The sequence below is a fragment of the Camelus dromedarius genome, chromosome 10, assembly GCF_036321535.1.
Source record: "Camelus dromedarius isolate mCamDro1 chromosome 10, mCamDro1.pat, whole genome shotgun sequence".
NCBI lineage: Eukaryota > Metazoa > Chordata > Mammalia > Artiodactyla > Camelidae > Camelus > Camelus dromedarius.
In genome coordinates, this window is record NC_087445.1 from 19,044,415 (window position 1) to 19,288,207 (window position 243,793).

At 36.9% G+C, this 243,793-nt stretch overlaps 1 protein-coding gene, 1 long non-coding RNA gene and 1 other non-coding gene across 10 annotated transcripts; 1 reads left to right on the forward strand and 2 right to left on the reverse strand.

The window, feature by feature from the left end:
• Positions 1-2,899: 2,899 nt before the first annotated feature.
• LOC135322262 (uncharacterized) lies at positions 2,900-8,717 on the forward strand. The gene is made up of 3 exons (XR_010382634.1): positions 2,900-3,035; positions 4,646-4,695; positions 7,348-8,717. It is a non-coding gene; the product is annotated as an uncharacterized LOC135322262 (long non-coding RNA).
• Positions 8,718-8,852: 135 nt separating this feature from the next.
• FOCAD (focadhesin) lies at positions 8,853-243,588 on the reverse strand. 8 transcript variants are annotated; one of them, XM_031449630.2, is made up of 46 exons: positions 223,258-223,571; positions 221,015-221,071; positions 218,666-218,760; positions 218,456-218,544; positions 215,623-215,697; positions 213,257-213,411; positions 197,709-197,813; positions 181,694-181,795; positions 176,369-176,573; positions 172,970-173,176; positions 171,099-171,186; positions 168,000-168,202; positions 159,805-160,062; positions 131,867-131,971; positions 131,362-131,463; positions 130,708-130,838; positions 128,765-128,891; positions 104,704-104,838; positions 102,890-102,940; positions 102,019-102,102; positions 96,080-96,218; positions 91,572-91,757; positions 86,366-86,487; positions 74,527-74,619; positions 68,746-68,834; positions 65,545-65,589; positions 60,964-61,072; positions 58,084-58,200; positions 55,205-55,443; positions 51,920-52,009; positions 45,757-45,904; positions 43,697-43,816; positions 42,153-42,275; positions 41,613-41,690; positions 40,893-40,964; positions 39,523-39,625; positions 37,570-37,650; positions 26,182-26,310; positions 23,990-24,105; positions 21,234-21,494; positions 20,481-20,570; positions 16,870-17,047; positions 15,193-15,290; positions 13,471-13,722; positions 11,343-11,418; positions 8,853-9,251 (listed from the first exon to the last, which is right to left on the reverse strand). In XM_031449630.2, the coding sequence occupies exons 4-46, from the start codon at positions 218,510-218,512 to the stop codon at positions 9,178-9,180; spliced, it is 5,418 nt and encodes a 1,805-aa protein (XP_031305490.2). In that variant the 5' UTR covers positions 218,513-218,544; positions 218,666-218,760; positions 221,015-221,071; positions 223,258-223,571; the 3' UTR covers positions 8,853-9,177. The 8 variants fall into 8 exon arrangements, with proteins under 8 accessions (XP_031305490.2, XP_064346238.1, XP_031305491.2 ...); XM_064490168.1 differs by lacking the exons at positions 221,015-221,071; positions 223,258-223,571 and adding an exon at positions 243,513-243,528; XM_031449631.2 differs by lacking the exons at positions 221,015-221,071; positions 223,258-223,571 and adding an exon at positions 226,454-226,470.
• LOC116152837 (small nucleolar RNA SNORA30/SNORA37 family) lies at positions 162,421-162,548 on the reverse strand. The gene has a single exon (XR_004136541.1). It is a non-coding gene; the product is annotated as a small nucleolar RNA SNORA30/SNORA37 family (small nucleolar RNA).
• Positions 243,589-243,793: the final 205 nt, after the last annotated feature.

Genomic DNA, 243,793 nt, shown 5'->3' on the forward strand with positions numbered 1-243,793 from the left:
TATGGTAGTTCTATTTTTAGCTTTTTAAGGAACCACCATATGGTTTTCCTTAGTGGCTTCATCAATTTACATTTCCACCAACAATGTAGGAAAGTTCCCTTTTCTCCACACCCTCTCCAACATTTATTTGTAAACATTTTGATGATAGCCATTCTGACAGGTATGAGGTGATACCTCATTTGGTTTTGATTTGCATTTCCCTAATAATTAGCGATGTTGAGCATCTTTTTCATGTGCCTGCTAGGCATCTGTATGTCTTTGGAAAAATGTCAAGTCTTCTGCTCATTTTTTGATTAGATTGTTTTTTTGGTATTGAGTTGTATGTGCTCTTTGTATATTTTGGGTCTTTATAGTTTCTAGTTCCTTGTTAAAGTGATCCATGCTTAGATGAATTCTTTCCTCATTAGCATTTTTATTTAAAACGTTTTGAACACATTGTCTGGTAAACGGATTATCTGTGTCATTATTTTTTCAGAGGTTTTTTCTCTTACTTTTTCAATAGAGTGTAGTCCCTCTGCCTTTCATTTTACTTTGCTTTCTCTGTCTCTATGAATTTAGGTGAAACAGTTATTTCTTATGGTCTTGAAGGGGTGTTTTTATGGGGGAGCATCCCCACATAGACTGTGCGTGTGCCCGAAGTCTTTGGCGTGAAGGCTGGATTTGATCTGAATGCCAGTCCTTTCTTTCCTCAGTGTGAGCTGGCCACTGTCACCCTGGTAGCGGGTGTGGTGGTGTTGGAGGAGCTAGAGCCTGTGTAGGATATGAAGTGGGATTTTCTCTCTCAGTAGCATCATTGTCCTGTCAGGATGGGGTTTGCTCCCAGTTGCTACAGTGGAAGCCCCAAGGGTTGGGCTTGAGCTGGTTCTGTTCTCTTTAAGTGTGTTTTTCCTTCTTCCTGCATGGGGGCCTTTGCCACCAAAAGAGGGGAGTACTGAAATAAGTGGGGCACGTGTGCTTACAGAAGTCTGATTCACTCCCTGTGTAGGCACCTGCGGCTCCACTCAGATGCAGCCCAAGGTCACATCTTTTCCCCTGCTGTAGCCATCCTTGTTCTAGTGCTCTGTTGTGGCAGAGAGTGGGCGGGGCTGGAGTGTCTGCTCGGCTGGGACCGGGTATCATGGCATGTTGGTTGTGGGAATTCAAGAAGCTGCACTGCCATCAGAAGTCTAAGCTGCTTCTGGGATGCTGTTTGAGTACGTGCCAACAATGGCTGCTGCCCCACCTGGACCACACCCAGGCCCCTGTGTTGCCTACGCATCCCGAGATTAAGTCTTTTCCCAGGACTCAGTTGCCCTAGATGCTGTGCCAAACTGCGGTGTGGAGTAATTGGGGTCAGGATGTTTACTCAGCCGGGTTGGGGAGTGTGGTGAGGTAGCAGCCCCTGAGGCAGACCTCTTTCCTCTCTGTCTGTTGGCAAGCCAGTACCTGAGCACTCCTCATGTGTGGAATCTAGGCATCTCCAGCTTTTCTGTCTGTCCCAGCATTTCTCCAGGCAACCAAGGAAGCTAGTCTTCTCCACGTGGGATCCCAGGACTGGGGCGCCGGGTCTGTGGCTTAACCCGCTGACGTTCCAGGGCAAGTGTCTGCCTGTGTGATCTCCTTTTTCCTCTTAGTCCCCTCCGGGGGCACAGGTCCTTACACGATGTTTTCCTTCTCATCCTATCCAATTACATGGGTATCCTTCTTGCAGCCTTGGTTGTATAGGAGTTCTTTTGCCAGTTTCCAGTTACTTTTTCGTGAGAATTGTTCCACATACAGATGTATTTTTGATATTTGTGGGGGGGAGATGAGCTCCACATCCTCTTACTATGCCATCTTGATCCCTCTTCTCTATTTTGCTTTTAATGTTGCTTATTTTACTTCTAAATTTTTTAAAAAAATGAAAGCTTAAGTGTGCAGACAGAACAGTCTCTTTGCAAACTTCAGATGACTTAGTCTAGCTTCCTCCCAATAAAGATGGCTACCTGCATTGCTGAAATATTTGATTATATATGAAATATATCTCACTAAAATGAAGAGTAAGAATTAGAGAAACTAAACTTTATGGGGTCATTATAAGAAAATATAAATTTCATTACTAAGCAGTAACTTTAATTTTTAAACCAGATTACTTTAAGAACCTTCCTACTTCTTAATATAGAAAACCAAAAAGAAACAGTAAATGTAATAATTGTGGTAACTTTGGAGTAGAGATGACAACTGACAGTAATTTTAGATATGTGCAACAATTGTAACATTAAAAAATCTGATTTCTTTTGGTGCCAGAGTCCCAATTGTTAAAACATTACTGTGGCTGGTTGCCTGAATTCATTATTGAAAGATCTGCATTTTGATAGAGGTTGGTGAACATAAGGGTGCGGTTTCTTTTCCCACTCAAGTTCTTGTTCCCCAGATTAAGAACACTAGACAATAAACATCTAGTAAATCAGATATTACTCAGATTGCAAAGTTGGTTTCTCTGGCTATCTATTTTAATTATGTCCACCATATTCTCCATTTCATTTTGTTCAGTGTCATCAAAAGCTTACCTCAAATCCAATTAATATAGATGAAATAGGAACTATTAAGATATTTTGAAAATGTGAGATATAACTTTTTAAATGATCTATCTTTCGAGTTTCAAACACCAAGTTCCATTACCTGAAGTTCTAAGTAACCCAAGCTAAGGAATACGAATTACACCAGCAGTGCCTCTGGTGCTGAGAAAAAAAGAAAAGAGTAAAACAGAACTGAATCAAAACTGATTTGGAGAATTTATTTCATTACTCAGCAAAAGTCTACCTAAAAAATACAAGTAAATCAGCACAAGTAGTACCATCAGAGTCCTTGAGCTTTTTCTTTAACCATATAGTTGAATGAAAACTAATAGCTAACACTTCAAAATTCGTTCAGCTTTTATATTGTTTTTTCAGTCTTTATTTCTGCTCTGATCTTTATGATTTCTTTCTACTAACTTTGGGTTTTGTTTCTTCTTTTTCTAGTTCTTTTAGGTGGAAGGTTAAGTTGTTTATATGAGATTTTTCTTGTTTCTTAAGGTAAGCTTTTACTGCTGTAAACTTCCCTCTTAGAACTTTTTCTGCATCCCATAGATTTTGGATTGTTGTATTTTCATTTTTGTTTGTCTCCAGGTGTTTTTCGATTTCCTCTTTGACTTCTTTAGTGATCCATTAGTTGTTTAGTGTCGTATTGTTTAGCCCCCATGTGTTTGTGTTTTTTGCAGTTTTTTTCTTGGAGTTGATTTCTGGTCACATAGTGTTGTAATCAGAAAAAAATGCTTGATATGATTTCAGTTCAGTTTTACTGAGGCTTGTTTCATGGCCTAGCATGTAATCTACCCTGAAGAACCTTCCATGTGCATTTAAAAAGAATATGTATTCTGCTTTTTTTTAAAGCAACATTTATCTGTTTTTATCTGTGAATACTATATATATTTTATTTTTAAAATTTATTTAAACTTAAAAACAATTTTTATAATTTTTTAAATGTTACTTTCCATATAGTTATTACAAAATAATGGCTATGTTCCCCATGTACAGTACATCCTTGGGCCTCTTATACCCAGTAGCTTGTACCTCCCACTCTCTGACATCTATATGTATTCTGCTTTTTGCTGGATTGTTCTATATATTAAGTCCATCTGGCCTAATGTGACATTTAAAGCCTGTGTTTCCATATTAATTTTCTGTCCAGATGATCTGTGCATCAGCGTAAGTGGGGTGTTAAAGTCCCCTCCTATAATTGTGTCACTGTTGATCTCTCCTTTTATGTCTGTTAATATTTGCTCTATATAGTTAGGTGTTCCTATGTTAGGTATATATATATTTACAGTTACACCTTCTTGGATTGATCCCTTTGTCATTATGTAATGTCCTTCTTTGTCTCTAATAACATTGTTTATTTTGAAGTCTATTTTGTCTGACATAAATATTGCTTCCCTGGCTTTCTTTTCATTCTATTTGCATGGAACACCTTTTTCTATCCCTTCACTTCTACTCTGTGTCCTTAACTCTGAAGTGAGTCTCTTGTAGGCAGCATATATTTTGTTTTTTTAATCTATTCATCCACCTTATATATTTTGGAGCATTCATTCCATTTACATTTAAAGTAATTATTGAGATGTATGTTCTTATTGCCATTTTATTAATTGTTTTGGGGTTGTTTCATAGATATTTTTTGTTCCTTTCTTCTTTTGTTCTCTTGTAATTTGATAACTACCTTTGTTTCCAGGGCGGAGCCTGGGCCCTGGGGATTCTGGGACTGGTGCTGACCCACTGGTGGGTGGAAGTGGTTCCTGGGGTCACTGGCTGGAGAGCCCTGGGGGTCTTGGGTCTAGTACCTGCTCACTGGTGTATGGATCCAGGTCCTGGCCCTCTGATGAGCAGCGGTATGTCCAGAGAGGGCTGTGAGCTCAGGCAGGTCTTAAGGCAGTCTGTCTGCTGGTGGGTGGGGCTACATCCATACCAAGTTAGTTGTTTGGTCTGAGGTGTCCCAGCACTGATGGCTGCAGACTATTGGGTAAGAGTAGAGCTGGGTCCTGGGGCTAATCAGCTGGAGGGAGGATTCCACAATGGCACCTGTCAGCACCAGTGTCCACGTCATAGAAGGAGTTCCCCCAAATGACTGCCACCAGTGCTTATGTTCCCAGAGTGAGCTGCAGTTGCCTCCTGGCTCTCCCGGAGACTCCAAGATCAACAGGTAGGTGTGACCCAAGCTCCTCTCAAATTACTGCTTCTTCCCTGGGTCCTAGAATGTGTCAGATTTTGTGTGTGACCTTGAGTGAAGTCTTTATTTCCCCCAACCCTCTGGGACTCCTGAAAGTAAGCCCTGCTGGCCTTCAAAGCCAAACGCTCTGGGGGCTCTTCTTTCTGCTGCAGGACCCCCAGGTTGGGGAGCCCAATGTGGGGCTTAGACCTCTCATTCCTTTGGGGGAATCTGTGTAATTGTGATTATTTTCCTGTTTATGGATCACCACCCTGGGGAATGGAATTTGACTGCACTGCGACTCTGCCCCTCCTGCTCTGTTCAGCGTGGTTCTTTCCTTATACCTTTCGTTGTAGAAGGTCTTTCCTGGTAGGCTCTGGTCCTTCTCATTGATGGTTGCTCTGCAAATAGTTGTGGTTTTGGTGTGCCTGTGAGAGGAAGTAAGCTCAGGGTCATTCTATTCCGCCATTCTGTGCAGAATTCTCAAGAGCACTGGTTTTGATTTGAATTCTAGCCCCAATAATTACTAATTGGATGACTCCTGAGTCCCAGTTTCCTTAACTGCCCAAGGTGGTTGTGAAGAGCAAATAAACTATGGTAAAGTAAACCTTTGTAAATTATAAAGGGCCATATAGAAGTAGAAAATTTATGTTTCCTGGATGCTTTTCCTTATTATGCGATGGCTTACCAATTTATATTTTCTGAATATAAGCTCCATTAGGGCAGGAGTGTCATGTCTCATTCACTTTGTACCCCAGAACCTTATATGGTGGTGCAGAGTAGACACTCATAATTGTGCAATTCTGACTTTATGGATTCCTACCACTACATCCAGAAAAAACTATATTTTAAGAAATCTATGGGATTAATTAGGTAATGTTTCAGTAATATTTGATTAATCTCAAAGAGTACCTCATGTTCAGAAGACACATATAGAAGTTTTTTTAAACTTATATAAATATCTTAATGTGCTGCTTGCTCCTAGGGTGTTTTAATTGTTAAGGAGAACAATTATTTACTTACGAAATTTCCGTTATCTTCTCAAGTCCTGACATACACGTTGTCAGGTCTGTTTCCAGCATTACAGCTACTATTTAGTCAGTGAAATGTACAAAAGTGATAGCATTTCTATTACATTTTAGAATTTATAAAGCATATTTTTATGTTCTTTAAACTCTCACAACTACTTTGTTAGGTAGGTTATTTCTTTCATCTGAAAAATAAAACCAAAGTCAGGGAGTCATCACTGTCATTTTTATTCAGTGTCATATCTAATAATTTGTCTGAAGTTGTTTCAGAAGTTCCCTGTGTCTGACAAGATCAGATCTTTCTTAATGGCAATTTCAAAGAATTTTGGTTTATGAAGATTAACAGATTACATGCATACTCACAACTTCATAAATACTTTATGTATCATACATTTGAAAAGATGAGATTTTAGTTTCCAGGACTAGAATAAAGCATTTCCTTCCAGAAAATATAAAAGCATATTACCTAATCCAGCACCAGAGCAATGACGATACACATTTATACATGAAGATGATACTGTGAGGCATTTTTCCATGAAGTGGTGAAGGATGTAAAGTGATCCAGACAAATTCTGTCCCCTGGTTCCACGTGAAATGCCAGCAGCTATGAATAGGCTGGTTGGGGTCAGAGACCTAGAGACGTAGCCTCCAATCTTGGTTTTAATGGAGCCCTATCCACTTAACCAAATGATCAGATTTCTAAAACAGCAATTTGCTAAAATGTTTACCACAAATTTAAAACTACTGCTCACTTTCAAAGTGACTAAGATATTTCAAGATAGTAGTTGAGTTCTTAACAAAGTCTTACTTCTTATATATAATTGTAATATCATTATCTTTGGTTACAATTGTTTTGGAGAAGTTAGCCTGTAGCAATTAACTTCAAAAACAAAGTTTATTAACATCGTATTAGTTACCATGGAACCATTACATTACAAATAAAACACAAAGATTTGAGGCACTTGCATGGATCCCAACATCTGTTCCAAATGTACACTTTTCAAATCAAGAGTCAGAGTGTTTGGATACTTCTGAGACGTATAACATGGCCTTAATCCCAGAAATTGATTTGTTAGTACACCCCAGCATGCTATTTGTCTTGGCAACTTGTGATTTCAAAAACTAACAGAAGATGACTTGTAAGGAAACATTTCCTTTTGTATATAGTTTGGAACGTCTGGTCCCCAAAAGCAGAAACTTCTGGTTTCTGAAAAATAAACTGAAATATCCTAAGGGAATACCTTAATTTTTTTTTTTAATGGAGGTACTGGGGATTGAACCCAGGACCTTGTGCATGCTAAGCATGCGCTCTGCTATTGAGCTGTACCCTGCACCCCCTTCCCCAGGAATACCTTAATTCTTACCTGACATCAGACAGATAACCAGGATGAAGGGTCTTATTATTCCAGTGACCTATATCTTAAAATAATTAGAGTTTAGAACCTTCAGAATTTCAAAATTAGAATCTGACATTTTAGACACTGTAGAGCTTCCCATGAATAGGAAAACCCTATGAATCTTAAACACAAGACTGCTTAAAACAAAAAGAGGGAGCTAGGGCAGAGAGGATACAGATAGATCTTATTTCCTGCCTTTTGTGCCCTTGTTTTCTTGTCAGGGCAGGAGCAAGGACAAAGTTTGAATGACAAGAAATTGGGCCGAATTGAAAAAGTCAGTCTAGGTTTGGAAGACTGATGCAGTAGAAAGCGCACTGAATCTGGGATTCTAGGACCTTGGTTCCAGGTATAGTAGCTTTGCCACTTATTAGATGTGTTTTCTCCATTTTAAAATAGAAAATAATTCATCTCCACAGTATTGTTGCAAGGGTTAAATAAGATAATACAAGTGAAACTCATCACTTACGGTCTAGCACCTAACAATGAATGTTAGAAGGATTTCAACCTCTGATTGGTAGGAAGTATGAGAAAGCCTAGGTGGGTGGGAAGGAGAGGGAATCTGGCTTTTCACATAAATTTTCTACCTTTCTGCTTCCTTCAAACTCATTTCCTTCCAGCCTAGCCTCTAAGGAAGTAAGAGAGATGAAATACTGGTGATGCAGTTAAGTACTACCTGAGAGCTGGCCTTCCCTTCCCCCTTTTCTGTAAGCATCTCGGCACCCTATGGAGTTCAGCAAAAGAAAGAGCTGCGACCTGGAAACAGAGTGTGAATTACACAGTGAACCACAAATATTTGAAACCTGGAATCATAAATTCATATATTTGGAAAATAAAATTAGTAGAGCTATTTTAACCTAAGTAGTAAGTACACTTGGTGACAAAATGAAGGTACATGTCACTAGGGAATACTGAAAGTTCCATGGTGCTTGTAAGGTACCAGGCATGACAGATACAAAGGTATATTATTCCAGTGGCACCCATTTTCTCCCTAGTAATCCCATATATGTATATGCATCAGTATGTTTGTGTGATTGGCTAAAGACAGCCCTGATTACTGGCTGCATGAGGGAGCAATTATTAGCAATCAAAGCAAATTAAATTCCTAGCTGATTCCAAGCCCCTGAGTAAAATGCAACCCTTGAGGATACTGCCTCATTCCTTCATTTACTTGGCATTAGGTCAGTAGTCTCCTTGATTAAGACAGAGATTTGTACTTATAAAAAAAAGATTGATATTTTCAGGAGATATCTGCCATTTTTTGCTTGTCTAGCATCGCACCATCTTTCTTCTAGGGGGAACCCAGTTCAGGTGGATGGACATACGACCCAGGCCTGGATCGTTAGTCACCACCTTCCAGGGACTCACGTGACCAATGCTGAACCAGACTCCACCCCATGTTGCTTCTGCCATACCTGTGAGCAAAGATATCTTTCGAATTGGTTAACTTTCACTTGCATTCAAGAGATCCAAGCAAAAGAAAATTATGGCCACCACTAATGAGTCTGATTTAGTCAATGTTTAACACCATGCTTATTATTTCAATGTGTATAGCAGTTCCACGAGAGATATGTTTTCTTATTATTGCTAAAACACTAACTCACTGAGTCAATCAATATCCTTTAGAGACTTCGTGGGAAACAGAGCAGTTTCTACTGTCATCACTATAGTTTGGTTTTGCTAGCAAAACCTTACCCATGCCTTAAAACAAATAAAAGTCACATGCACAAAATGCACAAGATTATTTTACTAGAATTTAGAGGGGAGGAGATGATATAGTCAAATTTTCACAAAGAAAATCTTCAGATTGAACTCTAGCCAAATAAAAGAAAATTCAAGTTCTTATCTCAATCTCCAACTGGCCTGGGTACCAAAGCAACAGCCCCACTCCTGGCATGCCTGGTTCAAGGTGTCTGTTATGTGGCCACCCTTTTAGTACCGTCAGCTGTCTGCATCATGTCTCAGTAATCCCAGACATGAATTCTGAAATATTCCTTCTGTCTGTATGGTTTTCCTCATCCAGCTGAGAATGCTGCCAGCTACCGCCAAACTGTTCACCAACCATACGCTCTGGTCCATATGGCTTTCTTCTTAAACTCTGGGAGAATTCTCAGCGACAGCAGGGTGGCTAAGGGGACAGAGAATAAAGTGCACTGTTGCATTTGGTGGCGCTGCATTTGAAAAGGTCATTTAAATCAAAAAGGTGTCAGAACAGAACTTGACATGTTCTCACTTGGCTAATCTTGAAGACTAAGAGTTCCCATCAAGCCTTAGACAGAATTTTAATGGAAGGAAATAATACAAGTTGAGGAAAAGGTGGGTTTTTTTTTAAAGTTACTTTGCAACCAACCAGTTAATGGAAAATTCTGCAGAATTAAAACAAAAACTGACTTCTGGGATGCTGGTGATATTCTTTTTCTTAATCTGGGTGCTGACTACGTGTTCCCTTTACAAAAATCCTGCTTATGACTTGTGCACTTTTCTACATGAATATGATTTTTCCACTAAATGTTTAGTTACATGGTAAGCAAAAACATAAAACCTGATTCTGTAATGAAGTTACATTCGTGGCCTCAATGGAGCAAGCATGACTGCACTAAACTGTATTTGAACATACACCTTTTCTTATCTGTCATAGGTCCCTCAGGAATCAACTTCAAGTAGGGTAGTCATGTGTAATTCCTCTAGGTAGCTTATATATCTTTTTTAGAATACTAAGATAAATATATTGAGATGTTATTTAAAATATAATAGGGTGAAGGGATAAAGGTAAGCTAGAGTCACACAATTATTGTGTGTGACTCTTAGGAGCACTTGAATCAAGTGCACATGTACTTCTTTGACCCAAATAACCACTTTCCTCATCAGTATCAATTGTTCTCTTCATGACCCAAGACAGTATATGCTTGGAACAACCAATGGTATAATGGACTCATGACTATGAAAAATGAGTCCACCCGGCTGTAACAAAATAGAAAGATTGTGAACAAATCATATTAACAGCATTTTAGTGTACCAAGTGACCTGCCTTTCATCTAATACAATCTTCAAGTATATTAGATGTTGTCTCTAGTCTCATTCTCTCCAGACCAACTGAAATGCAAATGATACCAAAAAAATGAGTCCAAACTTCGCAAGGAAAACAAATGGAGGAGATTCTAGCAGCAAATCTCTAGGGAAGGGCCAAATGAAAGTGTGTTGGACCACTGCCCTGATTCTCGGTGAAGTTCTGTGGTTGATCCGAATCACCTTCCTATGCATGCCTTCCCAGCCACTTAGGTAGGGAGAAGGATCAGAACCAATACATTAGGGAATTCTTGCTTGTTAGGCACTCAATAAATGATACCATACTTAAAAGTAAAATATGGTCAATTTTCAGCAGAGTCGGCCAGCAGACAACTTTCCCAAGGTGAGACTTTTCAGTGTGGTAACTTACAACAACTGTCAGGGCATCAACAGCAGCCACGGGTAGGAACCAGACCCCAAGTCCCAAGATGTGGATGATAGTACAAGCCATCTTCGGGCGCAGAGCCAAGGCCCGGAAGACTTTTCAGCTTTGAGTTTAAAAACTACATAATTTTCAGAGAAAGACTCTATATTTGTGGATATTACAGTTATTGTTCAACAAAGTCAGTGGAGATGTATAAAAAACATGAAAACCACCTAAATGCCTGGAAGCATAGTAAATATCCAATTCCCTTAGCAATATACTATGCAGCTGTTAAAAATGCTGCTTACAAAGCCAGTGTAAGAACAGGTTAAAATGCTTAAAAAAATAATTTTAAATTAAAAAAGTGTATGTACATTTTTTCAGTTGTATATGATTATAAATATGTTAAAACAACACTCATACACGGGGGGGGGGGGTGGCAAAAACTTAGGCAAAACAAAATTGTCATTGGGCAATGGGATTCTGGATTCCTCTTTGTTTATTCTTTTTACTTTTATGAATTTTCTAAATTTTAATTAAAGTCATATTTTATGATTATAATAAAACATTTAAAAACCATTTAAATAAAAGTTAAATTTAAAGGCAATGGAATTCTTTTTTAAATCCACTTTCTAATTAAAAATGCCACACTGGTGACAGCTTCAGATTATTTCTTTCAATTGAACCAAGATGAGCCCTTTCAGGAGCCAGCACACACTAGAGAGCTGTTCTGCAGCACAGACATTAGGTGGTTTTCACTACAATGGGCATAAAGCATGGCGGTAATACCTTTTAAAAGATCCCTGGATTTTGTTGAGAGGCCTTCTTTAGGGCTTTCCATGATACTGAATAGCCAGTCAATGAACTAGGGTGAAAATGAAGAACAGTATCAGTGAAAACGATCTTGTTAACAGTAAGAGATCATGCACATCTTTGGGCTTGCATGTATGAGTAGCAGGGTGGTAGTCCCTGGACAATACCTGCCTGGGCTGGGAGGGTGGAGAGGAGACCGGGAGCAGGCACAAGAGATGGTAAAGTTGGAAACAAAATGACTCAGCAAAGTCAAACCTCTTTCCTCTGCTGAATACCCTGGAACTTGCTATAGGTTTTAAAAGTAGGGTAGAGATGGACCCAGAGGGCTTCCTCTATGCCATGTACATTATCTCATCACTCTGAGAGGCCCAGAGAGGTTAAGAACCTTGCCCAAGGCTCTTCCCAGTGAATGGCAGAGTCAAGATTTGACCCCAAGTACACCTGGCTTCAAAGCCTCACACTCTTCACATCATGCTGCCTGCCGCCCGTTTCCGTGTGCATCGGGCCTGGGCTCCTTGGCTGGGCAATAAATAGGGAAACACATCAGATGTAAGCCCCTGTTTCTAAAATAAAATATGTTTCTGTAGATGAGAACAGTTTGTGCCCAAATGGATATGAAACAAAGTTGAAATGCAAGAGTAAAGACATAAGGCAATTTACTAGGTAGACCCAAGCATGTTAACTGCAAATAAATCCTGCAGAGTGGGTAGAAACTCCTAGTACTCATGAGTTTGATCTCCCAGGGTGCAGCCAAATTGTGTTTGAATTAGATACAGGGTAATTTCTTTGACTGAATGTTGCCAATCTTGACTCATTTAAAAACACATAAACTAGTCATAGGTACCAGCCCTTTTAACTTTGGACTTAGAAGCTGGGTTGAAGAAAGAGTAAAAGAGAGGAAAAGAAATATTCTTAATTTCTTGCTTTAATTAAACTTTTTTCTTTATCTCTTTTTCTTAATTTTGTTTTATCATATCCTAATGGTAAGTAAATAAATCAAGGACTACAAATTTATAATAGATGGAGAATGTCTATATTACAGTCCAAACTGAACAGAGGATCCCAGGCCAGAAATAATATGAGGGGATGGGATACCACATTTAAATTTATTTTCATTAAAAATGAAAAAGAAAACACAAAATTGGGGCAATAATACAAATGCTTATCAGATTTAAGGAAACAAAGGCATTTAAATTGAGACTCAGTGGAGTTGTTCATGGCTAAACTGTGGGTCCATAGTTCAGAAATATTTTTAAAGATTAATGTTCAGATTTTAAGGGTAAGCCACAAAAAGTTGGCTTTAAGCTTTCAACCTCATAACATCCAGTTTTGATTAAATGGGATTCAAAAAAGAATCTTTCAATTGACTGAATTCAAGACGGGTCAGAGCCATGTAATGAGAAATACAGGATGCACCATATTTTCATATGCTCTGCACGACAGCTAGTAGTCTGGGGAAACTCAGTATTAAAAACCAAAAGGTGCTACCTATAGTTTAGATTTTCCTGAGGGCAAAGGTGATGACATTAGACCTTTACAAATCCCCCCACTGTATCTAGCATAGGCCAGAGGCACGCTGGGCACCTGGAACATGGCTACAGCATGGAATGAATGGTGGGCAACCTTAAATATGGTAAAAGATGGGCATTCCAGATTCACATCTCTTCCCTTGGACTCACCCCCAGGCACTGTTGACCACCCCTCTCCCTTGCTCATCACCACTGTATCCTTATCAGACCATCTCTCCATTTTGAACATGCCTTCCCATATGTCCTCACTCTGAAATTCTGAACTCAGAGAGTTTCTCATCCTTTTATCCCCAGGATCAAGGACACATGTGCCTTCAATAAATGAAGGCAAGTTTAAGTTTTTCTTTACACCTCATCCCTAACTGTAAGCAAGCTATTGTTTTCAGCCAGCAGTTACCCTGAGACCGGGCTAGCCTCAATCTCTGAAGCTCTGCATCTGGCTGAGATTTGGGGCTGAGTAGGAAAGCCTGTAGTGGGACTGCAGTTTCACTTAACTCCCACCTCAATTCTACTGCAGAAACTGCTGAAGAGAAAATGGCCGCCTGCCCCAATAAGCAGGTGGCTGCCAATCCTACCTTCTGGGTCTGTTCCTTCCACGGCTCTTTCTGCAGAAGAAGCAGCATGCTACTGGGAAGGAGAGTGAGAGCCTCCTGCAGAGTGACCTTGTGCAGTGGGCTCCTGCCAAGGAAGCCTGATGCTGGCCCTGCCGGGCCATGTGCTCCATGCCATGGCAACCAGCTGGCACTGAGGCCAAGAAGGAGAGGGGCAGCGTGGTCTGCCCAGGCAACCACTGCAGTTGTGAATACCAGCAACAAGAAATCCAAAGCCTACGGTGGAAGTGGAAACAAAGGTAGGGCACATGTTTAACAATTCAGAGTAACGCATGTTCACATATAGCCCCCATCACAGTGCAGTGTTATTTTCCCCTCCACCCCACCCTTTCTCCTGCCCCACCCCTACCCCAGGAGAGGAACTGGACTGAATAGCAAACTCCATTTCCATGCTTAATGGAGAGAACTTTTGGGGTTTGGAAGGTTTGAAGGATTCTCTTTTGTGAGGACAGAAGGCCCGATGGTTTCATTCTTATTGCTCTAATATTTCAGGAGAAACATAATTGATTTAATGCCTAATCATACTGAGATCCAAACGTTCCTCTGTTTTGGTGTTTTCAAAGAGATTTAAAAATTTATTAAGAGACACACGAATAGGGATATTTAGGTTTATTGTTATGTGGCCAAAACTGATTTTTTAAAATAAAATGTGTACAGTCTGAGTCCATTTTTGAACAAAAACAGTAACAAATGACTACCTTCATTAAAAAATCTGTTTAGAATCCATCTACTTAGATTTTAGACTAGACACTTGTAGAAATGGTGGTAACAAGGGCTACCTCTGAGGAGTTCTATTACTATGATTTAAATTATGCTGCTTTCTGCTCATCCATATTTTCTAAGTTTTAAAAGATTTTTGTAAGGAAGTAGAGAAGGTTAATACAAACTTGGGAGAGCATAAGAAAAAGAGGACAGATTATGCTAGCTCCCCCCAAAAAGTTTAAAAAGTTCTCCTCAAACTCTTAAAATTCCTAATCTCACAAATTAAAATTTCAAAAAGACACATAACTCTGCAGAAATGCTGGGCAGAGTATCAGACATCTCAAGTCATGCATATTTTACTCACATAGTAAACCAGAGACCCATGAAACACGGCTAGAGAAAAATGCTAAAAAATTGCACAGTGGGCAGCTGAGCCAAGAAAATGAGGAGGGCAAGAAAGTGCTGTCCTTCATTTTATTTATTAATCTTTTTTTTTTACTCACCCAATACTAGCTGTTGCTAACCTTTTTTGGATCACAAGTCATTCTGCAGGAGGGATGAAAATTCCCCTGCAATGTGTGCATGTAAGTACTGGCACAAGCACAGATGACTGGCATACACGTCAGGAACCCCTTCAAAGCAGATGTCTGAAGTCATGCTCTGGGCCAGTGTGGAGACCAGAACCCTGTACCCCACAATCTACGTGGGATCCAGCCCAAGTACACAGGACCCTAGGTTCCCTCTCAAGCTAGTGTCCTTGGTGTGCCTGCCTGTCAAGGAACATGTTCTGTTGAAAATATTTTTCAAAGGGCAGCTGTGGGTGTCTCCAAGGACCTGGTGAGAAAACCCATTTCCTTGTGACCTCAGAGAGTTGTCATACTTGTTTCCCAAAAATGAAGGAAGGAAGGAAGGAAAGCTGCAAGCAGCAACATATTCCTCTTTTGAAATTTGAAGGAAGCCATGAATGAGTCCTCTAGATTGTACCTCATCAAGAGCCACGTTCTGAACAGATGCTGATCGGTAAGCAACACTCCTGATATAACCCATCAGCTCCAAGAGCCACTCCATTCTCTTCAACACACCTGGAACAAAAGGATATGACATTTTCTTACCAGACCATGATTCTCCTCTGCAACGTCAGACAGATCAGTGATAACCATCAAAACTACAGCACAACACCTGGCGAGGATTCCATGCGACAGTTTCAAGTCCTCTTCTGATACCTGAGACTTGTGCTCACCCATGAGAGCATTCTTTGATACTATTCATGTCAGATGACCATATTTTGGTCTTTTTCTTTTTTAAGATAATTTATCCTTCAAACCTGTGATAAAATGGTCAAATGCATTTACTGCAGTTTCTCAATATTAAACACACTAGGAGACTTCTGGCATGCCAACTAGCTAGTAATGTTCAATCTTCAATAATTAGTTGTTTTTTATAGTCCTCCCTTGCTTAAATGTTCCCAGTTTATGCCAAAATCACAGAGAAAACCTATCCTAAAGACATAAAAAGAAAAATAAAACCTAGCTATTACAGGGTAACTGGAGAATAAACAAACATCAGCAAAAATATTAATTTTTCCCTTTTTTTAAAATGAGGATTCCCAGCAGCAAAGACTACTTGTGAAGTTCTTCAAAATGAGAGGAAAATGGGAACTAAATTTGAAGGCTAGCTAGTGAGAACCAAAGGCAATATCAAATTTATTTCCGTATCCTTCATGTAGCTTCATGCTTAATTGGGAACGCCTGCTAATTTTTGTCCTGATACATACACTTTTGAGTTAGAGTGAAAAATCAAGTTTCTCATCACAGGTTCACTTTTCATTGGGCAGGCATTCATGCAGATATGAGACAACCAGCTCAGGTGCCAAAAAGCAGGAGGAATCAAAATTTCCTATATAATCCTGCAAAGAGTATTACAATTATATTTGGCAGTTTTTCTCTCAAAGCCTTAAAGATACAAAAGACTGGAGAGATAGGTCACAAGGGCTGTCTAGGCACCTTGGATCCGCTTAAGACAGGTGCCATTCGGGACCTGAATGTAGACTGAGAAATGACAGGCATATGACCACAGGTATGGGAAGGGAACTGAGGGTGCACCCTTTTTAGATGATTATTCAGGTGTAAATGTCTCAAATGGTCTAAAAGTTGCACCATTCATTAGAAGAGCTTCACACCTGGAGCTTCTGGCTGGAAGATTTATCCGTGTCCAGAGTTTATTCTTCTTACCCCTGAGAAGTTCTTCTACAGAATAACTATTTAATTTGTTGTTGCTGCTTTCTTTTCCTCTTTGCTAAATGACCAGCCGGAAACCATTTTCATGAAAACATCAGGCAGAAATCAATCAACATCCCTCTGTTTGAGAAACGGAAACAGGCAGAATCAACCTGATAAACTTCTTTATACCTCTGAGGGCCTGGAGGGCCAAATACAAGAAAAAAATCACCAACAGAATTCATTCCCATCTCCAAAGAGTTGATGTTGTGAGCTGTAACTGCTTGTTTCTATCCAAGGTGCTCCTCAAATATTTGGGGTAAGAAGGCCCCCACTTGTGTCAAGAAGCACTGAAGTGGTTTTTAAGTTGAGGAAAGAATTATAACCCAAAAGAGACAGCAGGTGCATGTCTGTGCTCCCGTTGTTCACCCCACACTGGCCTGACCTGTGTTGGTGTGGCTCACAATCCGTGCCTGGTATAAACAGTGCAGCATCATCCAGGCCAGTGTGTCTTTTTCACGGTGCTGAACAGCAACGCTGAGCACATCGGTCAAGCCCGTCAAGGGGAATCGTCCTTGAGAGACCAAGTACAGTCTGACAAAGGCACCCTTTTCTACGCTACTCTGCAAAAAAGCAAATTGTTCAGTTACTATTAAATTAACTGAAGTCATTATAGAACCTTGGGGCAAGGGCAAAACAGAAAGGGTGAGTTTGAAGTTGATTACCATTCCAAATGCTAAAACTGTTCATTTCCTGCAGCCTGTGACCTGCATGCTATATTAAAATGTACATACAGATAGATGGTTGTAATGTCATCTCCTGTTTTCTCATGAAAATCATAAGTGATTTCAGGGGTTAATTGGTGAGGATATTTAGTAAAGATACACAAACAATACTAATAACAATGGTAACTAATAAATACAGTACTTATGTGCCAGGCACCATTCTAAGCACTTAACATGTGTTAATTTGGCACTTTAAAAGTGTGGTACACAGCTCTCTGGAGGACCCCAAGACCCTTTTAGAGGGTCTGTGAGGTCAAACTATATTCATAATAGGCCCTGAACTGCAGTAATATTCATTGTATTTTTCACTGACAATTGCAATTTTTAAAAAAGCTAGTTGCATTTAAAATATCCTTGTAAATAATAAAAATTATTAGTTTCGTTAAACCTCTGCCCTTGAGTACACATCTTTTTAATATTCTGTATGACAAAATGGGAAGTATGAACAAAGGACTTCTGCTGCACCCCCAAGTGTGACGGTCATCTCAAGGAAAAACACTTGGAAGACTGAGTTGTGAGCTGCAACAGCCACTCTTCTCATGGAACACCATTTACTTGAAAGAATGATTGATGGACAAACTATGGTTATGCAAACTGAGTATGGGATTGCTTTTTAAAAGTGAAGGAAGTGAGAATGTCACTTCAAGGAAATTACTTGACAGGATTTATTGCCAATAATAAAATCTAAGCCTTTAAGTGAAAATTATATTTTTGGAAAATTTGTATCTGCTACTATGACTTTGGCAGCTTCCCAATACATAAAAGACTTTTCTGATGAGATTGCTAGTCAGATTGACAAATACGATGTTATGATTTGTATGATGAAATGTACCAACATTTGGAAGATTTTCAAAACACAGTGACTCAATATTTTCCAAATGACCAATCTATCTTACAAATCTTACAGTATTATACAAACTCATACATTGGTAAAGACCCAGAGTACAAGGGACCAATGGATCTTAATGTAACAGAGTCTGCGAAATTCACTGATACGGTTTCAGATTCCACAGGGCAACTAACCTCTAAGAAACTAGCACTTGTTGAGTTTTGGCACAATATCAAAGAAAGATATCCACAGTTGCTTGAAAAGACTTAACAGACGTCCCCATTCCACCTACGTATCTGTGTGAAGCTGGGTTTTGTTCATACACTTCACCAAGACAACATCACAACACACTGAATGAAGCAGCAGCTATGAGAATCCAGCTGGCTTCCATTAAGCCAGACATTAGATTTGCAACAATGTAAAACAATGCCACTTTTCTCACTAATTTGCTTTTTGGAAAATTTTTTTTTCTTATTTATGTTAAGATGCAATGGGTTTACTAATATTACTTTCTAAGTAAATATTTTAAAAAACTTCCTAGTTTTACATTTCTAATATGGTAAATACGGACAGATAAAACCCGTATAAGTAAAAGCTCTTCGGAGTCCTCAACAATTTTTAAGACACTAAAGTGGATCTGAGACCAACAAGTCTGAGGGCCACTGTGTTGACCATTTAACCCTCACACTGAGCTTGTGTAACAGATCGCTATTATCATCTCTCCTGTACAGACGAGGAGACAAGCACAGAGGTTAGGTAACTTGCTTAATGCCACACAGAGTAAGAACTGAAACCCAGGAACTCTGAGCTCTTTACCACTGCCTTCTTCTTACCTCTCTTCTTTCCAGAAATGAGTAGAATACACCGGCCTCCGCAGAACACAGTAACTCTTTTGGGGACATCAGAACACCATTTAGAATGTTCTAGGGGCAATGCTCTGAATGCCACTTTAGAAACCCAAATGAGTAACCCAACAACCTTTAGCTCTAGGTACCATGAAGTAAATTATATTAATTACTTCCAACTATATAACCTGAATATAATAGTAGGATATAATAAATTATATGAGTGTAGTAATTAGGATAATAAGTTATAAATGAGCACTTGCCTTAGGTGTGGCACTCTTCCAAGAACTTAACATGAATTGAGTCATTTAACTTAAGTCATTCAACACTCAAAACAACCCCATTAGGGAGGTGCTATTATCTCCCTTTTATAGATGAGGAGACTGAGGCAGAGAGAGGTCACATTGCTAGAAAATCAGACTGGATTTCACATCTCGCCTGTGAGGCTCCAGAGTCCATTCTCTCAAGCATTTCCTTATACTTCTTATCCTTGCTTAAAACCAACTAATCTCCAATACACTGATATCCCAAACATTCTAACAGTGGTTCTCAAAGCTTAGGATGCACTGCAATCACCTGGAGGGACTGTCAAAACACAGACTACTGGGCCTCCCTTTAGAGTCTCCAATTGAGTAGGTCTGAAGTGAGACTCCAGAATTTTCATTTCTATTTTTTAAAGTTTTTTTTTATGGAGGGTAGGTAATTAGATGGATTTATTTGTTTATTTATTTAGGAGGCACTGGGGCTTGAACACAGGACCTTGTGCATGCTAAGCACGCACTCTACCACTGAGCTATATCCTCCCTTAAGAATTTTCATTTCTAATCAGTTGCCAGGCTGATGCTGCAGGTCCAGGGGCCATATTTTGAGAATCACATGACATGATGACCAACAGCAATGTGATGGCTCACAGTTCTCTAGACCTTTGGTATTACCTGATATGCAGGGATGCCATTTGAATAAGTAGGTCCATTGGGATTCACTTATTCTAAAAAATTATTCATGTTTTCTCTGCAATTCAAATTTAACAAGATATCTTGTATTATATTCTAAATCTGGCAACTTCCCTCTTACGCTACTTTTTGCTTATTTGCCCTTTGACTGGATGTGGGTGTAAGAGGTGCTTATTAATTATCTTGTGTCACTGATAATAGTGTTTTTCACTCAGCCACCTTTCTTCATTCCAAAAGGATCAGTATCGGGTGAAGGAAAATAAATGTGAGAACAGAACTATTTATTTAAACCTTCTATGCACCAGAAAGTGCTTTGCTCAGAATATTACCATTCTTGTGGATTTTGTGTTGAGGATGTTGTCCTGTACTTATTTTTGCCCACAGGTAACGCTAAAAGTGTTCTTGACAAAGTGGAATTAATAAGGTTAAAAATTTATTTACTCATCCATCCGTCTACACTGCCACATACCCAACCATATGACTAGGCGGGATACAAGATCCCACGGTGAAACAGAGAGAGTTTTCCTGAAATTAGTCAGTAACAAATATGAAGCAAAGACAGCTTTGGCAAGAAGGATACTCTAATCATCTCTTCAATGGTAATTCCCATATCAATAATAAAAAGAACATAGATACGTTATTACCTTCGTAATCTGGGCAACCCGACTGGCTTCATCGTCCGTCATTTCCGAGAGGCACTTTGCTACAGTGATATACAGCTCTAGATCGTTTCTCTGGTAAAGAAAAATCCCAAGCATGTCAAAATTCAGCGTAAGATAACAACTATATTCTCGATATTCTGGCAAATCATTAAATATGCTTATCTCCATGAGCAGCAGCCGATGAGATTTTAATTTTATCCAAACCAAAACACATGACCAATTTTTATCATTTAAAAAAAAAATCTTTCCTGTTATTTTATATACTTTGTTCGGCTGTACTTTTTTCTCCTTATCAGAACCCATCATTCCCAATGCAGTTTTAACTTCTTTGTAAAACTACATTTCAGAGGTCTGTTGGGGGGAGGGGCAAGGCTAGTATTAAGTCACTAGATACAAACAGCGTATGGGACAACATGCCAAGGATTCTCCAAGAGTACAGTGTAAGGGGTTCTGAGCCTGCTCATCTTCTACAGACATTCGGTATAAAAGGTCTAAGAGCAAATCTCCTGGGGCTGCACTGGTTAACCTGCTTCTGAGCTTGCTCAAAACTTTGGTTCTAAATATTCAACCTCAATTTAGATCTTGGAAGCAAACACATTCTTAGTGAAGAATGTGGTTATTTCTTGCTAGCCTTCCCACCACATTCTTAAAACATACACTTCCCCGCTTTGCCAAAAAGGCTTTAAAAAATCCCAAACATAAATTGTCAGGAATGTAAATATTTTTGTTTCTCACCCGAATCTTATTTGGCAGAAGGTCAAAAATTTTCCCAGTAGCTTCGCTGAGTAGACTCCAGAGGTGGTGGGTAGGGCTGGGCAGTTTCATGGCCTGGCTCAGACCCTGTAAGGTACTGGGGCGTAACTCAGGACTGGAAAGTGGGGAGGCTGCTTTAAAAACTGCCACCATTAAGCTTTCAACAAAACCCATGATTTGTTCATCAGAGACATGTTTTATCCACAGAGGCACAGATGCCAGGAGATATTTCTTGATATTCAGCTGAAAGCAAAATAGAAGAGGTCAGATGTAAACAGAAGAGGTCTGGGTTTGTACTGCTTAAAACCTATAGGTCATCACTGTGTTTGAGGGTAGACTGGAAGATAAAGGGTTCAGGTTGCTTCCTGGCCCCTCATTTCCCCACAGCGTCATGGTCCAGTGGGCCACCGATGCATGTAATTTTAGCTGCAGCAGTGACTTTTGATCCAGGGTGACTCATGTAGATATACGCTATCTGCCAAGCCATCTGTGAACTACTCATCTTAAACCTTGGATTTTTTTCAGCAAGGGGAATAAAATGCTACTTCTAAAAGTACATGACAGTTGCTATTCAGTCTTAAAAGGTCATGTTCTCTGGCAAGTAAAGCTCCTGAAGATGAAGGCTCAACTGCTGGAAATCAACTAAACAGAGTATCTGATATCATTCCTTTCTTCTTCGGAGGAAGCAGAAAAGAAATAATGAGGGGAACTGGCATTCTCGGGCCATTTCTGACCAAAGAAGAAACAGCAGAGCATGTGGAGCTGACCATGCATCTTAGGATGCAGGAGAGCTAAGAAGAGGCGTGGTTAATGATAGCTGTGTGCCGTAGACTTGAAGAAAGCAGGCTTCAACAATTCTTAGAAACTGAAGTATGATACTAAAGGAGCAGCAAGTCAAAAAGAAGTGCCTTAAAAAATAAAATCTGACAAAAATCAGCCAACTTCAAAAAAGATCAATGTAGGAGCACGGATTATCAGAAGCTTTCGCTTTAAAGAACATGCTACTTCACATTGTTTTTTAAATAAGAAGGTACACAATTGAAAAAACAAATCTACAACTTAGTTTATTAATTAACAAAGATAATAAGAAAGGTTCATAATCAAGGACAAATGCAAAAAAAAAAAAAGGACAGATAAAAAAGAAGTGGAGGGATAACTAAAATGTAGAAAAATTTCTGAGGTAAAAAAACAGGCTGTTAGAATTGTACTTGATTCAAATGGAAGAACAGTGTTTAAGACACAGGCTTTTGAGTCAGCCAGACTCCTTCTACCATTTATTAACTATGTAGACTTTGCTTAGCCTCCATTTGCCTCCATTTATCAACCTGTAAAATGGAAATAATAAAATCTACTTCTCAGAAATGAAATAAGCCAGACACAAAAGACTTCATATTGTGTGATTCTATTCTAAATATGTGAAATTTAAATCTGTATGAAAATTTTCCTAAAAACGCAAAATTAGAGGGACAAGAAGATCAGTGATACCCTGGGCCTGAGACTGGGAGTGGGGATTAACTATAAACAGGCACAATGGAATTTTGGGGGGTGATAGAAATATTGGTGATGGATGAAAATGTATAAATGTACTAAGATTCATCAAACTGTACACTTAAAATAGTCATATTCTATGGAATATAACTCAATAATCTTGTAGAAAAAAATGGCCTTCAGGGTTGAAGAGAGATGAAATCTGACTTCTGAAAGTACTGAGTGCTTACCAGTAGCAGGTACATAGCAAGTGCTCATTAAGTGGCAGCTGGATGGGAGCTGCCTGGAGGAGACAGGTAACGATAACAACTGACAGAAAGGATGCGGACCTCAATTACACTGACCTTCAATTAAAACGAATTATGAGATACAGGAAAGCTTAAAAATAAGAAGTGCAGGCTAGGGACTGAAGCCAACAGACTAAGGAAATAAAAGATGGCTTTGCACTATTCTCAAAGAATTAAAGCCTCTAGAATAGAGGAATAACAAAGATGAGACTATTTAATTTATCATCAATTGGAAAATCTCTAAGGAATCATGGAGTATGTTTTTTTTTTTTTTGTCCTAGCTTGGAATTTACTCAAAATTATATCTCTTTACCAATTTCACATCTTTAGACAATTTTGTCCCATTCTTCCCACCTATCTTAGCCTATACTCTGGAAGGTGCCAGCCCCCTCCCTCCATCACAAATGCCAGGTTAGGATCACTTCTTGCTCAAGCTGAACACCATGGCAGAGACGTTCTAATCTTTTCACCTACACCCTCCCACATACATCCCCTGGTTTCTCTAACTTGATGCCTAACAAAATCCTATCAAGCCGTCAAGGCTCACCTTAATTGCTGCCTTTTCTGTGAACAGGAGGGATCATATATCCAGTGTCTGTGGATTTGCCTTTCTCTCAATACCTACTAAAATGATCATGTGTATCATGTAAACAAATAAACCAGGTTCCAATAACTAGAACTTTCTAGTTGTATGATCTTGAGAAAGGAACTTTAATATCTCTGATTGCCGTTTTCTCTCTCTTTTTTGGTAATAAACGTTAGCTGAAAGCATGAATGGTGATGCCAATGGCAGAGTCCTGAATCACATGATTTTCCCATCTGCTGGCCAGCTCTTATCAAGTCCTTAAATTTTGTAAAACCCCATTTGTCCACTCAACTTTGAGAACACACATCGAAATGAATGTAGATCTCCCCCCAAAGAACCACATCCTCCTGTTGCTCAACACCTTAATTACTACCTACACTCAGACCGTCCATCAGCGGTGGTATCACCCACATTCCCAACAGTGCAGCTGCGTTCTGGGATGACTGTGCCTGGGTCACCATAATTTCAAGACACAGCTGCTGTATCTCCTCACCTGAAGGAGAAGAAAGGAAAAAAATATCTGTAATGTAGCTGCCTCTCTGACTCATTTTCAGGCTTCAGGGTCTCAGATCAAATATCTGCCTGTGGGACTTCTAAAGGTAACAGGGCTTCAGCCATCCAAAAGGTATTTCAAGAGATCTTTTAGTTATGAAGCAAAAGAGTGCACACACTGGATCAGAGTCCCGATTCGTGGAACTGGTAAGGGTCTTGAAGTAGCTCAGGAAATTTCTCTTAAGATATCCAGAGAAACCTAACCACTCAAATACTATCAAACATTTGAGAAAATTCTAGCTAAAAATCTCTGTTTTTCCCTCTTCTCTACCTTGTAGTCAGCACAGAGACATTTAGGTCTAGAAGGACTTGAAGATGTAGCCACATTCTCTAGTGATCCAGTCTTTTTAATTGTCTGATTCCAACAGCAGACAAATTTTTCCCAACCAAACCCTTTCTTTTTTCTAAGGGTTTTTACTAAAACAAACATTTCCAGCACACAAAATCAGGAGAGGGGCAGGAGAACATATTTTTCAAATGAAATCTCTGGAAATACAGTACGGTCACATCATATCTGATATAGGACTGGATTCAAATGAAGGCATTCAAATGAAAAACTGTGTTTAGTTGAACTCATCTTTATCTCTTAAACTGTACGTTAATTATAGTATACAAATCTTTCTGTATATCATATGTAAGTAAGCACCAATTGTAAATAATAGAGCACTCATGGCAAACACAGATATACACACATTTTTATAGCACTGTTAAATTTGTTCTCCCTCCTTTTTTTTTTTTTTTGGAGGTGGGGCAAGTACACAAAGTTAAATTTGCATATGCCAATATGCCTACTCCATAAAAGAGAATGCTGTGGACAAACTGAGGTGTGCATTCCCTTTGCCTCTCACCACAAAGTCTGTGGTAAACAGAATAATGGCCCCCAAAGATGTCTACATTCTGATCTCTGGAACTTGTGAATATATTCCTTTGCCATGCAGATGTGGTTAAGGTTAAGAACCTTGAGATGGGGGGGATTATCCTGGATTATTCATATGGACCCATTAACCATATAAAACCTTAAACAGGGAAAACCTTTCCTGGCTTCAGAGAATCAGAGGAATGACAGTGTGAGAAGGCCTCAGCCCTCTGCTGTCTGCTTTGAAGATGGAGAAACAGGGCCACAAGCCAAGGGATGTGGGCAGACTCCAGGAGCTGGAAAAGGGAGGGAAATGGATTCTATCTGTCTTAGTCTGTTTGTACTGCTTTAACAAAATACCACAAACTGAGTGGTTTATAAACAATAGGAATTTCATTCTCATAGTTCTGGTGACTGGAAGTCCAAGATAAGGGTGCCAGCATGGTCAGGTTGTGGTGGGAGCCCTTTTCCAGGTTGCAGGCTGCTGACTTTTCACTGTGTCCTCACCCTGTGGAAGTGGAGCCACTTTTATAAAGGCACTAATCCCATTCATGAGGGCTCCACCCCCATTACTGAATCACCCTCAAAGGCCCCATCTCCTAATGATGACACTGGGGGTTAAGACTTCAACATACAAATTTGGAGGAAATGCACTCAGACCACAGCACTCTCCTAGGCATCTAGGAAGGAATACTATTCTGCTAATATCTCAATCTTAACTCAGTGAGAAGCATGTTGGACTTCTGACCCACAGAACTTTAAGATAATACATTTGAGTTGTTTCAAGCTACTAAGTCTGTGGTAATTTGTTATAGCAGCAATAGAAAGCAAACAGCATCCCAAAGGGTACTTCCTTGAAACTTAGGATTCTGGTCATGCAGTTTAATAACCATCAAACCATACACCTAGCAACATGCGCATCTCAATCAAGTATTGTTTTGATGAGTGCATCTGGTCTGGGTCTTCAGACCTCCTCCTCCTCACCCTCAGCTATTTAGAAAGTGACTCAGTGAAAGTAACCAGCTGTCCTATCCAAGAAGACAAACTTCAAGATCCCAGAGGTCCCTCCAGTCACTAGCAACTGTGATACACAATCTAAGGTTCTATTTACGCCATATCCTGAAAGCAGAGTCTGAAGACCTAAAAACACTTAATATTTACCAAAGTTTAGCCTCATAAGTGGAGAGAGGAGTGAGGCCCAGTTCACAGGAGGATACTGGTAGCTTTCTCCAACAGTTGCTATGGGTTTCATCACGACTTTGAGAAGGGAAGGAGGCAGAGATTCAGGACCTGCAACAGAAAGGAAAAAAATAATAAAACGCATCAACAGCATCATGAAAGTGGAAAATGCCAACTTTCCCTCCTTTCTTCTAGTTTCAAAGGATTTGGTAACACACCTTCAATTGTGTCCAGTCTTTCAATTTTGTGCTTTTAAAGTCAACTGCATTTGCTACAAAACTTGGCTCCCTCTGTTCTTCTCTCTCTTGTTTGTTTCCGGTCTTCCCCTCTTACCTGGACAGGAATATTCTACATTGCTATGTAACAATCTTCCATGCTCCCTTGTGGCTTTTCATCTAACTTCCTAAAAAGAGTAACCTACTCTACGTTACTGCCTTGTCGCTCACTCATTCCTCAATCCAGAAGAAGAGACAATTAGTGCCACTCAGGTACATTTCCTTCAGAAAACTCTGGGTCATTGTCAGTCCCTGTGCCTCTAAATGGCCATGTTCTGTCCCATGTGATTCCCTGCTGCTCCTTCTCCTCAGCTTGTGCCATGGCTGACTGCTCCGCAGGAGAGCACCTGAGGTAACAGCTAACCCACAGGTTAACCAGGTATCTATGCCACAGTACATGACTTTCGTAATATATACTTTTAACTTTTTTCCAGGTGGGAGGTAATTTAAACTTGAAAAAATGAGACATGATAGCAGTTCTGAGTGGAGCCATAAAGCAAAGCCAAGGTTAGAGTAGTCACTGAGGGTCATGTAGAAGGGAAGTTACAAGGAGGTCAGAAATGATGTATATAAAAGTAGACGACCAAGAAGGAGAATTAAAAGTGGCAGGAGGAGCCACATAAGTAGCAGAAGGGAAATCAGCATTAGCAGAAACCAGCATTAGCAGAAAGAGAAGCAGAGTGAGCAAAGGGAAAAGCATCAGCAGGAAAAGGAAATGCAGGGGTGGAATCAGCAGATAAATCAGTAGAATCAGCAGACACTGAAACTGGGGAAAGCAGAGATGGGGGCAGAGTCAACCAAAGGAAAAACAGCTGCAGAAAGGAGAAGCCTGGAAAAGGAGAAGCACAGAAAGACAGAAGCACAAAGAGCAACAGAATCTGTGGACACTGAGACAGGGGAAAGCAGAGACGGAGGCAGAATCACCAAAAGGAAAAACTGCCACAGAAAGGAGAAGCACTGAAAAAGGAGAAGTGCAGGAGAATGGAGAAGCCCAGGAAAAAAGGAGAAGTGAGGCACAAAAAGCAGCAGAATCAGCAGATACTGAAAAGTGGTGAAGCAGAAGTGAGAGCAGAGTCAGCAATAGGAAAAACAGCTGCAGAAAGGAGAAGTACCAAAAAAGGAGCAGCACAGGATAAAGGAGCAGAACAGAAAAAAGAGAAGCAGAGGGAAAAAGGAGAAGCAGAGGGAAAAAGAAGAAGCAGAGTCACAAAAAGCAGCAGAATCTGCAGACACTGAGACGGGAAAGCAGAGATGGGGGCAGAGTCAGGAAAAGGAAGAACAGCTGCAGAAAGGAGAAGCACAGAAAAAGGAGCAGTGCAGGAAAAAGGAGAAGCACAGGAGAAAAGGAGAAGCAGAGGTGGGAAAAGCAGCAGAATAAGCAGATACTGACAAGCGGGGAAGCAGAATTGAGGGCAGAGTCAGCAATACGAAAAACAGCTGCGGAAAGGAGAAGCACAGAAAAAGGAACAGCGCAGGAAAAAGGAGAAGCACAGGCAGAAAAAGCAGTAGAATCAGCAAATCCCGAAAAGTGGGGAAGCAGAAGCCGGGGGTAGAGTCAGCAATAGGAAAAACAGCTGTGGAAAGGAGAAGCACAGGAAAAAAGGAGAAGCAGAGGTGGGAAAAGTAGCAGCATAAGCAGATACTGACAAGTGGGGAAGCAGAAGCCGGGGACAGAGTCAACAACAGGAAGAACAGCTGTGGAAAGGAGAAGCACAGGAAAAAAGGAGAAGCGGAGGTGGGGAAAGTAGCAGAATAAGCAGATACTGAAAAGTGGGGAAGCAGAAGCTGGGGGTAGAGTCAGCAACAGGAAAAACAGCTGTGGAAAGGAGAAGCACAGGAAAAAAGGAGAAGCAGAGGTGGGAAAAACAGCAGAATAAGCAGATACTGAAAAGTGGGGAAGCAGAAGCTGGGGGTAGAGTCAGCAACAGGAAAAACAGCTGTGGAAAGGACAAGCACAGGAAAAAAGGAGAAGCAGAGGCGGGAAAAACAGCAGAATAAGCAGATACTGAAAAGTGGGGAAGCAGAAGCTGGGGGTAGAGTCAGCAATAGGAAAAACAGCTGTGGAAAGGAGAAGCACAGGAAAAAAGGAGAAGCAGAGGTGGGGAAAGTAGCAGAATAAGCAGATACTGACAAGTGGCGAAGCAGAAGCCGGGGGCAGAGTCAGCAACAGGAAGAACAGCTACAAAATGGAGTACAGGAAAAAGTAACAGCACATGCAGAGAAAGCAAGATAAGTAGAAAATTTAGTACAAGTTGAAAAACAGGGGGAAGCAGAACCAGAAGCAGAGTCAACAAAAGGTAAAACAGCTAAAGAAAGGAGAAGCATAAGGAAAAGAAGAAACATATAAACATGGGCAAATAGTTTGAACAGACATTTTTCCAAAGATGATACACAAATGGCCAACAAAGATATGGAAAGATACTCAACATTACTAATCATGAGAGAAATCAAAATCAAAATCACAATAAGATATCACCTCACATTTTTTAGGATAGCTACTATTAAAGAAAAAAAGAAAGAAAAGAAAAAGAAGAAAATAAACAAGAAGTGTTGATGACAATGTGGAGAAATTGGAATCCTCGTGGGATTATAAAGTGGTAGAACCACTATGGAAAACAGTATGATGGCTTCTCAAAAAATTAAAAACAGACCTACCTTATGACCCAGCCATCCCACTTCCAAAAGAATTGAAAGCAGGGTTTTGAAGAGGTATTGTATGCCCCTGTTCATAGCAGCACTATTCAAAATAGCCAAGAAGTGGAAGCAACCCAAATGTCCATCAAAAGATAAATGGATAAACAGAATGTAATATATACATACAATGAAATAGTATTCAACTTTTAGAAAGAGAAGAAATCCTGTCATATGCTACAACATGTCCTTAATCTTCAGGACACTACGATAAGTGAAATAAGCCAGTCACAATAAGACCAATATTGTATGATTCTCTTTATCTCTGGCATCTAAAGTAGTCAGTAGAAATGGAAAGCAGAATGGTGGTTACCAGGGGTCAGGGAAGGGAGAATGGGTAGGTATTGTTTAATGGGTACAGAGTTTCAGTTTTGTGAGATAAAAAAGTTCCAGAGATTGGTTTCACAACGGTGTGAATGTAGTTAACACTACTGACCTGTATACTTTAAAATGGTTAAGATGGTAAATTTTATGTTATATGTTTTTTATAATTAAAAAAGTTGAAAAAAAAGAGAATTTTGGTTTCCAGTTTTGCACGTAAGGAGCTTGGAAGTGGCCACTCTGCCCTAACATGTAAAAAGCTGAACAGACTGAGAAGAACACAGGCCAAACTGCTGCCCCCAAGTCTGGAGAGACAGAGAGATGAATACAGGGAGTTGTGGCTTACCAGAGCAGAGGCTCATGAGTAGAAAATGCTGCAGGAACAGTGATGGGGTAGGAAAACCTCAGCTGTACTTGATAAAATGCTGGAGCCTCTGTGTGGACAACTCCAGTGCCCACAACTCTGATAACCAAGAGGAAATGGACCAATTCTTTGAAAGACACAATCTGCCAAAACTCACACAAGAAGAAATAGAATAGACCTACATCTATTTTAAAACTGAATCAATAATTAATAACCTTCCAAAACAGAAAGCAACAGGCCAAGATGGGTTCGCTTGTGAATTCTACCCAACATTTAAGGAAGAAATTATACCAATTCTCTTCAATATCTTTAAGAAGATAAAAGCAGAAGGAATACTTCCTAACTCATTCCATGAGGACAGCATTACCCTAATACCAAAACCAGTCAGAGATGTAAGAAAACTACAGACCAATATCTCTTATGAACATAGATGTAAAAGTCTTCAACAAAATATTAGCAAATTAAATCAAACAATGTATAAAAAGAATTATACACCGCAACCAAGAATTTATCCCAGTTTTCAAACAAGTGCCCTAGATAAAAAGAAATACAGGAATGCTTTATAGACAATGGATTTGGAACTGAGAAGGCCTAACCATACTTGTTAAAAGGATCCAGATGTTTTAAAAATCCAGATACAAAGTTGCTTTAAATCCCTCATCCAGTTGACAGCCTCAAAGAACCCTGATATAAATGGCATGCATATCCCAACATAATGCATTACAACAGGACCCATTATCACACATACTTTGGCTACACGGAGGATCAACGCCACAATGCACATGTGTAACCCCTATAGGTAAAGTCTGGTAACAAGACGGCTAGCAGCCGCTGGCGTGTCTATTCCCCATCACCAGCATGTCGCTTGTGCAGTGTGGATATATCTTTACCTTCTTCATCTTTCACGTCGTTTAGAAGCAATATCATAGATGTATGTTATATATATATGATTAAAGCAGTAGATCAACAAATATTTGAAAACTGTATGTGCCAAGTACTCTGTACTAAGCATTTAGGATAAAATACAGCTGTTCTTCCTGCCCGTGAGGAAATTACAGTCCAAGTGGAAGATAGACTTTAAACAAAGAATCAGAAATAATTAAGCATATAATTACACATATGTAAAGTACTATGAAAAACATAAAGGAAAATATCACATAAGAATCTGGGCGGTAGGGGTATAGCTCAGTGGTACAGCGTATGCTTGCTGTGTACAAGGTCCTGGGTTTAATCCACAGTGCTCCTGTTAGGGGGAAAAATAAATAAATAAAAAATAAAATAAAATAGAATAAATAAAAAATAAAATATAGCCTTAAAATATATAAAAGCAACAATTGCTGCCACTGTAAGTAGATATGGACAAGCGCATTACCATAACAGATTTTAAATAATTTCTCTCAAAAAAAATTTGTACTAATCAAGAAACATCAGGGAATCCTCCCTCATCCCCCACTGAGGAAAGGATGTTTAAAACAATATGGAAAGACCAAAAAAACAAAAACAAAACAAAAGAAGATGGAAAGGATGAGTAGGATTTTTCTAGACAAAGTCCTTAGAAAACACAGGTACAGATAATGACAGCATGGCATATTTGTGGGGACTAAGAGATGCTTCGCACCTTGCCAGAAACCACTCTACAATCAAGATAGCTGTCGAAAATAGTTGCTGATTCTGATACATCAGTCAGATACTAAGAGTTGGTAGAATGTTCTGTCTTAAGACCAAGTACTTCAATAACATTCAGCATTATCAGAAACAAAAACATCCCTGAGCCCCTTAGCACCAGGAAGGCTGCCAAGCCCAACAGAAATCAGGGCCTGAGAGAGAGAAAGGTAGCTTTAGCAGGGCTGTGGCAAATATATTGAGAATACTGGGAGCCAGGTTTTTTAGTCAGAGAAGAAAGTTACAAATATGAAGAGGGAAATGCAGAGTGAACCCTGTGATGCTGAACTGGAGATACTGGTGTGAACTCATGGTTTTCAATGTATATAGGTAGATACAGTGATAAATATAGACATATGAGAGAGAGAGAGAGAGAGAGAGAGGATTTCCTAAAGTCCACTGAAAGGGCCTGGGAGCAGTGATTGCCCCAGTAGCAATGAAATGATTTGTACCCAGATCTTGGCTTTTAATATCATTCTCCACCAAAAGAAACTTGAGTTACCTGGCTATTATAGGGCTGAGGATAATACAAGATGAACCTAGAACAACTCTGTGTCCCACAAAGAAAAGGAAGTACTCAAAGAATGATGAGGTCATGTCACAAAAGGACTCAAGAGTCAACTTAAAGAGGCTCTTACTGATCTAACCTGGAACAATTTGAGAATCAAAATAATGAATAATAAATAATTAAATACAATAGGAGTTTAGTAATCCATATTAAAAGAAAGAATGAAAGAAAGAAAGAACAGGAAAGGAAGGAGAAAGGAAAGAAGGGAAGGAAGGAAGGAAGCAAGAAAGAGAGGGAGGAGGCAGCTTTTCCTTATAGGAAAATGACTACTGAAAAACGTAAATGGAATAATGGAACTTTAAGAATCACCTTTTGGCAATCATCGTAGTAATAATTAATTCAGGCAAGAAAACGTTAATGGATACCAAAACTAATGAGTGAAAATAGGATGAAAATGGGATATTTGTAAAGTTTCAAAACATCTCCACACAAAATATTTCTTGATGATAAAGGGAAAGAAGAAACTTTACAGAGGAGAAACCTGGAAGATACCACCTTATCCAATGATCAAAAGTAACATCACCGGTGGAGGAAGGTAGACACCAGGGACCTCCTGACGGGACATAGCGAGAAGAGCAGGGCTCCACACCTGTCATATTCTTGCCTAAGAACTACTGAGGCAACGTTCCAGACTGAAGGGGATTGAAGAGATGACAAGTAAGTGCACTGTGACATTCTGGATTAAATTCTTGTTCTGCTAAAGACACCATCTGGACTGTCAAATGAAACCTGAATAGGGTCTCTAGGTGAAAGAAATATAAAAGGTCTCTGGCTGTTTTCACTTTTTTGTAAGTTTTAAATTATTTTATTTTTAAAATTTTATTAAAAAAATTTAAACCTTTAATTTTTTTGCTTTTGATTTGGGAGGGGTAATTAGGTTTGTTTGTTTGTTTGTTTATTTTAATGGAGGTAGGGGAGATTGAACCCAGAACCTCGCACATGACAAGCATGCATTCTACCACTGAGCTATATACCCCCCAACCAGTTTTAAATTATTTTAAAATAAAAAGTTTAAAAGATTTTTAAAGAAACCACATCTCAAATTGTAAATGCATACAACAATCTTCATTGCTTCTGGCAATGAATGCAAATTAAAGCAGACTTAAGGTATCATTTTATAGTAGTCATTTTTTGCCTGGTTTTTATTGTAGTCATTTGTTTATCTATATGACGGTTTGCTTTGTAATATGATACCTAGAAAGGGTTTATTCTTTGTTTTCTAAGCACTGTTACATAAAGTGACTCATAAACTCATAATCCTTACAAAAACTCTAGAAAGAAGATTCAATTATTTTCTCCACTTTACAGAATCAATTGAGGCTTAGAGACTTAAGCAGCTTGCCTGAAGTGACACAGCCAGCAAGTGGAGTAGGTGGGATATGAACTCCGGCGGTCTGGCTCCCAGGCTTTTAACCTCTCTGATACACTGCTTCGCATTTTCATACAGGACTGAGGTAGCTAAATCTGGTACAATTCTTCTGAAGATCAACAAGGCCATGCCATCCCTATAGTCATCAAATCCTCAGACTCTTGCCCACTAATGAACTGCTGAGAATTTAGCCTAAGGAAAGCTATGTGAAGAAGACAGAAAGCTACGTGCATAAAGATGTTCTCTATAATGGAAAGTTTTTAAATGACCAATAGGGAAATGGTTAATTATGATTCATCAACCCGATAGAATATTCTACAGTTGATCACTTAAAAATAATAATTATGGAGATACATGAAATATAGGGAAATGTTTATAATATTAAGTTAAAAAATGCAAAGTATAGGTATACTGGGATATGTGAAAATTGTGTGTGCATAAAGTCAACAAATTAAAGAGTAAAATTCAAAAATGATAATAGTTGTTAGAAAGTCACGGGATAATTGGTGACTTTTCCCTTTCAGATATTTTCATGGTTTTTACAACAAAAAATAGAAATCAAGTCCTTCCCAAACATATCCTATTAACAACTGTTCAGAAAGTGATGCAAGAATTCTTTTCATACTTCCGCAACCCTCCTTCTGCGGGAGATGAGTGGTGATTATGTCCACTTACATGGAAACTTGTTAAATTTAAAAAATACAGACAATAAAATGATACACATTTTATGACTCAATAACACACACATCTAGGTCATATACTACAATATGTATTGAGGCTCTCTCTATCCAGGTGGTGAGATTATCAGGGGTTCTTTTTCTTCTTCTTTATACCATTTTTGAACTTAGTGTTATACAAATGTACTTGCTTCCAGTAATATTTTTTTAAAGAATTGTAGAGGTAAACTATGACTAAATTAAAATACTGAAACACTCTTTTGGCAACCAACTCCAAAATTTCATCAGAAAAATAGGACAGCTTTCTCATATCATTTATTGTACACTCGGAGTTCACTAATTCTGCTTTTTTTTGTTGTTGTTGTTGTTTTTTAACAGAGCTGCTAGGGATTGAACCCAGGACCTAGAGCATGCTAAGCATGCACTCTACCACTGAGATATACATGCCCTGCCCAATTCTGCTCTTTTGGCCAGACTCATCAACAATTATATCTCATGCTAAGAGTCCAGACGTGATCACTTGAGAATATACCGATGTATGGTTTATGCATAAACCCAATACTTATACACTCAAATCACTGACCAATGAATTCATATCAAGAAAGAAATGCCATTCATAATGACTTTATTATAAGGATTTAAATATACTTTCCTCAAGTAATACTTCTTATTGTAAACTTTAAAGCCTAATAGAAAAATGAAAGCTTAGAAAGTCACATTCCCCAGCAACACAATAAGAAAAATAATCCTGAATTATTAGGTAGAAATATCTAATGTTATCATCAAAAATAAATGATTATTTGAATAGAAAAGAATACTAAAAGTCAAAATTTAGAGGCCCTTAAGAGGAAAAAATAATTCCACGATAAGAGAAATCAGACTATAAGCAAATTTTAAGCTTAGCACAGCCAAAAAATATCCATAGGAACAGATTATGATGATGACAAAGGTTAAGGAATAAGAGATCTGCTAAAGGAAGGCCAGGGTTATTAGGGAAGAAAAGAAAATCTTATAGGGTATGGCAAAAAAAAAGTTATATTCAAAGCTATTAACTGAAGTCTTACAAAACTAGATGGAATTTCATCTATTTGGTGTGGTTTTTAAATGTAGGCTTGTATGAAGGCATGGATACTATGAACATCTGGTATGCTCTATGAGTATTAAAGTGAGTATCTAAACAAGAAAAGCCCTAAATATTAGAAAGCAGATTATTATATTCACTATGTCAAATCTGATTGGCTAGAACAGAGATCATGATGTCCAATCTCATCCTGACATAAGTGTGGATCAGGGATAACTCATCACATTTTTCTTCCTCTCACGAGTTATTAAATTGCACAGAGAGGCAAGGAAGCCATGCCATCCCTCAAGTTTTTCTCTTCTGCATGATCTTTATTCTCTCAAGCCATTTCTTCCTCAAAAGAGCTCACCAAAGTTGTCATCCTTCCTATCAGCAGCCCCTCTGGGCTCTAGTGAGTGACATCCAGACATTTAAACTCAAAAGCTGCTTCAGAAGGGAGTTATTAAAATTCAAATGAGCTGGGCATATTGAAGAAGAAAACACTCGTTTGCATGCACACCTCCGCATTTGGCCATCCCATTTAAACCCATAGAGCAGGGTCTGGTTTTGTTTTTGTAAATGGGCTTCCGAGGCGGAGGTCAGCCTCCCACGGCCCCCACTCCTCTGGGGTCATCATTAGTAATGTGTAAGGCTGAATAGATTTTTCTCTGAATCTAGTCTGCAAACCTGACAAGAAGGCAGCCCTCTCCCACAACCTGAAAATGCCAAAAATCTGATTGGTTCTATGGCATTCTTAAATACTTCATTTATTTGTTTTAAAACAGATTTCAGTAGGAGTGTACACATGTTTCTGATGTCAATTCCACCTGATTTTTCAGTTTTAGAGCAGAATATTTCCTGTTGTGCCATGACTGCGTAATCATAAAAATGTTACATTTAACCAAGAATTTCTTGCAAGATTCAGAGAAAATTAATTTCTGCCAAGAAATATGGATCTAAGGAGCCAAAAGGACATTTTATTCACTAGAAAAGAAGAAGTCTATCTTTAATTTGGTCTTAAGAATTTTAATTTTATTTCTCATGGAAATATCTCACAGTATCATTTAAAATCTTTTTAACGTATCAGTGAGCAAGTTAACAAAAAAAAAGAGCAAAAATATTTATTCCTAGAATTATTCTAGCCATGGAAATTTTAGATGTTCCTCTAGTAAAACTTCAATTTCTTACTAATGAAGACATTTCCATTATGGAATCTACTTCAAGCAGACTTAATTTATGGCAATATAGACAATTAACTCCATATTATGTGTAACATATGACATGTTCATATATAAACATATCTTGTACCACAATGACATAACCTTGTACCAATTTTTACTGAGGATGTGCAAAAGCAAATTATACTAACTCATGACCCTAGGATAATAGCACAATTTCTAGAACTCCAGAAACTAAGGGAATTCATCTCTAAACTATGAAAGTAGTTTATAATCTGGAAGCTCCAAGGATTAATGTACCTAGTGGGAAATCAGACAACAGACATGACCTTTAATGTCCCTTCCAATGGTAAGATTTTGTTCTTCTATGACCTTCATTAATCAAACTTGCTTCCTCTAATGTCTTGATTTGTTTAAAAATATTTTTTCCCCTAAAATTGGGATGGTCTTGTAATACAGGCACTGGTTTTGCCCAGACTGACATAACCAGCCCAAGGAAGAATGAAACTAGCAGACAACAATAAAAAAATATTACATTAAACTGGGTTCCTAAGCCAGGACATGTTCAGTTTGGATCAGTTTTTCCCTCAGAGCATGAAATGGTAGGTGTGTATCATTAAAGAGCATCTATTTAATAACTTATGTGGCATTACTTTGGCTCCAGTTACAAACAGAAGGCACTCAATCTCGGTCTTCAGGTTGCTTGTGCTCTAATGCGGTGGCCGCAACAAAGAATCACAAAAGGACAAATGTTGCAGAGAAAAAGAACACAAGCTGAAATTAAGAACTAGAGCCAGTGACCACAACAACACAGTGATCACACAAGGTTCAGGGAGAAGACCTACTTTCAAGTCTGGTCCTGGAACACCAACTGCATCCAGGTGTGTGTTCTCTTTCCAGGTCACACTCACACACTCACTTGAAACTGATGAGGAAAGTAATGTGTGCTCACACTCTCGAAAGGGCCAAGGAAGACCAAGGTGTCACATGCTCCCCATGTGATTCCGAGAGACTACACAGTGTGTATGTTTATGTACCACTTATTGTAGTTGGTCTCCATGTCATCTCTGGTGCAAAGATGCTCTAGCAGGAGAAACTATTCACTCCTTCAGATTTCTGCTGCTTTATTCTACAGAAGCAAGCTTAGGGCACATAAACTTAACAGGTAGAAAGAATGATAGAATTCAAGAAATGTGCTCACTTGCCTTTTTTCCCTCCTGTAATGAAGAAGCCAATGGCTGCTCTAATAAAGCTGCTTTCAGGCAAATAGCTGTAGTCAGTCGGAACTGTGGAGACAGAAAATGATCAAATTAACCAGTGAACTTGGCGGGACTAATGAAGGAAAGATAATGATCTCATGCTGCCACATCAACCTAGAGACAAAGCGGAGATGTTTATGCCATTAATCTCAGAACAATACTCTGTGGTTGCAACTAATTCTATTAGATTAATTGACTGGCCTTGAAATAATCACTTAGGCTATGCAAGCAAACCCAAAATGGTGGTAAATCTAGAGGAGGCTGAAAAACCACAGAGGATGAAAATTTTACTGAAGTGGTTAAAATTTTTTTTTCCACTTTGGCAATTCAATAAGCCTCTATTCAATGACCTCCTCAGAGTCAGCAAGGAGTCTGCTGGGCTTCTAGGCGGAGACCACCATTCTATGGGCTCTCAGGGCATCCTGAATCAGATATATGAACCATGGAAATATGTCAAACAGTGTTAACAGCAGCCTGTCTCTTACTTCAGAAGGCAGGGACCTCTATGTGACCAGCACGTGAACATAACCAGCTATGTCTGCTGAGCTGGAACAGTGGAGCAGTGACATTTATGCTAGTTGAGTCCTGGGCGTTCCCTAGATTCTTTTCCTCCCAGTACCCCATAATTGTTTCATGAGATGGTTTTTACTACGATAAATGGCTTAGTTGGAAAATTCCATCAGAAACAAGTAGCTGTACTTTTCCAGACACACAGTCATTTGGCTCCAAAGAACCTGGGTGTAGGATGATTCACTACAATCTGACTTGAGTCCATGTGGGCCAGACCAGCTTCCCCATAACAATTAAAAGCCTTTGTCAAAAAAGCAAAAGCCTGACATAAACATGTCATTTTTCCAGGACATTGTGAGAGTGCTGCCCTTCAAAAATAGCATTACTGAGGGTTTCTAATATGACTAAGTGTTTTTTCCTTTTTCCAATTTTAATATGACAGCTTCCAGTTGTCTAGAGTTCACGACGTTGGGAACGCTGTGGAACAATGTCCTGTTTCCGTAGCTAAAGGGTGACTGAAAGTGAGGGAGACAGTGATTACACTAGCCCATGTTCACAGTAACGTGGTCTGTCAGGGGACATGTGAAACTAGGTTTTAATGATGCATCTTTGGTACCTAAACCTCTCTGGCCTGAGTCCAAGAGAGCCAGTAGTCAAAATTCAGTAAAGAGCAAGGAGCAGACATAGGTCCCAGTGCATTACAGTGATGCCTTCCCCAGAAAATCTCCAAGTACAAATATAAATTAAGCACGTGAGAATTGCAAACATTTTTATTGCTTTTGTTAAAAAGCTGGAAATAGAAAAAGCCTTGTTGTGTTAAGACCTATGATTTTAATTCCAAGGCCGAAGAGCTGTACATCTTTAAAAGTTCTTACCCCATTACTTTCTTAAAAGCAAGGGCCAGAAGAACTCCAGCCTCGTATGAAGAGTCTTTTAATGAAATATGAATATTATACAAACTATGATTACATCTCATAAAATAAAAAGAACTCTGTTCCAAGCTTCCAGGATTGGATACCTAGTTTCTGGATTTCTCACTAAACTTGTATGTCAAGTAATCCTTTTGAACCTTGGGTTCTTCATTTGGAAAATATGGGGTGAGACTCAGTGTCTAAACTGATCTCTAAGGAAGGCAAAGGAAGAGTGAAGAGAGCGTGGGTTTTGGCAGCTGACGGATCTGAGTTCCAGCCTCACATCTGCCACTTACTTCCATGTGACCCTGGGCAAGTCAGGAGACCTCTCCACAGCCCATGTTCCTCTGATGTAAAACGAGGACAGCAATACCCACTGCTGAGGGTGGCTGTGAAAATGAATGCTCTTAACAAAGCACATGGCCCCACAACAGCAATCCCTCCTTCCAGCTCCAGTGTTCTATGACTCCAGCCTTACCCGAGGTTCTACTTTGATTTGAGGACAGTGTAGACAGGTGAAGATGTCCTAGAAGCCAGACTGCATTTGACTGAAGACCAATCACCCCAGACACACTGATGACCTGTGGAGGAAATGTAACAGTTCAATGATGGGGCAAGATCCAAATTCCATTCAAGAAAAGGCCACTCAGAGAAGGTCACTAATCTTTTATGAGGTGATAGTTGGCTGGTAATGAGAAGTTCTACGACAAGATGGACTAGCACCTGTTTAGTATACTAAACGTGGGACACAGAAGTGATCAACAGTTGCTGAATGAATAAATGAATGAATGAATCAAATCTATCAGTCATGATAGGTACTAGTGGTTTCACTGAGTCAGACTGGTCTAAATGAATTTTCAAAAAATGGGAAAAGAAAACTCAAAAAGTAAAAAGAGGTGACAGTCGCTTAAGACTAAAGTAACTTTAAAAGTGGAAGGAGATACTATTTTGTTCTCTTCTTTAAATAATGCTCTATTACTGTTTTATCGTTTACAGATTTTCCCCCAAGTTACAACAGCTTAAGTTTCAGTGGAATTCTTTGAGAATATTTATATTCATATATGCAAAAGAGAGTTTCTTCTGGTCAGAGATTTACATTGGCTTTTAAAGGCATGAATTACTACAACTTCTTTAAGTGGTGGGTATTATAACCAGCTATATTTTGTAAGAATGGAAACAAGTATGCCAAGTGAAAAGCTTAGGATACAAAGTTCTATATACGGTAAGAATACAACTATGCAAAGAAAATAAGAATACTTTAAAAAGAAATATGACCAAATATCAGCAGCTGCTGCTTCAGGCTGGGAGGACCATTAGTGATATTTTTTCAGCTTCTTTCATTCTGTACTTTCAAAGTTTATGAAATGAACATCCTAATTTTTTTAAATAAAAATCTTAAAATATAAAATTCTCAGCAGATGAACATATTTGTTTCTTAGCAAGGATAGCGCTGACAAGGATGTACCCAAATACTTTATCCAGTGACATCTGAACTACTGCCTCTTGACCATTCTACTTAGGTATCTACCCTGCCCTTTGATTGTCTTCCATTCTGCCTTGTCCTGAGGGCCTGATGTTCTTAGCAGGATCAGGTTCTAATTTTTAAGGGAAACCACTGCCAACTTAAATTAACTCAAAAATGCCAATTTTCTTTTTTCTCCAGAAGAGTGCATGTTGGTCAGCGAATGCAAGGCCATAAACCTTTCTCAAATGCCCCTTGAACTGACCATGAATAACCAGAGATCTTCCCATTTTCTAACTCTAACAGTTTGTACCATAAAAGAGGAAAAAGACAACAAAGGGGAGTATCTGTTTTCTTACTGAAGGATTTTAAATTCGTCTTCTCACCTGAGTTAAAGTTCGGATGACTTCGTTAAGTCTGCCTTGAAAATGAGAGGACTGGATGGCTTCTGATTTCAGCTGAAGGGAAAAGGAGAAATACCCGCCCCACATCCCCACAAAAAGTAAATAATGATGTCCCAGTGTATGAGCTATCATCATCTAAGCATTGGAATACTTTATCACTATGTCCTTACATTTCAAAAACAAAAGCTTTGAGCTCCCTGAGGGCAGGACCCATGTTTTATTTAATCACTGACTTCCTAGCACCAGTTCAGTGCGGCAAGTAGCAGTCACTTAACAAACCTTCACTGTATGAACAAAGGAACTCCTTAGAATTATTTGTAAGTTTACACAAATATATGTCCACTGTGGAAAACATTTTAAAGTGGAAGCCTAATTACATGATATAAACTTAAACATTACAGATGCAAAATGGAGTTTCTTATGAATGATGTCTGAAATTTATGACCTAATCACTTCTCTCAGGCAGAGAACTTTGTGAAAAGTATGTAAGTTGACTAGGTTTAATTTCCTACAAACCAAATAAAATAAGGAACAAATCTCTATAGAAAGAATGCTTGGCCAGAGCAATTTTCCATACATAAAGGCGGGAGAAAGTCCAGTGTAATCATTTCCTTAGCGTACTGAAATCCTGGGTATCTCTTCTGGTTGTGACTATGTACACATTTAGGTTTCTTCCTCCACCCCAACCCCCCTTTTTTTTACCTGCATTATCTCCCCTTCAGAGCCTACCAATGCCACCATGCCATGAAGAGCTGCCAAACAAAGCATTGTGGGAGAGCCCTGAAAACAAAGAATCAGAGTATGTCAAGAGGGAAACAGTCCTTGGGTTTGGATTCTATAAAAACTGTATCACAGAGAAACAAATGGTCAAAATGGTACTAAATTTGTAGGGTCAATGCAACCTGTGTCACTGAACCAAAGGCAGAGGACTTTGAATAAAGTAACAGGTTCCAGTTGTGAGATCATAGGTGGCTTCTCGTTGTTTTTTACTTTTCAAAACCATGGTGTTGTTTTACAATTAAAACACTGACAAAATATCTAGTTTAAAAAAAGAAAACTCTAATGGTTAACAGTATGTATCATTGATAAGGCGTTAAAAGTACATGTGTCTCTTTCATTTGAAATTGCCTACTCTTTTATAGTTAAGCTATATATATCTTAGCAGCACCTATAAATGGTCCAATAAAATAGTGCTTTCTCCTTTATAAAAGCATAAAATAACATGCAGGAGGTGTCTTCTACCTGGGCTAGGACAATTCTGATCCAAGCAGGGAGCAGTCTGTTGCCCAAGTCTTCAGCTTTTCCATGTCCACACACAGACAAACCATGAACGATGTTTCCTAACGCCAGGGCAAAACCTGAAGTCTATTAGAAATATATAAAAACAAGAGGTAAGAAACAAGAAGACTGGCCCCGGTCAGGAATATTCATACACAGCAACATCAGCACTCTAGGGACTCCCTTTCCAACAGCCGCCTGCAAGTCAGAGATTTGCAGATTTTTAAAATTTAGACTTTAGTTTGCAACAGAAACTTCAGTCTAATTGCAAGGAATTCAGCTTCAGTGAGTGGTTTATTTTAGGTAAAGAATACTGCACTATTGAGTGACTTGGGAAAAAAATCCAAATTCCAACAAGGGGTTAGGGTGAAAATACCAAGTTAAATCACACAAGCCCAGTCAACTCCCAAACAAATGCCCTGTGATGAGCACATGCAAACTTGTACATTCTGGTGTTTGCAAAATCTACTCTGAATGTAAGTGAGCAGACATATAACCATAAAATAGTAACAATACAATACAACATAAGCTTAAAACCTGAACTGAATCCTGCAATAACTCACTATGGCCAGTATTAAGACTTTGGAGAAATTGAAGGGAAAAAAATGACCAAGCAAACAAAATATAAATGGTGAAATTCAGAGCATGTGTAATCAGAGGGAACATTTTTTTTTCAGTTTTTAAAAATTGTGGTAAAATACACATATCATAAAATTTACCATCTTAACCATTTTTAAATGCACAGTTTAGTGGTAAGAAGTACATTTATATTGTGCAACCATCACTACCATCTGCATCTTTTCATCTTGCAAAACTGAAACTCTGTACCCACTGAACAATAACTCCACATTCCCGCTTCCCCACCTCCTGGCAACCACCATTCTACTTTCTTTCTCTATGCTTTTGACTATTCTAAACACCTCATATAAGAAGAATCATACCGAATTTGCCTTTTTGTGATGGGCCTAATTCACTTAGCATAATGTCCTCGAGGTTATCTGTGTCATAGCATATGTCAGAATTTCCTTCCTTTTTAAGGCTGACTAATATTTCAGAGGGAACATTGTAAGGGTATTTCATTTAATCAGCAGGTATCTAAATTCTCCTATATATTCAGTCATGAGCCAAGAGTCTCTGCCTTGAATTTGCTGAGGTTTTACTTTATCAGATTACTCTACGTATTCTTATCTTTACAAATTTTTGTCTCTAGCTCTACATGACTCTTACATTCCCTGGCCATGTGTTTTAAGATTTTATAAATACGGAGCAATAGTTGGAGAGAGAGAAAAGACTTTTTGTATTCAGACCAAAGAAAAAAAAATCTATAGGGGATAAAGAGAGAAAAAGATGTCTGTGGCCACTGACCATCCCTGTGAGAGAAGAGTTAGATGTTCCTCAGTTCTGGGCACAAAAAATCTCTCGCTATAGTCTCATTCAGAGTAAACCAAAATCAGGACTTTGCAGCAAGCTGAGACCCACAGAGAGAGAACTAGGGCACACATTCTGACCTGCTGGTTGTTCTCCACTAATAGTCGAAGCTTGTTCATAATATCTTCAGCCTCCGCAGCCTCGATGATCCCGGCACTGAATGCTGATGTACACACACAGCTCAGGGTATAGGCAAGAACCTGGGAAAAAAAACCGCAGAAGAATGTCTCTTCATGTGGGAAAATAAAAGAACATGATTTAGTTGACATAAATATTTTGACAAACTTATCCCTAGGATAAGGACTGGATTCAAATATACCTGTCACAGACCGGCCATTGCTCTGCAGCCTAACTTACATTACATTTCAGAACAATATTATGAGATGGGTGTCATTCTGCCAAGTTTATGGGTAGAAACTTTGAGTCTGAATGACACATAGCTAGCAAGTGACAGAGGCGAGATTCAAGCCCGGGTCTTTAGACTCCAAATCAATGAGTTCTCTCATCACCTCATGTCAGAAAACAGCATCCATACACTGCAGAAGCAGATTTTCCTCACTAGTAGATGCTACTAATGGTCATGTGCTCCGATCCAAGGCCAAACAGGAGAGGAAATTCTAAGCACTGAAACACTGCTACTTTAAGATTCCCTAGTAGAAGTGGAGCATAATGGATGAGGAATGTCAGTTTTAGAGTCACATAAATTGTGTACAATAGAAATACTACTACTTACTTCACAGCACTGGTGTGATTTTAATAAGCAAATGAAAAATAAATGAATAAATGAACAAATTATGAATTAAAAAAAATATTGGGAGTAGAAACAGAACACTCAGGTGTTGACCCCAAGTTGACTACTGGCTGGCTGAGAAACTTTGGGCAAGTCTCTCAATCTATTTGCTCCCAGCTTCTTTTTTTTTTTTTTTTTTTTTTTAAGAAATCAAGGTTAATCATCTCTCCCTGGTACCCTGCATTTTCACGATGAATCCCTCTCTTACGAAGATGCTGTTAAGACAAAGTAGAAATTTTCACCTCCTAACTCTGGTTGATATGGCATGAAAAAAAGAAACGGTTTCAAGGTAGAAGTTGGAGAACAAAAATCCAAGGGGAGAAAAACAAAGCAAAACTGCTTGCTCAAGGCCTTTTAAATCAAAACATCAAGGCAGACAGATGCATCAATTATAAAAACCTTACATTCATTTATTAATCAAACTGTTCTCCACTGCAACATTTTCTCCTTTGGCTTCAAAAAAAAAATATGTACTTTCAAACTGCACTCTGCACTGCTTTCAAAATGGAAATGTGGTGCATGTCTTAGAACAAAACTTCAACCCTCTGTGCCCCAAAGAAATTTACTGATTCAACAAGTCCTATTGCAGACAGCAGAGGAGCCGAGCAGGGAAACACAGCAGCCATTATGTGCTCATCAATAGCTCGTGGGCAGGCCAGGGGGGGAAACAGGATCTGCTCTAATGAGAGGCGGAATCTGGCCAGGCCAAGAGGCCGGCCCAGGCTTCTCCCAAAAAGCACAGGCGACGGGGTTTCACCTGGGGGCAGCAGAGACACATGCCTCAGATGACCCGCTCAGCACCGTCAATACACAGGCTGGGCCACGAGAACTGCAATTCTGCATCTTTTTTCGGCGCCATCACAGAAAAATCTTTTCATTAAGTGTGGTAAAGGGAATTTTCTCAATAATTTTTCATGCTAGCTGACATTAAAAAAAAAATCAAATGCCTTTTTGATCCGCAGTTTCTTAAGCTTATTCCTGGCTGTTTCTTAAAGTTATATTTGGCTTGAGCATAATTCTAAAAAAAAAAATCTCCATTTAACCTTCCTCTAGAAATGGCAGCTCTTCCTAGAAACTGCCTTCTAGTGACGCTGAGTTTGGTTTTTGTAGTCACTGAAGGCTCTTATCTTACATGCCACATTTAAGTCTAAGTTGATTTAAACAGCTGTACCATTTGAAAACCTTAGGATCTAATATAGGTTGTCTGCCACTCAGATTTCCTCCTTAGCCCTGTTGAAATTGAGGCAGAATTTAATTTCAGAGTTACCAAGATATGAGAAGTAGAAAATAAGCAGCAACGGGAAAACAAAAGACAGCAGAGGGAAGACGACCGCAACCTTCGTCTCCTACCTCCTGAAACGTCCTGCTTTGGCTCCCACTGTCATCTAGGTACGCAGAGAGCTTCCGAAGTGAGGCTGCGACGTGAACCCGCGACTCCATTTGGCTGCTGTGGCTCATAAGGGACAGGACAAGTCCAACTCCCAATATACAGCCCGTGCTTGGAGGCCAAAAAAGAAGAGGAGTGAAAACCACGAGAAACCCATGCCATCCTTCTTCACTTAACATGGGAGTTAACAGGGCTCTACAACCGGAAGTGAGATGGCTGGATTCTAATTCTGCTGTCTGGTGTATAGGACTACCCCACCAACCCCCTACGAGTATACCCACCTTCCCTACGAAAGGAAAACTTAGTAACAAGACAGGTGTCCGTGGCCCTTGCTAATGCTGTGTACCCAATGGAGAAAACAAATACATGAAATAGTGAAAACATAAGGAGGCATACAGAGCAATCAAACCAGCTCTAGCTCTGCACTTAGAGAAATGCCTGGTCCTCTCTCCACTGGCCCCCTACCCCTAACCATGTTGAGTGCACTATGATTCACTGCCTAAGGAGAGAAAAGGCTAAATTTCAGGATATGAGCTGAGGACATCTGACTAATAACAGGGGGGATGAATGCAAGGCATGGTTACGAGGTACTGCTAAGTGCCTCATGTTTCCTAGTCAACTTCAACAAGTGGAATTTCTTTCTCAAAGCAACTGTGTATTTGTTGGTGCACAATGACATTAATCCTCTTCTCCCCGCTGATCCCTCCAAGTACCACTGGGTCAGAAGAGAAAATGGACAAATGACAGGCTTGTCAAAAGTTACCCCACGTGACAATTCAATTGGAATCTTGGGCTTTGTGCTCCCATTCTCCTGAAAGAATACATATCCATTTAAAGAAAAGAATTGTTCTCCCAGAAAACTTCTAGTTAGTATAATAAGATAATGCAGCTTGGGGGTAATTTTTCACTTTTTTGAAAAATGCTGATTTTTTTCAGAAAACATCCTCACTCTTGTTTGGCTTGCCTCTCCTCATGATATATGCTGCTTAAGAAGGCATTCCAGGGGCATTTCTCCAGTAACATATTTCAACGCCTGTATGTTATGGCATTTTGCTCTTATACAGTATCTACCTCCTTGGCTGGTGTCAAGACTTTCACATCATTTCTTGAACATGTTAGTTACTTCCCTCAACACCTCTGTGCAAATGGAACTTCCATATCTGATACGAGATACCCGAAAGGATGGAGAGGCTACAGGACTTGCTTAAGGTCAAGCAGAGAGTTTCCAGCAGAGCACAGGGACGGGGGTTTTTTGGTTTCCAGCTTTCTGTTCCAACTACCAAACCTCAGACCCCTCCGGGTGCCCTGCGTGATGCCATGATGGAATGCCTATGAGAAGGCAATGTGCCTCAAGCATGGTTTTTTAGGTTCTCTTGCAGAATAACTTGGCATTAGAAAATCCTATGTGAAGAAGCTATTGCAGTAATAATCCATCATTAGTCAGGCAGAACTGTTGTGCTAGCTTACAGGAATTTAACAGCAAGCTCAACTAGCACAATGCCTATTTCAACTGGTTAAATCAGCATCTAACATCTGAACACGGCATGCTTTTGAGACACATCACATTTCTGAAAGAGGAAAGGCTGCTCTTGATTAGAATGGATTTAAGTCTTCATTTTCATTTAGACTCTACAGGAAAGGTTTTTTGGCCATTTTTCTATATTGATGCACATAAAAACTTGAAATTAGTCCAAAGACTAAACAAATGTGATTAATACTTTGAAAAATTTAACTTTTGCTCCCTCTTTGACTATTTAACTGCTACCTATGCTTAGGATTTCAAATGTTACTTACTTCCTCAGGGACACCTTCCCTGGCCCAGCAGGGAACCCCTTTAGTATTTTTCCCATAGCACCAGGTACTAATTTACTTCAATTTTGTTTTCCTTTAGGTAATGTTAATGATGAACTCTGATGAGGATTTCTTGGGAGACTGTTTGACTACTGTCCACATCCTTCACTAGCCTGCAAGCTCCATGAGGATGGGTAGATAGGTACCTTTTCTGTTTTTCCTCACTGTAGTATTTGTGGCACCTGGTATACTGCTGGACATGGATGGACATTGTCAGTATTTACTGAATGCTGAAGAACTGACCAAATGCAGTTTCAAGAAAGTCTAAAGTGGAGATAAGATCTATAGCGGAGGGAAAAAAACAAACAAACAAAAAAAGAATTCTCACGTTCAGTTGGAAGAAAAATTTATGACTAGTAAAACTCTCTGAATATATTACCCAAGATTCAATCAAGAAAACTGAATTTCTATTTTTTCGCCAAACTAAGAGAGGGGGGCATCAGGTTTGTAAGGAAAAAAGATTCTTCTCAAAGCTAACTTGACTACTGGGGCTCATCTTTTTCAATAAATAGGCAGGTGTCTAAGTCATACATTTCTGGCTATTCTAGGCACAAAAAAAATCTCTACCCCTGGACTGAAGCTCCTCTTTTACCATCCGAAGACACATGGGTACAAAGGTCTAGAAAAAGACATCCCAGTTACTAGTTCACATTTACCTAGAAATGATCACAGCAGACTTATTCTTGGGCAAGGTGATCATTCACTAACGATTCTATTCATTGCTACAATGGTTGTTAGCTGACTGCTATATGAATGTATAATCTAACTAGATACAAACGGGTGTCAATATAACTATGTTAGACTGTATGCATCTATTGACCTTCTGATCTGTTTCCTTCTACTTTGTCTAATTTGTTCCAGCCTGTACCAAGTGTAATCCTAACACTTTATCCCTGATGTCTCCTTCTGATTTCCAAATCGTCTACATTTTAATGTGTTTATTTTTCTGTCCTTAGTCTTAAAGATTCTCCCAGGTGCTTAGTTTAGCATTTCTACACATTTACCTCATTCTAGCTTCACTGTTCTGCCTGTCCTAAACCAAGAATAACCTGGACTGAGATAGCTTTCACACCTTTCTGTCCACTGAAAACAAAAAGGAGTTACGTGTTGGTGTCTTGAACAGATGAAATGAATTATATTAGGTAAACAATTTGAGGTTTGGGAATTGCTAATATAAACCTTCTATAAGAATACTGACAAATGATAAAGAGAATTTGAGTTTTAAAAGGTTATGTCCCATTATGTCATTATTTATTTGAATCTCTTATCCAAGTGTATTAAAATATCGCCAGCAAAAAAATTCTGAGACTTAAAAGCTATGCAATTCTGATATGTGTGTTGCTATATCAACTGAGACATGATATATTTTTCTAAAATTAACCAGAGATGAATCTTCAATTCCCTAGCTTATTGTAGGCTATTCTGCAGATTAAGTACTAGGTCATATAATAATTAGTCCTAATAATAGTTAACATCCGTATAGTGCTTTGCCCTTTACAAAGCGCTATACAAATGTTATCGTATTTGTAAAAGCTCAATAGTAATTAACCAACGCTCAGGCCATTGACGATAAGGGAATAGTAGGACTGCAATGGCACAATAAGCACCACGAGATGGCAGCAAAAGGTAAGTGATAGGACCACAAACACCGACCAGCCCAGGTGCTTGGTTCTCTCAGCAGGCACATGTCCATTAAATCAAGGAAGTGTGATGAATTTGCTCTGGGTGAATTCTATCACCTGAGGTAGCATGCTGCCAGATCTATTAACTACCTCTGGGTAACGCTTCCACTATTTCTCATGAAGGAGGACTGCCCCAGACCCCTGCAATCTCATTAGACTGGGGAATACTTTATGCCATGAACCAGGCATTCAGGTCTGGGCCTAGTTAGAATCTCTTTTTTGTTGTTGTTTTTAATGGTGAGCAACATCCACATGTCAGAAGAAAATAATAAACACCACAATGTCAAGTGTCAAATTGCTTTCTTTCTATTGAAATGTGTTCTCTGTGCTGTGCTATGCATGAGAAAGCAAGCTGGCTTTGAAGTCAGACAGACTAGCTTTCCCTTCTAGCTCCGCCACTTTGTGACCTTGAATCAATTTCCCATTTGAGACTGACTTTCTTTATCTAGAAACTGAAGTGATGCTGATTCCTGCTTTAGTATCAATATTTAGGTTGTAATCAGGGCTTAATTACATGAGAAACAGAAGTGAAGAGGCCCAACACAATATGGGGCTGCTCAGTAAGTATCAGTGGGACCTGAAACCAAAGACAGAACCACATAAGCACTGTAAGCACTGATGTCCACAAAGCATTAGGAAGGACAAAACACCAAGCTTCATCAACTGCAGGAAAATAGGAGTTTGGAGAGAATAGAGGGAGAGTTTCTTGAAGGACCTGAGCTTTTAATTGGCTCTGAAAGGCAAGCAAGATTTTACTAAATGGACAGGAAATTTCTGAGGACCCTATTCTACTTGGATCTGCAGGATTAATCCCCTGCGTAGGCCCACCTTTCCCTCTCCCAAACACAGTTGTTTATTAAGGAGTTAAGCCTCAAGAATGAAGGTAAGAATGAAGAAATAAGAATCTTATTAATATAAAAAGTTTATTTTAAAGTTAAATATGCTTAGACTTGTGAAGTTTTTAAATGCATTAATATCCATACTGTGGATAATTCAGCTATCCCCACAGTCCTCCTTACATTCAAACAACTTTCCTGCAAACTAATGGAGATAACACACGAGAGTCATTCCTGATTGTCCCAACTGGCTGGAAGTTTGTAGCATGTTAATCCAAATTTTTCTCCAACTTTATAATACCCTGGGCTACAGATATGCTAAACTCCTCTGGGGGAAGGTGGGAGAAAGAAGGGAGGGTTGAGGGGAAAGGGGAGAGGGGAAGGGAGAGAAACTTATCTTACTCCTTAGTTGTAAAAGGCAACACCACCAATACATGAATTAAGCTAAAAAATCGCAAGTCTTTATCGGACCCCAAAAACAGTTACATGACTATCCCTTCCATTAATCATTTTCTAAATTCAAGAGACTTCAGTCATGCCCCCAAACTCTTCCTCTACCCATATTCAAAGCCAAACCTGTAACATGTCATTTCATCTCAAAGTGTTCCGTGATAAACTGGGTGGGTGTCAGGGGTTCTTATCCAGTCTTAGGCTGCATGTGAAAGGTCTTGTAACTACCACCTACTAAGCAAAGATTTGACTTTATTTGATGAAATACTTGATATCTGCAGTAATTTTGCCATTTGCTCTTTTGTTAGCCTAAACTTAACAGGCTAGATGATATGAATGTAAATTTAGATCCCAAGTTCCCAAAGGCCAGAAATTTAAACACTGATTTTTTTTTCTTTTTTCTTTTTTTGGGGGGTGCAGTGGAGAACACTGATTTAACTCATATTTGACCAGTGGCCATAAGAGTACAAAGTAAATGAGTTAATAAATTGGAGGTCGGTGCTTATAATCTGTTGAGTTTCCTAGTGACTTCAACCCCAGAGGATTCAAACTGAGGTTCCAAAACATGGAATTCCAAAAAGGTACAATGCAGGTTCTCAGTGGAGTCAGCATCTCACGAAACCTAATAAAGCAGTATATTTTCTCACATAAGCCACATAGATAAATTGAAATATTCAGTGTCTCACTAAACTAGTATGTTTAACAGTTTTTTGAGGTATTCTTTTCTGATCTTTTTGTTTTTGTTTTTGTTTTTTTCATAACCAGAATGAGAAGATAAATTTTAAGATATTTAGTTTAACAGACAAAATGTTTGAAAAGCAGGATGTTTGTGGGGGGAGAGGGATCTACTGAACTTGTGGAGGCTGGGAAGCCTGGTATAACCTCTGTTTCCATTTGGATTCCTCAGACTGGATTTCAGAGGGAAATCTAAATCATGGGTCAAAGGTCCCTTTTGTCAAATCAAATTCAAAGAATAGTTTCAACAGATCTTTAAAAAGGTTGTCATACATACAAGTCCCCAGAAGGACACTTCATATGATAAGTACAAGACAGAATCTAAGGTATTGGCAACTCAGTGGCAGCCGCAAAGTGCAATTTGTTGCTTTATATGGGAACAAACTGTCCATTTCTGAAACTTGGTTTTCAGAACAAGTAAGCTTTAATTACAGATTTTTTTATTATTACTGAAAACTCTTTGCAAAGGAATTCAAGATCCGATCCTACAAATATTTCACCATGGAATGCAAACTTTGTGGCCAAGAAAGAACCAATCTGTGAGCATCAGAGAGGAAATGGAATAAACATACTTGTATTCAAGACTAGTGTCAAAGCAGCAATTTTCTAGGGCATCCAAAGACTTCATCACCAGAAGGTTCATCTGTTGACCAGATACATCACTGGGTAAAGACCAAGAGGGAAAAACGAATTATTTTAAATCATTCAACTGTCTAAAAGTATTTACTATGTAATATTTTGCTCTCAATATTTTATTGAAAATGCATTTCTTTAAAAAAAATGTAAGGAACAATTAACAGTATTGATGATTCACACATATTTTGTAGACAGAGAAAACCAGTCAGAGAATTTATTCAATAATTGGGTTTCTGAACATTATAATCACTTGCAAACCAATAAACCCTAAAACTGCTACTTTTGCATTTTCTCAGTTCATTAAAATTTTAAATCACAGAAAAATTAAAACCAAGCTCAGAATTCTAAAAAAAAATATTTCTAAGAAGGCTACAGTGATTTTCTTCAGAATATTTACTAGCCCATTAAGTTGATATTATCAATAATCATTCCAAATCTTTCTTGCAAAGACTATTGCTTCTGATTTCATGTCTCAAATGTTGAGGTTTTAAGTTCTATTCTATTTTTTAATTTTTATTTTAAGGAGGAAAAAAAACCCAGCCCTGTATTTTTTTCTGCCTTTATACAGTAATTGATGTGGTTTTTGTGATAGTCTTGGTGAGAACTTTGACTTCTAGGGGAAAATAAAACTTAAAAGGTAGCTCTGTGTCTGTTTTTTCAGGCAGAGTTGTGGGTTTCATCACTGACACTTTATTATCAAGGGGTCCCTATATGTCACCTCTCCTGCCACTGCCTCAGACCATGCTGAGTGGAATGCAGCCCCAGGAATGCCAGCCAGCCAGAGAGCACTTTAAATAATATCTTCTCCAACCAAGACCATAGTGGTTTTGCCTGAGGTGAAGGATTACATTTTGCAATGAGAAAACACGCACACACAGGCACACACAGCTTTAATAGCTTTAACTAAATATGTCCTATTATAGTTGTTCTCTGGAGTAAAATATACCTAAATATCCTAAACAAATGCCGAAGACATCCTACGAGTATCCTCTGGGAGTTATGACAGAAGCAAGCTTTGGAATAAGATGCTTTTCTGAATAAACTCTAGACGGGAATTTAAATTCAGGAGACTTTTTCATAAGCCTTAGCCAAAAAAAAAAAGGACGGATTGTCATAATTCTCTTCTATAAGGTGATTTTTCATTCTGCAGACCAACATATTGTCTTAATCCTGTTCTCCTAAGGAGCCATTTGGGGCCACTTATTTGATGTTATTGACTATTCAGAGGCAATAGCCCTCAAAACATTTACTTTAATTTTAGAAAAACAGAAACTTTACCCCAAAATGTCATTATCTGGTGACACTGTCATTATCTAGTGAAATATTTATTAGTACCAAGAGGCAAATATTTCAGATTCCTCTGCTCCAAGAAATCAGGAAGGTGGGAACCCTGGATAATCACACTAATGGCTGCAGGACGAATACAGCAGGCATAAGGAGGAGAGCGCTATCAGATACCGGATCACTAGGGCAAAGGTAAAGCTTGCAGTTACTCTGAGGGCACTCTGCCCTGGGAAGAGCTTCCTGGCAGCCTCCCCCAAGGTTTCCTGCAGGTGCACAGCCAAGCAGAATAGATGGGGTAGAAGACAATCTAGGAACTGGGGACAAATGCTTTAGGTGAATCACCGTAGGTTTCTCCAGGTAGCACAATTAAATGAACCACAAATACAAGCTTGTCAAGCCCTAAAACCAGCAGCATCTCATCCTAAACTAATGAAGAAGGGAGCCAGAGCCAGCATAGGATGAAATGAGTTGCCTGGAGTTAAATTGCCATGGCTCATTTCTAGTTATAAAACATGTAGCTTGAAAAGAAACTGAAGAAAGAGCATGAACACAGATGGTGAAGAGACTGCCATTTGTAACAAAGCAGCAAAAGGAGAAAAATCACTTTCAAGTTAAAAGTCATTAAAAATACTTGTGTTCTGTCACACACAAGATACGTTACAGTCAATTCACATGTAGAGGGCAGCTTTTTGTTTGTGTCCAGAACCAGGTCTCTGTATACTAATGCTGGTGAACAGAACGAAATAAATATTCTGGAAACATTTCATTTATGATCTCAAAGACTAAGCCAGTCTTCCCAGTCATCTGACCAATGTTTCCAAGAACTGAAAATGATCATCTGAAATATAATATTTCCCTAGATCAACAGCAGTTCTCATAAAGGTTTCACATATTGGTGTCTACACAAAACTATGGAAATTACATATGCAAACTTAACCACTGGTTTCAAACAGAAATCTAAATATGGCATAATGTCATTCAGTTTATTCACATCAGCACCACTTCTTGCCTTTGGACAGTTTCTGCTGAACAGGGAAGTTTAAGGACATCTAACATCATAATAGGATGCCTTCCCCCATCCCTATTTCTAGTGCAGAGAAATGGGGCTAAAACTCCAAGTCAGTGACAGCTAAATATTCATGATACTCAAATATGCATGTTGAACCACACCACAATCAACCTGGATATATAAAATTCTAAGATCTGTTATAAAATAAAGAATAAACATAATGAGCAACAAAACTAAAGTAGATTTATGCACAAGAAAACTTTCCCATTTAGTGGAATTTTCCACCTGGGTCTTTGATATTCTATTAGCTCCATTCAAGAGTAAAGCTAGCAGTCCAAAAACGAGCAATCAAACTAAATAAAGCACGCAGTATAATATGCACAGATTAAGACTCTTTAAGGATTACAAAAATGTAGCCAGGGCACAGGATAAAAGCAGTATTTAAATCTGGGTACATGCAGTTCTCGGGTGATTCGGTGATTCCCAGCACCCTCAGGCGTAAGGGACACCACCCTATCCACCAATCTTTTCCTCTCATTTTACAGTAATAGCAATAAAGAATAAGCAATTATTTTCACCCTTATAAACCAGGAAGCTTTTTAAAATTTATAGCACCGTATGATTAGACTTTTCTTGTATCTATTACACAAATGTATCTAGGGCTTTTCTAAGCATGAAATGATTTTCAGGTAATCAATCACATTACTATCTCTGTGATGGTATTTTAGAAAGATGAATTCATTCATAATGGAGAATAAAGGATCAACTTGCCCATCTCAAAAAGTTTAGCACCACAGATTGCTCAGATATAATGTATGTGTGTGGGGGGGGGGGGGGCGGTGCGTGCACATGTGAGAGAGAGAGAGAGAGAGAAATTCTTCACCTAAGTCACAAAGAGGAAAATCAGGAATATGTTAATAAACCGTACCTGAGTTTCTCCTCACACAAGCGAGAGAGAAACATCCCCAAAGCAAGGCCCATGTGGATCTGCACGGCTTGAGACTCATCAGCACTTGGTTTCCCAGGTAACCTGGCAGTCAGCATGTTCAGGATTTCCTCAACCTTCTCTTTGCAAGAGATAATGAAAACTGGCACAAGGAGAGACAAAGCCGTGGCGGCTGTGGAACGGGCAATGGCACTAGCTGTGCTTTCACCGGAATAGGATTTCTAGGACATGCCAAAGAAAAAAAAAAAAACAGGGGGTTGGCCTTTTGTTTAAAACATGAAGGAAGCACACCTCTCACAAAAGCACCATGCAACGGTACAAGCTTCTTTTAGATCCACCCCTGTCAACCAAAAAAAAAGTTAAAAAAGAAATCTATTTCCGTATTTGTCTATAGGTTACCATTTCACTCTTGGTAAAATAATTTGCTACCAAGCAATCGGTTAACTAACAATATCCTTTGAAATTTGAAAAAACAAATTCTAAGTGTCTCCTTTTAAAGGGTGTGAATTCCCTCACAATAAAGCCTGAAACAATTTCAGTGTTTTGAAAGTCCACATGTGTATATAATGAAAAACCCCAAGTGAAGCTATCCAAGCTTGGAGAAACCACCAAGCCACATTAGAAATGTCCAGAAAGGCAGGAGTTTTCCGGGAGAGAAAGGAAAGGGGTTGGGGTGGGGGCAGTTTACGTTTAGTTACAGAGGGATAAGTGTAAGTTTAGCACAGGGATCTATTGGCAGATCTCCCAAAATTCTTGGTGGGAACACTTCCCAGTAGATGGATTATTTCCTACAGGGGGTTAATTCCTTTTAATTAAAAAGGAAGTTGAAATCCTAAAAGCCTCTGGTTACAAAGCAATAACCAGCTATTCAAAATGAAACGGAGAGCTCTATATGCTCCCTCCTATATTAATTATGGGAAAAGGAATGAATAACAGCCCTAATAAAATGACAGGGCAGCTGAATATGAACAGCTTCTATAAGAATCCCGTGTTAGAGAGCTCCACCAGACATTATATACATTTATAAATAGGGCTCAAGTGCGGAAGAAAGCCCATTTATCATTCCTCACTATTATCCACTTCAAATTTTCAGACATACCATAAAGGCTGTGTTGTCCCTTGCAGTCAAAACACATTAAAAAGTGTTTTTAATTCTATGCTCGTTTGCTAACTCTAGTACTTTAAGGATAAAAAGGAAACGTGTGCTGAGGTATTCTTTAAGTTAATATAACACTATTATAATGACAATACTAATCAAAATGACCCAGCTGCTAGGACAAGGGAAATAAAGGAAGTGGCTTTTGAAACAGGGCTTTGAAAAAGCATAATAATGCAAGAATCACAAAGGTAAGAGGCGACCTTGAGCTGGTTAGTAAAGACGTTATTTTTACTGGTTTGCAGGAACTAAGCAGCATGATTAGGAATCTAATACAATATCCTGTCCTGCCGACTACCTGAACCAGATTGCTACCACAAAGACCTCCATATAAGCTAACAAGTTTTTCATCCAGCATCAGAAATAAGAACACTTGTGACAGACAACAAATCATAAAGGAAGTTACTTCTATGAGCAAAATCTGTCTTCCAGTTTAATTCTGTGCTATCTGGTAAGTCATTGTTTTGTCCTCAAGTACAGTCAAAAATCAAGTTCCGGACCCTCAGCCCCAAATGAATACATACCAGGTCCTCCTAAGGGCAGGAGGACAGAGGCACACAAAATGTTGTACAAAGAAGACCTAAGGAAATGAAGTTTCAGGCTAAATTCGTGATCTTAGCAACAGTCAGGACCTGTGTTATATTTTTATTCAAATCAACTATAATCCTCTGCCACTCAGCTGATTGTCCCATGATCACTATAATTCCCTAAGCAATGGATAGTGATAAAATAGAATCAAAATAAATTCATGCAGATGCAGAAATAAAGCATGCACTACAGCCAAAAAAGGGGAAATGAAACCTAAACCAAAAACGTGTCTTCTTCAAATTTGCTTCAAATCTTAGGATATAAGCATGAAGAAAGAGAATGACTAAGGAACAGGTGCTTTTTTATGAGCAACTATATTACTTTGTATTTATAGAGCATTTTACATTTTCACAACATTTTCTCATAGATTATATAATTTGAGCCTCACAATCTTCTATAAAGTTGGCAAAGCATTAATTTCTACCTTCATTTTACAGGTAGGGAAAATAAGGTGGTAGGTTAAGTGTCAGGTCCACAGTCACAAAACTAGTAAGAGGCGAAGCTGGGGCTACATTCACTATAGATTATATTGTTCAATCACCTCATTTTACAAAATAATGACACAAAGGCCCAGAGAGATTATGTGAATTGCCCATGATCACATACTCTGAAATGAAAAAACTAAGACCTAGCTCGGTGGTAGAGTGTGTTTCTAACATGCACGAGGTCCTGGGTTCAATCCCCTGTACCTCCGTTAAAATAAATAAACCTGATTACCTCCCATCAAAAATCAATTAAAAAAACAAAAAACAAAAAAAAAAAACTATGACCAGAAACTCAGGATCCTCCATCTTCAGCCAATGTTTATTTTATTACAGCTGTAACTTTTGACGCTGACTTTATATTAGAATAACTTAGAAAAGTTCCAAAATGCGGATGCCCAGGGCCCAACCCTGAGCAATTAAATCAGAGGTGAGGCCTACACATCAGTGTTTCTTTTTTCAATATATGTGTATTTAAAGTTCCCCAGGTGACTCTAACGTACAGCCAAGGCTGAGACTTATATCTAATGCGTAGCTCAGGCTAAGACTTACACTATATCATGGATTTCACGTGAACAACTGATATATGAACCAATTCTTGAGTTTTCTAATCATTTTTTATTTCCCCAACTTACATAATAGAACCAGGAGAAAAGTCGTCCTCTGGGTTGGTAATGGCTATCTACAATGACCAGAAGAGTATCAAACACCATGGAAATCCACTCTTCCATTGAAAGGAAATTAGGTTGAACCTGTAAATGAAGAAAAACATGAAATGATACTGGGAAAAAGAAAAAAAAAAGTTAAACATTATTTCTAGATCCAGGGTACAACCCCTTTCTGTATTAAAGAATGAAGTACTATTATGAAAAACTAAACTTCATCTGCCAGGACTGCATGAAATACACAGGTATGGGACAAATCTACATCCTCACCTGCACCCCAACATGAATAAGACTTAGCTTTCATCCAAGACTTAGCAGAGGTGAGAGGATGGGGGCTGCAAAACAGAACACATCTGAGAGCTCCTCAGAGCTCTCCTATGTTCAGTGAGGATAACATGGAGGTTACAAGGAGAGATATGCAGAGAAAGCAACTCAAAGTTTCTCATTTCTGACTGTCATTTCAATAAAGCAGCCTACAAAATTTTGATCACCATCTCTAACATTTCTGCTTACTATCACTATATTTATCATTGAACAATCATCACAACATTTGCTTGGCCAAATAAGTATGAAAACATAAATGATCTTTGGTTTGGAAAAGAAGAGGAAAGAGAATGCAAAAAATAAAACAATAACAAAACCCAACTCAGTCACAAGAGAACTTGGTTTTAAAAAATCGCTTATGACCATGGATATCAAAAAACATTCACTGGGGGAAGAGGCTATAGCTCAGTGGTAGAGCATGTGCTTAGCATGCATGAGGTCCTGAGTTCCATCTCCAGTACCTCTGTTTAAAAAAAAAAAAAAACAATAAATAAATAAACCTAATTACCTCCCCCTAAATAAAATAAAAATTCATTAACTCACATGGTAACACACAGTGGTGCAAACTATAAAGGTCAATGCAGTGTTGAGAATCCTTGAAATTAATTCCTTGACTCAAACAAGGCTTTCTTCTTAAGATCTTTAGTTGTGAGTTAAACGCAGATTTGAATGAAATCTGAAAACTTTAATCAGACAACGAGGTCTTGAGTTTATACTGAGTAATAGCCAAAGGCAAGGTCATCAGGAATGAAAGCAAAGCTCCATCTCTGGGGCTGTGTGGCTTCTCAGTGTTTTGTGCATGATGTGTTACAGCACAGGACAGAGGGTGGGGGAATAAAGAACAGAAGCACCTGGAGCTCAAGCCCTGAGCTAGACCTCAAGCTGTGACTGGGGCGAATTACCTACACAAGTGACACCAAAGGGAAGGGGTTCTAGGAAGGCGTGTTTACTTTTTAGGTTGTCCATCTACTTAGCGTGCTGCCTCTGTTCAAGTATTCCATGGCTCTTTCAAGGATATGAAACATTTCCTCTCTAAAAAATTTTTATCTTTCTCATTTTTAAAATAAGATTCTGGGCTTAATCAAAGTTAAATTTTCTTATGATAACTAACTACATTTTTATTCTCCATGCAATAATCCCTTGGCCTCCTTCCCTTCCCCATATGTAATACATCTGTAGCATTATTCTCCTGTTTTCTGGTAAGAGCACCTTTTGGGGACTTCCCTCTTCCACCATTTGAAACTTGGTTAAATGCTCAATCAAGCTACCCGTCCTACCCTGCCCAAGGTGCAGGCACGGAACCCATGGGATTCTGAATCTTAAGTGAAAGATGCAGGGACAGTAATCGACTGGAGCTGACCCACCGCAGTAGGGGTGGTCTGCTGACTTGGGTCATCAGTGCCTATGCCCGGACTCCCCAACTTACCTGGGTTCCTATTTTTCCCCTAACCTGGTTTTTAAGCTTTGCCTTCAATTCCATGAGCTTCCAGATTCCTTATTCTTCTAGTTCCTTTTTTTTTTTTATTAAAATGGAAGTCCATTTCCTTCCAGAAAAGAACCCACCAAAAAAGAACCAAAAAGCCCCACCATGAAAAAAACAAAAAAAGAGTGCAAATGGTCCATAAGACACTCTGTGGGGACAGAGACAGGCTGAATAGCATTGAATAAAGTCCAATTTTTGCAGCAAGAAGTGATGAAGAGCATGTGCTGATGATAATGGTTACTTTACTGAGTGCTTAGTATTTACTGGCCACTGTGCCTTACATATACTAATTCATTTAATCCATTATACAATAAGCCTACCTGGTAAGTCTTGTTATCCCCATTTTACCGACGGGGAAATAGGCTCCAAAAGGGTAAGTACCAACAGTAATCCATGGAGCTAGTAAGTGCAAGTATTAGGATTTAAATATAGGACTCTCCTACTCCAAAGCCTGTGTTTTTCAACCACTTGACTATAATAATAGCTACCAGATAATGGGGCTTAAAAGAAAAATAAATCCATGCCTTTTTATTTTGACAGATATGAATTGTCTGAAAAAGTACATTGGAAATGAACATTGGCCAGCTCGCCACATGTTTAATTAAGAAATAAATGCCTTGCAAAAATGAATAGGCACTTTGTCATTGACATCTACAATTAAAATGCAAAGTACATTTTTTTTTCAGTCAGTAAACACTGCTTATTTATCATTTTTTGACAGCATTGTTCACTTTCAGTAAGCCTAGTTAACCTCCTAAGATTGGTTACCATGATGTAATCACAAAAGACAACCCCTGTTGCATAAAATTGGTACCTTCAAATGGAAATGACCACTTAACTGTGATGGAGAAAGCAAAACAGAAAAGCAGCAAAGTGTTTTAGAGGACACTAGGCTTACAGCGTAAAGGCACATCGGTTAGCACAGTTTGGTGCTGCAAGCACAGGCTGCCACCTCCTAAATTCAGGGCCAGGCTTAAGGAGCCATCTCACTTTTCACATGTTACACAACCAAAGCCCAACTGGTTTAGACACCCTTAACTCACCTCCAGGACCCCCTCAGAGTCCGAGGAGAGGCTGGCTTCATGTTTGGATACAACAACAGCAAGGCCGCTTAAGGCTAACAGCGCATTGCCTTTGACCACTGGGCTGTCTCTGTTTAAAAAGAAAAAAATTCCAAGAGAGGATTTAGGGGCATTAACCAGGAGAAGAGAAGGCGCTATTATAGGGAGGGCAGATGAGGTCAATAAGCACTTCCATCCCTTCACAGAGCCTCGTAAATGCAGGTCTGTTTGTTCCCTGATGCCAGCAGCTTCTTTCCTTCTTCTGACACTAGGGCTGATTTTGAACTTTTCTAATAAATGTCTGGTCATTACGCTTTTGGTAACATAAAAATCCAAGCTCATATATCTAAGCTCTTTCTTTCTAAAATTTTTGTTTTATCATTTGACCCGACATATCCCAAGCTTCTTCAGTGTCATCTTTGGCCAATACAAATGTACTGAGCTGTTGGAAAACACAACCAGGGACAGTTCTGTGAATAAGCCCAGCAGAACGCAGCTGGCTTTCTGGCTCTTCGAAAGCACCGGTGTGTGGAACTAGTTTCTAGTGAACCGCTTCAGATGGCATCCTTTACTAGCAACTCGACACACTGGGAGCTTTCCTCTGTCATGAATATTTCCCCCTTCTTTTTTTTTTTTTAACATGCCAAAGCCAGCAATCTTAAAATCAGACTGTAACATAATTTAGAGACCCTAGATAAGAAGCAAACAAGGCCTGTTTTTAAATTACTGGGTTTGAAAGTGGCCCCTTTATATCATCCAAACAGTGGTTTTCTAATATTGGCAATAAAATCTTAAGTTTGACTTCCAAATTTGGTATCAAGAAAACTGAAACTTTTAAATATACTTACTGCTTGAAAAATGTACAGGTAGTATTATTCCATAATTCCAAAGTGATCCTATAGAATAAAATCCCCAATGGGACATTGAGGAGATCCTCTTGGCTTGCCAACTCTGTCATAACAGGACTCGAGCAACACAGCACTCTTACCATCAGATAGCTCAGTTCTCAGTCCTACAACTGAGGGTTCCCATAAACAGAGAGAATGTTTCCCCAAACCTGGACTTGAGATCTGAATTCCAATCAGTGCACATGTCCAAGGATTACTCCCTGTTTACCCCTGTGCAGGAACAGAACCAATGTCTCGGATGAGGAAGACTTACAACCCTGTTCACCATACAAGCCTAGTGCCTCCAGCCCTAAGCCACGGTCATGACTGAACATGTGAGTTAGTGGGTATCAAAGCATTAGTATACACCTGTGTTCTTGTATTTTTGTTTCCACTTGGTAAGAACTGAACTTAGGATCTGCCATTATCAAGTTCCTCCATCTATGGATTCATCCATTTCCTCCTCCCTTCTCTCTCTCCCACCTTGGGATGGTTAAACTCAGTGAAGGTTTGCTCTGCACACTTGGTTATTTTCTTCACCCCTTCGGGAATCCATTCCTCTATGAGGGCTGCCATATGTTGATAAGACCAACATTTATATTGAGGAATGGGACAGGGGACATAACAGGAAGAAAAACTTGAGTTTGAAGCAGCTTTGCAATAACGATTACTGGGAACTCCAATAGCTAATAATAAAACACCAGGAAGCAAGGCAAGATGTGGTCACTCCTAGGTGTCCTAGCCAGAAAATCATGTAACAAAACCAAATTTAAATCCTTTATTCCTAATATTCTCTCTTTCCATTAGCTGAGAATATCTATTCTGTTACGAAGTGGTCATGAATCCCTGAAGTTAGATTAAAAAAAAAAAAAAGGTTTTAAATTCTCAATGATCTGAGAATTTCCTCGGTTTTTATCACCCTGTAGAAATTCTTAGCCACCAGAAATTGGGTATCAAACCCTTTAAAACAAGAATATTAGTTAAGATGACATAAAAAATATTTTTAACCCTAAAATTCTGAAAGAGAATTTAGCCTCAGTTTTAAAACAGTGCCCCAAATGACTTTATTTCAGAAGTGCCACTGGTCTTGGCATTCTTGAGCATGTATTCTTCTTGTAAAATGGAAAACATATTTAAAGCTACCAGTAATTAGACCTTTGGGTGCAGACTAAACGCACTCTTGGACATTAATCTTTGGACAGAAAAAAATTAAACCACGGTCACACAATGGATGCTTAGACCAAGTTACACTACAACGTTTCATAAAGGTACAGTGACTGGCTACTGATAATCTTTACATTCCCCACATGCCTCGCACAGTGACTTATGGAGAGAAGACACTGTACATAGTGAGACAACTCCAAGGAGGAGCCGGCCAGGTGAAATCCTACAATTGGTTCAGCAAAAACTCTTCACCTCGTTGATCAATTAGCCATCCCTTACCAGTCAAGCAGTAGTGACTAATTTGCATAATAACATGTCAGCATCAGTACAGTATTTATCTAGGCAACACCACTGACATTTTAATTAAATTGTCCTTTGAAACAAACAGATTCCATTAGCTTAATTAAAAAGCTCAAGGAAGGCCAAGCTACAATGATGCTTTCTTAGGGACAAAGTATTACATTACATATTAGCGAAGTGACCCAATCCTTTGGGGATTATTACCTTCACGTTCAAATCTATTTAATTATTAACAATGAAAATAAACTTACATCAATCACCAGGGTTTATCTGTGTTCTGATTCTCCCTTAGCCCTATCCCTGATGCTTTAAAAATGCTCTCAAGTGAGCAAATCAGTCTAATCCTCTGACTTGTATTTTACTTCCTACATTTAATTTATGGCTCAGAACAAAATAAACCCTACATTGGCCCAACCAGCCTCTGGCAGCCATGGTCCAAGGAACAGAAGGCTAAGCTGGCAGGAGATGGTGGTGGGGTCCTCACATGATTGGAGGAAGCCAGTGGGGAAAAGTAAAGAGAAGGCAGCAAAGTGATTTTTCCCCTGCTCCATCATTAATCTCTCAGCCTCTGGACCAACTATCTCTTGCTCACTTGCTGTCATGCCTAGCATTGTCAGAATTGCTGTAATAAGATGAGGTCTATAAAATACTTTGAAATTTTTGATGAAAAGGTAATACCATGAGAACATAAATTATTTTTACTCCATACCACTGAGAATGTGAACACACTCTTCTTAGGTATTAGTCATGAAATGATGCTATGCAAATCTGAAGATTAAAGTCTTACTGAAATAAAATTTTAGAATGGAATCTGCAAAAGCTTCCAGAAGGGCAAAATTATACTTTGTTTTAATAGAAAGCTGCTAGTTTCTTCAGCATTCAAACTTTTTTGTTGCAAATGTCAGAGCACTGTTTTTAACAGGATGTAAGTAGACTATATAATAGAACAAACTGTAAAAGGTAAAGGTCAAAGGCAATCCCCCACCCCAGCACCTCCTCCCCTCCAATAAGCAGCTGAACACTCTCCCATCGTGTCTGCAATCCACCAAACTAGATAAGCAGACACCAATGAGTCTCTATAGAAGCCTCTCTGTATTTTTCCTTTCATTTTGTAAACAGATATGTCAACAGATATTTCCCAGTGCCTCTCACAGAATTGAGGCGTTCAGGAGAGGATTACCACTTCTATGTCCCTTTATTCAGAAGACCCGCGGCTGAGTAGTGATCAGGTACTGAGGTCAGATTTTCCAGTGAAGTATCTGTTTAAGACATTGCTGGTGGAAAGTGAACTCTAAGGTAGATCATGTTTTTGTTTTTGTTTTGTTTTTTTAAGGCAAAATCTATTTAGCTACAGAAGGTCTGGGACACGACAGGGATAAACTATACTGTAAGTATTTCCAGGTAATACGGACTTTCAGTACATATGAAATCCTCTAGGTCAAAGGTATATTTATGTTATTTGCTGGACATGAAGAAAGGAAGTCAAACAGAAATGGTGGCACCTAAAGTTAATGGTGAAAAGGAGAGGTACATGTCACTTATCACCAGGAACAATTAGTCAGCTTGCTAACAAAGGGACCTGAAGAGGTTGCTCAAGCAAGCTTACTAGGGTATCATTTTCTTAGTGAGAGCTGGGTTAAAAATAAAAAGCCTCAAGGTAGTAATACTCAGGTTATTTTTGTTAAAAAAAAAAAAAAACCATAAGGATATGACAAAATTGCCTTTTTACTGGGTCTTCGTATGCATTTTTAGTATTAAAAAATTCAATATTTAGATATCCTGGACCCAATAACATCAAGAGAATGAAAGGAGGCACTGTGATTTATTTACTAGCTCACAGTTGAGATTTAACCATCTATTTACAAAATCCCTGTAATTCATTCACATTATCAAAGATTTCTTTTTTTTCCCCTCTTGTACTAAATCACAGTCTTTCAAATCTAAGCCAAAGTACGGGGCATTTTGTTAGGTGTACAATGTCGGTGCAACCTGGATGTAAAAGTTATGTGTCTGAACTGGTTCCTCTGTATTTTCACAGAAAAACATGTAGTAAGAATATGAGAAAGAGTAACAACTGATTTTTAAAAATATAACTCAAAAGTCCTTTAAGATCGTTAAAGGTATGAGATGCCTGAAAAGGAGAAAATGTATTGGTGAAGGGAAAAAAAAACGTTTTTAGAAAATTTCTGGTAAGAGAATAAATGGATCTTACTTTGCAGCTGCTTTGGTGACCTCATCAGTCAACATGTCTCGAACCCTGTGATACAGATGGAAAAGAAGTATGAGAGTTTATGGTAGAGCAAGAAACCAATCTTTTTGCTTATTCATCAACTAATAAGAACCTCTGGCAGTGACTCCAGATCTTAAAACATCCATGTAGAATTTTAGGGTAAAGTGAAAGAACTGTAGTAATGGCTTTCCTTCCATCTCCTCAGGTTACTTAGCAGAGGCAGGGAAGGATCTGAATGGAACTGAGGAGCGCTGTACGGGGAGCGTGGTCATGGTGTCATTTCTCATACTGAGTGGTGGGGATACAAGAGCCCTTTATATTATTCTCTGCTATGGACTGAATGTCTGTATCTCCTCCCATATTCATATGCTGAAATCTCAACTCCAAATGTGGGGCCTTTGTGAGGTCACAAGGTGGAGCCCTCGTGAATGGAATTAGTGTCCTTATAAGAAGAGAGACTAGAGAGCTTGCTTCCTCTCTGCTCTCTGCCATGGGAAGATACAAGGAGAAGGCAGCCACCCACAAACTTAGGATCAGGCCCCCACCAGCACCAGATCCGCTGTCACCTTGATCTAGGGTTTCCCAGCCTTTGTAACAGTGAAAAATAAATTTCTGTTGTTTAAGCCACCTGGTCTATGGTATTTTTGTTATAGCAGCTGGAACTAAGACATTTCTTTCTTCTCTGCTCACCAAAACAGCAATTTACTACTTTCAAATTGTAGATAAAAAAATTTTCACTACATACATCTATAAAATAAAATTTTAAATGTTGGTTATAGTACATATGAAACTAATATAATGTTATATATCAACTACACCTCAATTAAAATAAATAAACGTAGGCTATAAAATTGAACTAAAAGAAAATAATTATATTTGCGGATCTGAAGGAAGGTATGCTCAATTCAAATATTCACAGAATTTTTTTTCACGTAAGAATCTTGAGATAAAGTAGAAAATAATAATTGACTGCTATATTTACATTTTGAAGAGGATATAGATATTTTCACTATACACATTTCATACATTCAAAGTTTTTATAAATATCATAGAAGCTTTGCAAATATAAGCTACATTTGCATTCATAAATATTTGCGTTTGAAATATAATACAATCTTAGCTATTCAGCACTCTGAGAATGACTCATTCTTTAAGAATAAGAGCCAAGTTTTTCAGATAGTTGTAAACTGTTCCTTAAACTGGTATTTCATAAAGCCATTTGACAGTAAATTTTCCTAAAACATATTGGCCAATCTTGTTCTTCCTAAATGGAATATAGTGCATTCAATGTATTCTTTAATTGGTCAACGTGAAATAATTACAAATCATGACTTGCTACACTTCTAGGTAGGGCCACACCTTCCACTGGTTCCTTCTTACCTAATCGTCCTTCTCTCTGCTGCATCACAGATTTTTCCTTCTGTACTTGTATTAGTCCTCTTACCTTGTGAACATACTACAGCATCTACCATCTTAAAAGAAGAAACTCTCCAGCTATTGCCCCATTCCACTGCTTCCTATACATCAGAATTCATTTAAAAGAGTAGCTTATACTTGATGACTTCAGTTCATCTCCTTCTACTCTCTCTAGATTCTTCTATAACCTGGCATTTGTCCCTACAAAACAGTTCCTTCATGGTCACCAATGACTTTCAAGAGGCCCAGTCTAATGCTTAATTCTCAGTCTCCAACTTTTGCAATCTCACAGCAGCATTTCACACAATTGGTTGCTTCTTTCTTGAAACATTTTCTTCCCTCAATTTTTAAGATAGCTTTTAAAATTCTGTTTTCTCTTGGTTTGCTCCCTATATCACTGATCACTAATCGTCCACCTGCTTTATTGGTTCCCTCTTCATCTCCCCCAATTTCTAAGTGTTGAAGTGCTCCAGGGCTCAGTCCTCTGACCTTTTCTCTGTCTTTACTCATTTCCTAGATGATCTCATCCAGCATTATGATTTTAAGTGTAGTTGATATGCTGATGATTCCTGAATTTATATTTCCAGCCCTGCCCTCACCCCTGAACTCAAGACTCACATAGTCAATAACCTGTGTGATTTCTCCAACTTGGAGGTCTAATTAGGTATCTCAGGCTTAGCAAGTCTCAAACTTGATTTCTACCCCAGACAGACCTGCTATTCTACAGTCTTCCTCATCTACATAAATGATAACTCCATGCTTTTAGTGATTCACAGTCAAAATCTTGGAGTTATGCTTGATTTTTACCTTTCTCTCAATCTTTTGTACTGTATGTCTCTATGTATTTTTTGATGACTATAGCTAACATACAACTCCCCAAATTATCATTTTCAGAAGATGAAATTAAAACTACATGTAAAGGAAAATAGCAAATAGGAAGCAAAATCCAAATTCTTAATCTCTAAGCTTAAATCCAATGTCATAATGTTTTAAACTGCATTGTCATTTTTAAAATAAATCTAGGAAATGTAACTTAAATTAGTTAAATGTGTGCATGCATGCACACATACACAAAAATACACACAGAGCTTCTGCTTTTCTACATATGCCAGTTGTTAGTAAGTAAAAAACTGAAACCAAGTATCCTTGTTTGATGAACAGATTTTTATATTAAAGAAACCTGTAGCTACAGGCAAAGCTATTTAGATTCTGGGCACTTTACTTAGATTTAAGCTGCTGCAACATTAATCTGACAAGGTATTCATCCCAACCCATGTAACAATTTAAATTGCTTTTAATGTGCCAGCACTTATACATTTCTAGATAATATAGTGGGAATTCACTAGGGGATGTCTGTCAAAGAAATTAAAGCCCTGACATGGAAAAGATGCTCCTAATAATGAAGATGTCTCGGGGAGGGGGGATCAGGGGAGCAGAAGGGAATTCCTTGACTAAATGAGTGGGAAAAACACTCAATTTTCATTTAAAAGCATATAAAATAAGGGGAAAAAGGGAAAAACAAACGATTACCACATTGCTTTAGAAAACAATAAAATATATATACAAAATTCATGAATACAAAGCTCTCTTTCTTATCTTACTTCTGGGAAAGAGATGGAAAATACACCTATCAGATCTTCAGCCTTTTCCCCTTTAGGCTCACAGAGAGGTTACATTTCCAATATTAAAGTCTTTAAAGTGGCCACCTTCTCCCTCACAGTTCGTTTCCCATATCGAATAATGAGCAGCGGAATGCCATCCCCTTACCAGAGCCAGGCTGTGCTTTTTTTGTACTGCACCTCCTCAGGTCCTTCTTTTCCGTGTTTTAATTGCAGCTCCAGCTCTGCTATTCGTCCCTGCAAAAAGCACAGCATAAATCAGCATGCAAACTCTGTGACCAAAATTATCTTAAAATGTCTTTGGAAAACACGTAGGTAACAGATGTATCCTTTCCCAACTGGCCTTAGGTGTTCCTGATAGGATATCAGATATGACAAAGGATGTGTAAGGAGAGAGAATTACATCATGGTTCAGGGATTTCTACATTCACCAAATCCTTAAGTGTATAGTGCAAAGAGCACTTCGGCAAATTTAGTGCAAAGCACTTTGTTTCAAGAGATCTATTAAAAGCAAATTTGAATTCTATGGGTCCCATTCCAAAAAATCCCCTATATGATAATAAATAGCTTCTGTCAGCAGCTGATAATTTTAACGACATTATACCAAGACTGGGGTCTGGGTACCAGCATTATAACAGGATGGTAGAAAATGAGTACGGTAGGTACATAACACTTAAGATTTAGGTAATGAATTACAAATTTTTTTCTCAAATAGCTGCATATTACATTTCTATTTCCTGAGTGAATTTATAGATATAATCTCAACCTATATCATGTAATAAAAACATAGCTAATATCATTAATATCTTTAAGAACAAGGCCTTCAAATATTTATCTGTTCAATTTTTTTACACTCAGGCCTATTTTGATCACATGCTTTCCCCTCTACTCCATCACCAATTACATTATTTAAATGTAATTAAAATACTGGTTTATTGATATACCCTGAACTGGACAAGAACTTAGATTGCATATTGTATTACTGAGTAATACCAAACCATTTTCAGAAGTAGTTGTGCAGCTTACCTCCTCATAAGCAGTAAATAAGAGTTCTGGTTACTTCATATCCTAACTAGCATTTGGAACTGTCAGGTTTTTAAATTTTTACCATTTTTGCAGGTGTGAAATGGTGCTCATTATGGTTTTAATTTTCATCTTACCATTTACTAAGATTGAGCATCTTTCCAAATGTTTATTGTCAATTTGGGTTTCCTATTCTGTCCATTTTTCTACTGGCTGCCTTTTCTTACTTACTGATTTTAAAGTTCTAAGGCATGTTCTACAGAAGAAAAGTATATCTCTATATCCCAAAGAGTGAAGCAATATAGCTTTAGGTTAAGGATCTGGGCTCTGGGATTGAATGTCCCAATCTAATGCCATTTCCACTTACTTCAAATTTTACTGTGTAAATTTGGGCAAGTTACTTCATTTCTCAAAGCTTTAGTTGCCTCATTTGTAACATATAGCTGACACCTAACTCATGGTATTACAGCATGATATTAAATAATGCGGAAAAGTGTCTCTTTAGAGCAGTGACCGATGACAAATAAGAGCAACCATTACCAGGTTTGTTGTTAAAAACAAACTCCCCTTATTATCTTCATATAAGCTGTTCTCTCATGACAGTATCTAAATCCTTCTTGAAATAATTCATAGTTTTAATCTGTATACTTTTATAGAGTAAAAGGTTCCCCAAGATGTAATATTCAGATATACAGTTGCATGTCTTTGTATTTCTCTCATATACTCTGTTACTACCTGTAAATTCACTGAAGAAGACAAGGATGGTTTCCTCCATCTAAGGAGGCACACAGTGCGCTGGGGCTCACCAGTTCAGGCACTCTGAGATTTCATGGGCATTCTGTTCACATTCTTCAAAGATTCTGTTTACTTCAATCATATCACCCCCAACTCCATGTTTTCAATGACAGAACCCCAGCCCTTTCCCTCTCCTTTCAGTTTCTTGGAGCAAGGTATCAGAAGTGATTCAACTGGCAAAATATTAATATCTAATATTGATATTGGTCTCCCAAGAGGGTAGGCAAAATAGAAAATAATTTTTATTGCCTATCTGTTTGTTATGCGTCTTAAATATGCCTCTTTCCTCCTAAAACATTTATTTTCCATAGTGCTTCTCCAAAAAAAGGTAAGAAATAGGAAATTAAAAGGCTAAAAATCTGTTTAGAAATAAATAAAACACAAAAAAGCCAGTGTATGTGCAGCATCTTGAGAAGGCCCACTCTTTTAATCTCTCCTGTAGCCATAAACCAGTACAACCATTTCACTGTGACTAGCAAATTTCTCATTTTTTCTTTCTCAGTCTCTGTTTTTCTCAATCTCCTCTTCTGAACTGCCTCTCTAACCCCTTCCACCCAGCCTGTGTTAGGCTATTTATTCAAATCCACTTTGCCATCCAATTCTTCACCTGCTGGTAACAGAGATCTGGTGGCATTGAACTCAGCTACCTCTGCTTCTGGTTAACAGCTGTGGTTAAGGGGGGGGAGCAGGTGGGCAGGGGACAGTCATTGGGTGAGAAAAAGCTGAGATGATCACTTGAATTGAGATTTTTGGATTGCCTGAAAATTCCAATTATTAATTTACCTATTCTTCTTAATTAAAAAAAAATTTTCAGCCTTTGTTACCAAAAGCTTGCTGATTACAGTGAGCAATTTCCCTAGCTCTAAACCTGCACATTAAAAACAAACAAACAAAAAACCCTTACAAGTGGTCAAAGAGTATTTTGCTAGGAGTCACAATTCCTGACTGGTTTTGATTTCAGACTCTTGTGCAGCAGGCTGACCAACTCAGGAACAAGCATCTGCAGTCGACCTGTTTTAATTCCTCTGTCCTGTCTGAGGTCATATTCACAGTCCCTAAGAGCCCTTCTAACCTGCTCTGCATCCCACAAGGGCAGCAAGGTAAAGACAACGGTAGAGGGCACCTTCCCAAAATGGACTTGGAACTGTCCATCAACTCGTATCTGCATTTTTCATCTTAATGGGAAGAAATCCAAATACACCCCCATGTCAACCACTTTGATATGCTTGTAATTCAAAGCCCCACATTCTTGTGGAAAAATTAGATAAGGCTGGAAGCTGACGCCTAAGCAAAAGGCACTAGAACTGTTCACATCTCAAACTTATTCACATTATAATCAACCTCCGGGAAATAATGTAGAATGCACCTTTTAGCATATCTCCTTGGCTTACTGAATAAAACATGGCTCCTCTAAACGATCCTCTAGTTTAATGCTACAAAATATGTCTAGCACCAGATGGAACTAACTATAATTCCTGCACAGAAGAGTTATCCTCCGGGAGAGAAATTCTTCATATAGACGAGAAGTCTGGCAGTTGCTCTAATTCTTCTAAGATGCCATAAATTCTATTTAAGTGTGTGGGCTCATTTAAAAAAAGACTTGATGAACACTAAAAATGCACCAGCATATTTTCAAATAATAGTGATAGCCTAAAAAGCATTGCTGGACTTTCAAATAATATTGAAAATCTTCTTATTATAGTCTATCTATACTTTGAGTTTCACTTCTTAATCACTAATTCCCAATGGAACTAGACTTATTAGAAATCAAAGGAAAGAGATTTTATGTGATAAAGATAGACACTATCACCCACAATAGTAGAAAGGCAGAATAACTGACCTGTATCACCAAAAATTCTCAGCAGACTTTTTATGAATAGATCTGTCTTCTTAAATATTAAACCAGTTGGCATTATTTGTTGTTACAACTAATGACAGTATTAGGGAAAGTGCATGAACAGTGGAAAAGGCTGAGGCTCTGGAGTCAGACAAAAGCAGGTTAAGTTCTAGTTCTCTCATTGATTTTGTGCTGTTTGCTTTGCTTTCCTAGCTAACCCTACTTCCCCATCTACAATCCTATTACACATGAGGTTAACAACACCCATTTCAAAGGGCTTCTGTAAAGATTAATTGAAATAATATACGTTAAGTGTTGGACACACATTAGTTATTCAACAAATGGTAGCTCTTATTATAAAAAAAAAAAAACCCAACAACCATGGAGGTTTTTTTTAAATCAACTGTTTGTCATTTATGTGCAATACTATAATCCTGTTCAATTTAGCCTTCCTTATGCTAAGAGCTAAATAAAATTCTCAGGTCTTTCTGGAGAAGGAGTTCTTCTTGCCAGCTCCAGGTGCCTGTAGGGCTTTGTACATCCTCTATTAAAGCATCCAAGATCTGTACTGGAGCTGCTAGTGCCCACATTAGGTTTCCTGCACTGGACTGGTTGCTCACTGAGAGGAAGAAACACTTTAATTCCTCCTTCTATTCCACACATACATGGCATAGGGCCTGGCCAGTAAAGGGTGCTCCATAAATGTTTGGGGAAGGTAAACACTGCAAAATTACACAGGGAAAAACAATGTGCAAAAAAGTGCATACTCTGACATGCAATCTCACTCTTCTTGAGCACAAACTATAATTGGTTCAGTGTGTGTATGAGCAATTCATTCAATTCACCTATGCATCTATTCAAAACTGTGTGCCTGGATGCTGCTGAGGATAAAAAAGTGGTGTAAGCGAAGCAAAAGGAAACAATGGTTCCAAGAGGATGTCTTGAAAATGCAGATTCCAGTGTAGTTTGGGAAACCATCTAAAACACTTTTGCTCAGAGTAGGGTTGATAGACTGAATTAAAATCACCTGGCAGCTTGGTAAACATGGAGATTCCTAATCCCCTACTCAGTTCTAGTCAATCAGAATCTCTGAAGATGCATTAGTACTTTATAAATTCTAGACTCAATAACATGTGGTAGCAAGGTTTAAATTTAAGATGAGAACATCAATGCCAAGCTGTTTAGTCACTCCTCTGCCCCTGCCACCCGCTCCCGCCCCATCACCCCGATCTTTTAGGACAGCCATTATCTTTAACCATAACACCTCACTTGCTAAGACTTCATGAAAATCTTACTTCAGGCCATAAATTATGCAAGTACCATCAGATTTTTTTCTATCATCCTTAACAATGAATTCGAAGCTAGGGAAAAGGACTGAGCTCGTTTTTTCTTATATTGGTAACTGTTGCAATACTCCCAAACTGATTAAAAATTAATCCTAATTAAAAAAACTCACAAACTATAACTTAAAGTATTATTAGAATAAAAAAAGTCAAACTGGGTATAATTCATTTATTTAGTGAGCACCTGTTATGTTTTAGACACGATGTCAGGTTTGAGACAACAGAGAGGAACAAACGGCTCCTGGCTTTAAGGAGCAGAGACAACCAGGAGGCCTCGGACACATAACTGAGATGATAAAGGCTTCCAAAGGGCAAATGTGGTTCTATGGAAGCACACAGGAGAGGTACACAATCCAGTGGGGGAGAGGGAAGGCACACAGGTAAAATCTTCAAGACAACAAGTAGAGGTGAGGCAGGCAGAGGGAGGGGCAGTGCCTGCAACAGAAGGAATGGTGTAGGTAAAAGCCAGGACGTTCAGGAAGACATGCTGAGTTTGGGAAAAGAAGGAAATTGAGCAGGGCCAAAAATTCAGGGGAAGGTAAGAGGTAAAGCTGGAGATGCGAGCAGGTCCAGTGTGATGGCGCACAGGCATGGGGTAGGAGGATGAGCTCAAGTTGAGGTGCTGTGGGGCTGCCACGGGGGGGGCCTCTGGGACATCGGGGAGATGTTCCAAAAGCAGCAGGACGTAGAAGGATAGCACTCAAGGGGAGGTCTGGGTGGAACACAGACTTGGGGCGGGCGTCACATTTAAAATTAAAGTGCAGTTATATATATATATATGTATCTCACTTTCTTTATGAGCAAAAATACCATCGCATTTTTGATACTGCTATTTTCCTAAGTGTTTTTATAGTAAAATACATACTTGTAGTAAAACTTAAGGTTAAGAAGGAGACACTCCCTAAAGCAACCCACTCTACAGTTTCATTACCTGTAAAACGGCGTGATAGGCACGGTTCATATAGGCAAGCCAGGCCTGTGGGAGAAAAATTGCACGGTGCCACTCGGAAAGCTGGATGTGAACCTGTGGGGGAAATATACCAAAACATAAGTCAGACTGCACAGTATTAAAACAGACTAAAATTAAAACTGTATCATCAATTCTTTCCTTCCCCTCATTTAAATGGTTTAGATACTAAAACAAACCAAATCAGTCTAGGATCAGAACCACAAATAAGATCTTCTGGATATTTTCAAAGGAGAGGAGTTTATAGAGTCTTGTAAAGACAAAATAAAATAAGCCTGGAATTTTCTAAATTAAAGCAAATAAAACCCTACAATAATAACAAGCTAAGATGTATGTGTAATACAAATATGTCCTTGAAAATAGGGGGAAAGTCTGCAGAGCCTCTCGCCAATGTCAGGAAACTAGGTATTGTCTAACAAATCCCCCTAGTAATTTTAAATAAAAATAAATATTGCTCACATCCTGGATTACCAATATGACAATTTCTGAAGTAATAAACTTAAATTGCCAACAGAAATATCATGTTGTGTAGAAACCATGATGGCATGCAAATGAGTACTGCACACAGCAATTGTGCACACCACTGGATAAATGCCCTTTAATCAGTGTGGGTAAACAAGAGAAAAATGATACATGCCAACACTGAAATCCTGTTTCTGAAGACAGGCCCAGACAAAACATCTGGTTTTCATAGCCATTTCTGTTTCTACCTATTAGTATATGGCTATCTTGCAACAAATCTTCCCAAGGTCTGCTTCTGTTAAAGAAAGATCCCTCAAGACAAAAAGTCACAGTGCATCACATTTCATGTTTCCTGTAACTCCTCTCATTGAAACTCCAGCAACTGAAACTTCAGTCTATGTCTCAGAGAAAAGCAACAACAAATATAGAAAAAGGATAAATTTCTATGTAATTACCCCAGAATCATCATAACTACAGTGTTTAAGGAGATTTTTCTGTATTACAGGAATTAATTTTCTCAAGTGCTTTGTGATAGGGGAGAGAACAACCTCTCTGAATATAGCTGGCTCCCAGGGCCTCTGGCATTTTCTCTACTCCCAGCCTTAGTGTGGGCCTACTACACGCAAGGGTCTATGTATGGGAGGATATGAGGACTATCCACTGAACAGTGTCTGCAGAGCGCGCAGAAATGGGCAGGAGAGCCAGAAACGGACACACATAGATTACAAGGCACAATTATGAAGCATCTATGGGAACAAAGAGATTCTGTCTACCATCTATTACCCCTCATTCCATTGCTTCTTTTTAAAAAATTAGATAAACAGTATGAAAAAGATACTCAGGTCATGAGATGAACTTAAAAAAATTATAAAGACAGGTGACTTGTTTTTCTGATGAAGAACCCACTCTAGCCAGTACAGTAGGGGAAACCTTCTTCACATGTTAACAGAGCTCCTTAAAGGAATGGGCCCACCAATTCCTGTTCTCTTGTTATCCAGGAAGCTGATGATAACCTAGTTCACACTGCCAGCTGTGGAGGCATTAATCAGTCCACGGCCTTGCTCTCTGTTTCCAAAATGTGGGGACTTTTACCTTTGTTCCTATCAATTCTGTTCCCTTTTCATAATATACAGTAACTATCTTTAAGTCTTATTCTGAGACCTGGACTTAACAGAAAGGACGCTTAAGCACCACAACCAAAGCTTATTTCTTATTTCAGAACTTCAAAATATTTAACAATTTTGCTGCCAAATAACCCATGGACATCACTCCACAACTGAGAATCTCCACAGTTTCAGCAAATTGGCAAAAAGAGCAGTGGACATTTTTTTGGAAAGACAATGGTCTCAACTGCTTCTTCAACCTGAGTTTTAAAAAAAAAAAGTATTACGGAAAAAATGTAAAGGAAAATGAGCAAATCAAACGTTGAGCTTCTAGGAACAAAGACTTTCATGCCGGGAAACCTACAAAAGGAGGTTATAAACTGAAGGTTAAAGCTAATCCTGCTCCTGCTGCTCAGACCACATCTGAAGGTCGGCGCAGGGACGCAGTCGTGCTTGAGCCCAGACACCAGTCTGAACTCCCCATGTTTCATGAGATTATACCTAGTCTTAGTGTTCTGGGGAGTTAGCTGTGAATAAATCTCTTTAAAAATGCACTTTCTTGCTCTTTCCCTTACTGAAGAGGTGCTTAGGAAAACAGCTTGAATACAGTCACATCCTTACTCTCCACTTGTGTTACAGGCAAAAGAGATCTCCTAGGCCATTTTTTAACAAAAACAGATTTTAGGACGCTATTCCAATTCAATGTACAGCCACCCATATAGGTTAATGTTCATTCCATTTATATGAAATTTCCAGAATTTCCAGACAGAAATATTCATACAGAATAAATCCATATAGACAGAAAGCAACTTAGTGGTTGTCAGGGGCAGGGAGGAGGCGGGGGGAGAGGAAGAAGTGGGAGGCAATGGGGAGTGATTATTTAATGCATACATGGTCTCATTGGAGGGTGATGAAAGTGTTTTACAACTAGATAGAGGTGATTGCTTCACATGTGAACATACTAAATACCACTGGATTGTACACTTGAAGCTTTAAAATGGTTAGTTTTATGTTATGTGAATTTTACCTCAATTAAAAAACAAACACTCAAGATAAGGCAAAGTTCCCTAAAGTGAGCACATGGTTGACCTGTCTGAGGAACTGAAAGAAGGACCGCGTGACAGCAGACAGAGTAAGCAAAGAGGGAGAGCAGCCAATTCACAGGAGAAAGCAGGGCCTTCCAGGTCACTTTTCAGGACGTCAGGTCACTATAAGAATGACAAGATCTAATCTACATTGTAAAAGGATCATGCTGACCACTAGGTGGAGAAGAGACTGTCGGGGATAAAGGTTAAAGCAGAGAAACCTCGGAGCCTCCTGCAAAAACCCAGGTAAGAGACAACAGTGGCTCAGAGTGGTATTGGAAACACTGTCGAAAAACAGTTCTCGAATATTTAGCTACGTCATTTTTCCACCCTGCCCCAAATGTTAAGTAAATGTTGAGTAAAATGCCAACATATAAAACAGAGAACAGAGAAGTAAAATTTGCCTAGACGAAGTAAGGATGAAGGCTGAGGCCTTGGTGCTCAGCCCCCTTGATCATCCAGGTCTACTTTGTGGTGGTCCTCAGGACTCTAGAGGGACATAAAAGAGATTCACATTTGTCAGGAGATGGACAAGGGTGATGGGCTGACCACAAAGGAGTACAGGGAGATCTTCAGGGTCAGAGAACTGTTCTTATTTTGACCGCGGTACTGATTGGACAAACGTATTCACTTCTCAAAATTCATAGAACTGTACACTAAAAGGGGAGAAGCCTGCTTTATGTAGATTACAACTCAATACAAATAAAATGTAAAACACACAGTTTGAAATCACTACTTTCAGAACATGCACCTCTCAAATATTCACCTCCAAACACCTATTACCCTCTGTACACTTGTTTGTCATTATCATTCAAAATCCACTCATCCCTTTATCTTTCCTGTTTCTATCAATATTACCCCATCAATACCGCAGTCACCCAGGTTTGAAATGTCTGATTTATCCTGGACTTCTCCCTTGCCCTCCACTCAACGGCCAACTCTACCTCTGAAATGTTTACTGTATTTGTCCCTACTTTCTTCCTCACTGGTTTGGTCCTGCCTTGATTATTGAGGCCACCTAAGTGATCTTCTAACAGTGTAAAATCTTTCCTCCTTCTGATACATCCTCAATGGTGCTGCTACTATTACATTAACTCAGAACTTCTTTCCAAAAACCTCTGATGGCTTGTTAAAGAATAAAGCCCAAATTCCTTTGGGCTCTGTTCAAAGTATTTTAGAATCAAAAGTACACCATTTATTTTAAGAAATAACTTGTCGTGTAAGAACTCTGCTGGCTAAGATCCTCAGCCAATTTCCCCATTTGAATTTCTGCTCCTCTCTTTCATTTAACCTGTATTCTGGCTGACCTGGGTTATAAACCAATTCCCAAGCCTGCTCTATACTCTACAGGACCTTTGCATTCACTGACTGCTTCCACTGCTTTGAATGCCCTGTCTTCCTACCTCTACTTACTGAAATAATTTCTCCCATCCCTATACTTCTAGTGCGCTATATGCCTCTCCTGTAATACTCAACAGATTCCATCTTGATTATTTGTGTATGGACCTTAATCTCATACAATCCTAAAGGCAGAGATCATTTCCTGTTCATCCCAGAATCCCTCCCATGGAACTCACAGTAAGTTTTCACTTATGTAACTGCTGAATTTAACGAAATTAAATGTACAGTATTTGCTTTAAGACAAAATCTTGTCATGTGAAAACCATGCTACTATAAACAAGTAATGACAGAAAGTTATGATGTGGGAAAACACAACATTAGAAAACTTTTTTTAGTAGGCACAGTTAAACTCAAACGCAAGTTGTTGAGGATATATGAAATTTTATGAAATATGTCCAAAATGTTTTGGCTAGGAAATGTTTAATTCCAGACAGAAACACCGTGAGTGACAAGGCAAAATTTTAAAGAGGGTATTGTAAACTTTATATTTTGAAATTTCCTAAAATTTTAAATTTGTATCATACAAGTTCTAATTATGTACACTTAGAATACTAGCTCAATAGATAATATCCTGCTTAGAAACACAATTCACAAATATAAGGGGAATGGTGAAAGAGAATGAAAAAGAAGAGCTTGTTCCTTCATGGACACATGTTTTTCTTGAAGGGACTGCTTGGCCACCTAGTTAGATAATTTACTGTTCAGAATACATTGCTCAGAAATTTGGTAATGTTTTCTGCCTCCTGGGTGATGGTAATAAATGTAATTATTCATGTATAAGAAAATTCCCATTTTAACAGCCCTTCATTAAATAATTTGCATCCAGTAAGACAAGCTTTGGTGAGGTTGTTCAACTGTAAAATTGGAATGAGGTAAGGTAGATCAGCATGTAAAAATCAACAGGTAAAGAGTTTGCTACTCATTTTAAAACCATAGCGTCACAAAGTAAAGCATTTTCATGCTTTCCAGATGTACATATTATTATCAAGAGAAAAAAAAATATTTAACTTCAGTTGCTACACAGACACACCGGTTCTGAGCCACTACATTTGGTCTATGATATACACACACTCCTCCCACATTTCCAGAAGAAAAACCATTTGTACTTAGTGTTAGAGACCCCCAAAGCCACTCAATGTCCCATTATTTATAAATAAGAAATAATTGGCTTCAATTTTCTGTCAGTAGTAATCTTGTTTGCACAGAATAATTTTTTGTTATTCCTGCCCCCTGACAAATAGTGATTGGAAGATGAGAAGGGAAGGCTTGTGGAGGACACATTTTTAAAGCAAAATGACACATTGCTTTGTAGGTGCTTTCTGGACATTTAAAACTCTCTCTCTGCTCCCTCCCTGCCTCCCTCTTTCTCCTGCTCAGTCTCCTCCCCCCCACCACCTCCTCTTTCCCATCAGGATAACATTAGCTTGAAAGCTGACAATTCAATCACATCTCAAGCAACCATTTACTCTGTTATTTAATAGGAAGGGGGAAAACCCTGTTACCATAACAACTCACATCACATGGTAATTACGGAGTCTCTAAAATACAGCAAACCATACTTTTTTCACAGTGTTTTCTAAGGGGAATGTGTAATAAGCAGATACCACTTCCCCCAATTATTATTCAGAATTTTCATCTAACTGTTTTATAGTGCATGAATGCTAACCTACTCCATGCTTTTTTTTTTTATAGGAAATAGGTTTTTAAATAAAGAAGGAACTGAAAGAAAAGGGCAAATACTCTCCTTACATTTCAAATGATGGGTTATATGCCATGTACTTTGGGGCATCTGGGGGGAAAAAATTTAAAGAAGGAAGAAGAAAAAAATTAATTTATAAGGCAAAACAATTCCAATGGTCAATTTCAAAAGAATGAAAGAAGAAAAAAGATTTCATTCAGAGCAGTGCTGTCAGTAAGCCCGATGAGGTCTCTCTGAAATAAAAATGAAAAAAGAGCTCATTACCTAATGCTGAGGCAGAAATACGGTTGGATAGCAGCAGCTGGATCAGGAAAATCTGCATGTGCCCAAAGGTGGAGGAGATAATGAAGCAAGTCTGCCATTCTCATCCAAGGGCAAGTCAGTGTCATCCAATTTAGGAGTGAGTGTCATGTCAGAGATAAAAATGCCAAAGGATGACAAGACAGGCAGCAAGTTTCAGGGAAGGAAACTGTCATCCACCTTCAGCTTCCTCAACAACAGGAGCCAAGTTAGTCTCAGGGTGAGAGGAAGGAGGTATAAATCAGGGCGGAAGAGGACAGTCACGTGAGCTTGGAGAAGCCCTAGTGGATCTGAAATGACCCCTGGTTGTCCCCGATTCAAAGCAGCAAACAGAGAGGGGGCACTTCAGTTTTAGAGAAGTCTAAACAGGACAGCGATTATGTCAGGTCAAACCCAAATCAGACTTAGTTCTCTGAAGTCTTCCAGAAGTATAACATGGCAGAGTTTCACTTTAAGAAAAGTCAATGAAAAAAGAAGCTTTTAGAAAGAAGGAGATGATAGAACACTTTCCAAAAGAATTCATCACAGATTAAATAGCTAGTTCTCCATGACATTGAAAATACTTGATTTAACTAATACGGTTAGTGAGAAATACTGACAATTACATAGAGCAAAATACACTTCAAAATACGAAAAGCAGAGCACTTGGACATTCAAAACTAAGTTCTTTTACCCATTCATTCACTCACTCACCTATCTATAGTTGTAGACATTAAGAAGGCCACAGAATATCCTATATGTACACATAATCTTTGGCGGGGGAGCGGGGAGGCTAAACCATATAAATGAATAACAACACAAACAGTACATAAGAGCTTGTTCAAATGACAATAATGTCATTTCTTGGGAAGACTTCAACAATATTCTATTTGCCACCAATTTAATAACAACATTTCTGGAAAAAGGGGACGATCCTGCTAAATGCACATATAAAGTATAAGACACATCCAAGTTTCAAAAGGATTAAAGTCGTTAATTTAACACACATTTATAAAGCGTCTACTAGGTGCCAGGAATACTGAGCACTGGAGCTACACATGACCAAAACAAACTCCATGATTTTATGAAGTTTACACTTTAAAAAAGGAGCTAGACACTAACTGTCATATATGCTGTGCCACCCAAATCCCCACTTCAGGATTAGTAGGGATGGATGGATGGATGAGTAAGTAGTCTCATAGACTAAATAAATCGAATTTATAGTCATAAACATTCCTAAAGAAAACTCCAAGTCCAGAGGTTTCACTGGAAAATTCTACCAACCACTTAAGGGAAAACTATTTATAAGGATAGCATATCAGACAAAGATTTTATAAGGAAACTACAGAACAGTATCCCTCATAGATGCACAGATGCAAAAATCCTTAACAAAATGTTATTAGCAAATCAAATTCAGCAATATATAAACAGGATACTACATTATAGTCAAGTGGAGTTTACCCTAGAAATGCAGATTTGGTTCACATTAGAAAATCAAACAAAATAATTTATCATATCAACAAACTGAAAAAGTATATAATCATTTCAATAAATGTAGGAAAAAAAACCCATGTGACAAAATTCAATATCTATTTGTGATAAAAACCATTAGCAATTTAGGAATAAAAGGAAGCTTCATCAACCTAATAAAGGATATCTACAAAATCTCTATACTAAAATAAACTAAATATATCATATTCAATGTTAAAACACAGAATGCTTTCCCCCAAGACTGTGAACAAGAATGTTTGTTCTCACCACTCCTATTCAAAACCATACCAAAGGGCCCTAGACAGCACAAGCAGGCAAGAAAAAGAAATAAAAGGCATACATATCAGAAAAAAAAATTAAGACAATCTCTATTCATAGACAACATTACAATGAAAAACAAAAAGACCCTACAAAAAAGCTGTAAGAGCATATAAGAGGGTTTAGTAAAGCTATAAAAAAAAAAGTATCAGTTACATGTTACATTCTAGCAACGAGCAGTTGGAAATTAAGACAAACCAAAAAAATTGTCTAATTCCACTAGCATCAAAATACTTAGAGATATGCAATACTTATTAAATTTAACAAAATATGTGCAAAATTTATAAAAATAAAATGATAAAACATTGACCTAAAATAATGGAAAGATACATTTTGTATATGGGTTGAAAACCTCAATATTATGAAGACGTCAGTTCTCTCCCAAATTGATCTACAGATTCAATGCATTTCTAACCAAAATTACAGCAGGCTTTTTTGTAGTTTCTCAAAGTTGATTTAAAATTTATATGGAAAAGCAAAGGGCTTAAGACAGCTAAATTTAAAACAAAACTGGGGGACTCATATTACTTGATTTCAAGACTTACTATAAAGCAACAATAATTAAACTTTGTGGTTTTGATTAATGTCTACACACTGAGATCAATGGAACAAAATTAGGTACAGAAATAGACCTATACATACATGGACAAATAATTTTTTGACAAAGTTGCCTGGGTGAAGAAAGGATGGTATATTCAACAAATATAATTCACACCTTATAAAAAATTAACTCAAACAAAAATGGGCTAAAATGTAAACCTTAAACTATAAAACTCCTACAAGAAAACTTAGGCATTCCACCAAGTGATTAATTAATAAACTATACATGATATATATTCATATAATGGAATATTATTCAGCTGTAAAAAGGAATGAACTACTGACACATACTATACTGTATATAAATCTTGAAAACATTATACTACATAAAAAAGCCAGACAAAAATACCCCACATATTGCATGATTCCATTTATATGAAGTGTACAAAATAGGCAAATCTGTTGAGACAGAAAGTGGATTCATGGTTGCTGAAGGCTGGAGAGTGAGGAGAATAGAGAGCGACTGCTAATGGGTACAGAGTTTCTTTGAGGTGTGATGAAAATACTCTAAAATTGATTGTGGTGATGGTTACACAACTCTGTGAATATACTAAAACCACTGAACTGAACACATTAAATGAGTGGATTTTATCGTATATAAATTATGCCTTATTTTTTTAATTAAAAAAGGGAGAATATGGGAGAAAAAAAGAAAACAGAAGATCCTTGGGTAAGACAAAAAGCAAGAACCATAAAAAGGAAAACTTGAAAATTGGAATTCTTCAAAACTAAGATCTGCTCTTCAAAAGACATCACTAAGCAAATGAAGAGACAGGTTATGGATTAAGTGAAAATATTTGCAAAACATATTTCTAATAAAAAATTTATATCCAGAACATATGAAGAACTCTTTTGAAAACAAAAACCAGGGTTAAAAATGGGCAAAAGAGCAGGACACTTCACGGAAGAAAATATATGAATGGCAAATAAATACATGAAAAGATGCTCAATATCAGTAGTCTTAAAAAGAACACACACAAATTAAAAACCACAAAAGGGAAACCACTAACCATTATGGCTAAATTTAAAAAACTGACCGTATCAAGCAGTAGTGAGGAGGCAGAACAATTAGAACTCCCTTACATGGCTGGTAGGCATCCAAAATGGGGCACTCACTAGAAAAAGAGTTCAGTACTTTCCTATATTCACTTAGCATATGACCTAATGATCTCACTCCTAAGTATTTATTTACTCAGTAGAAATGGGAAACAGATGTCCATACATACACCTGCATGATAATGTTTACAGCAAGCTTAGTTATAATCTGGAAAAAACTGGAAACAATACAAAGGTCCATCAATGGGTAAATTAACAAACAAATTGAAACTCTCATGACAGGCTTTTTAAAATAAAAAGACTCAGAATAAGGCAGTAATGGGAATCAAAGCAGAGTCTGAAGAAAGTTCAGCTGGAAAAATACCAAATGGACTGCAATAAAAGAAAGACTAGAAGCATGGAGAAGAGTTAGGCAATACTAGACTCATCTTGGAAAAATCCAAAGGTATTCTTTTTAATGTCTCTGCTTAAGCTGGGATGGTACAAGGTAGTTCAGGGACAGTGGAGTTTCACACTGCCTGGGTTCAGTTTCCAGGCTCCTCTACTTATGTGTGTCAAGCGCACTAACAGTACCAACCTCACAGTGTTGATATGGAGATTAAATGACTTAATACACGCACAGAAACTTTTAAAGTGCCCAAGTTGGTTATTAGCTATTATTATTGTAACCCTTATTAACTAGCTCTTAAAATTCTTATTATTTGTCAGTCTGAGAAACTGCACAACTCATTCTCTATTTTTGCCTCTTTTAAAATGAACTACAGTAAGAAGATGAATCCAAACTAAAATCCTATCATAGATCGGCAGAATTCTGTACAATGTGTTTTCCAATTGACTCCTAAAATAATGATCTCTTCTCAACTTTGAAATTTCCTAGGCATACTACAATACAAGCAGCAAGTATCTTAACCCACATATTTTTTCTGTTCATATCTAAGGCACACCTCCTAAGTTCTGATACCATTTGCTGAATTTCCTTGGTGTCTCCTGCAATCCCCATTAGCACTTTTTCTTACTTCTAGTCTGATGGTGACTTTTGAAATCAGACTTCCATTAATACTTAACACTTTGGTTAGCCATCTAAGTGCACAGCTTAAAAACACACAAAAAGGTACCAAATCTCTCTCTTCTTGAAACCATCTAATAAGATGCTAGGGAAAACGAAATTACCTATATTTGCCTCGCTTTTCCGAAATTAAACCTCTCTTCTTCCTAGAGAAACACGGCTCTTCCCAGATCTTTCTCCCCCTCCTTAGTTAAATAAAAACACTGTACTAGACAAAAAAGGTGCTGAACAAAATATTTACATAATTTCAATTCTAATTAAATATATGAAAGGACTGTGGGTCTCATATGATAAAAATTGGTCTTTAAAAACTGGCTATGCTAACTGGTAGCAAATGGTATGATACAGAATATAATCCAACCAAATTAGCGATACCAACATTTACAAATTATGCATCAAAATAAGATTTAAAGCAAACATACTGTAAAAGCACTAATTACTTTTAACTCAAATCCTTTACAATTTTTATAATTTGTACATTTTCATTTATAACTGGTAGATAACTTATTATATCTAAATTATACAAAATAAACCTCTTTGCTGTGTTTTGTTTTGTTATTCATTCAAATATTTTAATTTTTATACACTATTTAAATTGTATACATTTTATGAATAACTGTCATAAAATTTTTAAAAACAACAACAAAAACACAAATTTCCCAAATACTTTCCAGTTCCCCTCATCCTCTGGTATTGCTATGATCTGCAATGATCAGATTTCATGCAAATCATCTAATGGTATCACATAATTTTACTTTAAAAGGGTGCCCTAAAAGGAAAGTAAAATAAACTCTAAAACCAAAGGTTTTTTTTCCCCTAAACACTCTTATTTACTGTTGATTCCCAACATTCACAAAATATACACATTGGTGCCCTACATACTTTCAAAGGAGTAGAATTAAGAAATAGGAAAGAATATTTCTTTAAATAATAAATTGCTATTTATTCTGAACAATGGAAGTTAAACACTGATGAAATAAACCAAAATCCTAGATACTACTCCCTAAAAGGCTAGGCAGTAGGGGAAGCATGCCAGTTTTTTTGAGAAACACATCAAAATATTTTAGTATCCAGTTGGGTCAACTATTTTGCTTGTCTTTTAAGGCAACTTACATTAATTATGATTAAGAGAAAAATAATTTCCAAACATACACTAAATTTCATGGGCCCAAAGTGCAGGAGGGAATCCCCAAAACATATACAAGCAAGAAGAACCTGTTACAAAGTATGGGAAGGCACCCACCTCATGCACTAGAGCCAGCGAGGTCTGCTTGAAACTTCGCCCTCTACTGGCCATCAGTCGATTCAATGGTTTGCCATCTTTACTCTGATATGTTGAAATATCATAGCAAAATAACATACCACCTTTAAAAAAAGAAGAAACTTATAAAACCATTCCTTACGGGAAAACTTCATTAAGTTCTCAGTAATCCAAATTCAATCAATCTGGATAGAGATATTTAGAAATTAAAAGAACTTGCTATGCAAATTATGATTTTTAACTGTTGGTGTCAGGAAAGAAAAAAATAGAAAAGATACAAGAAGTTACCAGATTGAAACTACCACTTATTTACAAGCCTTACTCATTTGTAAATAAATAAGATGTGAATTGTAAATTTTATCATTTTAAATTTTGTGAACTGTTACTTCTAGAGACTCTAAACTCTTTTTTAAAACTAAATCTCAATTACAGAGAAATGCTTGCACAAGTCAGTCTTCGTGAACTCCTGATAACAGGGGTTCCTTTAGTTTATACCCACAAGTGGACGAGTTTTCCCTCATACCTGAACTCACATACATTCAATCTCCCTTTTTTCCTCCCTCTTCCTTCTCTAATTCTTCTCCCAAAACTAAGTTGAATTTACAGCATCAGCTGGCCCCCAGTGGCATTTGAAAAGCAAAAGCAGGCAGCCAAATGCTAGACTATGAGTTAGGGTAGTCTTGGAAACTGAGTAATTTTGAGCCAATGAGAAGACATATTCAAGGACTAAGATAACTTAAAACAGAGATGATTACGTTTTAAAATATCTCTTCCTGAAGTATGATATAAGGAAAAGTACACATATCATAAGCATCCAGCTCAATGAATTTTCATAAACTGAATGAACATATGTAATCAGCACACAGATCAAAACAAAACATTATTAATATCCCAAAGTCCTCTCATGTCTAATTCCAGTCACATCCACCCCCACCCCAAAGGTAACAATCTTCCAGCAACCCTTTTGCCTTCTTTGGTAATTTAGGTAACTAGAATTAGGCTGTATATACGCTTCTATATCTGGCTTCTTTCACTCAACATAATCGTTAAGAATCATTCATATTGTTACTGGCAGTTGTAGTATATGCATTGTCATTACTGAATAGTACTCCATCATGTGACTATACCATTATTTATTTATCCAGTTTACTGTCAACAGGTATTTAGATACCTTCCAAGTTTAGGGCTACTCAATGCTGTTTATGCTGCTTGGGTAATAGCTAGGTAACTGGGTATAAATTTGTTCAGTACCAGTTTTCCAAACTGGTTGTACTAACTTACATTCCCAGCAGCAGCTTTCGTTGCTCCACATATTTATCAGTATTTCATATTACCCATCTTTTTTCATTTTAGCCATTCTGTTAAGTATGTCATGGTATTTTACTGTGGTTTTAATTTGCATTTCTTAGATGTCTAATGAAGTTGACCATCTATTCATATGTTCATTGGACATTTGAATACTCTCTTTTTGAAGGGTAAGTTCTTTTTCCTGTTTTTCAATGAGTGCCTTTTCCTTATTGATTTGTAAAAATTCTTTATATATTCTAGATACGAGTCCTTTATCAGATATACGTATTATAAATACCTTCTCTCATTCTGTGGCTTGCCTTTTCACTCTCAATGGTGTATTTTGATTAACACATGTTCCTAATTTTAATAGAATTTGTTACTTTTAAAAACTAGAACTTTTAATTATAGGATCATTTGTTGAAAAGTTCATCCCTTTTCTCCACAACACTGCAGTGTCACTTTTATAACAAATCTGGTGACCTTGTATGTGTGGGTCTGTTTCTGGAAACCCCACATTCTTCCATTGGTCAGTTTGTCTATCCTTGCACCAATACCATACTGTCAATTATGGTGACTTAATAACAGGTCTTGAATTTGGTAACGTGTATCCTCCTACTTTGTTTTTATTCTTCAAGATGACCTTAGCTATTCTTGGTCTTCTGCATTTCCTCATAAATTTTACAATCAGCTTGTCAATTTCCAAGGGATATTGACTGGGATTGGGTTGAATCTATATGCTAACTTGAAAAGAACTTATTTTTACAACATGGAGTCTTCTAGTCCATAAATATTGTAAATCAATCCATTTAGTACCATTTCTTTAATTTTTCTCCATAATATTTTATAGCTTACAGTATAAGGGTTTTACATACTGCTTGCTAAATTTATTCTTGGTACTTGATGTTTTTTGATGCTACTATAAATGGTATAATTTTTAAATTTCATTTTTTGTTATGGTATGTAAAAATAAATAATTGATTTTTATATATTGACCTCTGTATGTATGCAGTAACCTTGCTGAATTCATTTTTTAATCCTAATTAGTCTGTAGTTTTGAGTTTTCTACATACACAATCACAACAACAGCAAATAATGACTATTTTATTTCTTCCTTTTTAATCCTTATGACTGTTAATTCTTTTTCTTGGCTAGTTATGGCCTAGTTATGGCCTCCATCATGATACTGAATAATACTGGTGATAACAAGCATCCACATCTTTTTCCCAATCTCAAGGAGCAGAAGTTTCATTATTTCAGTATCAAGTACAGAGATTGCATTGTAGATGTTCTTTATCAGAATAAAAGAAGTTCCCTTCTATTCATAGCTTAATGAGAGAGTCTTTTTTGTATCATGAATAGGAGCTAAGGTTTTCAAAGGCTATTTCTGTATCTATTGCATCTATTGAGGTCATCTAAAGATTGTACTGCCTTATTCTATTAATCTAATAAATTATATTGATTTTCAAATATTAAATTAACCCCTTGTATGTACTGCTGAATTCAATTTTCTAACATTTTGGGGGGATTTTCGCAACTATGTTCATGGAAGACACTGGTTTGTTATATTCCCTTCTTGTCCTTGGTACAAGATTATGCTGATCTTATCAAGAGTGTTCCTTTTTTTTTTTTATAATTTTCTGTTAGTGTTTATAGAGACCATTATTATTTCTCCCTCAATTTTTTTGAAGAATTCACCAAGGAAGCAATCTACACCTAGGGTATTCTGTGTGGGAAGGCTATTACAGATTCAATTTCTTTAATGCAGATCAAAGTGTTCATATAGTCTATTCCTCCTGTCAGTTTGCAGAGTTTTATATTTTGACATCTCATCTAATCTGTGAAAATTGGCTAAAAGTTCTTTATAATATTCTTTAATTTTTTGAATGCTGTAGGGTCTGAAGTGGTGTCTCCTTTGCTGTTCCTAATATAGGTAATCTGTATTTCTCTATTTTTTTTGTTCAGACTTACCATGGCTTTATCAATTTTGTTAAACTTTCCAAAAAAATTAACTTTTGGCTTTGCTGATTTTCTTTATTTTATGTTTTTTATTGTACTGATTTTTATTTTTCTTGTTATTATTCCATCCTTTATCATTTATTTAAGCTAATTTATTTTTTTTTCTAAGTTTCTTGAAATGGAAGTTTAAATTATTATTGTTTTCCTTATTTCTTTTTTCAATATATGTATTAAGGGTATAAATTTCCCACTAACACTGTTTTAGATACATCCCACAAGTTGTATTTTGACATATTTTCTTTATCATTTAGTTCAAAATATTTTCTAATTTCCATTTTGACTTTTTTCTAGCACTTTTTCACTGTATACTTGACAGTGCTTGAAAGAACCACAGAAATTCTAAATGATGGTTTTCTTTTATCAGAGAGGAGTTTCTCCTCTGTTAGAGAGAGTGAAGGACTGATGATCTCAATTTATTCAGGGATTTAACTGAGTTAGGCTGAATTATAGCTTTGATAAATCTCAGTCCACCTCTGGTTCAACCCTGTTCCTAGGACAGCCTCATCAAGATTTTCAACTGACAGTCTAGTCAGTCCTTGACTCCACAATACAGAAAGATTACAGAAAATTCAGATCTGTCCTTGGAGGTTTTCAGCTTAGCTTTTAACTTCCCATCCCATAAAGCTTCAAAATTTGACAAATATTTTAAGGGAGAAACAGGCTGTGTGTTTGAAGGCCCTCAAGTCCCCAGTTTTGTCACTCAGGTTACCACATAAATGTCAAGATCTCTTTTGGTTTCTTTGCCTCCTGTACCTCTTGTTACAGTCAAGCCTGAATTTCAGTCTCTAGCTGAGGCCAGAATTAGTAAGTGTATCCAGGTAAAAGAGCTGTAGATTGTCAGTATTCATTCACTATTTGTGCACTTTGTTTTCAGGCCCATTCTCCTAACCAGTCTTTATTTCCTAAGCACCACAAGACTGGAGATTTCATGGCCTCTCAGAAGCATCAGCCTAGTTCTTTTAACTTTCAATGCAAACTCAAAATTCATTAAGTATATTATGAGGAAAACCTCCAGCTTGTCACCTGTATTAGTCAAACTCTTCAGAGAAACAGAACCAACAGGATATAGATATACAGATAAGCAAGAGGAGACTTATTAGGGAAATTGGCTCTTAAGATTATTGAGGCTGAGAAATCTCACAATCTGTTCTCTGCAAACTGAAGAATCAGCAAAGCCAGTGGTGTGATTCAGTCTGAGTCAGAAAGCCTGAGAACCAGGGGCACCAAAGGCCAAAGGCATCAGAAGGTGGATCTCACAGCTCAAGCAAAGAGAGCCAATTCACCCTTCCTCTACCTTTTTGTTCCATTCAGGCCTTCAATTGATCGAATGTTGCCCACCCACATTGCTCAGGGTGGATCTGTTTTACTCAGTCCACTGATTCAAATGCTAACCTCTTCTGGAAGCACACTCACAGACTCAGAAATAATGTTTCCCGGTTATCTGAGCATCGCTTAGCCCAGTCAAGATGACACATAAAATTAATCATCACATTACTCTAGTCCCATGAAACCACTAAAAGCTTCACCGGTTTCTCTATCCTCCAAGAGGCCCCTTCCTGGGTCAATCACCAATCTTAGCCCACAGCCAGAATCAGTGAATATTCCCCATAGGAAGGTGGGGGGATCCATGGAGGACAATCTAAAATGGTCTCCCCATTCTGTAGTTTTAGTCTGTTCTTTGTTTTATCTTACCTATGTCTTTGCTTCTACATTTCTCCAATGGCTATAAAATGAGATTTATTTTTTCATCTATCCAGCTGTGTGTTTAGATGTTAGCAGCAGCAGCAGCAATGCCTTGCCATGCCCTATCACATCCTACTTGAAGAAGAAGTTAAATTATTACATTAAAAACCTGTACCTTGATACCAAGTAGTGTGCTTACCTGCAAGGCCAGGTTTCAAACCTGGTTGCTTGTTTGTTTCATACATTTTTAACATAAAATTGGGGATTCCTGCTACAGTCTTTCCTTGGTCTAAGCGGGCACCTCCTTTTAATGCAGAGTGATACACGCCACGGGGCATATTCACCATTTCCTGCTTCACGAGAGACGTAAAAAATTCTTCCAAAGCTGAAAGAGATAAAAGGAGATCAAAAGTAGAGTAAATACAGTATGCTAGAATAGAAACATTCGTTCCTAACTCATATATACACATACACACAACAACATAGCTATATTTCAGGCCAAATTTCACAAAGTGAGAAAAGAACTCTTGATTCCCATCCCTTTCTTACTCTTCCCCAAGTCAGATCACAGCACCCAGTTACTCAAGCTTAAGGACTTAGTCATTCTCAATTCTTCTCTTTCTCACACTTCTTACATGTAATCCATTAGCAAGTCCTTTTAGATCTACTTTCAAAAATATATCTCAAATACACCCATTTCTCTCCATTTTCACTGCTACTTGCTCAGTCATCATCTTCTCTCTTCCTCAACTGGATGAATTTAAAAACTCGTTTCTTGGTTTCATCTCCTCATGACTGCTCCGTACAAATCATCCTCTTCCCAGAAGCCAGAATTTTATGTTACTCCCTTCCCTAACGTCTTCCAGTGTTTTTCCATTGTACATAGAATAACATCAGAACTTCCGACAATGATCAAGGCTTTCTGTGATCTAGCCCCTGCCTCTCCCTCTGGCCTCATCTCTACCACCCGCCTTCCTTTCTAGCTATATGAAAGGCACGCTTCCATATGGCCTTCTCCCCACTCGAACTCCAAGTTCACATCTAAGTCAAGGCCGCTGCACTTGCTGTTCCTTCCCCCTGGAACACACTCGTCCCTGATTTCCACATGCCTGGCTCCTTCTTGTCATTTAGGTATTTTCAGAGAGGCCTTTCATGACCATCCACCATCCTGTAGTAATATCAGTACACTTTTAAAAAAAAAATTAATCCATTATTTCTTTGCTTGTGCTCCTTCTAATTAAGCCCAAGATCTTTGATTTGATATCTTTACTTACTATAAGGTAATACAGTAATGTAGGATCAGAAATCAATAGGATATCCAAACAAAACACTTGATTTAATACTATAGGTTTATATTCAAGTGTTATTTTCCTAAGATCCACTAGAGGTTGCACAATGCAGAAACAAAAACAACAAAAAATTAAAGCTAAACAAATCATATGGAAAACCAAAAAGGAAACCACTACATGTGCCTCTTATTATAGGAACAAAAAGCAAGAGTCCACCTACCTAAACTGGAATTTCATTCAGAAAAGATCTGAAAGTCTTCTTTAAATTACCATGATTAAATTAAAGGCAGCAAGTGCTTGCTGGAACATCTATTATGGGCCTAGTTCAGTCATTCCCATACAGAACCTTCCTGGGTGTAACCAAGCTTATCCATTCAAAGCCCAGAGAACATCCGCGTAGGATGTTTTCCACTTGTCCCTCCAGATTCATCCTCTCAACCCTACTCTGTGCCCTGGAAGAATAACGTTTCACAACTGCATCACCAGTTTCCTTTATCCTCTGGCTTTTGGTTGGTTTCATCCAACGGAAGACACTCGTAGGAGATCAAAGGGTAAAAACAAAGGTCAAGGCATATACTCCCCAGAAACCCTCCTGCAAAACTGTTCCAGGTTGCCTGCACCCCTCTTTTGAAGGTCCTGGCTCCCCTTAGGCAGCCCTATTTATGACATAGATACTCTCTCTCATTCTCCTAACTGCTACCTCCCCTTACCTCTTTAGGCTTAGGGACATTAACCATTCTGAGATGATTCAACATTGCTTATGAATTTCCTTTAACCTTGAAACACGTCTTTAAGCTGTCCCTTTATTAAACTCTCAATTACTCCCTCTGAAATTCCTGTGAAGACCCTGATCAATACATCATCTAAATGAAAAATGTGAATAATATCCAACTGCAGGTCATATAACCCAATTCCAGTCTGCACATGCACATGTATGACTGCTTTGGGCAGAGTGGGAGTACAAACTTTTCAGAATGTACCTAAGAACCAACTGTCTGTGAGGACAGAATTTCATGCTTCCTCAGAAGGGATTCTGTTCTGGTAAAACCTGATACATGTCAAGAAGTAAGTACACATCTGCACATAGACTAACCCAGGAATGAAAATTTGTCTACTTGTCAAGCTCTTTAGAGAATTAAGGATTCTCAAATAATTCCAGCCCTGAGAGAAGTTTATATGAAGGTAAAATAGAATGAATGCAACTGATATGTATGGTGCCATCTTCCCCCAGCCACTAAGCTAGCCACTAGGAATTTTTTCCATTGTCTTTGAGCCTTGCCCTAGTCTCTTCCTTTCAGATGACCAGGTGAGGACTAGAAAAGAGTTGAAAATGTGTAGGACACATAGTATCAGATACAAATTTTTAAAACAAACCAAATGTCCTTCAACAGATGAGTGAATAAAAAAAACATTGTGATATATTTTATAATGTAATACTACGCAGCAATAAAAAAGAACATAGAATTGATACAGGCAACTATTTGGATGAATCTCAGACACTATACTAAGTGAAAAAAAAAGAGCTAATCCTCAAAGCTTACATACTGTACAGAAAAATAAACTGGTGAAATCTCATTAGGTCTATAGTTTAGTTAGTAGTATTGTACCAATATGAATTTCCTTGTTTTAATAATGAACTAAGGTTATATGAGATGTTATTAATGGGAGCAGCTGGGTGAAAGTACATGGGAACTCTCTGAACCATTTTTGCAACTTCTTGTAAGTCTAAAATTTATTTTAAAATTCAAAAAAAATTTAAATCAATACCAGTAACATTCCTATTTAAAATAATGCAAATTACTGGATTTACTTTGCAGCTTCTTCTATGTTTACTTGAGAGGAACCAAGAGGAGAAAAGGGCTAGGATTTTCTTACACTCGGTGCAATCCAGTTTTCTACCTGTTGAACCTAGAGATCTAATATATGTCATCCGCCCTGTACCTTTTAGGATATACATTCCTAAGGCTGGTGCTTTTTTCCCTGGTTCTTTTTCTGAGTTCTCCAGTAATAGAGGGAAAGTGAGGAACAGAAAAATGAAGAACTTTGCTCACGGTGACACGGTTTGCCAGAGACAGCCAGCCTCTAGATCACTCATCTGACTTTAATTATTGAATTTTTCTCAAATAGACACAATTGTTGATCTCAAACCCTCCCCTTCTTTCTCAAGGAAAGACACCAGCAACCATCAAGTACAAACAACGCGGAAGAGCCAGTTAACGGTCACCTCAGCACTGCTAATACCGGGTGAACAGAAACAACAGCACATCTCGGCAACAAACATCTTCCCCTTTCTTCTGATACCACAAGACTGGGGTGAGGAATCCATGTAAGAGGGAACAAAGTCATTAAAAAAGCCCAAGAAGACTGCTAACTCTAAGGTTATTTGGGGTACAGGAGGACTTCGGATAACCAAAGGCTTTCTCCTTTCTTGGACTCACTATTAACTGCAAGGTAGGTCCTAGACTGTGAAGAGCCTTAAGGTAGGATGTGGGGATGAACAGAAGAAAGGAACAGGGAACAAACCTTGTTCTGCACATGAGGAGAAAAGAAAAGATCAACTCTACATTAAACTGTTCAGTTTTCTCTAGTGAAAGCAGACAAGGATTTGGGACAAGAGCTTTGCCTAGCAATAAACACTAGCGTATAATTTGGCTGAATTCCTCAGGAATCTCCATGTGCGATGAAGCCAAGAATAAAAACTTCCAACATTACAGACTAGTGAGATTATGACTGAGAAGATAAAGATATTTCTTGCATTGACTGAACTTAACTTTCAGAGATTAAATTTTTACATCCATGAACATTCAAGGCAGAATTGGGACAGAACAAGATAATAGATACATGATTGAGAAAATGTTGGCTAATACTAAATTAGAATGATTAGATAGAATGAGAATAATTTTGTTTTAATGTCAAGGTCCTGTAACTTTATATCAAAAACTGAATGATCATACAATTTAATCCAGTTTTTAAAATGTTAATGTATAGCTCTCAATTATTGGTACCAGCTTTGGAGTAATTATAAAAAAAAAATTATAATGATAAAACTACCCAGTAAATTTGAAGATTCTAATGATCTTTTCACTTAGCTTATACAATAAGCTAAAGAACCATTTGAATCAGTGACTTAAAGCTCCAAAGCAAATTTGTCTTATAGAATAAATTTAGCTTTTGCAATGAATTTAAATGTTTCAGTGAAAATAGCTGTTTAAACTAGTTTTCCAGTTCAATTTTATTCGAGTCTAACATTTTTCAGTGTTTTGAACACCATCCCACCTCCAGCACTCCCTATAGAACACAGATAGTACATAAGCATTTAAGATTAAAGTAAGCTGTAATATGTACACATCACAAAAGAGCACAATGAAGCAAAAATCACTGAAAAATTCTAGCTTCCCTGACACCAAATAGGAGTCACCTGGTAAAACCAGAGGAGCAGTGAGTGACAACAGGTTGAGATAGCACGAGCCAGGCACTGAAAGATCCACATCCTTTTCATCCCCCTCCTCATCTTCATCTTCATCTAGCTCATCAGGAACCTGGATTTCTGGTCTTACCTGAAATGACAGAGAAGGCCATACTAGAACATTATGTAAAATCTTTTCTTTGTCCTTTTTATGCTGAGATTCAAAAACTGGGTTAGACTCATTGCTCTAGAATGTCAAAAGACCATTAAAATTAATTTTAAAAAATCTATTCATTTTTAGATTAACTACATGGTAAACTCTAATCTTCTTCTTAGATACAATCCCAGATCCATGTAAAGAACTAATGGTAATAGAGCAAGGAAATCACCATATACCAGCCTAAACAATGATTATTATAGATAGCTAATAAAATTTTACACCATCCAACAATAAAAAGCAAACACTCACACATTCAATATATTGAACTACTATGGTCTATAATTAAACATTTGCCTTGTCTGCATACATTTTTAAAAAATTTGTAATTTCAGCCACATCTCAGTGACAAAGCTTAAAATCTTCTAAAAGAATATATAGTAGGGAATCAGGAAATTCAGAATGCTTTAGTTGACATTTTTTTAGACTTGGTAGTTTGTTGCTATAGAATATAAAACACTAAAATCTGTAATTGGTAGCTATACTTTATTGTGCATAATTTTCAGTTTGAAGATTTTTGTGGTTGTTCTGTGATTAGTTAGTTTTGTTTGAACCAAAAATCAAAAACGTAAGATTACCACTATTGTAGTTTCCACAAGATATAACTGTCAAGTAATTAATTAAATTTTTAATGCTTTCAATGACACACCGTCATATTGCCCACATAGAGATAATCAAGCATTAGGGGAGGAAATCAAAATATATAAAAGTGGTTGCTATAACCATAAAGTGCCAGAACCCAGTCATTACCATTAGCCTGTCTCCCGGAGTTATTTTTAGAAATAATTAACAATTCCTGCAGACTGCCTTCTTCATAGGTCCCCAAAGCACTGTTCCATTTAGGAGCTACACTGAGTCAGGATTCTTACAGGGGGATAAAAGAAAACAGAGAGAAAATGCTTCTCTCAAGTATAATAACCTCAACTCCAATGAAGCCTTCAACCATAACTGGTGTTCTTATCACTAGTGAAGGAGTGAAAGCAACCTGACCACCAAGCACTTTCCAAGACAAGATTTAATTCTAATTCAGTCCTGAGGATCTAATTCTCTGAGGACCCAGCGAGCCATAATTACAGACATAACAATGATGTATGCTCCGAAGAGGGCATGCCCGCATTTGTTGATATCACTGCACACCAGAGAAATCCTGGCACATTTGCAAATCTTTCGGTTCTGACAAGTAGGCTTTTCCAAGTGTCTCTGGTCTGCATATATACTTGGAATTTGCCATGATTAGTATCATCAAGAGGTATCTTAGAGATTCTAACCAGTCCTAGTTGCCTAAAAAGTTCTAAAAAAAAGGAGTTGATTCTGGGTCCATTTACTTTGTTTCCTGACTTTTTTACACATCATAGTACAAATTAAAAATAATATTTGAACAGCATACAGGGGAAAGAGACAATAAGGCTGACAGATGGAGACTACATTAATAACACCAGTTACTACACCAGTGCATCAGAACACTGGGAAGCTCTGATATACCTCATATTCACAAATGATAGGAGACTGAGGGAGGTGGAAGGCAGTGGTAAACACTTAAGCTAATATGAAAACTCAGGGATGGTGAGGATGTGGAGAAATCAGAACCCTCATACATAGCTGGTGGGAATGTAAAATGGTGCAGCCCCTTTGGAAAACAGCCTGGCAGTTTCTTAAAAAGCTAAATGCAGAATTACCATATGGCCCAACAATTCCACTCCTAGGTATATGATCAAGAGAAATGAAAATATATGGTGGATTCATCCATCTTAAGTTGTCTAATTCTGCATTCACATAATTGGACAGACACCTATATCAATTTATCTGCTATGTGGTCAACAACGTATGCCTGCACCTTACATATGCATGTATTTTAACAAACTACGGGTGTACTGCAATTTAAGTATAGATGATGTACTCTGCCTACTTATAATGGTAGGATTATTCCTTCAATTTTGCTTCTTTAAAGGTGAATTGATTCTCCTGAACCAATCAGTACTTGTTGTTAGACCTTGGTTTCATTCCATTTCCCTCTTCCTCTGTTCACCTCTTAAAGTACTTGTTCCAGCCTCCCTGTGCGAGCCCCAGGGTTCTCCCTTGGCTTGTGTGCAACAACTGATCAAGATCAACATGAGTGCAACTAAGGAAAATCAAGGGAAGTCATGTGAAAGAATGCATGTTAAAACTATAAAATGTTGGTAATTATATTAGCTACTAAAACATCCAGGAAAACTGTATGTTTAGAATACACACACACACACACACGCACATGCACACACCAACTACACCCTTCCAGTTATAGCTAAGCTTTGTGGAATAAACTTAAATGGAGACCCAAATATAAAATGATCAATGACTTTTAAAATCTGCTTTATGTTGAATATTGGAAAGCTTATCCTACAAAATTCCTCACTACAGGTTCTGAGCCAGGTAACCTTTCAACTACCTTTCTGTGTATGTAACCTATGAAAATCCAGGAGTTTGTGCATAAACAGAGGATTTTATTTGGAACACGTCAAATATCTGCATAAATTCATTTAAAAAGAGAAACAGCTTCTGATGAATGCAATGACATTCACTTAAATCAAAGTTGAACAGGTTACACCATATTAATAACAACCCAGGGTGCATAATGAGTTCTTTTATATTACTTCTAAAATTAACTCCAGAGATCAACAACATAATCATCTTAAGATCTCTGAAATAAAAAGTTCAATTTTTAAACAGTCAAATATTTTTAATGAACCCAAGTCAGAGAGAAGAGTCAACCTATATGTTTATCCATTACTGATTATTTTACCAAAAAGACAATTCTCTACAGTTTTCTGTTTATTTCATTTTGGAGGGTTGTGGGGGCACTAAAGAAGGCAGAGGAGAAAGATAAACAGCTAAAAAGACAAAGAAATACAAACTAAAAGGGAAAAATCATTCATGTCTATTTTTTAACACTGAAATCAATAGGTCCTCAAAGAAAACTTCTGACCAACTTTAGATTCACATGTTTCAAGTGGTTAAAAATAATATTTTTAAAAACCAACAAACATATGGATTCATTCACTATTCCCAGCTCATAAGATGGTCTAGCACTTAGCATACATCCAATACACAAATAAACCAATGCAATATTAAGATTCTATTATCAATAATCCCACAGAACTTCCTAATGACAAACCAGTGACAAAAAAGATGAGTTAATGAATTTGGTTTTCAAATCCCTAACTCACAGGGTATCTCATTCAGCTGTACTCTCCATTGACATTTTCCATCTTACCTTAGATGTACTGTTTTAGTTAACCCTAAATCTTCCGTCTGCCACTCCTCTAATGCCTTTTGTTTTACCAGCCTGTTAGCGTTCAACAAGTTTCATAGTTTAAGTTGATACATCAATAAACAAGAAATCTTTCTACAGTAAATTTAAAGAAAGGCAGTACTTACAAAAGTGGCTGAATTATAATCCACAAATGTAACCATGTTGATAAGCATGCATTGTATCTTTTTAAAAAAGTTTTCTGCTTGAGATTCACAGTAGGCTCAGTTAAGAGATTATTTCACAGTTTCCACAAACAGAAAAAGAGAACGTGGATGTACTTTCACTGGGAAGGTACACAGGTAGCCTTCAGTTTTGCGAGTGAGCCAAACTGCCCTTGGCGCAGAGTGAGAAATCTCTGACAACAAGGAAGGATCCTAGACTTTACATTATAGGGAGTCCCTACCTGGCAGGGACTTCTGAAACAACTGCAAATCTGTTTTCCTAGAAAATGAGCCGCAGTTTCACATCACTGCCATCATCTACAAAACAGAAGTGGGAGCTGACTGGGTTGTATCCTTAGCTTCTGGGGACTTGTTTGGAGTATGAACATACTGACCACTTTCCGGACTTTTAGGCCTCAGGTATTCAGACAATCAAACTGACAATCAGTAATGAATAAAAAGAGGAAGAAGAATGCATGGTGTGATCTTGGAAGCAATGATTCTCCAGGAGGAGGCGGGTCCTCGGTGTCAGAAGCTGGGGCCGGAGTGGGGTAGACCATTATGTCCTCTTATCTTAATCCCAGTTTACAACATCCACTAAAGTGAACCACTGTTACTTATGGGAGTGGGTCATAATCCCAGAAGGGGGTTAGGGCAGAAAAAAGTTGAAAAGCATGGCTTAAAAAGGTTAGAGATTTCCTTTATAGCTCTTCACGCTTTGCTGGTAAAAATCCAAGCATATATAGAAACTCCAACTCTAAATGCATCACTACCCTTTATGTTGGAAGGTATAATGAGCCATTTATGGCTATTCAAGGATCAGAGGATACAGAAGAGTTAGATTTAAAAAAAATCTAATATTTGACTGAGTATAGCACTTAACTGAGTATTAACTCTAACAAACATAGTAAGAAACTGAATATAAACCCGAAAAGGAAAAAATACAAACATATCAATATTTAAAGAGGCAGAGACTAAACAGTCAAGAGTATATATGGGAGTTACTTAATAAAAGCTATTACTCCAGCTGGAATACTTCAGTAATAACACCTAAAAATAAAGGCAATCATTATGCTGTGATATAAATTAGTGAGTGCTTATTTAAAATAATAATAATAATAAAAAGTATCTTGCCAGATACTGTAGTTAATCTATTGGTACGAGTTTCCACACTAAATTTAACGTAGCTTTTTTCTCCTTTTCTTTCTCTCTCTCTCTCTTTTTAAAAGAAGTTATGGGTATTGTTAGTCACCACAGTGCAGTCTGAAATCCCATCTTTTTTTATTTTAAAAGTCACAGAACAGCTTTTCTTAAGGCTTCCTGTTTGAGATAACTGCACGACAAGCTAGCCAATCTGTCTTTGAGTTCTCAGTAACATGGGAAATCCTGCCTTGCTCAGGATTTGGTTTTACAAGAGCCAATCTTCAGTCCCTCCAATTCAATTCAAAAAACAGAAGTTCGCTTGGTTCCTACTGGCATCTAATCTATCAATCCAGAAGAAAAATTCAACCCATTTTAATGCCTGAGGGTCCCAAGAAATTCACAACAAAACTTCTTTCCATTTGACCTCAAGAACTGATTCTGGGTGATGTTACATATAAGTTCTCCTAACACAATGTCTTTCTCACACTCTAAAGGCATTCAATAAGCATTTGTATACCTTTGAACTACTTAACACAACCTGATAATTTAAAGCCAGTTATATTACATAGATATTAGAAAAGGTTGTATATTTTTAGTTTAGTTTAAAAACTAAGATAATGTCACACAATGTGTTAATCTTTAAAAGACAGTGATATTTTCTTCATTTACTTCTCTGGGACTAACCTATATATCGTTTCAAATTAAAATAATAAATACTTTTTTTTCACATGGCATCTCAATTCTGTATCACAAAGATCTTTGGCTGCACAGGTGGTATGCAGACCATGCTTGGATGTGAAATCTAAGATGGTGTACACTAACTAGATAAAGTGGTTCCTATAGTGACACAGATCTTGCCATGGGCACAGGCGTGCAGTCATTCACCCAGTCACCTCATGGAGACTTCGTTTGCTCCACAAGTGTCTTTCATCTGCTGCAAAGAAAATTAAGTTCATTATCTGTGAAGTCTAAGACCTCTACCATCTTTCACAGATTAAGCAAATAATGAATATGAATTTTTATCTTTTATGGACGACATATCTAGAGTTACAGGTAAGAATCTCAGGGTGAGAGAGGGACACAAATGAAACTATAAAATCCAGCAGTAAAGAGGTACCAGTGAGAAAGCAGAAAGGCCTACCTGTTCAGGCAGATGAAGGATGGTGTGCTCTCCGGCACTAAAGTGTGACAGAGATTTATAAGCAGCATTTGCTACAACTGGGTCCTAGACAGAGTAAAAGTAAAATAAACAAAAGAAACAACATGTATTAAACAGCAACTCTGGAGGAACAAAGAAAATCTTCCCTCACCAACCTCAAAGTTCTATGGTCTGGGCTTTGGAGATGGTATTCAAGCCTTGCTTAATATGTCCCAATTAAAAATAAAGAAAACAGCATTGCAGAGAGACATCAGAAGGACCAGGTTTTTATCCTAGTTGGGAACCTTAAACGTAAAATAACTCATAATCACTCCGGTCCCCATGAGGTAGATGGTTTGTCAGAAGGACTATGGGGTTTAGAGTCCAAGGGGTCTGGAACTGGACTCTGATTCTCTAGCTACCAACAGGGAAAGCTGGCCTTTTGGAATGTAAGATTTTTCACTAGTGAGGCAGGTAGAACATCACCAACACCCTCTCCTCTATACAGCTTGTTTGGAAATGACAGCCGAAAAATGGAGTGGACTTGCTGTTTGTTTGATGTGCTTACTGGCGGAGGGAAGGGCAAAGCAGGAAAGAGGAAGGACCATTAAAACTACGAGACAGTGGCAACAGTCCCTCTTCAAGCTGCCAGCTTCAGAAAGTAATAAGCGCATTTTATGGTTTAAAAAAAAAAGGTATTAACTGGCATAAATTATGAATAATTTTTAAAATCTAAAATAAATTTTTAATAGTCACAATTCTTATAAAACCAAGAAGGCAGCATCTCAAGGGAGTCATATTTTCATCTTAAGAGTCTTATTTCCCAGTTCTTTTCCCAGCTTGGTTCTGGTTCACTGACACCCTGTGCTGGTACCTTGTTTTGAGTGTGGTTCCAGAGGAAGCTGAGGACTTGAACTTTAAAATTCTGAAAAATCAACAAACAACAGAATAAATTTTTAAGACAAAGAAAAAATTGAGAATAAACAATGTAAAGTAGTAAATGTGGAAATTAAATCACTTTAAACTTATTCACTAGTGAATGACTTAATCTATATTTACCCGTCATTCATAAAATGAAAATACTCAGAAACTGACTCATCATTTAAACATATGGATATGTTCAACATGATGAGTTTTTAAAATGATTAAATTCAGGAACCTAACCAGTTCTTTCTGACCTCTCAAGTCTTAGTACAAATGTCATTCCCCTGTTTAATGCCACTGTCCCTAATCCCCTACCCAAACCAAAATAAGATGCCAGTGAAAAATAATGCAAAATTCGAAGGAAAACATAGCCCAAAAGACAACTTACAGCTTACCAGTGTAAGCAAACATAAGAAACCAACACAAAAACCACTTCATAAATTAACCTGTAATAAAATCTGCATAATTTAAAGTATAAGCCATACAAAGGTATATGGGTTCAGCCCCTGAAGACAGAAAATAAAAATACATATTACATACAAAGACCTTATTTTGGATTTTAGTCTTAGCTCCTTATCAGTAGTAGCTGGACAGACTTTCTGACAAATAAGGGTATACACCCATGAACAGCAGCCGTAAGAAAGACTGTTGGTGAACTACACACTCCAGGAGTCTTGAATTGATTCTTTTTTTCAATACCCTAAGACAAAAGCCCAAATGTGAGAATGAACTCACAATATCCTGTATTGGTTCACTCATTCATTTAACAACTACTTTCTGAATATATACATTATGTGCCATTATGCTAGGTATTGTATCCTTGGTGAGGACAAATTTGATTTTATTCATTGTGCAGCTTTTAGAATGATTAGGAGTATTATCCCACAATCCTGTCTTATCATGCAATCTGAAACAAGTAAGGGGGTTATTATTGGAACCGCATGGAGGGCTGGTTTATCAAAGTCTCTGAAGCACTAAATAAAAGTTCACCAAGGCTTCAAGTGAAAATCAACTGAGGCTCTTCGAAGGACAAGGAAAAAAAGAAAGGTGAGCTTGAAAGGGAATATGGCTACAGAAATGGAGATATAAATAAATTCACCATCCTCTCATTTCATTCAAAGAAGAGATAATGAAGAAAATGTTAAGCAGAAATATGTGAATCTTATAGTAAAGTATCTTTCACCAAGTGTTTCAATTCATTACAAAGACAAACACTGACTAGTTCATTAAATTATTATCCTTTTTACAATTGCCTTCAGTGAAAAGTACAGATGAAGAGCATACATGTACATAGAAAATATAAACTAACATGCAAAAATCAAATCTCTATGTCCAAGCTAGAATCAAAACACAAATGACACAATGTCTGTACTACTAGGCGAGTCTGCTGTGCCACATTAAAGCCTTAATAACATATTTTTAGAACTTAAAACATCAACAAAATGAATTTAAAATGTTGGCCTCGTGAATTCTATTATTTTAGAAACACTATTTTTAACATACTGACTTTTTAAAAATCTTGACTATATTCTCATAATAAAAACTTGGCATCCTTCATGTAAATAATTCTTAATTACGCAGAACTGATAAGGTGGAAATCCTGCTACTTCTGAGTCCATAAAGATATCAACATGCTGACAGAACAGTGAGTGTTAAAGGATTTTGGGCAATCAAAAGATTATGAATATTTTTCCCAGAAGTTATTATAAAGCATATGTCTTTCCAATGTAGAAATGGACAATTTACTGAGCTCTAAACGCATACCTCATATTCAACTGTATTGACTGTTAAGGAAGGAACCAGAGAAAACAGTTCACTGAGGGTCTTCAAAATGAGGGGTCTCGTGTCACAACTCAGCTTTGGGGAGAGAGCATTCCAAGTGGAGCGAATACAAACCACCTGTGAAGCAAATAAAAAAAGTCAATGTCTAACAAAATCCCAGCTCGTATGAAGCTGTTAGTAAAAGTACTCTTTTACTGTAAGAAAACTTAGGAACAAGAATACTCCTAGAAGTTAAGATTTGATAAGGTATCACCCCTCAAAAGAAGCCTGCCTGACACAATTGCTTTTTTTTACAACTATATTTTCATTAACCAAGAAGTAAAACTCTGTCTCTCTCACACACAAACACACACATACACACAAAATTAACTCCAGATTAGCAACATATATTGTTGAATAGCCATTCTCTGAAACAAAGGGTAAGATAATGTTAGAACATTTCTAAATCCAGGTATTCACAGTTCTTTTAGTTTCTCATCCTTGCTGAAACTGTATCACTACTCAGAAAGCTGGGATATTAAGATAAATAAATCAAATACTCTCAAATCATCTTAAAACTTCTAAAGGGGGTAGGTGAATAATTTTATTATTTAATAGTAATTTAAGACCTTGTCTTAAAAGTCATTTCAGATTGTTAAGAGGCTGTTAAATGATAAAACTAAAGCCCAACAAAAATATTATTTTTAGCTTGACCCAATTTCCTTAAAGCAAGTGTTCTTAGGTCATTTCAGTATCTGGTTTTATGGATATTCAAATATCTTCTTAAGTTCAATTCCAACTACAACAAATGATTTCTTCGCTTACAGATATTTTATTAAAATTTTAAAACTCAGGCAGGAAGAGTGTCCACACAGATAGAATTTAACAAGGATTAATCTATCTAAAACACTCCAATCTCTCAAGCTTCAATTAACACACAATTTATCTTCACCTACAAATATAGATTATTTAGGAAACACTACAAGAGGTAGCAAATGAAAACATGTCAAAGATAAATGAGTAATACATACTTAAGAACACAGATTAAGGAGAGACTCAAAGAAGACAGCAGAAAGAGTATCTCAGAAAACTTGGATTCAGCGCTTTTGCTCTTATTTTCCACTTTCCATGAAACAGCAGAAAAATATTCTTTAACTTGGGATCTACTAAAAAATGACTGTGAGCTGGGGGCACCTTGACCACTCTCGAAAAACACTCCAATAATACATAACCCAAATGATTTGCACAGAAAAATAAAATAAAATAAGGCCCTCTAAAAATGAGTTCATGATAAAAAAAAAACTTTAAAAAACACAGAATGACACAGTCCAACATGAGAATCAGCAAAAACAACAAGCAGCAGGATTATATATTCAAGACCTTCAGAACAAGCAGAAAGTAATACAAAATACTTAAAAGAACTGAAGGTGTAAAACAAGGCATTTGATTCCCAGTAAAAAATAAAAAAGAATATGGCATAATGGAAAAAAAGAGGCAAATCTGGAAAAGAACCAAATAAGATCTCTAAAAATGAAAAATACAGTCACTGAAATAATTAATCCAACAGATAGGAAATTATCCTTAACATAAACCAGATAGATTAGAATTACAAAATATAGAAAAGACATTCAAAGTTGAGTGGCAGTGAATGAGGTGGTCTTTCTTAGGTTTGCCAAGAATTCCTAAAGGAGTTTAATTTTAGAATGACCTTTAGAGAAGTGGCTGATTCCAGGACTGGGATAGGAAAAATATAACATGTCTGGGGCATCGTATGGTAACAGAAAGCAAGAAAGTATTCCAAAAGGGATGTGGACTTGTTGAAAAAGCATAGGAGCCAATCTGAAAAAGTTCCCAATGACCAAATAAATATTCATGAGCCTATACTGGTATAAATACTTGGTTGAATGAATGAGTGAATGAATGAAAAAGACAGACAGAAAGACAGGAAGGAAGGAAAGAAGGAAGGAAGGAAGGAAAAAAGATAGAGAAAAAAATAGCTCTTTCTTATAGAAGAATTCCGATTAGTAAATGTAGAAGCAATGAAAGAAATAAAAAATTACCATTACACAAATACCATAGGAATAATTGTCAAAGGCAAGATCTGCTGATGGATGTTAAAATTAGTGGGCAAAGATTTGAGAACAAATACAACTGGATAGTCTCAAAGTATCTCCTCCAAGAAATTTATTAACTGCAAAAGAAAAAAATCTAACTTTGCTGTGGACAAACCCAGTATACATCACCTTAACCAAGCAATTAAGATTAATATCACCAAGTGATCAAGGATAACATTAACAGTGATAAAACACCCTGTGTCCCTGATATGACACACTGAGAAAGGCGTATTATGTCTGTAGTGTTCTTGCCCAAAACGCATAATCTCGTTTATCTATTCTACAATTTTAAAACAAGATTATACTGTAAAGCACAGGGAAATATACACAAGATCTTATGGTAGCTCACAGAGAAAAAAATGTGACAATGAACATACATATGTTCATGTATAACTGAAAAATTGTGCTCTACACCGGAATTTGACGAAACATTGTAAAATGATTATAAATCAATAAAAAAAGGTAAAAAAAACACATAATCTCAATCTAATCATGAGGAACCATACACACCCAAATCAAAGGACACTTTACAAAATAACTAACCAGGACTCTTTGAAAGTGTCAAGATCATAAAAGCAAAGGAAACTGAGGAACTGGCACAGATTGGAAGAGAGTCAGGAAACATGACAACTAAATGCAATGTGGGATCCCAGACTGGATCCTGAAGCAGAAAAACAACATTAGCAGGAGAACTAGTAAAATCTGAATAAAACCTATAGTCTAGTTAACAGCATTGCATCAATTTAATGTCTTAGTTTTGATAATTATGCTACAGTAATAAAAGGAAGATGTTCACATTAGGGAAAGCAGGTGAAAAATACATAAGAAATCTCTGCAGTATTTTTTTTTAAATAAAAGCTTTTTTGAGATACAATTTGCAGACCGCACAATTCACCTAAAGTGTACAGTCCAACAGTTTTCAGTATATTCACAAAGTTGTGCAACCACTGCCACAATCAAATTTAGAAAATTTTCATCAACCCCAAAAAGAAGCCCTGTAATCATTCATCAGTTCCCCTTTCCCCCTGGCCTTTCCAGTTCTAGGCAACCATAAATCCACTTTCTTTCTCTATAAATTTGCTTTCCCTAGACCTTTTCTATAAGTGAAATCATATAATATATTGGCTTCTTTCAATTAGCATTTAAAGGATCAACTGTTTTTAAGGTTCCTCCATGTCCTAACATGGATCGGTACTTATTCCTTTTTATTGCCAAATAATATACCATTCCATGTATATACTTTCCTTTACTATTTTTTGAAACTTTTCTTTAAAGTTATTTCAAAATACAAGGTTGAACAAAGGAATAGAAAAAAAGCACTACTTAAGAAAATAATGGCTGAGAATTTCCAGAATCAATGAAACACATTAATTTGCTAACTTACGTCCTAAGCAAGATAAATAAAAGTTTGTATCTATATACACTATAAAATGACTGTTTAACAGCAAAGGCAAAGAGACAATCTTCAGAGCTAAATGAGAGAAAATACAGGACTTATCTACAAAGGAAAATTTCAGAGTAACAACAGACTTTTCAAAATTAACAAGGCTAAAAGGCCATGCAATAAGATCTTAGAAGTGGTGAGGAAACTATTAGCCTACAGTACTAAATCCACAATTCAACAGTAAGGGCAAAACAAGCAAGAACAAACAAATAAACTAGAAGGGATAATGCAGCGGTATTATGCATACATACCATATGAATATTTACTTACAAATGACTCAGAATATCTAGCTTAATTGTCTATGAGATTTTGGAGAATTCATCCCATTCTGACTACTTACATTTCATATATTATGTTGCCGCTTTTGTTTCTTGGGGAGAATACTTGCCGCATGTTATTCTTCCACAAGAACCTTAGCAACACAGCACAGATTAAGAGGACCCGATGCAGTGCGGTATACTGGAAAGAGCACATGACTGGAGTCAGAAGCCCCAGGTTTTCCCATTTGGTAGTTGTGGGATTACAGCAAAGTCCTTACTCTCCTCCAGTCTGTTTCCTCAGCTGCAAAACTGAAATACTACTACCAACACCTGCTCTGTGCATAGCACAAGGTTAACAGTGAAGGCAATACTGAGGCAACGGTATGCAAATGTGCCTTATACACTGTAAAAGAAGGTTACTGCTGTTACAACCAATAGAAAAAATAATGAATCCCCAAAGAATCAGAGTCTCTGCTTCAATTTTTGTGCTGTAAGAATGACTCTGTTCCTTCGCGGAGGAACAGATAGCTATCTTCTAATTTTACTTCCAAAAGCTATTTCTAGAAATTCCTAAGAACAGCCTACTTCTTTTGTCCCAATGCTTTACTCCGACAGAGGGAAAGCTTTACAAAAACCTTTAGGCTACGAAAACCACCTTATTTGCCCTTTTCATAATGAAGGTAAAAGAAACTGCCTTCACAATTAGAGGACTCAAGTCATCATCATGCAGTGAAGCCCTCTTAAGCTAATTCAGCACACACAATTCATAAAACAGGATGCTTCTGTTACCAAAATACAATAACAGGGGATAAGAGGGAGTTTAAGGAGCCACAATCAATGGAGCAGAAACAATGGGGAAAATAACATTCTTTCTTATCCTAATAATATGGGGTTAAAGGTTATAAGTATAAAAAAAATGACTAGCACAGGTTTATTTAAGCAATTTCACAGTCTTTTAATGTCTGAGACTAGTGCATTATCAAGGCAGTGTTGTAGCAAATAATAGAAATAAATATTGAGTTGCCTTTTCAAAAGTCCATTATAATCTAAAGGACCGTAGTTCTAATGATTTTCTATTAGAGTTGCTCAGCTTCTGTCCTGTTCATGGCAAATAATGTAAAGGCACATATCTAAATCTCAAATTGTGGCTTAATGAATCAAAAATATGGGTACTTGATGTGCTAAAGCTACTCTCACACTAACAATTCCTAACATCACTATGCCATTTCCAATGAAGGCACAAATGAGATCTTTCAAATTATTCTGTTTTTCTGAAAAATTGGCAATTTATAGTACAGACTTACAATTCTAATATCTGAATAGAAGAGGCTTAGACCTATATAAGTGCTACAAGTGAAAACAGAAAGGTATTTAGTAAACAGACTGATCTAGATTATTAAGCCACCCAAGGGACTCACTACTCAGTAGCTAGGGATTTTAGGTTTCCCTTCTTTTATTCCCCCATGTGAGAAGCTGCAGCCTCCCTGAGACACCTCCCTACAGGGAACAATATCTTCCAATGCAAACTCCATTGATTTCTCTGTAGGAACACAAAGAATGACACAAAGAGCTCCCCGCAGGGACGTTCACTTTTCAGTTTTGCTAGGTTCTGTCTGGATTAATTATCTATTTCATGTTGGACATTCTTCTGGCATGAACTAGCAAACTCACAGTAAGAATGTGTCAGAAATATCCTTCGACAAGAAAATGATTAGTGCTTTATTCCCACCAAATAACCAAAGGGAATTTTTTTTTAAGGTCAACACCTTCCCCTGTTCAGATAAATGGAATTTAGACTCCAAGGTAAAAAAGAAAAATAATAGAAATTCAACCAAAATAACTTAAAACCCATAAAACCAAACTGCTGAAAAGTTTTTCAGCAAATATAAAATTAAAAACAAAGCTTTTGCACAACAAAGAAAACCACTGACATAACAAAAAGACAACCTATGAAATGGGAGAAAATATTTACAAATGATGCAACTGATAAGGGGTTAATATCCAAAATATAAAGAGCTCACATAACTCAATATAAAAAAAAATTTAGAAAATGGGCAGAAGACTTACACAGACACTCAGCTGTAAAAAAAAAGAATGAAATACTGCTATTTGCAGCAACGTGGATGGACCTACAGAATATTATGCTTAGTGAAATAAGACAAAAAAAGACGAATATTACATGTTACCATATATATATGGAATCTAAAAAATAATACAAATAATTGTATATGCAAAATAGAAACAGACTTGCAGATATAGAAAACAAACCTTTGGTTACCAAAGGAGAGGAAAGGAGGGGAGGGACAAATTGGAGGTATGGAATTAACAAATATAAATTACTATATGTAAAATAGATAAGCAAGGATATACTGTATAGCACAGGGAATTATACACATTATCTTGTATATATGGAATATAATCTTCAAAAATACCAAGTCACCATGCTCTACACCTGAAACTAACAAAATACAATAAACAAAGGAACCAACCCTAACAACATCTTGATCTCAAACTTCCACCCCCAGAATTGAGAGAAAATAAATTTGTTACTTAAAAAAATAATAATAAGATAAAAGCAAAACAAATTGAATATCCACTAGCAACAAGAATAAAACACTATCATCTAAATTTTAAAAATTGTTAAAGGGACTATTACAAGTACACTGTAGAAAAAGATCAAGAAATATAGTTTAGAGCCATTTCACATTGAAAAATTAACATGCTATGTATCAAAAATAATTGATGAATTAAGAAATCACTTCAGGACCCTAAAAATACTTCAGAGAGCAATTTTAAACTCAAAGATGAAGCTTTTAGGAATATTGAGTTTAGCACACTTTACAAACATGGAGTTCCATGAATATGTTTCCAAGTAACCAATGTTGACATTACTGAAACTTAAGCTGATTATATGTCCAGTGAAAATGATGCTTCTATCACCCTCCACCGACTCTATGTATCCACAGATTATGGGATAACAGAACTGATAAATTCTTTGTGGATAACATTAGTAAAGATCAGTCTTTTAGATCTGAACGGTTTATACAGATCTATCTACAACACTGAATAACAAGGAAGAAACACATCTATTACTCTGCCTTAAAAAAGAATGAAATCTTGCCATTTGTGGCAACATGGATGGATCTAGAGGGTAGTATGCTAAGGGAAATAAGTCATACAGAGAAAGGTAACTACTGTATAATCTCACTTATATGTGGAATCTAAAAAACAAGTAACAAACAAAAATGAAAATAGACTCACAGATACAGAGAACAAATGAGTGGTTGCCAGAGGGGAGAGGGGTTGGGAGATGGGTGAAATTAAGAGAGACAAACTTCCAGTTAGATATTTAAATAAACAAGTCATGAGGATGTATTATACATCATAAGGAATGTCGTCAATACTGTAATGACTTTGTGTAGGGACAGATGGTTACTAGATTTATGGTCATGATCATTTCACAATGTATTTAAATGTTGAATCACTATGTGGTACACCTGTCACTAACATAATTTTGTATGTCAACTATATTTCAATTAAAAAAATCATTTATCACAGTGTGGTGCATATCATGAAAAAAATCAAGACAGAAAACACTTTAAGTATCTCACAACAGGAAATTCATTAACTATATTACAGCCATGTGCTCATTCAATTAGAGGTCAAAAGTCAATTATCAACATGACTTGGTGTCCAGGATAAATTGTTAGCAAAAAAAAAAAACCACAAAAACCAGGTTACAAAGGAATATCTATAGTATTATCCCTTTGTTATATACATACTCTGTGATTTACAGGTGATTTTTAATCTTTTCCTCAGTCAAAACTTCTGATTTTCCTACTATATACATATAATATCTGAGTCATATTTTAAAGAAAATACATATGTATTTTATGAACTTAAGTCTTAATGGTCTTTCTATAATTAAAAGTAACTTTAATTGATTCTCCCACTTTCTTACAGATCACATAAAGATTTATTTTCATAAGGCACCGAAATTTACAGTATTTTAAAACTGACATTTGGCAAGGTGATCAACCTTTGATAACAGCTGACATTTATGTTTCTTCTATCCATCCACCTAAATTAATACTCTTTCATACAAAAACTTGGAAGTTTACCATAGCAGTTCTTATTTTACAAAGTGGAGCCCAACATCTTCAACCATACATGGGAAACCTAATATAATTCCACAGATTTTTTAATACACCCTATTGCTTGCCACGATTAGTGTTCCTCCTCCCACAGAGCATAAGCCAGGAATGAACAACTATTCCTGCCTTGTCAACTACACGTATGGCTGGTGATAACTACACAATCCATAAACACATATCAGGTAGATAATGCTGCACAAAGCTGAAAAAATTCTGAACAGACGTACTTAAGAGTTTCTTGTAGGGTCTCAATAAAAGTAATAGCTAGTAACAACATCAGAGTTTAGGTTTAACAAGCTGCAACATGGATGAACCTTAAAAACACTAGGCTATGCGAAAGAAGCCAGTCACAAAATACCACGTATTATATGACTCCATTTATATGAAATGAAAAACAGGAAAATCTAGAGAGACAGAAAGTAAATTATTGGTTGTATAGGGTTGGGGGCAGGGAAGGGATAGCTAAGGGGAATTTGATAGTGATAGCTGATGTACAATTTTATGAATGTACTAAAAAATCACTGAATTGTATACTTCAAAAGAGTGAACTTCATAAATAAAGCTGTTACTTTCTTAAAAAAAAAAAAAGACACCATAGTCAGAAATATATAGCTACTACATGGCTCAAAAAATAAAAGGCAAATAACTTGTGTGCAATTGTGCTCAGGCATAAGATAAAAGAATGAAGAAATTTCATAAAGTCAAGGGTAACAGTGCTTCAGATAAACCTTTCAGCAATCCAAATCTGGAATCGGCATGTCTAATGAAATGACACAACTACATATACATATATATACACATATATGTATACATGCATATATACACATGCATGTAAATATATGTAAAAGACACAACTACATGTATACATGTATGTATATATATCTCATAAATTCATTTAATTCATACGTACAAACTGCAATGGATTGCTCTATTCTAACAAAGGAGAAACGAAGCTACAACCAGTCTTCACTGTAGAATTCCCACTCTTACTTTAGGATACCTGGCTATTCTAGGTGACACATGACCATCTGATGGAAATACAAATAAAGAAACCATCAATCCAAATATTAAATATTACTAGAGCTTAATTTCACTCTCTTTTTGAGATAAAAGATAAGAAATGTTCTAATGTCCTGCTCCCATATCTCATGGCTGGGCTTACACACAAAACACTTTAGAGACGTCTGCTCTTGAAAACGGTCCCAGACTTCACTGGACATCAAAGTCACTGGGGAGCTCATTAAAAAATAGAAAGCCTAGGCTTCATCTCTAGAGATTCTGATTTAGTGGCTCAAGCTATCCACGAGCTTTTGAAGACCCTACCCCTACACATTAGAAATCATCGCCCTTCATGTTTTGATGAAGCCCACAACTTGGACAGAGTAGCTAAGCTAAATGAGAAAAGGAGAGGAAATATACTCTGACTGAAGCTGTAAGTGTAACAGGATGAAACAAAGCCAATAACATTCTTTTGTTTGACCTGTCCTCAACAATTTGAGATTAAAGTCATATGATCCTGTCAACTGTTTAAGCAAGTTAATTGCTCAAACAACCACTTACGTAAGTAGAGGCACTACGAAGCAAAAAGAATGGTATCTCTGACAGTATCTTATTCATCACTACTGAATTAGAACCTAGGGCAGTATGTTCCAACATGCTACTGTGAGAAGAACTAAGCCCAGCTTTTACTAAAGCTCAAAAACCAGACAACAGGGTCTATACAGTATGAAGTCATCTAAATCATGAAAGGTAAATAATATATACTGAAAATAGGAAAAAGGCATAAGAATGACATCCAACTAATAGTATAGCCCACAGACTCAAAAAAAAATCCTTTTCTGTCAATTCTGAAAAGTCTCTCAAACTTAAAACTAAAGAACCTTAAAACAAAATGCATATATTATCGCCTGTAAATACTGCCTCTGGATTTATATGCATGCTGAAGAGGCTTTCTGAGTAATTCTTTATCTATACAAAGTTTTACCAAATTCTTGCTGTCTTAATTCCCAGTATTTTCTAAGCAAGTTAACTGTCTTCCACTAACACATGATTTTAATCATTTAATCAACATGAAGTCTAATCTGGAAACATTAGTGTTTCCGGAAATGAGTCTCAGTGATATTTTATCTTAGGCAATGAGAGGGTAAGACAGTTTTGTTCTTATCAACACACTTACACAGCATGGAGATGAGTTTAAGTACCACAGATAATACTCCCATTTTTGATAAATGTTTAATTCTAGGTCACTTAAGGGTATAGGATGAATAAGTTTTTTTAACTTTAGGTCACTTAAGGGTATATGCTAATTTCTTGGAAGAAATAATGCTTTCAATCACATCTCAAAATCCATAAAGCCTTTCAAATATGTAAAGCCATTTAGTCTACTACCCTTCTTCCGTGATTCCCTCTCTACACCCCATGTTCCCATGTACCCCCCAAAGAAAAATTCACCCCTTGTATAAGCTTAAACCAATATATTTCATTCAATGGAATAGCAGAGTGGCACACAATTAGCATCATTTTAGTCATGTCATTATTTCCAGCTCAGTGGCATTTATTCAGATGAGCACAATTTGCAATCACTGAGCCCAGCTCTTCTGATGTTAACTGGCATCATTAAAACCCTCCTAGTGTCCAACTCGTTTGATCTTCTAAAGAATGCCCTGGGTTTGTGACTGAGAGCCGGAAACTCACGGCTGGATACTCTGAACAGCGTTCATGTTTGGTCACAGACAACTCACATCAGTTAATAATCCTCAGAGACCATGATTCCAATCCAAGAGGGAAAACTTTTCATATAAAAATTCTTTAAACACAAAATTAACAGATAATTGGATTAAAATGATGAACAGGGGGCAAGAGGAGCCCCTAAATGTCATAACTTCAAAAGTTGAGATTGTAAGTTGTTCAAAGTGTCTACAAGATCATAGCAAGTCTGGGTATGGTGAAGGGCAGACAGGAAAGGAGAGAGGACTGAATCATAAAAGCAAAAACAGGAAATGATAAAATTTCAATAACTCAAATTTAATATTTTCAAGTGTTGATTTACTGGTCAACTTTGCATGATCTACAAATACTTTCTTTAAAAAAAAATTAAAACAACCAATTAAATATAGTGGGCAGCCTAAGTCTTTTCTATTTAAAGAGAAAAAAAATATTTTTATTTTCCCACACATTTCACATGTGTGCTGAATAGCATTCCATTATACAAACCTACCACAGTCAGTTAACATTTTGAAAATGAAAAACCATTTTTAAAAATCTACTTACGGGGTGACAAAGTAAATGTTATAATATCCACAAATGTTTAATAAAAGGCAAGTTCCTGCTGTCCTTTTAAAGTTAAAAATAAGGCCAAACTACAACTTTCAACTGCAAAGAGTCATTGTGTAGTATATAAAAAGCTCAGCATGGAAACAGATTCAACAAATGTACAAAAAGCGTTTTCATGCCCAGGAAGAACTGAAGGCATCAAAAAACATGCCCCAACTACAAATAACGTCAAGCTCAGTTCAAAAAGACCAGCAAATTCCTTCTCTAATGCATAGCAAATTAAACTTAATCAACTCCTCTGCAAGGTCGAACAGGCAATCTACCTTTAAATGTCCCCACAAACAAAACATAAGAACAACAAAAGAGGTTCCAGAGAGTAATAAATACTGAATCCACAGTAGGCGACAGAACCCTTACTGTACACAGCTGAGAAAACCTGCCGCGGAACAATGGATCACATTTCCATATTAAATTATATTTATCACGCTGAAAAATGCTTAAACAAAATACAGGATTTCTATTGGCCATTTTTATACCACACTAACTCCCTAAAACCTTCCAAGCCCAGTCCCATTGAAAACCTGAGTCCCATTGAAAATTGTTCCCACCCCATGGTGCACTGAAGGAGCCGCTAGACAAAGAGCTGGGATGATGGGAGAGGGCAGGGACAACTACCTTCCCCCGTGATTTCAGAACGTAAATCAATAAAAGAGGATAGAATAGCCAAAACATAACCTTGGCAGAGGGTATTTCCGGGAAAATCACTGCTGTGACAAATGGCCTGAAGTGAACTCTTGCAGCGGTCAAGAATCCCCAGGAAAGGCCCCTCCTCTCCTTATCTATTGCTCAATTGTACAATACTCCGCTTTGAAAATATAACACCCTCTTGGAGCTGGGCAAGATGAAAGAGCTTTTCTTCATGATCCTGCAACGCCTATTAATTTTTGCTACAACAGACTCACAGCTGATTAAGAAAACAGAGGGCTAGCACAGCCTCGCATTCCCATCTGAAGACTTAAGAGAGAAAATCTTAAAAGTGAATGAGCCCTCTTTGTCAGCACAATGTATTGATTTTCACTTCTGCACACACCAAAAGCTGTGTCTCCTCCAACTGCGGACAATCTATTTCGACTGCAAGTCATTTTCCTCCTTGAAACATCAGAAGCAATGTTACTAGATTCCTACACAGTGAAAGAATTATCTTTCAGAAATACTATGACTCATTTACCATCACGCAGAGCACAGGTTTAGAAATCAATGGCTGACGGAACAAAACTTAAACTGTCCCCAAAGTACACTCACACTTTTATCACAATTGGAAAAGCAACATCATAGAGTGAAAAAGTACAAGAATATAGTTAAACCAAAGAGCCTTTAAATCTCCATGTTATCACATGTTTACTTCAATTTGGATATTATTTTGATTTCCTAGACTCATCAGCAAAAGCACCTACATTACAAGGTTATTGTGAAGTGTAATACAGAATATAACAGATACCAAATGCCAATCATAGTAATAACTAAAGTGAAAAAATGTAGCTTTTATGGTTTTGCTTTATCAAGGTACAACAACATACTGCAAAAAGCACAGATCTTAACTGAACGGTTCAATGAATCCTAACAAATGTATACACTACTATAATCACCACCCCCACCAAGATACAGACCACAGAAATATGTGGGCCACATAGGCAACTGAAAATTTTCTAATAATCATATGAAAAAAAAGTAAAAGGAGACAGATGAAATTAACTTGAATATACTTTATTTAACCCAGTCTAGCCAAAATATTATCACTTTACTATGTAATTGATTTAAAAATATTACCAATGAGATATTTTCTATATTTTTTCATATCAAGGCTTCAATCTGCTGTATATTTTACACTTACAGCACATCACAATTTGAATTAGCCGCAGTTCAATACAGCCATAGTTCTACTATAACTACTAGATTAGACAGTGCAGATACAGACCACAGTCCAGAAAATTTCCTCATGTCCCTTACCTGTCTACCCTTCTCCCAACCCCAAGTCAATTACCATGCTGACTTCTATCCCCACAGATAAATTTTGCCTAATATTGAATTTCATAATAATGAAACATTTAGACTTTTTGTGATTGGCTTCTTTCACTGAGCATGCTTTTGAAATTCATCTATGTCGCGTTGCAAGCAGCAGTTGTCCGTTCCTTTTTATCGCTGAATAGCATTTCATTGTACAAATACACTACCCATTTGTGTTGTTTCCGAATATGCTATCATCAGTAAAACTGAAATGAACACTCATGTACAAGTCTTTTTGCGGACATGTTTTCATTTACTTGCGTGACTATCTAGAAGTGGAAATGCTGGATCATAAGGTGGGTTTATGATCATCTTTATAAAAAACTGCCAAATACTTTTTTCCACAGTGGTAGTATCATTTTATAATCTTGACAATAATGTATGAGATAAAAAATTACTTCATACATTCTACAATATTTGCTATTGTCAGTCTTTTTTAATATTAGTGATTTCAGTGGTGTGTATGTTTCCCAATGACCGACAATGTTGACAGTTTTCACGTTTACTAGCCAATCATATGACATCTTTTTTGAAGGGTGGTTTGGAAAGATGAAGGGAGACTTGTTACAAAGACAAACTGAGATCATATATATGAAATTATCTGTAATATTAAAATAATAAAGGATACAATTGCAAGGACTACCTGGGTTAGGCAGATAATGTAAATCTAAAAGTCAAGGGAAGTGTTGCAAATTAGAGTACACATTCCTCTAAAGGAAGCTATTAACTGCTACTTTGCACCAAGTTGTCAGCCACGTGGGAAAGCAGACCAGGTACTGCAAGATCTTCCTCTCTTATCAAGAGAGGGTTGATATCTGTATTTTTATTTTTAATTATTAATATTAGAATTAACTAAAAATATTAATCCTATGATAATCAAAGAAAAGAGGCCATAAGTTTTCAAACTTTGATTTATATAAATGTTCATGGTTTTAATATAAGCAAACATTCTTATATGGTAAACATTAAACCATTCAGGATTGTTACTGATCAACAATGATACCTGTCAAGACAAGGGCTATCAATCTACTAAAGACAGATGACAAATTCATTTTCATTGGCAAGGCAACAATGCCCCAGAGAATTGAGAAAGAAAAGGCTGGTTAGGAGCTCCTGTTTCCTCTTTCCTAGCTAGCTTCCTATATGATAAAATATATCCTATAGTATTCTTAGTCTTCAGTGACTATCCACATCACGTACATTTTAGTAAGAATGAAGGTAGCAGCTAATAATACTTCAGCGACAATACCCACCTAGGAGTATATGCACTATTTGGGAAGAGCAGAAGAAAGATCTACATTCATGGGATATTAAAACAGTACTACTGCTTTGGAAAACAGTCTGGCAGCTATTAAAATGGTTAAACATAGAGTTATATGATCCAGCAATTCCACTCTTAGATCTATACCCAAGAAAAATGAAACATATGTCCACCCAAGAACTTGAACATGAATGTTCATAGTAGCAGTATTCATAACAGCCAAAAAAGTGGAAACAACCCAAATGTCCCTTCACTGATGAATAGATAAATAAAACACGATATCGCCATACAATGCAATATTACTTAGCTATAAAAAGGAATGAAGTATTGGTACATGTTACAACATAGATGAGTCCTGAAAACATTATGCTCAATAAAAAGCCAGTCACAAAAGGCCACATAGTGTATGGCTTCATTTACATGAAATGTCCAAAACAGACACATCTATACAGACAGAAAATAGATTAGCAGCTCCCTATGCCTTGGGGGTATGGAGGATGTTCTTTATGGGCTAATAAAAACGTTCTAAAGTTGATTGTGAAGATGGATGCACAACTCAAAAAGCAACTGAATTGTATGCTATAAATGAGTTGGATAGTATGTGAATTATACCTCAATACAACAGTTTTACATAAAAAGAAAGAAAAACTAAAGGTATTATTGATTCATAAAGCCTCTTTCTTCTAGTCCCAAATATTCTTTCCCTCTGCCATCTGAAATTGCTCCTTGAGGTTTAGAGAAGTATTCCTTTGATGTCATATCTCTCCTCTGTACTATTTCTGAATTTCAAATACATTCAGTGTACTTAACACGATGTTCTCCCCTGCTAGACTGTGAGCTCTTAGAAGGCTGAAAATGTCTCATAAATCTTTATATTCGAGAGCCTTGCACAGTCTGGCTTAAGATTTCAATATTTTTATTTTAAGGTTGACACTTTTGATGTCCTGCCCAGGGAACACTTGCCCAACATTCGCTGTTGCAGTGGACACAGGGCTGGGGGCAAAGCTGCACTATCTCCTTTTCCCTTGCTCTCCTCATCACTTCTATTCATCAGACAATGAATAAACGACAACTTGGCAGGACACTGCAGAAGGGCTGCCAACCCTTCTATTCGAACATCTTCTGGAACAGGCAATAAACTTTATGAGATTATGAGATAAACAGGATCCCTTTTACACTTACAACCCAGAAATCCTCAAGGCAAAACAAAGACAACATTCTTTAAAAAGTGTAAAAAAATAAAGCAAAAAAAAAAAGAATTTAAATAGGATCTCTAGCCAACAAGATGAATTTCAAAACCACCTTTTATAAGCACTCATAATAACAATACACAAATGATTTAAAAATAAAGTTAATAAAAATACATACTTAACTTTTTACAGCTTCTACTTAAAAGTCTGGAATGGATTAAACCACTACTACCCTTTTAAAATTACTAATTCTCCAAAGCCCAAAAGCTAAGCCTATATGGGTCAAATTCATTGTGAGGAAAGAATATTCATTTTAGACCTTTCCTTTCCTCAATGACAGTTTGTAATTATAAAGGACTCTGGACTCTTGATAATAAGCAGAATGATCATAAAGGAAGAAATACTACCCTAGATTCAATGAAGTGGTAAAATAATTGAACTGTTCTCTCTATTAACAATTCTGCCAGAACCTTGGGTACAAATTGCTACATTACACTTCTCTCATGCTCAAGTAAACATGAAAAGTTGCTAAAAAAGTAAGCTAACTATTTAATATGATTGTAAAAATATCCTTAAAACCTTAAAATACTTAGTTCAAGTAAATAATCCAAAAGAGGAGGGGGGCAATTATACATATATATATTACTTCTTAGTCTAATTATAAAGAGAAAAATGGGAAGCAACTTAAAAATCCAATCAAAAATGAATTATTTGATTACTTATGATATTTTTACTCAAAAGGAATCATTAAAACATAGCAACATCAAAATATTTCTAGCAAAACGTGAAGAAAATGGAGAAGACAGAAATTGTAAAATATATGTTTGTAAAGAAAATACAATGGGGAGGAAATGGAAAACTTAAAATGGTTTTGTGAGACACTAATGAGGGATACTATTTTTTTTCCTTATCCAAAGTAAACGAGATGCTATAAAAACCGAATATATTTAAAAGTGAACAGAAATGCTTCAACACTTTAAAATATAAAATTTAATAAATAATCCATAAAAACACTAAAAATTAATCATTTTGGCTCAGATATCTTTTTCATTAGGATCTAATCTTTACACAAAGCCTAAATAATTTAAAATCTTATGCATTAACCTATCATAAAGGAAATAGAGGAATATTGGGAAAGTGTCCAAATTTAATGATCACAAAAAAGATTTCTCCAATAATATCACAAAATGGTAAGGTCAAATGAATCCAAATGTGATCTGCAAGAACACATAATGATAGTATATGAATTATATCTCAATAAAGCTGTGTTTAAATAAAACAAAACAACATAGTGATTAACACACAGACTTTGAATTCAGGCAGATCAGGCAAAAACCCAAATATCCATCAACTGATGAGTGGATAAATAAAATGCAGGATGGTCATACAAAATACTATGCGGCCATAAAAGAAATGAAGAATTGATACATGCTGTGACATTGAGGAACTCTGTAAACATGTTAAGTGAAAGAAGACAATATACTGTCTTCATTTAAAAGGAATCTACCCTTTCAATCTCTCATTGGAGACCATGATAAATGATTAAGCAGCAGTAATTGTAGGCTTAATCTGACCCTACCAAGGACAAATGCATTTCATGATATGACTTTCAAAACTGAAGAGTCTGTTGTCAACCTTAGGAAAAAGAGCTCAACTTATCAAACAAAGACAAGGATGAGAAAGCCAGCAAAATCTAATTTTGGACGGTTTTCCAACTAAGATATTTTGTTAAAGATAGGGTTATTCAATTTAATTTCTTATCCTTACTGGTTTTTAAAATTTCATTGTTTTAGGCTGTCTTTCTATAGTCTTAATTATATTTGATGGGCATAGATCTAAAGAGAAATGGATAGAGAAAGCACTATCAAATGCTGCTGGGAAATAGATTTATAACTACGCTGAATATTTTCATTCTTGAAACTCTTGGCAGCCATCAGTGTTTCACACATGATATCAATTAGAAAACAGAATAAATAGCCTCATAGAATGCATGCTGGCTTCTGTGGGTAGCAAGCTGGCAAAAAGACAAAAGATTAGCCCAAAATTAGTAAATGTGGCCTGGCAAAGGCCACCAAGTTGAGTATATTTTACAACTTTAACACACATCACAGGACATCACAGCAGCTGCTCCACAAATAATGAACATACACAAACAGCTTGGAAAGGCGTACAACAGGAAGGTACGTCACTACTATCAAGACTCATCAAGGAGGAACAGATTATTCCTACTTTTTTAAATGAACATAAAGTTCATTATCAAACATAAAAAACAATATCTTTGCTACCAAAATTAACGGTGATTGCCAGTTTCAACAAATTCCACAACTTTAGACATTTGTAACATCTATAAGGAAAACATGATAAATAACACTTATTCACCTCTAGTAGCAGCAATAAAATAGTGGGTTCACCCTCAAGACAAGAGAGATGAAAAATAAGGAATAAAGACGTAAGTATTCTTTATAATAAAACTAAGTTAAATGATTGCTGGTATTGCTTTTTGATTTATTAATGCCCCCCTGATTACAAAAAAGAATTTAAAGGAGCTAGCATCTATTTGTTAAAAGGACAACATATTAAATTCTTATCTCATTTGCAACATCTCATTTGAAGTTTCTTAAAAATGAATTTTGATTAAAAATAGTATATAAGATTTGGATTATATTATATTGCATTAAAAGAGGGCGTAGGGAGAGAGAAACAATGAGAAAGAGAAATGCCCTTAACCAAGCGTAAGAAAAGGAGTAACCGAGGCATCAAACAAGACACAAGGCTTCATTAAATACAACTTTAGACATGGTGCCTCAATTCCTCTAGAGGACAATGGAATATAAGAAAGTACTCACTATAGGATAAATGTTTCCCCCTACCCCAAATTCATACATTGAAATCCTAATCCCCGAGGTGGTGGTATTAGGAGACGGGGTCTTTGGGAGGTGATGAGGACAGCCTTTATGACTGGGATTGGTGTCCCATAAAGAGGCTACAGAGGGCTACCTTACCCCATCGGCTACATGAGATTACAGTAAGAAGGCAGCTGTCTGTGAGGAAGACAGCTGGCTATGAAGCAGGAAGCAGGCCCTCACTAGACACTGAATGTGCTAGTGCCTTGACTGTGGACTTTCCAGCCTCCAGAACTGTGAGAAATAAATGTTTGATGTTAGTAAGCCACTCAGATTATTTTATTTTTGTTACAGTAGCCTACATGGACTCAGACAGTAAGACAGTATGACAACGCGCTCAAAATTATCCATGTGGATAGTGGTTTGGATTGGGGGAACAGACTTGGGGCTATATATTCAATAAGCCCAAATGATCTCTTTTAAGTATACAAAGAAGTACCAAAAACTTCAGTAGTGAAGGGATAGCATACCATTTAGAGGAAGAAATTAAGTCATTGTCATATATTATGTGGTTTTTAGGGGAAAGATAAATAAAACTAGTCAGAACCTCCTTGATGGCATTCACGATAACCAATTTTTCAGGAGCAAATTCAACATTTAAAGAGTACCTATGTGGATAGACATTATGCTAGGTCTTTTTTGTGTGTAATTTCATTCTATCCTCATCTGAAGAAATGAGGCTCAAAGAGGTTAAGTAAATTAGTCAAAGGAAATACAGCTAATAACGTATATATCAGGTACAGTCCCACAGCTGTCTAAAAACAAAGATGCTTTCTCCCACATCAGGCAACATTTTTCTTATCTCCCGGGCTAACTGCAGTTAATGATATCTCAGAGAAGCAGAATCAGAAAAATCACTTCTTATGAGTTAATAAGTCTCTATAGACAACAGAGCCTTACAGTAACAAGAAGAGGAGCAGAGGATGGGTGGAGACACAATGGAATCACAGACACAATGAGACAAATTTTTTAGGATGAAAAATTTAATCTCAAAAATGAGTCAATTTCTGTTTGGAAAAAATAATGAAATATTCCCAAATGATAAGAGTGATCACTTTCTGGAGGTGAAAGTATAGAATTCTTGATTCTCTCAAAGCTTCTGCTAAAAATTTCATGTCAAAATAAGTAGATGTTTTATGAAAGTAATATGATTATTAAAGTGATACTTTCCGATTTCAGGTGATTGATTGAAGTCCTTGGTCATGTGCAGTATTCGCCTACTGCAATAGTACTCTGCTATGAAACCCTAACAACTTTTGAATTACTGGGCACACCATCTGAAAGAACTGTCCTTAGTTCATATCACTTCCTGAACAGTGATGATGTTTACTGCCTACTAAAATAAGTGTTTATCCGAAAGAAAATTATTCTCATACCAAGATCCTGAGCAAATATCTAACCTCCTTCTGAGGTCTATTTTCCTCAACTATAACATGATGTTATAATCTGTATATTGAAGAGTTGTCAAAGAACATAAATGAAAAGTGCTTACTTACCACTGGGACATGAACATATACACACTAAATAGAATCACTGCTTGTATGATTAGCATTATACTCATTATCATCATATCAACCATAATTACCATAAGCTAAGAGAATTCTACTTAGTCTCATTCACTAAAGAACTAGAATTGTATAGGTATGTTCACTGTGTCAAAAAAAAAATTACTAAGGAAAGAATCAATCAAGATGGCAGAATAGGAGGACATAGAACTTACCTCCCCTCACCCCGCCCCCACAAACAAAGCAAAAATAATCAACATGTGGAATAATTCCCTGTAAAAACTAACCGGAAACTGGTGGGAAGGCTCTTGTACAAACAAGGGTATAAGAAAGATACACATGGAATCAGGTAGGAAGGGAAGAGAAGCAATCAGGATGGGACCTTGTGCCCCTGGGATGGGCCTCAGAGGAAAAGGGAGATGACACTCGAGGAGACCCACCCTGGGGAGTGAGCAGTTCAAGCCAGACTGGACCACTGATACAGAGAAGACAAGCTCTCGTGAATGTCTGGAGGGCTGGTGGGACCTGTGAGGAACATGTGAGCACTGGCTTGCTCCCAAGGCAGGGCAGAGAGGGTGAACTGAGGACTGCTGCTGTGGCTGCCCGGTTTCCCACAACTGCCCCAGTGTGCACCCCAGCCTGAGCTGTGGGAATGCTCTAGCCTACTTACTCCACCTTGCAGCTCCACATTAGAGCAAAGGCTACCCCAACCAGGGAGAGAGACTGGAACTTGGTTGTGAGACACAGAGGTAACTTGGAATGAGGGTGGCATACGAGCACAGTGTGGGCAACTATTGCTGGCATTTACACAGGCAACACATCAGGGGCAGTCCCGATCTCTGGCAGTAGCCAGACTGCTGTACTCACGCGCTGACACATGCTGAGTGTTAACACGGGCTCTGTCTGCTCTGTGGCACAGCTCTAAAACACGCTAGGGGCAGCAGAGGCTGGGGGTGGTGACTGGCTATTAGGGACAAAGGAGACTCAGACGCAGAGGGGGCTGCCATTACTGGCGCTTGCATAGGCAGAGCATTGGAGGCAACCTGGACCTCTGTCTGAGGTCAGCCCACCATAGCCAACACGCTGTCAGGAGCCAAGAGTTCCATGGCTCCTCTTGCTCCAGCACTCCTCATCCTTGGAGTAAGGGTGCCAGTGCTGGGAGAGGGGAGAAGTTGACAATAAAACAATAATAGTGGGAGACTACATTCTATTTACATCAATTCACAGATCATCCGTACAGAAAATCAGCAAAGCAATGTGGTCATAAATGACACAATCAACCAGTTAGACTTACTAAATACCTATAGGACATTTCATCCCAAAGCAGCAGAATACACATTCTTTTCAAGTGTACATGGAACATCTTCCAGAAGAGGTCAAATGCCAGGCCACAAAAAAAGGCTCAACAAATTTAAGAGGATAAAAATTATATCAAGCATTTTTCTGACTATAATGGTATGCAACTAGAAATCAATTACAGAAAGAAACATGGGAAAATCACAAACATGTGGAGAGTAAACTACATGCTACTAAAAAAAAAAAACCAATAAGTCAATAAAGAAATCAAGAGGAAATCAGAAAATACCAGACAATTGAAAATGTAAAATTTCCAAAACTTATGGGATGCAGCAAAAGCAGTTTTAAGAGGGAAGTTTACAGTGATACAGGCCTTCTTCAAGAAACAAGAAAAATCTCAAATGAACAACCTAACCTATTATTTAAGGGAATTAGAAAAAGAAGAACAAATAAAGCCCAAATTCAGCAAGAGGAAGGGAAAAAAAATCAGAAAGGAAATTAAAATATATATATATATATAAATATATATAAAATATATATTAAAAAACAATAGAAAAGATCAATGAAACCAACAGGTGGTTTTTTGAAAAGATAAGTGGAATTGATAATACTGTAGTCAGGCTCATTAAGAGGAAAAGAGAGAGGACCCAAATGAAAAAAGAAAGAATTGAAGGGAAGAATAACAACTGATGTCACAGAGATACCAAAAAAAAACAAAAAAAACCCAAAAAACCCCATAAGAGAACACTATGAAGAGTAATACGCCAAGTTGAACAACGTAGAAGAAATGGACAAATTTCTAGAAACAGGCAACCTGTGAAGACTGAATCAGAAAGAAACAGGCAATCTGAACAGACTGAAACTAGTAGCAAAATTGAATTTGTAACTTAAAAATTCCCAACAAACAAAAGTCCCAGAATGAATGGCTTCACAGGTGAATTCTACTAAACATATAAAGAAAAGCTTACTTATACTTCTCAAACTATTTCAAAAAATCGAAGAGGATGGAACACTCACAAACCCATTCTATGAGGCCACCATTACCCTAACACCAAAACCAGACAAATATACTGCAAAAAAAGAAAGTTTCAAGCCAGTATTTTTGATGAATATAAACATAAAAGTCCTCAAAAAAATATTAGCAAACTGAATCCAACAATACATAAAAAGGATCATATATCATGATCAAGTGGGATTTATCCAGGATGCAAGGATGATTCAATATTCAGAAATCAATCAATATGGTAAACATTGTTTATCCTTCCATTAACAAAAGGAAGGATAAAAAAAAAATCACATGATCATCTTTACAGACACAGAAAACACATTTGACAAAATTCCAGTATTCATTCGTGATTAAAAACTCTCCTCTAAGTTGGTATAGAAGAAACTTATCTCAACACAATAAAGGCCATGTATGATAAACTCATAGCTAGCATTATACTAAATGGTGCAGGGCTGAAAGCCTCCCCTCTAAATCAACAGATGAATGGATACACACACACACACACACACACACACACACAATGGAATATTACTCAGCCATAAAAAGAATGAAATTCTGAAATTCTGGACCTAGAGAATATTATGCTTAGTGAAGTAAGTCAGACAAAGGACAAATACTGTAAGTTATCACCTATGTGTGGAATCTAAAAGACAAAACAAATGAATGTATATAAAAAACAGATTTATAGAGAACAAACTAGCAGTTACCAGTGGGGAAAAAGAAGCAGAGAAGGGTTAGATACAGGTACAAGATTAAGAGACACAAACTACTATGTATAAAATAAATAAACAACAAGGATATATTGTACAGCATAGGGAAATACAGCCATTATTTTGTAGTAACTTCAAATGGAGTATTACCTATAAAAATACTGAATCATTATGTTGTACATCCGAAAATATAACATTATAAATCAACTATACTTCGATTTAAAAAATTATAATAAAGCAGCTTACAAGACTGCATAAAATTTTTTTAAAATATAAAAACTTTGGTTAGGTCAATGAATGATCTTGATGTAATTACCACATCTCTCCAAAACATGAAAGATTCTCTCTGTTGTGCTGTACTTTTGGGAGTGGGCTAAAGTTCAGAAAATGATTTACAGACTCAGTTCTAACATCAATCAAGCCTACCCAATGTGATCATTAGGGAAGAAAGGATCCTTTACCAATCTTTAAGCCAACAATAATTTTTACTGGCTATAAAACTGCCACTGGCCCATGCCAATTTCCTCACCTCATCTGCTTCTAAGGCTCTCCAATCACGAAACGAAGAAGCAAATACAGTCAAGATTTCTCCTATAAGCATCCCTTTTAATATTAACAAAAATGATTAAGAACAAGGCAAAACCTAAGAATTAAAGGTGTTCTTTAGCCTCTAGAGAATGTCTACATGACCAGATATTTTAGGACTCCCCTCTACAAAGAACTTGTCAAGCAGAAGGCTTTGCTTCACTCTTTCAAACCAAAAATCTCTGTAAATAAATATTCAAACCTTCAGTTAGTGGAATCTAATCGTATATCCTTGTAACTACTATGCCTTGTAAATTTTTTCCTTCCAAATTATACAAAACAATTCAAAGAAAGCCCACCTCAGCTTGGCAGAGGGCATGAAGACCTTGTAACACCAAGGCAGCTGGAGTAGCTTGATCAGGCTTGGTGCATTCATTTAGCACCTGGGAAATAGCTGCCAACATATCTGCACCATGCTGATAGGGCCTACGAGACAAGATTAAAGCGAAAGAGCTGTATTACTACTCCAAGGTCCTTTGCCTGAACAAAAAGCATTAACACTTTCCTTTAACCCAGTGCATATTAAACACTGACTCTCAAATAACACCACATATTTTTCTTCAAAGATTTGTATCGTCATCATCTCTGCAATAGAAGGCTCATTTCTGATATAGAAATATTATCCAAAAAAGAAAACACTCAGTAACAAATTTTATTCTCCCTAAATTGTAAATCCTATTGTCTGAATTGACAAAAACTCAAGTCAATAATAGTGATGAAAAGCACTGACTTACCTTACTGAGATTATCAGTAAAGCCAGGGATTTGAGATGAGAAGATAACTGATTACAGTAATGATACAAACTAAGGTGGTTACACCTACCACAGTAATCATGACAAGGATGATCACAGAAATAATAATGATGTCAATTATCCCTGACTGAGCACTTACCTCATGCCAGGCACCATGCTGGATTCACTTACTCACCCTCCTCTCCTTCCTCTCCTCTCTACCCCACATACATTGTGCTGTCCCCAGAATGCTTTTAACTTCATAAAGAAATGCCCAGGTCCATGCTCTGCGTTCCTTGTAAACACTCAGTGATATAATACTTTTCTCTACTTAACAAAATATCAATTGAAAAAATTGTCTGACTGAACTCTACTGCTTCACTGTCCACCAAATGGAAATCATTTAACAGGACTGGAAAAACTTAACAGATCTTGAGGTGGTAACTGAAAGGTGCGCTGAATAAGTTTTCAACAGACTCTGATCTGGTCTGATATTTAACCTCTCCTGACCCTCGGGTTTAAGTACGTAAAATTATAATGTCAGCTTTCATCTCTAATTTTTTTCCATGACAACACCTCAAGAAAATCTAAACTCTCAGGTCTTCGGTTACATGTGAGGTCTTTTTTTGTGTTGCCAGAAGGCTGAAGCTCAGAAAAGAGGCAGAACTGCTGAGGCTTAGATACATTCTGATCCAAGATTTTACTTGGACTAGGAACCACCCACGTTATCAGCACCTGGGCCAGCCATTCACTGCACAGCTTCAGGGACTACCATTCACAGTGTCATCACTGACAAAACTGAGACTGATGCTCCAAGAATTCTACAGTGCAGTGGCTTGATCAATTTCTCAAACCTCTGGATTATAACTCGTTTCAAACGTATCAAATGTGTTTCCCCCCTAAAGGTTCTGGCTTTACTGCAATTCAAGAAAAAAGAAATCTGGCAAGGTGGAGCTCTACTTAGTGTTATTTCAGTCTCGTCACCTCCTGCCTATTTATTAATCTATAATCTAGAATAGCAGAGCCATCTTCCTAATATCTTCATGTCCTCCTAAACCCCAGGAATGCAAGATAATAATTCTTAATAATTAATTCCATGCAATTAATAACAAATAAGGCTTTCCCTATAAAAATCCTTTGCAAAATTCAGGCATAAAATAGGGAGAATGTAAGAAAGAATAGTTTGACTATAGTCTACTGCTTAAGTTTCAGAAGTTTATAGATAGAAAAATGGAAAACATAACATATATTTTATTACAACATTAAATTATTACCCAGAAAAAGACAAAAATACCCTTTAAACCTATATTATACAACTAGACCTGAAAAGACATGCCTGCTTCTCAAAGTTATTGTCTGATATTACTAAATTTTACAATCAGAAAACTTGAGTTGAATATTAACTTATTCTTACTCAAATATTCTCTGCCTATGTTTCCCAGCTCCTTGCTAGCAATAAAAAAAAAATAATATATCATAATGTACATTCCCCAGGATTAAGCACATCTTACCTTTGCTTACATATATCTCTGATCGATGCTGCTTTGGCAATCAGTTTCTCCCACTGGACCTCCTTGCCCACAGACAGAGCGGGCATATCGGACACGGCCATGAAACGCTGCAGTTCAGGATAGACACGATCCTAAGGAGGCAATTTCACAAAAAAGGAAATTTCACAATTTGAGTTGAATAATCATTATCTCCTTTTATGCAGCATTTTCTCTCTCAATCTGACATTTGCATTGCAAATTATAATGTATTCCTTCTAATCAGGAGAAAAGAATGCTGTTGTGATTGCTGGAGATTTTCTTACAGACCCATGTACTGTTCATTTCATAAAACCAGAAAAAAAGTGGCTAAATCTCACCGTAATTACAGAGGCTCTAATCACTTATATTTCTATTACTTTTTCCACACACAGGGAAAAATAAATTTCAGAAATAAAGAAATAAGATTATTTTTCTATTTTCAATTTCTGAGAATCAATCACAACTGACTGCATTACAGATCAAAAGCACCACACTAAATCAAAATTTCTCAATGCAATCATTGATGCCACTCACTAATATTACTGTATCAAAGCACTGTCATGCATAATGACAAAATCAGCTCTCTTCACTGAAGGGAACATGCTTAATACTCACACAAGTGTATATCTGACTTACCTGCTTTTCCCACAAAGATGTCAACAAGCGCAAAGTGACAGCTTTCAGTTGTGGGGTGGTTCCAAGAAGTTGGATTACTCGTAGAATTTGTCCTATGCACACCTAGACAACATTGAAGAAACTCTGGTTTCATAAATGCAATGCAGATAACCCCAAGGGTACCAAAAGAACTTAAAAACCCCTTATTATATAAAGATTGAAATGGAAGCTAACTACAGTATGACCCACCTTCTCAGAGATTGGGGAATGCTTTGGGAGGGGCTGGCTAGCAATTCTGGGGGCATAAAGACCTAATCTCAGACAATAGCCACTGGGAAAACTTGACAATAAAAATGATTTAAAAGAACTAATTCTTCAATATTGTAAGAAACACTTTCAGCCCAACAAGGGAAGCAACGGCAAAATTAAAGGACCAAAATTTCACATGGGAACAAACAAAATTCAATGTGTTATCCATGCTTCACTTTCTTTTTGCCCCCAAGTAAAATGGTTAATATACACGAACCTTGTGAACACCAAGTGTAGGTAAAGTATATAAGATATCATTGTATAACGCAGGTTCCAGTGGTCTTCCCAGTTTGAACATCAAAACTGGAATCAGACTTGGTACCTAAAATGAATTTTTAAGAACATATAAATTATGCCTTCTAAAAGAAATCAACTTATAAAGCAATCATTTCATTTTTCTTCAGAGGAGTACTATATATATATGAAAGAAAAGACTAAAACTAAAAATCTCAGTTAGCCATTTGTTGTTAATGGTAATTTTGTAGTATTACTAATATTCTATCTCTTTTACAATTATTTGTGAGCCCTTGTTCTATCTATTTATACATATATATGTATAAATGGTTATTTAGTGTTAAAATGTTTTTCTTAAACAACTATGACATTAACTCTCAGCAATATGAAAGTAATTAAGATATATTCTACCTTAAAGAAGTTACAGTTCTAATAAGCAGCACAGTGAAACATTCAATGATGTTATCCCAATATGAAATAATTAAAATCAATTGTACTATAAGGGTTAATGGACAAAAATTTCCCTCCACATTCACATTTCCAACCCTATGTATAGCACAGTAAAATAAGAGCAATTTATTTGTGAACTGAAAGACTTACTATTATTAAGATGGTAGTATCTCCCCAACACATCTACAGATTCAAGGTAATTCCTATCAAAATTCCAGCAGGCTTCTTTGCCAAAACTGAGAAACTGATCCTAAAATTCATATGAAAACTAGGGACCCCAAACAGCCAAAACAATCTTGAGAAGGAACAAAGTTTGGAAGACTCAAATTTCCCAGTTATAAAGTTTATTGCAAAGTTACAGCATCATAGTCAAAACAGTGTGGTACTGGCATAAGGACAGAAATACAGATCAATGAAATAGTACTCAGAGGCCAGAAGTAAATCTTTACATTTATGTCAGTTGATTTTTGACAAGTATACCAAAAAAATACAATGAAGAAATAAGAGTTTCTTTGAAAAATGGTGTTGGATTTTGACAACTGTATATCCACATGCAAAAGAATTAATTTGGACATATTCCTCACACCACATGTAAAAATTAACTCAAAATAGACTTTAGACCCAAATGTAAGAGCAAAAAACTATAAAACTCTTAAGGAAAACATAGGAGTAAATCTATGCTCTTCAGCTAGGCAAAGCCTTGTTAGATATGATACCAAAAGCATGAACAACAAAAGAAAATAATATATTTCATTAAATTGAAAACAATTGTTCTTCAAAGGATACTATAAAGAAAATGAAAAGACAACCCATAGAATGGAAAAAAATATTCGCAAATCACGTATCTAATGAGGGGCTTATATTCAGAATATATCAAGAATTCTTACAACTCAATAATAAAAGGACAAATAATCCAACTTTAAAAGAGCAAAGGATCTGGGTAGATATTTCTCCAAAGAAGATAAACAAATGCCAATAAAGATAGGAGAAGATATTAGACTAGCATTAGCCATGACATAAATGCAAATCTGGTAGCTCACAGTGAAAAAGTATGAGATAATGAATATATGTATGTTCATGTATAACTGAAAAATTGTGTTCAACATTGGAAATTGACACAACACTGTAAACTGACTATAACTCAATAAAATAAATTTTTAAAATATTTGCGAATATTTAGTCGTAGAATAATATGTGACTTTATACCCAGTAGGATGGCTGGAAAAGACAGGCAATAGCAAGCGCTGGCAAGGATACGGAGATACTGGGACCTTAATACACTGCCAGTGGGAATGTAAAATAGTGCAGCCCCTTTGGAAAACAGTCTGACAGTTTCTCCATTGGTTAAACAGAATTACCATATAATCTAGTAATTCTACTTCTAGGTATCCACCCAAGATAAATTAAAACATATACCCACACAAAAACTTGTATTTGAATGAATCATGGCAGCATAATTCATAATAGCCAAACAGTGGAAACAACCCAAATGTTCATCAATTGATGAAAGGATAAATAAAATGTAGCATACTCATATGATAGAATAGTATTCTACCATAAAAAAAGGAATCAAGGATGAACATTGGAAACATCAAATGAAGTAAAAGAAGCCAGTCATAAAGGCCACATATTATATGATTCCATTTATACGAAAAGTCCAAAAGAGAGAAATCTACAGAGACAGAAAGTAATTGCTTAGGATTCAGGAAGTATAGGAGAAAATGGAGAATGGCTACTAATGGATACAATGTTTCTTCTGGGGTTAATGAAAATGTTCTCAAATTATCTATAGTTATATTTGTACAATTCTGTGAATATACTAAAAGTCATTGAATTGTATACTTTGAATCAATAAATTAAATATATTTGAATTATACCTTAATAAAGTTATTTTCAAAATTCATTTCAAAATCATTAAGTGAACATCTACTATGAGCAAGGAACTCTAGTTGATGGCACAAAATGTAGTGCCAAAATTTTTATTTTCCTAATAGTATGTTCAACAAGTTTGTTCTCCAGAAATTGATAAATTTCTTCTACCTGCTATAATCTTAGAAAACTTGTTCCTTGTAAGATTACATATACACTTTAATTCAATTTCAAGAAAAACAAAATCCTCAAAGCTATCAACAAAAAAGTGACAGTTAAACATTAATTCGTTAAGAAGCCTGACTATGACATACCATTGGCATTTGCAGCTACACATGTAATGGCTACAGACTCACAACACACAGCCAAAATTTACGATGTTTTTAACAAGTGCTGGGCTCTACTTGAACAGAAGTTCCATCACCTCACCTTGAGCAAATGAAGGGAGACAAATTTTTCTATTGGTTTTTTTATTCCCCACTTTAATTAAAAATAAAAGGTTATCTTAGATTGCAGTGTACAGGTCTCAATGAATTACCCCTTCTGGGAAGATTTCCACCAAGACACTTTGACAGATTCTTAGTTCTGAGAAGGGCAATCAGTACATATAGTGGCATTGTATAAAATAGTGTATTTCCTTATATAGCTTTTAACAACTATTTTAATTACATTGTCAGAAAAGAAAATATTTATGCCAAAAGTATCCTATTTATGCCAAAGAGTACAGTTCCTTCATGAACCTTAGACCTAAAGAAGTTTGTAAGGATTTTTATTTTTCCCTGTAAAATTTATAAATTAAAAAAAAAAAACCACCAAAGTGGGAAACTTTTATAGCAAATAATCTTAGACTTAGATCTTGAGGCTACTCTAGCCCATTAAATTCTCAAATCAATAAAAAAAAAAAGTGTTATTTCACTAGTATGTCTTAAACTATTTAAATGTATTAAAACACAGATATAAACATGTGTGTGGAAAATATTTTTCCATTATATGAGCTGTTGTTCTCCTAAAGGAAAGACATATATGTATATTTATTGATTTATTTGAGACATCATTAGGAGCTCTTGATTCTTCTGCTCTGAGCCTTCTATTCTCTGTAGACAAAAAAGAGAATGAATACTCTGACTTAACCATAAAATACAAAATAAGCTGGCAACTGCCCTATAATTCACTGTCTCCAGACTTTCTGGTTTCATAAAACTCACTGATTTCTCTCTCTCCTACAGAATTCAGGTTCTTGACAAACAAAATGATTCAAAATGATAGAATTATTAAGGAACTCCCCCCAACATAAAACTATCAGCAGATTTCTCAGCAGAAATCTTGCAGGCCAAAAGGGAATGCAGAATGATATATTCAAAGTGCTGGAAAAAAAAAAACACCTCAAAATAAATACTATATCCAGCAAAATTTTCCTTCAAAAATGAAGGAGAAATAAAGACTTTTCTAGATAAATAAACAACCTAACTTTATACTAGAAAAAGAATAAACTAAGCCCAAAGTTAGCAGAAGAAAGGAAATAATGAATATCAAAGCAATAAATGAAATAAAGAATAGAAAAAATCAACAAAATTAGAAGTTGGTATTTAAAAAGATCAACAAAATTGACAATCATTTAGCTAGACTAAGAAAAAAAGAGAGAAGACTAAAATAAAATCAGAAACAAAAGAGGAGACATAACTCATACTACACAAATACAAAGGATTATAAGAGACAACCATACACTATCATACTACAATGAATGGGATAACCCAGAAGAAAAAGCTAAATTTCTACAAACATACAACTTACTAAGACTGAATCTTGAAGAAATAAAAAATCTGAGCAGCCCAATAACAAACAAGATTGACTCAGCAATCAAAAACATAAAATAGCCCAGGACCAGGTAACTTCACATGTGAATTCTACAAAACATTTGAAGACAAGTTAACATCAGTCCTTCTTAAACTCTTCCCTAAAAATTGAAGAGGTGGGAACACTTCTAAACTCATTTTATGAGAATAAAGACAGATGGAAAAAGACTCAACAAAATACTAGCAAACAGAATTTAACAGCACATTAAAAGGATCATACACCATGACCAAGCGACCAAGTGGGATTTATCCCTGGGAGGCAAGGATGGCTCAACATTAAAATCAATCAATGTTATAAACCACAGTAGAGTTAGAAGAGTCTTGTTGAATTCATTGAAGTAAATGACTTTATTTTACAGATGATGAAAGTGAGGCACAGAGGATCACAAAGTTAGTTGGTGGCAGAATGAGGGTAGGAGTTCATGTCTCAGTTTACCTCTCCATTCTACCTTGGTTGAATGAAAGCAATTGAAGATTCCAGCCTATCTATAATAGGATAAAGAGCTATCATGTAAGTCTTCTCTTTGTAATTGGACAAAACACAAAGGAAGAAATAAGCAGGAGAGACAAAACTCAGCACCTCCCTGGAGTCAATTATATAAAGAACATGAAAGTATAAAAATTTAACTCTGGCTTCCATAAACAAAATCCATGCTGGCAGTGTATGAGGTGACACAGAAAGCAGCATAATCTTCCAGAGAGTTCTACAATGAAACTCTTGAGTAGTACTGTCCACTTATAAATTATGAGAAATACAAAGGGCTTTGTTATTATCATCTTAGTTTTCAGATGAGAGATATAATTAATGTTTATAACTACTTCTTTTTAAAAACTATGAGAGATAGTTCATACTTTGATACTATATAAGAGGTGTAGTAATAAATTAACATAAAAAATAAGATAGTGAAAAAATAATTCAAGGCATTATCATCTAATGGAAGTAAGAGGCAAAAATCCAAAGCAATATCCAATTTTCTTTAAATTTTCAGACTTAACGTTTTATAAAACTAGACCTGAACAATAGAAGTGCATTCTAGATTATATTTTATACATATCCTTAGATTACATAAGTGCTGAATCATCTTTGTAGAAAACTCAGTCTTGTGGAAAAATGTATGTAATTCTATATACATAAGTATATTTGCCTCTTATAAAAAAAGTCGTAAGATAATAGTACGTGTTAAGTTAGAAATCAAAAGATAAAAAAGTGAATTTTTAAACAAAGTTTTACTAAAGTATAGTTGATTTACAATATTGTGTTGCTTTCAGGTGTACAGCATAGTGATTTGGAAAAACATGAAATTTAATAAAACAAAGAGTGAATATGCTAGGATGGTACATACCTACAGAAGTATAAACACATTCTTTTAATAATTTTAACACTGAAAGAGATTCTAAAAAAATCACTTACTTTACCCAAAAAGGGGCATAATGTAATATGATGCTTTTGAACATTAGTAAACTTCACCTTCCTCAATCATTTGACATGCTTACTTATGGTATCTACTTATTATTTAAGTGATACAGTGGAAAGCAGTCCATTGATAGATGTGCTGCAAAACTAATCACTTCCTTGTAAGGAATCTGCAGAAATGCAGCAACATCAAAGAAATATAAACACGGTATAATTTTATTCTTCTGTGATTCAAATTATATTCATATCATAACATTGTAATAAATGGTCTACTGTCTTGAAGTTTAACCTTTGAGAGACAAAAAAGGTCAAGGGAAAAAAAGGTATCTAGAATAACAAAGACCTCTACCAGGCAATCTACTTTGTCTCTGATATTCACTCTAGCCTTATTCCAGTTTAGCCTGAGCATCTGATCCATAATGACTCCTCTAATAGTAACAGCTAATATCTATCTATTGAACAGTTACTATAAATGCTCTCCTTAGCACTTTATAGAAAATCATGATTATCATCATGTTTCAAATGACAAAACTGAAGCTCGTAAAGACCAAATAATTTGCCCAAGGTAACAGAAGTAGTACACAGTGGAGTCAGGAGTAGACCAAAGCCAGTTAACTCCGAAGAGCCCGTGTAGTTGCCGCTCTGCCTTACCAAAGGAAGGGATGACATCTTCACCTTTGTATCTCTGGTTCCAGCATACCATAAATGCTTTTACAATGCATAAACTACTACTAATTTCCTTGTCTGTCCAAATTCTATTCACAAGATGGATCTTGTAATAGTGTTGCAGCTACTTCATTCTGTACACAATTATTAAAAGCCTATCACTTTCAAAGAAAAGCACTTAAAGATAGTAAGTACTCTGACCAAATTAACTTCAAATCAGAAAAATTTACCTGTTAAGATAGGTGTTACCAGGATATCAAAATGTTACTAGGACATCGTCAGAATCTGAGGCAATTTCCCAGTATACAGAAAGTAAGTTCAGCAACAGAGGTGCTCCAAATATGGAAAACAGAGGAAGTATCATAAACTGGAACAGGATAAAGTCAAGTATCATTTCACTTGAGGAGTCTGAAATACCTGGAAGAAAATAACATGACCCTTCCCTACCTAAACGTAATTACCAGGCTGGTCTCCTCGGCCATCTGAATTTCATTATCTCACAGAGTCTGACAATTTATATATTTAGAAAATGGCGTAAGAAAACTTAAATCATAAAGTAAGAGTCACACTATTAATATGTAACCACCAGTGGGAAAAAAAGAGTATGACTACCATTAATTTTTCTCAATTGCCAACATTTTGACAACTTGCTATAAATGATAACTATAATGACTGAATTCCTGTAAGCATAAAATTTCCTTCCTGAGCAGAAATTGGTTTTACTTAGGAAGTCTATCATGGTAAGATGTAAATCTTTGGTAGTCTGACTGGTAGAACAAAAGTTAAAAGCCAATGTCCTATAAGTAAAGTACGATGGGTGTATTTTTCCCTTCAATTTGGTGCAGTCAATTTCTACTATTGTATCTGTCACTGGCAATGAGTCTCACATTGAAGAGTTGAAAGGAGGAGTTTGAATGCTGTCCAAGAATCAGATATAATTAAATATAGCTCAGCTAGGAAAGTATGTAATAAAACTAGAGAGTCAATGCTTTTGAATTTATTAAAATAGTAAATTGCTCGAAGAACACAAAGCTATGACAGTCAGATCAATTTATTGGAATATGAAAAACTATGCAAGACTGACAATGGTGAATGTGAGCCAATTCATACTACATTTGAGGGAAAAAAGATTAAATGGCCAATAAAAATTGGCTGAACATAATCCAAATACTCACTTTACTTCTTTAGTGACAAAAAAAAAAACCTTTTAAGTATAAATAACTGATAGATATTTTATACCACGACTTTTATAAGGTACCAATTCAATCTCAAATAAAAGGCTGAACATTAAATAGGCTCTATATGAATAATGATAAACAAATCCTGATTAGAAAGCTATTATCAACCATAGATTAACACCCAGGATGAAGTAAAGTTAATGAAAAAAACCAGAAACATAAAAAAGGATTGATTTAAATGTCTTGCAATGATGAATAAGAAAACATTTCATTGCTTGGAGTGGACAGTGTATTGTTAAAGAATGACAGAAAACAGATTTAGTAAACTCCTATCCTATATAATCTTCCTGATCAAGGAAAACTATTAGACTAGAAAGATGAAATGAATATTAGTAAGAAGACACTGACAATGACATCCATGATAGAAACAGACAGTGCAAACAAACAGGAAAAAAAAAGGCTGATGAATCGATGAACGGTGTTAGAAAAACTGATTAGCTAATGGGGAGGAGGAATCCAAACACATTACCATGCAAGAAAAAAAAACCCAAATGGATTCAAGAATCAAACATCAAAGAGAAATAATGATTAAAGAATCTAAAAGAAATGTTAAGTGAATATTTACTGGCTCTCTAGAAAGAAAATAACTCACTATTCATTAAAACAATGAAAGGAAATACAATTAAAGAAGAGGATTCAGAAAACAAAAGAGCTATTGAGTTTGAATACATGTTAACATAACAAAAAAAGTCAACAGTAGTTGAAAGATAAAGTTAATGAAATCGCCCCCCAAATGGAGCAAAAATGTAGAGAGAAGAAAACAGGGAAAGAGAAGATAAGAAATATTTAAGACCAGTATAGGAATTCAGGGTCCAAGTAAGAGAAGTTCCAGAAAGAAAGAGCAAGGTCAGTAGAGGGAAAGAAATTAATGACAAAATAATAAAGAAAATTCCCCATCATTAAAGGGCCTGAATTTCTAGATTAAAAGAGTCACCAATTATGCAGTATAACAGGTGAAAATAGATTCACACCAATACATGTTGTTACCAGGGACACACAGAAGATCCTAAAAGCTTCCAGAGAGGAAAAATAAAAACAAAATTTAGGTTCACATAAACCTATATTCAGGATTTCAGGAATCAGAATAACTTTGGATTTCTCTACAGCAACAGTGCAAGTCATGGAAGTAATGGAAGAAAATAAATAAGTTTGTGAAGAAAAATAAAAACAGTTCCTAATGCAGAAGTCTACACCTGTCACACTAACCTCACCCCTCCCACACAGTAAGGCACTCATTAATAGTTAAAAAGAAAATATACACACATGTGATTTTTCAGCAATGATTTGATATTCTAAATAAAGAATGCAAAAATTCTCAAGATAATACAGATCCCCTCAAAATAGACAAAGCACATAAAGTTAAAACTCAGAGAAAAATAAAAGCAGCAAATAAAAACTTTAAATCTCAGCAAAAATTTTTGAAACTGAAAATTATACCAAAATAATTTTCTCACAGATTAAAGTTCAAAATATTTTTAATTCTAAATTTAAATATTTAAATTTAATGTAAAGATACAGTGAAACAGACATTCTCACATAATTATGGGGGAGTAAAAGGTGATACAATGCTTCTAAAGACAAATTACAAACTTCATTTAAGAAGTTCAGCTTCAAAATAACACTACTGAGTTGGAGACTGGAGAATGGAGGGTAGAGAAGATATAGACTAGCTATGGAATGATACCTGTTGAGACTGAGGGATGTATATCTCATTTATTACTCTATCCACTTATGAATATGCTTGCCATTTCTCATGATAAAACATTAAAAATCTTCTAATCCAGTAGTCTTATTAACATAAATGTATTTTTTTAACAATTAGAAGTTCAATAAAATTTAGGGGATAAGATTTCCTCCCAACATACCAGAATATGCATAAAATATCATGTATTATTTTTATGTCTGAGTAAATCAACTAAAACAAAAAAGACATAATAAAAACTTTCATGTTAGAAAAGATCAACACAATGTGCAAAACAAACGCCAGGGGAAAAAAAATATAAATAGAATTAGTTGTTACAACCAGAAAGATAAAAGGGCAAAGAGAAACAGAAAATTCTGTGTTCCTATATTATGCAAGAATTGAAGAAAGACAATAGTTATCTGTGAATATTTAAAGGGCTAACATAAAACTAGGTTTGTTTCATGTAATCCCAAGGCCCAAACTGAAAGGTATATTTGAGTTTAATATGGAAAATAAATTTACAAAAAAATTGCTAAAGAATAGAGCAGACTGCCTTAGGAGGCACTAAGTTTTCTGTAACCAGAAGTGCTTAATAAGAGAATGATGACCGCCTACTTAGGAGATGTTTAAGGTATATATTCAAATATCAAGAAGGAGAACAGGAGAAGAAATTGTGAGGACTGATTTAGGACCTACTACTCAAAAGTATAAAACATAATCCAAATTAATCAAAATTTAAGTAAATATTTGTACAGAAAAGAGTTAACATAGCAGCCCTGAGAATGTCATCCTTAAAAAGACTGCTTGCCAAGTTACCCTTTGGATAGGGTCTTGGAAAGTGGATTTGGGGAGGGTTCCTATCATTCTTTACCGATACAGATGTGCCTAAACTATTCAAACACACTATACAACACTATGCCTAAGCAGGCCAGCCCCCAGTAAAACCCTTGGGCTCAGAATCTCTAATGTGCTCCCCTACTAGACAACACTTCACACATGTTGTCACGATTCCATGCTGGAAGAACTAAGCGCATCTTCTATGACTCCACTAGAAAAGGACTTTTGAAAACTTGTGCCCAGTTTCCTCTGGATTTCGCCCAGTGAATCTTTTCCCTTGCTGATTGTACTTTTTACCGTTTAACTGTAATAAATCATAGTTGTAGTTGTAACTATATACTAGGTCCTGTGAACCTGGGTATAGTCTTAGAGACTCCTGACCCAGAATCATTTCGTAATTTGCTTTAAAAGAAACTAGCAATTAAGAAAATAAAATGTTATGCAGGGTTTTTAAAAGGACTTCTACAGTATTTCTACTGTCAATAGTAACAGTAAACTCTCCCATCAGTGACATACCTAATAATCAAAAATATTTGTGGGCCAACTGCACACTGGGTACTGTGTTAGGCTTTAAGGACACAGTGGAGACCCTGCTCTCAATAGTTTACTCTAAGTAAGGAACTCACAGTTAAAATCTCCATCATTATTGACTGAATAAACCAAACTCAACTTTGAAGATTAGAAGCATGGAAAATAATTACTATAGATAGAAACTAAGAAATAAGAACAAGAAAACAATTCAAGACAACATGTGATTACCACAAAATACTAACTAAATTGTATAATAATGATTGCTTTTCATTTTTCAAAGGAAGGGAATGATTCTAGCACCAACCTGCCCAATATGGTGGCCACCATCCACATATGGCTATTTAAATTTGAATTTAAATCAATGAAAATTAAATAAAATTAAAACTCCACACTAGCCAAATTTCAAGTGCTCAAAAGTCACATGCGGCCAGTGGCTACCACACTGGACAGCACAGATTACAAAACATTTCCATCATTGCATAAAGGTCTACTGGACAATGCTGTTCTAAAAAGCTAAGATTCCCAAGAATGCCTCAGATGTTTGCTACCACATTATCTGCAATGGCAACAACAATAACAAAAAGAAACATGGACAACTTAAACATCTAGCAATATGCAAACAGTTGTATACATTAAACTGTTGATATACTGTGGAACACCAACATCCTTCAAAATCCATAAATTAGATTTGTATAAACAAACATGGAAAGATGGCTATAATGCACTAATTAGAGAAAAACACAAATTGCAAAGGAACATGGCTTTGTGTGCATGTAGGTATATGTATTTATAGGGGGTGGCGGGGGAAAGGTGCGTTAAGACAAATATATTTGTTTATGACTACTTGTACTTACTACTATACTGTTTGGATTTTCTACATATTACAATTACATATTACAGGAATATTACTCTAGTAAAATAAAATATTTTTAATATTTTTATTTTGCTTATTTATATAAATAAATATAATTAATATGTAGTATTATTTTACTAAAGTTATTTTCAGCAGTGTTTAAGTATGTGATGGAACTGAACTAGATATTAAATGATCAGAAGCTTTACGACTAGTAGGCAGAAGAGTAGCCATAGGACCCAGCGAAGGCTCAGTGGAGGAATGAAACTGAGGGCAGGTTTTCTGCCCAAAGAAGACAGTTTACGTGAGGGAGCAAGGTCTGATCATGCTTCTTCCCTGCCTTCCGGCTCAGCTTAGTTTTCAAGGCATATCTAGCACAAAACATCTTCTTGCCTGCTGAACCTTGTCTGTGTTGCTCCTTTTTCAAACTGATAGTTCAACTATTCATACACAAACCACAAAAAAATAAATGTTTGACAACCATGAGAAATGTTTAAGGATAACAGAATAAGTGTTTGCCCCATTCTGAGCAAAGACTTTCCTAAGTACTGTTTGTCATTCTAGCTTTGTGAACAGCTTTATTCCTGTATACTTTGGGTAACAATTATTCATTCTCAAGACGGTTGCCCACACTGGCCTGTGAATGCTCCACAGGTGGCAACTCTCTCCCTATTCTTTGAGTTTGCCCAGGACCACACATATAGTAAATACTCAGTAAACATGAGCTGAATTAAACTCAAGACTGACTAAAGAAGGTAGAAAAGACTAATAAAGTGTAAGCACTGAGACTGGCTATGCTCACCCCTAAAAAAAAAAAAAAAAAAAAAAAAAAGGCTGCCTAACAATCCATCACCCTCTTACTACCCTGCTGAAAAGCCCATTTTAAGAATTACCATTCCTAACCATTTTAGGTCTCTATTTCATTGCAGAGACTGTGAGGGTATTTTTGGCCAAGTGAAATCAATGAGAAGAGTATTTCTAAATACAGAATCACATTTATATCACAGAAATGAGCATTGGGATTTTTTTTTAATGTATTTCTATACTATTCAACACAGTAGCTATTAACTACACGTGACTAATAAGCCCATATAAGGTGGTGAGTCTGAATTGAGTTGTGCCGTAAGGGTAAAATACATACCAGATTTGGAAGGTTTCACACACAAAATATATATGTAAAGTATTTCATTAATAATTTTATGTTGAAATATTTCAGATATACTGAAGTACATATTTTAAAATTAATTTCATTTATTTTTACTTTTTAAAAAATGTGACTACCAAAAAATTTAAACCTATATATGTGGCTCATATTGTATTTCTACTGAACAGCACTATTCTCTATGCCCTTTAAACATCTAAATGTAGTTTAAAACACAGACACACATACTCATGCACGCACAGGCACACACAGAAAATAGTTTATGTCTCTCGTTTCATTTACTTGAGGAATAAAGTATGACAGTAAGCCTTATATGGGCAAGGAGCATGTCTATCTTGCTAAATAGCCTAGCAATACTCCTAGAACATAAGGTAGCAGATAAATAATTGTGAAATGAATAAAAGGAGCTATAAAAATCAACCACAACTTTAATAATATGCAAATTTTATTGAGCACTGATTATAAACCAGGTACTACACTTTGGATTATCTCATTTAATCTACATGATAAATTTAATGAGGTGGGTTCTTCTATTACTCTCATTTTAAAGATGAGAACACAGACGTATTAGAATTAGAACCTCCAGTATATTCTGCAATATTATAAGAAATGAAGCAATTCAATTTAGATAGTCTATACAGGAGGTTCATACAACTTTAAGTAATAAATATTTATTGAGTACCTTCTATCACATGGTATTATATTGTGTGCTGTGACATTAAGAGAAATCACAGGTTAATGTAATAAAATTATAAACAGAAGCTAAATCCTGTGACAAAGAAACCCCACTATAATTATCCCATATCCTACCAAAATATAAACAAGCCTAAATAATAGCTAATAATCTAGTTAACACAAAATTCTTCTGAATTCAAACAATCCCTTGAAATTCACTTCAAAAAATACCACTCACATGGCATTTTACAGTGTTTTTTCACGCAAGGGATCTTATAATTCTTATAGCACCCCTGAGAAGTAGGTATTATCAGAGGTTGGATGCAATCTTACAAATACTTAGATTCATTATCTGATCCAGGCATGTGCCTTATCAGGCTTTAATTCATGTTTTGTGGCTTGTCTTACGGCTACTGTCTAGGAATTTGGGGGGGGGGGTGAGAGAGGGAGTTTTAAATAAGCCACCTACAAATTAGTTCTGGATTCCAGATTCCTATCATCTTCAGAAATAACGGCGTTGGGCTGAGCAGGGTATGAAGACAATATAATTAAAAACTTTCTAAGAGGCTTAAAGAGGCAAGTTCCAACAACTTATCACTTTTGAGGGGAGGAAGCATTCAAAATTAAAATAAGCCTTCATACAGAATAATTTAATTAGCGTCAATAAAAATTAAGTCATCCTTATTGAGCTCCTTTGCAAAAACATATTTATTAAGGTTTAAATCTTGGTCCACCTTGAAAAAAAATAAGCAATATTCAATACACACTAAATGGTCAACTTAATTTTTAATGGGTAAATGGCATGGCAAGAATTGTTCAGGTACTTGTAAATGCTAAATGTCTGGGTATGTCTTCATTGGCTTTTGAACAGTTTCAAAGAGCAGACATGAGAATTCATTAGCTCTTAGCACATATGAACCTGCTCCAAAGGCAGCCAAGAGAGTTGCCTAGCAACAGTGCATTTTGCATCTCTCATCATCCCCAAAGATGCTGCAGCAGCAGCAGCTAGGTCAAGCCTCTCATTAGCAACCTGACAAAGGGTTTCTATCTCCAATTTTACAAAATTATTTTTATTTCCAGGTAAAGCTCAAATACCTATCTATTATTCCTACTGACAATGTACTCTCTTCTCTCTATTCCTTCTTCTTACCAACCCCCATTTCAACAGACATGTTTTAATGAATCCATCAAAATACCTGTAACAAAAGCAGGCACTGAGAAGTCCAACAGAATTTATATGCCTATTCACATCACTCTAACTATTCCATATCTTTTGGGCAATAAAGTAAGGAAGCTTCAGAAAAGAAAAAAAGACCCTGAAATCAAATAATGGGAAAAGAAAAAAGTCAGTTATTTGACTTCAAAATTAACAAAAAACCTACCCAAATTATTTGTAATGCTATTGATAGCTAATCTTATTTCTTCCTTACTCCCACAAATCTCACCCATATAGCAAAATAGCAAAAAGGCAGAAAATTCCAGAGTGGTAATAAACTATAACAAATGGATTGACAGTTTATAATTAATGTAATCTCTTGGAAAGGAACTCTGGTTCCCAATTTAATAACTATGTTATAAAGCTTCACCTCAAATCAATAACTATTCATTCACTTCTGAAAATATTTCTTAAAATTATCACTCAGCATGGTTGCCATGCAGAGCTAAAATATATGCTCACATAATCAGTCTCATATACACTCAAAGACCCTTGAAAGAAGATAAACAAAGTAAGCAGAAAGACTTGTCATGTATTTTTAAGGTGCTTAATCCAGATTTTGATATAAACTGCACATACTCTGGTTCTCTGAGCTTTCATGCTATCACGAATTTCCCCATGGAAAATTTTACAGAATGTGCATGACATGTTACAAAAGATAAAGTGTGGCACTAATAGATTCAGATTAAGAGCGGTGTAATGAGGAACATTAAAAGGCAACTGTCATCACACCAAGTCAAAATGAGTAAATTTTTAAAGTGATCTGAAAGGAACAATGTGATTTTCCCCTGAAGTCCCTCCCCGTTTTTTTTAATGTGCAAACAGCCAAAAAAAAAAAAAAAAATCTTTAGGAGGATTTCCCAGATGGGTGTCGTTTACCACTAAAATATTTCATTCCAGCAGTTGAAAGACCATAAAAGGGTGACTGTCCTCTAGAGTCTCTAATAACGGTAATAGATCTTGTGTTACTATTCACAAGTGACCTCTCAGTCAGGCGATTTAATTTTTCCCCCTGCAGCATGGTTGGTTTCACACACAGTGTAATAACAGTTTTTGCACAACAAGACAATTCATCCGATTAGAAGGACTGTATTAAGTCTTTCATGAACAGCATGTGTCATTACAGCTTCAGCTAGGATTTGATTTAAGACGATCTAATATATCCATGCATAATTCTTCATTTTTCTACTGTTTTAAAAAAGATTCCTCCCTTTCTTCAGCAATTTTGCAGTCCATTGCCTGAACCCTCCCTGGTTTCAAAAAATAACTAAGAACTCATCAAATGCTCACTGAGCACTTTAAAATAGGTATCAAGAATTCTCCACCACACAACAGAAACGTGTAAAAAGCTCCTCGTTTCTATGTGGGTTAAATGAAATTCCACTAAAAGGGACCGAATGGGCATAAATGGTTACTGCAGTTACTTTCATGCTGCACAACATTTCAGCAATGCATCATTACTTATAAAGACAATATGATATTACTAAGAAAAGCTTTAAATAAAGTGAATTTTGAGACTTAAATTTGTAAACCTCAGCAAAGCACAAAAAAATTAAAAAATGGAAACCAAAGGAAAAGGTGTGAAATGAATCAACCATCTGGCAATCTCTGCTATAATAAATGGTGCAGCATCATTCAATGCCCACGGAAGCCTAAACCTAAGAACATCTACACATTTCTTACAGCCTTGCTGAGGAGATTAGGATGGCTGAATCCAGAATCTCTGTAGCAGAAGGCGACAGTTGGAGGAATTCTCAGGGGTTCCCTTCACCTTACTACCTCTAATCAATGCTGATAGGCTTGGCTTCCCTCTTCCATCTCCAAATCTGGGCAGGTTCCTCTGAGGAGTAGTGTCGGCACTCCTTTGTTACAGGGCGAGGAGTGCCTTTACAGCTCCCCTGCCCCTAAGGGATTCTCCTACTGCTTCACAGCCAGAAGCCCAAACCTGCAAGATTAGGCTCTGTTTAGACTTTTGATGCAGGTGAGATGCTCTCTTCTAGTTTGGTTGTTCCAAACCCTCCAGGAATCCTGCTTCTTTGAGCAGAGGCCTATATACCCTTTAAGCAGGTGTCTAAAATGAGGTGAGACAATTCCACCATGGTTCTCTTGCTTACGCTGCCCACATTTTATCCACAGGAAACACTAACATATCTTTTGCTTTGACATGAAAGCCAATCCTTCCATACTCTCTCCTTTGCTTCCGCTATCACAACAGCTAGTCAGCTCATCACTCCCTGTTAGATGTTTGGGGCAGTCACCAACCTATTGCACACGTCTGCCCACCACAACTGCAAGCGATGTGCATCAAGCGGGATGGGGATATGTGGGGTTCCACTGAAATCACTGTCACTAGGCTTGAGATAAGGGGCTGGCACGCATAAGGACTCAGCACTTCAGCAACTTTCTCCAAGAACCCTTCCTCTTCTCTTCACCTAAGCTTTCATTTCTTAACTTCTAGATCCTCGATATGAGTAAGGGGTTAAAAATCCTAGCAGTACTTAGACACCTATTTATTCCTACTACTCTACAAGTTCTACCGGGTGCTGTGTCTCAAAACTCATTTTAGTATCTTTAGGTCCCCACCCAAACTTCTAACATCCTGTTATATAACTTTACTCCTCTATGTCTGATTGCCCCAATATTCTATTTAAATTCTCATCTCCTGCCTGACTGCAAGGCTCTCCAGGATATTGCTTTCAAATATTTGTCCAGTACCATATCTGGGATCAATTTCCTCACCCTATACATTATTCCATTTATTACAGTACTACTTGCAGTCTCATTACCCCACTGTGAGCTGTCACAGATTTGTGACTTTGCATATGTTCTCCATTCTACTAGAACGCCTTTCCTTTCCCGTGCATCAGGGAAACTTCTGGGCTCTTCATGTATGTTCTTATATACCTTGTACTGAAAAGTAATTTTTAATGTCTCTGTCAGCATACTAAGATCTATGATTCCTGGAAACAAAGACTATGTCCTCTCATCTTAGCACCAGAACTTGCCATATAGAAGTTTACGATATACACGTGTTGAATGACTAAATCAGTGAGGTGAAAATGTTTGATAAATAAAATGAGACCTAATAAAAACAAAGTATCTACAGTATTTTAAACTAAATGATAATTCCATGATAATTCCACTTAATGCAGATCAAGTCGAACCATTAAAAACTGAATACAATTTGACAACTAAATACACATAAGTACCCTAAAATGCCACCAGTATAATTATCACTAATTATTCAGACTACTAGAAACAATGAAGGTAGACACGACTGGATTAGAGAAAAAAGATAAAGAAATAAAATTCGATTACTTTCACATATATACCGTAACAAACTAATTAGCCAAGTGTTGCCAAGTACCAGTCCCTGCTGATATGTCTTAATGAATAGATAATTTGATCATTTTAAATTGGCACATTCATTGGACTAATGCAAATGAGTAAATCCAAACTGCCTAAAAACAATAGTGTCAACATCAGCTTATGTTTTAACTCAGTCTATATAAAATTACCCTGAACCCTAAATTAATAGGATTTCATTTAATAAGATTTTACTGTAATCTAACCAAACCTAAACACTGCCCCTGGACTCCACACTGTTCCCTCGATTAGTTTGGATAACACATAACAATATTGGAAAATAGTTTATTGGTTCTAGGATGGTGGGCACATACATCTAATATATTCATGTGTTAATTCAGTCAACAAAACAGGTAGCAAAGCTCAGGAGCTGGGCAAGGTTACAAGGAGGCAAAAACAAGTAAGACATAGCTTCCCGTGAGGAATTCCTTTTATGAATTCTAAACCTAATTGTGATCTACTGAAAATTTCCTTTGAAGATTACTGCACGACACTTCAAAATGCTAATTTGTCCTCATTCACCTTTAGTGCTATTTGACCCTGTGATACGATAAATTCAGGTTACATATATTTTTACGTGCTTGTTTTCTTTAGATAGAGGGAAAAAATACACAAATTGTCTTAAATGCAGATCCACCACCATAAGAATGCTAATAAACAAGCATGACAAGACACAAGGTCTCCAAAAGTCCAATCAATACACTGGAAGCCTGATGGACAGAAGTCATCCCACTTCTCAACTACTTGTCTGCCACCACTGAGTTTGTAACCATGTTTAACCCCTTTGAAGCAAACTGACTTCAGAATGCCTGATTTCATTACATCAACTATGCTGAAAACTTGCCAAAGTGTCTATTACACTATCTATCATGAAAAGCTCAAAACTGTCACTGGTAGGGTAGAATTTCAGGGTGCTGAAAAGACAAAGGGACAGCATAAGTCTTAAGACTTCTAGTGAGGAAGCTAATACAGTTGTCCAACTTTAAGAAACCTAGAGTAAACCTTCCCCACTAAACCCACAAAATCATGGCCCATCATCTCAATTACAGCTACCAGATAGTAGTTACAGTTGAGACTAAGGGTCAATGCCTTTCTTTTACTTCCCAAAAAGGAAGTTAAAATCTGAAATATACAAGAAAAGTACTGCTAATTATGGCTAATAAAAGAAAAAACTCATTCCAAAGCATCAGCCAGGTTATCAAAAGGCCTGACTTACTCAAAAGAGCTCAGAATGTGATCACGTCGGCAAACAGGACAAACACTCAACTTTTGGACTTGCAGCACTATACGTGAAATTGGTTAAGTGAATATATTTCTGCAGTGACTTACGGTAATGAATCAGAACCTATATAACAAAAGTAATTAATGGAAAAAAGCAAAACTAAATGTCTTATAAGATCATGAAACCTAAAATCAATCAATGATAAAGATTTGTAACATGTATTCTACACCTAAAGTACTGTACTAGAAGCCATTATATGTGTTTTGGTAAAATTTTATAAATTATATCAAACAATTTTTACACATTCCTAGTATTTCAAGGCATAGTTTCTATGCTATTTATAAATTATCAAAAGGCCTAACTTACTCAACAGAGCTCAGAATGTGCTCTGTTTTGCATTTCTCTAATAATTAGCAATGTTAAGCATTTTTTCATGAGCCTATTGGCCATCTATGTGTCTTCTTTAGAGAAATGCCTACTTAGGTCTTCTGCCCATGTTTTGATTGGGCTGTTTGTTTTGTCTATATTGAGTTATACGAGCTGTTTGTATATTTTGGATTCTAAGCTCTTGTTGGTTGAATCGTTTGAAAGTATTTCTTCACATTCTGTTAGTTTTCTTTTGTTTGATTGATGGTTTCCTTTGCTGTGAAAAAGATTTTAAGTTCAATTGAGTCCCATTTGTTTATTTTTGCTTTTATTTCTTTTGTCTTGGGAGACTGATCTAAGAAAATAGTTACAATTTATGTCAAAATGTTTTGCCTAAGTTTCTTTCTAGGAGTTTTTTAGTGTCATGTCTTATATCTAGGTCTTTAAACTATCTTGAATTTATTTTTGTGTATTTTCTGAGGGAGTCTTCTAATTTCATTGATTTACATGTAGCTGTCTAGCTTTCCTAACACCACTTGTTGAAGAGACTGTCTTTTCTCCACTATATGTTCTTGCCTTCTTTGTCATACATTAATTGACTGTGGGTATGTGGATTTACTTCTGGGCTCTCTGTTTTGTTCCATTGATCTGTATGTCTGTTTTTGTATCATCACCATGCTGTTTTGATTATGTAGCTCTGTATTATAGTCTAAAATCTAGAAGAGTTATACCTCCAGCTTTGTTCTTTTTCTTCAGGATTGCTTTGGCAATTCTGGGTCTTCTGTGGTTCCATATAAATTTTAGGATTATTTGTTCAAGTTCTATGAGAAATGTCATAGGTATTTTAATTGGGATTGCATTAATCTGATATTGCTTTGGGTACTATTATGAGAGTTTCTTTTTGATAAGGGGATTTAATTCATTCTCAGTAATTGTGGTAACTGGAATATTTGGAATTATTCTTACTAGCTTATTTTATGTGAATATTTGCCATCCTTTTTAAATTTTTTTTAAATTGTTTTTCTTTTGTTATATTAATTATTTTTGGAAGTTATAAATCACCTATTGTTACAAATAGGGGTTTAAATGCATATTTAAACTTATTTTTCTACTAACATCAAGAAACACTCAGTTTAAAAACAAAATTCCACCCTGAGCATGTTCTCACTCTTCCCACTATCACATTCCCACTATCTATTCCCACTACTTTCCACATTTTAAAGCTTGGACTTTAGTTTCAGGTAGTTATTTTTCACATTTTATACAAACAATTTGGTTAATTTAAAATAGTATTTACTGGATATTTTGATCACCATTTAACATTTCTTCTCTGTGCTTTCTTGGATTCATTTTCCATTTTGCTGGAACACATTCTTAAGGGGCTTTTTCTCCCATAAAATCAGTAAACAAGAAATGTTCTTGAATTACTGCCCCTCAGAAAAAGCCTTTATTACCATCACTTGTAAAAAGTTGGAAAATGGAAAGGAATATTTCAAGGTCAAAGTGATTTTTCCTAGGAAATTGTAAGACCCAATGTATTTCAGTACCCAGTGTGCTGCTAATAAGAAATCTAAGGTCAATCCAATTTTAAGTTTTTCTTTTCCAATTCATCTTTGAAATCTCTTTTGACTTTCTCTTTATTCTTGAAGTTCTGGGGATGGATTTAGGTATTGACCTTTTGGGTTGCTGCTTGGGCTGCTTGGCTTTCAGAGGGTCCCAACAAGCTATATCCTTGTGTCTTTTTTCCCAGCTTAGGAAATCGTTTTCTGTCATGTTTTAAGTTTCCCTCCTTCATTTTCTCCAGAATTCCTATAGAAAGATGTTAGAACTCCAAAATTGACCTTCAATATCTTAAATTGTTCAATTATCATATTTTTCCTATATTCTGAAATAATTAGTTGGATATTCCATAAATCACCAATCCAGCCTCCATTTATGTACGGTGGCAACAACGTTTTTAATTTCTAAAATCTCTTGCTCTCGAATTTTTTTCATCACAGAAGTATTTTTATACACACAGTAACTTGCCAACATCTCTTAGGTCTTGGATTGTTTTTATATTATCTTCTGCTCCCCGATTGCTCTTTCTTCTGAAAACAAATACTCTGGTCAATCATGCTGTTAACGCTTCTCAAGTTTGGTGTGCCTTCAATATCCATTTATATTTATGTTTCAAGGCAAAACTGGTTGCAGAGAGCTGACACCTGTTGCTTCTGCAGATGTAACAAAACGTTGCCATTAGTAAGACTCTCCTCAGAAGGACTGACTGAAAGGGCTGAAGAGTGAATGGTAAGGGATGTTCACTGGCAGCTTCACTTTTGGGTCCCTTGCCATGATGCAAGTAGGCAGGGGACCAATACTCACTTCTTCCTTCCCTGCCTACTGCCGAAATAAGAAAAAATTTATTCTGGTAATGATGGACTTCAGTGTATTTTCCCATTGAGCACAATTCCTCATGCCTGTTATAAAATTCAAAGTTACCACAAAATTTGTTCCCCTCTGAGTCTTTCACCAACACCAGAAGCCCATCCCAAGCAGGTTTTGACCAGAAGACAAAGCTACTGTTACCCGATATTCAATTGGAAGCACACTCCACTGCTCTAAAGGCATTTCTAAGCCCCATCTTCATCAAACTCCACCCCCATCCTTTCTGCTACTCAGCGTTCAGTGACACAAGACAAATGGTTTTTGTTTCCATATATTAGTAAGCTAGTGAGTGTCACAGTGACATAGTGCTGAACTGAAAATCACAATCAAACAATTCTTTCAGAGAGAATTTTAAGCAATTATAATCTGAAAACGCCTCAAAAGGAACTCAGCCACAGGAACTCAGAAAAGGGAAGGAACTGACACAGGACTGCTTCCCTGAGTATAAACTCTAGGCTTCATGCAAAAAACTGGAAAAACATAAGAAGGTTCAAATGCCAGTTCAAGACATTTTATTCTGTGGATATCTGTGTGGGATTTATAGTGAAGAAATAAACATATTGCCACAGAATAGACTAGATACTTGACCTTGTATTTTCATCTGTGTTTCTCTTTGTCTAATTGTTTCATGCTGACAGGCTCATCCCAGTTTTGCTGAAGGCATAATCGATGCTATGGCTACAAGGGAATAGTAGTACAGCATTTCGTATCTGTCAAGTTCTCTATTAAAAGTACTGTACATTCTGGTTTCTTTTTGCTAGTGTGAAGAACACAGGAAGCAGACTGACTTCAGGGGGCAGCAATTCATAGAACTTGGTGACAAAAGAACAGAGTGCAAAATGTCCAAAGACTTTTTGTGCAAGTTCCTTTATAGAATATATTTTCCCCTTTTTTCACAGCTGTAACTTAAAGACCATTAAATTTTACACATTTCCTATTCATTTTCTATGTTAAAATATGGCTTATGACCCAGAGTAGAACTATCACAGTACTTTGCCCTAAAAGTCAACCTTTTACTATTTGATAATACAGGACTTTTAAAAGACCAGCAAGTCATGGGCCATGAACCTATCCACATAAGTGATTTCAAAAAGTGATTTCACAAATGGAAAAAAAATAAGCCCTGAAAATATCACAAAGAATAAAATAAAATTATCAAAATTGCAATAGTTTCCATTAAGCAAGACTTTTAGCTAAAATTAGCAACCAAAATATAAAAAGGAAGTAAAAGTCCTCAGAGTTGTACAATGCAAGCCAAAACCTAATAAGACAAAAAAAATACAGCTCTATGCCCACAACCAAACAAGAGAAAAGCAGGGGAGCACCAAGGATCTGCAAGAGGCCCTGGGTTTCACAAAACTTAATTTGTTAAGCTCCTCAATGAGGCTAGGTTTTAAGGAAGGAACCTGTGGTTCTCTAAAGCCAAAGTTTATAAACTTCTCCCCTTTGGCATACTCCATTTTATAAACTAGTCCAAAAGAGATTGTCAAGCCTTACATGCAGTAGTTAGAGTTATTCTACTGCAGTTGAAATACTAAGCTATTATAAGATTTTGTTTTAAACCATCTCAGCCTATTTAAAAATGATTAATTTTTATGGTTAATGTTCAATTCAGATGCCTAAGTAGTTAACTTGCCATAAACTCTTAACAGTATAGGTAGAAACACAGGAAGAAAACATATTTTCTTAGGTTTTAAAATCACCAACAAGTAGCTTTGCTTTCCAAAAGAGAAGATAATCTCTCGTCAGGTGTTCTCTCTGCATCTTTTTATAAGACATACTGGTACGGATCTAATAACCCTACAGGCTTTTGTACAATCACACATCTGTGTGAAAAGCAGCTTCCTCCAATCCCTCTATGGTTCTCTAGAATACAGTGCTCCAGATGGAGAAATCTCAAAATTAATAGCTATAGGGAAGCTATAGCTAGTAATATAGCTAATATAATAAATAGTTGTTATAATAATTATTATATATTTAATGTATTAAATAATTATTACATAATAAATAATTACAATAAATATTATAATAACTAGCCAATGATATAGTTAATATAGTATAGCTAAGCTAATAGATATTAGAGAAGGTTTTAAGAGGTGAGAGTAATACCCCTTGCTTCTCAAGGGGCCAGGAGCCAGAGAGATATCATAGGGAACCCCAGGTGGACACAGAGAAAAGTTTACCTGCAGCTGCCAGAAGGAATATGGATGGGAAATTACTGGAAGCCAAGGTCCGAGCTGGCAAAGAACTAAACATAAAATCCAAAAGGGAAGCGGTGATTAGGAAGAAAGGAAGAAAAAGTAAGTTTTCTGGCTCACAGTCCTAGAAGCAGGATACAATCAGCTACACAGAATGGATTGAAGAAAGCGGTACAGAACTAGTGGTAAAACCCATTATGTGTGCGTTAGCGGCACACAGTGCAGATCACAGAGCCAGACGTGGTCCTTAATGAATGAGATATCACTGTGCTGGGCTCACATGAGTGGCAAGATAGGAGGTCAATCAACGCATGATGATTAAGCGTCAGCAACCTCTTAAGGAGGTTATATCAGGCTCAGACACTTCCAAACTGTCCAGTGACGTTTTACAGAGTGGTCAGTCATTTAATAAGGGTTCAAAATATGATTGGACATTGATTTATAGCTTTTTAAAGGCCAAAGTTCAGATAATGTCCTCCCTTAGGCCTAGGGCCCACAGGATCCCTTGATTAGAGCCTATGTTTAACATTCACTACCACTGTTTTCAAACTAGATGCGACCAGACCCTGGACAAATCACAGAGGTAGAAAATAGCTCTCTGAAGAAAAAAGAATAAGGCCAACTGGACATAACTGTATATGAGCCGTGAAGCCATGTGCTTCAATTGTCATTCAGGCATCTCTGAAGCAGCCTGAATGATTTACATCAAGTTGTGGGGAAATAACATTACACACAGTTTCAGAAAGGCAAGAACTGTTATACAAACATAACCAAAAAGCACTTGAATCTATCTACTGCAATTTCCAGAAAAAAAGACTAATTTAGGAATTAGGTGGCATTCCCATATATCATAAGCACAGACTATGACATGAAAACCTCTCTCTAAACTAAATCAATGTGTTTAAAACTTTCAAGACTTTCATGGGAATTCACACAGGATTCTCATTCTTGGATCTCTCCCCAGAATACTCTAAGACATTCCTTCCAAGAATATAAAAGGCACTTAATTTTTACTGAGCTCTGCCTGACCTGAGCTTGTATCTTCTGCAAATTAAGTCTCATGATATCTGAGTAAGAAAACTATATGGATTATTAGTAGCTGCTGACAGCATTTCTAGATATGAGGGGGAAAGTTTCTCACTATTTTTTCAAGTGCCGATTTATTGCTGTGGCCTTGAGTAGCTATCTAGTTATTTTAACACCATCATTTGTATCCAGTTAACTCTAAAATGGTACTCACAAGGCCAAGCTCCGCTCAGACTACTTAGCGCCATTAGACTTCCACGCCCCTAAATGTATTAAACCCGGTGGAAAATGCATGCCACAGGAGCAGCACGAGAGGGACTAAGGATGAAAACACTGGGGAAGGGGACCCAACAAATTGCACAAGTAAGAAGTATTTTAAAAGCATATTTTCTTATCATCATTGATACTACTAATACAAAATTACTAGTTGATAGTGATAATTTGAATTAATATTAATAATTACTATTAATCCCTTGGAATTAACCATCATCATCACCATCATTCCAAACATACTTCAACTACAGCACATCTCTTTCAAACTTTTCAAATCCTCTTACAGTAGGATTCTTATAATACATTATGGTGTCACACAAACACAATACTTAAGCACACTGCAGGCTAGTGAACTCTACCATAGAGGTTAAGGGACCACCAAAACAGAGGTAGAAGACAGCCTCTAAACTACTCTTACCTACCTATTTATTTAGCATTTGCTTATTAGTAGTTTAAGACTTTTCTTTAGTATCAACTCCCCCATGAATCTGAGTCAATGACTGTTTAAATATAATATACCTTCTTTCTATAAGGTAAGAAAGGACAAACACACATGAAATATGAATACATTTTAAGTAGTCATGTCAACTTAATGAAAGAAACAGAAAACACTCCTCTAATAACAGATCACAACCCTAACTTATCTAACTGAATATACTCCAAGTAGCTACTCACAATTAGAGAATTTGCTTTTTCAAAATATTCAAGCCTCTTTTTTTGGCTGCTTTACCTTGTAGCTGAAGGCCAGTGATATGATATGGTCACTTCATAAGGGAAAGTGAAGAAAAGACTTCTAGTCTTCTTTTATCCTTTTGAAAAGAATTAAATAACTCCACTTCTAAGTTATTAATTATATTGCCTTTGCTTCTGCATGAATTTGGGTAACTATATTTAAATATTTTACCCTACCACTCATCTTAACAAAATTATACTGGGTGGGGGGAAGAGAATACAGCTCAAGTGGCAGAGTGCGTGCTTAGCATGCATAAGGTCCTGGGTTCAATCCCTGGTACCTCCACCAAAAATAAATAAATAAATAAAATAAATCATCCCCCCCCCCACAAAAAAGCCCCGAAAACATAATAAACAAACAAAACATCACACTGGGTATTTTTTCTCATTTCTTTCAAAACTATCCAAAAAATAATCAACGGAAATATAATATATTGACTTCAGCCTCTAGAACTGCTTCTCAATAAACAATTATTGAAAACACAAATGTACCTGGATGGTCTCTCTAGTGCTTCCCAACCTTCTCCACTGCACGGCACACATGACAAATAATGTTTATAAGGATATTGGATCACCCTAGAATTTCAAAGACTAAATGCATTTCCAGAGTATCAATACATATATTGAGGTAATACATGTTTTATAATGGTGGCATAGATCAGGTAATCTAATATATGACTTCGTAAAATAATCTCCAGTGTCTGCGCATTAACCACTCTAAAGAGATTATCATACAAGGTGTCAACACTGAAAGAAAACATGCAGTAGAAGCAAAATCGTTACAGAAGGTGAAGGGAGAAATAAAGTAGGAAGCAAGTTGAAATGATGAGCTGAAGGTACTCTGAGTATATATGGTTCCACTTGCAGAATCAGACCAGAAGAGGTCTCATCAGAGGGCAAACTTTTGTAAGATATCAGCAGTTATTCACTCGACAAGAAGAAATGAGCATGACAAGTTAGAGACAAAAAGGAATTCTGAACACATTAACTTCGTATATTAAAGAAACATTTAGCCCACCTTCACCACCAAAGTTTTTCCTATAGGGACACATAATTTTCCATGAAGAGATGGATTTTTTCTTCACCATGCTTGAAAAGAAACACAAGCACAGATACTAAGATATAGAGGGTAACAAAAATACTATATCCACTTGGTTAGGAAACCCTTCCCTTCACAGGAAATGTATTCTAGAGATTCTATCCAATGGAAAAAATCACAGATGACTATGCTAAATATACGGGTAGTTTAAAAGGTGGTGAGGTGAATCTTATTGTTAGTGTCTGACAGCTTTCTTATTACACTCCAAGAACTGTGCAGACAGGAAAAATGACCATTTATCTTCACATCCCAGCAGGTACATCAGCATCATATACAACAAGGACCCATTATTTTTTGGTTTATTAAATGACTGAATAAAAACAGGATCAAATTGCAAGAAGTTAAAAAGAGATTAATGTCTATTATATAGGCACATTTATTCTGAAATAATTAATGTTTCCACCTTAAAACATTGATATTAGAACTAAGGATTATTCAACTTGGAATAGGCTGCAAGAGTTAATGAAAGGATTACAAATCAGCAAATCCACCAAGATCAAGAACATCAAACTAGCATCATGGGTAGATTCTCTTTCGATGAGTGCTTTCATTAAAGAAATATTCCCATCATTAAGTACACATCAACTCAGAGTAAGGAGAAAAAAGAAAAACTGGGGGGGAAAAAAATCAAGATAGCAAAAACAAACAAAAAGGCAACCTGTCTATTAAAGCTTTGATTAAAAATCATCCACAAAGAAAGAAGGATCTACAGTTGCAAAACTTAAGCTTTACCCCATCACTAGTCCATTATTTTCTTGCTTTACCTGAGAAGAGTCAGCTTGGGCTAATTCTGTAATGACCTTCAGGATTTGGTGAAGATTTCGTCCTTTGTCTTCAACAAGGAGGTAAGCCAGCAGGAGAAAGACGTGCACAGGGATCACTGTGGTAATAGGGAGCAATGACTCGACGGAAGCCAACCAGTTACTTGCCGCAGACTCTTCTCTCATTACTTCAAGGATCCTCCAGGCTGTAAATATTGAACCATACATGCTGGTTACGGGGAACACAAGCTTGTAGGAGAGCTGAAAAATAAATACAAATAAGGCATGAATAAATGAGATAAATCTATTTGTCAGAAATACACGTTTGACATTCATTTATTTTTTGTATTTTGTCAAGGAATCAATCCTTCCAACAAAATGATAGTAACATTTTCAATTCCTGCCCAAAACCTTTCTGCACGTATTTAAACTAAAAGGGTTGCACAAAAAGAAAACAGTTGTTAGATGGAAGTCCAGAAGAGTTTATTACAAATTTTCCTCATGTTTACCATTCGCTCTCCCTGTTAAGTCAGAAAAATAACAGATCAATACACAAAATCCAGAGGCAAGAGAGATTGGAAAAAGCCATTATCACTTAAGAAGTATTCCCTAGTAAGAGGGAAAATGGAAGAAAAACAACACTGCATTTGCTCAGCTCCAAGCCCCAGGCAGATGGCAGACGTGGACTGAGCACAATTCATTTTTGTAACAGACAGTATGTTGATAGGAACAGAGTTGGTTCAGCTAGAGCCTGGAAATTCATTAATAATTGTGAATAACTGCTGCAATAAGAAATAGCCTGAAAGCTCTAAATTGAAATGATACCCAAAGAAAAGGTTATACTTAACTCAATCTGAGCAATGGCTCCTCACAGAAATAAAGTAGTGCAGTCAGGGGCAGAGAATGGACAGCACTCTGCCGAAGGGAGCTGTGGGTCCAAACGGCTCAGGAGAAGCCATAGATATTAAAGAGGAATTAGATATTGCCTGCTAATAAAATAATTCAATTCATTTAGAGTGTAATGAGACAAATTAGAAATCTTTAGATTGTAACTATCCTGTTATTGGAGACTGACTTACATGGATGAGGGGAACAACTGAAAGGACGAAAAGTAAAAGTTAAGCTTTATTAAAAAGTTTAATAACAGTTCTATTGAGATATAATTCACATATCATAAAATCCATCCTTTTCAAAGTTTGTAACTCGGTGTATTTCAGCAGTTCAGAGTTGTGTAACCATCACCACTAGCTAATTTCAGAACATCTTTCTTAATCCCAAAAGGAAACCCCCTACCCATTAACAGGCCCTCTAATGCCCAGGCCCCAGCTACCAGTAATTTACTTTCTGTTTCTATTCTGGCCATTTCATATAACAGGAACTATACAATATGTGGTCTTTTGTAACTAACTTTTTTCATTAGCATGTTTTCAAGGTTCATCTATGTTGTGGCTTATACCACTATTTCATTTCTTTTCATTGTCAAGTAGTAGTCCATTGTATGGACATACCACAGTTTGTTTATCCATTTATCAATTAATGGACATTGGGGTTGTTTTCATTTTTTGGCTATTATAAATAATGCTGCCATGAATATTGCTGTAAAAGTTTTTGTGAGAACATAGGTGTTCAACCATTTCAAGTATATGCCTAAGAATAAAGACAACATTTACTTGAAAGTAAATCCCACCACAGAAACAAATGAGGAAGCTCTATCTTTACTGATATGAAAAGATCTCACATATGAAAATACAAGACACAGATAGTGTACCTGAAATGCTATCAATTAATTTTTTAAAGGGGAACAGGAAGACTATATACTTGTATTTTCTTATATAAATATATATGAAAAGAAAAGTATTTAGACAAATACAGAAGAAATTAATAACAACTAACCTTCATTGTCTATTTGAGAGTACAGAAACTGGACAGCCAGAATCAAAGGTGAGAAGGAAACGTCCCATTGTACACCATTTATAATTCCTGAACCATTTTAAGGTATTACTATATTAAAAATTATAAATTTTAAAACCTAAATAATATCTAAATTTATTATAGCCCTATCTCTCTAAAAGTACTTTTTTTCCCCAAGAAGATGAAATTCATTAAACGCGAGAGTCAAGTTCTTTAGCCTAATGACAAACAGCATTGGACTTGAGATTTAAACGGCCAAGACTTTATTTAGCACAGCCATGTCAGCTATTAGCTGTTACGCAATCTCTCCGAGACTTACTTTCCTCATTTGTAAAATAAAAACAATGCCTACTTTCCTGCCACAATTATTGAGGTAGATAACGAGTCAGTATCTATAAAGCACCTAGCACAGTGCCTAAAGTTGCAAAATACAGGAAAATATTATCCCTGTCATCTTTAGGAAAGAAAAATAAAATTGCTGGATATGAGTATAAAAGAAAATAATGGGAAATCACCATGAACCATAAATTGAGTCAAAAGCAGCAACATTACAGAGACATGTAAGAGTAAACATACTGAAATAGAAAAATAATCCTACTTAGCCTGAAGTATTACATTCAGGTTTAGGCTCTGTTTTTTGTTTTTTCACCTAAGGTTAGAGGGGCGGGAGGAAGGCACAATGTTGAATAAGAGATCACAGAATGGTCTCTCTGTCCCGTTGAGTGACACTGCCAGTGGCACAGTCCCAGGGCAAGCGTGCAACCAAGGGTTTTCTCTCAGCACCAGCTACCAAATCCTGGCCCCACAGCCTGGGGGAGGACCTGTGAAAGTGCTGGTAGGCCCTGTGTTTTAGAGGAGAAGGTAGGTGTTTAAAAATAAAAGAGAGGCTAATGTTAGGTGAATTTTAACTCAATAAAAAAAAAGAAGAAAACATAGAAAAATAACATTTAAATGAATATTAAAGGGTTGTAAAGCATCTTTTGCAGATGTAAAAGAGTTGAGAGTCTTTATTTTTGAAAACTTTAATAAAAATGTTCAGCTACACTAAAAATTAACAATAAGACATCTGTTAGTACCTCTTTGTCTAAACAGAACTGAAAAAGAAATTGTGAATGCAGGTGAACAATACAGATTTTCACTAACTTAAAATCACCACGGTTATCTATAATTTTAACAAAAATGGGGCCAGGATTTGATCGGGATAGGGAGTATGGAAACTCAAACCTGGAGACCCTTAAAAGGAGGACAGGTTTTTGCCAGAAGGGATTTAATCACTCATCAGACCAGAAGCAGACTAGACTAGGCTAAGCCTGAAGATGGTCTTCTGCTCCATACCTCTCTGAAGAATCTAGTCAGGAATTGAGAGGCTTCAGAGTGGCTGATTATCACCAAAAGACAGCCCATACCATCCTCGGTGTACATGTCACTCAGAAGACAATGACAGAAGCACAGGATCTCATTGCCTTTTTTTTTTATTATTATTATTTAAGTACAGTCAGTTACAATGTGTCAATTTCTAGATCTCACTGCTTTTAACTTCCAACCAAAAGCTTTTAAGGAACCAGTTTACTTCAACTTACTGTTGATTTACTGTTTCGCTGTAAATTGAAACTCTTACTTACTCTCTAGTTCAGCACAAAGAAGATAAATTACTGTGCACCCCCAAAAAAATCAAAAACCAAAATAACAAACAAACCAAAGTGGAGGCTATAGAATGTAGGCTCTAAAGTCAAATAGCTAAAATCTGAATCTCAGTTATACTGTCCACTACCTGTGTAATGAAGGGAAGTTAATTAATGTCCCTAATTTCAGTTTCTTCACATGTAACATGAGTATTTTAAGAATATCATCAAGAAAATGCAATCAAAACCACTATGAAATAGCACTACACACCCACCAGGATGGTTATAATCAAAAAGACAGGCAATAACAAGAGTTGGCAAAGACATAGAGAAACTGGAACCTTCAAATACCGCTAGTGGGAATGTAAAATGGTACGATCCCTTTGGAGGAGTCTGGCAGCTCCTCAAATGATCAAGCATGGAGCTACCACACAATCTAGCAATTCCACTCCCAGGTGTCTATTCGGGAGAAATGAAAACATACATCCACACAAAAACTTGTACAGGAATGTTCAAAACAGCATTATTCACAATAGCTAAAAAATGAAAACAACCGAGACATTCAATGGATAAATAGAAAAATAAAACGTGGTATATCTACACAATGAAGTATTATTTGGTGAGTACCGTTTCTTTTTGGAGTAATAAAAATGTTTTAAAGTTAATTGTGGTGATGGGTACACAACTCTGCAAACATACTAAAAGCCACTGAATTGTGTACTTTAAATGAATAAAGTATATGTTTATGAATTTTATCTCAATAAATCTTAAAAAAAAAAATACACTCCCACTGCATGACCCTTGACAAGCTGTCTATCTTCTCTCTGCCTCAGTTAACTCTTCAGTAAAATTAGACCAATAATATTACATACCTCAAAGAGTTTGGGATAAAATCAAACAACTTAATGTATGGCAAAGCACTTAGAATGGAGCATGCTTAATAAACAACCCCAAGAAGCAGGTGCTTTGTTGCCCATTTTGCCAGGGCCCAGAGAAGTTCAACCATTAGTCCTAAGCCACACAGCTGGAAATGGCAAAAAACAAAAAAAAATCCTATTTCAAAGTCAATGTGAGAAATTAGTTGACCAATATAACTTCTGAAAGAGAGCATGTGCTCAATAAATGCTATCTTTGGCTATAAATAGGACAACAATAATCTATTATAAATTTTTATTTTTTAAGAGACAAGTATTTAAAATGCTTTCTTCTTACTACACATGACTTCAAAGCAACTGTGAGTAAGACCTACTTGGCACTGCTTTATTAAAGGAAATAAAGTTCGTGGTACTTTGTTTATGTTAGGAATAAAGTATGTTATCCCAAAATACCAATGAATAAATGTATGACAGGCCCTAGCTCAGTCACACTGTCTCTAAATCTTTCTGTTGACGAAAGCAGTTCTACAGCGATGACTCTTGCCCTACTATATACTGGAGGAATTTAGCCTTTAAGTCTCTTTCCTACTTTATTTCACCCACCCACCCTCATTCCCCTCCAGAAAAGCCTGATTCTGTCTCACCAGCTGTGCCAGCTGTCAATGTATTACCTCTCAGCTGCAAATACAGCCTTCTTAGTCCTGCTTTGCCACACTCATCTGCACCTTGTCAGCATTCCTCCTCTGCCCTCTGTGTCAGGGTTAGGCCTTGTTAATAGGGGGCACAGAAAAACTCCTGCAAGGAATGGCAGAGAAAGGGGCTTTTCTTCAGGTTCCTGTGTGCTTCCTGGATTTCTCCCACCATGACTACGAGGGCACGCAGGAGTCCCCAGCAGATGGCTTCCTGTGGACCAGCTCTGGCCTATAGCCCCCCAGCACACTTCATCAGCTAGCAGGCCATAGCTGCAATCTCTCCAACAAGATGTGATCTCAGCCTTGGGTGGGGAGATCCATTTTGTTCCTTCCCTCACTCAGTCCGTAGTACTAGCTGCTCCCTACATTTATTATTGCAATATTCCTTAAAGCCTCTTTTCAACTGTCAGTAATTAAACACCTTTTACTAGTTAGTAATTCTTTGTATTTTTTCTTCCTTCAGATTATCAGTGTGGTTTCTCCTAACTAGACCCTGACTCATACGCTGGTGCTTTCTCGCCCCCTCCCCCCACATTCTCTGGGGCAAGATTTTAAGCAGTTTAGAATTTACAACTAGTGTTTGTTTTTTCCACCTAGGAGAACACAAATACATGGTTTTAAATATCATATTTAATAGCCTAAGAGAAAAAGATCCTGGTTTTCATATGCCACTAAAAAATATTAAAAGCACATTAGATTATGTTAATCTTTTATTTTAAGGAGATGAATGGCTGATTTGATATCTTACTTTTCTAACTTATAGAAACTGGAAGAAGTTAAAATTTGTGTTTTATTTCATGGTTATCTACAATTCAGAAATGAATAGGTAATACAGAACTGCACGGTATAGGATATTTACCCTTGGTTTCATTTACCAGAATTGTACTTCTGAAGAAATGCTCTAGTTCTAAACCAAACACTCAAGTTAGTCACCAATTTAAAGAGGAATAATAAAAGTACAAACAACAGAAATCTGTGATGTTAAAGTCTTTCTGTGATGAGTCAAGATGGTAAAATGATCTTTTGTATGCATATCAGAATCACACATTCCTCACTGACTGGAAATTTCTTGAATGTCTACCATGTGGGTAAACAATGGGTCCAGTAGGGAGGATGCAAAGATAAAGAAATAGATAACATCCTAACTTATTTAAGTATGTGGAAAATAGTGTATTCAGTTTAACAGCTGGCTAAAGTAATTTTAATTCTCTCCTCTATGATCAGCTGAAAAACATAATGGAGAAACACCTGGTGTGGAAAGAATACAAAAAGTTCAACAATCGTTACAATTTAAATATTAACATGCTTAGAAAATAAAGGCAAAGTGTGAAAAGGGCCAAGATCCCTTCCCTCAGTGAGTTCACAGCACAGCTGGAGGTGCAAATGTGTAACCCCCTAAATTAAGACACAACATAATTGAGTAATACTGGAAGTGCATGGGATGCAAAGGAGAGAGTAATAAATTGACTCAGGAAGACTGAGAACATTTGGATGGATCTTGAAGAATGAGTGGGTCGCACAAAGGAGACAAAAGAACATTATGTGCATAAGCAAAGATCCAGGAAAAGACTTGAAGAGTTTGGGGCAGGTTAATTTTATAGGCATGTTTGGAATATAGAGCCCGGACAGGTGCAGAAGAAAAGCCAACAGTAAACTGTGGCTTAAAAGTTTTAAAAGGGTGATCATATATTTACCCAAAGCCTCCCTAAAGCAGCACACTGTCATCAGGAGGATATTTATACCCTAATAGTATTCCTTCCTCCTCCCTCTTCACCAGCTGCTGAAGGGAAAATTCACCTATTAGGGCTCATGAATAAGATTCACACACACCTGAGCAAATAGTAAGCCGAGTACTTACGCATTAGATTTAGGGTGATCCTCAGTAAATACCACTCATGATTTAAAGGAACAGAACTCTTACACATAGTGCCCTGTCCCCATCCCCATTCAGAATCCCATTATTATTCTCTATGGGTAAACCTACAAGGAAGGTAAAAGGCTATTAGAAATTTTTGGCCACAGTTTATCAGAGCAGATTCAATACCTTCTTTCTCTTAATGCCAATCAATTACCTATTTCAAGTTTTAAAGTTTGAGTCAAACAATGAGGATTTAGGAAGCTGCAGCATCCATTCAGTTTGCCTATAGGTTAGCTTCTCTTGCATGGTCAAACACAGCATGTAACAAGGAATCCATAAGAATGCTTGGATTTTTACTGCTAGAACATTTAACAACACATTATTAGAGACATCTCTGCTTTTGCAGACAAAACAACTGTGGCACTAGCTTGCATTTATGTAATGCCTCTCTCTGCAGAGACTAAAGATGCTTCATCAGTTTTATCTTCTTGAATCCTCATTCAATCCCCATAAAAGTTGTAGATAGGAAGTAATACTACATTTTACCGATGGCAAAACTCAAGTACCAAAAGAAAAAGTCTGACGAATGTAGGCCTAGAACCCAGCCACTAACCAGATACTGACAGTACTTTAAAATTATTCTAATAGGAAGAGCAAAACTGACAAAGCAGAATTGGGTAAGCCCAGCAGGCAGGAGTAGGGATGGAGGGTGATGGTCCAACTGAAGGCAGCAGCATGAGGCACTCACAAGAGACATCAAGAGCCACATACCAGGGAATATGGCACAGTGCGCAATACTGAAAAGGGAAGTCTTAGTTTTTACAGATCCCAGAACTCCCAGGTATTTGAAATTCCCCACCTTGGACTGTCGCAGACCTAGCAATATGCTGCACTTATTAACAGTATGAGGAGATAAGAGGGTTCCATGCTCCATAGGTTGGAGGAGCACCAGGTTAAACAGAACTAGGTCCTTTGCTGCAGGATTCCTCAGGATCTTTAGCTACTAATATACACTGGAAACTCAACACACAAGAGAGACTATACAGCATTTCCAAAACTTATTTCCCAGCAGGACTACCCTCTCCAGTCACAGTCCAGAAGAATGTACTAACGTCTGCCTCACAGAACAGCGTTTAGACCCAAACAGATGCATCACAGGAGGTGAGATTACTGGCAGTGACATTAAGTCCCACATTACCAATTAACTTGTATGTATGAGAAACAAGGATGAACTCGTTACCTTCAGGTGGTCATCTCTGTAGCACTCCTGCTGTACCCTTTCTAAAAGGTTTAGAGCCAACTCCTGCCTGGAGGGTCCCTCTGCATCCGTGGATATACAGTCTTCCAAGGCAGTAGAAGATAATATCTGCAGAACGGGCATCACTAGCAGCAAGGATGACTTTGGGATTTTCTGACCCTCAGCAAATGAGAGGAGCTTCAAAGCTAGTCATCAAAACAACAATCCACAGTTTTTAAAATTAATACTACAGTCAAACAAAATGCTATTTTGTTTCAGAGTAACATGTAAAAAGCTTTTTTACCCTTTTACAATTGGGTCAGACACATAACTAACATGATAAATCTTATCCTTTTAGAAATTAAAAGAATGTAAAAATTAACTCAGCTAAAATAAGCTGTTCATGTATGTAACTGAAAACTTGACGATACTCAGAGAAAATACGTATCATATATCAAAAAGTAAAATCAACTCTTTTTTAGGTCAATATGAGTTTCTTTAACAACAATTTAGCTTTTGTTCTTATACCCTGTCCAATCCTCTCCCCTCAACAAACAGAGCCAAGAGCCCACAGAGTTCCTATCTGTGGGTAACGAGACCCACGTATGTGCTTCTCTGACAAACTCAGCTGAGAACTGAGTTAAGAGAGACAGAAGTAAACAGGGTGAAGCAGGGCTGTCCTTCAGCTATAATTGCTAAGAAGCAAATCAGGAAAGCCTCAAAGTCCATAACCAGTATAACAGTCCAACCCATTTTTATAAATGATTCTTTTTAAAACATGGAAACTCAGCTTACAAATCAGAAACATACACATATGTGCAATTACTTACCCATATGTATAATCTCCACCTAGACTATGAACAGAATGAGTTAAAAGAATAAATATACTTTTTTCAAAGTTACTGAATGAAATGAATGCTGATTTACTGAAAGATGTTATTTGTAGGTTTCACAGCAAGATTATTAAAGTAATCAATTAATTTCCCCACTACACCAAAAAAATTCTATAAGCTTTAAATCATGTCAATGAATGACCAGTATTATATTATAAATGACTTGGAAGTCAAACCATAACATGGTATGAAATACAGCCACCTGTTACTCTAACACTACTAATTTATATTTTTTGCCTAAACATGCCTAATCCACAACTGTCTGAGTTATTATGAAAATCCATTATATTTACCAAAATAGGAAACTCACATAATACAAGTATTTTTATATTCTGTAGTATCATCCAGGCATCTTGATAAATTGCTATTTACAATCAAGGCCAGTGTTAATAATTAAGAAGCATAACATTGTATTAGAGCTATGCATTTTTTAAATTTGAAATAATCAATATTCTCTTGGTTATCCTAATTCTTTGAACATTCTTTCCCAATATACTAAACAACAGTTCTTTACTTTTCAACATGACATACTGGCTCAGTAGTTTTCAATATAGTTTATTTAATCTATCTAAGGTAACTTCGAATCTGAGACACTGGTTTACAAAAGAAAAAGTCTGCTATGCAAGAAATAATAAATGTATTGGAGTGTTTGGTCCTATATTATCCTATTATACATGAGCCACAATAAAGGACTATAACTTCAGAATGAAATGTGGTTTCTCCAGGGCTTTGAAAAAAATTTTTGGTCAAAAAACAAATGAAATCCACTTATATGAAATACCCAGAGGAGACAAATTTAGAGATAGAAAGCACATTAGTGTTTTTCTACGGCTAAGGGTGGGAATGAGGATTAACTGCAAATGGGCAAAGAAATCTGGGTGGGAGGGTTGATTCAAATGTTTTAGAACATTAGATTGTAGTGCTGGTTGCACAACTCTGTAAATTTACTTTAAAAAGCATGTTACTGTACACTTAAAAATAGTGAAACTTGCTGTACACTTGAAACTAACACAGCATTGGAAATTAACTATACTTCAATTTTTAAAAAGGGTTAAAAATTTTTTAAATAGGGAACTTCATGGTAAATAAAATTACCTAAGTAAAGATGTTTTTAAAAAGTAGTAAAACTATGGCTGTCAGAAGTAACATCACTGGAAAATGACACCTACAGGAGGATGCCATGTGCACTGCTATAAGGAAAAAAAAGGCAAAAGCAGTTCAGAAAGAGACTGGTGCATACCAGAGGAGGGTACAGAGTGCTTACAGACAATAAGCAAAAGCAGGGTAGGAATCAAAGCCCTTCAAAGAGCCAAGGATTCCCTCCATGTGCTAAAGCCATTTCCAAGACAGACTGTAAGTTAAAGAACAAAATTCACCCTCAAAATCATGATGAATCAAAATGCCCAGAAAAACAAGCTACATAATCAGCATTTACCTTAAGCATCTTTTAAAAATGAAAGTGGGAACTTATCAACGCACCATGGCATCATAACACATACATCACAATTTAGACAGATCCTACATTACTATATGGATTATACTGGACCAAGCAAAGTGAGGCAACATTAATGCAAAAGCCATGTTTCAAAAATGTGACATGTTTGCCAATCTGCCAGACCTGGCAACTTAATTCTTTATCACATTATTTTTAAACAGAACATTTTTTGCCTTCCTTTAGCCCCATTCCTCACCTTTCTTTAAATCAATACTGGACAGTCAGAAGAATGTTATCTTTCATTTGTTCTAGCTAGATTAATAGAATAATCATAAATTAACTCTTGTTCAATATAGAACCAGTTTTGAACAGTAAAGGTATACAGAGTTTCAAAAATAAATACAAGTGATAAAGTTTATTTTGCTTCAAGCATTTTATGCTACCAATTCTCAGTTTGCTGTACAACTGTGAATAAACTGACATGCCCTTCAAAATATTTACCAATGTCACTGCTACATGATTTAGATAATAATGTCCTAATGAACAGCTGAGACACTTGAAAAATTACAGTAAATGGAACCTTGCACCAAACACTTTCCCTTGCTGGATAAGAACAAGAAAGTTCTATTTGATAATAATTTAACAGACAAATTTCAGCATGGACACTCAAAGTACCCAGGACTCTACAGTACAGCATGCTACATAGTTCAGGTAACACCTGCCAACACTCGTGTTACATTAACATTTTACTCTTGTGAGTGTATTTTTATTTACCTAGACTTAAGATTGGCTTCTGCTGACTTGCTGGAGTCTGGAGAAGTAGTAAAGCTATTCCAATTATGACCGGGACAACAGGAAAATCCTAAAAGAAAAGGAAAAAAAAGTAAAGAGTTAAAGAAGTTTCTAGAGCCATGGCTGTTTAACATGTATCTAGGAAGAGTATATTTAACATGAAATATTATAAACCTATTACACAAAATTATTTACAGTAAGCCAGCTCTATTAAAGGAAGAATTGTTTAATGCCACAGCAGTCACACACAAATTCAAATGTTATCATACGTGGCCAAAAACCATTAGGATATAAACCAAATTAATTCAGAGGGAAAACTTGTAGTCTTCAAAACAGTCAATCTTTGTAAAACACTAAAACTACCTGAAATACTTAAGAATATTTCATTTCCAGAAAGTAGCTCAATTGTCTGCTTACCTAATACAGCCATAATTCATTTATATAGCTTACATAATAAATCATATTTAACAAATTTTAATAAATCATGGTATTATAATAAAAGAAACATTAGTGCCAGAGAAGCAGAGATTATTTTTAAATTACAGTAATTTATTAAGTATATTTAAATGTAGCAAAGCAATAACCATAGAAACTCCAAGTCATTAATTTCACCAAGTATATAAATGAGGTGAAAAAGAAAAACTAGGATATGTATATTAAGCTCTAATATGTAAAATGCAAGTAGCATAAGATGTTATTTGAGGTTTCTAAATAAGGAAAACATTAACATATTATGGAACTTAAGAAGAAAGGTCCAGCACACTTTGCTAAAATTACTCCATTCTGAAATTTACACAAGTACCTGCACAACAGAAATACCTACCTGATAACACTTGTACTGCCTCTCCCATCTTTAACATTTCACTCTTGTTGTCCCTTGCCCACTGCTTCCTGAGATCACACCTGTAAATGAACTCCTGCTGCATAAGCCTTTGCCTATGGAAACCCAGGTTCTACTTTGGCCCTCAGGGAAACTCAGGGTCTACTTCTGGGGGAATCAAGGCTAATTCAAAGCCTATCTGGGGAAAAGAAGTAAAGAAATGCCTTTATACTGGACCACAGATGTCACAGGAGTCAATGACAGCAAAACCCTTGGAGTTCACACTTTTTGTCCCCAACTCAAATGCTGTTCCCGCTGCTGGAATGCCTTCCCAACTTCTGGTTTGCACCAAGCAAGCTCCTATTGTGACTTCCTCAGATCTGAATTCAAGCCTTACTTCCCTCAAGTTGTACTCCCACTGTACTTTAAATATACTTCCATAAAAGCATTTACTTTATTGGACTACAATTATTTATTTGCATATTAGTTAAGTCCCTTGAGGTCACTGAGTGTACTTTTTCAGCTATGTACAGGTGACCCTTGAATAACACATGGGTTTGAACTGTGCAGGTCCACTCACACATTTTTTCCCGCATATATGTACTACAGTACCACACAATCAGCAGTTGGTTGAACAAACAGGTGCAGAAGTCCGGATACGGAGGGCCGACCGTAAAGTTCCATGTGTATTTTCCACTGCGTGGAGGGTTGGTGTCCCCAACTCCCACGTTGTTCAAGGGTCAACTGTATTATTCTACAGGGTCTAGCAGGTAAGTGTTCAATACTTGTGTTCTACACGAATATATTTTAAAAATGCCAAATGGTAGACCCTTAAATGTTCCTCCAAAGAGTATTTAGTGACTCATTTTCATAATAAATGATAGTAGTATTAGTACATTAGTAGTATGATCTAATAGTATTAGATCAAAACACCTTTGATCTGCAATAAAGTAAAAGAGCACACAGCCTGCTAGTGTGCTCGAAGACTCACTTAAGTGGTAACTGACATATTAAAACTTCTCACTATCCTTACCTCCTTCAGAAGTTCAACACTGTGCTCTAAAAGGTGAATTAAAGATGAGCATTCCCCAGTTATGTTTAAGCTGACTTCACAGACACACAGCAGCTGAAGGGTCAGCTGGGTAAGCTGAATTTTCCAGAAAATGGGATGACGCAAAAGACTTAAATATACTTCTTCGATAAACAGCATCACTTCTGTTGTCTGTATCAAATCTTTTATCTGTTTGAAAAAAATCATGATATGATATTTAAGTAATATACAAAGCAAAGGATCGTTTTCGCTTATATAAGCTTTCTCAATAAAATATTCTTCTCTATCTTTATAGACTTTATAGATTTAAAAGAGATGAAGAAATTTATGTAACTCAAAGAGAGTTAAACTACACAACTGTGCCTTCTCCTTTTGTCACTAACCAAAACAAAATGTGCTACTATTTTTGTTACTACTGGCTGGCATGAATTCTTTTCATTTATTTTTCTAACTACTCTGAGTGCAGATTTTTAAAGACAAGTTACATGACAGTGCCAACATGTTGAATGAAATTAAAAAGTCAGTTTTCAGTTCTCCAAATGAACTCTCCTTTCTACAATTCCAATATAGCTACCTGGAAGAAAAGGGTTAGCATGTTATTCTAATGCACTATTGAGTCCTTAATTTACAAGAAATTTGTTCAGACAACCTTAACTAAGAGCATCATTTCCACACTTGGCAGATGGAATGAAAGACCATATTCAAATGGTAGGGTGTCTTCTCAACTGGCTAATGTATTAGATAGGAAGGACTTGGGTGCTCTTGAAAATCCCAATTCAATTCAAACCCAGCTGTTCTGATCAAAATTCTGGAGTTAGTATTAAGGATATGGTCCTGCTTGCAGACACATTGGCATTTCCCAGAGATTACAAACAATGAACCATCTGCTTCAATCAGGAGCCTTGTGTCTGTTAAATGCATCAAGAGGAAAGCCTACAGTTGACCAGCTGTACCTTTCACCAGTCGTTACCACCATAATAACCCACAATGACTATAAGTTGTACACAGAGAGAAAAATTAATTCCTAACAAGAAGAAAAAAGCTATTAAAGGATTAAAGGGAAGGAGATAGGAGAAAAGACTAAGTTATAAAAAATAAATGTAAACAGTCCAGTAGCTAAATTATTTTACTCTTCTGCAAATACACAATGCAAAGGGGAAAAGGCCACACTGAAAAGAAAAGTATTTAAAACAAAGAAAAGCCTCATATTTATTTGCCCATATATTTCCTTAAATGCATGTCTTGTACATACTTGAAATTTTCCATAATAAAAAATTTTTTTGCAAGACAACTCAGCAAGTTAGTATTAAAGGCTTTCTAATCTTAAACATTACCAAAATTCCTAACAAGAATACTTTGGAAGGAGTGGTTCATCTTTATGTAGAAATAGATCATGTGCAAAGATAATATGTGTGATGACAAGAGTAACAATTAAAAAGAAAGAACTACTGGGACCAAAGTCAACAATGAAGTTTAAGGCAGGTAAGTCCAAAACAAGACAATACCATAAATACAAAATGGAAAAACAATTGGAGTGAGAAGAAAAAGAAACAGACGTTTCACTGACCATTATCTCATCATAGGTCAATAGGCTGATGGCTATTTCTAAAGAAAAAAATTTTAATTAATATAATCATTATATTATATTACATTATATTATATTATATTACACTGAAATGCTCAGTATAGTCAGACCACATCAACAGTACTGTGTTCACCTCTGAGAAGAACATTTCACAGTAACACATTCTGAGCACCAATAAACTAGAAAATTCATAGCAAAGACCAGGGGAAAGCTGAAACCATTTCATGTGGAGAAATAAATTGATGAAGAAAAGAAAAGAGGAAGGGAAGGTGTAAAGGATGAAAGGGAAGAAAAGAAAGGAAGAAAGAAACAGCACAAGGCAGGATGCAGATGGGCTTTTTTAAAAGCTTATTTTGTTGTGTTCTGAGAAGAATGGGGACTAAAGAGTAAAGTCTTAGCAAAGTGCAGGGCAATTAGAAGAAGTACTTGATAAAAAAAATATAAAATAAATGGTTGCCTTGCAAAATAGCTGCTTCCTACCACTAATAATTAGTCGTGGGATGGTTGTCTCTTAGAGAGTGTAAGAAATACCTGTAATCAGTGGGAAATGGATTACACTGCCACTAAGATCCTTCCCAACACTCAGATTCTTCATTCCAGTAAAGCTGATTTGTTAAGTGATTAAATTTATTTATGTTGCTAGTTCCATTAGTGCCAAATGATGTATAGTTTTTTTCCTCACCTATCTCGACTATACTAACAAACCAGATTCCCAGAAATATTCCACAGAGCTCACTTCTAGAAGTATTTAGGCTTGTCAGTATACGGTGATGAAGATGAAGGCAAACATCTACCAAAGAGCACAGAACAGGGAAACACAAGCATGCGGTGGAAAAAGTGTACCCTGGTTCAAGATGTTCTGCCTATACATTGCTTTATTGCCCCTGCAAAACAAAAACTTTGAAAAGGCCACAGGAGAATTCATTTTAATTAACTTTTCTCTGCCTTAATTACAGGGAAGTCTATTTATGAGTCACAAAAGATCCGCTCTAGTCATTCCTTGCTAACACAAACTTAAAGCAGCTCATCTGTGACCTCAGGTGATCACCCCGAAAAATATTCACAAATTTCCTCCATTAGCTAAGCAGCATGGTGCTCAGATTCTAGGCAAACAACAAACCTGGATGGTGGGATGGGATAAATGAATCACTACACTAAAATCATACCACAACTACGGTTATAGAGACATCCGCTCAAATTTCTCTCTCCCCTGAACTTCCTAAGCATTTTATGCATCCCTCTGTTAAACATCTTTCATCCATCTACTTTGTTATAAGAATGTGTATGTTTGTTTTAGCTCCCTTACTAGAATGAGGGCTTCTCAAGAGCAGGGTCCATCAGAGTCACCACATATGCTGTAAGGGGACATGTGGAAACTAGAATCTAGCCAGCACTCAGCTGGTCCAGCCCTGCATCCCCACGGCTGTATCTGCCCAGAGAGATGCATTTTTTCTGACTTACACAAAGAGGACTTTTTTGTCCTTACAACACTCCCAGTGTCCAGCACAAGGAGAAATTCAACTCAAAATTGTTTTCCCTGAGAAGTCTTTCTTAAACGAAGTTTTCATTCCTACTAATCATACAGTGGACTATGCTGATTTATATTTCTGTGAATTTAGTTAACATTGTATACATTAAAGTGAAATCTCGATTTGTTTCCTTTATCAATTCCAAAACCCTGCAAGCAATTTCAGAGCCAGTCTGCCAAATCACATAGGTTCTATTTTATGTACAATAAAAATCGACACTTACTAATGCTGACCCTCTTATTAGTGAAGGAGGAGGAAAGGCCTTACCTGCAAACATGGAACCATGTCGCAACACAGTTGAAGTATCTGTTGTTCCAATACTGATGGCTGTTCTTTGTCACAAAGAGCCCGGGGTTGAAGTAAGACTTTGAGCAGAGCTAGTCGGAGTTTAGAATATTCTTGTAACTGGGATGGTTCACAATACAGATACCACAGAAACGGTGCCATTATTTGGATACATGAAACTTCTGACCTACAAGTCATGTAATGCATAACCCAGTCACTGAATTAAGCAGAATACCAAACAGTAAGTGTCAAACATCAACTTACAGTTCATGACATATCATAAACTATGACACCATTGAGTGTAACTTTATTTCATGACTCTTCTATTTTACCATGACTCGCCTAGGCCCATGCCAAACAGTTCTTTGTACACTGCGGAGAATGATTCAACACCTGGAAACCATAAGCCTGACGCCCAGGACTAGGAGGGTCTGTACCTGCACACCAGAGTAGCATCTACATCTCCAGGACCAGTCTCTGGTGAGCATCAGAATCATCTGAGAACCTTTTCAGAATTATAGGTGTCAGGGTCCCTTGTCCAGGAGTATGACACAGGCATACATTTTTGGAAAAACTCGACGAGTGAGGTTCCATGTAGAACAAAGCCATACAGACGTCCCAAGACGACTATGATGGCAGTTAACATTCACTTGCCAACTTGTTAGCACTTACAGTGTGCAAGTTACTGCACTTTACACCTTTAAACTCAACTGATCCTTACCACAACCCTATGAAATAAGAAGTATTATTATCCCATTATGCAGTTACTGAAGCAGAGAAAGGTGCAATAACTTGCCAAGTCCCTCCTCTTAAGTTCTTCCTACTCAAAGGAGGAAGACTTTACAAATCTTTCATATCTATTTAGATTTCAATACATCCCAATAACTCCAAGTCCAAAGACACTAAAATGCCAGAATGACTTTTCAGATATAAAAATTCAATCATGTCGTTAATCAGCTTGAAAGAGTCTATGCTTAAGATAAAGTACATAGACTGATTCATAAACCCTCCAAAATTTGGCCTCTGCTTATCTTTCCAGCCTCATTTCTTGTTCCTCTCCACTCTCCACTGGACTAACCAAACTTTCCGATCTTCCGTCAAGTCATCTGGGCTTTCTTCTCGCTTGCTGTTCCGTCTACCTGTAATACTCTCCCCTTTCTCCCACTCCTGTTCCTTCTTCTGCCAAATTTCTATCATCTTTCAGTTCCCCCCTCCTTTAAAATGACATCCCTGACACCTAGCTTTGGTCAGATCCTCCATTATGTGCTTTCACAGGATTATGGCTTTATTGTCATTATTTATTAATATTTCCATCCCCTTCCAGACTACAAACCACTGAGGGGATGGACCAATGATTTCTGTTTAATGCTATATCACCAATAACTGTACACACTAGGACCTTGAAGAGATGCTCAATCATTCAATTAATCAATTCAGTTGCACTAAGTTACAGAGTAGTTTTATAACTAGCATGCATCAATTAAATATCGTAATTTCATTCTAATATTTTTCATATTTATTATACATAAGTTATTATGAGATAAGATACAAAGATGAACCAGACATTATCCATCCTTAAGAAGCACACAGTCTAACAGGGACAGTCTAGAGGACAGAGAGAAAACTTCTAGAAGAAAGGTATAAAGCTCAATACTTCTTGGAGGAAATGGCATGAGTTATGCCTAACAATGTAATTTTATAACCCTATACATTCTACAGCATTGACATTAATAAAAATTTTAAAAGTTACCAAATTGATTATATTTATTCATTCATTCATTTGCTTCACAAAATTTACTCAGTTCCTACAGTATACCATTCACTCTTCTATGTGCTAGAAACAAAGCAAGAAACTAAAATAGATTAAATCCTTGCTCTGATAGAGCTCACAATCTGGAGTAATTTTTTTCTCATGAGCACAAATACTTAAACAATCTATTAAAAACAAAGGGGCTTTTGAGTTCATGATTATTAATGAAACATATATCTTTACCACACCATCCACTTTAGGAAACTAGAAAGTTTCATAGATCAAGCAAGCAGATGATGTATGCATAGGTTAGAACACAGAATGTTAAGTTTCCAGAAAAGAGATTTAAGAAACATCGATTCCCCATCTCTCTCTTACAACATATTCCCCAAAGAATAAATACCACCCAGGTGTCAAGAACACCCATGAATAGCTTAACAGTTTCCTCCTTTTTAAGATGCTGAAGGTGAAATGCTAGGTTCATACAAAGAAATCTATTTCCAAGATGCTGTTATTATTTGACATCAGGAGCATTATGTTGAGCTTCCTAAGGATAAAATACTATTTAAAAATCTGGCTTAATCTGTCCTGATTTTAGATTTTGCATTGCCTATGTGGTATCTGATGATTTACTATCCCTGCAGTATGAAACTGACAGGGCTTAAGGAGAAAAGGAAAATAATAAAACAGATAAACTAAAATCTCAAAGTGATTCAGAACATTTAAAAACATAACCAGTTGTGCATTTATCTAAACACAAGGCTTTCATATGTATGTTCACCAAGGAGGGAGAAGCAGCCGGAAAAGACCTGAAGTGAGAGTCAGAACACTGAGGCTTTGGGCTGAACTCTGCCACTAATCAGCCATGTGACCTTGAGCAAGGCATTTACTGTTGCTCTCCTTAGTTCCCTCATCTGAAAAATTATGTGTTAGACTAGATAATCTTGAAGTATCCGGCCTAGAGACCATGATATCACATGTCAATTTACCCAATCCTCTGTTCTACAAAGGCAAAGTCTTTGTAGATATAGATGCAAACATCACAGGCCTTCCACAAATGAGCGCAGAATTTAACTAGAAAATCACACCTCCAAAAATCTAGCACAAAGATACTCTGTCATTTCAGGACATCTACATTCTATTAAAAATGAACCCAAACAGTTAGTCTAATCCATTCGTAACACAGAGCTAGAATACAAGCTATCTTCACAACATTGTGCCTCCTTCCTAAAGTTGTGAATCACTGTTTATATTCTTATCAAACTACCAAACTTCCTTCATTACTTCTAAACAACGATGTGAAAACTACTAAGTTAATTTACTTTAAAATTAGATCTCAGGAAACCAATAGTCTGATGAAAATTCCACAAAGAATAATTTCATTGGCAAAAACAGAAATGAGATAAATGAAATCATTCTTTGCAAATAAATATAAAATAATTTAGAAGTTCCAACAGGCTCTAGGTAGCATACTCTAACACCTCAGAATTCAAATGAAAGGAGTAAGACAACAGAAGTTTATCAGTAAATAAACCAGTCAATTAATAATCTTTTCTCCTTAGGAATATCTGGACATATTTCATGAGAACTACTTCTAAATCCCAGTGTAGTACTCGTTTGAAATGAAAACAACCAAAAGGTAATTTAAATATTTGTTAACTAACTAAAGCATTGGAAAAGAGAGATTTTCGTAAGGAACATCTTTCATAAAGCATCCCAGTCTACTTTATGAGACATTTCATTAAATAAATGTTTATGTTTGTTATTTTTGCTTTCTGACAGGGATGAACAAAGAGTTTTTTTTTTTTTAGTAAATATGAATATCTTACCTTTGAAAATGCAATCCTAGGTGAGGGAAGAGAAGGTGATAATGATGTTTTATTTTAAAATATTCATTCAGATGTTACATGGATTTTCTCACTGGCAGATGATTATAAGGTTCCCTACATCTCTTTAAAACTTCTTTTAGCAGTCTATCCTGCCTAGAAATTTCAACTAAAATTGAAGTTATAAACTCAGAAACAGTGTTCTAAGAAACTGTATCAATAGGACATTGTAAGACCTTCAAGAGCAAGAACACATGAATGTTAGGGTGGTAAACATAACTCAGGCCTTAGATTACCCAGGACAATGGTACCATCCTATCATGACCTTGTGTGATGGTACTAAATATGCAGTGATGCTGTATTTTAGGAGGCACTCTACAACCCACTGCCTGGCCCCCCAATCTGTGGGCCTCGTATGTGTGTGCAATACATAAAAATTCAACATTTATAGAGCACTAAAAATGTGCCAGGCATTATTAATACAAAGAACAATGAGACACAATCTCTGCCTTCACAGTATTTCACAGCTAATAGAGGAGAATAATTATAAGACAATGTATAACGATTTAGAAATCACAACTGAAGTTATAAAGCGAGCATGTAAAAGAGACACTTAATCCAGCTTGTGGTAAGTAAAGACTTCCTAGGAGGAAGAACACCTAAACAGAGATTTAAAATAGAGAAATGAGTCAAGAAAGGGCTGAGGTGAGATTTAAGGCAGTAAGGCAGATACTAACAAGTGAAAGCACTGAGGCAAGGGAACTGCACTGCTTCCTGTGTGGAGCCAAAGCAAGTCAGTGTATTGCTAAATACACAACTCATTAAGTATGATAGACAGGAGAAATAAAACTGGTGGAACAGGTAGAAACCATACCATACACAGAGCCTGGCAGGACATAGTAGATTTTATCCTGGAGCCCAGGGATTTTCCAACTATTTCAGAAACCAAACTATTGTCTTCCAATAGAAAGTGTCCACAAGATGCCAACATGTAAAACCATAGTCTATAAAAACAAAGGTTAAAGGGTCGGAGGGCATTCCCATGCTTAGCCTATACACTGCAAGTGCAGTTTGTAAATCACAGCTGTGGCGACTTAAGCAAGAGAGTGATACAATCAGACTTGATCCCTTGAAATATTACCCTGAGGGATGCTTAGAGAATGGCCTTGAGTAGAATGAGACTGGAGGCAGAGATGCCAGTTAGGAACAGGTGGCAGTAGCCACAGCAAGAGATGAGTGCCTTGGTAGCAAGCCAGTACCTTGGTAGTAAGGGTGGAAGAAAGCTTTGAGAACCATCAGAAGGCCTTGGTGAAGCTAAATTAACTGCACACATGGTGGCTATCTGGTCCCAGTTGGCAGTACTACTTAATCCCAGCTGGCATTGGTTTCTAATGGAGATTAACTCACTAATCAATTTCCAGAGGGAAGAAACTGTCTTCCATATGTATCATTTGGTAGTTTACTGAATATTTCTAATCAACTTTCCCAACTAACCAGTGCTTAGCTTCTTTAATAATAGCTCTTCTCATAGTCAGTATTTCAACAATCAATAAATCTGGTAGGATTTCTTTTTCTTTACTCTTAAAAAGAAAATAGAAAACTATGTCCTGCTGTAAGAAACTTCTTTTCTTCAGGAGAAAACACTACAGTCAAAGCACTTAAAAAAAAAAAAAAAACTCTAAAATTAGCATATACTATTTCATCTGCCTCATTTATTTTATTTTACTTTACCTTTCAGGGCATTGCTGGAAAAAAGCTGTCAGCTGCTGCAAAAGTACTGGCCAGCAATCAGGTCTGTGTTCAAGCACAGTGATCAAAGGCTGAGGATGGTTTCTGAAAAACACAGAAATTCACACTGGAAGCTGTCATTTCAGAGCTACACATTCTTAATATCCAAACATAGCAACAAAAAAGCCACTACAATTTAGGACCTTTTTTCCAAGATTCATAATTGTCACAAAACTACCATTTCCTACACTGGTTGCAGAGCTGGCTCATTAGAACTATTTTTTCCTTTATCTGTTTTCTAGAAAAGAGAATAAACCCAAGTCTTAGAGACCCAAATCTGACAGCAGACTCTGCCATTTAATGGCTCTATGACTTTGGCTGACAACCCAAAAGCTCTCTCATATCCATCCCCTTGATTCCTTCATTCTTAGCAATCACAGGACACCTCCTGCTCCTGCTGGTCTCTTTCAAACCTGGCAGGAACACTTCCTCTAACATTGCCTCTACCTGTAAGCATGCTCTCTCCCTTTCTGTTCCCACTTACCCCCATTCTTCTCAGTATATGGCTCTGTGTTCCCCCAGTGTACTTAAGATGAGGTAACAAGAAAATATTTCTCCCATCTCAAATAAAAAACTCTCCAAAATAAAAATTCTTGAAATTTCTGTTGAACAAGACAAATCTTTTTATCACAGCCACACAGATTAAGATACCTAAAAGACTATATAAAATAAAAAATCTGAAATGTGAAAAATTCTTAAATAATGGGGTTAAAAATAGAAAACTAAAAAAGCACAAAAACAAATTATGTTAAATAGTTCAAAAAGTCTTCTAGAAACTGTAAATTCATTAGCTTTTTAAACTATGAACTACTATACAAAGTTCTCAGTTATTATTGCTGTGGCTTTTTCCTCCAAAAAAAAATTTTTTTAAATAAAAAATGCTATTTGGAAAAAAATTCAAACCATATAGAAGCATTAATTTTTTCCCATAAAAAGAATCATATGCATAATACTGTTCTTTATTTAACTTTTACCCAAAAATATAGCATTTGCAATGTTTTTTTTAAAAAAAAGATCTGACCATCCGTCAGACCCAAATGATTTTTTAAAACTGCCTTCTTGGTAGTTCTCAAAATATGATTGCCTTACCAGCAATATCAGCATCACCTGAGAACTTGTGAGAAATGCAGATAAATTCTCAGGCCCCAGTCCAGACCTAATAAATAGCTCTCCAGAGAATTCTGATGCACTGCTATAAAGCAGTGGTTCTCAGCCCTGGTTGCATGTTAGATTCATCCGTGGAGCTCTTTTTAAAATACCAATGCCCGGGCTTCAATTATACTGGGGTTGCTAGGAGTGGAGCCCATGCATTAACAATTTTTAAAAACTGTTCTAGCAATCCTTAATAGGTTACCAGAGCTGAAAACCACAAGTGAAAAGCCACAGAAAAAAGAGGTTAGGAGCTGGGAAGTTTTCTGATTTTTTTCTATCTTAAACAGAAAAGTATGACAGATCCATCACATTGAAACCCTCGTGTTAAACACCTCTCTGACACTACAACACAGCTTCTGGGTATTATAACACCATCTCTCTGTTTTCTCCTTGACCCTAACTAATCTATCATACGCTAACTTCACATGCTGGCAGCCTCCTGTTTGTTAAAGCGCAGGCTATTTCTGACTGATCAGATTACTGCCATCCCTAAAGAATTGCTCCAAGCAACTTTTTATGCCAAAACTCAAAAATCAAAATCACATTTCCAAATTCCGAACTCTTTGGCAGTTAAACCTCTCTAGTATTTGCTTGTGCTCTAGTTGCTACAGATATTAAGAAACAAATGTTACAAATCCTAAAAGCCTCTCAGGTACCTCACATCAGCCCAACTCCTGAGATTGAGTTCAGTAGGTCATGTTCAAGTAAACATGAATAAAGAGGAAAGAACACCAACTGTAATTATTTTAGCCATGGGTTTTCCTTCTGACAAGCACCATATTGAAATGAGGAGCATCAGATATGATCATCCATTAATCCTCCCGTTAATGGGGGCATTTATGCCTATTTAAGAAGGAAATCCAAGTTACCACATAGTTTTTGTGTGATCATAAAGCACTTAAGTGCTTTTCTATACTCTTCCTTTATTAAATCATCCCCTACCCTTCCCAATTCTCACCTCCCCCTCAAAAAAACACCTGTTCTGAATCTATCCTCTTTTTAAAACACAGTTAGCTTTATCCAAATTAAACCAGATCAACAGAAGAGACAGTAATTGCAATGCAGGATTAGAAATGATGCACATATAGCAAACAACTCTATTATAATTTAGCTTCTACTTCACTGGGATTATGGGACCCACTCTAGCTTTACTGCGTGAAGGTGAAAGGTCTGTTTTGCTAGCTTTTGTGTTCAGCAAATTCTATTTTGTTTCTCATACTTAAACGCTAAAGATGAGATTAAGTAGAATACAGAATAGGGATTATCCAGATTAATTACTGATTTAGAGAGCTGGATAATTAACTTTTCCAGAGAATTGATTACATCAGATCCAAATGGAACTATTATAGGAATAATATACAATATTGATTCCAATAAGTTGAAAACCTAGAGGGAGAAAGGAAGTCCAAATTAAGAACACTGAGTATTACTCTGATTAACATTGATTACCAATATTACACTATTTCAAGTGAGTACAACTAACCCAAAATCAATCATAATTGCCAAAATTTTGTTTTAATACTTCAAGCATAATGAAGCAAAGAGCTAAATTCTCCCTTGTGAATCATCAAACTGGTATGTGAATGCACATTAAAACATAATATATAAAAACTTGGGCTTTACTGAATGGACACATTTTTAATTGCAATATACTTTATTGTGTAACTGCCATTTAGGAGGATTTCTCAATCTTGGCACTACTGACATTTGGAGCCAAATAATTCTTTGTTGTGGGCGTTGTCCAGTGCACTATGGGATGTTTAGCAGCATTCCTGGCCTCTACCCCTAAATGCTAGTAGCATTCAACTTAGTCACATGACAATCAAAAATGTCTCCAAACATTAACGTGTCCCCTGGGGGGCATAACTGCCCCTGGTTAAGAACCTCTGCACTAGGTAAAATGACAAGCACTGTGAGAGGCACAAAACCGACTAAAACATGGTACCAGCCCTGAGTTATTCAAAAAGACTAATGATTCCATCTTCACCCTTCTTTACAGTGAACCAAAAGCAGTCAATCATGTTCAAAATTTGAAGTTTCCTATTGAAATGCAGCCATCAAATATTGACATTAAGTGCACAAGAGTAACAGTTCAGTAGAAACTAAAAGACTTAAAATGGAAAACAAATGTGAAACCATTCCTTTGCAAAATACAGAATCATGTTCCAAAATGAACAAACAGCATTAAATTTGATGCATACTAATTTGTACGATAGAAAATAGAGTTATTTTCCTGCTTAAAATATTATAATTAAAGCATTTAAAATGTCATAAGGCCAAGTATAGCTCGCTCTTGATATATTCAAAGGTTGATTCCTAAATTTATGGATTATTCAACATTTTTTTTTCTTTCTTCTCACTCACTACTTGTTAGCCATTCCACTTCTTTCAAGTACCTCCAGCTGAGAAAAGTCAAGGTAAGCGAAGAATCCACAATTTAAAGTAAACTTTGTTCTTCATTAGAAGCACTGTTGATCAAAAAAAATAAGACAGACAGACAGACAGACAGACAGAGAGGGAGGAAGGAAGGAAGGAAGGAAGGAAGGAAGGAAGGAAGGAAGGAAGGAAGGAAGGAAGGAAGGAAGGAAGGAAGGAAGGGAGGGGAAGGGAAGGGAAGGGAAGGGAAGGGAAGGGAAGGGAAGGGAAGGGAAGGGAAGGGAAGGGAAGGGAAGGGAAGGGAAGGGGAAGAGGAAGGGAAGGATGTGGTATAAAAGAACACCAAAGCAAATGCCCTAAAATGTCAATTATCCCGAAACATGCTATTCAAGTTATAAAGTAACAAATAAGTTGACTATAACACGTTATTCAAAATTACAGATGGGTTGAATGTACAATCAACCTGATCAGCTGTAAAGCTAACAGTGGCAGACAATAAGCTCTAGAAGTTTTGAAAAAACAAACACAAATGTGGGGCGCTGTCATCACTATCATTATTTACACAAACAGTGCCTATGCAACATTCCCCTTATCATATCATTTACAGTTATGCTGCCACATTCATATCTCAGAAAAAACTAGAAGTGCAGAGGTCAGATGAAATAGTGGAGGGAAAACACTGAATTGAAGGAGTCAGGAGTTCCAAATTCACATTCTGTCTCTGCAACAAATTGGGTGATCTCAGTCAAGAGAATTAACCTCTCTTAGGCAGTTTCTTCATCTGTAAATTGAGGAAATCAGACTAAGTACCTTCGGGGAGTAAAGTCATATAACCCAAGTCACCCTTTATAAAGCCTTACTCTTCATTCTGTTCAGGACCAGAGGTGGAACCAAACCCCGTAAAGGCAGAAAGCAGATGGCTCTCAATTATACAGGTATATGCCAGGCTTAAATGGCTTTAAGGCCAATGTCTAATAAAATCTAAGACCTCAAAACAGAGGTCTCCTATTTTTATCTCAAAGAAATAAATCATCCTATATTTTTTATTTCAGAGAAAAGTGCAGTGCTACATCCAGAATAAGCCCACAGAAATTTTTAAATCAGAATTTCCTAACTCTTGAGACATTCAATAGATTCTGCTTTCTTCTTAAAAGAGAATAACATTGTTTCTAAAGATTAAAATCAATATAAACCAGGCAATCAGGTCACCCTTCATTGGCCTCCAGTGGCTCTGACTTCTCCTTCACTGTGCAGTTTTTGTTGTTGTTGTTTTTCTGCCACAGCTGAGCCAATTTACTGTACATTCTTAGACATGTTACCATTTCATGATTTGTGAATGTTTTAATTGCCATTTTAAGTAAAGCATTTAACACAGTACCTAGCACACAGAATACTCAATAAACAGGGTACTATTACGATTATCATGCAGGTAAATTTGTATCTGAAGCTAGAGCAAAAGGAGCTTGAAAGCTGAGTCTGTGTCTTCTTACTCTCTTTATGTCTCCCCTTCTGTGCCTAATGCACATCCACCATAAATATAACAAACACACCCTTTCTCCAAAGCACCTTTTTAAACTCTTTGGATCATGAAAATCCAACTCGTCACAATCTCTCTAAATACACTGTTTCAAAGTCCACATTGTTCAGGGAAAAAAGCACAGAGGAAGCATGCAGAGTTGGTACCCAATACTGCAGTGCTCCCTACCCTTTAATAACATTGTCAACAACACAGAGCAGTACATGCATCTTAACAGAAAGGAGTGGGGGAAGGAATAAATGATAAATCCGTGGTTCCACTAGACTAGCACAGGGAGGCAACGACAAAATAAGGTATGTAACTAGATTCACCTTTCCAAGTATAAATACATCAATCTTAATATATAAAAAAAAAAAGAGGGACTTAAAAAAAATTAGTCTTCTGGTAGGCAAATCAAAAAGGAAGTCATTTGTAACCCTTAGGTCACCTCACCCTTTCGGCTACATCTCTGAATATAAGAAAGCTATGATTTGATTTACATCATAAATTCAGCGATAGACACAGATTGCCTTTTCTGTGTGAGGAAACAATGCCTGCAGTCACCATGCATTTTCATGTATGCAGCTGTGACCCTGGCGCTTTCAGAAGCATAGCATAGCACTTACTACATCAAATATGCATTTTAAAAGCATTTCTCTACCTGCTTTGAATTTTGATTTGAAAGTGCTGGTTAGAAGCCAAAACAGGATTTTAAAAAGAAAAAAAAAAAGCTCTGAAGATTTTACGATTTAAAAACACACAATAAAAATTATTAAGATTCTATAACAAATATTACTATAAAAAAGAAAAATTAAACAATAATTGTGAATCATTATCTATCCTATAGTGTTTTAAGACAAATTCATTTTACCCTTTCCACACAAGCTTCTAGAAAAAGAAGACTTGGAGCAAAAATTATTTGAATTTTCACATTTTTGACTAATTTCCTTTTTTCTTTGGGTCTATAAGACAGGTAAAGAGAGGATAAGATTTCTTTGAAAATAGACTGCATATTACAATGGTTCTGCCCTCACAATGAACCTTTCCCAGGATCACTACTTTGAGAGGCAGCATTTTAATGCAAAGGTGTCTCCTAATGTCAGAAGTCTAGAACTATTTTAGGTACATGGTGAACGCTGGAGGGAAACACAGATACTCAGGGGTCCAAAACTTCTGTATTTTTCAATCAAGTACATCCTTGATTGAAAAACAAAACAAAACAAAACAAAACTAGAGACAAGATAAATAGGTTAATAAGGCAAAAATTACAATGTTTTATGCTCTTAAAGACATTTAACAGCACATTACCATACCATTTTTTAAATTAAGCATCCACATTTAGAAGAACTTACAAAGCATTTTCTAGTGTCAATTCCTAACTGGAAGATTGTGCAATATATGGAGTGGATTCTTTTGGTCTATTTTAAATCCCAAGTGCAAACCCCAGGTGATTGGAACCATAAACTGTGAACAAAGACTTCCCTGGGTGGGAAAGATGAGAGAAAAGAGGAAGTGAAAACAGAAGCAAAACATGCAGTTCGACAGAAAGAATCAAACTGCAAGAAGACAGATGGCCCTTGGAAAGCATTACTGGCTATGCTTCCCCGATTACCACCCTAGCTTCTTTCTTACCCTCAATTCTGTGGGGCTTTTTCAGACACAGATCTGACACTGATATTTCCTTCTTTCCCATCTTCTTTTCCCTGACTTTTCTGTAAAAATTTCCATTTATCCATTAAAGCAAGAATTCACAAGGCCTCTGAAATCATATGCAAAATTTTGAGTGCATATATGTGTGTACTTAGGAGCAGGTTTGAAACTTCAATGAGATTCTCAAAGAAGGTCTGGACCCTCCCTTCAACAAAGGGTTAAGTGCTAGTAAATAAAAGCTGAGTATACCTATAGTAATTCCTGCAATTCAGCCTTGTTAAAATCCTGCTTTCAAAAAAACTATAAAGTAAGCACTATTTCCCAAAAAAGGTAACATATGATGTGCCCAGAAATGATGGCTTCCTAAGTACTGAAGTTTTTGTAACTGCAGCAAAATAAAATATATTATTATATTCTACTAAGTCTAATTCTTTATGGCAGCTTGATTATATGGTATAGATGATATAATAAAGGTGGCATGCTTCCTTTATGCCAAATAAAACCAAACATCTACATCTCCTGGGATCCCTTAGGTAATACATTCAGTTACTGAAATAATCAGCTCTCCAAAAAGCAAAATGTTCATTTGGACAACAAAAATATATGATAATAGCTGATGGTTGATTTTTTTTTTTTAAGTGTTACAGAATTCTAAGCAATGTTAAAAAAAAAAAAATAAGGAAATTTACATTGAAATAAAAAACAGTAACAACTACTCAAAGTCTAGGAGGTTTATTTTCAGGAACTTAGGATAAGTATTTTACCTCAAGAAATAAATATAAAAGGCAAAAACACTAAAAATTCATTGGACTTGGTAAGGATACAGAAATATTACAGAGTAAATAAAATCTGGTATATCCATGCAATGGAGTATTATTCAGCTGTAAGAAAGAATGAAGTACTGATCATGCTACTACATAGATAAACCGTGAAAACATTATGCTAAGTGGAAGAAGCCAGACATAAAAAGCCACATATTGTATGATTCCATTTATATGAACTGTCCAGAAGAGACAAATCCACAGATAGAAAAAATAGTGTTTTATATCTGGGGACACGAGGTACTGGGGAATGACTGCTAATGGGTATGGGGCTTCTTTTGGGGATGATGACTATGTTCCAGAATTAGATAGTGGTAATGGTTAAACAACTTTGTGAAGATAATAAACAATCACTGAATTGTACACTTTAAAAGGGTGAATTCTCTGGTATACAAATTATATCTCAATAAAAAAGCATTAAAAAATATTCCAGACTTAACTCAGCCATATATTATTTTAAATCCTTCTCAATTTTAGAAAAATCCCTATGTATCATGTGATACCTACTGTCAATATAATCATAATAATTTGGATTTCCCTTATAAAGAAAATAAGTTCAAACCACAATCTCATTTATTACCTCAATATCCATAGTTGATAGCTCAACTGTACCCATTTTAAAGATGCAGATGTGGAAGGAAAGAAAAAAGAGCCACACTGGCTTCAACCTAAGCTTTCTAAATCAGAATCTGTAGAGGCTTTGGAATCTATAGATAAAGTGAATTTCCAGAGATTCCTATGATTTTCACATCCAAAACTATCTCTATCTCCATTGCCACTAGTATATCTGAAGGGAGTGGTAGAGTTTGGAAATCACCATTTTGAAACCATCACAATGAAAATTAATGGTGAGGGTTAGGGTTAGGGTTGAGGGGGCAGTTGTGAGTTTAATGAGGAACAGGATATTTGCATGGTCTCAAAGTGTCTTCCCCACAGATTGCTTATTAGTTACAAGAAGAAAATGGTAACTCTACAGTAGGGAAACCAGACATCACCTTGACTGGGTAATCAAAATTAACATCACCAGTGAGAAGAGAGATGGACATCAGTGCCTCCAGATGTGATACCCCAAGAAGGACACAGCATCACTTTTATAATATTCAAAAAGTCAGTCATAAAAGATAAAGGATGAGAAACAGTTTCAAGTTTTAAAAGACTAAAAAGGTATGACAACTAGAGGCCACATATGATCCTAAACTAGAGCCCGTACACTAAAAATAAAAGGAAAAAGATATGAAAGGAAATTATTAAGACAAATGGCAAAACTGGAATATGGACTATAGATAAATCAATGTTAAATTTTCTTGATTTAATAACTGTACTCTGGTTATATACGAGAATATCCTTGTTCTTAGAAAATACACCCTATTGAATATATGTAATCTACTCTCAATTTTTTTTTTTAATTATACAGAGAGAAGGACAATGCAAATTGTGGCAAAGGGTGAAAATTTGGTGAATCTGGGTAAATGCTATGTGGGAATCTTTTGTGCTATTCTTGCACCTTTTCTGGAACTTTAAGATTCTTTCAAAATAAATTGAAAAGAAAATCCTTCCATGACTTCCCACTACTCTTCAAAGAAAACCCAAAGTCTTTGCCAAGGTCTTGCATATTCTAGGCCACGCCCACTTCTCCTGGGCCTCAGTCTGGCCTCTCCCTCCCTCCTGGAACACTCAGCTCCAGACACTCTGCCTCCGGTTAGTTCCTCCAGGGCCCCAGGCTCTGTCCACAGCAGCAGCTTGGCCCATGATTTTTCCTAGACTGGAAATGTTCTTCCTGTGCTCTTCACATGGCTGACTCCATCTCACCCATCAAAATGGATATAAGAAAAATTGCAAAAACAGTTTAATGCTAAGAAGAAGCTAGTTATGAAAATTAAACCTGGGGCTACATTCTGACAGCCACAACTGCTGACTCTTGGTGCACTTTGCATCAGTATTTACCTTGGGACTCTCTCTTGTTTCTCTGTTTGACGGCCCTAAGGGAGGAATGCATTTGCCTTAAGACATAAGCAAATAAAAAAAAAAATTGATATGAATTACAAAGTACTTCACCCTTTAGGAAACACATATTTAACTTCTTAAAATTAACCCTCCATCTAAATAAACTCACAACACTGCACAAACAGATGCACAAATACACGTAGCACATATGACATTCATCTACCGAGGGTATAACCATCCACTGCTATTGGCCTAATCACCATTTCGGAGCACACCATCTGCCAAAAACATTTCATATTCCCTTCTTCCAGAAAGTACAGCTTGATGTCGATTAGACTAACCCTTTCCACAAATAAGATTCTCAACATTTGATATTTGTGCATGTCAGCCACTGTCTGGCACATCAGAATGATGCACGAATTCTGGAACAAGCAGTTACTGCTCATGAATTCACAGCTATTTCCTCACTTCTGCTGAGGGAAAAGAGATCTTTAAAAGATTGCCATAATATGAATATGCAGAGGAAAAATTGAAAGCAAAAGGACATGAGAAAATTTCAAGGGAAAAAAATGGCATATTACAAAGCAAATGAGAAAATGACCCTCTAATAATTTATGAATCATAAAAATTTAGTTATCCCTCTTTGCAACCAAAATACCAGGCGAATGTTGGTTCTCTGCCACACTTCCTGTATGATGAATGTTAGAGAACATTGAGATAAGTTGGTTCAATGTAAGTGTGTTACAGAAAAGTGGAGTTCAAGCTAACCAAAAGGAAATTCAGACCAAAAAAAGAAAGGGAAGGGGAAAAATAAGCCTTGAACTAAAGGACATCTTAGTAGCAGTTTTTTTTTTTTCAACTATTTAATATAAAAATTGTTCACAGGTTAAAAATGGCTTTTAAAGTTTTTGAGAATAGTTAAATGCCTAAACCAGAGGTCACAAACTTATTGCCCTTGGATTGCATCCTGGGAGTAGATGTGTTCTGTCTGCCTACCCTGTATTTTTAAAAATCAGAATTGTTTTCCAACATTCATTAATCAGGAGATTTCATATAAAACATTACTAACATTGAAAGATCTGAAGGTCTGGCATCAGTGAACCCCCATGGCCTCATTTTAACAATAGGCCAGTAGTTCTTAATCCCTCCAGCACACTGGAAACCACCTAGGAAGCTTTGAAAAATTACCAATGCCTGAGGCTGACCCCTAGTCATTCCAGAGAGAGGCCAGGCATCTAGATTTAAAAGTTCCTCAGAGGGCTCTAAGGGAGCAACCAGAATTGAGACTCATGGGCCTAGAATTTATACTTGGCATATGCTCTTTGTTTAATCACAGTAGTCAAACATGCCATTTTTCTTCCAGTTCACCCCCATCCTGGAAGGAACTGGGAACTGAAACCCCATTTAAACATCTCCGTTTAATCTTGTATAAGCCACAAAACTATAAAAAGGTCCAGTTAAGCAAAATGAACTTTATTACCTACACACACTCTACTCTGATATATCTCAAAGCATGGTGGGTAGACCACTTGTGCATCCAAGTCCTTTGTTAAAGTGCAGGTTTCCAGGCATGTTCCAGGCACACATATGAAAAACTCTGAGCATGAGCTCCTCATGCACTGTCAACACTGAAAACCCATGTTGATTTTTAAGAGAACGTTGAGGGCTCTCTTACCCTCCTGCCTCTACAAGCATCTATGTGTGACCATAAAGTACACTGACTGGTCAGGGCCATGGGATTATTTCATTGAACAGAGCAATGAGGTTTAAATCTTTCATAGTCTTTCTCTTGCAACCACAGTTGGCTTGCTCTCATCGGATTTCCTTCCCTTTAGAATTGCTGTTTGGTTCTGCTCTTGGCCTCTCTATTGGGGCATGTTAAGATGAACTTAGTGCCTTTGTGCTTAGGAGCAAACAGAATTTTTGCCTTCCAAATAGGCAAGAGAGGCAAGGAGACATAATTTAGCCACTCAAGATCTCTCCCACTCTACCCCAACAGGTTCCTTGCAGTTCATATATTATGGTACCATTAACTTCCCAGGGCTCAAGCAATACTTCTCAAGTATGATCCCTATCTCTGAGCAGCTAGATAAACATGCTGATTCCTGAGTTTCATGTAAAACCTGCTGAATAAATGAGAATCTTTGGCAAACGGACTTGTGAAGCTGTACGTTTAGCAAGCTCCCCAGGTGGTTCTTATGCACAGGAAGTTTGAGAACTACTGAGCCACAGATTTAACAAAGAGAATACCCTCTCTAAAGCTCCTTCAGGAAAGTCACAGGAACCAAGGGAAGTCATTGGCTAACATTCTGGGTCCTCACATCTCTCTCTTCACTCCCATACTGGAACAACTTAAGCAATTCAGCACAGACTCATTTAAAATGACCACACAAACATCCAGAAGTGGAACAGCTGGATCATATGGCAGTTCTATTGTTAATTTTTTTGCAGAATCTCCAAACTGTTTTCCATAGTGGCTGCACCTATTTACATTCCTATCAACAATGTGTTAAGCGTTCCCTTTTCTCCATATCGTCTCCAACACATTTCTTGTCTTTTTGATAACAGCCATTGTAAGAGGCGTGATGTGATATCTTACTGTGGTTTGGATTTGCATTTCCCTAATAATTAATGGGGTGTTGCACATAATTTCATGTGCCTGTCGGCCATCTGTATGCCTTCTTTGGAGAAATGTCTACCTGGATCTTCTACCCACTTTTTAACCAGGTTGTTTGGTTTTTTTTGTTGTTGAGTTGTACAAGTTCTTTATATGTTTTAGATATTAACCCCTTATTGGATGTATGATTTCCAAGTATCTTCTTCTGGATATTTAGCTGAAGATTATGAAAACACTAATTCAAAGAGATTTACACACCTCTATGTTCATCACATTATTTACAAGTCAAGATATGGAAACAACTTAAGTACCCATTAATGGATATATGAATAAAGAAAATACATACACACACACACACACACACACACACACACACACACACACACACAATGGGAATACTACTTAGTCATAAAAAAGACGAAATCTTGCCATGCAACACATGGATGGACCTTGAGGGTAGTATGCTAAACGAAATAAGTCAGATGGAGAAGAAAAATATATGATTTCATTAATAGTTAGAATACTAAAAATAAATAAACTAATAAACAAAACCAAACAACAACAAACACATAGATACAACACACAGATACAGAGAACAGGTTAATGATTACCAGATGGCAGGGCAAAATGAGTAAAGGGGATCAACTGTATGCTGACAGTTGGAAACTAAACTTTTGGTGGCAAGTATGCTGTAGTGTATACAGAAATTAAAATATAATATTGTATGCATGAAACAATATAACCCAATGTTACCTCAATTTAAAAAATATTCACTAAAAACAAAAACAAAATGGCCACATATTCTGTTTTACTATAGCTCAAAATAATCAGCTATTAGGACACAAAGAAATGAGAAATACTTAAAGTCTAACTGTATCTCACTAGCAGAGTCCTGAATATCATAAAAACACAGATGAGTTTCATGCCCAGAAAGCTTACAATTATATGTTATATTACTTCTATTTTAAATCAATCCTACAGCGTAATAGGGAACACCTCTCAGTGGAGTTCTAAGCTTCTTATATCCTTTTTATGCTTTCATACACAGCTCATCGGTTTCCTCTTCAAGGCTGGATGATATTGCTAACCAACATGCAGCAAAGAAGATTCTAAAACAGCAGGACAATTTTACGCTTGACTCAGGTAATCATGGCTCTCTTGAGGGAAATCTACTCTTTAGGCTCACCTCTCCTCTGTTTCTGCCAGCCACAAGCCCCCCCTGGAGGAACTTAAGGCTCTTATACACTCGATTACACTCCACTGATTTATAGTGCCAAACAGGCATTCACATGAGGGCTCTCCATAAACATTACTGGATTATGCCAACTCAGGTGATTGATTCTGGACCTCTTAATGTGCCACCACTCTAACGACAAATCTTACCTATCCAAGATGATTTCAGCTCCTCACACTAGGCTCCCTATCCACACCTCGCACCTACTGTCTTCTGAAAACAAGACTGCAGCTAGAACCAACTGGAGATAATGAACTATAAATAGAAAAACAGGTGAAACATTACAGGTAACTGAAAGTCTAACACACATAGTGAGCACAATCAGTATGAAAATGACAGTAACTCTAATTTTCTTCCTGACAGAAAATTTCCTTTTGCCATCATCAAAACTAGTGCTTCTTAACCTTTAAGGTATCTATGAATTACCTGGAAAATCTTACTACAACGCAGGCTCTGATTCAGGTAATCTGAGACGGAGTCCGAGATTCTGCTTCCCAAACAAGCTCCCAGGTGCTGCTAACGCTGCTCATTGCTCTGCTACTTACAGTATGGAGGAGGAACAGCAGCATTAGCATCACCTGGGAGCTTGTTAGACAAGAATCTTGAGCCCATCTTAGACCTAAGGAAAAAGAGTCTGCCATTCAGCAAGGTCCTAGGTGATCAGAACGCACAGCAGAGAGCAGCTCAAATACCATCTTGTACTCACTGTCAGTCAGAAGCACCTGGGACCTTTCTGAAACTATAAATGCATAGGCCTCATGGCAGAGAATCTGATTCAGTTGCTTTCGGGTATTTTTACTGTTCCTATGTTTGTTTGTTTTTAAGTACATCCAGGTGGTTCTTATTAAGGAGCAGCCAGCGTTCAGAACCACCGAATTAAAAAGACCCAACTGGGTGGAGGGAAATATTGAGCAACGGCTAATCAGTGAGGAATTTGAGGGGATGATGAAAATGTCTGAAAACTGATCATGGCATTGGTTGCGTGATTCTGTGAATACACTAAAACTCACTGAATTGTATACTTTAAATGGGTCAGTAATAATGGTAGGTGAATTATATCACAATACAACTGATATATAAAAATCAAATTAAAAACTTCAATAGCTTTCCTATTTTAAAATAAGTAAATAACTCCCACTGAACAACAATGAAGTGGAATTATTTCCTATCCTGGAACTCTGGCCCATGAATTTCAACTTCTCTCAAGAAAAGAGAACAAAGATGTTTATGTAACTCATCTAGAACTATTAAGTTCTGCTCATCCACTCCTTAGGTTCAATTCTGGTGAATTCTAATGCATATTAAAAAAATCATATTTATCAATATGAAAAAGTTTACCCTGCATACCCCAAGTTTCCATAGTATTTTCAAGTAAATAATTTTCCTTTTGCTTCCCCAGTTTAAAATTAATGATTTAACTAGTAGGTTAACAATGAATTAACTAATCCATTGCAATATTCTTCCATCTTCTCTGTATTTTTGAAAGCATTCAAAAAACACATTAAGAAAAAAACATACAAAATGCAAATCTGAGCTTGTTTTCAAAAAACTGACTTAAACTCTCAATAATGTGCCCATAAAAATAAAGGATGTGGTAAATGGCACTAAAATTTCAGGAAAGATCACTGTCATATATGAGACAGTTCACTTATTATCAGAAGGAAAGTACTTTAAATATATGTAAGTAATAGACACCACGTAGTACTTTGGACAGACAGCTTCTCTCCACAGCTTCAAAGCTTCTGATACCTGTGGTGTCAGATGCTCAAAACTGCAGGTCCTGTCCACTCAAGCCAATGATGGTTCACAAGTATGATTTAATTTCCCTATTGGATCGCCATTTTCCACATAAGCCATTTTCCCCCAGAACCAGTGCTCTTGTTTATGGTCCCATGGTCTCATTGTTTCAAAGAAGGAGTATGCTGGATGCGTCACTTAACAGAGTTCCTAGGACAATATACACTGGTTACATGCCATATCCTGGGATCTTCAGCTCACGCAGTGAGAGCCCTTCTCTTAAAAAATGACTTTCTGGGAACTTCAAGGCAATGGCTAAGGCCACCTTCACAGGTAAGTACAATGCCCTTCCTTGACTAAACTCTCCCATAAAATCCAGCGCATTTCACCACAATTGTTGCTGTGTCTACTTCCTTTTTAAAATAATTCTACCATGTTACATTCTATAGATGACAAAAAAAAAAAAAAGGCAAATCAATGCCCCTAATTACTGACCTCGCCCTGGATAATAACCCTTGGATAGTCTCCTATTACTTTTTGTAGTGAGGAAGTTTACCTTCCTCCCCACCTAACCCCCTCCTGCTTTAAGTACTTTTGTTCAATGAGCTCTTCAGTTTTCACAGTGTTGAGAAGATGGTTCTATATCCCAGAGCAAAAAATGTGACTTGAATTTTGGCTAAATGATTCCAATTCGAAGGAAGAAACCCCGAAGCTACGTTGGTGATATTCAGCATGTTGTCAACTCTATCTCAATCCTGAGTCTTTGAAATACTAACTTCCTGAGAAGCCAAGATTCACAGTTACTGCTGAATTAAATAACTAATTCTTAATGGATCAGCATGTCTTAATTCATCACTTAGTTAACAATTCACCAATAAACAATTTTTTTAAAGAAAGGAGAAAAGACATACCTAATGTTATATATGTCCTGAATATTCTTCTCCCCACCGTGTCCTTCCTTAACAGCTTGCATTTGTAATAACTTCATAATGGCTTTTATCAAGCCATGTGTATTCCTGTAAAGAAATATAACATGTTAAATGCTACAGAGTAAATATTCTCATCAGGTACTTAATCCCACCAGTTTTAAATAGTTGAACACTTGCCACCTACATTGAACGGCAGCCATCCACATACACCCAGCTTATTCCACAGCACAGCCAAGAAGAGGCCAACAAGCTCCCATTCAACACATTTAAAGGAGGAGAAGTGGAGCCGAAGGATCAAACCACCAACCTATCAATCACCTCCCCACGTATACTTGGGGGAAAATCAATCAGGAAAAAATAAACATTAGCCCACATAATTGCAGGCAGTGACCACATCAGTTACCCACACTGAATAATCAAGTCCTTCATCTATAAATATTAGCAGACCATGAATAATAACCAGACATATGAAAAGGAGCAGTCACTCAAAAAAGTGGGCCAGGGGACCAATCAGAGGAAATAACCCCCATTAAAGCAAAGCTAATGGGAGTGGGGAATAGAACTTTAAGTTTTTTCCTTATTCTCTTTAAGAGGTAGCAGGATAATAAATCAAAAAGAATAGCCTCCCCTTTTAATATTTTTTCCTGTTACTAATTTTTTTAATTGTGAAATAAGATTTTATTCCATCTTTACTGAGGTAAAATTAACAGATACAATTGTAATATACAGAGTACAAGTGATATGTGCATACATGGCAAAATGGTGGCTGTAATCAAGTTAATCAACACATCCATCACCTCATGTAGTTACTTTTATTTTTTTGGTGAGAATGCTAAATACTATCTTAACAAATTTCAAGTATACAATACGGTATTGTTGAGTATAGTCACCATGCTGTACAGTAGATCCTCAGAATTTATTCATCTTAGAACTGGAAGTTTTTATCTTCTGACTAACCTCTCCCCACTTCTCCTACCCAGCCCCTGACAACCACCATCCTACTTGTTCCTAATTGTTCAACTTTTTTGTTTTTTTGATTCCACATATACGTGGTGCCATCCAGTATTTATCTTTCTCTGTCTGGGTTATTTCACTTATTAGCATAATGCCCTCCAAGTTCACCCATGTTGTCACATATTAGCTGGCTCTTTTTCAATAAAATTCTCCCTGGGAATGAGAAAGAAATCTTAGAAATAAAGATTACTAGTTAAATGAAAAAAAGGAATTATTTTTAAAATCATGATTGTTAATATTTATGGAGCATCTATCGTAAGCTAAGTACTTTCCTAAGTGCTTAACATGTTTTATGTCATTACTATCTAGAATTCACTGTTAACTTTACCTTTAGGCCAGGACAAGACCTGATGATGATACTAACTGATATCACTTGGGATATGTCATTTATTGTACTCTTTTATCGCATTTAAAGTTTTACAACCGATAAAAGGTTTGGCCACGCTGTCCAATGCAGTTGCCAACAGCCACATGTGGCTGAGCGCTCATAACATGGCTAATCCACACTGGGATGTGCTGTAAGTGCAAAATACATGCTGCATATAAAAGACTTAAAATGCAAAAAAGAATGTCAAATATCATGTGTAATTTTTATATTGATTGCATATTGACATAGTATTTTTGACATATGGGGTTACATAAAATACATGATTAAAGTTAACATAACCCATTTCTGTTTACTTTTTAATGTGGCTACTAGAAAATTTTGAATGATACACATGGCTCACATTTGTGGCTCACAGTTTATTTCTATTTCACAGCGCTACTGGAGACACTCATGGTTTGTTTCCGAAGTGGATTCTTTGGTGAGCAGTGAGGTTTGCCCTGCACTTGAAGCATTTCCCATAATCTGTACAACAGAACGTTTTCTCTTTCACATGGGTCCTCTTGTGACCATGCAACAGAGACTCACGAATGAATGTTTTGTGAAAGGTATCACACATACATGGTTTCTCTCCTGTGCGGATCCTCTAGTGAAAACAGATGTCTCAACGCTTCGTGAAGCCGTTTCCCTAAGATTCTCTCCTGTATGTGTTCTCCGCGGATGTCAAACAGAGCTTCAGCTTTTCTCACATACCCCAGTGTCTCAGCATTATGCTGGCTGAGTGGGAAGCCAACCCCCTCATCTGTCCTGTGTATACAAAGTACAACCTAAGAATAACAAGCAGTGTGGCATGTGTCAGTGTCGCCTGCAGATCCCATCTCATTCTCCAGAGCTGACAGAGCAAAAGCCTGGCACCTGTTTAGAAGACAGGGAATGAGCACAATGCACCTTGCTGCCACACAGCGGAATTTTCAGTCACTTAAGGGACAGAAGAAAAGCCCAGTCTTCTCGTGAGCTGTCTGGCTTGTGATACTTGGGCTAAGAACCTCTAAAGCCAGCCTTGACACACACACAACACTGGGTTGGATACTCTTCCATTTTGAGAAAGGGCCTTGTATGTACAAACCTTTTACTTACAACTTATAACTTATTGTGTATTAATATTTTTCAAATATCAAAAGTGTCAATTCCGCTTTGCTTTCACCAACAATGTGGACAGTTAATTCCACTATGACTCAATAAAAAGTAAAAACTAAATTTTTAAAAAAATTGGAAAGAAGTGCAGTTGATTTAGGAAGGTCTGGTGGCATGGCATCTCTTTGGGAACAGAGGTACTGTCTTGTTTTCTTCCTTCAAGACTGTTCAGAGTCTTCTGACGACTTCATTGAATTCTGGGTTCCTAGAATCTTTTTCTTGTAAAGCTTAAGAAGATATCTCAACATGAAAACTTTTAGAATAAATTCCTTCTTTGCAATTCTCTACACTATGCACTTTTTGAGAACCATTCTGTGGCTGAGGATTCTTGACTCTCAGGAATGGTATCTCCCAGTGGACCCACCAGCTCTTTACCACTCTTCACACTTTCCTTTACAGAGACCTGGAGATCCTTCAGCATGGAAATCATAACTGCTCTAACACCAGATTATCAAGAACCTATTCCTGAGCGTGAATGTTGGACCTCAGTCACAGACAACAGAGCTTACAGGGGCTTCTCAGAGCTTCAGTGTGATTTGACTCCTCCAAATATGTAAATTTGCTAAAGCTAACTCATCCGGCCTCAGTCTTGCAGTCTTGCTTTTGGAAAGTTAGTCCTTGGGACGACACAAACGCCTGTGGCTCTGGCCCGGGCCTGTGCCCAAATTTCATACAAGACCACGCAATCTCAGGTATGAAGCTATACTTAACAGATGAATTCTAATCATCACTGAGCCAGTGAGCAGCTTTCAGATTCCAGTGTTTGACTGAGACCCTATCATAAGGGGCCTACTCTGGCTTGATTTGGTGAGAGGGTCATTACATGTTCAGAAGTTTCTTGGTCTTCTCAATTTCAATATTTACACAATCCTGCCCCCCAAAAACACTAAGAGTAGTGTATGAAGACAAATTATTTTTCAGACATAATAACCTGAAAAATTTTCTTAAAGAGGTTCTCCAGTTAAAAGAGAATGCAAGATGGCTGCACATCTTCATATATATACTAAAAACCACTGAGTCGTACACTTTGAAAGAGTGATTTTAATATGTGAATTATACCTCAATAAAGTTGTTATATTTTAAGATAAAGCACAAGAAAGAATTGAAGAGATAGAAAGAGGTAGACTACAAAGAACTGTGATCAGAATGAATATCAGAAGAATTTACAATCAAGTCTTCAACATTTTTCAAAAGTAACTATAAAGATTAAAGCAATTTTTAAGAGAGGATTTGCAGGGAAAAAGTATGAAAAAGAGGGAAAAAAAGACAATCTGTCATAAAAATTCCAAATCACATTAGCAAAGTTAGTGGGGAAGGTTTTCATGGGAAAGAAAACATACAATTAAGAGACAACCTGAGATGAAATATCTACAACATAGACGAAAAAGGGTTAATATCCATAAAATAAAAAAGCAACATTTTGTTAATAAGGCAAAGCATATAATAGAAAAATGAGCAGAGAATATAGGCACAAAGATCACAGAAGAGCAAGATTCATAATATCCAGTGTTGACGAGTGAATGAGGAATAAGAATTCTCATGTTGAGCATACATTCACTTAGCCTTTATGGAGGGCAATTTGGCAGTATCCATAAAATTTTTAAATGCACAGTCTTTTTCCCATAAATTCCACTTCGAAGAACCCATCATATAGAAATACCTTTACATATGCCCAAAAGAAGATATCACAATACATCTGCTGTCTTTAAAAAATGGAAGAAAAAACCTACAATTGTTAATAGAGAAATAGTTAAAATATGATACAATCATATTATAGAATGTAGATATTAATGAAGATGCAGGCAGATCTACAGAAAGATGTCCAACACATATTAAGTGGGAAAAAGCAAGTTTTAGAACAAGATACATATGAATAGACTATCCAATTTTAAAACACTTGTAGTGTATGAGCTTATACTTTTTTTTATACATCGAGAAATGGGGCTCCAATTTCATTGGAATTAGCTGGTCCCTAATTCCATGTGCCTAGTTCTAATTTCAGATCACCCTAGCTTTCTCCATATTCCAGAGGGAATCAAGACCAGTATTTGGAGGAACCTCTGAGACACCCTACTGGCCCTAAGCCCATCCAGGATTGTCACTTCCTAGTTTTCATGAGGGCCTGATAAGAAAGTGAATGTTTTAAAAAGAAGGAAAGAAAGACCAAATGGTAAAAAGGAAACATTTTACCACTTACTACTTTCACTACCCTCAAGCCCCAGTGTTTGAATTTTCAAAAAAGTATGCACTACTTTTATTTTTTTCATTAGTGAAAAATAGGGGAAAAAAGATTTGCAGTCTCAAGGTGAGGAAGGACTCACTGAACACAAATAGAAGACTAAACCCGATCTCCTAGACAGATGGCGTGAGCAGAAATTTAAATAAACAATGAAATAACTACAGAGTCTTTTATTTAAACCTGTCTTCAGTCACAGTCTAGTACAAATATAAAAACATGTTAATTTGAGGAAGTAAACTGCTGAGGAACATTTTCAGGATCTGGAATTAGCCCCTGACAAGCAGGCTGTCTGTGTTTGAGGTACACAGGTACCCAGTAAGTTATTTAACAAATCAAAGTGAAGACTTTAATCAAAGCAGAAGAGATCTGATTAGACATTATGACTAACTTGTTCACAGTATAATGTGTTCCAGGGACATCGTTAACAAAAAAAAAAAAAAAAAAAAAAGAAGAAGAAGGCATATCATCCAACTGCCTACTAGATATTTCCACTTCAGTGTCTGAATTGTGCCTCAAATTCACATGTCCCAAACCACACTCACGCTCCTCCCACACACCTGGTCCTCTAATGTGCCCTATCCACCTGTTAGGGAAGACAGAAATCAAAGAGCCACCTTTGATATATCCCTTCCAGTCATCCTCATATTCAATCCACCTCAAAAGCTTCTAAGTATCTCACAAATCTATCTACTTCCCTTTATCTCTAGCAAACAACTATCACCCCTCACCTAAACTCCACCAACAGCCACCTAATCCACTTCCCTGCGCCATTCTATCTGCCTGTCCACAACCCGGTGCTTTTAACATTGTGTTCATATTGCAGCCAGAGTGGTCTTTTTGAAATCGTTATATTCACTAGATAAAAACACTTCAAGGGATTCCCCCTGCACTCAGGATAAAGACCCAAAACCTCGAAACTAGTCATCACGGCCTGCATTGTCTGCCCTACCTACCTTCCCAGGTTCATCTCAAACCACTCTCCCCTTGTTCTTGGCATTTTCATGCCTTCCTAACTGCTCGTCTTCCCTGTCACCACAGGAACGTGGCATGTGCTGTTTCCTCTGGAAAATTCTACCCTGTCTTATTTACCTAGATAAGTTTTATTTGTTCCTCAATCTCACGTTAAGTGTTACTTCATCAGGGAAGTCCTCCCTGACCTCCACGACGAGGCCAAACTCCCAGGTTAAAGGCACTCCCAACACAGTGTACTTCTTAATATATAATTGTGCAACTATGTGATAATGGCAGTTTCTGCCTCCAAGCAAAAAGCACCATGAATACAATGACTATGACTGCTCTCCTCACCATGATAGCACAGCACCTCGTACAGGTATGTAGGAGATATTCAATAAATATGTTTAATTAGCAGACAAATAGATGGATGAATGGAAGACAGCTACACAATTCTCTTGCTTGGATACAGAGGTGACCTCTGAAGGTAATTTCTAGTTCTATAATTACATGATTTCACATATGCACACTGAAATTATAGTATCTTATATCTTTACTATTATAAAGTTTCTTATTTAATACAGTACTGAATAAGCTCATACAAATGGTATTACTAGTTGTGGTTATAGTCCTTTCAGGGATTGTACATTTAGCAAGAGAGGGAATTGTAAATATTGGAAAGATAAAATTAATATAGTACCCTTTATATTATGAAGCAATGAAATAACCCTGTTGGGGTAAGGGAGGTGGGTTTTTTGAGTGGGAGTTTTTTTTTTTTAAATACATCTTAAGTCATGCAGTTACCACATTAAAACCAACTCAAGATTCCTAATAGAATAAATAAAGTAAAAGATAAATAATCAGCATGGGAAACAGATTTAACTTGTATGTTGAAGACTGCTCACCATGCAGCTAGGTTCACAACCCTACAAAATAACTCCTAAGAGACTCCTCAGAATATTAGATGGTTTCTGTGACTTAAGCTCAGAGCAGCTGCAAGAAGTTCCCTTTGGAAGATGTTATTTTTTTCACTCCCTTCCCTCTTAGTCCATTTGTTACATATGAAAATCACTAAGTAGCAACAGGAGTTTTGAAACTACTAAAATTTCTTTCTTTCTCTCTCTCAAACTGCTTCTAAAGGAGTGGGTCCAAAATAAGCTCAAAATAGTGAAAGGATAATAAAGTCTACAAATATAATTTTTTAATAAGAGGTAAGAGGATGGAAATATATCAATTATGTTAAAATCCATGAGCTCATTACAATTCTTTACAAAATAAAATCTAATTGGTCAACACTAAAGGATGCTTTAAAAAAAACTGCTTATTTTTAAGCTTAGTAAATAAAGAGAAAAAATCAGGTATATATCCTGCCTTTCCTGTACAAACTATACTAGTGGGTAACCAAACAGTAACTGTGGGAAAGGTTCTCTTTACAGCAGTATTTCAAGCAGTAAGTGAAGAAAAAATGACAGAATTAGAATGTCACTATCTGAAACTCCAAGTGAATGAACGGACTAGGCATTGAGCATCAACAGCTAACATCACCACAGAAGAAAACAATGAGATATTTATGTCCCTCCTGATGGAAGAACACATTACCACCTAAGAAGAAGTCGTCCCTCCACGAACACCAAAAACAACAAAAGTTGAACTTAAATCCCATCAAATTTCTAGAGCAAACTTTCAATTTACTAGAAATACAGAGAAATAAGTTTAACACACACCACGGGGAAGCAGTCAGCAAAATCCACCCTAGGAGATCACTGCAAACAACCAAGTTTCTTCAATAAATTGTAAGAAAGAGAGAGACAGAGAAAGATGGATAGATATGAAGGGGACATTACACAGATTAAGGAGATGTTAAAGATGTAACTAATTCTTATTTGGATGGCCATTCAAAAAAAAAACACTAAATTTATGAGGCAATTAGAAATCTTAATTCTGACTGGACATTTAAAAATCACACACACACATATATCCAGGAATAATAATCACATTACTGTTACTCTTTTTAAAAAGAGATATATTTAATATCTACAGAAGAAATTATACAATGTCTGGGATTTGCTTCAAAAGAATACAGGTAGGATGGAAGAAGAGGAGATCATGGAAGAAGAGGAGATCACAGAGGGAGCAGGACTGGCCATGGGCTAATGGTTATTGGGCACAGTGATAGGAACATGAGGGTTCATAACATTCTTTTACTTACTTTTGAAATTTTCTATCAAAAGCTTTAAAAAGCAAAGAGTTCCCCTCTGCAATATCTAGTTTTTCCAAAATTTTCTTGGTTATTTTTTTGTGTCACACTCCAAGCTGGTTTCCTTCCTTTACCTCCCTTCCCTTGGAAACCAAGGCAGTGGTTGTTTCTACTTTTATTGCCGTTTGGAGAGATAGTATACACTTTCCAAAAAAATATTCCAGATGATGATGATGATGATGATGTGATGACGATGACGATGCAAAGCATCTTGCCATCACAATAAAACAAGTATGTCATCTTTGACTCTCCGTCCACTCATTCTTTCCTCCCTCTATCCCAGTCATAGCAACACAGAGTATCAGTCACTTATATTTAAGCACAATTATGTTTAAGGAGGCTAAGAGATACATATTTCCAAACTCATGGCTTTCTCTCAAATTCAATTGTTGGTAACAGTGTCCCAGTCTCCTCTCTGTTTTGAGAATTACCACTCCTTCTCCATTCATATGGTTGCTACAAAAGGGATCCTAACATACAAATATTCATACAATGAAGACACAACTGTAGAGAGTTTTAAACTGTGTCCCCTGAAAAGATAGCTGTATCTTGTTCTAATCCTAGGTCCCTGTACATGTGACTTTATTTGGAAATAAAATCTTTACAGATGTAACTAAGGATCTGCAGATGAGATCATCCTGGGTGGGCCCTCAACCCATTGACTGGTACCCTTATAAGAGAAAGGAGAGGGAGACTTGAGACACAGAGACACAAAGAAAAGAAGGTCACAAGAAGACAGAGGCAGAGACTACAGCTATGCAGTCACCGCCAAAGAACGTGAAGGGTTGCCAGCAGCTACCAGAAGTTAGCAAAGACCCATGGAACAGATTTTCCCAGTCTCCAGAAGGAACCAATCCCACCCACATGTTGGTATTGGACTTCTGGCCTCCAGCATTGTGAAATAATACATTTCTGTTGTTTTAAGTTTGTAGTCATTTGCTACAGCAGCCCTAGGAAACTAACACACAGGCCCTGGCAGAGCTGACTGCTCCACGAGTGAACATCTCACACTTGCTGATCCTTGGAAATCTGTAACTGTGGTCAAGAAATTCCAGCCTCAGCCTGGCTATTCCTTATGGATAAGAGATGTTAACCCAGAAGCAGGTGGTACCCTGTAGACTAGGAAGCAGAGAAAGTCAGTCTGTAGCAAGAAAAAAGAAACACACAGCCTGGATCCAATTTGTTTCTGAGGCCCAGGTACATCCCTGCTCTTGAGTCCTGTGGGCCACCCCTTTATCATAAAAGTTAAAATCACCCTTTTACGCTCTAAGGAGTTCAAGTGGGTTTGGGTAACTTGTAGCCCACAAGAGTCCTGACACACTTGAGAACCTGCTGCCAAAAACCCTTTAGTAAAGATCAGCAGTAACAAGTCCTTCCTTGGGTGGCTGCCAAAGCAAGCTGAGCTGACTCAAGAACCCTTGAGGGAGCAAAGGAAGCATCAGGCCTGAGCTACACACGCAGAGGCAGAAGACCAGGCAAGAGAGGAACCTCAATTTTCACTGGCGCAAGAGCCAAACCCAGATCTCATCATAAGAGGAAGCGTGGGGCAATAATGATGTTGAATATTCCAGGGGGAAAAAAAAGAAAAAACTTCTAGTCAGACAAGCTGTACAAACGATGCTAATTAAAACTACCCACAAAAATGGCTTTTCACAAGGTAAATATAGCACAATTACTATTGTGCATACGAACACCAAACCTCAGGTTTCCTTCTTCTGGGGTTTATTTGATTACAGCATTAAACACTGCTCATGTATATGTTCAGTCTCCTTTTGCAAAGACTACAAATAATGTTTGGTTCTTTCCTTTTGGAATAATTCTATATGAGGTACAAGGAAGTACCCATATTAATTTTTTGACCAGGGATGAGAACAACAGAAGTTTGAGTTAAAGAAAACTACACCAACAGCCCAAAAGAGGGTATCCTTGGGTACCACGGAAACAAATGGTACAAATGTAGCCAAGTCTCTTTTTAACTAGAAGGGGTAATTGGTCAGCCTTAAGTATAGTAAGTCACCAGCAAATAAGAGAATGTTAAACATTAGATTAATAATCAAATCCTTTTCTAAGTTTGTTATAAAATTATATGAGGAAAGAGAGAGACAGAGCCAGGAAGACAGGGAGGCAAAAAACAAAATAGTTCTGGGGAATCTATGCTTGAACAAATGACCAAAAAAAAAAAGCTTCTTAAAAAAAAAAATCTAAAAGGTATAATACTATTAACCTTTGCTTAGGAAAGTTCTGTATATTTATCTTCTAAGTATCAGAAAACAGTCTGATTTCTTCTGAAGCATTTTTCCATTATAAAAGTAACATATATTTCAGTAGTTACGTTTAAATCACCTAAAAACATCTCAGCATAAACACATGACTCTTACACAATGTAAGATTTTGTGACAAACAAAGCCTTCAACCAGATCAGCTAACTTAAAAAGAAATAGGGCAGAATGTCCTAGATGAGAAAGGGGCTGGAATTACTTTTCTGGTTATGAGCTGCAAGATGAGAGAGATTCTGTGATTTTAGAGAAGGAAAAAGGATTCGAAAAAAGGAAAGGAGACCATCTGAAAATAAGCTGAAAGGCTAAAGGGAATACTTAAAAGACAAAAAAAGACAAGATGAAGAAATAGACATGGTCTAGGAATTCTGTCATCATCAAGTAAGAGTTAAATGAGCAATGATACCAATGTAGATATAAACCCTAAAACCATCTCAAATTCACAAAAAAATAACTGACACCCCAGCTGCAGAAGAAAGCATGCTAAGACTGTCTTCCTTAAACCTTGGGGGAAATCTCATAAAGGCATCCTTCTTTGGTTCTTCTTCTGCCAAATAAAATAAAGAAAAAGAAGCTAAAAATTACAGAAAAGCTTCAACAATACAAGATATGAATACAGCATCTCCTGGATTACTAACCATTTCCTACATGATAACAAAATAATTAAGTTTCCCAAGGAACAAGGTCATCAATAAAGTAGAAGACCCTGAGAGACAAGAATTTTCTAATTACCCTAAATCTTAACTCCAAATAGTTCTCAAAATCATTTTTAACCAAACTGGACTTTTATCAATCCATGATCAAAGACTCACTGAATCCAACAGCTTTAGCCAGGACCCACTCTGGGCATTTTTAACATCTTAATCGAGATTTATTAAAAAGTAAACTTTAGGAATCTCAGAAAAGAGACTTTAACCTCTCACACCTTAATACACTTTATTTCCCCCCAAATACATAAATTGCAGGTCCCTTCCCTGTTGGAAAGCACAAAGGAACCAAATCAAGTGCTAGTTTATCTAAAGTGTAACTGTCCTACCAAACATATTTTTTAAAAAGAAAGGGGTGGGGGGTCGGGGAAGCAGCTAAACTAAAATTACAGGCTGTCATGACATCTCAATATCAAAAACTAAATACCTGGTTCCACAGGAGAGTACGGTTTTTATTCACAATCCGTTACTAAGCAACCATAACAATGGCTACATGAGCTTTCTAGAAGCTAGCGCAGTTGATGGGCGGGGGACCTAAGGAAAGAAAAATGGGGAAACTCCTTGCTTTGGGAATCATAATCTTAGGATAAACTCAATGTAAACACAAAAACAAAAACTAACAAAATGAAAAGCAATCTAAACTTTAGCAGTTTCCTAAAGAACACAAAAAGTACATATATCATTCACTTTAATTTCGGTTTTATTTAATTTTAAAATTCACATTTAACCACTGATAATAATCTCCTTACTGTGTTTCCTTTGTGGGTCCCCTTCTTTCTTTCACCCTCCCTAGGGAATAATTTTTTTTTTTCAAATTTCCTTACTGATTAAAAGAACATTTTAGACTTCTTAAATCCATTCCTTTGTTTACAGAAGCTATAAAAACTAGTTTACAATTGTTTCATGTTGCCTCAGCTTTGAACCGAGAACACTCTTGGACATCAAACTACTCCTTTGAAGAGAACAGTCTCTCAGATAGAGCCAGACAATTTCCCAGCCACTCCCTGAAGTTTAGACAACCAGAGCTTTGCAAATGTCGTGTTTTCAAAGTTAGACTATACAACGTAGCAGGCCCTAGACCAATGTCTCAGATTGTGGGTTGCATTTGAGGGGGGAGAGGGCTTTTCACACATGTTCCAAGGGAATTATACAGACTAGACCGCAAAAAGCCAAGGAGCAGGTTAGAAGGCAAGGAGAGAGATCCTCACTGAATTTTCCTTCCATCTTTCCTTGCAGCTTTCAACACTGACTGCAATGCTGGGATAGCTCCAGAAGCTCTATTTGCTAAGTATCTATTCTACAGAAGGCTGCTTCTCTCTTTCCATCTCTCTCTCTCTCTCTCCCCCACTCCCTCCCTCCCACCCTCTGTTCCTGAAAAATGCTAGGATACTAGGTAGGCAAAATGAAAAAAAAAGTTTTAGACTCATTTTTCTACATCAAAGCTGAGCAATCACTGTGTGGCTCTGTTCCCAAGGTGCCTCTAGATTCCGATAAATCTCTATTTTAAGAAGAGAAAGCCAGAGACAAGTAGAAATTTAAATACTGGAAACTGGAGATTCAAAATGTCTCAGCCAAGAACCACAGGGAAATGACAAAGTCATTTCTGCTTTTAGATCCCAAAGATAAAGATGGTTTTCTCAGATTCCCTGAGGAGCATTTGGAAGAGGAGGCTGTTTGGGTCCCCTGTTTTTAATTAAATTTAATTTCTTAAATTTGATGCTCATTTTGCTTTTTTTAAGACATAAACAATGCAAAGTTTAGTCTTTGTAATCACTAAAACCACAAAGCTCTGCTACTTAAAATAAAGCAAATTCTTCACAAATAATTATTACCTCTACTGGCAACAATAAAGAAAACTTAGCACTTACATAACACATGTCATGATTAAATTGATTTAAAAGTTAATTGGTTAGCTTCAGAGTCTACTCTGTTTACATTTCCTGTGGCTAACAATGTAGACAAAGTGAACATTCTAAAAAACTTAAAAATAAAATTTTTTTTCAGGATCCTTCAATTGTTAAAATTCCTATATTTGCTTACTATAAAAACTCAAGGCTTTCTTCCATATCTTGGCCATATATCCGAAGACTCTTAGAAACTAATGGTCCCCTATATGTGTAAGATACAGTACACTGAAGTACTGCCTATAATTGCAAATAAGTGAAAACAAGACAGAGTTGGTAAATTATGACACATTCATACAATGGAATATTATACAACTGGAAAAAATTAGAGAACTCTTTATGTATGGTAAGGAATGATATCCAAGATATATTTTTTCACAGAAAAATGCAAAATAAAGAATACTACATACAGTAGGCTACAAACTTTTTTAAAAGAAAAAACATGTACACATAAATGTTCAGTTACATGTACAAACATCTTTAAAAGGATAATAAATAGAAAACCTGGTAAAAGTTTTAACTCTGAGGAGAAAAATTGGACACTTTGCCTTATATGCCCTTCTGAATTTTTTTTACCATGTGAATGTGTTGCTTATTCAAAAAAGTTTTTTAATTTAAAAAAAAAGTCATGTTACTGAGAAATTTTAATTTATACAGATGACATGCTGATTCACTATCAGCAAAGCTTATGCTTCTCAGTTGACAAGAGTGTTGATGGACTTACACAAATGTGTGAAGGAGATCCCACACCAGTATAATTTTCTAACAGGACATTCTAGAATTAAAGGTGTAATCTAAATTGCTCTAATTCTCCTTTAGAGACCATCCCCCAGCCCCTTTAGCTGCTGATGCTCTTACTTTTGGATATAAATAGTACAACCATGCAATGCAAGGGGCTTTTATGTTTGTGAATTTTAAAGCATTTGAAAACTACTTCAGGAGGAACAAATACTATTCCCTGCATTTGAAAAAAGAGGTGAGGCAAAATCTAGGTGGCTTAAGGTCAACTAATAAGTTACAAAAAGACAGACACATCAAAACAACATTCTAAAAGCCTCCTCAAAACCAACTTTTTAACCAACAGAATCCTTCTAGAAACATGTTTGTATATGTACAAGGACATGCACACAAAGAAAAAGACAGAAAATGAGTAAGCATTTAGTGATGATCAAATCCTTATTTATTCAACAATAGTTGGTTATCTACTGTCAAAGAGTGAACTAGATACAAAAATACGGGTTAAAAATATAAGTATATTGTGAAAGAGCAAGTAGCCCAGTTAGAAGAGGGAAGTGTCGAGACAGGGGAGGCAATGTCTGAGCTGAGCCTCGAAGGACGGAGAAGATGATGCCAGAAAGAAAGGAGATGGGGACATTGCACACAAAGGTGCAGCATACGGAGGCTGGGGAACAGGGGACAGCTGCGTACGGCTAGAGAGGTGGGCTCCTGGCGGAAAACGCAGGTTGAACAGAAGGTGAACACTACTTTGGGAAGGGCATGTATATCAAACTAAAGGGCTTGGACTTAACAATGTACACAGCAGAATATAAAGAAAAATCAAGGTTCCAAAAAGATACAAAGAGATGATCTAAGGGAACAAAATAAGATTTGTAAAGAAAGGTTAAAAGGCCAGAAGTTATGATACCTGATAGACCTCAAACCCAGGAAGTCATCTTCCACAGATTGATAGCAACGGCTATACTCCATCTCCACTGATGGCAGAAACAAAGGTTAAGTATTCAGTTCTGGTGATGCTACAATAAAGGTGAGTGAAAAACACTGAGCGAACAAGTCACCCCACTGAGAGAGAAGGCAGGACCCTGGATAAGAGTTGGGAGAATGGGCCAAAGACCAAATGATTAAAGCAGACAAAACTGAGGGCATATAGATCAAGATCATTTCTTGAAGCAAAAAGTGGCACCTCCTTTTTAGGGATATTGTACAAGAGATGCCCACTTCCATGGTTCAAACAGAGTCTAGCTTGACCACTTCCGAATGGAGTATGCGGGGAAGGGAAATAGCTCAGTGGGAGAGCACATGCTTAGCATGTACGAGGTCCAGGGTTCAATCCCCAGAACCTTGGGGAAAAAAAAAAAAGAAGTATGCCCCCTTTTAACCCCTGTGATTCCATTATTCTCAGTGTGAGTGAAATAAATATGACCATACCAAATTCAAAGAACTAAACATTATTTACTTAGAATAATCAGCGGAAGATATGTCTAAATCACAAAATGCTTTCAAAGAAATTAATGCTATCATTTTCTAACACATGTACTAATGCCAAAGGCCAACCAAGTACTGTCAATAGTGCATAAATTTTACCACTGTGGAATTAGTATTGTTATAGACAGCCTTCTTTCTTAAAATAATTCAGGAATTTGCACTGCAAACTGTGAATTACACACTACTTCACTATTCGTAAAAAAAGCAGACAAATGACAAATTTAAGCAGAGCTCCAAAACTAAGTACAGTAAATGACCTCAAACTTTTAGCCCTTAAATCAGCAAGTTCTCACCAAACATGAAATATCAACTGCATGGCATTTTAAGGGAAAGAAAAACAACTGGCAAGTAGAGTGAATGGTGACCCTTAATGGCAGATTCGTCAATTTTTTTCCTAAAAATTTAAATTGCTAACTGATCAAACAGGAAGGAAAGAGTACCGGGTAGACGGAATCAGGTTGAGTATCCCATTGAGAACATAGCTGAACTCCGCATGCTCCTGAGTGACGAGGGCCACCAGACCCTCACAGCAGGCTGTTCGAACCACGACGTCATCGCTGCAACACTTCTCCCACAGCAAGTTCAGAGCAGGAGTCTGAAATCAAACCAGTGATTAAAACACATGTCTGATGAGCAGCAGGGGCCCACACACCCCTGGCCATTCATCGAAGTGTAATTCGTTCACAGTAGGCTAGCCTTCCTCTACGGAAATGATGCCATGTCACACCATTTGTAGAATACAGTCGGTTTTCCAAGAGAGGGAAGGATGTGTATCTGATACAACAGCTCTCTCTCACCTTTGTGTCTTTCCTGCACAATAAGGCTGGCTGCAGAGGTGTGACTGGAGTTAGAGCAACACAACCATTCGGAGATCAAAACTGCGATTGGCTCTAGCACCGCCCTCCAACCAAGTCGTTTAAACCGGACACCAACAGGATCAGCACATCAGCGGGTCTAAGCTGAACCCCAAATCATGCCTATGCTCCAAGCCCTGCATGGCAGTGATAGTTTCAGAAAATGTTCCCGCTCTCTTCCCACCAAACTCTATCCCCCACATAGACCCCACTGTCCCCCATAATGTCCCTGCCCCTATCGACTGTCACTGGACGTGGGCCCAGAGGAAGGAGACAGAGGTAGGACAGGCTACGAGCAAGCTGGTTCCATGACTACCCACAAAAGCCTAGGGAAACTGTTTCAGCCAAGGAAGAGGCTGACTTTTTCTCTCTCACACTGTGAACCTGTCATCTTTGATAGAAAAGCACCAGAAAGATACATAAGTAAATTTAAGTTCTTTATTTTGAAAAATCCTATAAAAGCAGAGGTTCTAGCTTTCCTAACTTCCTCAGGAACCCTCCTAAAAAAAAAGGTTCACTACTAATGATAAATCTATTTTTGAATATATTGCAGGTTTAGTCCATTTAGATTTATATGTGGTTTGGGGAATTTTGTTTTTGTTTTTGTTTCATTTTGTTTGTTTTTTTTTAAAGAACATACAATGAAGCTATTTTTTCCTTCCTCCTGACATGATTTATTAGGAAAACATACAATCTGGAGAAAAAAAATCAAGATCCTCAGCTCCCACAGAATAACTAAAGGAATGAAAATCCACATTCTATTGTGCCTACTTTCCCACTGTGGCTGGCTCTGAGAGCCTTTTCAATCTTAGGATCTCACTATAACAGAACAATCCAGTTAACAGTCACTGCAAGAAAGAAACGTTTCTAGCCCATTTATTTTATTCAGAAGGAAATTTTATTCACCTGCATGGACAATACCAAGGGGTTCTAAAAGTCATTACCCCATTACTAAGCCAGAATAACAAAATAAATGAATTTTAAAAATGTTGCCTCAGGTAATACTGTGTCCTCATGGAAGTAAGCATCCATTTATCAGGAGTAGAGGAAACATTTAGTTACAGGGATTTGACATTCAATAAATCCTGGCAGTTTAAGTAAAACCATTAGATCTTCTCAGAGTACATAATGTGATTATAGGCAGGATTAAGATCAGGGTTCTTGGAAAACCTAATTTATATGACTACATACAAACACCAGATAAATGCCAATTAGTGAAGTATGCCCTACACTGACTTCAGTATGTCAGCCAAAGCTGTAATGAAATGAAACTTGGAGCAGCTAATAAATAGGAATGTGAGAGAAAGGAAATACATTTCTGTTATGGAAAAAAAAAAATCTTGTTTCCATCACCTATATTCTCCATAGAGTTTACTTTAGAGGACCTATCAAAGCAGAGTTTTCAATCAGCATGTCAAAATACACCAAAACCCAAGTGGTAAACATCTCAGTAAGCACTGCTTCAACTCCTTGCATTCATCTGTCTCATGTGTGGTATAGAACTTTTTTTCCTACTCCATCTGTCAAGGCATGACCTTTCCGACTGACAACTCAAATTTGGGGCTACCTAAAGTATGAGAAATCTCCTGCACCCAAGCAGAGCCACGGTGCTCAATTTCTCTATTAAACAAAAATATTCCCTCAGCGGTAACCGTATCACAGCTTTCTCTGAAAGCATACCTACCCTCGTTCCACCCATGTTATTTTTCATTAATAGTCATAAGAAGACTCCCCTTGACCCCTTCCATATCTCAGTCCTGGAGTCTGTTGTAACAAATTTAAAATTTGAAAGAAAAACATGGCAAACCAAAAAAAAAAAAAGGCAATGAGCTCCTCAAAGTTAAAAATCATTTCTGTAGTGACTGAACTGTGAGGAAAACAAAAGAATTTCATATGTGGTCCAACTAGGAGCCGTATCTGAATAGAACTAAAGCACAAAGTTAAACACAGACCTGGTTTGTGGACTGGTGGATCTTTTCTGAAAAAACATTTTCCTTTAGAACTGCAGCAATAAGATGACCCACGGCCTAAAACAAGAAACAAAAGAATGAGTACATTCCCTCAGAAGTTCTCTCAGTAGTGAATTTGAAGTGAACTAATAGCAAAACTAGTTGATGTAAGAATGCCAGGCAATTGGTAACAACATTACCATTCACCCAGTGTGCACTATGCAGAAGCACTGAATTTGGCAATCCGCATACATCATTTCTTATCTTCATAATAACCCTCCAGGCCAGGTAAGCTTTTTTATCCTATATTTTATCCCAATAAGCAAACTATGGTTCATAGATGCTAAGAAAATTGCTGGATTTTCAGTTCAAATTGCTGTCACTTAGTATTAGAATTTAACTTGAGATTGCTTAATCCATTAGCCCACGAGACAAATTGAGATTGCTTAATCCAAAAGCCCACAGCTTTTAAAATCATCTTTGCATCTAAATGAAACACATCATGCTTCATCATGCCCCTAATGAAGATGGAGAAAACTCATCCCCATCTTTATGACTATGGCCCACACAGATCCGAACCAACAGGTGTCCCCCCACCAAGATCATTCTCCCTCCTCTAGGCTGTATGATTAAATTTCTTTATTGGTTTCTCATAGGTTTCAGCTCCTTAATAAGTTTCAGTCTCATAAATCTCTAAAATTTTCCTTGGTCAAAAACCCCCAAATTAAAAGATTCTCATAGGAGAGCTGATTCTATAAATACATAAATGTCATTACCTCCTACACCTCAGCTTCATTCTCCTAGTTCTTCAGCACTACCCAGCACTGCTGTCTTAGAGCCACAGGCTAGGAACAGTGACAGCCATTCTACGTATGGGTTGCGGGAGACTCTGCTACTACAACAGCTGTTCATCCTGCACTTGAGACCAATGTCCGCTATGCTTATGAACACCTGTCAGTCCTGCAAAGTCTCCAGAAAAGCTCAAATAAAAACAGCACCTATTCCTTTGATTCTTTCTGTATTTTACACATTGGAATTGATTTAAGACCTTAATGCTTAATGGTTTCAGTTTTAAGATACAAGTCACTCATTTACATGAATTTTAAGTTTAGATCAATAAACTGTCCCTTACCTCCCAGGTAAAGGGAAAGTAACAAGAACTGAGGACCAGTGAACAGTTTCAGTTCCTGTTTACAAAATATACCATATTTCATTGAATGTTAACTGGCCATCAACTGCAAAATTCACCATCATGTTAGATACCACTAAGAAAGAGAAAAAGGCTGCCAATTAATCTGTGTTATACAACGCTTCTTATAAAGTTTTAATTTTGTATTAGTGAAAGAGCTCTTGCAGACTCGTAGAGAATCATGGCCAAGTTCATAAATGTGCAGGCAATACCAATTATATAATGACTGTTGCCATCAATTACTAGATGCAACCCAATTTCACAGATGTTAAAATGTGAAAAAATGTGTGTGAATCAATGAAATATGGTGCTAACACTAAGCAGTGGTTACAAAAGAACAATAAGTATTCACAGAGAACAGGGCACAATTGCAAGAAACTAATAAAACCAATACAAAACACAACAAGGACAAAAATGCTACTGTTCATATTTATATTTAGAAAGAGGACTCAAAGAAAACAAGCTTAATGATAAACACCCCCCTACTGCCCACCAAATTCAATTTCTCTAATTAACCTTTCAATTTTCCAACAAATCAGAGAATATAGCCCAAATTGATTTCAAAATACAAAATACAAGCATAAACCAGCCTATATAGCTACTTAAGTTTTCCATAACACAATAATTTAAATAGGTATCCTACACTAAACAATATATGTTCACTTTTCACTTAATTTAACAGTAACACACATAGGCATTTCCTGCTTTATCTATGCAAGTGGCGGGACTCCAGGCACAGAAAAATGAAAATTGTGGGCAGTGTCCTCCAAGCCTTCATCTTCTTCTTCATGGTCAGCACCTGTGCTGCACAGGACATGACTCCAACCCAGTCAGGTAGAAGGGAATCTTGCATAAGGAGTGTTCTACTCCTCATGGAAGGGTTCCCCACTACCCAGCTAAGTCAATTCCCACAGCAGGCATCTCCGAGGTCAACTGCGGAAAGTATCCAAGACGCTGTACGTTAAGTCTTCAGGCAGGCTTCTGCTGGTCCCTTAGCTTTATTCTCACAAGAAAACACAGTAAGCTATCATGGCACCTTGATTAACCAGAATGCTTCTCTGGTTAGCTGAAGGCTAACCAGAAAACCATTTTTTGTTTTAACCCTAATAACTGAAAAATTCTTCTAAAATAAATTATCACAATCTCCTACTTGAATTAGCATATAAATTCAAGAGGATATTTTACTTACTGAATGTCAGTATTATAAAAATCTGTTATTCTTAACAGCTGTACTAGGGTAGAACACACCTTTTTAAGTATTACTCTCTCATTCTCTGTAGATGTATAACCATTTACTTAATTAATTATATACAATAATTAATTATAGACCAAAAAGAATACATTCAGGGGTTAATCAAGGTTTTTATCTCCAAGAAGAAAAGTATGACAGAAATAAAAGCAGAGATTGGTCAATTTCAATATTACTTTCCTATGTCAAATATAAATTTTCAAATTAACTGATATAAAACTTTTTAAATAATATATATCACTACACATAGATGAATAAAATATTTAACATTAAAAATATAAAGATCAATTAACAATCCACCAAAAAGTTTCATTACCATGAAGCATGCATAAATAAATAAATAAATAAATAAATAAATAAATAAATAAATAAATAAATAAATAAATAAATAAAATTACCTGTGATTGGATAAGAGAATTTGGAAATTCAAACCTTTTCCTGATATCATCTGACATTTTTGTTTCTCTTACGTGTATGTATGCAGATTCTGTAACCAAACAAAAGAACAGTTGGTCAGTCCAGAAAAGGAGTTCAAAGCAATGATTTGTCAAATAACATGAAATTCATTCATTCCAAAGACAACAATGGAAATAAAGCATAGGGCATACCCTTCACTGTTAACCACTTCAGCTCTCAACTTCCATGACTGATAAATAAATTAAAAATGTCCAGCAGGTCTTAGTTTTTCCCATTAGAGCAAATCCTAAAAAAGATGAATTCACTCTAAGGAAACAAACAAACAAACAAACAAATCCAAAAGTTCAAGCCTAAATGATTTTAAAAGTTCAGCCACATGTTTGAAGTAGGAATGAATTCTTCTGTAGATCAAAACCTAGTTCTAAGGGAGAAAGAGTTAAACTTTCACAAAACTGTTTAAACTATACCTCACTTTGGTACAAGCTTTCATTTAAGCATGAGTCCAACGGTAGTGACAAGTGTAGAGCCTAGGTGAGCTTTTTTCAGGAGTGATAGAAATGACCTAGAAACTCACACATCAAAACAGATCACTTGTCTTCTAAAAAAGGAATAATCAAGCAGTTAGCACCAAATTTTAATATTTACATCACACCGCTCATTCCTACTAGGCTCTCAAATATAAAAACAACCAAAAAACACAAAACAGCATGTAAAAAGCATGGAGGAGGGCAAGGTGGTAAAGTGGAGGCACAGAACTAACAAGAGGATTTCCCCAGGACACCACTTTATGCAATCCCCATGCAGCACTGAACGCCAAATTACACCACTTTGAAAAATATGATACTTTAGGCCACCAACTTATTACAATACAACTTTTTAAAAATGGTTATGTCAGTATAGTACTCTAAATGACCTTATAAAAATAACAGGTAACAAAATCAAGCTCTCCTGCTCTCAAAAATGGAGGCACTTTGTGTTGAACCTGTGTCTCTACCTACTTTCCTCCCTTTCTTCCAAAGCTAAACTCCCTGAATAAATAATTCATCCTACCTTTCTTCCTCAACAACTAGGTCCAACTTTACTCCCCTGAATTGGACATTTCACAGCACTGAAATGCTCAAAGACTGCAACCATGTCCCCTATCTAAAGCTAAACATTAGCTTGTAAGCAAGTCAAAATTTTTTCAACTTCCCAGTTATATTAGTCTCACTTTTCTTGAAATTTTCTTCTCTTTTGTTCTAATACATCATAACAATTTCCCAAACTGTGTCCCTGGGAAACCCAAGATAAAGAGCTTCTCAGGAGGGAAAAAAAGGATTTTGTAGGGACATATATTACCATTTTGAAGATTAATTCACTCACTTAACACACACTTATTAAGTGCCTACTGTGTGTTAGGCACTGTTTTAGGTGCTTAGGCTACACTGGTGAGCAAAACAGACAACAACCCCTACCAACCATGGAGTTTACAATCTAGTAGGAAGAGGCAGAGAGAAGTTGAAAACCAAATAATATATAAAATATGTTAGAAGGTGATAAGTGCAATGCAAAAAAAGAAAATCTGATCTCTTTTTTTAATGAGTTTGTTTTTGAAGTATAACTGACCTAAAACACTATGTTAGTTGCTGTTACATAACATAGTGTGATTTGATATTTCAATACATCTAAAAACGATCACCACAATAAGGCTAGTTACCATCACCATACAAAAATATTACATAATTATTGACATATTCCCCACACTATACCTGTCACACCTATGACTAATTTATTTTGCAACTGGAACCAGAGGCAGGGGGTGAGGGGAGGGAGAATTGGATGAAGACAGTCAAAACGTACAAACTTCCAGTTATAAGATAAGTAATAACTAAGGAGGTAACATACAACATGATAAATATAATTAACATTGCTGGATGTTATATATAAGAGAGTAAATCCTAAGAGTTCTCATCAGAAGGAAAAAATATTTATTTTCTATTTCTTTGTTATGTATCAATATGAGATAAGGGATATTCAGTAAGCTTACTGTGGTCATCATTTCGTGATTTATGTAAGTCAGATCACTATGCTGTACACCTTAAGCTCATACAGTGCTAAATGTCAATTATATCTCAATAAAATTGGCAGAAAAAACGCAAAAAAAAAAGAAAAGGAAAGGAAAGCCAACAGAGTAAAGGGGAGGGGATGAGAAATGGGGGAGGACACACTTTCTATTTAAATATGGTGGTCAGGGTTGGTCTGTTCTAGAGAAAGTGACATCTGGGAGTTAATTAGTCATATAGACAATCTGGGGAAAGAATGTCACAGGCACAGAAACTAAGCTAATAAAGTGCTTAAGGCCTATCCCAGAAAGAGCAAAGAGATGATTCAGGAACAGAATGAAGGAAGAAGAGAATGGTAAATCAGAGTCAGTGAGAAGGCAGACCATAAAAGGCCTTGTAGGCCACTGGAAGGACTGATGCATTTATCCTGAGTGAAATGGTTAACCACTATAGAAAAGAAAAAAAAAAAAAAACCTGGTAAAATTTTAATAGAATCACCTGAGGTGAGAAGTGGTCAGATTCTAGGTATCTTCAAAGGTAGAGCCAGTGTGGTTGCTAAAGGATTGGATGAGAGTATAGAAGAAAGGGTCAAGGATAACTCCAAGGTTTTTATCTGAGCAACTTTATTCTTTTTTTTAATTTATTTTTATTTTTTATTTTACTGGGAGGCAAGTAATTGGGTTTATTTATTTTTTAATGGAAGTACTGGGGATTGAACCCAGGACCTCATGCATGCTAGGCAGGCACTCTAGCACTGAGCTACACTCTCTCCCAGAGCAACTTTATTCTTAATCGCAATTCCTTTGGGCATTTTACACATTAAACAAAACAATTTACATACTACTTACCATGGCATTTTTTACTAAAACAAAAAGACAGAGTTGTCATCAATTGAGATAGGGAAACAAGTTTTGTGAGGGAAGACCAGGAATTCCACTTTGGACAGTTAAGTTTTAGATGCCTAGTAGATATCTAAGAGGAGATTACAGGTAGAAAGTTGGATACGTAAATCTACAATTGAAGAGACTGATTTTAGTCGGTGATAACAAATAACAGTGTGTATTACTGAAGAATCTGAGAGGTTCTAAAACAAGAAGTCTGATTAACTTTGCTTAACCAAGAATTTACCAAATTATCTGGTCACGGCACCGTTTTTTCTAAAAATTCCTGTTAACAGTCTACACAACCAGCCTTCCCTGGGATACACACAGACAAACACTGCTCTACTGATTCCTGCTATTCCTCTGTCCACTTTACTTCTTGTGTGCCATCTTCCTTCCTAAACGTGCTCCCAAGCCTCTTGACTTGTGCTTCTTTTGTTGAAACTCTCCTGGAGCCTTCATCTAGTCCCTTCTCCAAACACTTCCCTACTCTCTCTCATAAGGCTCTAAAACACCAGAAAATGGAGATGTTAAAAACAAAATGTGTATTTTCTCTCATAAAAAGTGTTCCCATTTCAGTGCATCTTTTCCCAGTTCACCTCTCTCAATATTCTTCACCAATCCAGTCAGTCACAAAGTCAGCTTTCCTCCTTCCAGCAGCTCAGAATCTACCTTTCCTCTCCATTTCTCTACTCATCATCTTAGCTCCTCGTGCCAGGCTCCATTCAGTAACTGCATAGGCTTGTGGTTCTCCATGCTTGAATTCATCCCATACACTCCTGTCAGATTAACTGTCCTAGAATGCTATTTCCAGAGTAACATTTCCACGTAAAGAATTCATAATGGATTCTCAATAGCCTGTCAGAGTAAATGCAAATTCTGATTCTCAACTTTTAAGTCCTCCAACAGCAATCTCACACACTCAGCTTCATTTTCACTGTTGTCTAATTCCAATCTGGCTAAATTCATTTTCAAAATGGTTCCCTGTGCTCAAAAATCTGCTCACTCCTAAAGGATTTTATTTATGCTGTTCTCTCCCAAATAAAATGTCCTCCACTATATGTTCCTACTATTCAAAGATGAAATTACTTCATAGCACATAGTCTTCTCTACATAAGCCTTTCCCAAGTAGCCACATCTTATAGTACTCACGTTGCTTTGTAGTTCTTCAGTGCTTATTACATTTGGTCTGACCCATACTCTCATGTGACTACTTACATTACGATTATTAGTATTTTCTTGTAAAGGGTCGGATAGCAACTACTCAAGTTTGCTGCTGTAGCAGGAAAGCTACATAAACAAATGAGCAGGGCTATGCTCCAATAAAACTTTATTTACAAAAACAAGAGGCAGGTGAGCTATAGTTTCATGACTCCTGGTTTATATAGTAACTATTTCTTTAATTTATAAAGTCTGTTGATAAAAATTGCTACAACTGACATTTAAATTTGTCCCCACAAGTCCAAGCACAGGCAAATATATAAATAATAGAAATTATACATGTTTTATTATTTAAAAGATGGAAAAGTACTCTTCATCAAAGAAAAGCTTTTTCATGCCCCTAAACTCGGAAGGAAATTTCTCATGTTAGGCTTTTTATATGGGATACAGAGTGATATAATAAGCAATATTCCCAATAACATAAACAAAAGGGAATTTTGTGTTACTTCTTTTTAAAACAAACCCTGGACAAAGCCATGGTTATAACATAACATGTAATACAGAAAAAAAAAAAAAAACCCTTAGCTAATGGGGTCCAAGTACAGAGTTTTCTGATGGACTAACCTAACTCAATAGGAAGTCAGCTTTTGCGTATCCAGAGAAGCAGACAGTTATCAACTTATCACAGAATATACTTACCCAAATGTCAACAGTGACAGGACTAAATAGAAGCAACTGTGGGGTTATACTCTCTGATCCAGGCTCTGAATGATGGAATTCCAAACTACTTTGGGGGCCAGAGGAGCAGCTGGGTGGACCAACAGCTTATTACGGCAGTGAAGAAGCTGAATCATCCAGAAAGATGACTTTGTCTTGAGGAGGTAAGTCAGTGGAGTAAAAGAGTACTGTTTTTATCAAAATCGTCTAAGTTTAGATGACACACACCTAAGCTTACAAAAGGAAGCCCTTATTTTGGTACAATACTTTAGAGGATAAATAAGTTTTTTAAATCTATAGTAACTTTACCTTTCCTAACAAATGGCCATTAGCCATTCTTAAAACCACTATCCAAGCTGCAATGTGATTTGATATCATCCTTGATTTGCTATCCTTGGGCAACAAACTGCAAGTGTCTTTCATCTGCTGGAGACATATTTCAAGGTTAATCACAACCACTTGGCCTTTCAAGATATCAAAACATCATATTCTCTTAGGGAATTTCAAAAAAGAGTACATGTGTTTGCTTTAGCATTGGCAGTGTAGCATGTGTCCTACTTTATTTTTAATCTCAACTTCCCTTAGGCATTTTATACATTAAAGAAAACAATTTATATATTACGTCTTACCATGACATTCTTTACTAAAAGGAAACGAGCCACAATATGCTCCATAAACCACATACTATAAAAAAGTGTTTGATTTTAGAAGATTTATCTCCAACCTGTCATTGTGCCTTTTTTGTCTTACTAAGTTTAAATCAGAAAGAGAATTTTTAATGAGACCTAAAGTTTCAACTGAATCAAAGCATTAATTTAGCTTAAGCAATTATCATCTCATCTGCCAAGGGGTTCCAGCCACATAAGAGCACTTTCAAGAAAATAAATTGCACTCCAGAAGTAATAAAGGAGCAGCAGATAGATACAGCACTTTAGGTTTTCAACTTTCTCAACGGTTTCCCTAGGACACAAAAATACGCAACCATATATCACACAAAAGTATTTACTGTCAAACTTCAAATGAGGGTATAATCTGAAAAACAAGAGAAAAATCTATCTACAATTGACCCTTGAACAATGCAAAGGTTAGGGACACCGACTCCTGCACAACTGAAAATCTGCATGTAATGTTATAGCCAGCACTCCACATCCACAGTTCCTAAACCACTGACGCAACCTACCTCGGATCATGTAGTTTTGTAATAACGTAATTACTAAAAAAAAAATCTGTGTATAAGTGGACCCATGCAGTTCAAACCCATGTTGTTCAAAGTTCATCAGTTATATTCACAAGTGCTATGGGAAGCTAGCAGAGGAACTACACAGGGAGTTTGGGGTGGGGGTGGCGGTGGTATCCAGTGGTCACACAGAAGGACTTGACTCAGAGCACTCTTGACCACCAAATTTCTATGTAGGAAGGATTCAGGGCAGCAATGTAGGTGGAAGTCAGGATTACAGAGAGTACATTCTGGAAGATAGTCTTCAAAAGCAATGTCATCATCACCAGACTGATAAAAAGTAAACTTCACTCCCATTAACATGACCCTGTTTCAGAGATACAAAATCTAGGACTTTTTTTCTAACACTTTATCAACTATTCCAATTATCAGTTATGCATTTACTTAGTTTCTTCATCCCACAAATTAAGCTATGAAACCATCAGCCTGAGAGTTCTAAACACATATTATGACAATTTTGGGGGTTTTTTTTAATGGCTTATAGAAAAGCTGATGGGCACCATTAATAAATTTGACCTGATCTTTAAAATGTATCAAGACTGTGGCTCACAAGTATACTTCAGACTCTCCTAGTTGCTTCACTCTGCCCCTCAAAAAACAAAATACTTGCCTATACTTTTCAACCACCCACACTGCTTTGCTGTCCAATATTTATAAATTCCTTGTTCTCCTGCGTGCTTAGCTTCTCACCTACCAGTTCTCAGTCCCTAAGTATTTCGACACAGCCTAAGATCTAGAAGCTGATTCTATTTCATCACCCTTTATTAAATCCCAAAACTTGCTAGAAACTCAAGCTTAACCTCAGCTCTTGCTTCAAAACCTTCAAAATCCAAATGGCTCCTGCACTCTCAAATTAAGAGGACAAGACAATTGGAGTCCTCCTACCAATATGATTCATAAAAGTGGAAATATCATGGGGAAATTGCAATGGAAAGTTTTTAATACTAAAGCGCATATGTCAGAAAATAGTAAATTTTTGCTTTTTTATTGATTTATAGTCAGTTTACAAAGAAAATAGTAATTTTTAATCATTACATTCACTAAGTCTTCATTAAATTAAGCTGAGAGTATGAAATACTTTTATGTTAGCCACTAATTTCAAAATCAAGCTGAGGCAGAGGTCAACCAGCTGGCATGAAGGAAGCACGTGGTCAATCAGAGAAAGCAGAAAAGGCATAGCTGTGGCAGAGACCACTACCCATCCTTCAATACCTATGCTTTACTTCTATAGTAATAAAATTGTAGCCTGACCAGTTTCACTACCTTTCCTAGCCTCAAGTATGGCTAGGTATGACCGAGTGTGTGGTCAACTTCTCCTCAGTGGAGTCTGAGCAGACAGGATGTGCCAGTTCCAAGCTGCAACCTGTTTCCTCCACTCTCTTCCCAACCAAAACCAGGTCTTAGCAACAACTCAGATTCAATCATGTGCATGAAGACACTGCTTCTAGGACACTGTTGAAGACACAAGATGGCAGGAACCCTAAATGATAGCTTGGAGCAGAAGTGCAAGCCTGGCACTCCAACCATTGCATGAGAAAGAAAAAAAACTTCTACCTTGTTCAAACCACTGCATTTTGGGTTCTCCTTGTTGCAGGAGCTAGTACTTCCTTAATAACATAGTGGACCTGAGAGCATCTCCCTTCTGTACTCTTTGTCATTGGAGAAATGATGAAACAATGTCAGAGGGGTTATGCAACTTGACAAAAAGATAATCATCCTAGCAGTCTAGGTGAGAGGGGAGGCTTCCTGACCCCCAACCCAGTGTTTCCCTGGACCATTAGTAACATGAGGCATGACCAGCATGCCCAACTTCCTGCATCATGTCCCAGGAATTTTAAGATCCATAATTCAAGTGCTGAGCAAACTTAGGTGACTATGAGTTCTGATGATCTCACCAGTTACAATTTACTAAAATACATCATATTGCAATCAAATTCCTACCTTTAAATTTTAGTTCTTTCTCAGTCATATCACGTTACTTACTCACAGATTTTGAAATGGGAGTCTAAAATAAGATCAGAGGCAGGAAATTCCAAGTTAGAACTGATTACTGTCCAGGAGAACCAAGCATTAAAGAAACAAAACCACCAACATGAATAATGTCTGATTTGTTACAGTATTTTCTCCAATTATTCTTGGATTATCTTTTTAAAGTATATTTTATGTGCATATATTTATATTCTAAATATATAAGGGACTGTGATGAAAAACAGTGATTCTTAAAATCTAATACTGATTTATCTCTAGAACTTTTACAGTATCCAATCTATCCAATCTAAGTCTTCAAAGAAGTCATCATGTTATTTCCAATGTTACAATTTTTAAATATTTTTGCTCCACCAAAAGAATACTAAAATTTCTCAGTACATTTTTAAATAAATATTTTATCTAGACAGAGAAAAATCCACTTGCATCACTATTCAACTATAGGTTAAATTTAGTAATTTGTTTTAAATAAAAACAGCTAAAACTTCCACTATCCAGAATGAAATAACGGTTAGGAAACTCTGCTATATTGACTTGATGCAACATTATCAATTCACTCAATATCATTACAAAATATATGGTAATGGCAAAAATGCTTATGTTAACATAATCAAATAAAAGCAATGATGATAGCTGTATAAAATTAGTACGTAAGCCTGGAGTTGAAAGAAATTTGAAAATAATTTTATTTGTGATGCAATTCTGAATATCCTTCTTTACCTTCTTTATTCCTGGATTGATGTTCTTTAATAAAATGTGAATTTAAAAAGTGAAAAAAAGAAAAAAGAAAAAAAAAAAGAAAAAGAATCATTAAATAATATTAACCCAAATTAAAACAAATAAATATTTTACCTTGATACAAAATAATATTTATTGTATATTTATAATAAAACTGATGCCCAATCATTTTAAAGATCTTACACATCAATGTCTAATATGAATAGCTAAAAAATCACCATATTCATATTACTTCAAATACCAGTGAACTAAAATTTAGTAAAATACCAAAGAATATATTTTATAGGGTTTTTAAATTGGCATTTCCTTCCCTTAAAAAATGACTCAAATTTGGTGCACTTGTTCTCCAAAATAATTTACTTTTTAGCAAATATTAATACGGCAGAAACTGAAGTATACCAGTCTCCCCCCAGGAAGAAAAGAGGAAATGATAAGTAAAAGAAGAACATTTCAGTGTTGATAACAGATGGGTTCACTGGAGTTCACACCAGTATATGTTTACATATGTTTGAAATTTTCCATAATACAGCTTTTGTTTTAAAAAAAAAAAAAACCCATGCATATGGTTCTCACTAGGGGAGTGGAAAAAACCGACCTGGATACAAATACTGACTCCACCACTAGCCATTAAAATTTAGGTTAATTACTTACTTCCTGGAACCTGTTTCCTCATTGGTTAAATATAGGGACACCTGCCTCACAAGGTGGTATGAATAACAAAATAAAGCGTGCCTGAAAGTCAAGAGGCTCTTGACACAGTAGGTATGTACTCTAAAAATGTGTTTCCTCCCTTTCTTGATACCATGAAGTATAGTCAAGGGAGGTGAATAATGGAAAAGAATTTCAGTTTTAAGGATAAGTAGGGCATCTCTAATCAAAGACTAGGGTGGGATCTTGTTATGTAAGGCACCAGCTAGAGAAATAAGACACCAGCCTCAAGGGTAGGAAATGCATGAGATTTCCATTCAAAATGTAGTTGCCTTCTAATTCACCTGGTGAAAACCCTTCAATAGCTCCCCACTGCACTTTGTAATAAAATCCAAACTTCAAATCATGGCCAAAAGGTTATACATGATTTGGCCTCACAACTCTCCCTCAGTCAGAGAGCTTCAGACACAATGACCTCCAGTTTGTTCTGTGAACCTCCTAAGCTCTTTCCGTGAGCAGGTCTGAAACTCTTAGGCCCTCAGCCTCAGGTGTTCATGCCCTTGTTGTTCAAACAGCTGACTCATCTCACCCTTCACATCTTACCTTGAGCCCCCCTCCCCCTAGCCCCAAGTAGTTTCCCACCCACTACACCCAGTGACCCACCATCGTATCCTTCCTAGCTTTGATTGCAATCTCAACTGATCATCATTTACTTATTTCTGCTGCCTCTCTCCCTCTAGAAACGCAAATTCTTGAGAGCAGAGACTGGTCTCTCTTTTTGACCACTATACCCCAGCATAGAAAAAGTACTTGCTCAGTAAAGATTCATTGAATGAACACCAAGCATGACACGGGATGCAGAACACCATGTTGGATGAAACAGCCCCAATGTGCCATGCACCCCACAAAACACTTTAAGTAACTAATCCCATTGGATCTTTACAATAACGCTGAGGTAGGTATTACTGACTCCATTTCCCATATGAGAAAATAGGAGCTCAGAAAGGAAGTAATTTGCCTGAGGTTATACAGTGGTTTCAGAAGCCAGGATTTATTGAGAATGTTAGCATGTGCCAGGCAGGCACTGTTGAAGCTCTTTACATGTGTTCTCTCACTCAATATTCAAAACAACCCCATGACACGAGTACTATTATTATTCTCATTTTCATATGAAAACCAAGTGAGGCAAAGAGAGGTCAAAATTAACTGCCTAATTATGTAAGAAGCAGAGCATGGATATGAACCATGCAGCCTATGAATGTGAGTCAAAGCTCACATTCTTAACCACTCCTCTATATAGTTGACACAGGGTTTTTGTAAAATTAAGATAATCTATTAAAGCAGTTCATTCAGAACCAGGCACATAACAAACACTTTTTAAAATGTTAGCTATCATTATTCTAGTCTGAATCCAATACCTTGTATTTCCTATTACATCTTGTTTGCGGCATCCCAGAGACTCAAGCAAATTAAAAAAAAAAAAAAAAAAAAAAAAACGGGTTTGAATATACAAAGTTAAATCAAGTACCAAAGCAGCTCATCAGCACACACAAACAGCTCTGTACCTCTGTATCTATTGCAATACTAAAAACATGTAATCAAGTCTGACGTGCAAAAGTTACATATTAAAGGGCCACTCCATGCCAAGCACAAAACACAAAAATTATCAATCTAAATTTAAGCCTAATCCTGTGACACCATCACAAGCAATACATCTCCCACATTTGTGTATGTTCTTTGATTTTCTACTTTTATTTCATCATTGACCGTTCACTTTAAGTCCAATGAGTATCTAATAACGGATAAATATTGGAAACTTTCATCATGGCAACCGATATCTATCTTTAGTAAGACCATACTTCTTGCCATTGATATCAACACTTCCACATTTACATTTTCCATTTTTTTAAAATCAGTAAATATTCATCGAAATAGACAAAAGCAATTATTTGCCCAAGTGACTGCTCAAACACTACCACACAGACACAGATGGCTAACCCGCTGCAAATGAACGCTTGGCTGGCAGGTAGCCCCACCAAGTGACAGTTCAAAACACAGCTCAATGAGACAGGAAAATTTCTCCGTGGACGAGCTCACTTGTAAAGACATACAGGAGTTGAAATAAGAGTGGAATGTTCTGGAAGAAAGGTCTAGAACCAGGAAGATCAAGAGGAGGCCACTGCAGGTTCTCAGTTCCTGCAGCTCAGAAAACAGAAGCTTGAACTACAACTTGACATCACATTCCATGCAAGGAGATTAAGAGGATATGGTATACATGGGCCATATTGCAGAGCGAGGCTTGGATAATTTCTTATGTATCTTCCAGCTCTGAGAGGACTGCCATAAATCAAAACGTAGACCTTCTCCTCTCACTCTGAAGGGGCTAGCTTCCACCTCTGTGGCAGCTGTACCTGCTCAGACACCAGTGAAAAAGTATCTCAAGCAGGAAGGATTCCTCACTTACCAAGCCAGCTGCATTATTCTCTTGGACTTGTGAGTTACTTGAGGGAAACAGCTGAGCTTTGTTCACTTCCTGCCAGGCCTGGCATGTAATAAGCAGTTAATAAATGTTTTTTGAGTTACTGTGTTTAGGACAGTACCTAATACACAACAGACTTTACAAAAAGTTATAATGAGAATTCTACCGTTTGTTGTGTTTTCAGATCAACTTTCCAAAACAGAAAGAAAGAGACAAGAATCATATCCAAATCTTTCTCACTAATTAAGACTCATGAAACAAAGACCAAAGTAAATTAATAAGAACCAGAAGTGAAAAAATAAATTTGAAAACAATTTTATTTTTAAATTAATACAGTAACCAAATTCAGTTATCAACACATTTAGGGTTTGAAAATAATTAGTTCTTTTTAGACAGACCGTTTTCTCCCAGCTCATATTTTTTTTAACTGAGCAAATACTTTTGTATACATAGTTTAAAGATGAACTTCAGCCAAGTCCAAATCCCAAATCAGCGGAATCCAAATTAGTGAGATTTCATTACACAGTTATTCATTTTGGTACATTTTCTTTAAAAAAAATAAAAGGTCAAAGAACACATGTAAAAGCTCACAAGACTGGTTCTTTACTGTTTCCAGCTGAATCTAATTGAGATGGAAAATGGGTCTTTGTTACTTGAATACATCATAAGTTTTACATGAATGCTTCAGTTGACAGCTATTATTTATCATAGCTATGCTCTTAATCTGCTATATATTACAACCCTTTAAAAACCCACAGCATCACCTCTGTGTTATTTCCCACTGGGGTAAAAGGCATTTTAAACATATAATTACCTAAAGAAGTAACATATACTAATTTTCCATTATACAGCTAGTATTATTCATGGCTGTTTTTATTTGTAGGGTGCTTAATAATCAGGTATTAGTTAACCTTCACAACCATCCTGGGCAGAAGATCATTAGTAAATCCTTTCACATTAGTATAGAGACACCAAGCAGCATATTAAAGAAATAGAAAAGATCTTGCAATGAACTGCTGATACCCAGTTGGCAGAGTACAATGTGCAGAATGTTTTTCAGATAAAGTTAAGAATTATATGAAGAAGAAGGAGAAGGAGGAGAGAAAGGAGAAGGGAAAGAGGAGGAGGAAGGGGAGGGGGTGGGGAGGAGGAGGAACATCTAGCTCCTCGTGAGAATTATTTTTAATTTCACAAGTTTTAAGAACAATACATACAATTTTCACATGTTCGGGTTCAACGGAACTTTTCAACACTGTGTTGGAAGTAAACGACTGGAACAGTGGTGAGCCAACAAGTCACAATGAAGCCGATGTTCAAAGAGCTTCATTTCAACCTCAAAGACTACCTCTGCCTCTCAGTCCAAAATCAAACCCTATTTCTGAAATTGCTCCCAACCTGGCTTACCTCCAAACTGATATAAAGGTCCTCAAAGCCCAGATCAGCTCCGGAGCAAAGCCACAGAAAGAAGGCAGAATCAGCATATTCCCCAGGACCACAAGCGTCTCACCTCCCATTTTGAATGTATAAGAATACAAAAGACTTAAAAGCAAGCATCTTTTGTGTAAAGTTATTCACTGATTGATCTAAAAGGTAAGCTAAATTGGTAAAATATTGTTTAGTAACGTAAAACATTTACAAAGAGTTTTAATAATGGAAAGAAATTCTTATACACAATCATAAACACAACCAAGTTTAAACTATAGAAAGACACAGTTAGACATATATATAGAAAGGGGAAAAAAGTGAATATGCAAAAATGTTAGGTTCATTTCTGGTTAATAAGTTGATGACTGATTACATACAATTACACTCACTCCTTATATTTGCTACATTTAATTTTTCCCTATAATGGGCACATGTTTATTTTTTTACATTAAATAGAAATTATTAATTCTCTTCAAATAAAAATTTAAGATCAATTTTTAGTCTCAATAAAAAAATTAGTGATCTTATTTATTCTCTTGAAACCATCGTCTTTTATCATTGTCTAAAAAGCAGTTTCACCACAGCACACACCAAGATAAAAAAGTCTCACTTGATCCAATTACACTGCTTATTAAGAGCTATTTAATGAGAAAGTCACACCTTTGAGTTATTAGATGCTATAATGGTCCTGCAGAGTTCCAAACAACTAAGCTAACAGAATTACCTTTGATTCTAAGTTGTTTGCCAAGAGATTAATCTATCCGTCCCTGAAAAAAAATTAAGTGTTCCTCTAGTGTCTTCCTCCAATCTCATTTTAACTAAGTCTGTTGGCCTCAGTCAACAGAGGGTTTTTTTTTTTTTAACAGATTTACTGAAGTATAATTGATATACAAAGAAATGCATATATTTAATGGGTGCAATTTGATGAATTTGGACATGTGCAAACACCCATGATACCATCACCACAACCAAGGACACCTTCCAAAGTTCGCTTGTGTCCTTTTTTGGTTTTGTTTTTTTGGAGTGCACAGTACCATACTGTTAACAATAGGCACCATGCTGTACAGCAGATCTTTAGAATTTATCCATCTAGCATAACTGAAACTTTATAAAGGATAGTTATTTTTAATTCCTCAAATTACAGTACAAAGAGTTTAATTTTTCTTTTAATTTTCAAATGCATATATGACATAATACCTAAAAAAAAGTTGTGATCAATAGATAAATTTTAGGGAGGTCTTTATAGGTCTTTTTCTCATCTGTCAAAGAACAAAGAAAGGTCTTTCTGATACAGTGACATCTGGATAAAGACCTGGAGGAAATAATGAGTATTCTAGGCAGAAGGAACACTAAGGGCAATAACTTTTAGGTATGAGCTTGTGTGGCAAGTTTAGGGGAGACCAAGGACACCGGTGTGGTTTGTGCAAGTGAGTAAGCTGAGCAGTGAGAAAGGACAGAGTAAAGCGGGGAGCCAGATGACATAAGCCTCTGTAGACACTGTGGGCTCTGAATGGTCCTGAGTGGGACAGGCAGACCTAGAGGATTTGGGAGAAGGGGCTGGCATACTTGACTGTCATTTTAAAAAGGTCATTCTGGCTTCTCTAGAGATAGACCCTAAGAGGGCAAGGATGGAAAAAGGGAGAAGTTACAGAGTTATGGCAATAATCCAGGAAAGAAACCATGTTGCCTTGGACAAGAAGAGCAGTGGAGATAGTGAGAAGAGGTCAGACTTCACATATCTTTTGACAGAATTTGCACATGGATTGGATGTGGGATGTAAGAAGACTGAAGGATTACTCCAAGGTTTCTGGTTCAGTCAGCTGGAAGAAAGATGCAGTCATACACTGAGATGCAGGAGACCAAAGGAGTCTTTCATTTGTTTCTAAAACAATGCAGCAATGTGCAAGTCTCCTAAGTCCATGGGGTGTAATTTACTTTTGTCTATGTCAGCAAGGAAAGGCTACCCGACAAAAGAGTGCCAAGTGCAGAGAGCACAAGTTTCATCTTCTCAATTTTATTCGAAGCCAATCTTTATTATAACACAACAAATGGCAAAAGTTGTATGCTTAGCTCTAGCCTGGATTTACATTCAATTCAAACCCAACACCAATGCTGCCGTCAGCACATGTCCCACTTTCCAAACCTCATGAGGCCTCAGTGGCCTGCTAAACCCTAACTGTCCAACATAGCTTAAAATCTCACAAAGTAAAAAGAGATAGAAAGGAGGGAGGGGAGCCAGGTAAATTACTAGGTAGGTGGGTAGATAATCCTTACCTCCCCAACCCCCCAGCCTTCACTGTCCATTCCACTTCACATCTCCCTCCAAGCTTTATGTTAAATGTTTAGTACATTCTGAAGGCATTGTGAATGAGAGCAAATTTTGGATTCAGGGAGCGGGGAGGGGGAAAACTGGTTGTGCAGTGAGACTATAAACAGAAATGTGAAGAAAATTAAAATGTATTCATTTCTTTAAAAAAAAACTTTAAAGACATGAAGTCACTGTGTTAATATCTAATTGATTTGTGAATGAGTCATCAATTGTTGCTAAAACAACAAGGTTAAAGGATGTTGGGAACTCCAAATTAGAAGGATCAGAATGATCCTACCTGAATCCACTAATTCATCTTAGCATCACTAAAAGTGAGAAAACCAGACATTGTGTCCTTATGATGTGATGGAATAAGAAGACATACAGAAAACACTCTTAAGAATATTCTTGCCTGAAAAAATTCAAACCACGTACACAAAGCTCTATTTAGTACTAATCTATAGGAAACGAAAGCCATAAATGAACAAGGCAAACAAAAATACTGGCAGAGCAGTAAGTTCAGAATTCGGGACACTTTATACAACTAGTGACCCTTTTTCTCCAACAAATCAATGGCATGGGAAAACGAAGGAGTAGAGGAACTACTATAGTATGAGGGACTTAAGAGATGTAATAACCAAATACAATTTGGGAACATTAATTGGATTCTGATTATAATAAATCAACTATAATAAGACACTCTTAGCACAACTGAGAAATTCTGAAATATGACTGAGTGTCAGATAATAATAAGGAATCTGTTAATTTTGTTAGGTGTGATAATGACATAGTAACTATATTCAAAATAAAGTCCTTATTAATTAAAGATAACTACTTTTTAAAGAAAAAGTCAGAGGAACAAAATGTTAGAAGAGAGAAAAAAACAAGATCAACAAAATGTTGATTTTAAGTTCATTTACTAATAGTCCCTATTTATGTGTGTATCTGAGATTTTTCACAATAGGATGTTTTTAAAAGCAAAGAATACATCCGTGCCTTTATAGGGGATTACATTGCTAGAGAAGGGAAGACAAGAATAAGCCAAAGAGTAAATGGTACAGCATTGTATAAGCACTACGTACAAAGTAAACCAGGGAAGGGGAATAGATAGTATCAGAAAGGGTTCCAATTTTAAAGAGGATGGTCCAAGAAAGGCTCACAGAGGTGACACATAAGCTAGGACTTAAAGGAGGTGAAGAAGGAATCCATCGTCTCAGAGGAGAGGATTCTAGGCACAAAGAAATACATGGCAAAAGCCATGGTGAGAGCAAGCCTGGGATGTTTGAGGAACAGCATGGAGGTTAATGGGGCAGATTTAGTGAGGGAGGGGGAGAGCAGCCGGAAATGAAGCTGGAGAGGCAACAAAAGGGTCGGACGGTGGCAAGCCTCACAGGCCACAGCAAAGACTTGGCCTTTTACTTTGGGTGGCAATGGGAAGCCGTCAGAGGGTTCTGGAAGAGGGAAGAAATCTTACATTTTCAAAATAATCACTTTGGCTACTCTGCTGACAATATGGTAGAGGACAAAGAGAATTATAGAAAAGACCAGTTAGAAGGCAATGGTAGATGCAAAAAATGGCCCCAGGCTCTTCCCAATTCCTGGATACACATTTCTTTACAAAGTGGCTTTGCTGCTCCTCTCATGAGTAGTCTGTTTCTCCACCCCCTTGGATTTGGGCTATCATTGTCACTGCTTTGATCAACAGCGGGGAAGTGAAGTTGCGGGAATTCTTAGCGTAGGTCTCAAAAGGCATGCAGCTTCCTCTTGCTCTCCTGTCTCTACTAGACCACCACGTTAAGAAGCATGGGACAGCTTACTGGACCACGTGGAGCACAGAAAGCCATCCCAGCTGAAGTCTCCAAACCTACCAGTCCCCTTTTGCTACACGACTGAGCCCAGGCAAGACCAGCATGAGAACTGTCCCCTACCCCAATCTCTCCCAGCCCAATCCAAACTGCCAATCCCAGAATCATAAACTAATAAATGACTGTGTTTTAAGCCACTAAATTCTGGGGGTGGGTGGTAATAGGTAACTGATTAGAGGCTGTTATAACATCAAGAACATAGACAATGGAGGCTTAGGCTAGGGTGAGAGCAGTGGGTAGTGAGAAGTATTCAGATTCTAGATAGATTTTGAAGGTACAGCCAACAGACTTTCTTACTAGTTTATGTGTGAATTGTGAAAGATAAAGAGAGGATTCAAGGATGACACCCAAGTGTTTGGCCTGAGTCACGGAAAAGATAAATTTCCATTAACTGAGATAGGGAAGATCATAGGTGAAGCAGGGATAGGGAAAAAAAAAATCAGGAATTGAATTTGAGATTTCTGTTAGTCACCCAAATAGAAATAAGTAGGCATCTGGATATACAGAGTCTGGAGTTCAAAGGAAAAGGTCTAGGCAAAAAAATATATATATAAATTTGGGGGCCAATATGGTATTATTAGTATTTAAAGCTAGTATTTTAAAACTGAATTATACAATTTAGGGACTATGAGGACTGAGCCAAGGAGCATGCCAATGTTAAGAGGTCAGAAAGATAAGAAAGAACTAGGAAAGGAGTTGAAGAGGAGCAGTTGGGTGGGAGGAAAACTAGGAATTGTAGCATCTTTGATAATGAGGGAAGAAAGTGTTTCAAGAAGCTGAGAGTGATCAACTGTTTCCAAAAATGCTGATAAGAAATGGTAACTTTGTGAGAGGATAGACGTGGTGGCTAATCGTATGACAGAAATCATATTGCATTTTCTCAAAGTATTAAATCAATATGTTGCACCTTAAACTTACACACTGTTATGCATCAATCATAGCTCAGTAAAGTTGGGGGGGGGTAACAATAGGTACAGTAACAGATGAGGATTAAAAACAGAACTCTGGAATTTTCAAAATGAAAGTCACTAGTGACTTTGAGGGAAGCAATTTTTTTTTCTTTTGAATAAGAAGGGAGAAAGCCTAATGAAAGGGAGTTTAAGAAAGGGGGGAAAGTAATTGGCCATGTAAGTATAAGCTTTGCCATAAAGGGGAAATTATGTGGCGGCATAAGGAGGAAATGGGGCAAAGAAAGACTAATTATTTTAAGATAGGAGAAGTAATGACATGTTTATATGCTGAAGGGAATAACCCAGTAATGAGAGAAACTGTGATCTTGCAGGAGAGAGATATGTGGGAGCCAAATCTCGGAGGAGGTGAAAGGAATGGGATCTTACGCGTGAGTGAGGAATTACACTTAGAAACACAGAGATTATTCCACCAGACTATAAAATAGCTCCTAAAATAACAGGAGGGAAATCAGAGGTAAATGCAGGTGCGCCCACCTCCCACACCCATGGCAACTGTCATTAGCATCAAGGCATTTTTCACACCTCCAAGACCACAGAATCAACCTTAAAATGTTCAGCATAACCTTCCAGGCATCCTAGTAGAGGAGAGTTGTCACAGGTGATGAAAAGTGTAGATGGCTCTGACAAGGCGGGGGTGGGGGGGGTCGGGGCGCTGACTCTCCGTGCAGTGGAAAACTCGCACGTGACTTTACAGTCATCCCTACCTACCCACGGTTCCTTGTCCATGCACCCAACCAACCATGGATCATGCAGTACTGTAGCACACACTTACTGAAAAAAAAAAAAAAAATACAAGTGTAAGGGGACCCGCTCAGTTCACACCCATGTTGTCCAAGGGTCAACTGTATTTGCCAAAATATTTTGGAAGCCCAAAGGTCAAAAAAGGGGTGCAAAAAGCGTCTCCTTTCTCTGACAAGTAACAAATACTCACTGGAGACATATGTTATTTGTAAAACTGGAACTAGTACTATACCTGCTGTCCTACTGCAGAAATTAGAATGATTTGATGGGTAAAGTTGGTAACAGGGAGCTTCATCAAAACTTAAATCCCAACTACTATTTGTAACTTCAAAGCCAGCCATATGCTTCCAAAAAAAAACTCTGTCACCCTTGCAGAGTCTAACTCCTTTCTAAGCTGCCTTCCTCTTCACTAGACACTAAATAGCCTCAACCTTTTGGACTCTGACACCGTGGTCAGCGAGCTTTCTTATTAGATGCTTCCCCTACCTCCTCGGCCTATGGAAACTGGACTTTTCTTCTTAGCTGGCCACTTCTGTGAAGCTTCATCTTCCTAAGCTTCAAGGCCTAGAGGAATATTTCCATACCATTTACCCCCAGACCTTTGAGGACATGCATCCAAGTATCTTCATTTCTCTTATATGTTGGTCACCAACACAGGCAATCTAAAACCTCAGAAAGCATACAAGATAGGCTATACCTCACAGCCTCTCTCTCCATGCTGGGTACACAACCCTCTCACGTCAGTGTCTAGGTGGATGATTCATCCCACACACCACATCATTGTTCTTGAACACCTTCCTATCACCTCCATTCCAGCCATCTACATCCATGGCCAAACCCTACACTCCGTCAGCACCCTAACATCTAAAACTGCAATATTCCACGTTGACTCCAGAGTACTTCTATCCTATCAGCTATCTCCCTTGTACCCACCTACCCTTGTATACCCAGGCTTCTAATTCCTTGAACCAATTATTTTCTCTCAATCTTTCAGCCTTCTCCTGGCCTGGTCCCCACCTCTATCCAGTCTAAACCTCACCTTCCATCACTTCGACCACCATCTTGTCAACACTTAGAAGTCTCCTGCATTCCTACCATTTGGTACGAAACAAAGTCTAAATACTGAATCTTTCCAATGACTCATAGTCTCTAGTTCTACTGAATTTTGTTACAGAAAGTCATACAATTATATGAACTAGTATTATTACAATGAATGCTCCTTGCCTGACTGGTAAACCTTCCCCAAATCTCCAGTCAGCTCTCACTTCCATTCACGATGGCATCTGACAGCTGACCATTCTCTCCTTCTCAAATTCTCCCCCTCCTTGCCTTCTAGAGCCCCACTGTCATTAGGCTGTTCCTTCTCAGTCTTTTTCATTGGATCATCTTCCTTCTATGGCAGTGCTTCCCTGAGTTTCTCTTCTGATTTAAATTTTCTTATTCCACAGACACTCTCTCTCAGGTATCACATCCATTCTTAATACTGTTTTAACTATCACTTATATGCTGATAACATTTTAATCTCTAGATAGCCTAGACTCCCATTCCTTATCCCCAGACCAATGCAGCCAACTGCCCACTGAACAGCACCAACTGTATGACCTAAAGGCATGATCAAGAAACCAGCTTTATTCTCCTATACACCTGATAATCCTCATGCGATTCTCATCATAGAAAGTCACAAACCTAGGAGGCATCCTTGACTCCACCTTTTCCTCATCCCAGATATCAAACTAGGCACCAACTTCATCCTCTCAGTGTATTTTGAATCCATCCTATTCTCTCGAGCCCCACTGCATACTTTGGAGTTCTATCTCACCTGCACAACTAGCCTTGCTCCACTACAATTCATTCCACACATTGCCACATATAACTAATCTTAACTTTCCTCCACTTAAAATCGCTTCCCCCTTGGACCACCACAGCCTCAAAGATGATATTCTAAATCTTTCACGTGGTAGGGAAGAGGGTCTTCTATTATTTGGCCTTTGTTTATTTATTAAACCTCATCTCTCTTTTCTATCCTTAATACATTAAGAGTCTATGTTTTGTCCCGAACCTGTCCATTTGGCCTTACTTCCTTCTTGTGCCTCCAAAGCCTTGTCCAGTATCCTCACAAACTAATTCTTACTTGCTTTCAAAATTCAGTTCAGATGAAAATTCTTCCAGAAAGCCTTCTCTGAATCTTCTAAAATCTCACACTAACATAGTTTTCCTCTGTCCTTCACAGTACTTGATGCATACATCTAATTGTAATATTTATCCCATCATATTTTGGCCTCATCTATGGCTTCCAAGCAATACTATAAATTCCTTAAAGAAAAGTTAGGGCCTTGGGACCACAGTAGATGTTCTACCTTTGCTGAATGAAAAATTAAATAATGAATACAGTATCTGCAACATTTAGGACTCTTTAAAAAATTCCACTTACTTAAATGTTTCAACAATTCAAAATAACTTTAATAAGAAGTTTCCTCCACTCCCTCCACGTTTCATCCTAATCACACATGCTAAAAACTTAAGGTTTGATCACATAAACCAACCTGTTCAATGATTGTCAGAGTAACACTGAAAGTAAATTCTAAAAGGAGCAAGGCCAAAGAAAAAGGTTTGTCAAGAGAGGAGAGAAAGGTACACTCTGCCAGCCAGAAAACCTCACAAGAAAACTATAAAGTTCAACATTCACAATTATAACATTTGTTCAACATGCTTATCAGCCAAATTAGCAAGCAGTCACTTATCTGACCAAAAAGAGATCAGAGGATATGTTCTAATACACCAGAAAGAATTGAAATCTTCAGTTTAGAAGCTTGAGGGGAATGCATCATTGTTCTCCAGAGAGTGAAATCATAAGTCTTTAAATAAATAATAACAAACTATCTAAGCAGTTTGCATTCTCAACTTCCTTGGGCCTAAAGAAATGTTTTCCCTTCATAAATAATGGAAAATTATACAGTATTTAATGTCACAGCTTTTAAAATGCATTCAAAATACATAAAACTAAAGCTAACTCAAGCTAACTGAATGAAAGCCAATATAAATTAACAAAATGTAAAAATGATAAACGCAATTTTATTACTTCCAATGCGGACTGGAATAGATGAAAAAATATGAGGCCAGAAGTACTTTGCAGACCCAATATATAAAAACAAAAATATTCAATCTATTGTTTGAAAATAGATGGGATCTTCCACATAGCTTGAAAAATGTGTTTCAAATAATTTAAATGGGAGAAAACTGACATACATCCCTTGTCCTATTAGCTTAGCAAATTCATTTCCTATATGTGGAAATAGTACATACAACCTCTATCCAATTTACCACTAATTGTTAATCACAGATTTATATTATATTTATATAATTGTACCATATTTCATTATATTACTCATCTCTAGGTCTCTAGTACTTTTTAAAAAATATACAATACTTAACAGATTTCACACCTCCTAAAGAAACATCTATTGCCCACTTGATCAAAGTTTAAACTATCACCCTCAGTTTCTCCTCGGAGATAAACGAAGCTCATTGTTATAAACCAAGGAATATTAACATCAAGTTTTGCTAAAGACCCATTAATAATCCTGACACTATTATTTCCTTACATTTCTTCCAAATATAGTTATAATTGTATTTTTCATTGTATTTTTCTCCCCAAATTTTAAACTAGAAGACTCCCCTTAGATTTTATGCCTCAGCTCTTGCATTTTTCCTCAGTCTTCCCATCTTGATCTGCTCCATTTCTAGAACTAAAAAGATCTAACAAACATAAAATTTTGAAAAGTTCTACTTTCTTAAGTTTTCCAAACCCCTAGTAGTGATATAAACAATTTAATTCACCTAATGGTTTGTGAATAATATTCAAAAAGTATCACAAGGCTATGAATATTATGTCTTCAGAAGAACTAGTCTAGAAATTTCACACCTGCAGGAAGGCCAAATGATTTACTTAATAAGTACCATCAATCAATCAACAAACGAAAAACTACTGTTACATCTCTATGGGCATTTTTATTCTCAAATGATTAACTTTTGGTCATCAATTCTCAACTGGAGGCAGCAATCAATTAAAATCCAGTAAATTCTAGGTTTACAAAACAAATGTTAACATAGACATGATATTGAAAGACATTAGCCAGGTGATGACAACTACCTACCATTAACCATTAGCAAATAAGCAAGGCACAGGTTTTGGTTATTACTAATCTACTAAATCAAGTCAAAATGCTTTGAAAATTGCATTCTTATCCAATGTTTTTACATCTTACCTTTAAGTGTAACATTAAAAAGCTCCTGATTATTACACTTCAAATTTTAGATGAGTCATAGTGATTTGGGTGCAGGAATTGGATGTGAATCAAAACTGTAAACATGCACTTTCTTGCTAGTCAAAAAGTGAATATGGACAGATTCAGGAAGAGTAAAACATATCATCTTAAAATATACCCAGGGTTTTTAAAATGGTCACTTCAAATGTTAACATATTTCACTAAACAAGCCATTTGCCCATGCTGTCCTCGAACATCTCAAAAGTACTGAATACTTCTAACTCTATCCCCTCACTTTCCAGATAGGTACCTGAGACCTAGAGTCTTTAGTGATACTTAGCAAAATTATGCCTCAGGCTTAATTTTGTCTGAGGCTTACCACAGATAAAAGTAAGGAAAACTGAATGAAGTCCCAGAAGAGCTCTCATTTATGATACAGGATCATAAGCTTCTGTACCTCACTCTAGAACCTGAAATTGAACCATCAAATCTAGACAATAAAACTAGCAGATAAACAGGAAGAAAAGGCAGGGAATGCCCATTTCAGTTTATGGCATAAGACCCTGACTATCAAGAAACGCATCAAAAAAGTGTGTTGAACAGATGAATGACTGGTTGCATGTTACTTCATAGCATGACTTCATTGATTTTGGAAGCTCAAAATTCAGAAACTAAACTGAGGGATGAGAATGCCATAGCAGAAATCAAAACTCATGGAGATTAGGGGCAACGCAACTGCAAGTCTCTGCAAGTCTCTGCAAAGCTGTTACAGACATTTCACAACATACATTCATACAAGTATGTGATACACAGATTTACAGGGAGAGAGGGAGAGAGGGAGAGAGGGGGAGAGAGAGAGGGGGGGAGAGAGAGAGAGGGAGAGAGAGAGAGAGAGGGGGAGAGAGAGAGAGGGAGAGAGAGAGAGAGAGGGAGAGAGAGAGAGAGAGAGAGAGAGAGAGAGAGAGAGAGACTATTTCTTCAGGTAATTCCTACAAGTGAGGACAGAGCCAGAGAACTGAGGTCTGGAAACAGGCCCTGTTCACCCCAAAAAGCCTTTCCTAGTAAGTGGACAGGATATGAGCGAGTCACTGGGAATTAGGAGAAGACAGTCACCCCAGGACACGGCTGGAATCCCCTGTGCTGCCTTCGACTAGGGAATTGGTCAGGGGAGAGTGGGATGCCTGCAACCTGCTGCAGGAAGGTATGCAAGGATCACGCCGACCTGTTTCCGAGTCAGAATCCCGCTGAGCCCCACCTCAGGCACCAAAGCCGGCCCCACCCAGGCCTCCGGGAGCTCTCTAACGCAGAAGGCCTAGTCCTTCCGGAGTTCAGAACGCATCCAGGACAGGACGAGCGCAAACGGCGAGACCTGTCCCTTTCCTGGACGCCCCACACCGCGACGCGGCCCTGTCACCACATGCGCCACTGCCCCATCTCCCATCAAAGCTCTAGGCCCACAGGGCCTCAGCCCTCCTCCACGCAAGCTGAGTCAGGCCACAGGCGGGTACAATCCGGCGGCCTCTGTGCAGGGGGCAGCGGCCCGCAGCCCGCCGCCTGCCACCCACAAAGCTTACCTCCCTTCTGCCACAAGCTCAGCCCCGCGCCGGCTGCCTGACGTGGCCCGCCCCGCCGTCTCGAACGCCCGGGGGCAGGGACTACAGAGAGACAGCCAATGGACTGCAGACTGCAAGGGCTTGCCCCGCCTCCTCCAACTTCGGCCCGCCCTTCCTCGTTCGCGCGCACGCGCTTCCAAGGCCAAGGCCGCGCACTGCGGCTGGAAGGCTGCGTGGGCGGCTGAGCTCCTCTGCAGCCGACGGGGCAAGAAGGGCCACAGGCGCCAAGTGCTGGTTGTAGG

Excerpts from the sequence above, each read along its gene's own strand:
- FOCAD (XM_031449632.2), bottom strand. The coding sequence starts at position 218,512 with ATGTCAGATGATATCAGGAAAAGGTTTGAATTTCCAAATTCTCTTATC. Across the intron at positions 197,814-213,256 it reads AACCTGATTCCGTCTACCCG|GAATACACATGGCTTGATAA; the intron begins GTACTCTTTCCT and ends ATTTCTTTACAG. Across the intron at positions 52,010-55,204 it reads TTGTGTGAGGAGAAACTCAG|TGATGTATCTGGTCAACAGA; the intron begins GTACGGTTTATT and ends GTCTTTACCCAG.